Source organism: Gorilla gorilla, chromosome 14 (genome assembly GCF_029281585.2).
Source record: "Gorilla gorilla gorilla isolate KB3781 chromosome 14, NHGRI_mGorGor1-v2.1_pri, whole genome shotgun sequence".
Lineage (NCBI taxonomy): Eukaryota > Metazoa > Chordata > Mammalia > Primates > Hominidae > Gorilla > Gorilla gorilla.
The window spans coordinates 65,297,489-65,583,944 of NC_073238.2; the positions used below are offsets into that span (position 1 = coordinate 65,297,489).

Sequence of the window (286,456 nt, forward strand, 5' to 3'; positions counted from 1 at the left end):
TTTAGAGGTTGAGGTCTTACGTTTAAGTTTTTAATCCATCTTGAGTTAATTTTTGTATATGGTGGTAGGTAGGTGTGCAGTCTTATTCTTCTGCATATGGATAGACATGGTTTAGTTTTTAAACAACTTGTAAGTATTTGAAATCATCTAGTTGATTTATTTACTTGCTTATTGTTTACACTTTGACTTTCCCTTTGTATTCACCACTGTATCCTAGCTCAACGATGCCCAGCCAAGCACAGGTCAATAGATATTTGTTGAGTGAATGTGTTACACACCCCAGGCCCTTGTCGTAAGAGTTCACATTTTTTAAAAAGTTGAGTAAAAAGACTCTTTTTTTTTTAAACATGGAGCGTTTGGTCACAATAATGATGGCATTACAATCACTGTGACATTCAAGTCCAGGCCGTCAGAGCAGGATTATGTCCTCCCATTTTACAAAAGGGGAAGCTGAAAAATTAACTTGCCCAAAGCCACACAGTTGAATTGGAGCCAAATTGGACATAGAATTCAGGGCTTCTGACTCCTATTCCTGTGTTCCACTTACTACTTCAGGTTGCCAGGCTGCCAATAGCATCTGGTGAAAATGTTTAAGTTTTTTAATATGAGAATCATGGCTGACTTGCTACTTGTACTTGTGCTGTGAGTTGGAAGACATTGGTAGTTGTAGTAGATTTGTTCTCAAAAGAGAAGAGCAGGTGTTCTTTACATGTTCTCATCCAACTTCACAATAACCCTTGATGTAGGCATTATTGAGCAGTTCCTTTTAACTGAGGCTCAAATGATTAATTTGCTGAAGTTCACAATCAATGTTAAATACAGGATTTATACCCAGATTTACTTCAAATGACTCTTATACATGAGATTAAAGGTCCACATTTGGAAGCTGGCTGGCTAGGTTGGAAATTAAGTGTGTAGTTATCATACATGATAAAATAATAAAATTATGTGATTATATATTATGTATTATATAAATACATATAATTATATATTATTACAACAAAATTACTTGGTGACAACTAGGCTGACATGTGATCTCCATCTAATTAAGAATTAAATATTCTATTACTGATGGGGTTGGCTTCAAAAAACACACAAAATGGCCCCAAGGTGTGAAATCCTTGGCTTGTTTTGGGAATTATCATGATTAACAAAAAGCTAGAGGTATACTAGCTCATATTATCTATAGGAGATCTATAAGTGCTTTCATAGAGAAGGGGCCAACCCTGGAAAAGTAGCCTCTGGTCAGGGGTCATATATTTTTTTGAGCCAAACAGATCCTCTTGGGCTCCAGTGGCCTCCTCCCCAACTTTACCTGTGAGATCAGGGATTATAGCAAAAGGACAGAAGCAGATTCACCTTGAACTCATGTCCATGCACGTCTCCAGAGTGGTCCAGTATCTCACCTACTCTCTCAGGCAACAAATCTCAGGCAGTTGATGATAAAGGGGAAGACAGTAGAAATGTAGCCCCTGACCTTGGTTCTCTTCATTCCAGCAAGTTCTATTCCCTGAGAGAGCAGTGGAGATGATGTGAAAAAGGTAGGCTGAGGTTAGATTGGGAAGGACATTGTATGCCACAATATGGAGTATGACATTTATCCTGTTTTTCTTCAATATTTCTACATTTAAACTGTACTTCAGATTGTTAAAATATTAAAATTCTCTACCTTGAACCATTCAATAATATATGTATGTTACACATATTTGTGTTTCTATTAAATTTATCAATTAACAGTAAATGTTACTTAATATTATTTTTATCAGCAAGCTAAAATGTTAACTCACACTGCGATTATTTTTATAGCAAACTGCAGAATTGAGATTAGGCACATAAACTGGAAATTAAAGATAATTAGTATGATTAATATTAATGATCTCTACCCACTCATTTTTCTATCCTTGTGGTTTAAAAAATGGGACTGCAAATATGTTAGGCAATTGAGTCAGAGTATGATTTTTCTTATGCATCAGTAGACACTTTTGGCCTAAAAGTTTTAGGAACTACATACTTTTCATAGCAAAAGTTATACAATTGTGACTCAGTTTACCATTGCTCGCCAGTACCTGTTTTCCCTTTTTTCTCAGCATACCACCAGGATATATATAATATTCCCGCCTTATCTGAGGGAGCTATGTTCCAAGACCACTAGTGGATGCCTGAAACCCTTAGACTACTGAACTCTCTATATTTTATATTTTTTCCTATACTTACATACCTATGACAAAGTTTAACTTATAAATCAGGCACAGTAACAGATTAATAATAACTGATAATAAAATGGAACTATTATAACAATATGCCAGCATCACTAGTCTTATGCTTTGGGGCCATTATTAAGTAAAATAAGGGTTATTTGAACACAAGCACTGTGATCCCACAACAGTCAATCTGATAACCAAGAAGGCCTCCAAGTGACTCACAGGTGAGGAGCATCTATAGTGCAAATCTGCTAGGCCAAGGGAGGATGAACGTCTTGGGGTGGACCTGGGCAGGATGGTGTTAGATTTCATCATGCTACTCAGAATGGCATGCAATTTAAAATTTATGAATTGTTCATTTCTGCAATTTTCCATTTAATCTTTTTGAATTGCAGTTGGCCACAGTTAACAAAAAACTCAGAAACTGAAACCAGGTATAAGTGGGAACTACTATATTCCAATTAGAAGTGGTCATGTGACTCCACTCCCACTCAGTCATGTGACTGAGCTCTGGCCAATGGAATGTGAAAGGAAGTGAGGTGTGCTACTTCCAGGCCTGCTTATGAAAACCTCTTATGTCCAGTCCTTGCTCTTCCCCCACCCTCTGACTGAACGGTGAGGTTTATGAAGACCCTAATAAGAGCAGAGGCATCAGACAGAAGGAAAATGCATCCCTGAGAGAGACCACATGGAATGGATCCCAACACCCCATCTGACCTGCATTGAACTGTGTTGTGAGCAAGAAGTAGAATGTTTTGTGTTAAGCCACTACAAATGTGGGGTTGTTTGTTAATGCAGTTAACACACTCTAATACATTGAATAAAATGTGCTATAGACAAGCAGAAGGAAAATTCTGCAATTGAAAATGAAGATGTATCACAGGTTTTGAAACAGACTTGATGCATGATCAGATTTGAGAGGATGTAAGATCCGAATGTGGAGTACATTGGATGGAGTTGGTTGTTCTGGGACAAATAGGGTAGGAACGTGAGTGCAGAGAGTAGGTCTAGAACCTGGATTCAACCCAAGGGAAGTAGTTGGCATGAAAAAGCGTGCTGGGATTCATCCTCCAGGAAACTGGGGCCCAGTGGTAAGAATCACAGCCTGGAGTCCAAGGCAGGAAGCTCAGACACTGAGGGAGTACGACATAAGGGAGGAAACTTAGCCAAAGTCAATCTTGAGAGAAATCTAATCTTTTTCTGGGACGTGCTAATATAATAAGGGTTCCAGACATGAGAGCCTTCTATTGCACTTTAAAGCTTCAATCACCAAGCAGCACGTACAAGAAGTGTTTTTTCTTTACAAGCCCTTACATTTTAAAGAAGAATCAAAAACATTTTTTAAGTAGGACTAGGAAATGGAAAAAGAGTAGATGTTAGTTTCTTCATTGTAATGTTTAAAAGCATTCTTGTGTTTTGGTAGGTCTTGAACTCAATGGCAATTGTTTATTCTCATGGCAGGAAAGTATATGAAAAGATTAAGGGTGTTTTCCTGCTTAGATCTTTAGGCATATAACTAAGGAAAATGGACAGAGATGCAGATTCACTTATGTTTGCAAAATGCGGAGTACACTGAATATCCCTTTGGTGTCACATATTTTATCTTGCCTAAAAATTATTATTTGTTCATTCACTTAACAAGTATAGAGCTCAGATTCTGTGCTCCCAAATCTGCCAGAATTTAATGGGGGCCACAGAGGAATTGTAAGAACGTATTATTATCCCCTACTGTTAGGAACATTCTTCATTTAGCAAAAGTTGATTTAGCCCCTCTTCTGGGTCACACTGTTTTGGCTTAGGGAAACATATTAACTAAGAAGTTCACAGTCTAACAGATGGGTAGATGAAGAATTAAGCAATTGTACAGAAGAGCAGATTTCAGAATGCCATTGTAATAGGTGGCACAACCAAATAGGCCTGGTTCACATGTCATTCTGCAGGTGGTATGTCATTTTGGACACCTTGATGGCAGTTGTCTATTCAGTCTACCTGGTTCTGCAACCACTCATTAATATTCATAATATGATAAGTAAGGAAGTCATTGAAAGTGACCTAACCCACATGAAATGAAATGTATATTTACAACTCATTCAAACTGAATAGCACATATATGTGTACAACACAATATGGGTGGCGCAGTCACAAACCTGACTGCAAGCTCAGTTGTGCAAAAAATTAAACTTTTAATATTTTTGGTTATTTAATTTTTACGTTAAGTTCCCTTTGTCCAGTGGGACATACACTGACACCTAGGCAATTTGTGATGCCATAGACGTTCAAGGTGGCATGGGGACAGGGCTAGGAGTCCAATGCCTTTAGTCCTTTCTCACCTGATGATGCCAGCTCCCATTGTTCCATCTCTCTGGGTCTCCACCCACAATCCTTAAACCATGTGTGCAGAGCCTTGTCCAGCCTGGGGACTCTTTTTGTACTATATTTGGGCTGTTCTTGAGCTCATGCAAGCTATTTGGCTGCTCCCAACATGCAGTGAGGCAAGAGAAACTCTCTGAGGCTGTCCGGGTCTCATGTCAACCTCCAGGCCACTCTAGAAATGATAAGCAGGACAATTCTGCTGGTCACTCCCTGTATCAGAGTGCAGGAACCTCGAGGAGACTGTCAAAGCACTAGTGCACACAGCCATTGCTCCTGGAGCCTTCTGTATTCTGGAACCCTGGTTCCCCCTAGCTCTTGGGACCCACTCACCTGTGTGGGCCTCCTTCCCTCCTCACTCCACCTGCAGAAAAGGCATGCCACTGTCCAGGGCTTCTTGCTTCTCCTCCAACTCTCCTCTTTCACCCAAGCTGGAGAAGCTTTATCTTTCTCCTGGAAGTGAGGATCTTTGCTCTGAATTTTCCCTGCCTTTCCCTGGGTTATGTTTTTGAAACCTCAAAAGCCAGAACAGGGTCCCTATTCTCTGCTTTTGATTAATACATCCTCTCCCTGAGTCAGCTAACCACAAACAATGAGCTTTGCCTTGGTTGGGGTAGGGCAGTGGACTGGTGAAGAAGTAACAGTTTTATCCTCCTACACACATGCACACATATATGCATATTACAACCTTCAAATAACACAGAGATCATCACAATCTGGACTCACTGCAAGCCCTTCTTCATTAACGCATTGATACAATCCTCAGCAGAAATGGCCGTGTAAAACACCCTTGCCTTGTTCCTGTGTGGATTCTTGTATTCTATTGCATTTCACGGGTTTGTGCTATTTGCTGATCCTGTTCTCTATTCCACTTTGGTCCATGTCTCGCCTTCACTCCAGCAGGTTGGTCAGATTAGTAACTAACTGCCTTGTAGCAAAGTGATTTTTATACAGACAATTGTGTGTCTCTGCAATTGTAAAAAGCTTTGACATTGTAGTTCAGATTCTAAACTCTAGATCCTTTAATAACAGCATTTCTGTGGCACCAGCAGTTTCCATTCCTGGTTGCTACTGTAGTAGCAGGTCTCGGGCAAATGCAGAAACTTAGTGGGTCTGCCTTAAAATGGACTCTACAAGATGACTGCTACAAAATATCCTTTCCTCTCTTCACTATTATGGAAGGGAGTTGTATTATATTAGGACCCTCTTGTTTGTGGGCAGCAATTACAACTTTCTATTTAGATACTTCTCTTTCCTCTGCTTATGTTGGAGTCTTATTCTGTGATTGCTAACTGTATTGCATTATCTTCATTCTCTCAATAGCAACAGTAGAAGTTTTAGATTATCTGTCCTGCGTTGCTGAAGATTTGCTGTGTAACTACTGGATGTCCACATATATGTGTGTAGACACTATCAAACTGTACACAGAACTCTGGGGGTATGGAGAAGGGAATGATTAATTTGCCTGTGAAAAAAGATTGGCAAGGGGCATTGAAGGCTTCATGCAGGAGATGACATTTGAACTAAGTTTGCAGAATAAATAGAATTTCAGCATTTGGGTACGATGCCTCTGCTGAGGGTGGCAGATTAAGAAAGCACAAAGGAGTGTGACAAATAGAAAGTTGTGTAAGAAAGGGCACAAGAGAATAAAAGCTCATGGTATGAAAAGGACAGAGGTGGCATCTGGAAGTTAAAGCACATAGTACTTGTATCAGAAGAGTCCTATCTATGGCTAATGCTCAGCCCGGTTGACTGAGTGTAAAAAATAGATTTAAAGTATTCAAAAGTACCGACAAAATGTAAAACAGAATACCAAATTCAGAAAGTGGGAAAGCACCCCTTCCCCTTCAGTTTCAAAAAATACACTTTGTATATCTGAGCTTTGAACAGGAACCACACCCTGAGGAATGAAGAGGCCTCCTCATTGAGGATAATTTTAAGTTACTAATTGCTACCTATACCCCCTGGCATTAAACAAACGGAGCTGCCTTCACTCCTCCTAGGCTGCCCTTTGAGGAAGAACATAAGCATCTAAAAATAGAACCTCAGGGGTTTTCCCGCACATTAAAACTTCTGCCCATCCTCCCCTCCAGCCAAATCACGTTAATCATGATGAAGACCAAAATAATCGTGCTGAATGAATGTCCAGGAGCTTAAATATTTGCTTTGGACAAATACTCTGCTTAGTGCTTTATACCCTAAATCCTCGAATTATGGAGAGGAAGCTTGCAGCCCTTAGGGAGAAGAGAGAGGCGAGGTGAAGAAAGTACAGAGATTTCAATGGCCTCTTGGACTTTTCTGTCTCCTTATGTTTTCCTGGTGTTTTAGTGGTTAGTTTTGCAGCATACAGTGCTAGGCTCTTCCCTCACACTTTATGTTTCCCCATGTGTACAGTATGTAGAGATTAATAAGGAAGGCCCACTCTGAGAGTGACCACTAGCAAGCCAGCAGTGGGGTTGACTCTCAATTTGGAATGAATGTTTGAAGAGGCTTTTCAAATTTCATAGAAATGAGGACTGTGACTCTACAAAAAAAGTTGTTGTCTACAAGAAGGTCCCTTTACTCTTGGGAAGCAACTTTAGCTGTCCTCTCCTTGCTTTTTAAAAACTCACTTAGCTAATAAAGAGACCAACATGTTCATCTTGGATCCCAGTACCTCTCAGCGGAGAGGAATTTGGGAGGGGAGTCGGTTTGAAAGGCAAAGTGAGCTCTCAGTAGCTGAAGCTGCATAACTACACCGTCACCCCTCCATCCACCTGCTCCCAGTGCAGCAACCCTTCCTGAGGTCGCTTCAGATGTTTTCATCTATTCCAGGTGACCATTCTTTAGCAGCACGGAGCTGTTGTTCATACTTCGAAGTGTCATCAGCCCCACATTTTCATTTTTGAGTATCCCTTTTCTGAGCAGAGACCGGTCTACTGTGGCAACATAATGCATCCAGTTAAGGCAAGAGATTGACGACTCAACACTGACCTCCACTGGTTGGCATGGAAATACCTAATCCCTTTCGTTCAATGCCTTGGCCATTTTCACGGGGTGCACAGGGAGCCCTCAGCACCTTGCACTGCACTGTTGGTTGAGATTTTACATGATTTTAAATTACCTTCCAAGGAGCATATATGTAGATTCTGGAAAACTCTGATCCAACATTGAGACCTCAGCGCGCCCTTGTACCACCACAAACCACAACATCATTTTGTTTACACCAAGTTAGGGAGTTGAAAGTTGAATTCATGAGAATCTGAGAAATCTATGTCAATCTGTTTCCATGGTAGTGTTATTAATGACTATTCAATTGCCAGTAGATTTATTATTATCTTTTAAATGCCTCAAACTCCAATTGGCCATTGTAACCCCATTTTCAATTGGTATAATAATCTTGCCTGCAGAGAATTCTGTGCCAGATGCTGTGTTGCCAATGCCTTAGTTGTCTGGAGGTGGGCAAGGAAGGCCCGCTTGGATCAGTGCCACTAAAGGTGGGCTGTGATTCTCCTCATGGGGGTAGTCAGGACTTGGAACCAGCCAGGATTTCAGGAGAGATACAAGGCAAAATGAACAAGGGAGCCTCTATACACTAAAAAAAAAAAAAAAAAAGCACAAGCCCATTAGTTTAGTTTTCTGGGAACAGGCCTGATGCAGTTTAATCCAGAGTGGCTGGCCTCTGATGCTTCTCCACCCAGGAAGGTACAATCAAGTTAAGAGAGCAATTGGTGAAAGAGATTATGATTTGGAAATACCTCCCATTTGGTTCCACTAAACAGAGTAGGTCAGAAAGAAAGAACTAAGCAAAACCATTTAATTAGTGCTCCTGACTCTCAAGAAAGCTGGAGCCAAAAATGAAATTCTCAGATAGCAAGCCCATGTTCTTCATATTGGTGTCTTCATTTAGAAAGCGACAGTGCCTATGTCAACAGCTATGTTGAGAAATATTAAGCAGAAATGAAGAAAATGCAATATATATCAAAAATTGAATAAAATTTTCTCCATGGTTGTTCTTGTTTCAATGCCCTCAAAAACTAATTTAAATAGTTTATTTAATTTTGAATAGGTCATACATATTTGGGGTACTAAACTTGGACAGCGCAAAAGGATATACACTAAAGAGTAACTCTCCCTCTTATCTCTGTCACTGAGACAGCCAGTTCTCCTCACAGGAGGCGACCTGAATTACTAATTATATATGGATATTTCCAGACATGTTTTATATGTCTGTACATGTGTATATCATACATGTACATGTACTTTTTTACACAGTTGGGACCACGCTATTTATACTTATCTGTGCCTTGTCTTTTTATCCACATAACAATAGAGCTTAAATAGGCTTCTACATTATTACATAATATATTTTCTTATTAGTTTTTATCACACAGCACTTCATTGTGTAATGTTTCATAATTTATTTAACCTGTTCCCTATTGATAACGTTTAGGCAGTTTCAGATTTTTACATGTATAACCAATAGCTTAACAGGTCATTGGTACATAAATCATTTCACACATTTGCAAATACATCTGTAGGAAACATTCCTCAAATTGGAATTGCTAGGTCAAAGGTATGTGCATTTGTCATTTTGATAGATATTGACAAATTTCCCTCAACTAAGATTGTACGAATTTATACTTTAACCATCAGTGTGTGAAACGACTCACTCTCCCCTCCCTCATGGACTCAGCATGTTATAGAATGTGTTGATCATTGTCAATCTGATGTGAAGTAATATTTTCTGATAATTTAACTTGAAATTCTCTCAACTTTAGTGAATTAATAATGCTTTGCCCTTTTTTATTAGGTTGTTAGACATTTCCTTATTGATATAATTCTCTCTATATTAGAATATTCTACATTAATAAAATTAACCCATTAAAGTGTGTCAAATATGGTAGCCACCAGCCCCATGTGGCTCTTGAACACTTGAAATGTGGCTAGTTCCAATTGTGATGCACAGTACTTATAAAATACACACCAGATTTCTTGGAACAAAAAGGAATAGAAATATCTTATTTATAATATATTGATTACTTATTGAAATAAAATTATTTTGGATATGACAAATTAAATAAAACATATTACTAAAATTAATTCCTTTAAAGAAAAAAGGTGATGCATTTCTTTAAAAACAGACTTCTTTTTACTTTTTACACTAACTACTAGAAAATTTAGAATTACACGTGTAGCTTACATTGTATTTCCATTAACAGTGCTAGTCTACTATGTGAGCTGCAAATTTTTTGCCCAGTTTATTTTTATATTGTCAGATTCATCAGTTTTTTGTTATGACTTCTGAGATTTGTAATGGACTTAAAGAGGTCTTCCTTACTACAAGACTTTTAAAACTTTTCCATGGTGGGTCCTAGTATTTTTATATTTTTATTAACATAGAAATCTTTGATTCATCAGGAAATCATTTTGATGTAAGGTCTGAGGTTAGAATCCAATATTAATTTTTTAGAGGGCTAGAATAAACAACATTTATTAATTTCACCCTTTTCCCACTAATTGAAATGTCATCACATCCTAAATATTTTAATGTCAGGTAGGGCTAGTACCATGTATTTTCTATTTTTTCCCCTGAATTTTCCTGGTTATTCCTGCTTGTTTTTTTCCTTTATATGAACTTTAGAATCATATATAGACTCCCAAATTTTACTGATATTCTTATAGGAGCTGTATTAAATGTTTATATTTTTTTAGAGAGAATTGAAAACTGTCTGATACTGAGTTTCCCTCACCAAGAATATAATATACTTTTATATCTGTTCAAGTGTTCTTTTGTGTCCACAAGAGACAGTGTAATGTTGTTCGCTTTATGGGGTTTTTTTTTCTGTTGTTGTTGTTGTTTTTGTTTTTGAGACAGAGTCTCACTCTGTCACCCAGGCTGGAGTGTGGAGTGCAGTGGCATGATCTCAGCTCACTGCAGTCTCTGCCTCCTGGGTTCAAGTGATTCTCCTGCCTCAGCCTCCTGAGTAGCTGCAACCACAGGCATGCACCAACACACCCAGCTATTTTTTAAAAATTTTTATTAGAGATGGGATTTCACCATGTTGGTCAGGCTGGTCTCGAACTCCTGACCTCAGGTGATCCGCCAGCCTAGGCCTCTCAAAGTGCTGGGATTGCAGGTAGGAGCCACCACGTCCAGCCAGTTAAAGATTTCTTTACATAGGTTTTCACATCTGACAAATTTATTCTAAATATTTTCTAGTGATATTGCTATCAAAAATGAAGTATTTTCTTCTATTATGCCTTTTTTATTTTAATATAGGAAAGATGATGATTGTATATATTTACTTTATAACCAAAGACCTAACTGAATTCCACTATTGTTCTAATATTTTTTTCAGTTGGCTCACTTTTTATATAATAAAATTTTTACTTTTATAATCTACAAGCAATTATTATTTGTCTTTTTCTTTTCTAATTTGTATACATTTTATTTCTCTCTTGTAAAACTGCATTGCTTAGGATGTCTAGATCAACGTCTATGAATAGTTGTGGTAGTAGACATTCTTGTCTTGTTCCTGACATTAATATAAATATTTCTGAGTTTCCTTATAGATTATAGCACTAGCTTTTAGATTGAGATTAGTATATTGCACTAGGTTAAGGAAGTATCTATTGCCATCTATGGACAGTTTTGTTTTGTTGTTTATTTGCTTGTTTAGTAAGAATGGATGTTGGAGTTTATCAAATGTCTCTCAGCATCTAGAAACATGATTTTTAATCTATTAGTGTGGTAGAAATATATTAATAGATTTCCTAATATTGAACCATCCTTGCATTCTAGAATAAATATAATTACTCATGGTGTGTTAGTTTTTTAATGTGTAACTGGATTTTGTTTAATAATGCTTTATATTCATAATTTTTGTGTAATAATCCTAACAGTTATTGTTTTAGTATTTTGATTTTCTTCTTCAAGAACATCAATTATGCATATGTTTGATTTTTTTATATATTTTGCATCTATCATATAACCCTTTTAAATATCTTTTTTATTTATTCTTTTTACTCATTTTTTTCTAATTCTGTCTTCCACATGTCTAGCTATGCTTTCAGCAATGCCCTGTCTTCTTTGTGCAGTTTCCTACCACTTCTCATTCAGCTTTATCGCCTTTCCTTTTTCTAGAAACCTCACCACTTTGAGGCCCAGGGAAGCACTCAGTCAAGCTGACACACCCTTATTGCTAGAGAACAAATATCAGCAAACTATAGCCCATTGGCTAGCTTTCTTTTTTTATAAGTAAAGTTTTATTGGAATATAGATATGCCCATTTGTTTATTGTACATGGTTGCTTCAGCACTACAATGGCAGAATTTGATAGTTATGGCAGAGACCATATGGCCCAGAAATTCTAAAATATTTACTATTTGGTTGTATAAGAAGCAGTTTGCTGCCCTCTATTGTAAAACCTCCATTTACATTTCAGTATGTATCACTTAGAATTGTGCTTTTATGACTTTCTTGAAGCTCAGAATCCACAGGCATCTTCACTCTGGTACTTCCTATGTCCTATGCCACTAAGTCTTCTCTCTCTCTCATTTAAAAATCTCTGTTGTTTCCTGGTTTTACAAAGGATAAGCTTTGCATTACTGTTTTTCTTGATTCCCTTGATGTTTTGATTGGTTTTTCTGAGATATGAATAAGAAAATACTCACTTAGCTCTGCATGTTAAAATTGGAAGTCCTCAGATAATATTCCAAGAAATTATTTTTTATTTTCATCTTTGGTTGGTTGTTTTTTGACCATTGGATAGAGATCTTAGCATACTAAATATCTTTATCCTGAATATATAGAGATTTTCTCTCCTTAATTTAATGATTTTATGACTTCTGCAATTCTTTTAGTGATTATTTAGTTCTCAATGAAGAACATAAACACAACTTTTTAAAAAACATGTATTAGTAAGGAAAAATTTGTTTTATATTTTCTATTGCCCTAAATTCTGACTTATATTAGACAGTTCGGAGTAACATTTAGTACTTGAAACTTCACAAGTAATTACAAATAAATAAATGCTATAAATATTAAAAAATAGGAGCAATCTCAACTTTATCCTCACATTTTTCTGCTAAGACTTATTTAGTTACATATTGGGCTTATTTTAAAATTTAACCAAAATTATTTGATCTTTAATTATGTTTTTACCTAGAAATGTATATTTAAAAAAAAAGTGTAATTCCAGTTGTATTTATACTATTCAGAATTTCAGAAGTCTGTAATCCCAGCTACTCGGGAGGCTGAGGCAGGAGAATTGCTTGAGCCTGGGAAGTGGAGGTTGCAATGAGCAGAGATTGCACCATTGCACGTCAGCCTGGGTGACAGAGCTAGACTCACTGCACTCTAGCCTGGGTGACAGAGCTAGACTCCCTCTCAAAAAAAAAAAAAAAAAAAATAAGTCTGTCTGCTCCTCTGCCTTTTGTTTTCCTACTTTTAAGAGTAGTCTGCCTCTGCAAACTTTAGTAAAGTACTAAAATTAAGTGTGTTAAATGGTGTTAAGATATATATAAAAATTAATTTTTAAAGAGAGTTTAGATTGTTATCTTTAAATTTTTTCATAAATTTCATAAAACAGAAGTATTTCCTAATCATTAATAGGTTTTAATGAGCTTTAGTAGATGAGCAGAAATATCAGAGATATAAAATGATACTACACCAGCTTCCTTAAGAAGCTTTCTATTATTTCATAGAATCCTGCTTTATTCTCTTTCTTGAATTCATGCATGGCATTTAAAAATCTCTTAAAGATGGTCATCAAAAACAAACAAATTTTTTAAAAGATGGTATTTGACATCTCCCCTCCCTCCTCCTGCTTCTCTCAAGCACCAGTTTCCAGGTACCACTGCCTATAAAGCCTTTTCCAAACACAAATTTAATTTTTGAGTGTTGAGATTTTTTTGTGGTTTTTTTTAAGGTAATGTATTATCCTATGCAATGATACTGAGCTTTTGACTGAGAAATTGTGAAATCAAAAGTAAAGTATAGGAATTCCTTAATGGACATTTCAAGAACTTTGAAAGGCTATTGTAAGGGGAAGAAAGAGGGAAAATCTGTTTCAGTAGGAGACCTTCTCACCTCTTTACTCATAAGCCAGCCCGGGCATCATATGACTTCATCAGACTGCAACTTACTGTTCTCCCCTTTGCGGGGAGTGTCAAATGCTATAATAGAGTTCTCCAGTCTGAAGTCAGCGAAAGCTTCTCAAAGGAGATGATACCTGGCTAAAGGGACTTTCTTTCTGAGAAAGGGATCAGCATGTGCAAAGATGAAGGGGCATAAGGACTGACCAGTGGGTCACGGCAATGAGACATTTACTGCTGACCTCCAAGAGAAGACTTCCATTGAATGAGAGGAAGATCTACACTACTAATGATCAAACTGTGAGTGTTTTAGCTTTGTAGACTTATCAGGAACTTGGGAGATCAAGAAGACAGGATCAACAGGAGCTTTATCAGAAATGAAGAAAAGCATTTCTCCACAGTCCTAAGCTAAACCCTTTCTGCTAGTCCCAGTTCTTATATGTGCATCAAGGCAAAAAAACATTAATCAGACCAGGAATGTTTGACTGCTCATTCAAATTTGAAATAAGCAGCTTCCATTCTTCTAACCTTCCCTGGTGGGGCCATAACATTATCAATCAATATCAAGTCTGGCATATCATTGGCTATCACTATCCAGTGAGTATCTGAGGCAGCTGAAAGAAATTGGGGCATCCATTTAAGAATATTCATTTTCTATCATTATTTACTTAAATATGTAATATATCAAGATCTGTTAGACATATTTAAGTATATATACTTATATGAGGTTGGGGGTCCCTGCAAGAAGTACCAAGTGTTTCTAGAAGAAATGTACTTGAGTATAATCGCTGTGTAATCACTGTGAGAACAGAGTTCCATATCTGTCCTGTACATGCTTGTCTCTAGTACCTGGAGCAGTATCTGACACAGATATGTGTTGAGTGAATGGATGAATAAATAGATAGAAGGAAGATCCTCCAACTATGAAGTTTCTTCTTTTCTTCTGCTGCTGTTGAGTAGATGAGAGTGCCAAGAAATAAGACAGCAACACCAGGAAGAAGAACAAATTTGGGGTTTGAGTAGGGGTTGAAAGGATGACTGATTTATAAATTGGGTTTAGGAGCCAAGAGTTATGCTCTAGCAATTGGGTATAGTAGAAGATATTTAAATAAGAAATTGCTGATATTCTTGCAAACTGAGCTTTTCTATAAAATCATGAGTTTAGAATTCTTTATTTCAGAAGGAAAAAAAAAAACTTAGAAAGGTCAGTTGGAACCAAAAGGGAAATTAAAAAGCCACAGAGAGAAACAACTATGGTGTCCCAGGGTACATTTAAAATAAGAAGGTACTTAAGCAAAATCATTGCGTTGAGGACATTTTCTTAAATTGGATCAATTACCAGTGTCCCAGTCGATTCCACATGTCAAGAAGCTTGTCTACCTACCTGACTGACCCAGGCCTAAAAATGATAATAGCAACTTGGTGGAGTTATCTAAAGCTTGACAACCTTTCCTCACCAACCGGCAGCCCCACAGGACATATTAATCACTGCAGTTTTTACCTTGTACCAGATATTTAGAAAGTAAAACCGAAGAAATTTATTTCCATGTGTTTTGGTTGAAAAAAAGAGACGTTTCACTCAATCTATTCCAGAAAATATAGCCACTTTGGGACTGAACATTTCTTTCCATCTTAGCCCAAAGGCAAACACATTAGGGACGTTGTATGCAATTGGGGTGATAAAAATTGAGCTGTGGTCTAACCTATTGCATAATTTTCATTCTAAAATTACTTGACGCCGGACATAATGGCCCCATCAGTCAACCTATCATCTGGCTAGTTAAATGAAGTAAAATAACCTCAGCTGGTCTCAGAGGAGTGAGAATTCAACTGCCTGAGGGGTTGAGATTTCCTGAGAGTTTGTTCTGGATCTCTGTTGGGTCAGCCAGCATGCAATCTTACCTTCTGTCTCCACGGAAAAGCCCATTCAGGCCAAGGGAGAAGCTGCTTTAGATGAAGGCTGTAACCCAAGATGGAAACACTTAACCAGGCCAAAAACACTTTTTTCTTTTTGGTGGATCCAGTGCACAATGATTGTTCCTAATTAGGAGGTCTGACTTGAAAAGTTCTCCCCAAATGCCAGGAGAAAGTTCTCCTTAAGTGTCTTTGCAAAAAGGATACAGTGGGACAGAAAGTCAGTATTGATTTAAGGAACACAGCTGCATAAACAATGTTCATTCACTACAAGAAGAAAATTTATAGTATTTGTCAGGGAAAAGTAAACACGTTAGGGACTCTGTTTGTGACACAGTGTCACACATGATCCTTTGAGCCAGCAGGGACAAGAACAGATCAACAACAGAAGCAGCTTTCTCATGATGCTTGGGGTAGCACTTTTTTTTTTTAACCTAACCCATTTTCTGCTTCATATTTTAAGAGGCCATTACATTCAGACCATTGATACGTCTGTGGATGTTGGGGAAAGAGAGGAAACTATAGTGATGAGTCCTCTACCATCCTCATTCTCTTTACTTTCTGGAAAAGAAATTCTGAAAAAAAAAAAAAAGCTAAAAAGCTAAATTCTCTTAAGAATTTCAGTGGTTGTAGGCATTCACTCCTGAAGCTATTTTTCCCCCAGGTTTGGGATTTGGCCCAGCCTTACGGAAATGTTTTCCAGACTTTAAATTTCATGGAGAGTTAAAATTGGTTTTAAACCCAATACAGAGTTTCCATCTTTTAATTTTACAAAGAAAGGTCATCTAAACAAAACAATATGTTTCTACCATCTATTATTACCTTTGCTTTCTATAAGAAATGAATGTTTTAATACCAAAAGGGAAAGGCAAGAAAAGCAAGGATAAAAGCCTCAAAATAAAGGATAAAGCCCAATCCTTCTCATTTAGCTATTGAAAGTTGAAGACTATATCAGTAAGTGGCCCTGGTCCACAGACGGGCATTTGGAAATCACTGCATTAGGGGAAAGGCTACCGGGAATGTCTTGTGCCAAGGGCTGTAGAACACAGAGGTGTTTTGTTGTGTGTGGTTCATGCAGAGCTGTCATACCCGTAGCTGTTCATCATACCCTTATCTCAGCAATCTGTAAGTGTTGTAAAGGGGCCTTGGGAGGAATTCAACTGTTGTGAATTTTTTAGTTTATTTTAAAGTTTGGCAAAATTTATATTATACATCCCTGGATTCTTAAATCTTTAAAGCCCCGTGGAATTTCAAAGAGCTTAATGATGTTTTCCTTTTAATGACCTTGACCCCAGAAATTCATTTTTAAAAGTAGTGTTACAGAGATAGAAAGTGTTCTGAACATTTTCAGGATAACTTGTGGTACCAGTGAACATACACAGACTTCCTAGGGGTTCCATGCAGGAAAGTGTGTATGTGTGTGCTTGTATGGGTATGCATGTGTGTGCCTGCATCTGTTTGCATGTGTGTGCATGTGTGGCAGCTGGAAGCACCTACCAGGGAGAGCCCTACTTATGCTTGTCAGGGCCCCAGAAAACTGCAACTTACTGCTCTGACTTAAATTGGCAAACTATAAAGGTCACTTTTGGTCCTTTTTAGAAAACATCTAACCAGAAAAGGGAAGTGCAAATTAGAACAGTTTAGGCAGAAACTGAAAGTTAAGAACCGAGGGAAAGCCTTTAGAAAGAGAAGTAACCAGAGAGGTGAGAGGAAGAACACCAAGAAGAAGGAGTGCTCATATATGCCAGACTTCTTACAAGGAGTCCTCAGGCCTCCAGCAATCCATGGCTTTACTGAGAGCTTTCTCCTCTATATAGCACTCCTATCTATTAAATAGACATGCGTAAAATTGGCTAAAACCTCCTGTCCCAGAAAGGATTGTGATGATGGGCATTTCTGAGAGGGAAATCTGCTCACCTGTGAAACGTTCCTGGCAGAATCTCTGTGGCTCAGTCCAGGAAGAAAATGGACCCATCAAATGGGTTTAGCATTGAGGCTCCCTTCCTAGCCATTGCCAGCCTTCCAGCACTAGCCACATGGCCTGCGGATGCTAAGTAGGAAAGCCTAGCTGCCCCAACAACCTGATGTGTTTTAGCTTTAGGGCCTTACAGAGGGAAGCCTGGATCAGGAGTTAGAAGAACTGGACTTGTCTTCATATTTAAATATCTGTAAGATGTCTGGGCATGGTGGCTCATGCCTGTAATCACATCACTTCGGGAGGCCAAGGCAGGCGGATCACTTGAGGTCAGGAGTTGGAGACCAGCCTGACCAACATAGCGAAACCCCATCTCTACTAAAAATACAAAAAATCAGCTGGGCATGGTGGCAGACTCCTATAATCTCAGCTACTCCAGAGGCTGAGGTAGGAGAATCACTTGAACCCAGGAGGCAGCAGCTGCAGTGAGCCAAGATCATACCATCGCACTCCAGCCTGGGTGACAGAGCGAGATTCCATCTCAAAAAAAAAAAAAAAAATCTGTAAGATGAAGAAAGTTGGTGAATATCAGTGGGGTGTTTTGTTTTATTTTATTCACTGATTTACGGCATTTTTTTCAGTAGCAGAACCTATTTTCAATAGAAATGCGATTTGAAAATCAATATAAATGCATAAATATAGAAGCAGCTTGATGGTGTGTAGAAGGGGCTGCGGGAGTGGACACTGGATCTCAGACCTGAGGGGCCCCCGTGGACACTGCTGATCCCAACTGCTCTGAGAAACTCCTCTTGAGACCTCAGGCGAAGATGCGTTTCGGGTTTGACTGACATTCTTCCAGCCCTCACATCTGCTGACTCAGGGCTAGTGCTACAGAAATCCCACTTGGGTGTGCACATGTGGTTAACATTTTCAAAGGGGAGTTTTAGTCTGTATGTAGGGTAAAGGCAAGAAAGGCCATGACAAGATCAACAGTTTACTCAAAACTAAGCCCAAGAAAAGCAGTTATAAAGGTCCTGTCTCCATGCATCTGAGATGTAGCACAGCCCCTACCACAGTTATGTCTGCAGAGGGGCATAAACTTCAGTCTATAAAAACAAACAGCTTTACATCAATCACAATTAGGATTCAGGGTGTTACTTGTTGATATATGTGAATAGTTACATATAGCTATATATGTATAAATAGTTACATATAGCTATATATGTATAAATCCAGTTATACATATGTATGTATATGTATAAGTCTTCTCAGTAAAGCCATAGGTAAATAAATATTTAAAGTAATGGAGGAAATTCTTAACATGAAAGTAGCAAAGACTGTAGAATGACAGAAAAAAAAAAACTCTTAAAATTAAAACTTCTGCTTAAGGTTTGATTTGAGCTGTTGCCTTTGAAAACCCAAATGGTCCGAAAAGATAAAACACCAAATAAATTTCTTTTAAGCCCACAGCACCCGTTATTCCCACGTGATCCCTTATTCAAATACTAACCAGGCCCGCCCCAGCTTAGCTTTCAAGATCAGATGGAACCAGACACGTTCAAGGTGGTATGGCGGTAGACTAAGATTTTTCTGACTAATGCATGGATACCAGAACTCTTTGGTGTCTAGTTTGAGAGCTGTGTCATATGAAATATATGCTTACATTGATCTATGTGAGTTTCACTAAAATGCTGTAAGCTTCAGGAAGGATGACTGAGAGTTTAAATTTCCTTCCTTACATCACTAAAAAACTCTGTAATTTGTTTGAGACTTTTTATATCCAATATATATACACTTAGATAACTGATAGAGGTCTTTGCTTTAAACATCGAAGTGATAACCCTGGAATTATATGGTAAAATAAACAAGTGCTATGTTTTATGGCTCAGCTTAGGAAATACCATGCATTATTTTTCAATAGTTCGGTTTTCCACAGTGTATTTATTTCCTATAAATTATACAAATTTCCCTCTGATTAGATTGAAATAGAGATTCTAGGAGATTTTTTCCATAAAAGCATTATTATCTACTTTAAAAATAAAGAGCAAATGTCATTTTTTGATCTTTGAAATAATTAACTCATTTATATTAAGGAGACTGAGCTTCCGTATTTCATGGCTAGAATAACAAAAAAGAAATCACAAAAATGGCATTTTAAGCAATATATATTTTTAAAATTGGATCAAATTCAACATGGTAATTTTTAAATTAGTGAGGGATTACCAGTCTCACCTGATAGATCAAATAAGCGGTATATTTTAGTCTGAACTCCAGAAAAATGGATTAGAAATGTGAAAGGCTGGTTCTGTGTCTATTTGAGTGAAGTCATTGTCACCACTACAATATTTTAAGGGATCTCTTGTGAAGTGAAAATGTGGGAAATCACTTAAAAGTCAGACCCACACTTGGAAATATTCAGCTCATGCCATTTGTGATATGGGTTTGGGAAAGAGAAGTCCACATATAGACGTTCATTCTGTCAGACCAAGGTGAGAGAATGCTTGCTTTCACTTCAACCACTTAGATGAAGATTTTGATAATAGTCATTTTTTAATATAGAGCTTACCAACTTCATGGCATTATTCAGGTATGAACATTGCCAACAGATTTTACAAAAACAGTTTTATTTAGGAAATGAACTTTGGAAAGAAGAAAGTGAAAAAAATAGAAGTTGACTCCATGATTCCTTAGCTCTCCTCTACAAGGTAATCCAGTCTCAGTCCAGAAGCCAGAATCAATGCTGATAAAATGCTGAGCAACCCAGATGAATCATCTATCCACCCATCCATCCATCCATCCATCTGTCCATTCACCCAGGCAGCCAGCCAGCCAGCCATCCACTCACTCACTCATATTTTTAGAGGAACTAAAGAGTCTAGTTCCTGTGACTAAGTTGAGTTTTAGTTTATTTATATAAATTATGTTGTTTCAACAACAAACTAATAATAATGAACAATAATACCTAGCATATTGATAGTTTGGATAGTTGCAATCCAATTGTAAGTAATGATTACATGTCTAACATTAGACAAAGAAACAAAAAGAACATAAAGAACCCAACTGGGCCAACCAACATGGCTGTGGGGAATCAAGGTTCTGTATCTTGATTGTGGTGGTAGTTATACAAATCTATACACTACACAGAACTACACACACACACACACACTCGCATGAAAACTGATGAAAACAGTTTTCATCAGTTTTTACATGTATTCATGTGTGTGTGTGTGTGTGTGTAGTTCTATGCAATTTAATCCTGTGTATGTACTGTACCAATCCAGTTAACAGTACTGTACCAATGTAAGTTTCCTGGTTTTGCTATTGTACTACAGTCATACAAGTTATCATCATTTGGGTTGGGTGAAGAATTCATCAGACTCCGTGTACTAGATTTTGCCAGTATGAATCTATAATCTGTGAATAATTTATGAACAGAATCTATAAATCTATAATTCTATTTAAATAAAAGGTAAAAAATGGAGATATAGTTATCCAGACAAATATTAAAGTGTCTGAGTTATTTATTTGGCAAACTATTTTTCACTTGTGACACAGGTTTGCTAAGTCTCCCTCTTTTTCCCCCGCTAAGAACTCATTTTATTTGTTATCAACAGTGTTTAAAACCTGTAGCTAAAAGACATCTTGGAAATTGTAATGTAATGATAATTAATGCATAGAAGTCCATTTGGGAGCATGTTAGATACGTAATGATTACTTACAATTGCACGTCATTCTGAAATTTCTCATTTCTTTGAGTACCCATTGTTGACAGAAAAATCTCTACACTCAAAGATCTTTTAAACCTATGTATCAGTCTACTGAAATGAGGGGAAGAAAATGAGAGGGAACACCTGTAAATCATGTGTTTATTGATACAAAAAATTACACACACATATACGCACACATACAGAGCCTTACTGAGTTTATTGGATTTCTTATCAATTCTTTTTCAATTGTTTCTATACTGACTAGATCAACTATTGAGCAGGTTCATTCATTAAAACACCTGGAAACAATGGACTAGCTGTATTCTGCAAGCAGACTAGAGGGTGGCTTGCATTTGAGCTAGGCCCAAGAAATGTAGGAATGTTTGCTTCTAAATGCTCTAGATGAACTTGAAGTAGACTGTCCCACAGGCCCACTTATGGTGCATGTGAATTTGTGAATGTTTTGTGATTTAATGGTACAACATTTTCCCTAAAGAAGCAAGTCCCAGAAAACAGGAGCAAAACAACTTTTAGTGCAACCTCATGACTATGCAGTAATTCCAGCCCCATTAACTTTAGAGCTTCTGATACTACTAAACAACAAAACTACCCCACTTTTTTATGAAAAATTCAAAAATTTGCTTCAAGAACAGGAAATATTCTTGAGGGGGGCTGCAGAAAAGTAGAATTTTATAATATAAAGTGGGTATCATAGTAAACATTTAAATTTAATTAAGCAAAAGTGTGAGGTCAATTACATCAAATGTGTTCTGAGTTTGTCTTCAATACCCTCTTGTCTCTCATTCATTAATCTTATCTCAGCCCCTCTCTGTCTTGGGCCACAATCCACATAATTGTGGCAAAGGCAGTTAGAAGGCTATTAATTCCATTATGGTTTATATGACTGTTCTTTTATACATAAATAAAGTTAACAGAATGAGATAACTTTTATGTCATTCTCTCCCTTTCATCCTTCAATTAAACTTGCTGCAAGGCAAGAAAATGGATAGAATAGCTTATTTCTATTCCCTCTGAGTATGCCAGTTAATGCAATGTGAGTGTAAACAGTAATCCTGCTATACACTCATATACACTTCCATTCTGAGTTACACAGGAAATAGGTGTCTAACAAGTATCATGTAAACTGAGACTGGAAGAGAGGCAAGGGAATATATAAAAAATGGAAGGAAAAGAAAGACCAACATCTGTTAACTTTATTTATGTATAAAAGAATAGTTAGCCATAAAAACATAATGCCATTAATAGCCTTCTAAATGCCTTTGCCACAATTCTGTGGAATGTGGCCCAAGACAGAGAGGGGCTGAGATAAGATTAAAGAATGAGAGACAAGAGGGTATCAAAGACAAACTCAGAGGACTGAATGAGGCTGTGTATAAAAGAGCATCAGCACTTCCCAGACATTATGAAAAGTGTCGTTTGTGAGGAGCACTATATTTTTTCATTTGGGCAAATCAACAAACCAAGTGCATTTGAGGAATTCTTTAAGGTGGGTCTGTGGATATCCCAAGGACATTAATTTTCCAGATTATCCCACTGCTTTCTTCATGTTTGGGATTACAGCATCAGGCTTAGTGTACCTCTTTCCCTCTCCTCCCTCCATCTGCACTACCCCCGCCACACACACACACACACACACACACACACACACACACGGAGCCAGGCTTTGCTGTTCTCCTGTACTCTCAAGCTCCATTCAGAGCTGGAATACAGGTGCGGGGAGGCAGGGGTCTTTGCAGAACCTCCTCTCTCCCTTTTGTACCAATCTAAGCCAACATTGTCTTCTCCAACTTGTTTCTAGGATCCCTGTGAATTGGTTTTTCTGCCAGATACCCTTATGCTCCATAGGCATTTTGTAATGGTTTTTTTAAGGAAAAAGAAAATAAAGCCGTGATTATTATCAAAGTCTCCACCAAGTCAAGGGGAACAAATTATTGGTACTTCTGTGCCAGGAAAGATTTCTGCCAACCTTGGAAGTGTCTCCTGAATTATGACTGTATGCATGGAGCAGATATGAACTTGTCTGCAAAAAGAGAAATTTATAAACTATGGTTCAGCTTCAAATACCATTTCTATTGAGCAAAGCAGTAAACATGTCACATCCAACAAAGGTAAAGCTCTCTGGTAACACATTACTAGGGCTGTGACAGCCTAGACCTTTGGTTCTGGTATGTAGCTAAGTGAAACCAGGACTGTGGTAATTTCTTGGCTGTAGAATGGAACACTGGGATCCCTGATGAGGACACCCAGATGATATGGAACACTGCTAGTTGAAGTTCTGCTGAATTAAATGTGTCTTGAAACTCACGGATCTACAAGATTTGTACTCCTCTCAGATAGATTTACTGCATGAGGATCTGGCACCAGAGCATGAAGGAAAAATGGAAAATGGAGCCAACTGTTGGAGGGAATTTTAAGATGTGGAAGATTTGGTTCTTGCAGTCCTATGTTCTGTCAGAAGCAAGTGTCCAGATGGCTTCCTACCCTCCAAAGGCCTTCATTTAAATCAAGAAATGGAAAACAGCCAAAGGAACCTGAAGATAGTTCCTCAATCAGTGTAAGGCAGGCAGTCAAAAGGATGTAAGATAAGCTGATCTGGGAGCTCTTGGAGCTCCCAGGAAATGACAGAATACAGTGAGGAGAGCATCTCAAGACAAGAGCAGGGGACAAGTACCATCTTGTCACTCCTGTATCCAGCTCTAATTAAAAGATCACCAGTATGTCCCCAACTTTTATTCTATAAGAAAATGTGTTTCCACCATCCAGAAATTCATTACTATAGATCATCTAAAAATAAGAATTAAAGGAAATAGGAGGGTGAAACAGTTAAGGAAATTCAATGGAGAAAACATCAGATGATGTGACTTTTTTCAGAGTTATAAAAGGACATCCACAACCTGTCTTTATGCACGTGTCACACATTACCCAAGGTACTACATGGTCTTAAATTTAAAAAACACAGTCTGACTTTGAAGTGAGAGAGAAAAGGAAAAGCACTACATGGGAAAATTGAGGAGAAAAGGCCACTCAGAATGGCCCAGGCTGGCCCAGTCATTGTTAGGATGACTATCACAATGATTAATCATTTATTGAGTGATTGCTACATGATTGTTTTTAACTCAACATCTGCCTAAAATGCACTGATCAATTTAATCCTTAAAATGATTCTTTTCACTTTTTTTGGGTTTAGATATTTACCAAAAAACGTAAGTGACTAACCACATGACTTAATTCATCAAATATTTATTGAGCTGTTAACCTGTTCTAGGCACTGCTGCTGCTGAGAATACAGCTGTGAACAACATCCCTGGCGCTTTCGTTCTAGAGAGGAAAAACAGGTGTGTTCATTTCTTATGGCTGCTGCAACCGATTACGGCAAACTGGGTGGCTTCTAACAATGGAAATGTATTCTCTTATGGTTCCGAAGACCAGAAGCCCCAAATCAAGATGGACCCAGTGCAGCACTCCCTCTGAAGGCGCTAGAGAATTTGCTCCTGGCCTCTTTCAGCTTCTGGTAGCTGTCAGCATTCCCTGACTGTCGGCCCGTCACTGTACTCTGTTCCCATGGGCACATTGCTTCCTCCTCTTCTGCCTGTGTTCTCTCCCTTTGCCTTTTTCTTATAAGCACATTTGTGATGGCATTTGGGGTCCACCCAGATAATCCCAAACAATTTCACCACAATATCCCTAATGTAATCACATCTGTTACCATCTAAGGTAATATTCACTTCATTGCAATATATGATAATATTCACAGGTCCCTTTGATTAAGATAAACATAACTTTGGAGGCCACCATTTAGCCACTACACAAGGCAATAAAAACATAAACAAATTCAGGCCATCATGAGAGCAACAAAGAAAACAAAGCAGGGAATAGGGATAAGAGAGTAAAAGGGGATGCTATTTTTGCTGAGGGAGCTAGAGAGGGCCTCCCTAATGTGGAGGCTTTGGAGCAGAGACCTCCTTGAAATAGATGAGAAACGTTGTTCTGGCAGAGGGAAGAGCAAGTGCAAAGGCCATAGGATTAATCGTTGTCGTATTTGAAGAGGTGAGTGGTAAAGAGACTCGTGTCTTAGGTGTGTAGTAGGAGATGGTTCCAAAAGGCAGAATTTGGATTTTATTCTGAGTAAAAAGGGAAGCTATTGGTAGAGCAGAGACATAATTGATCTAACGTTTTTTACTGTGGCTGATGTGTGGAGAATAGACTATAGAGAGCAGAGAAGTACTATGACCCCTCAGAGAGGTACTGCAATATTCCAGACAGGAGACAATAGTGCCTAGGACCAGAATAGTGGCTATGGAAGTAGTGAGAAGTGATCTGATTTGAGACATGTTTTGAAGGTTGACCCAACAGGATTTGCTGATTGAGTGAATTTAGGTGACACTAATAGGGAAGTCAAGGATGTCGCTAATGTTTTTTGCCTGTGTGACTGGAAGGATAAGAGCCATAGCCAACTGAAATTTGAAAGATGGCAGAGAAGCAGTCTTGGGAATCCATAATTCCATTTTGGAATTTGAAGTGACTTTCGGCATCCAAGTAGAGATATTCTGTAGTCAGTTGAACACAGAAGTCTGGAGCTCAGGGTGAAAGACATACATTGGGCATCATTAGTGAATAGCCGGTATTGTAAATCACCAACTAGTAGGTGTAGTTAGAGAAAAGGACCAAAACTAAGCCCCAAAGCACTACATAATTAAGAAATCAAGAGATGTGGAAGAACCAGGACAAAGGTCTGGAAAGTAAGCCAGTGAAGAAGTAAAACCATGAAAGTCTGTTGACCTGGAAAACAAATAAGAAAGTGACTCAAGGAGGGAATAGTCAACCGCATCAAAAGCTGATGATAGATCAAGTAATATGAGGATTATGAATCTACCATGGAATTTATCAGTGAGACAGTCATCAGGAGTCTTGACAAGAGAAGTTTTGATGGCGTTGTGGGCACAAATCCATTTGGAGTGGATTCAAAAGGGAATCGGACAAAAAGAATTGTAAGTAACTAATTTGGACAATTATTCCAATGAGTTTTGCTGTTAAGAGGAGCAAAAAAAAAAAAAAAACAGTAGCCAGAGGAATTTTTTTTTGAATTGGAGATACTATAACATAATATCATGCTGACTCAATGATATTATGAGAGGCAAAAATTGATAATGCAAGCAAGAGAATGAATGTGAGTGAGAAGGGACAGAGTCCAGAGCCTTAGTGGCCAACCAGCCTTGCACAGGAGCAGGGCAGCCCTCCTTATAACAGAAGCAAACTCAGAGTACCTGTGTACAGATTCAGGGTAGGTAGATCTGCTAGTGAGACGAGGAACATGCTCTTCTGATGGCTTCCATTGTCCCTGTGCAATCAGAAGCAAGCTCATCGGCTGAGAATGAGAAGAGTAAACAAGGGTAAAGTTTGAAATGGTGTGGAAGAGGCTTCAGAGAGTGAATTGTTAAGGCCAGCAGTGAATTATCTAGTGGATTTTCCAGAACAGCGCTATCTCATAGAAATATAATGCAAACCATCCATGGAATATTAACTTTTCTAGTACCCATATTGAAAACATGAAAAGAAATAGGCACAATTAATTTTAGTGGTATATTTTACTTAACCCAACATATTCAAAATATTATCATTTCAACACGTAATCAGTATAAACAGTATCAAGATATTTTAGATTCTTCTTTTTTAGTAATAAGTTTTCAAAAGCCAGTGTGCATTTTACATTTTCAGCACATCTCAATTCAGATGAGCCACATTTTAAGTGCTCAGTAGCCACGTGCGGCCAGTGCTACCATACTGAACATTGCAGGTCTAGGAAATGAAGTAGGGCTAATGGAGAATGCCAAGGGTCCCTGGAGACTGGGAGCCACGAGCTGAAGTGAGATTGGTATGGCTGGGTGTTTTTCTCCAGCCATATTCAGAGCTCCTCTACAGACGTGGAGTAGGCAGAGAGTTGGACTTGACCAGGGATTGAGTTTTGCAAGCAGCATTCAACCAAAGGGAAAAAAGGGAAGGGAACTGGTGGCATGTGGCACCAATTGATTATGCAGACTGACCGTAGAACATAAGACACCAAAGTTAGCATGGGGTGGGGGAGGGGTGTAAAAAGGTGGTAGGGGCAACCAAAGTTCTGGTAGCATCATAGAACTTTAAGAACTGTAGATGCTATGCAATATACAAAGATGTCTAGATAATCCCTGTCTTCAGCAAGCTAATCTTGACAGCAGATTTACCAACAGCTATGCTATTAAGATGTCATGTGATAAACACCAGAAAAGTAGCACAAAATGTGTTCTATGGGAGTTTAGAAGAGGAAGAGTTCACCTCTGGCTAGGATGGCCCATGAGGGTTCATGGAGGGGGTGGTGGGTAAGTCAGATCTTGAAGGATGAATAGGATTTTTGTTAGCATATAGGAAACATGGTACAAAGTGAGGAAAAAGCACAAGCACAGACAGAAAATAAAAAATGTTCACTATTTCGTTGGGTAAGGTAAAAAAAAAAAAACCTTAATATTCATTGAGGGAATCATTAATTACAATAGGGTAGCCAGCATATAAATAATGATGGGTCTTGAAAGAAAAGTACAGAGCTAATTTCCCTGGGGGAAGAAAGACCTCGTCATAAAAGAAAGGCATCCCCCCAGAATACAATGTTTCTTAGGTGTGGGAAAACTGAGTGGCAAAGATTATTCTCAAGAAATAAATGCCCACCGCTTCTCAGCCTTTTGGCTAAGATCAAGTGAAGAAATAAATGCCCTTTATTTCTGGCCCACCTCACCCCTACACACACTCATGCACATGTACACACATGAGCACACACACACACACACACATGCACACAGACACACAGAGCATCTGCCTTTCCTTTAGAATTCAGTATCATATACTTAGTTCCCTTCTCTGGAAATGGTCAGTTACGTCCAAAGAGAAGCAATATGTTTACCTTTCATTCTCAGATTCTGGAAGAAAACATTTAGAACCAACTAGGATTAGAGTGGGTGAGATTAAAAAGGCTTTGATTACTATTAACACCTTAGAAATAGCACTGTACTCCCACCACGCAGACCCAGTTGATGATTCTTTTAGAAAACAAGATGCACATAATCACTATAATCTTTTTTTTCTAAATCTGTTGCTGTTTCTATTAAAATTTTAAGGAAAAAATAGCATTTTACTTTGGCTCTCAACACAGTCATCATTGAACAACAAGAAATTTAGTTTTTCCTAAGTATGTGTGGACTGTTGTTGAAAGAAAAAAAAAATCACCTTCTCTCTTCCCGGCTCTAAACGGTTGGGGAAAACTGCCAGTAGATCCACTCCTTTCCTTTTTTTAAAGAATTTCCTACTTCAATCAGAATATTTAGAAACAGTAAAAGCTAGACTTTTCCACATGAGACTTTAATAATACTGTGCTTTGTATTTACATATCATACATGATTGGTACTTCATAGCTCACTATCACTTTAAGTTTTTAAATTAGTATATAAAAGCACAAGGTTTAGAAGCAACTCTTCTCTGCTCAACAGTAAGTTATTAATGTCAGGATTGAAACTCATAATTACTGACACATATAGTCCTACAAAGATCGTTCTTATAAAAGGAAGTGTCCAGTAAGTATTAATAGAACAAAGCAATTATCAAATATCTCATTTATTCAAGGTAATTTTAAGAACCATGGAACTTTAATTATATAAATAACCACATTAAACCCTTTAGACCTACATTAATATGAATACAAATTAAGATATCATTCAATAAAAACTAATAATATGAATAAATATATACATACATAATCAAATTAGCTTCACAAAGTAGAATGTATTTCAATCAGAGTCAGCGAATAGGTCAATATACTTAAAAATATGAACTACTGCTTTAAAAAAATTTCATTAACATGCTATAATCCTGAAGGCTACAGATGCCACTGGTCAGACTGCTCCATGTACCATCAAGTCTTTCCCCTTTGGATATAAAAATATCCATTGTCTGCTGACTCAATTAGGAAGGTAAGGTATCTGGTTCTCTTAACAGTGCTGGCTGTGGTTTTACTCCCGATGCCTTTAACACTCATATGTCTGGGAGATTCTGTAAGATCTGTCTCAAGGAAGCACAGGCTACCATGTGGGCATCTGAAGGAAAATTAGCAAGTGACTGAATCAGCTTCTTGACTATTGTCTTCAAACACTGGTGGGCAGCATTCAAGTCTCTGTCAAACTGCTGTCCTTCAATCTGTAGAGCCAAATGACTGCAGATGTTTCTAAACTCAACACTATCCTGAAATGAACAACAAACACAAACAAGAAATTAGATAGGTTATGGGGGACATTTGTTGTACTTTGCTTACCCAGCTTCCATTCTTTTCTCTTCTGGTGACAGCACTCTGGTTTTTTTTTTTTCTTGGAAAACTACACCCCATTCTTAGCCTATGCAGTTGGACCAAAGCTGATCACAACTCCAGGGACCAGGCCAATCACAGCGTGGACTGATCAGAATGGACAGATGATCTAAGCCAAGGCCAATAGGCCACAGGCCCAGAATATCTGCTAGACAAGACCTAAAGAGGATCTGCTATCCTCTTTAACTGAGGCTATTGGAAAATATCTTGCCACCATAAGGATAGCATCCAAATGAGAATGCAGCCAACACAGAAGAAAGGAGAACCAAGAGATTAAAAGAGCCAGATTCTAATCTAATACTTTCTGAGTATGTGGCTCTAGCTATACTTGAACAATAAACCCCAAGATTTTTTGGCCATCTGGGTCAATAAATATCACTTTTTTACTTAACCCAGTTGGATTTGAGTTTCTGTTACTTGTTCCTAAAAGAACTGTGACAAATACACAAATAGCCTGTGTTTCTATTATCCCATACTCACTGTGTTCAGTAGTTCAGTATTCCAATACAGAATTTGTTATTTAATGGACATGGTCTCAAGAAATCCCCAAATGCCAATTTAGAAAGAACAGTTCCCAGGTAGTTTAAAAGAAGGAGGTAACTCTATATTTTTAATCCCTAAATGGTTTATTTTCTAAAATCCATTGCAAATAAATGGTACATTTGGATGATTCCACATCAAAGATAATGTTGAATATAAGATCTCTTTTCAGTATAGGGAAATGACATCCCCTGGACTTCTGGGTCTGGCAACAAAACTATAACTTAGTTTTCCTAAGGAATTCTCTTTGCTACTGAATTCCTAAAATTCTAAATAAAAATAGGGCAAACATCCTTTCTGAGCTTGCAAGAAAATAAGATAAATCTCTCAGAAGCCAAAAATTTTTAAAAGATTATTTTAGCTGCCTACCAATACTATGAAGAAATGAAAGTTAGTCTCTCTTGGGCTGGGTTTGGGATGGAGAGTAAAGTTGTCCCTGAGAATGTGTAATAGAGGACCTGCATCACACAGTCATTTGACTTTGGAATTGCCCTCTGTACTAGATGAACATCCTGGGAACACTCATGCTAAGAAATTAACTTAAAATTTTGAACTGGGCTGAAATAGCCATGAACACATAGCAAAAACAAACAAAAACCTATTCCAGGGAAACGTGTCTGCAACCATTGCCCTACAATAGTATTTGCATAATGCCTATGTTGAAGATGGAGTCAAAATATGAAATTTAAAATACAATCTACCATGATATAGCAGATGCAATATGGGACAAGATTAAACTCTAAGAATTTAAAATAGAGACTATAAAATATGTTTTAAATCAGCAGTCTCCAACATTTTGGCATCAGGGACCGGTTTTGCGGAAGACAATTTTTTTCCATGGCTGGTGGTGGCAAATGGTGTCGAGATGAAACTGTGAAACTGTTCACCTCTGATCATCAGGCATTAGATTCTCTCTTTTTCTTTAAGAGATGAGATGATAATTTATTTATTTTAGTCAAATAATTAGTCATCCTTAAGTATTTCTGCATGCTTTATCAAATAAAAATTATTTTATGATTGGCAAAATTTTCTTGTTACCAATTATAAAATAAACCCAGTATGCACCTTAAAAAATCACAATCTTTTTCCTGAAAGGCAGATCACAACATGCTGACTATTTCATAATAAATTGAAGGTGAACAAAGGAGAAAATGCAGTACATTTGTACTTTGAAAAGAAACTAATTTCTAATACTTATGTGTCACCTTAATACTCATGTGTCACCTTATTCTGGCTGGCATATAGTAGATGGCCCACAAGTGTTCAGTGATTGAATGAATGATTGGATGAATAAATATTATTCTTGAAAAAAATCATCTCAATAATTACTTCCTGATCATACTGGATACTGTCAGGTATAGTTTCAGAAAATATTCTGTAATTTAATTAATAAAACCGAGAATTAGAAGAAAGAAAATTTGCTGCTAAAGTACTGCCAAATATCCAGTTGTGTGGTGTGAATTTGGTAGCTTCGATAAGGCCTTCTTATTTACTCTAAAAATTTCTAATATTTTACTTGTCGTATTAGCCACCTATTATCTGATGATGAGTGGCTGGAATTTCTCTGTTAAATCTTCATTCTCTTAGCCCTAGTTTTACAATGATATTTAAGTGCAATCATTCTTGCAGATATTAACAGGAACACCTAGTGCTTTTCTTAACAACAAATTGAACTAAGATTATTGTTTTTTATTATACTTTAAGTTCTAGGGTACATGTGCACAATGTGCAGGTTTGTTACATACGTATACATGTGCCATGTTGGTGTGCTGCACCCATTAACTCGTCATTTACATTAGGTATATCTCCTAATGCTATCCCCCCTCCCCCGACCCCACAACAGGCCCCGATGTGTGATGTGCCCCACCCGGTGTCCAGGTGTTCTCATTGTTCAATTCCCACCTGTGAGAAGGAGCACACAACCTAGATCCTTCTCATGCTCAATTCACAATAGGGTTTGTGCTCCTATGAGAATCTAATGCTGCTGCTGATACAACAGGAGGAGGAGCTCAGGTGATAATGCTTGCTAACCTACTGCTTATCTCCTACTGTGTGTGTGGTTCCTAACAGGCCACAGACCAGTTCCTGTTCATGGCCCAGGGGTTAGGGACCTGTGCCTTAAGTGATTAAAGATATAGAAGAAGAAATCAGAAAAGTGTTTTAAGAAAAAACAGCCTTGCAAAAGAAGCCAATCCACTTCTAAAAAATGATAATTATAGTAGAAATTTAAAACTTAATTGACAGCTTAAACACCTGATTAAATATATATAAAGTGAGGATAAGAAAACTAGATAATAAATATGAAAAAAATACCTTAGAATGCAAGATTACAAGTTGAAGATGTGGGAAATATGAATGAGAAGTTGAACAACATGGATGACAGAATGAGAAAGTCCAACAAACACTTCTAGGAAAACAACAGAGAGAATGAGAAAGAGGCAATATTCAAAGAGAACAATGGATTAGAATTATACAGAGTAGATCCAAAACAGAAATCTTTATATTAAGGAAGTAAAATATGTCATAGGGAGAACAAGTTAAGTGAAATCCAAATCTAAACTCATCGAGGCAAAATTACTCTTAAAGGCAATCAGAAAGAAAAATACAGATGGACTCCAACGAATGACAAGACAGCAGCTGATTTCTCACAACAACAATAGAGAAGACAATGGAATAATAGCTTCAAATAACTGTCAACCTAGAATTTTTTTTTTATTCCTACCAAACTATCATTTAAAACTCAGGGAAAAATAAATATGCTCTCATTTAAAAGGGCAGAATTACCACTAATAGACTCTCACAGTTAGATATTTCTGAAGACATAATTCTGAGAGGAAATTCAACTGAAAATGGTTGAGATTCAGGATGCAACAGTGAACAAAGAAACTCAAACACATGCTATAAATCTAAAGAATTCATTGTTCAAAACAAAAATTATAAAAACTAACGTGGAGTTTAGGACATCTAAATGTGGTAAATGAATGACGGTTCATTTTAGAACCATCTGAGCAAGATGTTTCTCAAATGCTGAACAGCAGTGACATGTCGAATGGAGTGGCACTCTAAGCACTGTATTATTCAAGAGAAAGGTGGCAAGCTCATAAATTTCAGACTTGTTAGGTACATGTGTGAAAAATGTAAGAGTTATTATTAAAAGTAGAGAAATAATACATAAAACTTCAAAATCAGCAGAGGGAAAAGATGAATTAAAATTTTATTGTCTGGGCACAGTGGCTCATGCCTGTAATCCCAACACTTTGGGAGGCTAAGGCAAGCAGATTGCTTGACTCCAGGAGTTCGAGACCAGCCTGGGCTACATGGCAAAACCCTGTCTCTAAAAAAAAAAAAAAATGCAAAAATTATCTGGGCAAGAGGGCATGCACCTGTGGTCCCAGCTACTCAGGAGGCTGAGGTGGGAGGATCACATTGAGCCCAGGAGGTCAAGGCTGCAGTGAGCAATGATCATGCCATTGCTCTCCAGCCTGGGCAACAGAGCGAGACCCTGTCTCAAAGAAAAAGAAAAAAACAGATTATTGACCTTATGTATATAGAAAGTAAACTTGAGAAATAAAGATACAAACATAAGGCAAGGTAAACAGAAAGCACTAAAAAAGATAGTAGTAAGCCTACACATATCAGAAAGCACAACAAGTGCAAAGCAATAAACTCACCTTTTGGAAGATAGTGATTACTATATTGGTTTTTTATGCTGTTTACAAGAAACACATTTAAATCTAAAACCACATAAAGATTGAAAGTGAATGGATATTTAAATATATGCCAAGCAAAGAGAAGCCAAAATAAAACCAAAAAAAATCATTATTTGGGATGAAATAAACTATGACTAATAAAATGAATGATTCCCCAAGCAGACGTCACAATTTTGTACCTGTATGTCCCTAATATGATAATCATAACATACATTCAGTCTACACACATACAAGCTGATTTTAACCTAGCTTCCTCTGAAACTAGATAGATCAAACAACAAAACAGAGAAAGACTGAAAAACACTAATCACAAGCTTGAGCCAATGGAAATAAGAAAATATACATTATTGTCAAAAATATGTGGACTATTTATAAAGCTGACTATATTATAATGTCACAAAGCAAATCTCAACAAATATCAGAAAGACTCTATCATGCAAATCACAATGCAAATAAATGAGAAATCAATAACATAGATACCCTTCCCAAAACATGTGTGACTTAGAAAACCCACTTCTAAATAATTCATGGATCAGTGAAAAAATAATTGAAAATTTCAAATACTTTATACTGAACTATATCACAAATTTGTGGGATGTAGCCACAGTGAGAAACACTTTGACTTAAATGATTATGTAAATAAAGAATAATCCCTGAAAATCCATGAGCTAAAAATTCAACTCAATAATGTAGGAAAAGAGAAACAGATACTGTCACTCAAAAAAAATGGAAGGAAGAACTAAAAGTTGAACCAAAGTTTGATGAGGGACCAGAATTTCCTTCCTAATTCTGTCTATAAGGGGAAACTATTCTTCTCCCTATGAAAACCCCTGTTTTTTTGACCAAGAAGGACCTTGGTTTCTGACAAAGTGCTTATTAGAAAACATCCCCCAGAAGCAAAACCAATGTTCATTTCAACTTAGCAAACAGTGGCAGCAGGACCACCTGCGAGCTAGGCGCCAGGACAGAACCATACCATGCTCAAGGATTCGCAAGCTACCATACTTTTTGTTCTTGTCTCTTTAAAGCATTCTTGCTTCCCTACCTTTGTGTGTTGCTCATTTCTGCCCAGAAGGTGTGAAAGAGCTGTTTAGATCAAGCCTGTCCAACCTGTGGCTCAAGATGGCATTGAATGCAGCCCAACACAAATTTGTAAATTTTCTTAAAACACTGCAAGATTTTTTTTTGTGATTTTTAAAAAAAATTTAGCTCATCAGCTATCAGTAGTGTTAGTGTATTTTATGTGTGGCCCAAGACAATTCTTCTAATGTGGCCCAGGGAAGCCAAAAAATTGGACATCCCTGCTGTAGATGACCTGTCCCATAGCTTATGGGGTGGCCTGTGTGCTGAAGCATACTGCTAGGGAATGGGAAAGTAGGAGAGAAAAATCACTCTGGACTATTTCCTCAAGATCCACATCAAGGAAAATTGTCCGATTGCTTTATAGAAGTAATCCAACACTAAGTACAAAGTATAAGGATCAAAGAAAACATGCAAGGGGAAATTCAAAATAGAAGGAACCACTAAAACATGTGCTGACATGTGCCTATTAGCCAGTGTGCAAAGGAATTCATCACCCAAAGAAGACTAAAATGCCTTTAAAAATATAGTTGTGGGCCGAAAACCTGAAGTCAATTTCACGTTTTACTGTAAAGAATCAAAGAAGGTGTTGCTTGAGGAAATTACATGTACAATAAAATCCAACTGCTGGGCTGTACTGGTCCCTGAGGCCCTGGGCAAACTTCAGATCTCTGGCAAGCTTTGCAAACTCACTTTATTTTACTATTCTAGTACAGTATTTCCTTTTTATCTTTTCTCAAATATATTAGCAAAGAAAACAAATTAATAGGAATAGGCTTTCCATGGGACTCTTAAGCCAGGGTAGGGAAAAATAAAACAGGTGTGTGCTTCTCTACCATTCCAGAAGGTCTGAAGGCCAACTCTGGATCCAATAATCATTGCCTTCGACCAAACTTCTGCTGAGTCTGCAATGGAAGGTAGGGGTCACAAGTCACAGCATTAAGGCAATAGTATATTAAATGGCTCATGGGCTTTCAGTAGAAACTCACATGATCAATATTGGTGATGATTTCACTTAGGATGCTTTCCATTCAACAACAAAGCCTATCCTCCCAGCCGCTTTTATTTAGCAAATCCCAGATGCTCCCAGAAATGATGTAATATCCTACACGATGCTTTGAGTACTTTGCCAGAATTAGAACTACATGGTTGAGCAATCTAAAAGCAGGTTTTGAAACTTCTAAAGCCTTGTGTAATTTCAGACTCTGGATATGAAATGTATTGATTACTACAGCAGTCCAAATTGATGGCCAGCATTTACATTTTTAAGCCAGTTGAGATACTCTCATGTGACTCAACTGATCTATTGGGGTAATGGCCTTGGCCTGTTTAACTCAGCTAAATGAATTAGTTAAATTTATTTCAAATGTGTATCAAGCCTCCACCACATGACTGGATAAAAGGCAATAAGATATGGTACTTGATCTATAAAGAGCTTATAACCTACTAGAGGGAAATGAGACACATAGATCATATAGCAAATGTCCATTGCAGTATGATGAGGGCTATGGTAAAAACACAAAACCCCAATTCTATGGAAGAATAGACATGTATACACTCATAATTTAAGCACAGCACAGGGTTCACGCAAAGCTCGTTCTGTCATGTGATTCCTTCCTATAGAGTGCTGGGTTTTTATTGTTCAAAATTCATTTGGACACACTAGAGAAATTCATGTGCTTAGGAGGCAATCCAATCAAAGAAATAGCTCTAGTTTTTACAATATGGCTTATTAATTTTTAGCACATATCTGCCCTGAGGTAGGCAGAATAATAGCCTTTCAGTACCTGTATGTTACCCCACATGGCACAGGGACTTTGCAGATGTTACTTAGAATGGGAAGCTCTCCAAGTCATTACAAAGACCCAGGGGATGGAGACACAGTTCATTCCTTCAAGAGCACTGGACTTGCCATCTGAATGCTGGTTCTACCCCTTTGGCCAAGCTATTATGGCTATTATGCCTATGGAACACTCAGTTTTCTCATCTGTAAAATGGAAACAATAATAGCTACCACAATGAGGGGTTTCAAAAGTCAAATTAGCTCATGGATATGGAAGCTCTTTGTATTTTTTAAGTGGTCCTTTACATTAATAACTAAACTTATAGTGGACTCTGTTAGATGTTGGGAGATCAGTAAGGAGGAGGAGAGGGGAGGGGAGGGGAGGGGAGAGGGAAAAAGAAAGGGGAAGGGAAAAGAAAAGAAAAGAGAAAGAAAAGAAAAAAATCTGCCTTGTAGAAACTTAGAATCTAATTGATGAGATGAAATCTATTTGCAATTTTTCAGTAGGAATGTCACAAAAATAAGATTAAGGTTCAACAACAAAAGTGGAGGCCATCAGTAAGCTTTTTGCAGAAGAGGGGAATGGAGGCTTGCATGAAGTATCAGAGAAGTGGTAGGTGGGAAGGACTACATTAGATACTACAAGATAGATAGGTGGTATGGAGGAAAGCATTATTTGGCTTATAGGCCCCTGTAACCAAAATAAATAACAGAAGCCAAAGTGTGGAGTCAAGAAGGGGCTGGGTCAGGGAGAAGGAGAACATTAGTCTGAAAAGAATAGAATTTTGTGTTGAATATGAGGACATGATTGTGTGGAAGGCCTTGAATGTCAGAGTAAAGTCCCTGAACATTTCCAATCATTGGATAACATGCAAACCAGCTTTTGAAGAACACTGGTCTGGCCCACACGCCTAAGCACCTACTCAGCACCAGACTGCAAGCTTGACTCATTCTATACTTTGTCTCACTCAGTGCTCACCACAATCCATGATAGATGAAAAGAAATGTGGCTTGGGGAGAGTACGTGCTGTAGCTAAGTAACACAGCAAGTTAGTGACAGAGTTAAAATTAACTTCTGCCAGGGTTGAAGCAGAATTGATCATGGTGGGTAAACTTTTTGATGTGCTACTGGATTCAGTTTGCCAGTATTTTACTGAGGATTTTCACATTGATATTCATCAGGGATATTGGCCTGAAATTTTCTTTTTTTCTTGTGTCTCTGCCAGGTTTTGGTATCAGGATGATGCTGGCCTCATAAAATGAGTTAGGAGGAGTCTCTCTTTTTCTACGATTTGGAATAGTTACAGAAGGAATGGTACCAGCTCCTCTTTGTACCTCTGGTGGAATTCAACTGTGAATCCGTCTGGTCCTGGGGTTTTTTTAGTTGGTAGGCTATTAATTACTGCCTCAATTTCAGAACTTAATATTGATCTATTCAAGGATTCGACTTCTTCATGGTTTGGTCTTGGGAGGGTATATGTGTCTAGGAATTTATCAATTTTCTTCTAGAATTTCTAGCTTATTTGCACAGAGGTGTTTATAGTATTCTCTGATGGTAGTTTGTATTTCTTTGGGATCAGTGGTGATATCCCCTTTATCATTTTTATTGTGTCTATTTGATTCTTCTCTCTTTTCTCCTTTATTAATCTGGCTAGCAGTCTATTTTGTTAATCTTTTCAAAAAACCAGCTCCTGGATTCATTGATTTTTTGAAAGGTTTTTCATGTCTCTATCTCCTTCAGTTCTGCTCTAATTGTAGTTATTTACTGTCTTCTGCTAGCTTTTGAAGTTGTTTGCTCTTGCTTCTCTAGTTCTTTTAATTGTGATATTAGGGTGTTGATATTAGATCTTTCCCACTTTCTCCTGTGGGCATTTAGTGCTATAAATTTCCCTCTAAACACTACTTTAGCTGTGTCCCAGAGATTCTGGTACATTGTATCTTTGTTCTCATTGGTTTCAAAGAACTTATTTATTTCTGCCTTAATTTCGTTATTTACCCAGCAGTCATTCAGGAGCTGGTTGTTCAGTTTCCATGTAGTTGTGCGGTTCTGAGTGAGTTTCTTAATCCTGAGTTCTAATTTGATTGCACTGTGGTCTGACAGACTGTTTGTATGATTTCCGTTCTTTTGCATTTGCTAAGGAATGTTCAACATATGCAAATCAATAAATGTAATGCATACACAAACAGAACCAATGGCAAAAACCACGTGATTATCTCAATAGATGCACAAAAGTCCTTCGATAAAATTCAACAGCCCTTCATGCTAAAAACTCTTAAGAAACTAGGTATTGATAAAACATATCTCAAAATTATAAGAGCTATTTATGACAAACCCACAGCCAATATCATACTGAATGGGCAAAAGCTGGAAGCATTCCCTTTGAAAACCAGCACAAGACAAGGACACCCTCTCTCGCCACTCCTATTCAACATAGTATTGGAAGTTCTGGCCAGGGCAATCACGCAAGAGAAAGAAATAAAGCGTATTCAAACAGGAAGAGAGGAAGTCAAATTGCCTCTGTTTGCAGATGACATGATTGTATATTTAGAAAACCCCATCATCTCAGCCCAAAATCTCCTTAAGCTGATAAGCAACTTCAGCAAAGTCTCAGGATACAAAATCAATGTGCAAAAATCACAAGCATTCTTGTACACCAATAACAGACAGAGAGCCAAATCATGAGTGAACTCCCATTCACAATTGCAACAAAGAGAATAAAATACCAAGGAATACAAATTACAAGGGATGTGAAGGACCTCTTCAATGAGAACTACAAACCACTGCTCAAGGAAACAAGAGAGGACATAAAGAAATGGAAAAACATTCCATGCTCATGGATAGGAAGAATGAATATTGTGAAAATGGTCATACTGCCCAAGGTAATTTATAGATTCAATGCTATTCCCATCAAGCTACCATTGACTTTCTTCACAGAATTAGAAAAATCTACTTTAAATTTCATATGGAACCAAAAAAGAGCCTGCATAGCCAAGACAATCCTAAGCAAAAAGAACAAAGCTGGAGGCATCACGCTACCTGACTTCAAACTATACTACAAGGCTACAGTAATCAAAACAGCATGGTACTGGTACCAAAACAGATATATAGACAAATGGAACAGAACAGAGGCCTCAGAAATAATGCCACACATCTACAACCATCTGATCTTTGACAAACCTGACAAAAACAAACAATGGGGAAAGGATTCCCTATTTAAAAAATAGTGTTGGGAAAACTGACTAGCCATATGCCAAAAACTGAAACTGGACCCCTTCCTTACAGCTTATACAAAAATTACCTCAAGATGGATTAAAGACTTAAATGTAAGACCTAAAACCATAAAAACCCTAGAAGAAAACCTAGACAATACCATTCAGGACATAGGCATGGGCAAAGACTTCATGACTAAAACACCAAAAACAATGGCAACAAAAGCCAAAATTGATAAATAGGATCTAATTAAACTAAAGAGCTTCTGCACAGCAAAAGAAACTATCATCAGAGTGAACAGGTAACCTACAAATGGGAGAAAATTTTTGCAATCTATCCATCCAACAAAGGGCTAATATCCAGAATCTACAAGGAACTTAAACAAATTTACAAGAAAAAAACAACCCCATCAAAAAGTGGGAAAAGGATATGAACAGACACTTCTCAAAAGAAGACATTTGTGTGGCCAACAAACATATGCAAAAAAAAACTCATCATCACTGGTCATTAGAGAAATGCAAATCAAAACCATAATGAAATACCATCTCATGCCAGTTAGAACGGAGATCATTAAAAAGTCAGGAAACAACATATGCGGGAGAGTATGTGGAGAAATAGGAATGCTTTTACACTGTTGGTGGGAGTGTAAATTAGTTCAACCATTGTTGAAGACAGTGTGGTGATTCCTCAAGGATCTAGAACCAGAAATACCATTAGACCCAGCAATCCCATTACTGGGTATACACCCAAAGGATTATAGGTCATTCTACTATAAACACACATGCACACGTATGTTTATTGCAGCACTATTCACAATAGCAAAGACTTGGAACCAACCCAAATGCCCATCAATGATAGACTGGATAAAGAAAATGTGGCACATATACACCATGGAATACTATGCAGCCATAAAAAAGGATGAGTTCATGTCCTTTGCAGGGACATGGATGAAGCCATGAAGCCATCATTGTTAGCAAACTAACACAGGAACAGAAAACCAAACACTGCATGTTCTCACTCATAAGTGGGAGTTGAACAATGAGACCACATGTACACAGGGAGGGGAATATCACATACCGGGGCCTGTAGGGGGGTGGGGGGCTAGGGGAGGGATAGCATTAGGAGAAATACCTAATGTAGATGATGGGTTGATGGATGCAGCAAACCACCATGGCACGTGTATACCTATGTAACAAACCTGCATGTTCTGCACAGAACTTAAAGTATAATAAAAAAATTAACTCCTCTTTTCAGAACTCACTCATCAGACTCGCCCCAGATCCCAAATGATGCCAGGTGCAGTAATGGCTCACAGAGCCAAGCTCAGCCATGTAGTGTGGGAGACAAGACTGGCAGGAATTATAGAGCTGTAGCTGCTCCGGTGGGGTGACAGGGGCTTCTTGGAAGCAAGTGGGAGAAGCACTAAACCAGTTTTGGGGATGGAACAAAATGCCTACAAGTGAATCGTTTCATATTTCTTTTTTGGCCATCTTCACACTATTTTTCTTAAGGTTGACTGAGTGTTATGAGTGGTACGAAGCTCAAAAATTGGCAAGGATCACATCCAAATGGAAGACTGGCCTGTTGGCCCATCCCTCCTCCCTGCAGCGTAATTGAAAGGGCTTGGCTATTTGAAAGATATTCAAGGCATCGAACCTTCTACACCCCATGTAAAACCAACCCTGAGCTAATCAGAGACCGCCCAGCTGGAGGTTTCCTTTCCTCAGCTCTGTTCTCTCCTACCCACTGTGAGGGATGTCTCTCGGAAAAACCGCCACACTGTGTACTTTTCTGCATTCTGCATTGTGCATTTATTAGGAATGCACACATCTGGAATTCTTGAACAACTGAAAATGCACCTGCAAAATCTTAAAACAGAAGACAAGTTAAGCCTGTTTTTAAAGCTTGGTACTGAAAATAAACACTCTCATCATAACTGGAGTCTTGAAGACAAGAAGAATCTAGCAGTGTGAGTCCATATGAAAGCCTGTTTTCTGAAGCCAACACCAGTGGATAATAAAGTCAAAAACCCAATATGACTTAATAGACTCTAAAATGCAGATAACATTTAAACAATCCACAAGGATTGTGCTTTTTTCTCCTACCATGTCACCTTCAAAATCACTCCTAAATCTACGTAAATTGTAAATCAGCTCATACTCACTTAACCACCGGCTCTACAACAAGTTGGCTCTTTTCAAAACAGTCACATCTTGAGATACCTTGAGCTTTATTCTCTTACACTGGCCTCCACAAGCTTGTTTCTTCTCACATTTCCCCCTCTAGCTCTCCCTGAAGCCTTCATGTCCTCTACAGAGAGCACGAAGGAAAGAGATGGAGAGATGGGGGTGGGAGGGCAGTGAGAAAGAGAACAGAAGAGAAGAAAGAGAAGGAAAGAGAGAGGAGGAGAAGAAGAAAGAGAGAGAGAAAGAAAGAAAGAAAGAGGCCGGGCACGATGGCTCATCCCTGTAATCCCAGCACTTTGGGAGGCTGAGGCAGGCGGATCACGAGGTCAGGAGACCGAGACCATCCTGGCTAATATGGTGAAACCCTGTCTCTACTAAAAATACAAAAAGTTAGCCGGGCGTGGTGGCGGGCGCCTGTAGTCCCAACTACTCGGGAGGCTGAGGCAGGAGAATGGTGTGAACCCGGGAGGCAGAGCTTGCAGTGAGCCGAGATCGTGCCACTGCACTCCAGCCTGGGCGACAGAGCAAGACTCCATTTCAAAAGAAAAAAAAAAAGGAAAGAAAAAAAGAAAGAGAGAAAGGAAGGAGGCAAGGAAGGAAGAAGTCTGTGTTGAGGCCTGTCCTTAATAAACTTCTGCCTGGCCAGCAAGTTGCTCTCCATTAAAGCAGTCCAGTGCTGGGCCCAACAAAAGAACACAAATCCCTTCTCCAGACCCATTAGCACCCTCTACACTGGATGTCTACATAAAAGGGGAGTGATGTTTTCTGTTTTAATGGGATGTTGTGGAAAACATACTATCATGAATTACGATTTGCCCCAACTTCATTTGGTTCATCAACATCTGGCTTTGAACTACAAATCACAGGGCCCAGAGCAGTCATCCATCACCTGAACCCAAGGTCAGTCTCAATAGATGTGTAACTGTGTATTAATAAAACACCCAATGAAGAACCAAAGTATTAGCCAGTCACCATTAAAAAGTCTATCATCCACAGGAAATTAAACATTTTTACTTGTGGTGTACCTACTGGAAATGCGCACAAATAACTAAGGCTCCTGATGCATTTGCTTTGGGTACCACACCATTTCCAGCTGAAAATCTAGTGAAAAGCACTTTTGTGATGGGTATAAGCACTTGATTCAGGGATGCTCACCAGGCAAACCCAAAAATTGTAAAATAAAACACTGTAACATTTTCACCAAGATGTCAAACATAAGTAGTTTTGTTTTAGGCCTTTCCTGAAGTATCTTTCCCTAAATGTTCATTTCAGAAAGCTTTTATGTCCTGATTTTCATATCATTCATATTATAAGAAATTGCAAAGCTATACATAAGCTACTTCTAGAGCAGTCACCGTATCTGTGGCTTAGGGGGAGAGAATAACAGAAATTCTGTGACTCATCAATGCACCTTTTTTCTAATATAAAAGCATGATTTTGTCACAGATAATGAGCACCACCTTGGCTATGGCTACTGATTATATAACCGTGAGCATTTATGTCTTCAATAGTATGTTAGTAATCTTTGAAGACACAAATCTCAAATTTGCAGAAGCTGGCTTCACTTGTTCAGAGGAAGACATTGATGATGAATGCTTTTTTCGCCAATAGGAAAAAGATTTGATTATTATTATTACAGTTAAAAGGCTGATGCCTCATGAATTCGTACTGACTGTTATTTTTGTGAATTCTGTTCTTGATGTTAACAAATATAGATACTTCTGGAAAGTGGCAGCGACACATTCAAATGTTTTCAGTTTGCTAATGACAAGGAAGGGAAGGATGCGAACTCATGGGGCTGGGTACTGAGAGAAAGCTTTGAGCATGTTTATGGACCAAAAGGGTCAGCAGAAAGGGGGCAGTAGAAAATATAAGGAGAGAGAAAATTGATAGAAACAGGTCCAGGGGCAAGTGAAAGATTTGCTTATTATTTTTTTTTACCGATGGGAAAAAAAGCACTCATCATCAATGTCTTCCTCTGAACAAGTCAATATTCATACTTGCAGTTTGCAATGACTGCGAAGCCAAAGCCAGCAGTTTTATGACTGCTGCTCTTGCACCACAGAATGAGAAAACCAGCAAGGACTATCAAACATGAGGGAATAATTGGTACCAGAATGCGCTCATTGAAACAGGTGAGCTCACAGGCAGGTTTCATCTGCAAGGGCAAAAACGTTCTTCTGCCTCTGAAAGTTAGCTTCCACCACAATTTCCATGAAACTTGCTTTAGAACAGAACTCTTGGAAACTATAAATGTTTTTAATTCTCAAATGAAGATAGACAAAACTCAATCAGAGTAACTTTGTAATTGGCTTGGCTAACGGTCCCTATGTGAATTAGTCATTTTCAGCAGTTTAAAAAATCCTAGACTAGCTTCCTCCTGGTGTCCTGCACACTTCTATGCTCCCTTTGGGTGGCAAATGTTGAATGCATTCCTGCTGGTATTACTAGTTTGATAGTGATGTCCTGAGTTTACCTAGTGCTTTCTGTCACTATATCAGGTGGCCATGATGGAAGGAGGTACAGAGATCATCCAGTGTTATGGACTAAATTGTGTGGTCCCCTCATTCATATGTTCAACCCCCAATGTGACTGTATTTGGAGATACGGTCTTAGTGAGGTAATTAAGATAAATTGAAGTTACAAGGTGGCTTGAATCTGATAGGACTGGTGTTCTTATAAGAAGAGACACCAAAGACATGCAAAGCTTTCTCTCTCTGCTTGCATGCACTGCGGACGGGCCATGTGAGGACACAGCGAGAAGGCAGCTGTCTGCAAGCCAGGAAGGAAGCTCTTACTAGAAATGGAATTTGTTGGCACCATGATTTTGGATTTCCAACCTCCAGAACAGGGAGAATATAAATGTCTGTTATTTAAGTCACCCCGTCTTTGGTATTTTGCTATGGCAAGCAGAGCTGCCAGGCTACGATGTGACTGTTGTAGTCCAAGCAGTGTACACAGTGCACAACATGTACAACTACGGCCCCTAAGATCTCTCACATACACAATTTCAGCATGATGTTCATAACGCCCCTAAGGGCAAGCACTGTAATGTAGGAGAATAAGTTAGATAAAACCCATCACTTCTTAGCTGCAGGGTCTTGAGCAAAGTCCTCAATTCCTCCAAGCCTCAGTTTCCCCCTGTTATAAATGTTTGTTAAGCTGGTTAAATCTAGTCTCTGCAGCAAATTTAATAAGATTTGGTACTGTTAAGCATTTTTCATCCACCATGAAGAAACTCACTGCATAGGTGTTTGCATGTGTATGATCATTTCTAAGTGTTCAAAAGGAGTATTGTGTTGGTTTCTTTAATTAAAGAGTAAAATCCTATTTTTAAATGTCTGTTATCATTGTGGTGAGAATTTTTCTGCCTCCATGCCTGCAGATTTCACTGCCTTAACCTTCTGGTGGATTGATCAGTGAGTCACTCACTGGTGACACCTCTAAGCCTGTCACTAGGCATGAGGCTAAAGCTGACCTCTAGATAGTGTAGACTTCCTGGAAATCTCTTTGGGTCATCCTAAGTCTGTTTTTGTCAATAGTTCCAGAAAAGTAGACACAGAGTTCATGGATCATATTCATTAATGTCAAGAATAGAATTCACAAAAATAACAGTCAATAAGAATTCATGAGGCATCAACCTGTTAACAGTAATAATAATGATAATCATAATAGCCCAAATAGATGGAGATTAACTTTGAGAAGCTACTGACTAAATGCATTATCTCAGTAACCCTTTAGGTTAGATACCATTGTCCTCACTATACAGGGAGGAAACTGAGGGACAGAAAGGCTAAATAACTTGCCCAAGGGCCAATGACAGGAAGTGGAAGAGTAGGTTTGAAATGCTCCATGGGACTTGACTGCTGTGCTATGCTCTCTCCACTGCAGGATCTCTAATGCCTGTCATCTGCGCCATGGGCGCAGTGAGTCTTCCTCCTACCTTCTGTGGTAAGTAACACCACCAAAGAGATCTGATGTTGGGGAGGTTCCCACGTACTTGTAGGTGATACAAAATACTTATTTCCATTCCCGGAAATCCTCCTGCAAGGATTTCTGAAATCATTCTATTGTATAAAATCTGTATGTTCCTAATTTAAAAATATACAAAACACCCTTCCAAGTCATTTGAATTAACACTAGTATTAAGGAAGCTAAGTCTGCATAACCAGCCCCCTGGAAAGACAGAATGCCATCTCCTCAAGTCTAAGTGCTGTGTAATCATTACTCTACAAACCAAGTGGAGATATTACCTATTCTGCAAACAGCAAACCAAGCAAAATTCCTAGGTGCTCCCAAGGGAACAAGTCATGCAGAGAAACTGCTCTCTGCTTCTCTCAAAAGCCCTGGCTGTTCCCAGGGGCCCTAAAACTCATTATCCCCCTGCGGGTGAACAGCAGACTCCAGTAGTTGTATACTTCTAGAAAGTGGAAGCAATACATCTAAATGTTTTCAAAGTTTGCTCATGACAAGGAAGGGAAGGATGGGGACTCAAGGGGTGGGTAAGTAAAGAGTGTTATGGACCAAGAGGGTCAGCAAAGAGGGGGCAGTAGAAAATGTAAGGAGAGAGAAAATTGATAGAAACAGGTCCAGGAGCAAGTGAAAGATTTGCTCCAGTGGAATTAACATGAATATACATGGGGATGGGGGGCAGCACATGAATTTTAGAGACAAAAATGAAGATGAGTAGAAATGCAATTTTTTAGGTAGAAAGATATTTCTGTCCACTGGCCTCTATTTTCTCAGAAAAGGTGTGAGAGGGTTGAGGTTTGGATGAAGAAGGCTTGAGGAGGATGGAAAATGTTTAGAATCAAAAGTCAATTAGAAAGGGCTAAAAGGATTTCCAAGTAGAAGTGACTGTGGCATTAAGCTAAAATGGCATAGTTTATAGTGGACTGCTTCCAGAGCAGAGGACACGGGGTTTAGTCCATTGCCACTGAGTTGGGTCAAGCCCTTAGACAGCTGTCTTCTGACCTGACTTTCAAACTGAAACCTACCCTTCTGTGATTTATCCAGGCTTCTGTGATTTACCTACCCTCTGCTTGCAAGACAATCCAAGGTCCTCAGCATGACACACAGGCCTTTCCCTAACTGGCCCCCATTTGTGTCTCCAGCATCAGTTTTTGCCTTCTGCCATATTGAACTTAACTGTAGTTCCTCCAGAGCCTCAGGCCCTTTCAGTGCTGCTGGGCCTTAACCAAAGGATTCTTCTGAAATATTTTTCCCTTTAATGTCTGGGAAATAACATGTATTTTTTTTAAAGGCTGCCTCCTCTGAGAAGCCTTCCAGGGTTACCTTAGGTAAAACTGATTGTCAGTCTCTCTTTTTGCCAGCCTTACCTATGCCCTGTATGTGCTACTGACATCACAAGTCACTTCATATTTCATCTATTTTAAAATGCACTTTTATTCACATTTTTTAAAAATCCCTGAAATCAGCCAGATGTGGTAGTACATGTTTGTAGTTGCAGCTACTCAGGAGGCTGAGGCAGGAGGATCACTTGAGCCCAGGGCTCAAGGCTGTAGTGTTATGATCGCACCTGTGAATGGCTACCACACTGCAGCCTTGGCAACACAGGCAGACTTTGTCTCAAAAAAAAAAAAAAAAAATCCCTTAAATTAGCATGTAATTTATAATCAATGGTGTATCATAGTTTAATGACAGGATTAAAAAAAATTTTGGTGATACCAAAAAAAAGTACATCTTACATTGGAGAGCATTTGGTGAAATGCAGCTTCATTTTCTAACTTTCTAAAGTGAGTGTAGGAGTGCCTCTCATCTTGCCTCCCACCCCACCGCCCCCGCCACCTTTGGCAGTGTCTGGAGACATTTTTGGCTGTATCAACTTGCGGCGAGGAATATGCTGCTGGCATCTAACAGGAGAGGAGAGAGATGCTGCTAAACATCCTGTAATACACAGGACAACCCCCGACAACAAAGAATTAGCCAGGTCAAAATGTGAATAGTACAGAGATTGAGAAACCCCTACATAGAGAAACAATACCTATTTGGGTATATAATAGGCTTTATTATGTTTGATTTTAAATAAATCTTTTACAGTGTATAGTGCAACTTAATGTATAGCAACTTTTTCCAAACCTTGGCTTGTACAGAATAGCAACTCTTGAGACATATTCTAAGCTCTCCTCATCACCCCTCCCCAACTCCTTCTGCTAGATGCCCCAGGGAAATAAAATACAGCAATGCTCCTGGTCAAAATCTGAAAGCCAGAATGTCTCAGAGAGATTTCGTGACCTTAAACCAAGTAGGTTAGTTAATTTGGCAAGTCCAGGACTGAAACCCAGACCCCCAGATTTCTGCAGTCTCACTCAGCCTGGGAGACAGCTGCTCCCTTCCCGGGCTAAATTGGCTAACACAGTTTGGTACCTTAAGAGGAAATGTGCCCTACCTATATGAGCTGGGTGACTTAGCAAGAGTTTAGCATTTAGTATTCACGCTTTAACACCCGGGACCCACCCGGCTCTCACCCCACTTTATGAGAATGTAGGTTGACTCTGTAAGACCCCTTAGCTCTGTGGGGAATTGGATTTATGCAAAAAATAATAGTGATTCATGAATGTGAAGGAACTTTAAATAAATGTAGATGATTTCATCATACAAAAGGCAGAAGGGACTTAGTAAGTGTATTTAAGGCTCTGGAGGAAGCGTTATTAATTTGGAAAGTGGGTGGGGGGAGCTGTCCTCTATTCCTACAAGCTGCACGTGTGGAAAGGGCCTTTCTAGCGCAGGAAGCTGATTTATGTGAGAGAGGAAGGAGTTCCAGGGGGAGGTTTTGGCAAGGCAGTCCCCACATCTCGGTTGTGCCAGCCAGGCGGGCCTCAGGTGGGTCTGGGGCTCCCTGCCCCTCCTGCTGAATCCCCAGAGTGTCCCCCGCCCCCTTCCTTCTCCCACCGGGGCTGAATCACAGTGGGCTGCAGTGTTTGGGATCCTGCGATCCACCCATCGCCATCCCAGCAGCCCCACCCTTGGAGGATGGGAGGTTACCCTGCACGCCAGAGGGGATGGCGGAGGCCAGACTCACCTTCAGGTGAATGGGAAAGGACCGCTCCTGCTGGAGGGGCCCCAGCAGCGTCTGCTCCACGCTGACCAGCTCCGAAGTCGAGTCCACCACGCGGGCCAGCGCGCTGCGCATCGCCATCTGGGCCAGGGTGCAGGGCCCGCGGTCCCGGGGGAAGGGCAGCAACTCGGCGCCCCCCTCAGCGCCTCGCACTACCTCCTCCTCTGGGGAGTTCGCCCGCGCCGCGGTTCGCCGACTCCTGGTCCCCACGCCCCCGCCCCGCTCCTCGGGCCCGGGGCCCGGCCGGGCCCGCGGCGGGCCTGAGCGACCGGCTGGAGCGGTGGACACGTGGTCTGGGTCCCGCGGGTTCCCGGGGGCGACTGGACCGTCCCCCCAGCCCCACTCCTGCTGCAGCAGCTGCAAGGTCTGCAGAGCCACCATTTGGTGGCTGATGGAGGCCACTAAGGGCGCAGGGCTGGCCATCGCCTCCGCTGGCGGCTCGGCGCGTTCCGCGTGCAGGTGAAGCAGCAGCGAGGGAGGCGGGGGCGTTGGGGTCGCCAGGGTCACATTTTCTAACCCGCGGCTCTTCGGCCTCTGGGTCTCACAGCGTGTGTGGTCGGCCCCGCCCCCGGCTCTGAATCGGTGACCCGTGCTGGCTTCTGCCTTCGCCTGAAGTCCGAATCAGGCGTGTTCTGACCCAAAGCTGCCTGAAGCGCTGCTCGGTGTGCACTTGAAAATCAGCGAAATGCTGAGCGTTGCTTCTTCCCTCTCTCCAGGGCTTTGATGAGAAAACGTGCTGCTTTGTGCGGGCGCATCCATCGGCGGGGATACCCCGCCCCCACCTCCTTCGAAGGATGCCTGCCAATGACCACTGAGGTCTGGGAGGTGGGGGTGCAAAAGACCCACTCTAGGGCAAAAGTACGAAGGGCTCTAGAAAAACTTGCAAAAGGAAGACTGTGCCTTTCCCAACCCAAGGGGAATTTTCAGAAACTTGTTGAAGCAGCCTTCAAGGCCTTGCATCCCCCAAACAAAAGAAGGAGGAGTTGTGTATCTGGAAGTTCTGCTCTTCTCTGCTTTGCTGGGTGCCACTTGAGCACCGAGAGCCTGGTGGCTGAACTAGCATCAGCAAGCCTCAAGGCCCAGGCCTGGCACTGCCCAGAAAAGCCTAAATGTTTTTTTGTGACACTCCCAAAAGACTTAGGCAGCAAGGTTGAAGTTAATCCTTTTATGAGCCATGAACTTAGGGACAGCTGTACAAATAGTTGCTGTTTTTTAATTAAACCCAACATGGCTACTTCCTTAACTTAGAAAAAAGCGACTAGCAATGTTATGCTTTGATAGATTGGAAACCATGGGTGTGTGATCACACTTAAGAAAATAGAAGATATTTGAGAGGAGTGGTATGGAAAACCAGTCCGGAGCAGCATTGTTCCTGCTTGCTTTCTGCAAGGAAAACCACTAGACAACCCAACAGCCCAGTAAAGCCAGGGCAATGGTGCATGCCCACGACAGACAGGTGGGCCCTGGCAGACCTGAGGATGGAATTGCATTACTCCTTTAGGAGCCAGACTGCACCCTTGGTGCTGTGCAGATCTGGAGAGGCCTTTGAGTGAAAAGGCCACACTGGTTAGTCTGTGAGCACAAAAGGATCATCAGAAGAGATGTGGAGAGGGATGTTGGGTCCTTTAAGGTTTCCTTAACTCTGGGATAGTATGACCCCATATAATCCTCCCAACTTGCCAGCAAAGGTTCCTTCTCCTTCCCAGTGCTTTCTTCGCCTATGAAAACGAATCTGAATGCCAAGGTAAAGAAAACCTTTCTTAAACAAAAACGAGTATGTTCACACTAATTATAACTAAGTAAAAATGCACGTCTGTGCATTGACAGAGAGGAAATTACTTTGGAGGGAAGTAAATAGTTTAATGTTGATTAGATTTTCTTGCCATGAAGTTACTTAAGTTCATAATAAAAAATAGAAAAATTTTTCTTTTTTAAAAAAATCTTCAAATGTTGAAATATATTAGGTTCAGCAGAGACTAACCAGCAATAGCAAAAATGAACCCCTAATTTTCACAGAGCATGTCAGATCTCTAGGGCTGCCTCTCTTTCCAGATACACAGGAAATTCAGTTTCATGGGCTAACCCTTCCACTATCAAATGGCTGACTGCAAAACTTTCTTGACAGTTGGAATTGCAGCCAAGAGCAGAATTGAAATCACTAGACACAGGCTGACCTGAGGCCCCACTCTTCTACATACCACACTGAGTCAGAGCCATGAGACCAACTGAACCTCAGGGGGCATGACAGAAGGGTGCCAGAAAACCTTGGGGCCTGAGGGATGGCACATGCTGCTTAAATTGCTGCCTGCTTTTTCTAGTATTCTTAGGAAGCCCTGGATCATCTGGCAACTGAGTGTTTTGTCTGTTTTGGCTATGGGTCACACTGTGTTTTGCTATGATCTCAAAATGGCTTGTGTTCCAAAGCTAGAGATATGAGAGCCTAACTCAGGAAAAATTTTCATAGTCTATTTAGATGAGTCAATAGCATAGCAGATCTACCTTTGGTCTAAAACACCTCCGTAGTTACGTTTGCTGGGCTACCAGACGAAGTAACAGATAGCCTACTTCTTACCCACTGTACTCACAATTTGAGGCCATTCTGTAATAAAAGGCACATTCAAAAGGACTAAGTATTAGATATCTGATATGTTTGTTTCACAACATATATTTCACTATTTTATAGAAATCATGCCCTCATTTCTCAGTAGATATGCCTTTTCCTCCACACTCTGCCCGTGAAGTCAGATGGGATGAGCCCATCTCACTGCAGAAGGGTACTGGATCATCTAGCCTAAGTCCCATCACACATCACATCCCCACAGTGCATGGTCAGGAATGGGCACATGACCCAGCTAGAGCCAATGAGACAGTATCTTTTAGGATGCTTTCAGCTGAATGCACTGTAAAAGAGAAAACAACAGATGCAAAGAGTACAGGCCAAAAAAAAAAGTGTAGGCCAAGAGATGAAACAGCAAAAGATCAAATTCCCTTTAAACCAGAAAACTCAACATAACATAGTTTAATCAATAAGAATAATTTATTTTCTCACATCACAAGAAGTCCAAAGGCAGAGTGGCTCCAGAGTTGGTTAATATAGCAGCTTCTCAGTGTCATCAAAGCCCTTTGTTCCTTCCTTCTTTCTGCCATGCCATTCCCAGCACATCAGCTTTGTCCTTAATTTTTGGGCTAGTTCTCCTATGGCTACTAGCAGCTGCTGGCATCATGTCTAGACAACAATAACTAGAAGAAAAGGCCATCTTTTCCTGTGTATTCCTTCTCAAGAGCAAGGAAACACTTCTCAAAAGCCTTCAGCTGGCTTCCTCTCACATCTCCTTGACCAGAATTGTGTCACATGTTCTTGCCTAATTAATCACAGTCAAGAGGAAAGAGGCTACCATGAGAGTCTAAGGTGAACTAGAATTCAGTGTAGGAGTTGGGGCTGAGCCTAGCCTCTCTTGAAGCAATTGGTGGAGGGAGGATGAAAACTACTTGATATGAAGCAAGGTTTTGTTACCAAGCATCAGCAATGGCAACAGAGAACAATGAGGATTTTGCAGGGGTTTCCAGGTAAAGAATATATCAGATTTCCAGGGCTGCTTCTCTTTATCAATACACAGCAAGTCCAGTTTCATGAGGCTGATCTTTCTACTGTCAAATATCTGACTTCAGTGACCCCTGTGCAAGTAAAGCTGAGAAGATACAAGTTCTGGAGCCTGTGCAGCCATCTTGTGAGTTTGATGGGGACAGCCCGCCTATGAATGAGCCAGCACTCATGGAGAGAAGACATTCATGCAACAAAAGCCAACAGATGTATAGAGAGAAACCGTGGCTGTATAGCAGCATTTGAGGTCCACATTTAGCAGCACAGGAAGTCAGCCCCACCTCTGAGCTTTTCAGTTATACGAGCGGATGAAGTCTCTTTTTGCTTAAGCCTCTTTGGATTGAATTTACTGCCTACTGCAACAGAAGGAGTCACAACTGAAGCAAATAGCCTGACATATGTTATAGGAAAGATGGCATGTTCATGGAGTGACCCTGTGACCCAGTGCCCCTCAGGCAAGGCACTGCCAGAAGGTCCCTCCAACCAACTACTTCTAGCAGTGCTTATGCCATTCACCTAACCTTTCTACGGTTTCAACAATTGTGGGAAAAGCTCTTTGGGTAACTCTGATGGGAGCATTTTTAAATGAGCACTGGAAACATTCAGCACCCTGTGGGATGGAAAAGAGAAGAGGGTAGAAAGCTCAGTGAAGTGAGAAGCAATTTTCTACCTGTTAATGGGCAAGGTAGAGTGTTGTTAGATAAATGAATATTCTGGCACTTCTATTAATCCAAAGTTTCCTTTCCTGCATGAGCAAAAGATGCAAGTTCCTATGTGGAATCGTGGAGAAGCCGGGCACAATGAGAACTGAAGGGAGCTGGCAGAAGGTACAGTTCTGTGGAGCTGTCCTCAAAGGACTTGGCAGAGCCCAGATACATTTGAGCCCTGCTTATATTCTTTGGCATTTTTCCTCAAAAAGGATCCAAGAGAATTCCAGAAATAGAGCTGTTAACCTTCAGCGCACCCTGGTGAAGTTCATAGGTGAGGTCAGAACAAAACATGTCCAAAGAGACCAAAGAGTTATTATTCTTGAATGAAAATTATGATTGAGGAGAAACAGATGCTGAAGAGATACACCAAGATATGAAAATGTACTGTGAAAGAGAAAACAATGGAACTAGGACAAGGTGTAGGCCCAAGAAAGAAAGAAAGAGCAAAAAAGACCAAATTCTTTTTTTTAAACGTACCATTGTAATGTTTGAATATGCCAAGTTGTAAAAGTAAATGCACGCGCCCTTCTAACTTTGGCCTAAACATTTGATTTTGGGGATAAAACAAAGATGCAATACCGCCCTGAAGTCTCTGAATTGCCAAAAACAATTGTTTACATAGGATGGTGTGCTTTCAGAACATCATATGCACTACCTTCCCAGACCTTGTGAAGCTGGTGAAGTTTAATGAAGCTAGAGAAGAAAAATAGACAAGAGTGGGTAAAGGGAAAGAAAATAAGTTAAAAATGTTAACTCTCACCTGCCAGTCCAGATGTCATCTGATGTTCATTTGCGCCTTTGCAATTTGTCAACACAAAATGCATTTCTTTCTGGACATATAAATCATTGTGCTTGGTTCTGTCTTAATAATCAGTTATTTGGTTTCGGCTTAGTAATCAGTTAGTTTATTTCCAAGGAGAATTATTGATATTGGCAGAAAAAAATCAAAAGTGGATTTTTTAAAAGTCAATATAATTTTTTCTAATTATTGTAGCTTTGGTGGATGATTTGAAGTTTAAGAGTGACGGAATGCCATGAATTTTCATGCTGCCTACATTTCAGTAAGACAACCTTGCTGGATCTCCCCCTCCATTTTGGATTATAAAATCTAACCCCTGCGGAACATCCTTTCACTTGGAGAGAAAAATTTACTTGGAAAAATTTCACTTGGAGAGAAAACCAAGAAAGATTCTTGGTTTCCTGAACTATTTTGATTATCTGTGTAGATATGGCTTATAGTATTGAAATGAGGTGGCAGAAAGAGTAGTAGTGATAAAAATGGAGAAGAGAAAGTTCAGGTGAGTTTCAGTGATTTTGCCAACTAAATTCCAGGTTCCTTAATGAAAAAAATGTGACCACCTTTATCACTTTCCAGGATCATCCTGTATTTTCAAGTTTCAGTAGGTACCCTTTTACTGTGATGGAAAGAAATGCTTGACTTGGGTCTATATATTTAAATTTATTTTTATTTTTTATTTTATTTATTTATTTATTTTTGAGACAGAGTCTTGCTCTGTTGGGCAGGCTGGAGTGCAGTGGCACAATCTCAGCTCACCGCAACCTCTGCCTCCCAGGTTCAAGCAATTCTCCTGCCTCAGCCTCCTGGATAGCTGGGATTATGGATGTGCACCACCACACCCGGCTAATTTTTGTATTTTTAATAGAGGTGGGTTTTCATCATGTTGGCCAGGCTCGTCTCAGACTCCTGACCTCAAGTGACCTGCCCATGCCCACCTTAGCCTCCCAAAGTGTTGAGATTACAGGTGTGAGCCACCACGCCCGGTGTTATATTTAAATTTTTTAAAAAAATCTTCTCTGTACCTTTCCTTACATTCATCCTCATTCCCTTACACACTTCTTTTCCTCTAAGGAATTTTCTACTCTTGTTCTCCAAGTTCTTTTCTGGCAGGCTTTATGGCCGAGCAGACATTGGAGTTTTATCTACTCTTTCATCTGCTCCTCTCTTCCGTCTGTTTTTCCAAAGCTTCCTTTCCTATGGTAATTACCATGAAAAAAAGGGGCAAGGAGAGGGGGTTGAGGGGCCACATGGTTCTTTTGCTTGGCTTTTGTTACAAGATCACTATGGGTATATTCATAAAGTCAAAACTTCATCTTGGGAGGTTCAATGTAATCTCCAACTCTTAAACCCTGAGTGCAGCAAGGGAGAACTAAACTAGTTTTGAAAACTGGACTAGAGCCTTCCCACATTGTCTGTCTGTGCTAGGAAAACAAGAGAAGCCAACAGATGTGTTTATTTTATTTGTTTGGTCATTTTGATCACTTTTGTTTCAAAATATTGTTAAGAATGGTCAGAAGAGTTGAAATAAGGTAAAATATGTTTTTAGAATAAATACTTGAACATGATTGAATTGACTCTTTTTCTTGGAGGAAAAAATATAAAATATTTTAAAATATGTTTACATAAAAATATGATATATATTTTAGCATAAAGTATATCTCTTTTTAAATTATCATCATCTGTTTCTCTAATATTCACTCTTAATTAGCAAGTGGATCTTAGAGATGCTGATTTGACCGTAAAATGCAAATGGTCCACAGAAATAATCAAATTTCAAGCTTTTGTTCAAAAAATCATATGTACATTTTATTTTATCTGTACTTTCCATTTGAAAATTGAAACCACATTCATAAGGATCTTAAATGCCTCTGTTCAAAAATCTAAACTTTCTCAAAAGTTTAAATCATAGACTTGATGGATCATTTCTAGTTAATGATAGGTAATTTGTTAAAGAAGCATTGAAGTGATTCTTAATGTCCTACTCACTTTTGTTAAGAACAAAAATCGAATACTTTCTCTATGTTCATTTTAATGTACAATCTATTTAACAGTGGCTTATTTTTAAAGAATTTTGAGTAATTATTATTCCACGACAGGGTAAAATATATAATACATATGATGAATCCATCATGTGTATTATAGTCTACCTTGATCATGAGAGACTTCAAGCAGGAGCAAAAACAAACAGACAAACAAACAAACAAAAAAAACAGAACAAAAAGACTAATAATAATGGATGCTAGTGAGGATATGAAGAAAGAGGAACCCTCATACACTGTTGGTGGGAGTGTAAATTAGTACAGCCACTAGGAATAACAGTATGGAAGTTCCTCAAAACAACTAAAAATAGAACTACCATAAGATCCAGCAATCTCGCACCTGGGTATATATCCAAAAGAAAGAAAATCAGTATATCATAGAGATGTCTGCACTCCTATGTTTATTGCAGCACTATTCACAATAGCCAAGATACAGATTCAACCTAAGTGTCCGTTAGTGGATGAATGGATAAAGAAAATGTGGTGGGAGGCTGAGGCAGGAGAATCGCTTGAACCTGGGAGGTGGAGGTTGCGGTGAGCTGAGATCATATCACTGCACTCCAACCTGGGACACAGAGTGAGACTCAGTCTCAAAAAGAAAAAAAAAAAGTGGTACATATACACAACAGGATATTATTCAGCCATAAAAAAGAATAAAATCCTGTTATTTGTAACAACATAGGTGGAGCTGGAGGACATTTCTTAAGCGAAATAAGCTAGAAAGACAAATAAGAATTAAGGCAAGAAAGACAATTATTCTGTGTTCTCACTCACGTGGAAGCTAAAAATGTTGCTCTCATGTAGGTGCAGAGTAGAATGATAGAGACCAGAGACTGGGAAGAGTGTGTTGGGGGAAGGGGATAAAAACAGGTTGGTTAATGGGTACAAAACTACAGTTATTACAGAAGGGATAAGATCTAGTAGTTAGTAGCACAATAGAGCAAGTATAGTTAACAATAATGTACTGTGTACTAGAGAAGTAGATTTGGTATGTTTCCAGTACAAAGAAATGTTAAATATTTGAGGTGATGAATATCCCAGCTATCCTGATTTGATCATTATACATTGCATGCTTGTATCAAAATGTCACGTATACCCCATTAATGTGTACAATTATTGTGTATTCATAAAAGTTAAAAATAAACTTTTTTTCAAAGAATATACTATTAGATATATTGACAAGCATTAAATGGGGAAGACATTTTGAAATAAGACACAATAGCCAGATGTCAAGGTGTCATAAAGAAAAAACTGGGTAAATTTTATTACATAAAATATTAAAACCTTAATTTGATAAAAGACACTATAAATAACATTTTAAAACCAGTGGAAGGCTGAGAAAACATATTTGCAATGTAAAAAACAAAGAATTAATAAATTAATATACAAAGAGCAACCACAAATTTTTTAATGGCATAGACTTTGATTGAATATAGGTGAAGGGTAATAGAGAAAATTCAAGGTCTGACAAACATATGAAAAGATCATCAACCTCATAAGTAATCAGGAAAATGCAAATGAGATCACCATTGTTGATATGATCCCCCCACCCCCAACCCCTCATTGGCAGAAATAAAAGTTTGTTAATACACAGTTCACCAACAATGCAGGGTAATGGCTAGCGTCATATGCTAGCCATGTGGGGGACAATACAGATGTAGCCTCTTTGAAGGGTGTTTGTCCTACAGAAATATTCACATGTGTACACAGTTGTATGTACAGTATGTGTAATTTAAGAAAAGGGAAAATGTAAATAACTGAAATCTCTGACCATAAGGGATGGAACAGAGTGCATGCTGGGGACTTGATGGAATAGAAGAGCACTGGGACCTCAGAGGGCCTTCTATAAGGACATAGATTTTTTTCTTAACTCTTTATTTTGAGAAAACATTGTAAGAATACAACAAAGGACTCCCATATACTCTTTAGAAGCTGATCAGTTGTTAGCATTTTGCCACGTTTGCTTCATTTCTCCATCAATCTCTTTCAGCAAACATTTTTTAAAACATATTTGAGAGTTAGTTGCATACATCATGACCCTTAATCCCCAAATACTTTTTATCAATCTCCTAAATACAAGGGTATACTCTTATATAATAATGGTATGATTATCAAACTCAGGAAATTGAACGTTGACAAGCTACTACCATCTAATACATTCAAATTTCACTAAATGCCCCAACAATGCCCTTCATAGGACCCCTCTCTCCTTTTCGTTCTGATCCAGGATTGCATTTAATTGTCATGTGTCTTTTGTTTCCTTGTTTCCTTTAAGCTAGAACCATTCCTCAGCCTTTCTTTGTCTTTCATAACATTAATATTTTTTAATAGTACAGATAAGTTTTTTTGTAGGCTTTCCCTCAATTCCTGCTTGTATAAAAATTCCCTCACAATTAAATTCATTTGCATTTTTGGCAATAATGTTACATAAATACTGTGACTTCAGTGCATACTTTAGGAGACCCCAGATGTCATTCTATTAATATCTCGTTGGTGGTGGTATAAACTTTTGATCACCCATTTAAAATGGTTTCCCCGGCATAGGTACATTTGCTGCTTTGCAACTAATAAATCATTTATGAGGGATATTTTGAGACTGTGTGAATATTCAGTTTCCCCAGTAAACTTTGATTCTGTGGTCCCAAGGACTTTGGATTTTAAATGACTGGAAGCCACTGGAGGGTAATAGTGTGATTCCGATGTTTTAAAGAAATTACACATGAGTCTGGCAGGATCTAAACCAAATGACTAACAGTGGATTTCTACATTGTTTAGATATTTTATCAAAAAAAAGTATGTCCTTGAATTGTCTGTATAATTTTTAAAAGGCATTTTAAACACACACACACACACACACACACACACACACACACACACACAAACAAGATCTGGAATCAGATAGACACAGATGCAGCCCCACAACCCTTATTACTATGTAAATGGAGTGATTTTCTTAAACTCTCTGAAATTCAAGTTCCTTATCTGTAAACTGGGGATAATATTAATATTTATGAATTAAATAAGAAAATATTTTTTAATGTAGCCCATAAAGCATCACTAAATCCTTTTTTATTTTAAGTTTATTCATCTCATAAGTTTCCAAATGCACTCTTTACACTGGCTTCTTTTCATCAAATACGCTGGTTATTTTTTGCTGCTTAAAAATCCCATCTTCTGTCAATCCAGCTTACTTCCATCCTCCATTCAGAAGCAAACTCCTTGGAAGTCCTCCCTGTTTGCCCTGTATTTACTTCCTCACTTCTAATTCCATTCCAGCCCTCCTCCACTCCCAGAGCAGAGCCCTTCCTAAGAGCCAGTCAACATTTTTATAACTTCAGTGACCCTTTGTCAGTCTCTTAACCATTTCTTGAAAAAGCATTTCTTTTCTCGTGGCTTCTGCTATCTTTGTCTATTTTTTTTTCTCCCAGTTCTCTGGCTGGTCCTTCCTTGTCAGATCCTTTTTCTCTTTGGCCCTTAAATGTCAGTTTTCCTCTGCCTTTGAGTGTGGGGTTAAGCAAAGATTGTATCTAGAACATTTCCATGGTGTTTCGGAAAGACTGCCTGATATGGTTTGGATCTGTGTCCCCACCCAAATCTCATGTTCAATTGTAAACCCCAATGTTAGAGGCGGGGCCTGGTGGGAGGTGATTGGAACATGGGGATGGTTTCTCATACTTTAACACCATCCCCCTTGGTGCTGTCATTGTGATAGTGAGTTCTCATGAGATCTGGTTGTTTGAAAGTGTATGGCACCTCCCCTGTCTCTTCCTCCTGCTCTGGCCTTGTGAAGTGCTGTCTACCCCTTTGCTTTCTACCATGAGTAAAAGCTCCTTGAGGCTCCCAAGAAGCAGACGCTGATGCTGTGCTTCCTGTACAGCCTGCAGAACTGTGAGCCAATTAAACCTCTTTTCTTTATAGATTACCCAGTCTCAGGTATTTCTGTATAGGGGTGCAAGAACAGACTAATACACTGCTATTAACATTATCCATGTTGTACCTCAACATTCATTATACAGAGGTTCATCCACACTGCAAATTTCTGATGGAGCTTAGAGCTTTAAAACTTTGCCTCTCCTGACCAACTACTATGAAGTCATGTTGTCCATCACTTTCCCTCTCTGCTTTTGCTGTCAAATATTCAAAATAATGTTTTCTGCTAAAATCAGAGGGCTTTCTCACGCTAGGATTTCTAGGATAGTCATCTTCTCAATCTCTCCAACCACTTTACATTCTTACATGTTTTATATATTTTCTCTTTGTTTTCAATCTTGTTGAAATGTCTTTCTTAGTAAAAGTTCCACTTATTCTATTATTAACATCTATGGAAAGGTTTTGAAAGTAGAGGGAGTAGTTGTATACCATGTTTAGACTTGAGAGGTGTTTTTTCCCCTTATAATAAATAAATTTCCATATAGGTTTTGATAAATATGCAAAATTTTATTGAAAGAGATGTAACAGATATAATATCCAAATACTGTATATAGCATTTCTTCAGTTCCTTTTTCTAATAATCTGACTACAAAAGAATAAATTTTTCAGATAACTTGGGAAAACTAAGTATGGACTGGATATTAGATGATAACAAGGACACATGGATATTTTGTTAGGTGCAGTAATATTGTTGTGGTTATATTTTTAAATATCCTCATAGTAGAGGGGCATGCTGAATTCTGTATAAGGAAACTGACTTACTATCTGTCATTTGATTTTAAAATCTTTAGTAGCGAGAGAGAGAGAGACAGACAGAAGGGCAGAAGAGGAAGGAAAGGAAGAAGAAAGAGGAGGGTAATGAGGAGGAAGAGAGGAAAAGAAAAGAATCGATAAAGCAAGAGTGACAAAGTTGTAAAAATTTCAGAATCTGGGAAATGGAATATTTAGGGATTCCTTATACTATTCTCCCTTATTTTGTATACATTTTAAAATAGACAAAAAATTAAAAGTTAAGAATAAAATGTTAAACTTTAAAAACATCTGGCATTTCTAGGGAAAAATATGAAGTATTATCTCTAGACTCAAAGCTTAAAGTATATGCTCGTTTGGTTCAATCAAATTTGATTATGAGTAGCTTCTGATATGTGTGCCTTAGTTGGGTCCTGCTCTCATAAAATGGCCAAGTGAAAAATGGACTATTGGAAATTTACAAGAATCAGAAACTAGCTCACTCACAGCATTATTGTAAGAATTGAATTAGTTAAGATAGTTAGGAGTCTGAGAACAGTGCTTGCTATGTAGCAATTCTCCATAAGCATTGGTTATTATTATATCTTTTAAAATATCACCGGATCCACCAGTTCAATTTTTAGCCTCTCATGTTTACCTTAAATCCAAGATCTGTTTCTCTAGCCCCAACATCTGTGTATCTGGCTTCTACAGCTCCTCACATATTTTCTGTATGAATTCCCATAAGCATTACACAAGATAGGTTAGAAAGGCAAGGTACTTGGTTGATAAGACTGCTATGGCTTTGCCTGATTTCTTTTAAACCTATGCTGGGGAGGGGGCCAAGATGGCTGATTAGAAGCAGCTGCGGTCTGCAGCACTCTCAGAGAGGAATGAAAGGGGTGAGTGAATTTGGCACCTTCAACTGAAATATCCAGATTCTTGCATTGGGACAGACTAGGCAAATAGCCCAACACACAGAGAACAAAGAAAAGCAGGGTGGGGCTATGGCCCACCCAGGAGTAGCACAGAGCCAAAGGAACTCCTACCCCCAGCCAAGGGAAGCAGGTAGTGATTATGTGATCCCCCCTGGGAAACCATGCTTCTCCCATGGGTCTTTGCAATCAGCATATCCAGAGATCCCCTCATAAGCTGTGTGGAGTCCCAGCAGAGCAGCCAGTCGGCCACACACAGAGACCCAGGAGTTTTGCATACTCCAGCCCCAGGATTCCTTGCAAGGTGGGAGATCCATCCCTAGGTACACCTAAAGGGGGCTGAATCCAGGGAGCCAAGCAGTCTTGTTCTGTGGGCCCCACTTCCACAGCACCTCACAAGTTAAGACTCACTGGCTTGGAATTCCAGCCAGCCAGTGGTGACAGGTTGAGGTCTGCCTAAGATGGATTGAGTTCCCAGGTGGAGTGGTGGCCACTATCTTTGCAGTTTGATCAACTCAGCTATTCTGGTCCACTTGCTTTGGAGAGTCCAGACTGGACGAGGAAGGGTCCTCCACCATGCAGCATAGCTGTGCTACCAAAAAGCAGCCAGACTACTTCTTTAAGTGGGCCCCTGATCTCATTCCTCCTGACTGGGTGAGACTTCCCAACAGGGGTCTCCAGCCACCTCCTACAGGTACAGCTCAGGCTGACAACAGGTCAGTACCACCCTGGGACAGAACTTCCAGAGGAAGGAGCAGGCTGCCATCTTTGCCATTTTGCAGGCTTCACTAGTGATACCAAGGCAACTAGGGCCTGGAGCAGACTCCCAGCAAACCACAGCAGCCCTACAGAAGAGTGGCCTGACTGCTTAAAGAAGAACAAACAGAAAACAACAAAAACATCAACAAAAAAGACCTCACAAAAACTCCATTCAAAGGCCAACAACCTCAAAGATCAAAGGTAGATGAGCCCACAGAGATGAGAAAGAATCAACACAAAAATGCTGAAAACTCAAAAAGCCAGAGTGCCCTATCTCCTCCAAATGACCACAACACCTCTCCAGCAGGGCACAGAACTGGGCTGAGGCTGAGATACCTGAATTGACAGAAGTAGGCTTCAGAAGATGGATAATAAAGAACTTCGCTGAGCTAAAGGAACATGTTGTAACCCAATGCAAAGAAGCTAAGCATCATGATAAGACAATACAGGAGCTGACAGCTAGAATAGCCAGTTTAGAGAGGAACATGATTGACCTGATGGAGCAGAAAAACACAACATGAGAACTTCACAATGCAATCACAAGTATCAATAGCAGAATAGACCAAACAGAGGAAAGAATCTCAGAGCTTAAGACTATCTTTCTGAAACAAGACAGGCAAATGAGAATAAATAAAAAAAGAACAAAAAGAAAAAGAAATGAACAAAACCTCCAAGAAATATGGGATTGTGTAAAGACACTGAACCTACAACTGATTAGGGTACCTGAAAGAGACAGGGAAAATGGAATGAAGTTAGAAAACATACTTCAGGTTATCATCTAGGAGAACTTCCCCAACCCAGCAAGACAGGCCAACATTCAAATTCAGGAACTGCAGAGAACCCTAGTAAGATACTCCACAAGAAGATCAATTCCAAAACACATAATCATTGGATTCTCCAAGGTTGAAATGAAAGAAAAAATGTTAAGAGCAGCCAGAGAGAAAGGCGAGGTCCTCTTCAAAGGGAAGCCAATCAGACTAACGGCGAACCTCTCAGCAGAAACCCTACAAGCCAGAAAAGACTGGGGGCCAATATTCAACATTCTTAAAGAATTTCCAACCCAGAATTTCATATCCAGCCAAACTAAGCTTCATAAGCAAAGAAGAAATAATATCCTTTTCAGACAAACAAATTCTAAGGGAATTTGTAACCACCAGGCCTTCCTTGGAAGAGCTCATGAAGTAAGCACTAAACATGGGAAGGAAAAACCATTACCAGTCATGACAAGAACAAACTGATGTACACAGACCAGTGACACTATCAAGCAACCACATAAACAAGTCTGCAAAATAACCAGCTAGCATCATGATGACAGGATCAAATTCACTCATAACAATAGTAACCTTAAATGTAAATGGGCTAAATGCCCCAATTAAAGGGCACAGAATGGCAAGCTGGATAATGAGCCAAGACCCATCAGTATGCTGTCTTCAAGAGACTCATCTCACATGCAAAGACACATATAGGCTCAAAATAAAGGGATGGAGGAAAATTTACCATGCAAATGGAAAACAGAAAAAAGCAGGGGTTACAATCCTAGTTTCTAACAAAATGGACTTTAAACAAACAAAGGTTAAAAAAAAAAAGACAAAGGAGGGCATTACATAATGGTAAATGGTTAAATTCAACAGGGAGAGCTAACTATCCTAAATATATTTCCACCCAGATTCATACAGCAAGTTCTTAGAGACCTACAAAGAGACTTAGACTCCCACATAACAATAGTGGGAGACTTTAACACCCCACTGACAATATTGGATCATCAAAACAGAAAATTTGCAAAGATATTCAGGACCTGAACTCAATTGTGGATCAAGAGAACCTGACAGATGTCTACAGAACTCTCCACCAAAAAACAACAGAATATACATTCTTATCATTGCCACACAGTACTTACTCTAAAATTGTTCACATTAGCAAAAGTAAAACACTTCTCCACAAATACAAAAGAACTGAAATCATAGCAGTCTCTCAGGCCACAGTGCAATCAAATTAGAACTCAAGATTAAGAAATTCACTCAAAACCACACAACTACATGGAAATTGAACAACCTGCTCCTGAATGACTCTTGAGTAAATAAGGCAGAAACTAATGCCTTAAAACTCATAAGTTTTTTGAAACTAATGAGAACAAAGAGACGACATACCAGAGTTTCTGGGATGCAGGTAAAGCAGTGTTAAGAGGGAAATTTATATCACTTAATGCCTACATCAAAAAGCTATAAAGATCTCAAGTTAACAACCTAAATCACAGCTAAAAGAACTACAGAACCAAGAGCAAACAAACACCAAAGTTAGCAGAAGACAAGAAATAACCAAGATCAGAGTGGAACTGAAGAAAATAGAGACACAAAAAACCCTTCAAAAAATCAATGAATTCAGGAACTGGTTTTTTGAAAAAATTAATAAAATAGATAAACCACTAGCTAGACTAATAAAGAAAAAAAGAGAAAAGAATCAAATAAACACAATCAGAAATGATAAGAGGGATATCAGCACTGACTCCACAGAAATACAAACAGCCATCAAAGAATACTATAAACACCTCTATGCACATAATCTAGAAAATCTAGAAGAAATGGATAAATTCCTGGACACACACACCCTTCCAAGACTGAACCAGGAAGAAATTGAATCCCTGAACAGACCAATAATGAGTTCTGAAATTGAGGCAGTAATAAATAGCCTACCAACCAAAAAAAAGCCCAGGACCAGATGGATTCAAAGCTGAATTCTACCAGAGGTACAAAGAAGAGCTACCCCCATTTCTACTGAAACTATTCCAAAAATTTGAAAAGGAGGGACTCCTCCCTAACTTTTTCTATGAGGCTAGCATCATCCTGATACCAAAACCTGACAGAAATACAACAAAAAAAGAAAACTTCAGGCCAGTATCCTTGATGGACATTGATGCAAAAATTTTCAACAAAATACTGGCAAACCAAATGCAGCAGCACATCAAAAAGCTTATCCATCACAATCAAGTTAGCTTCATCCCTAGGATGCAAGGTTGAATATACACAAATCAATAAATGTGATTTGTCACAGAAACAGAACTAAAGACAAAAACCACAGGATTATCTCAATAAATGCAGAAAAGGCCTTGATAAAATTCAACATCCCTTCATGTTAAAAACTCTCAATAAACCAAGTATTGAAGGGACATACCTCAAAATAATAAGCCATATATGACAAACCTACACCAGTATCATACTGAATGGGCCAAAGCCGAAAGCATTCCCCTTGAAAATAGTCACAAGACAGGATGCCCTCTCTGGCCACTCCTATTCAACATAGTATTGGAAATTCTGGCCAGGGCAATCAGACAAGAGAAAGAAATAAAGCATATTCAAATATGCAGAAAGGAAGTCAAATTGTCTTTGTTCTTATATCTAGAAAATCCTATCGTCTCAGCCCAAAAGTTTCTTAAGCTGATAAGCATCTTCAGCAAAGTCTCAGGATACAAACTAAATGTGCAAAAATTGGTAGCATTCCTATACACCAACAACAGGCAAGCAGACAGCCAAATCATGAAAGAATTCTCATTCACAATTACTACAAAGAGAATAAAATACCTAGGAATACAGCTAACATGGGATGTGAAGGACCTCTTCAAGGAGAACTACAAACTACTGCTCAAGAAAAGAAGAGATGACACAAACAAATGAAAAAACATTCCATGCTCATAAATAGGAAGAATCAATATCATGAAAATGGCCATACTGCCCAAAGTAATTTATAGATTCAATGCTATTCCTATTAAACTACCATTGACTTCTTCACAGAATTAGAAAAAAAACTATTTTAAAATTCATATGAAATCAAAAAATAGCCTGAATAGCCAAGACAATCCTAAGCAAAAAGAACAAAGCTAGAGGCACCATGCTACCCGACCTCAAACTATACTACAAGGTCACAGTAACCAAAACAACATGGTACTGGTACAAGAACAGACACATAGACCAATGGAACAGAATAGAAAACTTAGAAACAAGACCACACACCTACAACCATCTGATCTTCAACAACCTGACAAAAACAAGCAATGAGGAAATGATTCCCTATTTAATAAATGGTGCTGGGAGAACTGGCTAACTATATGCAGAAATTGACACTGGACCCCTTCCTTACACCATACATGAAAATTAACTCAAGATGGATTAAAGACTTAAATGTAAAACCCAAAACTGTAAAAACTCTAGAAGAAAATCCAGGGAATACCATTCAGGACATAGGCACAGGCAAAGATTTCATGACAAAAATGCCAAAAGCAATTGCAACAAAAGCAAAATTGACAAATGGGATCATTTAAATGGGATCTAATTAAACTAAAGAGCTTCTGCACAGCAAAGAAAACTATCATCAGAGTGAACAGACAACCTACAGAATGGAAGAAAATTTTTCCAATCTATCTATCTAACAAAGGTCTAATATCCAGAGTCTACCAGGAACTTAGGCAAATTTACAAGAAGAAAACAACCCCATTAAAAAGTGGGCAAAGGACATGAACAGACACTTCTCAAAAGAAGACATACATGCAGCCATCAAACATAAAAAAAGCTCAACATCACTGATTATTAGAGAAATGCAAATCAAAACCACAGTGAGATCCCATCTCACACCTGTTTAGAATGGCAATTACTAAAAAGTCAAAAAACAACAAATGCTGGTGAGGTTGCAGAGAAAAAGGAATCCTTTTACACTGTTGGTGGGAATGTAAATTAGTTCAACCATTGTGGAAGACAGTATGGTGATTCCTCAAAGACCTAGAGGCAGAAATACCATTTGACCCAGCAATCCCATTACTGGGTATATACCCAAAGGAATATAAATCATCCTATTATAAAGATACATGCATGTGCATGTTCACTGCAGCTCTATACACAATAGCAAAGACATGGAATCAACATAAATGCCCATCAATGATAGACTGGATAAAGAAAATGTGGTACATATATACCATGGAATACTATGCAGCCATAAAAAGGAATGAGATCATGTCCTTTGGGACACAGATGGAGTTGGAAGCCATTATCCTCAGCAAACTAATGCAGGAACAGAAAGCTAAACACCACATGTTCTCATTTATAAGTGGGAGCTGAATGATGAGAACCCATGGACACATGGCAGGGAACAACACACATTAGGGCCTGTCAGCGGGTAAGGGGTGGGAGAGCATCAGGAAGAACAGCTAACACATGCTGGGCTTAATACCTAGGTGATGGGATGATCCAGCAAACCACCATGGCACACATTTACCTGTGTAACTAACCTGCACATCCTGCACATGTACCCCTGAACTTAAAATAAAAGTTGAAAAAAAAGATTTAATTTGAACTCAGGTGATCTGTTTACATATAATTATACAATGTAAAAAGATGGAGGGAAGTTTGTCATTAAAAAATGATGGCATTTGACAATAACATAATTGAACACTTTAAATTTTAATGTTTTACATTGCAACATTATCTTATAAAATAAAAACTACAATAATCTACAAAAAACCTTGAGCTGATGGTTTTGTGTTTATGTGACACATATGTCTTTAATACTGTGAAGAAACAGTGGTTTCTGTATATTAACAATGAATAATCTGAAAAGAAAATTAAGGAAACAATTTTGCTTATACTAGCATCAAAATAAATAACACATTTAGGAATAAACCTAAACAAAAATGTGAAAGACGCATACACTAAAAATTATAAAACATTGCTGAAAGAAATTAAGAATATGTGAATAAATTGAAAAATACCTCATGTTCATGGACTGGAAGACTTAATATTGTTAATATGTCCATACCACCCAAAGTGATTACAGATTTAATGCAATTTCTATCAAAATTCCAATGGCATTTTTTTTAGAAACAGAAAAATTTATCCTAAAATCCATATGGAATGTCAAGTTACCCTGAATAGCCAAAACGATTTGGAAAAAGAACAAAGTTGGAGGATACATACTTTCTGATTTCAAAATATATTACAAAACTACAGTAATCAAAACAGTGTCATACTGGGATAAAGAAAGATATACAGACCAATGGAACAGAGGTGAGAACTCAGAAATAAACCCTCACATATATGGTCAAGTGATCTTCAACAAGGATACCAACACCACTTAATGAGAGAAGAGCAGCCTCTTCAACAAATAGTGTTGGGAAAATTGAATAGCCACATGCAAAAGAATAAAGTTGGACTCTTCTCTTATACCACACACAAAAGCTAGCTCAAAATGGATTAAAGACCAAATGAAAAACCCAAAACTATAAAACCCCTAGAAGAAAACCTAGGGGAAAAGCTCCATGACATTGGACTTGGCAATGATTTCTTGAATACAACACCAATAGCACAGGCAAAAAAAGATAAAATAGATGAATGGGATTATATCAAATTTAAACAATTCTTGTTCATCAAAGGAAGCAATCAACAAAGTGACAAGGCAACCTACAGAATGGAAGAAAATATTTGCAAATCATATATGTGATAAGGGGTTAATATCCAGAATACATAAAAACTTCTACAACTCAACCACAAAAAATCAAATGAACCAATTAAAAAATAGGCAAATGAATTAAATAAGCCTTTCTCCAAAGAGATACAAATGGTCAACAAGCATATGAAAAGCTGCTCAATGTTACTATTTATCAGAGAAATGCAAATCAAAACTACAATGAGATATTACCTCACACTCTTAGGATGGTTACTCTAAAAAAAAAACAATAAACATAAAATATCGAGTGTTGATGATGAGGTGGAGAAATTGGAACCTTTATGCACAATTGGTGGGCCTGTAAAATTGTGCAGCTGCTATGGAAAACAGTATAGAGGTTCCTCAAAATATTAAAAATAGAACTACCATATGATCCAGCAATTCCACTTCTGGATATATATCCAAATAATTTGAAGTCAGTATATTGAAGAGATATTTGTACATTCACGTTCAGAGCAGCATGATTCTCTATAGTCAAGAGCTACAAGCAACACAAATGTCCATTGACATGAATGGATAAACAAAATGTAGTAAATTCATAAAATGGGATATTATTCAGCCTTAAAAAGTAAGAAAGTTCTGTCACATGCTGCAACATAGATGAACCATGAGGACATTATGCTAAGTAAAATAAGCCAGTTAACAAAAAGACAAATACTGTGATTCTGCTTACATGAGGTATCTAAAGTAGTCAAATTCATAGAGACAGAAAGCAGAATGGTGGTTACCAGGGGCTGGAAGCAAAAGAAAATGAGGATTTTTTTAATGGGCATAGAGTTTCAGTTTTGCGAGATAAAAAAGTTCTGGAGATCTGTTTCACGACAATGTGAATGTACTTAATGCCACTTAAAAATGGTTAAGATGGGCTGGGCGTGGTGGCTTATGCCTTTAATCCCAGCACTTTGGGAGGCTGAGGCGGGCAGATCATTTGAGATCAGGAGTTCAAGACCAGCCTGGCCAACATGGCAAAACTCCATCTCTACTAAAAATACAAAAATTAGTTGGGCGGGGTGGCGCACGCCTGTAATCCCAGCTACTTGGGAGGCTGAGGCAGGAGAATCACTTGAACCCAGGAGTCGGAGGTTGCAGTGAGCAGAGATGGCGCCACTGCACTCCAGCCTAGGCAACACAGTAAGACTCCGTCTCAAAAAAACCAAAAAAAAGGTTAAGATGTTAAATTTTATGTTTTGTGTTTTTTCACAATAATAATAATAATAATAAAACCTCCCCTCAAAAAAACAAAAAGAAAAAGTAGAATGGGGAGAAGCAATTTTTTTATCAAATTATATATCACTCATGACATTCAAAAGAAGATAAGCCGAATACAAGTCAATTTTCTTTGGTGCATTAAGAGCTACTGTTGAAGAATTAACTTTGACACAATTTCCTTTGTGGGAAAGTTTGTGTTTGGCATCATTTTGAGGCAGTAGATGATGATTGACAAATACTGTCAGAGCACCTCCTATGCACTTCAGGTGCTAATGAAAACAACAGCTGCAGGGCCTTTTAACAGCCCCAGGAACTTTGAAAGCACCATGGGAGTATGGCACAAATTTCAGCTTCAGGGATGTTGATATTATGGCATGTTGGATCTGTAGGGATATGAGGTGCATTTAGTTACAAAATTTTAGTTACAGCTTAAAACTTTAGTAGGTCTTTGCGGTTTTAAAGATGTGTGGCTAAGTATTTTGCTTAAGATAGAATGTTGGGCATTATATAGCTTAAAGAGGTATCACAGAAAAGTAATAGTCATTGCTAAAAGAAGAAAAAGACATAGGTGTATGTGGCAAACAAATGATGTAGAATAGAGAAACTTACTGTACTCTAAGCTGCCCTATCTGTGAGTGTAATAAGGCAAATAGCTAACATGTGTAGAGACCAGCTGTGAGCCATCTCCCTTACTCCTCATGGCACAGGAGCAGCCCTAGGAAACAGAAAGACAAGAGGATCCGTTGAGAAGCAATTGATTTGGGTACAAAAAGCCCATCCTTTTGACAACGAGGCTATATTTCATATACAAACACAGGCATGGGTATATCTAGGCATGCTGTGTGTATTTGTTGTCAGTACAGTTGTCCCTCTGTATCAGTAGGGGATTGGTTCCAGAACGTCCGCGTATGCCAAAATCCAAGCATACTCAAGTCCTGCAGGGGCCCTGCAGAATCCAAGTATAGGAAAAGCCGGCCCTCTTTATATACTTGGGAATACTGTATTTTTGATCCAGGTTTGGTTGAAAAATCCACACATGGCCGGGTGCAGTGGCTCACGCTTGTAATCCCAACACTTTGGGAGACTGAGGCGGGCCGATCATTTGAGGTCAGGAGTTCGAGACCAGCCTGGCCAACATGGTGAAACCCCGTTTCTACTAAAAATACAAAAATTAGCTGGACGTGGTGGCAGGCATCTATAATCCCAGCTACTCAGGAGGCTGAGGCAGGAGAATCGCTTGAATATGGGAGGCGGAGGTTGATGTGAGCCAAGATCACACCACTGCACTCCAGCCTGAGCGACAGAGCGAGACTTCAAAAAAAAATAAATAAATAAATAAGAAAAAGAAAAAGAAAAGAAAGAAAATTCGGCACATAAGTGAACCCATGTAGTTCAAACTCATGTTGCTCAAGAGTCAGCTTTATATTATGTAAATGCCAAACTATTAATTGGTTTAAGCCTTGGTCATTTGATAATTTATTTTGTTAAGCTCATTTCTTTAGCCTCATCTACATAATTAGAGGGATGAATAAATAATTTAGAGTATATCATACTAAGAAATACACTGAAACCATTAAAAAGAACAATGTAAGTACAGCAGGTCCTCAAATAACGCCATTTTGTTCAACATTGTTTTGTTATCATGTTGATGAGAAAAAAAGAAATCACTTCCTGGCTGGCACCACTGACCATGTGGAGTTTGCACATTCTGCCCATGTCTGCATGGGTTTCCCCTGGGTACTCCAGTTTCCTCTCACCTCCCAGAGAGCCGCGCATTAGGTGAGTTGGCGTGTCTGAAGTGTCCCGGTCTGGGGGAGTATGGGTGTATGAGAGTGCATACTGCAATGGGATGGTGTCCTGTCCAGGGCTGGTTCCTGCCTTGACTCTGCGCTGCCTGGAGAGGCTCCAGCCAGTCTGGACTGTAAAATGGAATAAGCAGGTAAATAATATAATTAGCTTGCTTTTATTAATCTTTCTTAAATGTGTATATCGTTTACGTGTATTTCAAATTTTAATATGGAAAGTGTTTTGGTCTTTATTTAGAAGTTTATTGGTTTTTCTGACCAGAAATATGCCATAGAAACTTAACTCTTATTTATATCAATCAGCCCCTGGTAAAATTAGTTTCATTACACATTGGTTTCCTTAAAGTCACAGGCAGTTTCTAAGACTCTATCCACGATGTTAAGTGAGTACTTACCATACTGACATGGAAAAATCGTCTAGGTATAATGTATTTTTTAAAAGTCACAGAACTTGTATACAATGATTCCAATTATATTTTTTAAATGGTACAAGAAGATAGTTACCAACTGGTAATAGCAGAGGAGTAAACAGGGTGGGTCACATGAACCCACCCTTCAAATAACATTTATAAAAACTGGGTAAAATAAAATAAAAACATTTTAAGACAGTGAGTCTGTCTTAAAACTGGATCTGACTGAAGCTGCAGGAGAGTTTAAGTACAAAAACCTGCAATTAGAAGGGGTAAAATGAGTTTGTGGCTTTCTGGCCCAAGGGCATGGCCCAATCCCTGTGTCTACGGCTACAGAAAATTGTGGAAGAAAACCACATCTTTATTAGTTAAAGGTGCCAGAGATAAGAGTTGAGGGGTGGAAAAGCAGCTGGAAATTTAAAGGGACAATCCTGGTAGGGAAAGAGTAAGGGAAAAAGTGAAACACAAGTTCTGAACATAAACTCTGCCCAAATCCCTGACTAACAGCCAAACTCCAAAGGCATGGAGGAGACCCTAGTGGTCCACCAAATAAGCATGCAGAAAAAAGTCTAGTCCTGAAAGACAAAATTACATGAGGCCAGATCTATGGCTTCGCTGTCTCTTCTTTTCTTTTTTCTTTTCTTGTCTTTTCCTTTTCCTTTCTTTTCTTTTCCTTTCCTTTCCTTTTTCTTTTCTTCTCTTCTCTTTTCTTTTCCTTTCTTCCTTCCTGCTTCTTTCTTTCTTTCTTCCTTTCTTTCTTTCCTTTCTCCCTCCTTCCTTTCTTCCTTCCTTCCTTCCCTCCATCCCTTCTCCCTTCCCTTTCCTTTTCTTTTCTTTCTCTGAGCACATTCCCAACCATGCAACAACTTGGGCTGCAGGAAGGTGAATCATTATGGCCCTGAAAAATAGAGAACAGAATAAAGAATAGAGAACAGCAGAGCAGCTGGAAACGAGGGGGATACCTAGAAAGAAAGAAACCAATGAGAGGGTGAGCCCCATCTATGCCCAAAGACATGACTGACTGACAAATAATGCAGTGGCAAGTCCAGAGAGCAGCAAAGGAGCACCCTGAGAACTGAGCACAATCTCAGCAGCGCATGTGAAAGAGGAAAGTTAGCAGCTGGAATTCACACACATCAACTGTCTCATAGAATAAAAACCTGTCATCCTCAGAAGAACATCCCAAAATCCAGTTACCACAATGTATTAAATACAATGTCCAGTCTCTAAACAAAAAATACTGAACATGCATAGAAACAGAAAAGTGTGACCATACTAAGAAAATAAAGGCAATCTATATAGAATTTGACTCCAAGCTGGTTCAGATGTTGGAATTTGCAAACAAAGGCTACAAACAGCAATTATAAAGAGATTTAAAGTTCTAAAGGAAAATATGGTATCAGTGAATAATAGAATAGGGTATATCTACATAGAAATGAACACTCTAAAAAATAGAATTTCTAGAAGTAAAAACTACAAAAACTGAAACTTAAATTTAACCGATGGGCTTAACAACAGATTGGAAATTGTAAGGGGGAAGTAGATAAATAGAACCTACCCAAGACAAAACAAGCAGAAAAAATGCTGAAGAAAAATGAACAGTATTTCAACGAAATACACTATATTAGTGGTCTAAAACAAACTATCATCATATCACTAAATACAGAAAAGGTATTTGACAAAATTTTACATATATTTCTGATAAAAACAAAAACAAAAAAACTTGCTGGAAATTAGGAATAGAAAGAAACTTTCTCAGGTGGACAAAGTGCCTTTATGAAAAACTTATAGCTACACCATGCTAATGGTAAATATTTTTTTTCCCCAAGGTTGGAAACAAGGCAAGGATGTCCACTATCATCCTTCTATTAAACTTCTATTTGCGTTATTCTAGGAGATTCTAATCAGTGTAATAAGTCAAGAAAAATAAATAAAAGGTATACGTATCGGAAAGGAAGATGTGAAACTATCTTTATTTGCATACAACATGACCATCTATGTAGAAAATCGAATGAGAATCTACAAAAAAAAAATCACTAGGACTAATAAATAAGTACAGCATATTCACAGGATAGAAGTCAATACCCAAAATCAATTTTTTTTTTACTATATTGGCAACAAACAATTAGAAATTGAAATTGTAAAAGAAGTGCCATTTACAATACATCAAAAAGCAAGAAATAATTAGGGATAAATTTGACAAAAGAAGTGCAAGACCTGTACACTGAAAATGACAAAACATTGCTGAAAGAAATTAAAGAAGTCCCAAATCAATGGAGAGATATGCTGTGTTCATTGATCAAAGGCATCAAATATTGTCAAGATGTCAATTTTTTCCTAAATGAATAAATTGATTCGACACAACCTTATTCAAAATGTCAGCAGGCTTTTCTTGCATAATTGACAAGCTGGCAATAAAACTCATATGGAAATGCACAGGACCTATAACTTCCAAAACAGCTTTGAAGAAGGGCGAAGTTGATATCGAGACTTTTTATGTGCCGTAATCAGGCAGCTTCAACCTCTATGTCATTCTGTAGCAAAAAAAATTAATATGAGATGTATCATAGCCTTAAAAGTAAATAATCTATAACCTATATACAGCTTCTAGGAAGATAGGTAAGTATTCTTAGAACTACAAAAACACTAATCATACTAACAAAAATATTGATAAATTGGACTTTATGAAAATTATAATTATTATTATTTTGTTATTCAAGAGCCATCGTGGAGAAAATGAATAGGCAAGTCACAAACTGGAGAACATATCCACAGTACATATCTGATGAAGTACTTATGATATATACAAATAATAATTTTAAAATTTCATTTTTTAAATGGGCAAAAAACTTGACGAAAGAAGACATATGAATGGCCAACAAGCACAAGAATGGTAGGTGAATTTCATTTGTCATCTGGAAAATGCAAATTAAAACCACAATGTGATATAATTTTACAGCCACTAGAATGATTTTAAAAAATGAAAAAACTGACAACAACAAATGTAGAGAGAATATGAGCAGTTGAAAGTCTTATACATTGCTGGTGGGTGTGTAAAAAAATGGTGAAAGCAATTTGGAGAAACGTTTGGGAGTTTCTTATAAAATTCAACATATATATCCCTTATGACTCAACAGTTACATTTCTAGGTACTCCCCAAGAGAAATGCAAACATATGTTAACAAAGAACTTGCAAAAGAATATTCCTAGCATTCTTATTTACAAAAGCCAAAAATTGGAAAAACACCTATCAATCCACGAAGAGAATGATTAAACAAACTATCATATATTCACATAATAGAATACTTCTCAAAACTTTTTTTAACTACTGATAACTGCAAAAATATGCTTGAATCTTGCAATCAGATATTAATCTGATTGCAGCAAATGAACAACAAAAAAAGAGTATTTACTGTAGGTTTCAAAATTTGGGCTCCTATGACCTTCATGATGCTGTTATATTCATGAATATGTTACATTATGTGGCAAAAGGGACTTTGTGGATGTAATTATGGTTACTCATCAGTTGACCTTAAGATAGGGAGATTATTCAGGATTTTCCTAGTAGAACCAATTAATCACAGGAAATCTTAAAAGCAGAGACCGAAGGGGAAGGCAGAGGAATTCAGAGCTTGAAAAGAACTCAGACTAGCTTGAGGAAAGAGGGGTCCGAGTGGAAAGGATGAGAAGAAAAGGAATTCTGTTGACAATCGGTGCTTGAAAGAAAACAGATGAGATTCTTAGCTCAGCCAGCACCTTCGTTTTGGCCTCGTGAAACCCTGAACAGAGAATTCAGCCATGCTCTGCTGGATTTCTGACCTATGGAAATGTAAGATAATAAATGGCTGTTGTTGGCCGGGCACGGAGGCTCACGCCTGTAATCCCAGCACTTTGGGAGGCCAAGGCGGGTGGATCATGAGGTCAGGAGATCGAGACTATCCTGGCTACGACGGTGAAACCCCGTCTCTACTAAAAATACAAAAAATTAGCCGTGCGTGGCGGCGGGTGCCTGTATTCTCAGCTACTCAGGAGGCTGAGGCAAGAGAATGGCGTGAACCCAGGAGGCGGAGCTTGCAGTGAGCCGAGATCGTGCCACTGCACTCCAGCCTGGGTGACAGAGCGAGACTCTGTCTCAAAAATAAATAAATAAATAAATAAATAAATAAATAAATAAATAAATAAATAAGAAAATAAAATACATGGCTGTTGTTTTAAGCCTAAGTTTGTGGCAATTGGTTATGCAGAAATAGGTAACTAACACACTGTATTTTTCCATTTACTTAAATTACTAGAAGAGATAAAACTCTATGATGATAGAAGTTAGAAAGTAGTTGCCTCCCAAAGAAGAAAACCAAGTAAAAGAAGGAAATTTCTGAGATAATCGAAATGCTCTGTATATTGTTTTACACGGTGATTACCTGGTTTTATACAATTGTCAAAAACTCATTAAACTTTATATCTTCATTAAAACACACACACATATGATGAGACACCACTATACACCCACAAGAATGGATAAAATAAAAAAGACTGACAATAAATGTTGACATGGATGAAGAGAAACTCAAACTTTCATGCAGTGCTAGTGAGAGTTTAGAATGATAAAACCAGTGTGGAGAAGTGCTTGGCAATTTTTTATAAAGGTAAATATACATTCCCGCCATAACTCAGCAATTCCACTCATAGGAATTTATCTAAGAAAAGCAAAAACTTATGTCCATAAAAAAGCATGCAGCAATGTTCATGGCAGCCTTGTCCATAATGGCCTCAAAAGGAAAATAACCTGATATCCATCATTAGGAGACTGGATAAGCAAATTGTAGGATATCCATACAGTTAAATACAACTCAGTGGTAAAAAGGAATGATACCCAGAGCAACAGAGATGAAACTTTAAAATATCATATTCAGCAAAATAATCCCCCCCACACACAAAAATACATACTGCTGATTCAGTTTATTTAAGTCAATAAACAATAAAACCTAACTACATGGTGACAGAAATCAGAAACCCAGTTGCCTCTGGGTTTAGGAGGTAGGTAATTAATTGAAAAGGGACACAAAGGAACTTTCTGAGATGATGAAAGCATATTTTGGTTTTGGTGGTAAAAAGTGTTCAATGATATCTGGGAAAGCATGGTGAGGAAGATTTTATTCAGAGCCACAGAGATAATATCAGTATTTATAGCAGTAAATAATTGTCGAAACTTATTAGACTGAATACGTAACTCCTGTGAATTATGTAGTCTGTAAATCACCTCATTAAAAAATGAAAACAAAAATCCTAAGAATGTAGGAATAGTATATACTTAGACATCCTTTACTCTAGTTGATGCACTTAATTGTTGAGTGCCTACTATGCCCCTGGCCCTTGCTGAGCCCTGAAACTGAAAGACCATTTGGGTTTGACATTCTCTGTCCTATCTTAACAGATGTGCTTCAGACCAGACATAGTCCTTTTAATGATAAACTTCATCATTTCAAACACATCTTCTCGCCAGGCGCGGTGGCTCACGCCTGTAATCCCAGCAGTTTGGGAGGCCAAGGCGGGCAGATCACCTGAGGTCAGGAGTTCGAGACCATCCTGGCCAGCATGGTGAAACCCCATCTCCACTAAAAATACAAAAATTAGCTGGGTGTGGCAGTGTGTGCCTGTAATCCCAGCTACTCGGGGAGGCTGAGACAGGAGAATCGCTTGAACCTGGGAGGCAAGGTCACCATGAGCCAAGATCGTGCCTCTGCACTCCAGCCTGGGCAACAGAGCTAGACTCCATCTCAAAAAAAAAAAAAAAAAAGTAAAAATAAATAAATATAAATAAACAGGTCTTTATGACATTGATTGTAGAAAGTTACATATTATAAATATACATTGAACCTGAAACATTTGTATTCCCAACAACTACAGTTTGAAACAAACTATAGCTTCTTTTTACAGGAAATGGAAAATTGTGTATCTAAGGTATGGTTTTATTGAGAATACCGAGCCCACTCAAACTTTATGGGGTTGAAAACTTTTAATTAAGCTAAGGGAAGATAGGTTTAGATTTCTGTTTCACTTTTTCTCTTCCAGCAGCATTTGTCTACTATGGATCATTTATTCACTGCTTCTATACTTCCTGATATTATCCTAGATAAGTTTTAAATATTTTATGTTAGTGATTCTAAAGATTTAAAAGTTTTACAGAAAGAGTAGAGGAATTGTTATAGAAATAGAAAGCTTGGAAATTCCATTTTGCCTTTGCAGAGCATTTTGCTTCAAGATTTAAAGCAGGGTACAGTTCACAAAGGGAGAAATACAAATGATCAATAAATATGACAAAAGTTAAAGCATTCTAATAATAAAGAAAAATAAACTAAGAATTAAATGCCATGTTTTTTACCTCTCAAATTATCAAAGACTTTTAAAAGTGACATTATCCAGATTTGGCTGGGGTATAGTGTAGATTGCCGGTGGAAATGTAAACTGGCACTATTTTTGGAAGAGCAATATGGTCATAGGCATCAATAGCCTTTACATGCAGGCAGCTCTTTCTTTGCACGATGCCATGTTTTTCAGAAACTCAATGATATCAGAACTGTGCAAAATGAGGAGTGTCTGTATTGCTTTAGATCCAAAAATTCTACCTCTAGAAATCTATTTTGAGAAAACAAATAGGGATGCATAAAAAGATTACCATATATATATATTTATTGGGGCATTGTTTATAATTTTCAAAATAATCTACATATCCAACCATAAGGAATAAGTTAAGTAAATTATGGTGTTTTCATATAGTGGAAACTATATTCCATATGCTCCCATAAAAATCATGTTTTCAAACAATAAATAAAGACATTTGGAAATGCTCATTCTATAATCTTCAATAAAAAATCATGATACAAAAATTACATACAGAATGATCTCAATTTTATGTGCATCTATAGTCATGTTCCCAAGCACATACACACATGTAACTAATTTAAGTTAAGTAAACATGTTAAGAAGGCTCTTCCTGAGTGATGAGATTATGAGTAATCTGTAATTTTTCTTAAAGGTACTTTGTTAAGGAAAAAATTATCTGATGATACTTGTTAAAGCACAGTAAGGCAGACTTTATTCAGGAGCATTGTGAAGGTATAGGAACCATGGCAACAGAGTCTTGCAGTGAGACAGAGAGATGTGTGCTCAATTCCAAATATGGCATGGGCAAGTGGGAATTTATAGCCAAGCAGCAGGGTGGGGGTCAGTGGATGGAAAATTACCAGGAGGAATTATCAGGGGTAAGGGGAATTCTGGCTAACCCAATGTAATGTGATTTTTGCTGAAGACAGGCCAGGGTGATCAGGCATCACCCAGGGTGGTTAGGGGAATGGTATAGGTTAAGGAACCCGATCAGATATCAAGGGTGATCAGATATTGAGGATGGGACCACTTGCTAAACCAACTGAGCAGGGCTGTTTTCTAAAACTGGATTTTACAAGGAAGTGCCCAGATGGGGCTAGGGGAAGTTTCAGGAGACTGACTAAAGTTTGGCCAATCAGAGAATCTTTGTCAACTTCCCCAGTCTTTGTCATAAAACTGGATTTTTTTAATATTTAAGTTCTTTCAAGAAATACATTGATATACTTCATAGCACATTTTTAAAATCTGGAACTATATAAAGGAAAATGTAAAGTTCTTGTACAGAAGTGATCGTCCAAACCATTTGTTCCATATTTGCATATGTATAACAGTATATTTCCATTTTGTTAAAATGACTTCATTGAAATATAACCTACAATACAGTACAATAATCTACATCAATTTTAAGTGTATAATTTCATGAGTTTGGCAGATGTACAGTCCAGTAAACCTCATCATAATCCAAGCAGAACCCTCCCATTACCCCCAAAAGTGTGTTCATGTCCCTTTGCAGTCCAATGCTCCCTCCTCTAATCAATTTTTTGTTACTATAGATTAATTTTTTTCTAGAAATTTATATAAATGGAATCATACAGTATATACATATATATAGTCTTTTCTATCTAGCTTATTTTACCCATCATTATAGTTTTGAGATTCATCCATGTGGTTTTATATATATATATACGTAAATTGTTCCCTTCTTTTTATTGCTGAATTGTATTTAATTGTATGGCTGCACTGGATAACCCACATTCTGTTTATCCATTTACCTGCTGAAACATTTGGGTTATTTCTAGTTCTTTACTATTATCAATAAATCTGCTATGATCATTTGTCTATAAGTATTTGTGTAGACAGATGTTTTCATTTTGGGGGACATAAACACCTAGGAGTGTGTAATAGTCTAGGCTTTCCAGAGGAACAGAAGCAATAGGAGATGCAGATTGAGTATATCTAATCTGAAAATCCAAAATCTGAAATGCTCCAAAATCCAAAACTTTATGAGCCCTAATGTAATGCTCAAAGGTCATGCTCAAAGGAAATGCTTATTGGACCTCGTGGGGGGGGGGGGGGGGGGTGTGTGCATGCGCGCATGCATGAGCGCATGTTCAGGATAATTTCTTATAGTAAACATATATGTACATAAATATAAAACATATAGATATGTGTGTATGTACATATATATTAATATTTACTATAAGGAATTGGCTCATGTGATTACTGGGGCTGAGAAGTTCAGGATCTGCAGTTGCCAAGCTGGAAACTCAGGAGAGCCAAGGGTGTAAGTTCTAATCTGAGAAGACCCATGTCCACGTCTGAAGATAGGCAGAGAAAGAATTCTTTATTACTCAGCTTTTAATTCTATTCAGACCTCAAACAAATTGAATGGGGCTCACCCACACTGGGGACAGCAATCTGCTTTACTCGGTCTACAGATTCAAATATTATTCTCATCCAGAAACACCCTCACAGACACACTCAAAATAATACCTTGCCAAATACCTGGGCAACCCAAGATCTGGTCAGCTTAACACATAAAATTAACCATCACAGAGTGGAATGGATGGGTCAGGTGGTAGGTGTATGTTTGCCTTTTTAAGAAACTATAAAAATGTTTCCAAAGCACATGGACAATTTTACATTCCCACCAGTAGCATATGAGAGGTGTATTTCCTACACATTTTACCAACACCTTAGGCTATAGTCAGTCTTTTTAATTTTAGTCATTCTAATAAGTGTGGAGTGTTATCTCATTGTGGTTTTAATTTGCATTTTCCTGATGAATAATGATGTTGAGCACATCTTCCTGTATTTGTTTGCTATCTGTGTATGTCCTTTGGTAAAGCGTCTGTTCAGATTTTTTGCCTGATTTTTAATTGTGTTGTTTCTTTTCTTATTATTGAGTTTTAAAAGTTCTTTACATATTTTGGCTATAAATCCTTTATCATATATAGGCTTTAGAAATATTTTCTGCCAGTTTGCAGCTTCTCGTTTCATTCTCTTAATTGTGTCTCTCCAAGAATAGAAGTTTTAGCTTTTGATGTAGTTCAATTTGTCTTTTTTTTTTTTATGGACTATGCTTTTGTTGTTGCATCTCAGAAATTTTTGCCTAACCCAATGTAACAAAAATGTTCTCCTATGTTTTGTCTAGAAGTTTTATAGATTTACTTTTTTTTTTTTTTTTTTTTTTTTGAGACGGAGTCTTGCTGTGTTGCCCAGGCTGGAGTGCAGTGGCGCGATCTCAGCTCACTGCAAGCTCCGCCTCCCAGGTTCACGCCATTCTCCCGCCTCAGCCTCCCGAGTAGCTGGCCTCCCGAGTAACAGGCGCCCGCCACCACGCCCGGCTAATTTTTTTTTTTGTATTTTTAGTAGAGATGGGGTTTCACCGTCTTAGCCAGGATGGTCTTGATCTCCTGACCTCATGATCCACCCACCTCGGCCTCCCAAAGTGCTGCGATTACAGGCGTGAGCCACCGCGCCCGGCCTAGATTTACATTTTACATTTATATATGAGATTCATTTTTAGTTAATTGTTGCATATGAAGGAAGGTATAGATCAAAGTTGGGGGGTTTTGTATACAGATATGTAAATGTTCCAGCACCATTGTTGCAAAACTATCCTTTCTCTACTGAATTGCCTTGGCACTGTCAAAAATTTGTTGTCCATATATGTGAAAGTCTATTACTGGACTGTCTTCTGGACCTAATGTCTGTGTCATTATCTCTTTGCGTATCTTTGTGCCAATATCAAACTGTCTTGATTATTGAAGCCTTGCACTTTGAAATCAGGTCGTCTTAGCCCTCCAACTTTGTTCTTCTTTTTCAAAATGAATTTGCCTATTTTAGATGCTTTTCATTCCTATGAACTTTAGAGTTAGCTTGTCATTTCCTACAAAAACAAACAAACAAAAAAAGCCTGTTGGGATTTTGATTTGGACTGCGATGAATCTATCAATTTGGAGACAACCGATGTCTTAATAATATTAAATCTTTCACCCATGAACATGGTATTAGTAACTATTTATCTATCATCTATCTATAAACATTGTTAAAACAATCAAACACTGCTGATACATATACACGTTTTGTTGTATGCTGACCATTTCATGTAGAAACAACGATAGTGACTGAAGCAAATAATACTGATGCCTGTAAAATGGCAAAGCCCTGGTTCTGTCAGTCCCCTGTGATTGGAGACAGAGCCCATCTGATCTCTGTGTAGTTGGGCTGGGTCTGAGCTTTGTCACAGCTTATTGGAATTCAGCTCATGGCTGGTTTTAATATCTGAAAAGTAGGATCAGTACTTTTCTCTCAGTGTATCTTGGAATCCTAGAGACAGTAAGACTCTGGAAAGTTCTCCAAGCTTCACACAGCCCAGCCCCCAACTTTCCAAACTGTGGGAGTTCTCTTTATGCCTTACAGCCCAGCCACCAATTTCTTGGGTTGCTGGGGCCTTTTCTTTGCCTAAACTCTGCCTCCACATCTCAGAGCCTTAAGATAGCTCTTCCTCCAGCATTCAATAGGTGGCTACAATGTACTCAGTAGAGACCTTGTGTAGGGAGGGTGGAGGTAGGGGTGAGGTGGGTGGGTAGGGTTGAGGGGATTGGAGAGTTGAAAGGGTTTGGGGGAGCATCTATTTCTCTCAGTTCTCCTGCTTTGCCCCTGGCTACTGCAGGCTGCTGACTTGCATTTGGCGAAAGCCTCGTGCTTTCTAGGAGGGGATTTCTTTCAGCTTTCCTGCCTTACCCCCAGTGTGTAATGGGGACTGCCTTGCAATGGATGAACCTCACATGCCTTGGAGAATCCCTCTCGCTTCTCCTGCCTTGCTTCCTGTGCTCAGTGGGCTACTTTCTTGTACTTTGGGAAGACCTGGTGTACCTGGGGAGGGTATTTCTCAGTTCTCCTACCCTGGCACCAGCTTTCAGTGTACGACTCCCATCCACTCAGTGGAGGCTGGGTGGGTACAGACTAGTTCTATTCCTGGGGTACCTTGTGATTCTACTCTGTTATGCCAACCCATATACAATCATCCAAAATTTGTTTAAAGATAGGCTGGTTTCTCCCTTCCTCTTCTGTGCTCCTTCCAACATGTCCCTAGGAACAAAAGCAGCTGTGGGACTCTTCTCTCTAGGAAGAGCTTGATCCTTTTGGAAATGTAGTTAATTTGAGGGATTTTTTTTCTTTTTTTTTTTGGCTCCTGGGTTCTCTGATGAGTGTGAAACATGCAAATGAAAGCAACAACAAATAAAACTGTCATTTGTAGTGCTTCTGGCCTGTTCTCATGGTTAGAGTAAGAGTGATAGACTCCTGCAAATTTCTGCATCTTATAAAAGAGTGGAGGCTTGTCCCCTCATTGGGTTTTGTACATTGTCCTTGGGCTGTAGGTTGTACCTGTCACTAAGGTACCTTAAATAAACATACACACACATTTCGTTTTTTAAAAATGGCTAAGTCAAGCCTCTAAGTTCAACACCCAAACTCCATGTGAAGGAGTTTCAACTTTCTTTGGTTTTCAAAAATCCCCCCTAAGATCCTCCATATTTGTGATGGAATTTACATAAAACATTTATTCAAAAAAAAGTTATTGAATACCTAGTATGCACTAAGGGCTGTTTCAGGACCTGGAGATGCAAGATAACAGTGCCATGGAGCTAACGTTCTAGTGGACTTCTGGAAAAACTAAGGGATCGTGACTTAGCTGTGAGTGCAAGTCACATATGCAAGTTCACCACAGTTGACCTTTTGAAACAGTCATTTCAGGAGTTAAATTATAAGGAAAATTCATTCCAGACCTCTGCTGAAATAAACAATGCTTCTAAATTCTATAGAGATGTGTAGCCAGTAGGGAGCTGTCTGACTACATCAGTTTATAGACTTCTTTCAGCAAAATCAGAGATCCACATGGAAAACCAAGTATTCAGGAGCCTCTGTGTATATTACAGCATGCCCTGGGGCCTCAAGCAGTCTTCTTTATGTGTAATTTTTTCATCTGTGACAGTTTTAATGTGGATAATAATGCTTACTTAATAAGCAATCCAGTATAATTTAACAGAAGTTACTAATGTAAGTTCAAATGAGTTTTCATTTATAATTTTAAGAACACCATGTGTATGACAGGAAAACAGTGGTTGAAGAGCTGATCTAAAAAGCAAAAATGATAACATCCTGAATTATGCCATAGAATCCATTTATTTTGATTAACCAGCTGAGACTATGAAAGGTGGAAAATGCATTTCATGGTAGATATACTTTAGGTATAATACTAAGAACTTAAACCAAAGGATTGTACCATTCACCTGACATATCATAAGACATGAAATCATGTTTACTTACATACTTTTAGTTTATCCATTAAAAAAAGAGTCAGCAAACTTTCTCTAAAGGTCCAGGTTGTAAATAGTTTAGGCTTTGCAGACTATAGTTTCTGTTGCAACTACTCTATTGTAGCATGAAAGCAGTCAGAGACAATAAGTAAATAAATGGGCAAGGCTGTGTTCCAATAAAACTTTATTTACAAAATCAGGCAGTAAACCAGATTTGGCCTGTGCACTGTAGTTTATCAACCCCTAGACCATCCTGACTAACATGATGAAACCCCGTCTCTACTAAAAATACAAAAATTAGCCAGGTGTGGTGGTGGGCACCCATAGTCCCAGCTACTCGGGAGGCTGAGGCAGAAGAATCACTTGAACCCAGGAGGCAGAGGTTGCAGTGAGCTGAGATCGCACCACTGCACTCCAGCCTGGCAACAGAGTGAGACTCTGTCTCAAAAAATAACTAACTAACTAACTAAATAATAATAATAAAAATAAAATGTCATATTGGCATTGTAATTACACTCTCCAGAAGAAATTACAGGTTATGTACAAAATGTATTGCTCCATGACTGGCTACAGGCAGAATGGGTGGCTGTCTGTGTACTATGACTCTATTAAAATATTACTGTATTATGGAAGTATTTCTAGACCTGTATGATGGAATTTTTTAGTGTGTATGATATCAATACATAATAACCCTGTGCCTGAGGGTGATTAGGGAGATAGATTCTCAATAGACTCTGATGTAGTAGGTTTCTTCTGAATGGGGAAGAATTGATTAGATTAAGATCACTTTAAAGCTATAGTCAAGCTTGTCCAACCCATGGCCTGCAGGCTGCATGCAGCCCAGGATGGCTTTGGATGTGGCCCAACACAAATTCATAAACTTTCTTAAAACATGAGATTTTTTTGCGATTTTTTTTTTTTTAGCTCATCAGCTATCATTAGTGTTAGTGTATTTTATATGTGGTGCAAGAAAATTATTCTTCTTCCAGTGTAGCCCAGGGAAGCTGAAAGATTGGACACCCCTGATGTAGATGCTTTCAACACCATTCATTCATTCAACCAGCACAGATGTTGTTCACATCATGTTGGGAACTGGGGGTACAAAGAGAAATAGAAAATAATGTATTTCCCCAGTGGCTCACAGTCTAGTGACAGAAAATGATGAAAACAAATAATTAGAGAAATGTAATAAATTCCGTAGTAAAAGCATGAACAAGGCACGCTGGTGTATTGCAAGGGAAGCTCTTAACTTTGCCTGCAGATATTAAGGAAGACTCTGTGGAGAAGATGACATTGGATTGGATTTTAAAGACTAAATGTTTGCCAGGCAAACAAATGGGGGAGATAATGCCAGGAAAACAGGTAATTTTATATTAGTTTATTCACTTTCTTCTCACTCCTTGTTATCTGGCTTCTCCGTCTCCACAACTTTACTAACTCTTTTCTCCTGAAAGACGCCAATCCATAAGTGTTTCTAGGCTACGTTTTCTCCTTGACTATTCTGCTTCATTTCACGTCACTAACCACTATCTCTTCCTCTTTCCTTCTTTTGATTTCTTTTTAACAGATTCATGCTTTTGAATGATCATTCAGCTTGCAGAGTGGAGGATAGATGGTAAAAGGGAGACTGGCCAGGATTTTAATGTGTTGATCAAAGTAAGAAATGATGAGGGCCTGACCCAAAACTCGGAGTGCTAATTGAGAGGGAGCACAGATTCTGGAGTTATTAGACAAACTGGCTCCAGTGAATAGGGCCCGTGAAATGAGAAGCTGGGGACAGGGGTGTGGGAGGGAAGGGTAAGGGTCATGTCTGACCCCACCAGATGTGCTGTGGGCTTGGTGTCTTGGAGCAGGGGTCCGCAACTCTTAGGCTATTGACTAGTACCGCTGGTTCACAGCCTGTTAGGAACCAGACTGCACAGCAGGAGGTGAGTGGCAGGTGAGTGAACATTACCACCTGAGTTCTGCCTCCTGTCAGATCAAGGGCAGCATTAAATTCTCAGAGGAGCATGAACCCTATTGTGAACTGCTCATGTGAGGGGTCTAGGTTGTGCTCTCATCTAATGCCTGATGATCTAATCTGACATGGAACAGTTTCATCCCAAAACCGCCACCCCCCACCCAATCCATGAAAAAATTGTCTTCCACGAAACAGGTCCCTGGTGCCAAAAAGGCTGGGGACTGCCTTGACAAAGTAATTGACTCTCTTCTTAGAGATGCTTTCATTCACTAACATAAAACAGAGTCAAGGATAATTTTTCTCACATTTTAAAAGTATTATTTTTAAAGTTAAAATACATATAACAAAAAAAAGAACCACCTTAACCATTTTTAAGTGTACAGTTCAGTGACATTAAGTACATTTACATTGTTGTGCACCAATCACAACCATCCATTTCCAGAACTTTTTCATCTTGCAAAACTGTAACTCTGTACCTACTAAACAATAACTCTCATTTTCCCCTACCCCTGCTCTTGGCAACCACCATTCTACTTTCTGTCTCGATGATTTCATTACTGTAGTTACCTCATATAAGTGGATCCTATAGTATTTGCCCTTTTGTGACTGGTCTAGTTCACTTAGCATAATGTCCTTAAGGCTCACCCATGTTGTAGCATGTGTCATAATTTCCTTTTTAAGGCTGAATAATATTCCATTGTATAAACATACTACCTTTCATTTATTCATTCATCTATTGATGGATACTTGGGTTGCTTCCACCATTTGGTTATTAATTTTACTCACTTTTTAAAGCTTAAAATAACATTTGTAAAATGCTTATACTATTTCAAATGAAAATATGTGCAACTTCTTAAATTTTTTGAAGTATGAATTATTATTTTTTCATTAATTATGTTAACAGTATAGAAAAAGAGAAAAGTGCCAAAAGTTGATATCAACCAGCACAAATTTTTCAAAATCTTGTTACTCTTCTTATTAACATTCTAATTATTCTTTTTGTCATTTTTTCTGCCTTTCACTTTCTTGACTATTATGACCCAGTTAAGAGATTGGCTGTTACATATAATAGTCAAAATTTGTTATGATTATGATTTTATATACTCAGTCCTTGCTTTGTTTTACTTGAATCTTTGCCAAATTCCGTGCTCACCATTACTTCTTGCATCCCAGTTCTTTCATTTCGTAATTTTCTTCTTCCATAAGTACATCCTTTAGTAGTTCTTTCAGTGAGGATCTAGTCAATTTCCCAGACTTTATTTCTCTGAAGGTCTATTTTGCCTTTACTCTTGAACAAAAAAAAAAAAAGATCATAGCTAGACATATAGTGAAACTTCAGAACACCAAAGACAAGTCTAGAAACTTAACAACTTTAATACATACACATGTGGTATACGACAGAAGCAGCATTAGAAATTACTAGTCTTAGCCAAGTGTGGTGGCTCACACCTGTAATTTCGGCACTTTGGGAGGCCAAGGCAGGCAGATTACTTGAGGCCAGGAGTTCAAGACCAGCCTGGCCAATATAGGGAAATCCTGTCTCTACTAAAAATTACAAAAATTAGTTGAGTGTGCTGGTGCATGCCTAGAATCCCAGCTACTTGAAAGGCTGAAGCAGGAGAATTGCTAGAACCCAGGAGGCGGAGTTTGCAGTGAGCCCAGATTGCGCCACTGAACACCAGCCTGGGTGACAAAGCGAGACTCTGTCTCAAAAAAAAAAAGAAAAGAAATTAGTAGTCTTGGATAAATGGGCTATTCAGATAGATAAAAGACCTAAATGTAAAAAAAAAGGAGAAAAAAACAATATTGTAAAAGTTCGGAAGAAAGAAAATAATATCTTTATGACATTGGAGTGGGGAAGTACTTATTACATAAGATTTTAAAACATAAACCACAAAAAGAAAATGAACTTGAGTATCTTAAAATTTAAAGCATACCTCTGCACAATAAATGAAATCATATAGTAAAAAAGCAATATACAAACTAGTATATTTGCATATTACATAGCACATACAATTATTAGTATATAAACAATTCCAACAAATTAATGAGAAAATGTAATAACCTAATTTTTTAAATGAGCAAATAATATGAGTAGGCAATTTATGGGAGAAACTTGAATAACCAATAAATGTGAAAAATTGGCTAATCTCATTAGCTGTCAGATAACTTAAAACTAAAACAACATTAAGTTGACACTTTACACTCATTGGCTTGGCAAAGAAAACATTTCAATCTGACAACACAGAATATTGGTGAGAATGTGGGAGAAGAAGAGCTCTTAAAAATCATTAGTAAAGAGTAAATTTCTATAATCACTTTGGCAAACAATTTAGCATCACTTAATAAAGATGATAACACACATAACATACAATCTAGGTTGTTCCACTTCTAGTTACAGATCCTGGAGAATGTCTCCAGTATGTGTAAAATGGAAATAGACACAGGCATTCATTGTACCACTTTTGTAAGTATATAAAAGGACTAACAACCTAACTTGATGAGTGACTAGATAAATAAAGTGTGGCTTACCATAGAATAGAATACCATGTAGGAGTTAGAATAAGGGTACTGGATACGAGTCAACATGGAAAAATCTTTAGAAAATGATCTGTGTTAAAAGCAAGTTGCAGAATGCCACTGCTCAGATTCCCTAGGAAACAGACCCTGTGACCATGAGAAGCATACAGAAAGTTTATTAGGGAGTGTCTTCAGGATTAACACCTGCAAGGAGCTGGGCACAGTGGCTCATGACTGTAATCCCAGCACCTTAGGAGGCTGAGGTGGGTGAACAGCTTGAGCCCAGGAGTTTGAAACAAGCCTGGCAATACTGTGCAACTACATCTCTACAAAAAATTTAAAACTAGCCATTGCATGATGCCAAACGCTTGTGTTCCCAGCTACTTGGGAAGTTGAGGTGGGAGGATTGCTTGAGCCTGAGAGGTGGAGGTTGCAGTAAGTTGAGATTGCACCAGTACACTCCAGCCTAGGTGACAGAGAACTTGTCTCAACAACAACAAAACAAAACAACAAGAACAATGACAAAACAAAACCCTGCAAGGAGTGAGGAAGGCGAGACTGGCAGAGGGAGAAGTTAAACCACAGTCCAGTTGCAGCAGAGGCTTCAGTCAAGCCTGTGGGGAGCTCTGGAGCTGGGATCTCCCTTTAGAGTAGCTCTGAGTTGAGGCAAGAGGGCCAGATCTTCCTATTGAAGAAGGAATAGGAATTGTTTATTTACTAATAACTGTATGTGCTATGCAAATATACTAGTTTGTATCTTGCTTTTTCACTATATAATTTCATTTACTGTGCAGAGGTATTTTTTAAATTTTAAGATATTCAAGTTCATTTTTGTTTTGTGATTTATATTTTAAAATCTTATTTAATAAATACTTCCCTACTCCAATGTCATAAATGCCCTATCCCCTCTCCCAGTCAATGATCAGTGGATGCTTGTAGGGAGGGTGTGTGACTTTGGGCAAGGCTTATGGCCAAAGGGAATTCTTGGTGAGAGATTCAACTGGAAGCTATTCTAAGCTTACATCTCCAAATAAGGGAGCAAGTGCCTTGTCCTGAAGATCTGGTGGGCCACGCCACAATGTCTACCACCCAGAATGATCTGATTAGTATTAATATAATATTTGTGTCATTTTATAAACACACAAAAAGCAATATGCTAGTTATGTATATATAAATACATTAAAAATTGCAAACACTTGTATGGGAATTATACATCAGTTTCACCATCATGGGTACTAATGAGGGAAAATGGAGGTAGAGACGGAGGTAGGGATGAGGTATTTGAGGCTTCAGCCATTCCTTTAATATTTATTCCAAGAAAGATGGGAGGAGGAGAGAGAGTTAAAACAAACATGACAAAATGTAAAAATCAGTTCAATATTACGATACGGTGAAGACAGGAATATGTGATTATTTTTGTACTTTTCTATATCTGAATACTTCATTATTTAACCCTAAAAGAAAATATTAGAGAATATGTCTCAGAGAAATAAGAACTTGAGAGTCATTCTGTTAGGCCTTAAGTGGTCATTGGGAGAGCAGAGATTGACATTCTGTGAATAGGGCTCAGGGTCTTAACTGTAAAATAAATTAGATTATTTTAAGACTACCTCCAATTTGAAAGAAAGACTTTCAATTTTATGAATGTTTTGATAAAATCACAGCTGTTGTTCAATGAAAGCTTTAATTCTGTGAAGAGTGAAATAGTCCTCCAATTGGATCAGCTCTTTAGTTTTTACAATCAAGTGTCAACTTTGTTCTTAGCTGTACCTAAGGCATAGAGACCCTTTCAGCAAGCATTCACCAGATTGACCAGCTATTATAAACTAGGCACTGTTCTAGGCACTCGAGATAAGACAGAAAACAAAACAGATTTTTAAAAAGTTCTACTTTCCCTGTTAAAAGCATGAAAAGACAAGTCACAGAGTGGAAGACAATATTTACAAAACACATCTGATAAAGGACTTATATCAAAAATATGAAGAGAACTCTTAAAACAGCATTAAGAAAGCAAACGATGCAACTTAAAAATGGGCAAAAGATCAAAACAGAAACTTCACTAAAGGTGGTGAGGATGTGGAGCAGCAGGAACTCTTATTCATTGCTGGTAGAAGTGCAAAATGGTACAGCCACTTTGGAAAACAGTCTAGCAGTTTCTTACAAGCTAAGCGTAGTCTCACCATACAATCCAGCAATTACACTCTTTGGTGTCTATCCAAATGAGTTGAAAATGTGTGTCCACAAAAACCCTGCACACAAATGTTTATAGCAGCTTTATTCATCATTACCAAAACTTAGAGGCAACCAAGATGGCTTCAGTAGGTGAATGAATAACTAAATTGTGATATATCCAGACAATACAATATTATGTGGTAATGAAAAGAAATTAGCTGTCAAGCCACAAAAAGATGTGGAGGAAATTTAAAGGCATATTGCTAAGTGAAAGAAGCCTGTCTGAAAAGACAACATGCTGTATGATTCCAACTGTAAGACATTCTAGAAAAGGCAAAACTATAGAGACAGTGAAAAGATCAGAAGTTGCCAGTGGTTCAGGGATGGAGGGAAGAGGGATGAATAGGTGGAGCACAGGGGATTTTTTAGGATCAGCTATGTGATCTTGTAATATGGATACATGACATTATATATTTGCCAAAACCCATAAGACTGTACGAAACAAAGAGTAAACTTACGTTAATAATAATGCATAAAGATTAGTTCATCAGTTGTAGCAAATGTACCACACTAATGCAAGATATTAATAACAAGGGAAATTTAGGGGGGTTAGGGTGAGATGGGAAAGGGCATTAAGGAAACTCTATGTACTTTCTACTCAATTTTTCTCTAAAATTAAAACTGATCTAAAAAATAAAGTCTACTAATTAAAAAAAAGAATCCTTGTCTTTGTGGAGCATACACAATGGTTGGGGGAAATAAGTAATGTGTTTATAGAAGATGGAAATACTAATACATTCCATGGAGGAAGGAAAAAAGCAGAAAAAGCCAATAGAGAGTGAGGAGTTGCCATTTTAATTGGATGACATGGAAGGCTTCCATGAGAAAGGACATTTAAGAATCAATAAAAAACTCAAAATGCTTCCACTGGATGGGCACGCCAGACCTCATTTTCAATGAAGCATCTGTCAGAGGCTCAGGAAAACACTAGTGAAAGGGTAGATTAGATGACAACACTTAACCCTTGATCAGTGTTAACAGTACTAAAAATGGGACCACGAGACCTCATGTGCCGCCTGATGGAATGCAATCGGAAACACACGATAGTACCTATGGAGTATTTGCCAAAATAAATGCATCTGAATGTAAGCAAGCTTCACACTCAGGCAGCAAGCTCATGAAAAATACAAAGGAACAAGTTATTAGATTAATGGGTTGAATGAGAATGCGATCAGCAAAATCTGGCATGCCGGAAGTTCTACAGGACAAATGAACCAATGTCTTCAACAAACAAAAAAATGGCTAAAAATGGTGAAGTGGGAACTTTCATAGATTAGAAAATACCTAAGAGACATTTCAACCAAATGCAATTTGTGGACTTTACTCTGTGATTTCAACAGGACTGTAAAATATATTTGAGAAAATTGGGGACATTTGAACACGGACTGCATAATAGGTGAAATAATAGAATTAATGTTAATTTTGTCAGGTATGATAATGGAATGGTGGGTTTGTGGTTTTTAAAAATGCTCGTCTGTTAGATTTATATACTACTGACTTAATTATGGATAAAACAATATGACATCAAAAAAGGTGAATAATAGATAAAGCAAGATGGACAACTGGGGCTGGACCTGTGCTTGGTGGGTCCTTGGTGTACCTGGTGGGTCCCGAGCACCACCCTGGTGGTTCTAGGTGTGCCCTGTCAAATTCCTGAAAACTCCTCTTATAAATGTGCAAATATTTATAATCAGTTTCTTTTTTAATAAAAAGAGTCTAACATCCTATGGCGACATTATGTGTAAAAAAATTCCTTTGGATCAGTTATGTGAAATATTTTTTAAAAACCAAGAAAAATGTTAAAAATTGTTGAATTTGAGTATTGTGTCAATGGGGTTCATTATACTGTCTTTCTACTTTTGGATGTTTGAGAATTTCCTTAATAGAACAATTTTGAAAGTCTGGGAATACTAAGAGATATTAGAAAATTAAAAGCAACAGTCTAAGACTGATTTTCAAGGTGTTTTGTTTTGGGTTAAAGACAATTTCTTTTAAAGGCAATTATGGGCAAGTCAAATATGCACAACAGATACATTTGGAACTACCTGACTGTGATGGAGTCACTCTTCTCCCCTCTGCCCCCAGAGATACAGCACATACAGTTTGAAGTTAGTTCAATTAAGGTAACAATTTTCATTGTCTACTAAGTCAACGACTCTCGGTCTTTTGGAATATGCTGGATGCTTTCTAGTGTTTACTAGAATACTTCAGTAGTAAATACTTTCTAGTATTTACTAGAACTTGGAGTAGCACAATTCAAAGGATTCAGTGAATTAAGAATACACCAATCAACAATAATTGCACTACAGCTGACTAACAATGTCTCCTGCTATCCATAAAAGACATTGCCAATGAATACACTATTTGGTTTCCCTATCACAGTGTCACAGTGTCACAGTTTGTACTCAAACAACTTGAGTACAATTCTTTACTGTTCTGACTGCCTGTCTTTTATGTTTATGGCAAAGTCCCAGTGTGTTCCAGTCATTTCTTACTTTCCCTGTTACTTGACATTACCTCTTTCTCAGTCACTCTCTTCAACACAGTGTCACATAATATGATCATTCCAGTCATCTACACTGAACAAAAAGTTCAAAATGGGAGCAAACATAACCTTTACACATTGATAAAAATGTGGTATCATTAATAGTCCATTAATTGGATGTTATGCTAATAGGTTTGATCATCTGAAAGCTATATACCTGGATTTATCTCCCCAGATGATACACCTTATTTGTCTTCCTAAATACACCATGAAGACCTAAAAGAAATATGAGGTAATATGCTCTAAATATAATTTTTGATATAAGATATGACAGAATAAAAATTGTTTGCATCTTTTTTGAAAATCACTATGGAAGATGTTGTCCACTGAATGACATAGTATCATAGTAGAGTTTACACATAGGAAAATGATTGCTTCCTTTTGTTTATAAATGATATGTTTCTCTATGTTACCTTGACTTTCACATATGTGAGAGCTAAACTGAAGCTACCGTAATTAATTTAGGTTTTCTTACACAACGAACCCTGCTCATTTCCATCCCATCCAGCTTTATTTAATGATTCTATTGATGTATCTGTTATGGACATCTTTTATTTTGTCCCCCCAGCCCAAACACTCCCTCTTCTGATAGCAGCAGCACCTTCTTTTAGATAAACCCTTCTCCCCACCTGTCCCAACTCCAACCTTGTCATTTTAGTAATGCAGTCAACCTCTGCCTTCTGCCACTCTCAGACCATTGCCATGGTCTTTGCTGAAGGCCAGAGTCTTTGACCAGCATTATTTCAAATTGAAATCAAGGAACTAATGAAGGAGGCATCTTCTTGACCAGTGATAAGCCAGATGGCCACAACCTCCAAGGTGTGAAAGAATGTGACACAGAAAGACAGACAGACCAGAGTCTGAGACAGCTACTTTCAGCACCTGGTACTATTTCCTCCCAAACCAGATACATCCCTGCCCATTCAAGGGTTAGGTTACCTAAGCCAATAAGTGTTCCTCATGACTCCAATGAGTTTCTGATTGGGTTTCTGTCACTTGCAATCAATATTACCCTGCCTAATACAGAGTACTTCATTGTGAGCTGTCTCAAGTCTTTTGCAGAAGCCTGCAGAGGAGACAGAATAAAGTAAGGCCATTTATTTAATAATTTATTTACTTCTTTATTTCATATAACTGGTTTATTTCCAAAGTTTATTTGCAATATGTTGAATGAATAGATAGATATTGGCTCCATTAGAGGCCATCTTGAGCCTGGGCAACATAGGGAGACCCTCTCTCTACAAAAAAATTTAAAGAAAAAATTAGCTGGGTGTGGTGGCACATGCCTATAGTCCTAGCTACTCAGGAGGGTGAGGTGGAAAGATTGCTTGAGCCTGGGAGGTTGAGGCTGCAGTGAGCCGTGTTCATGTCACTGCATTCTAGCCCAGGCAAAAAAAAAAAAAAAAAAAAAAAAAAAAAGCCATCTTGGCCATCTGCAGGAAGTAATATCTAAGAACTTCAATTACATTATTTTTTAAGGTAATTGTGCTTCAACCTTCAACACACTCAACTCCTCTAGGCTCCCCGGATTCTCTGGAGGCCCATGTAATGATATAGTTCTAGACTGGCAATTTAGTATATCTAGAAGTGCTGCCTTTCATAGATAAAAGGAACATTTGAGGCCATGCAAGTAAACTCATCAGTTCCTGTATGACATACGGAAACCCAGAAGTGTTAAGCCATCTGCCTAATATCACACAGCTCTCCATCACATCCCAAACTTGAATCAGATCCCAAACCTGAATCTAGCTCTTCTGATACCCAGCTCAGTGACTTTTCCACTGCACCATGCCCCCAAAGCCCTTTTCAGGACAGACATTAAAAGAGAAATAGACTTTGCTTTTCTTTGTAAAGCCATTGAGGCAGTTCTTCAGTTTCGTTGCAAGGAAAAATGGATCTTGCTCATGCAATGAAAAGTCTTGCAGTTTGAGAGGCTACTGTATGGGAGGACTGCCTAATGAGGGTCCTCAGAGCAGACTGCGGTGCAATAACACTGGGGTACGATAAGCTGGGGAGAGAGCATTCTGGGTCTGGCTTAAAGGGGTCCACAAGGGCCCTTAACTTCCCTTAGTTTTCTGACTTTTCTAAGTATACTTTTTTGCTAAGTGAATATAATAATAGTAATAATAACACCTATTGTATTTTACCAATCTCCTACAGTTATAGGAAGGATCAAAAGAAACGTGTGTAAAAGTACCTGGTAAAGAGGGAAGTGAATATTCTGTCATAGTACCAAAAATTTCCCGTTTGGGTCATTAGACAGTCTGAGATTCTGTTTTGTCTTTTCTAAGAACACTCCATGCCTATTCCAACCTTCCAGCCTTCCCTTGCCTGGAATGCGTTTTCCCTTTTCCTCCATGTCATGAAACCCTCTGCATCCTTTAAACACACTTTCTTTGCTAAAGTGCCTTTCTTGAGGGCTTTGCTCTGAATCCCTTCAGTGGAGTTTGTGGATCACTGTTGCACTCTGCTTTCTCTGGTCATTGCTTTGGGCTCTTTCTCCCTGGCTAGACTGTAAACCCCTTAAGCCAAGAACACTATTTTATATGCCCTCTCCTCCCAGAGTACATTAAAAAAGCAGTGGGTGCCAGTAGGCAGATGCTTCTTGAGTAGCTTAATAATCCCCAAGACAGCTCTTACTTGCTTGCAAAAGGCAATTGTGCACATCCCTTGCCAACTTTGGGTTCAGCAATGTCAGATGGATGGCTCGAAATTGGCAGAGCTCAGAGTATTTACACCACAGAAATTGGCAGATGCCACAGATGGTTTTTCTTTTTTCCCTGAGAGCCAGCTATTAGCATTGACCAGCAGCCCATGCACTAAGGCAGATATAACATAGGTCTGCAACAGAGAAGAGAACATAGTTCTTAAAACAGGAGTCACAGCTGGTATAGCTCCACAGGAGAAGGTGGAACAAGCCTTATAAAGGATGCCCACAATCAAATTAGAGCTCCACAAATCTAAGTAACTAGAAAAAAAGCTGCAAGACCTTTCTACTTTAATACCAGTGATCTCATGTTTTTCTCAAGAGTATTATTAAAAAGGTGATAGACACGTGGAAATGGGAGAGATAAGGGTGTTTTATCATTATTGTCAGGGGTGTAGAAACAAAAGCTTTAAAATTCTTTAAAATATATTTGAGGGGGAATACAATGGCTTGACAAAGCTTTATAATTACATAATTAATTATGGGGTGAAATGTGATTGCAGGGCCTTTGTATTTAAGTCTCATTCAGCATTCATGGCATCGAGAATTTTCTCCACTGCTATAAAAAGGATTTTGTTCTGAACAAAGAGAAAGAGAGAGCTGATATAATGTCATGCATGGTGCAAATGGCAGCATAAGAAAGCAGAAGGTTGAGGTGACCAGCCAGGGGTGACCAGAAAAAAAGTGGGGTGGGGTGGGATGATCCACAAGCTTTCCTATTAGTTTTTTTTTTAATCCTTTTTCTTAATGTAAATTACCCACTGCATAAAACAGTATAACATTAGACATTTCTGATTTAAGGAATAGGATTAACATAAATCTTATATTCCACTTATATGAATCAATAACTTTAGAAGAGATTATTTGCAAAATATCTGCCTGTAATCTCCTAGCATCTTCACTGCTGTGCACAGCCCCCACCCCTCCAGCCACATAGGAAGCAGGTGGTGTTTCCTGGGCAGGGGAACATAGCGCTGGGGGAGGTAGAGCTCATTTGTCTCTTGATCTTGCCTTTGGTGGTTGCATCCTTAGCCGGACCCCATGAGACACTTACCTTGCTTTCACAGAAATCACTCACTCTGTGAAAGAAATGAGAGTAAAGGAAGGGAAAGAAAATTAAGGAAGGCAGAAGTGAACATGGAAGAGAAAAACAATAAGAAAGAGGAAATAGAAGGGCCATGGTTTTGAAATACAACGCCTGGAAAACAGAAAATGAAAACAGAATAAAGGAATGAAATTGTAAAAGCTATGAAACAAAGTAATGAGAGAAATAAAATCTTAACTCTGAAAAAAATAGATGTGATTTATGACAAATATCAGGAGAGTGACTCAAGAGCATCCTGAAATCTCCTTGATAGTACCGAAGGAAGACCTGGGCTTCTTATGATCACTGACATCTGTAAAATAAGAATGGTAGCTGTAAATTTTGAAACGATGAAAAATAACCTTGTAGCAGGAATCAAAGGGAGAGTTTGATCTAATGTTGGCCAGAATGAGTCAAATACATTCACTTCGCTAAAGTGCTCTGCGTTGGTCAGCCGATTTTTCTTTTTTTTTTTCTAAGTAAAATCTTTTATTATTATTATTATACTTTAAGTTTTAGGGTACATGCGCACAATGTGCAGGTGAGTTACATATGTATACATGTGCCATGCTGGTGTGCTGCACCCATTAACTCGTCATTTAGCATTTTTCAGATTCTACGAGACCATTCAAATTCCAGCTCTGCTTGGTATTCTCTCTCTTTGTAGTGTTGAGACAAAAGCCTTACAAATGTTTGTGTAGAGAAATCAGTGATGTTAAAAAAGCAATCACTTGTATGAAAAATTCCAAAGACAGCACTAACATGAAATGATGAAAATGCCAAAGATATGAAAAATAAAGACAACTGTTACAAGACGTAACGGCTCTGAGTGTTTGCTTTTATGTGACAGATGTTTTTAACCAAAGCTCAACACTGGCAGTTTGAGTACACTTCTGATTTTAATTTGTGTTCTATCCCCTTTCGTATTGATGTCTACTCACATCTGTGAAGGCTCTGTAACCTGAATTTGACAGGGGAAAGTGAACAGACTGCTTTTGGAGTGCTTCCATTAAGTCCACATAACAGACTGTTAACAAAAATCTTAAATAGCTATTCTAATCATCAACAGCAATCTTACACAAATTAAATTAGGCCCAAAGGGCCCGATTAACTTTAAAATGCCTTACAGGCATGAAACATAAATTTAACTTATTTTCCCCCTTTGGAGTAGAAAGAGAGTTGTTCAGTGTGACTCAGATGCACAGTTTAAAAAAAAAAAAAAAGCATGCATGCTGTAAAGACATGGAGACAGGGTTTCATTTTCTTTTTCAGGAAACCACACTTACAGGCATTGAAATTCAGTTAGGCCACAGCCATGCTCCCTGTTTACATGCAAAGTAGATGCATTAAGGTTTTTAAGGTTTTAAAGTAGATGCATTAAGGTAGAGTTTTTGCAGATGGCACAGCTACTCTAATCAGCTCAAGGAAGTCCTATTGCTAAAGAAAGGAGACATATATCAACATGCATTAACATTAAAATGATGCCTTCAGAAGAGGTAAAAGTTGAACTAGAATTTCTGCAGTTCAAACCCACCTATCAAGAAATGGGTTAGATTCATGATTTAAAATTATACCACGAATCAAAGAAAAAATACTTTTTTAAGTGTCTGCTCTTCTTTATTTTAGCCAAATCTCTAGAGGTCTGTCCAAATATATTTCTTGAATTTTCTTGAACTAGCCAGCAGGTTCATCACTTGTGCATTTGCTGTAGTCTCCAATCCTCACAAGTGTTTGATAGCTTTTCTTAGGCAACTTCCTTCCAGCTGCATGGAACATGTAATTTCAGCCCAAGTCAATAGCAGTGAATGAGAAACCCAGATGCCAGGGAAAGGCAGCCTCCCAATAGATAGAAAACACCTAAAACTGGTGATCAGCAGCTTCCGGATAAGATCTCAGCAGTTGGGCCAGTGGGTTCAAGCATGCACACTAAGAGGCAAAATGGCAGAGTTTGACTGGTATATGACCTTCTAGGAGCAATCAACTGGTAAGAGAAGAGCGCTTCAAGTAAGCATGTGTACAACTCCAGTAAACACACTGCGCATGCGGCCCCTCCCAAGCACTAGCACACAAGTGGTCAGCCCACCCCAAGGGAAGAATCAGGGGAGAGGGGACCCAAGATCCTGTAAGTATGTCAGCATATAAAACTCAAAGTCAAAAGGTCAAACTGTGTACTTGATCTCCCAAGTTGCTTGCTTGGCCCTCTTCCAAGTGTACTTTACTCCCTTTCATTCCTGCTCTAAAGCTTTTTAATAAACTTTCACCACGGCTCTAAAACTTGCCTCGGTATCTCACTCTGCCTTATGCCCCTGAGCCAAATTCTTTCTTCTGAGAAGGTAAGAATTGTGGTTGCTGCAGACCTATACAGATTCACCGCCAGTAACACTTTCAGCTCTTACAAGACCATTATAGACACCCGTGCTTGTCAACAACCTCCTGCTCTGATGACCTCAACATAAATTTATTTCATCAAACAGCAGATGCTCTCTTGTCCCACCAGCCCAGACACCAGTGGGTCAGAGTCATGGAAGGTGTTCATTTTCTGCAAAATATTCATTAGTACTTTAGAGAACCAAAGTAATTTTCAGAAAACTACCTATTTTCCAAATACCTCAGAGGAAACTGACCATATCTGGATCACTGGTGATAGAACCTAATTAGGTGAAGCCAATGGCAGTCTTCCATCCCCTGAGATTAGTACAGGGATGGGCACCATAATCCGAGATGAAATAAGCAGAATAAAAACAAGGACTCATATTTCATGTTACATTGTATACCAGGAAGTATATATCCCCCATGGCCACTGGCAGCCATATTGCAAGCACAAGGAGAACCAGTCTTAGGATGAAACTAATGCTGCCCTACCTTTGAAATCCAGTTATGTAGATAAATGTTCTTATTGCATACACAAGCTTGAGTCAGGTATTTTGATTCCTCGTAGGTGAAACTACTTAATTAATTTAAGTGGTCTTATGAGTAATTTGTACTCCAATGTCTCTGAAATTTTCCTAGAATTTAACTACTAATCCCAGGGACCGGGCCAGAAGAAGCTCTAAGTAGTAAACAATATAACTCAATGTTGTCCTCTTTTTCCAGTGCTAGAGCACTGTGGTTGACCCAAGGGTGTGAGCCCAACTCTTTTAGTGGGTTATTCTTCCAAGATAATTCTATCATTATGCAACTAGACTTTTCCTACCCACCTGAAAAATAGGCCCTGTTATACCCTACGATGTCAAGCTAGGCTCATGCTGGAACTCCCAAAACATGAACAAACGTAGTTTTATAAAGTTTGAGCTGAAAAAATGTTGTGGTTTTTTTTTTCTTTTAGTTTATTCAGCTTAATCCCCTCTTTTTAGGTAAACCTACAATGGGGAAATGACTTGACTAAGAAAGCAATAGACTAGACCTAGAGATAGGACAGAGCCCAAGGCTTCAGTTCTGTGCTCGACCTGCTGTCCTGGTACACTGAGGCTGAAAACTCATTTCCAGCACCCCTTCTCAATGGCACATGAACATTATATAAACACTGTATTGGGAATCTGAAATAAAACTGTTAAGAGTCTATAGTTAAGTCGTCTGAATTTTTCATTTTTGCCATATTAGCTGTTATTACTGTTATTGGTGTTTTCTGAGAAATAACTAGCTCACAGTGCTTAGATGCAGTGAAAATCTAAAGGACAAACCATTTGGAAAAGAGTTTAAAGCTCCAAGTTAAGGTTCAGCATCAGTTGTCCTACTGATGTTGAGGTTATCTGATTATACTTAGGCTTCTTAAGCATGTTCCAAAATAATCAAGTAATCAGTTAACAAAACACCCTATATTTTAATATAACAAAGCATAAATAGCAAGATGAATTTTTATTTTATAAAGAATCCATATTAAATACTTAATTATGAACGTTGCTGCTAAAGAAGTCTTTGAAATGTCATTTTCAATATATCCTTGACCTACTTAAGAACAGACACTTGTTTCTTTTCTCCATCCTCAAATTTAGAAATCTCTGGCTGATTTTTAAAGCATTTTGTAGGTCACATCAAGTTAAAAAGCTTCTGCACAGCAAAGAAAACAATCAACAGAATGAAGAGAAAACCCACAGAAATATTTGCAAACTACCCAACTGACAAGGAATTCATAACCAGGAAATGTAAGGCGCTCAAACAACTTTACAGGAAAAAAATCTAATAACCCAATTTAAAAATAGACAAAAGATCTGAATAGACATTTCTCCAAAGAAGACATGCAAATGGCAAACAGGTGTATGAAAAGGTGCTCAACATCATGATCATTAGAGACATGCAAATCAAAACTACAATGAGATATCATTTCACCCCAGTTAAAGTGGCTTTTATCCAAAACACAGGCAATAACAAATGCTGGCGAGGATGTGCAGAAAAGAGAACACTTACACACTGTTGGTGGGAATGTAAATTAGTACAACCACTGTGGAGAACAGCTTGGAGGTTCCTTGAAAAAGCTATAAATAAAGCTGCCATATGATCCAGCAATCTCACTGCTGAGTATAGACCCAAAAGAAAGGAAATCAGTATATCAAAGAGATATCTGCACTCCCATATTTATTGCAACACAATTCACAATAGCCAGGATTTGGAAGCAACCTAAGTGTCCACAGACAGATGAATAGATAAAGAAAATGTGGTACATGCACACAATGGAGCATTATTCAACCATAAAAAAGAATGAGATCCTGTCATTTGCAACAACATGGATGGAACCAGAGGTCATTATGTTAAGTGAAATAAGCCAGACACAAAAAGACCAACTTTGCATGTTCTCACTTATTTGTGGGAGCTAAAAATAAAAATCATTGAACTCATGGAGATAGAGAGTAGAAGGATGGCTACTAGAGGCTGTGAAGAGTAGTGGTGGAGGTGGCAGGGAGTGGTGATGGTTAATGGGTACAAAAAAAATGGTTGGAAAGAATGAATAAAACCTAGTATTTGACAGCACAACAGCATGACTATAGTCAATAATGATTTTATTGTACATTTAAAAACAACTGAAAGAGGATGATTGGATTGTTTGTAGCACAAAGGATAAATGCTTGAGGTGATAGATACTCCATTTACCTTGATGTGATTATTACACATTGCATGCCTGTATCAAAATACCCCATAAATATATACACTTATGTACCCACGAAAATTAAAAATTTAAAAATAAATAAATAAAAAGCAATCCGTGACCACCAATTATTCAGCTATTTCACTTCATCACCTCCTGTATTCTCTGAAACATCTGCACTATAGCCAGAAACTTCCATTTAACAACATGCTATGGTATTCGGGAGTATTCCTCCCTCAGGTTTCAGCCTATGTTTACCCTATACCTGAAATGCCCTCTCAACCAACTCTTCCATGACAGTTCAAGTTCCATTCATCCTATGGGGCTCTTTATAAATGCCTTCTCATTCATGATGAGTCCAGCCCATACTGATTGTCCTTACCTTTTCTTGCTTTCACAACTGTGCTACCGATTGTTGTGTTATGGTTTTTTTTTTAATATTTCATGTGTGGATCTTTTCAAATTTGATTGTAAGCTGTTAAAGAATAAGCAATGATGTTTTTCTTTCTTACATGCATTCTACAGAGCATCTTGCACATATGGAAGTTGAAAGCTCCTCTACAAGCTTACTGATTGATGGATAGAAATAACTAGAGTACAAGTGAAGTGGTGCCCTCTTTGCCTTCCTCCCCTCTCCAGGGCCTTCACTGCCACTGTCCTGTTAGAGTACCATTAACTTCCAATGTTAGAACAGGCTCTTGATGGCTGAGGACCAAGTTTTGTTTGTTTGTTTGTTTTTGTTCTCTTCCACTGCATTCTTTCCGCCTTGCTGTAGATTCTGAGTAGATCAGTGAAGATCTTCATGCCTATAGAAATGGCAGACAGAATCTCAAATTTTAAAGGACAACTAGGATGTTGATAATCTCTTCTGGTTCCACGTAGGGTAGAGCCTAAGCTGTTTCAGCAAAGTTCTTGTTCTCAAAATCCCCAGGCAATCTTAGGTGTCTTGCAGAGATATGAAGTTATTTCTAATATCTAATCTAAATCTCTGTCTGCCACTCAAGTCTCTTCCCTTTATCACAACCCTAAGTGAAAACAGGAACTAGGGCTTTCTTTGCTGAAAACCGTGTCCACACCATATAGCTATTTTTAAAAAGATGTATTCCCAGCTTATCTTCTTTACAAGTTAAGGACATGGTGTTGTGTTTTATATCTGGTCTCTGTTTGAAAATAAATGGCCATCTACAGTACAGGCTATAAGGAAGTAAGCTCTTCTTCAAACATACAGAAAGTAGAGACAAATTTTGTCACATTTGCTTTAAATATTTTATTTTAAAATTTGAACTATTATAGATATAGGTGAATGATGCCTTTGTACCACTGCCTGTTTTCCCTTCCAAAGAGTGATGACTATTCAGGGACATTTTTTTTCCTGGCAAGTTTAAAAATAATATATATGTATATTCACAGAAATATATATAATGAACATATCTCATATACACATATATATCGTATACATGTTTATGTCATGGGATATCTACATAAATTCCATATACAATATGCACCATTTTTAAGTGTTCATATTCTTTATGTAAATCATACCACAGTATATGTATCACTCTGGAACTTTCTTATACTTAAGACTTAGTATGTTCTTAAGATTTCACTTATGCATCTACAGTAATGTGTTACTTAACAACAGGGACACATTCTGAGAAATGCATCATTAGGAGATTTTACCATTGTGTGATTACCACAGAGTGTACTTACACAAACCCAAATAGTGTAGCCTACTACATACCTAGGCTGTATGGTGTAGCCTATTGCATCTAGGCTACAAACCTGTATAGCATGTTACTATACTGAATACTGTAGGCAACTGAAACACAATGGTCTTTGTGTATCTAAACATATCAAACATAGAAAAGGTACAGTAAAAATACAATATTATATTCTTCAGGACTGCTGTCGTATATGAAGTTTGTTGTTGATGAAATGTCATTACGCAGTACATGACTGTATTATAAAACTTGAACCCATCCTATGGTAAATCTAAGAACTTTCCGCAGCAGAAAAAAATATCTAAAACCAGAATCCAGTTAAAAATGAATTTTGAGTTTTGAAAGGGCAATTTAACAGTTTGGAAAAGTACCAATGCTTATACACTCATAAAATCATGCTGCTTTCAAACATTTTAAGAAACTCTCAAAATATTTTGAGACACAGTTGTAAAGTTTTCACTGTTTTCTAAAAATAAATATATCTAAAGATTGGTCTGGAGATAATGAACAAAAATCTATTAGTAAATTTACTAATTAGGGTCATGTCTATGTGTTTATGAAAACATTAAACATTTGTTTATTTGAAGTAAAATCTCTTTAGCCAACTACCATAAATATTGGCTGCCTGTCAGAAATGATGTACCCGAATTTCACGTTTTACATTTCCTCATGGTAACCCAGCCCACACAATATTTTTATATAATGACAGCTGTCAGGAAAGCAGAATATCTTATATATACATTGTATTTTGATTAATGAGCTAATGATGGTTCTCTGTTTAAAGTAATTAGCCCCCAATGTGGTTTTTAGCCAAAGTGTGCTCAGAGTTGACAATGATGTGATTATGTTATCCAGTTAGGGTATAGCCAAAATGATCACATTGCCTATAGCAATGCTTTTTGAAGTGCCATTACTAGGTTATAAAATCAACTTAATATATTTTATTAGGGTTGAATAAAGAAAAGAAACCTAATAGATTAGAATATACCAAAGATATTAGCATACCTTGAGTACAACGTGTGTAGGTTTATGAAACCTTTGTTTTAATAATGTGTGTATCTTCTGTGTGACTGCAAAGTCATCCTATAAAATGTATTTCTGACTGTGGATTACAGTAAAAATATTTTGAGAAACCCTAGGCTTCTTTCAGGTTTTTATTGCAACTGAAGTTGTTCTAGCTTTGGCCCTTGGCTGTGTAATGATTGAAGTCATTCCCTTATACACACTTATGCTTTCTTACCACCCCTTGGCCAGCCCTTTGGTGGAGCCCATTTCATCCCTGCCAATGGCATGTGAGGTCCTCACTTCTCCAGCTTTACCTCTTACTGCCCTTTCCTTCTTGTTCAGTCCATAGCCTCCTTTGCTGTCCTTGAACGTGCCATGCAGGCTGCAGCTGCAGTACCTTTCCACTGGCTGTTCCCTCTGCCTGGAACACTCTTCACTCTGGTATTCACACGCCTACCCCCTTTTCTTCCTTCAAGTCTTTGCTCAAATGTTAGCTCCTTTATGAAGCCCACTGTGACCACGTTATTTAAAATAGCAACCCTCCTCTTTTTTCTCACAGTCCTCCTTTTTCTGCTATATTTCTTTCCTCCACAGCACCAGCCACCTTCTATCACATTGTAGAATGTATTTATTATGTGTGTTGTTTGTCTGTCTCCCTCTACTAGACATAAACTCCAGGAGGGTAGGTATTTTAGTTTTATTTATGGATTTAATTCAAGCAACTAGAACAGTGTCTGGCACAAAGTAGGTATCAATAAATATTGATGAGCTAATTCAGATTGGTCCAGATCATGAGAGAGAGAGAAAAAGAGAGTGGCCACGCATCAGATACAAATTTACAGGAGATTCTAGTGCATTCTTAAGTTATGTCCTGTCTTTTATGAGAAACTTCTAACTCTCCTTTGAAGTAGCTATTCTTTTTACATTTTCTCCTTATAGGGCCCATTCCCATCTGGCTCTACAAGATATTAGAGCAACAGCTTCTACTAACTTCTAGGAATTCATCCAGAAGAGTGTATTGAAAGTCAAAAAAAAAAGGAGTCTCTGTTTACAATTTATAGTCTTAATATAACTAATCTAGGCAAAATCATCAAAACATGTGCTTCTGCTGAACTTATTTATCCAACATGGAAAATAAAATAGTAAAAAAAGGTCAGAAAATAAATCTTGGGGATAGTTGGTTTACAACATAAAACTAAGGAAGAAAAGTAACAGGATCAGTGCAATGGGCCCAGTTTCCCCCGCCCCTGCTGGAGTTACCACATTTAGTGAATAAACTAAACTGTGGAGTTGGCTCTGCTGCTGAGGCAGGAGTGTTATGTACTTGGGCCATCTCATTCATTTCCCGCCTGAAAATTTCCAACATAGCCAGAAAGACAGGCTGCTACTTGCACCTAATGAAGTCAACAATGCCTTTGTGTACTGACTCCAAAAATGATAGCTTGATCTGGACATTGTTATATGAAGCATATGTAAAGTAGCTTCTGTTTTTCAAGAGTTAGATTATTATTAAATAAATCATTTCTGGAAAAAATGGTAGAAAGTCACTTCTGAGTTGTACATGGTTACCACAGGAATGTCATTTGGATGTTTGCTCACTGAAGACACACCTGATGTTAGAAATAAGAAACGGAGGCAACTTCAAATACATTGACATCATAAAATAGCAAGCAAGCAAACAAAAAATGCACAAAAGCTCAGCAAGGGGTGTCTAAAGATTTGGCCACTCCTTTTAATCATTGTCCTAACCTCTGTTATTTATTTAAAATACTGTTCAGATTATGTAAAAAGAAAAAAAAGTATTTTTTTTCTTCTATCCCCAAATTTTTACCTTCTTTGTCCCAATCTATACTTATGGTCTGAGCAATGTGAACATCAATTCAGCTATAAAGCTCCTTTTAACTCAGTGTTTAACTCTGAAACCAGAAATGTTGCACCATAGCTTGTTCATACTTCTTAATCTTTTAAATCTTAATCCACATTTTAAGTAGATAGCAATATGTCTGGAGAGTGCCCATCCACAAGAAGGTGACACAGTCTATTTCGTTATAGGCGTGCCACTTTTTTGTCAATTTAGTCACAATTTAATCAATTACTGCCATTACTATGGAAATTACTACAGAATGAATATTGTAGTCTTTAAGTACAGAGCAATCCTTTTACATTTTAACTCAATATTAAATCCTTTTTAAATCTCTGGTTTCTTCCCAAATCCAGAACAAAGGATGCTTGCTTTGTTACAATCTTCACCTCTAGTATAATCTTAATAAGAAATACAAAAGACTCATTTACTCTGCCTAAAAGTTTTGATAAAGGTATTTTTTAGAATGTGCTGCATGTTTATGCTAAAAATAGAGAAATTATAAGCACTTTTAAAGGATAATCTGTTTATTAATTGAATTATATTATCAAAGAGTTATTTAGTGAACAAATGAAGAAGACAAAGTTTTCAGAAATGTTGCTTTTGCATGATCAATATAATTGCAAAAGTCAACATGAAATTGACATTATTCTGTGGAAGTTACAACACTTTCTCTTTAAATACTCAGTCAATATTACCTATTTTTGCTCTTAAGCAAAACATTGGGTGAAATGCTCACATTACCAGAAAAATTTGTTAATCTTTGGCAAGCAACAAACCATATTTAGTACTTGCATTTCCTGTTTTACAGATGTTTTGTTAGACTGAATTAATAAAATATCTTATTACTATTTGAAGAGTATTTTACTTATAGTGAGAAAGCAGCAGATATGAACAGCTTTGATTTTAGTAATGTGTCTCCTTAAGCCTCTTAATTGCAGAGACTGTTGGTAAAAGTAATTAAGATTTACCAAAAGAGAATCAGGATATCATTGTTTAGGCACCTAAGAGGAAGAACAGGGTAAAATGAAACCAGAAATTAATAGTATTTCCACCATCAAATTAAAAATACTAAAAATTTTAGAAAATATATCACAGTTGAAGTGATTCAAGTGCAACTATGGTTAGACTTTAGTAACCACCCTTTTATTCTTATTATTCTTTTTAACTGTGATCATATTTTCTATAAAAGTTTATATCCTGCTTCAAAAAAACAATTTTTTAAAATTTTGGTTTCCCCACTTATTATCATGTTAAAAAAATGCATAGCTTGAAAAAAATCTCAAACACACTGCATTGTAGAAAATATTAATAGCATATGTAAAAGCAAATTAGGTGATGATAACTAGGACATCAAGTTATTAAAATTATATGAATTGTGTGATGGTTGCTAGGGTGCCAGGCAGCAAAATGTGTAATTATCTGATTATCTGATTTATTTAATTCTGGTAGTCTATCTCTATAGATACTTCAGCCAGAAAAGTATACTTTGGAGCTTGAATTACCTGAATTTCTAGCTACCTTGATTTTATATAAATATATGTAACACTTATAACTATATACACACACATACACATATGGAAATGTGTAAACATAGCATCAATACTCTTCAGCCAAGGAAGCCAGGAAGTCACCTGTAGTTGAACAAGTTTGGTTCATTACTTGTTGCAGCAAGGAAGAACACACATCACGGAAATCATGGGTGTTTCAGTAAGAGGGTGTTAGAAAGGACCTTATAGGATTTGGGCTTTGATTGAGTGATTTGAGGTAGAGTCTAAGGCAGCAGGGATTCCCTCTAGATTGGATGCTGTTAGAAAGTGGAGCAATTCTGTAATGGGAGGTCTCACTTACTCTTATAGGAAGGGGAAACTATAGTGAGAATAAAGTTGTCATTGGTAAAGAAGGAGCACTCATTTTGGCCAAGAGATAGGATGTTTGGTACTTCGTGGGTGGCAAAGTGACTTGCTTTTGTCTGTGCTCAGACAAAATTATGAATGGTCTTATTTAATCATGGTCTCAAAGTAGCCCGGTCAGAGGCTGGTTTTCTGTGAGATGGTTCATGTCTAATGGGAGAATCACAGGGTCTGCCTGTGAGAGCCAGGCCAGCTTCTGGGTGTCAGGTGCTGCCCTTTTCCCTTCCTCAATAGCTTCAGTCATTCTTATGCTACGATGGGCAGATCTCACAAGTTTATGTGTGCCTTTTTTTCACACTGCCAAGTACAGTTCAATTTTAGGTCGGGTTGGTTACGAGAGAACAGAAAGGGAATATTCTTCCCAGAAAGAATGATTCAGTGCTACTCATACTCACTGGTCCCCTTTCTACATAGTTGATGCTCTCGAGAGCGGACTTTTCTCCCAATCTGATGCTTGAGGATGATGGTGCTTTCTCTATTGTCACTCAATGAGCATTTGATGGCAGGAAAATTTGGTAGAAGAGAACAACTTTTTCTCCTGAGAAAAATGATGATAAACATGGATTTTAATTTTAATTTTGTTTTGAAAGAAGCAATCTTATAGATTTTTAATAATGTAGAGGAGAAAATATTCTTCCACTACTTTTAATACAATGTCTCTCTGCTCTAATTACCACTAAGCATTGCTAAAGGTTATTTGGCACTGAATTCTTCTCCCGTGCCCCACCCAGTTTTTTTTTCTTTTTTCTCTTTTTACTAAAAACCAAACATCTATTGTTTCCAGCATTTAGAAGAGTCTCAAATTTTCTACTCAAGAGGTGTTAAAGTTGCTGCTCCCTTCTTATTCTTTGTACAGAACTAGTACAGACTAGTACTGCAAGTAATTCACAGACTGTTTTATGATATACTGGATGTAATCAATTTGTTTTGATCTATAAAATTGGGAATACCACAAGCCACGACAGCTTAGCTATCTACATAAATATTTACTCAAAAAATATTTGCTGAGCACATGCTATGTTTCCATATTATTTTGTCCCAGGCTTGGGGACACCAGGGAGGGAAGGAAGGTGAAGAGCCCAATCTCTGGAGTCCTAAGGCCTGGGTTGGAATTCCTGCTCAGCCCCTTGCTAGTCATGTCATCATAGGCAGGTACTTGATCTCTCTCGACTCTACATTCTTCCTAAAATGTGGGTGACTAAATAATACTTACCCTTAATGCTGTGGGAGGACTGAAAGAGGTCATTCGAGTTAACTGCTTAGTGCAGTGCTCAGCATAGTTAATACTCAGTGAAGCCACTGTTATTTTTTGACAAGATAGTGGTGAATTACTAGATGCTATTCTTCCCTCAAGGAACTGACTGGTTCCTCTCACTAGTGAAATTGGAGGCATCTCACTTATTCTTGGGAAGAGTATTAGGAGGCAGGAAGAGAAGGCACTTAGTAAGACCTGATGGATGAGTGAGAGTTGTCCTGGCAGTGGTAAAGGGTAAGGGAGAAGGGAAGGAATGATGCTTGTGGAGAACAGGATGGTCTCAGCATTGGGGACACAATACCAAGTGCTAGATGTGACAGAGAAGAGAACCACAGCCAGTTCCTTGTGGCCACACTGTGGACTGGGTGGAGAGCGACATAGGTGGTGGGAACTGTAGCTGGGGAGTCCAGCCAGGACCGGATCTCAAGGGCCATGTGTTCAAAGCTTAGCACCTTAGACTACCTTGAAGACAACAGGGATCTGGAGTCAGCCTATCAGTAATGGTACCCTTTTCAAAAAGGTACTTACATAATTTTTTTTAATGATAAAGGAAATTATTTACAGAAAGGGCAGAGTTCATTGTTTTCTCATTCACAGAGTATAGCAACCGTTACCCATATGAGCCTGGGCCTCTCATTTAATTTCTCCTTCCCCTCATTCCTTACCCATGCTTTCTCCCATTCCTCTCCATATTAAAGACACCTATATTTTATTTAAGTCCCAGGGTATATGTGCAGGATGGGCAGGTTTGTTCCATAGGTAAACGTGTGCCATGGCAGTTTGCTTCACCTATCACCCCATCACCTAAGCATTAAACTCAGTATGCATTAGCTCTTTTCTGTAATGATCTCCTCCCCGACCACCCTCCGCTTACAGGCCCCAGTGTGTGTTGTTCCCCTCCCTGTGTCCATGTGTTCTCATTGTTCAGCTCCCACTTATAAGTTAGAACATGCGGTGTTTGGTTTTCTGCGTCTGCATTCGTTTGCTGAGGATAATGACCTCCAGCTTCATCCATGTCTCTGCAAAGGACATGATCTCATTCCTTTTTATGGCTGCATGGTATTCTGTGGTGTATATGTACATTTTCTTTATCCAGTCTATCATCGATGGGCATTTGGGTTGATTCCATGTCTTTGCTATTGTGAATAGTGCTGCAATGAACATACACATGCATGTATCTTTATATTAAAATGATTTATATTCCTTTAGGTATATACCCAGTAATGGGATCGCTGGGTCAAATGGTATTTCCAGCTCTAAATCTTTGAGGAATCACCACACTGTCTTCCACAATGGTTGAACTAATTTACATTCCCACCAACAGTGTAAAAGAGTTCCTATTTCTCCCCAGTCTTGCCAGTATCTGTTGTTTCTTTTTTTTTTTTTTTGAGACGGAGTTTTGCTCTCGTTGCCCAGGCTGGAGTGCAATAGCGCGATCTCGGCTCACTGCAACCTCTGCCTCCCAGGTTCAAGCAATTCTCCTGCCTCAGCCTCCCGAGTAGCTGGGATTACAGACACGTGCCACCACACCTGGCTAATATTTTTTGTATTTTTAGTAGAGATGGGGTTTCTCCATGTTGGTCAGGCTGGTCTTGAACTCCTGACCTCAGGTGATCCGCCCACCTCGGCCTCCCAAAGTGCTGGGATTACAGGCGTGATCCACCGCGCCCGGCCTCATCTGTTGTTTCTTGACTTTTTAATAGCCACCATTTTGACTGCCATGAGATGGTATATCGTTGTGGTTTTGATTTCCATTTCTCTAATGATCGGTGATGTGGAACTTTTTTCATATGTTTGTTGGCCACATGTATGTAAAGACACCCATTTCTTTATGTGCTTGACATGGCCTTAAATATGCATGTATCCTTGTAAAATACATCGTGTTGTTCTTTGTGCCTTTTAAATTTACCTACATGGTATTCTGCTAAAAATAATTTCCTGCATCTAAATTTTTTTCTTTAGATACAAAGCATCTGTTTGTATATGTACACCAATCACTGTGTCAAACTGCTGTATACATAGCCCATATACAATACACATTGTAGCATTATTTATAATAACAGTTTGAAATAACCTAAATACTGCACACTAGGGAATGGATAACTAACCCTAGTACACCAGCTGTGTTAAATATCATGCCTTCATTAACAATGATACTTCTCGATATGAAGGGGCACATGCTTATGACAATGTTAAGTGAGAAAAGCGGACAAAACAGTCTAAATTGTGACAACAACCACAAAAATATACATTAATACAGCCAAGGGCTAGAAAGGATCAGAGAAAAATGAAACAGGTATGTATGTCTGAGCAAGGGAATCATGGGTAACATTTCTCATGTACAGTAGCTCCCCCTATTCGAAGTTTCGCTTTCCAAGGTGTCAGTTACCCCCAGTCGAACTTGGTCCAAAAATATTACACGAAAAATTCCAGAAACAATTCATAAGTTTTAAATTGTGCAGTGTTCTGAGTGGTGTGAAGAAATCTTGCACCATCCAGCTTCGTCCTGCAAAGGACCTGAATTCTACCTTTGTCCAGCGGATCCACACTGCAGAAGGTCCCCTCCTTATGAGTCACTTAGTAGCTGCAAGAGTAGTGATGCTGGCATACTGTGAGAATTGTTCTATTTTATTATTATTGTTGTTCATCTCTTACTGGGCCTAATTTTCAAATTAAACTTTATCACAGATATACATGCAAAGGAAAAAACAGTATATTAGGGTTTGGTACTATTTGCGGTTTTAGGCCTTCACTGGGGGTTTTGGATCCCATCCTACAGGAATAATGGGGTGCTCCTGTAGCTGTTAGTAAGACGATGGTGTGCCTGGGGATTTGTACTATACACCACAGCATCTTCTACAGTCGTTTTGGGGGAGAGGGAGGATCAGAGCAGTATCAATCTGCTGCTCCTTGCCCCAAAACTGGCAAGAGGCGCCTTTCCTCAGCCAGAAAGGCCTCTTCTCCACCAGCTGTGTCCTGCAATCAACTGCAGCTGTATTGGTCTCACCCCATGGGAAACAGGTTTGAAGTTAAAAACCTTTTCAGAGGGCCGAGATAAATTTAGTGCTGCTAAATTTAACTATCTTCAAGATTAAACATGAAAAGCAAAGTGCATGAGTTATGTATATTATTCTTTCAATTGTGCAAAAATAAGACATTAACTTGTTTTTGCATGGAAAAATTCTGCAAGAATAGAGAAGAAATGTTTACAGTTACCCCTGGGATCTGGGATAAAAGAGAGACATCATGCTTTTCTTTAAAAAAAAAAAATAGGTTTTTGTGGATTTTTTTGTTTTTGTTTTTTTGACAGAGTCCAGCTCTGTAGCCCAGGCCAGAGTGCAGTGGTGGGATCTCGGTTCATTGCAACCTCCATCTCCTGGGTTCAAGTGATTCTTGTGCCTCAGCCTCCGTAGTAGCTGGGATTACAGATGTGCACCACCACAGCCAGCTAATTTTTGTATTTTCAGTAGAGACGGAGTTTCACCTTGTTGGTCAGGCTGGTCTCCAGCTCCTGACCTCAGGCTATCCGCCCGCCTCGGCCTCCCAAAGTGCTGGGATTACAGGCCTGAGCCACTGCGCCTGGCCCATGCTTTTCTCTACAGTATGAAAGGAATATGTACTTTCTTCTTTAAAACCATGTACCAAACAGCACTTTTCAATTAAAATGTTATTTTTAAAAGTTTAAATCCCCAAATTTCATGGCTCTAACTTTTTAAACATCACTTTTTAAATAAATGTCTAAGTTTTTAACTTATTATACAGCGTTCTCCAAAACAACAAATTCATATTCTGAGCCCAAAACTGTGCACCTCTTTTAGTGATGAGGACGGAGTCCAAATTGAGGACATCCCTTATAGCTCACAATGCACACATATTCTCACATCAATAGCAACATAGAATGCAACTGATGACCAATATATATTCACAAATAATTGAGGACCATGGCTAAGAGTTGCATTCGGATTCCGATGTGACTGCTATTGTCCTTAACACGGACTAGCTCCAGGTGAGTCCCCCGGCCCCGGGGGTGTGGCGGGCGTCACCCGTTGTCCGGGCACACACCCCGCAGACCCAATCCTAGCCCGCTGGCTAGACCATGGAGGGCCGCTGGGTGCAGCCACAGAGCGCGGGGCCCCGGCGACCCCGCCCCGCTCCGCGTCACTCGGCGCCCTGCGGCGCGCGATGAGCACCTACCACTAGCGGAGCCGCGAGGGAGAGGCCGCGGCCCCTTCCCGTTGCCTGCGGCCACGGGCCGGCATTCAGAGCCCCTCGCCTGGCGCTAAATTTAAAAACGTAACACGAGCAGCAGGCTGGTCTCGGAAACGAAACGAAACTCGGTCCCTGGGCCTCCTCCCGGGCGCTGCCGGTCCCTCAGCGCGCCGCGCCACCCGGAACAGACCGTTCTCCCGCCATTTTCGGCGGGGCTGGGAGACTGAGGCCCGCGGCGCTGAGCCTGCGGCGCCCCGGAAGAGGCGGGCGGCATGGCCGCCGGCGTGGACTGCGGGGACGGGGTTGGCGCCCGGCAGCACGTGTTCCTGGTTCCAGGTAAACACGCGCGCCCGGGCGGCGGGGGCGGCCCAAGAACTAGCGGAGCGGCCCGCGACCCCGGGTGCGCCGCCCCCCACCCCGGTGGCTCCCACTACCCGGCCCGGCGCGGGATGGGATTCTCTGTGGGACAGCTGGCCCCGCATCTTGGTCACACGTCATAGCAAGCCGCGGTTTTCAAACCCGGAAGCGCCGAAAAGGACCGAGCGTGTTTCCCGGGCCCTGATCCCCGGTGGCTCGGGTGGGTGGGTGGAAGCCGACTCAGCCTGAGGGGAGCCACGCGGGTTCGCGGTCACCGGTGCGCTGCGGGCCCCGGAGGTTTCTGCCCTTGGTGTCCCCTACCTGGCAGCTGGCCCTGCTTCTGTGATCCTACTGGGTTGGAACCAGGGATCCAGTAGGCTCGAAGTGGCCTCAGACGGTGCGCAGTTTTAAGAAAGCAAAGGCACAGGCCTGCAGTGGCGAGGCAGGAGGGAAGCGGGATGGGAGTCGTGGTTAGGCCAAGGGTAGTTCAAAGCGATTCAGCAGGATGATGACCACAGGAGTGCTGGAGCCGGGCCTTTCAGCCCCCGTGTGGATGATGACCGGCCATCCAGGACATGCGAGGGCTTGGGACAGTGGACAGCCAGTGCCACACAAGGAAGGACCGATTAAATGACACAGTTAAAGGAATTTGGCCTAGGGAGTGCAAGCCAGAAAGGTTTGGTCTTTTTATATATGTAACATTGGAAAAAAGGAACATCTCCTGTTCCCTGTATTAAGTTTTGAGTTTAGCTCAGCAAATGCAGTGTTTGTTGCAGTAAATATACTCTGATAACAATATTCTTTCCCAGGAGTTTAGAGTTTTATGATGGTTATTGAAAATGTTTACATGACAGGCTGTCAATAATATTTTTTTGCCTCTAAAAATAAAACATACATAAAGTGTACGGATTTTAAGTATGCAACTCACTGAACTTTTCATACGTATACACCACCCTAGTAGCCATCCCCCAATTCAAGATGTAGACTGTTTCCAATAACACCTCATGCCTGTTCCTAGATAGCCCCAGGAACCTCTATGCTGACCTCTGTCACCAGAGGTGCCTGTTTGAATAAGAGTGTACCCCTTTGTGTCTGGCTTCTTTCACTCTGAAAGATTCATCCTTGTGAAATTCATTCATGTTGTAGCAGTTGTTTGGTTGGTTGGTTAGTTTTTTCATTGCTGCTTCTGTTTAATTGTATGAGTATCCATACTATGTATCTCTACTGTGGATGGACATTTGGGTTGTTTCCAGTTTGCAACTATTACAAGTTACACTTCTCAGAGCATTCCTTTAGGCGGCTTTTGGTAGACATGGGCACTCATATCTCTGGGGTGTATACCCTGGAGTGGAATGGCTGGTTCTAGTACTTGTGTGTAGAGCTGTAGTTGACAATGTTAAATGGTTTTCCAAAGTGGTTATACTGATTTATATTCCCACAAGCAGTGTATGAGAGTTCCCATTGCTGCACATCCTCAGTAAAAACGTTTGGGTGGTAAAACAGCTAACGCAAAATTCAGGGTTTTGACAGAATCTCGCAAAGGGCTACCCGTATACATGCTTTTCATTAGAAAAATCATCCTTTCTTCTCACTTCGTCACATCAAGACAATTAGATTTGCAGGGTAGGAACTCTAATCATTCTTTCAGAATCGAGTGCATTATTGTTATTTCAGATATACACAATAGCTGATGATAATTTGAGCTTCTTATTTTGTTGTTCTGTTTAATCAGTATTGACATCGTCATTTTATACGTGTTTGTGTCTTTGTATTAAACACAAAACCCTCAAAAGAATTAAATATTGATTGTATCCCTGAAAATTGTAGGTTTTAATGTATCCACTGCTGGGTTGTGGGAAGAGTTTCAGTTGAGTTTCTGTTCAGAGCTGAGATCTACTGTGACCTTTTAAGGCATTGGGGGAGACTGAGCAGCTGTTGGAACTGCTAGAAAGAGCTGTGTGGTCAGGGGGGCAGGAACTCTTAACAGTTAAAAACTTGAGCTACCAGCTCCTGCAATTCTTCCTTCTGGCCTTTAGTGCCACCTGCAGGCTCTGAGGGTACAACAAGGTTTGACAGCGACTGCAGTGCAACACTAGTTCTCAAACTTGAGGGCATCATTTACCTGGGGAGCTGCGCCTCAGCTCCCAGAGGTGCTGGTTCAGTAGGTCCTGGGCTGGGGCCAGAGAATGTGCATTGGTAACAAGTTCCCAAGAGATACTGATGCTGCTGGTCCGGAAACCACTGCCCCCACCCCAGGAACCACTGCAGTAAAGACTTTGGGAACTAGATTGGGATATAAGAATGACAAGCCTCATGTTTGGCCCTCTTTGTGGTGGGCCAGAATTTATATGGTCAAGGAAGTGCATGTAAGTGCAGAGTGTGAGGCTCGTCTTCCCAGATGTAGTTGTCGTCTTTTCCAGAAGATGAGAAATCAGCCTGCTTAGTTACCCATTCGGGAGTTGGAAACGATATGCCCTTGGCTGAGGGAGCACCATACTCCAGTAAAGCTGGGCCCTTAATAAAGAAAAAAAGATTATTAAACATTTTTCAAAAGTATTTGGCGGAGGCGGCTTGTATTCGGTTTTAGAAAACTTGGGATCTGAAGAACTTACTCTGTGTACTGAAAAGTGAGCACATGAACCCACAGGCCAACAGAACTTTAAAGGGATTTATCCGTGAGACAAGGGTAAAGATGCCTAACCTTGCAATGATACTTTTTTCCAACATTTAATTCATGCTGTTCATCGAGTTGCCTGCCACAGCACTGTGTTATATCTTGAAGAATATATTTAAATGTTTGATTTAGGTATCTTTGCCTCTAGTTTTCAATTTGTTTGGAGAAGCTGGCTATCTCAGATAAACAAATCTGAAACTTGGAAGAGATACTTGTGAGATATGCAGACTTGGGACGTTGGTTTTCATAGGCTGGTGAAGACAGAACCATTTCCCATTTCAGCAAGGCAAGCATTTCTTTTAGTTTGGGATGGTCTTAAATGTTTCTGTAAAATGGCCTGGGAATACTAGCCTGTTTGCAGTTTTAATTTCTATAAGAGGCCATTAACATCTTTACTTTTTGGAAAGTAATATAAGTTTCCATCCCTCTTTTTCTGCCCTAAAAGTAAATGTTTGAGTCATATTTTTAATGTTTTTCTTAAGTCCATTTTTCTTGTTAATGCTACTAAGTTGGGATGTACCCAGGTGTGAGAGGTTACCTGATTCATTGCGTTTAGAAGACTGCATTTATTGCTGTTGGGGGCTGAACAATTAATTGGGTTCATCTCCAAGGAAATGTTAATTGGGAAACCCTAACATTGTGTATCGAAAAAAAAAAAAGAAGAAAAATCATTTCAGGCCTATTAAAACAAAATTCATTTGGGTTCACTTAGGCTGATTAAAATATTCCTCAATCAGCCCCCTGATTAAACAGTCCTGAGGTGAAACTGCACCTCAACTCGAATTTTCAGTTAGAGACAAGTTTTGCAATAAAGTTATCCCCCTTTATTTCATGAATATACATGTTAAAAAGTATTTTAGGAAAGATTGCACTTATTATTTATTTCTCCACAGAAAGCAGTTTCATGGAGGTAGAGGATGGGTTGCTTTTTGGGAGATAAGAATCCCTGTCTACCTTAGACATTTCAAATACAATAACAGCTTTTTATGTGAGGCATCATGATAATCACAAATGATTATACCAGAGCTATCTTTCCAATTGGAATGCAAAAATAGATGTGGAAGGATTGTATAAATTCATGCATTAGAACTATGTTCTAATTAAAGGATTTAAAAAATAAACTAAATTTAAAAGGAAAAACTAATTTTCTTATTTAATGATGGAGAAAATTTATATTATATTAATGTTATTTCTGATTACAGTCTTGAAGCTTTTTTTTTTTTTTTTTTTTTTTTGGTCCACCAACTGGCATAATTGTAGCTTTTTATAAGTCCAAAGAAATGCCTCTTGTTTTGGGGGAGGAAAAAAAGTAAAGGTTTAAAGTGTATGGCAAAGGAAGAACTACTATAGATTTAATTGACTTTTCAGTGACACTAAAAAACACTCTTTTCCCTTCTTTACCTAATGGCTCATGGTTCATCTCAGAAGAAAAAGTTAAGCAGGATTTTTGTTCTTTGTCAAAACGGTATGTATGTATATGTTTGTGTTTAGAAATATACATGAGGGCTGAAAGCTTCCTTATTTTCAGAAGAGATGAACTTCACTTGGCACATGATAGAGAACCTGGCCAATTCAAGTGCTGATTTTAGACAACCTCGGAATAATTAAGCTCAGCATTTTGGAAGATGTGTCATTTACCGAATAGTCTACTGCAGGCAGTCAGCAATGTAGGAGTCTCAGAGTTTTCCAGCATAGAGCGTGTTTAACATTTTCCACACGAATCTCAGTCTGGCTTTGTTTTTGCAAAATGTTTTTCGGTGGGACCCGACTGACCTTTCTCAGGTGGCCACTGGATCCGCTCCCCTTGCTATCTGAGCACGTTCTGAAGTGGATGGACTTCAGTTGCCAGTTGGTGTAATCAGGCTGTTTCCAGAGTCTGATCTTGTCCCTTTAGTAACTGTTCCAAAATACTTGGGACATTTATAAGTAAGAACTCATGACTCCCACATATTTATCCTCCAGGTCAGAAAAAAATTCATAAAAGGAAAGCAAGCAGTGTTCATGATTTTTTATTTGAATAACAGAATAGGGACTGCATGGATTCTCCCACATCCTCTGAGCTTTAACTGTGATTTTAAAAAACAAACAACTCAGTCAGTGTGCTCCAAAGCCTGGCTATAATAACACAGACTTAAAAGCTAGATTTATGCTATTTATTAGCTCTGTGTCATTGGGTGGTTTACCTCCTCACTATAAAGCCTCGCTTTTGTCATCTTCACAGTGGGGAGAACAGTACCAGTCTCATGGGGTTGTTATCTGTGGTTTGAGTTACTCATAAGCTTTCTTACACCTCAAGCTTTTAGCCCTGGGCCTGGGACAGAGTAGATATTTCAATAAATATTTACTGAACGAATAAAAGTCTCACATTCCATTTCTTCCTGCAATGTCTTTGCTTATTCTGCTTTTTCCTCCCCTTCTACTTCTATCCAAATTCTGCCCTTTCCTCAAGGTTCCATTCAACTTTATTTTCCACAAAGCTAAGCCATTTGCTCCAGCTCAGCTTCTCCGTCTTGACTTTGTGTCTGCCTGGAATCCTGCTTGCTCTTCACTTTATCTACCTGGCAAATTCCTACTTATCCTTTAAACCCAGCTCAAGTATCACCTCTACCAGGAAGCCTTCCCATGGGTCTCTCCTCTTGTTACTGCCCAGGTTCGTGGTACCTCTTTGACCACCTACACATTTCATCATGATTATTCATTTAAGTGCCATTTTTATATAAATATGTATTGAACACCTAATACATGCCAGGAGCTAGAGAGAGTCCAAGTGTGTTTTCCCTGAGTGGCCATTTCGCTTCTCAGTGTGGGCACCTCAGCCTTCAGCTTCAGAGCACAACCTCCAAACAGTAGAGCATGTCACGTAGGATTTCCAGGCCTTTGTTCAGAGCTACCTTTGTGACTTCCTTGTCTAAGGATGACTGTTTGCTAAAGCAGAATGGGCCACCCCGTGGCAAGGGGATGTAAGGGATTTGGGGCTGCATGTTCTAGTCCCTGTTTCATTATCTGTCCCCGAAACAACTAAGCTGGAGGCTGGCTTACTCCTCCGAGGGCCTAGGTCTCAACATTTGGTAAGGCTCTCCTGCATGATTGGCTACCTTTGCCTGATTGTTTTTAAAGATTTTTTGTTATTGTTGTTGCCTTTTAACCTTCTTTTGACCAGTTAACTCTACATTTACACGTTTTTCTCACAGTGGTTTTTTTTTTTTTTTGATAACTTTAAATGATTAGAATAATAATACTTACCCAGTATAGAAATTCTAGTAATATGGGGAAAAAAATAAAGAATAAAATAATTTGTCCATCATCCTCACCCAAAATAAAAATTTTGGAAATATTTCTTTCCAGTTTTTTCATGCTGTTTACATTACAAAATGAATTCCAATCTTCTTAAATTTTTTTTTCTTATTTTTCTATTTTTGCCTTTATTTCATTGTTTACCCTTACTACTTATTTAATGTAACACTAAAACACTCAGGGAGATTGGGGTTACATAAAAGTTTATATGGTGCTGTTCTACATAAAATTGGAGAAAGACAGTTCAGTTGATTTAATAGAGGTAGGGGCTGTTTTTTTCCTCTTAATTTTGATAAGGACAGAAACTTACACAGTGATATGAAACAAGTTGACAAAGAGAATTTGTATTTTAGGCTTTGAACATTGAAGAGGTGTAATACTTATTGCTTCAGACAGTAGACAGTACATATTTGGAATGGGTTATCTTTGAAAATGGATAAAGATTGAAAATACAAATAGGTGCAAAAGAGGTAAAGATACATTTACAGAGCTGTATTGGACCCAATGGCAAACTAGGATGTTTCAAAAGTCATTCAAAGCAGGTTACATTTTTGAGGACAACCATAGCCTCCTGCAAACATCCCTTGGTGTGCTTTCCTGAAACCGGATACTGGTTTGAATAGCCTGTGAGTCTGCCTTAGTATGGAAATTGCCATTTTTTAATGTGGGGTCAGTGCACCTGGGTTGTGTGTTACAAAATCAGACATGAACTTCTTTGGGAGTTCCTTAGCAGGTTCACATCTTCCCAGGAAGGAGCAGGGGTGGTGGCGTGGTGGAGAGCATAGGACATCTGGCCCTAGGGTGTTGCAGCAGCAGGAGTCCAGGGTTTCTGCCTCTCTGAGTGTTAACTTCCTCTTCTCAAACTGACTTCCTCCATTTAGTGGAAAACTGGTTTCACGTGATTCCCAAGCTGCAGATCCCCCAGTGTCTGCTGGGAGGGGTCTCTCCTCTTAGTTCCAGTTTGAAACCTTTCAAAACAGCCTTCTGACTGGTCCTGCTGTGGTCACATGCAGTCCCACCCTCCACCACCTATTGTAGCCAGGGAGGGGCAGGCTGTAAGCACAAGGTGGGAGAGGAGGAGGACAAAGTGGGCACTTGAGGCTAAAGAGTGCTTTTCTGGAAGAAGGAAAGGGTACAGGATAGACAGCAGAGGAACTAGCTACCACGTCGTTTCACCAGTGGGACTCTGAGGTCTGGCCAGAAACCTCAGCCACTCATGAGCTGTCTTGCCTATGGCCAACATTAGGGGTTTCTCAGTTGCTGGTAGTCTGTTTGACTGGCTTGTATATAGATATAGCAGAGGTTTATTTGTATGGAGAATTGGGTTCTAGTTGTAACTTGTACTTGCCTTCATTTAGTCAAAGTTTGTGTAATTTTTAGAAAGCCCAGCTTCTAGGCCTGCAACTTCTAGCTGTTATAACTTTGCAAAACACTTTCATATAATTGTATTTGACCCTCTTGATGACCTTGGGAAGCAGTTAAGGCAAGCTTTATTATCACCATTTTGCATATCAGGAAACCAAGACTCAGAGAAGTCAAATAATCTGTCAACATACAATAGAAATCCAGTGGCAGAGACTGTCAGCTCTCTCAAGTCCTTTTCCAGGACTCCTGCATGTGCCAGAGGCCACTCTGCTGACTGAATAATGATACCTCACCACTGTGGGAGAGGCCAGAGGACCAGGAAAGGCTGGTCTCAAACTGCTCTCAGTTTGATGACTGGGGACCAGACATACCTCCTTCCCTGGAACCAAACCTGGTTGCTCTCAGTCACCCCAATCAGGTCTGTCTTTTCTAGCACTCCACAATTTTTCCTGCTTCCCACATAGTTCATGCTCCATCCATGCTCCATCTCAGTATGTTTGCTGGTCTTTGTGGCTCTGAGTTGGCTGTGAACCTGAATTTTTTTACTAGCTTCTTCTCCAGTGCACAGGCTGTTCCTAGAAACATGGTTGTTGATAGGGACAGCCCTGAAAGAATGGAGATTTTGTCTTCTACGGTCCTGCTGAAGGCTAGTTTCTAATTTTTATATTTATTTATTTATTTATTTAGAGACGGAGTCTCGCTCTGTCGCCCAGGCTGGAGTGCAGTGGCACGATCTCGGCTCACTGCAAGCTCCACCTCCCAGGTTCACGCCATTCTCCTGCCTCAGCCTCCCGAGTAGCTGGGACTACAGGCACCCGCCACCATGCCCAGCTAATTTTTTGTATTTTTAGTAGAGACGGGGTTTCACTGTGTTAACCAGGATGGTCTCAATCTCCTGACGTCGTGATCCGCCCGCCTCGGCCTCCCAAAGTGCTGGGATTACAGGCATGAGCCACCGCGCCCGGCCTCTAATTTTTATTTTTTTCTCCAAAGCTTCAAAAGAAAGTTACACTTAGAGGAACCTATTACTTCAGTAATCACATAATTTTCCTGGTGCATGTCTCTCTTGCTTTCTTGGTTTGCCTCTTGTAGTCTTTGAAGAAACAAAGAGCTTCAAAGCCAGGAAAATGACCCAGATCTCTTTGACAGCAGTGCTAATGTTTTGGGAAGTGAAGGCATATAGTTATTTCTGAAATTAGTGTTCCTGGAAGCTGCAAGTTACTTGAAAATTATGCTGATTTGTCTTGCATGCATTGTATTTGTGTCCTACCAAAGTGTTTCCAAGGAAGTATCTGGCAAACAGGCAGGAGGGTGCCGGGGCAGGGGGAGGGGGAGGGTCTGAATATATTCTGATGGCTGAAGTCTAAAGAAAATGAACTGGAACCTATTTAGGACATCGTATTGCATAAGCATGAGAGTGATAATCTCATCTCTCTTTTTCTTTTTTCTATTGGATCTTCTTAAGAAACCTGAATAGCCTTGATATGATATCTAAAAATAAAGTAAATGGTGCTTTGATGTCTGTACTTTCTCCTCCATGTAACAGTGGGTGTATGTTTCTCAGAGTTTATCTCCTGTGTGCCAAAAATCAGAGAGGCTCAGGAACAAGTGTCCATTGCTTCCAAGTCATAAGAACAATTGGCAAAAATCACTTGTCTTGTGTCTTTGAACTTTAAATGCAGTGAAAAAACTTGTCTTAACCAAGAGAGGGATAAGAAAGAACTGCCAAGTTTGAAAAACCTGCTGATAAATAACTTCATACCAATTGTACAACAACCTGTACTATATAGTCTGTAGATGAAAAGTCATGTACCATTTTGGCTTATACAATACTTTGTGGCTAACTTTAAAAAATATGGAATGGTTAAGTCTGTGCATTAATACATGCTGTGTAACCTAATTTTTCAGCATTATAATGTCACAGATATCTGGGGGTGGTGGGGAGAAGTATATGCAGCTATGTATAGAATATACACAGCTCTCCCTCCTTTCTCTTCCTTCTGCCCCCTGGCTGTGTGGTCTACTGGCTGGATTGCAGTAGCTGGACTGCAGCTGGTTAGATGACTCTGCTGGTTTTTGAGGATGAGGAGGACAGGACAAGAGAGGGAAAATTTTAAATGTTTATATCATAGGAGAATAGTCATGTCAGAATCATTGTGTTTCCAAGCTGCAGTTTGTGCTTTTTAAGTTAAGAGGTATGGGACTTCAGATTAAGAGTTTCTTTACAGTATTATAGTTTAAAACGTTGGCTCTGGATAATAGTTGACTGAGTTTAAATCCTGGCTCTATAGTTGACTTGCACTCTGACCTTCAGGCAGGTTTTTCATCCAAAAAAGTGGAAATTAACATAGCACTTATTATGTGACCAATATAGAGGACTTAAACAATGCCTTGTAGACCGTAAATGGCCAATACATATTAGCTGTTATTTTTGATTTTACATTCATTAGACACAATTGTCTCTTTGTCACTGGTATGTTTTCTTTAAAGTACAGATGTCAGGAAAGTAGCAATCAGAGATTCCTTGTTTGTTGAGGGTGTTTTGTTTTGTTTTGTTTTGTTTTGACAGAGTCTTGCTCTGTCGCCCAGGCTGGAGTGCAGTGGCGTGATCTCGGCTCACTCTAACTGCCTCCTGGGTTCAAGTGATTCTTATCAAGCGATTCTCATGCCTCAGCCTCCCAAGTAGCTGGGATTACAGGCATGTGCCACCACACCCGGCTAATTTTTGTATTTTTAGTAGAGACAGGGTTTCACCATGTTGGCCAGGCTGGTCTCTAACTCCTGGCCTCAAGTGATCTGCCCGCCTCAGCCTGATTTCACAATACTGGGATTACAAGTGTGAGCCACCATGCCTAGCCTGTGGAAGCCCAGCAGATGGAAGATTTGCTACCAGAGTTAATGGTGACCGGTGGGACATACAATTGAATCTTTACAGAGAATATAGAGACCATGAGATAACTACTCTGGAATCAGTTAGTTTTAAGGAACCACAGGGGCAGAGCTTGAGATAATTGGGAAGTTTGACATATTATTAAACCTAAAATGGCCAGCAAGACTGATAGCTGCTTCTCAGTTGTCTGAGTTTTTTCTTTTTTTGTGAAAATACTTTTTTAGCCAGCATGACTTATGTCATCTCTTAGATGAGAGAAAAGAGTAAAAAAGACAAAGTGTATAGCTACTCTTTTAAAAATAGAGTTGGAAGCATAGTTTTGGAAGAAGGTGTCTCACATGAGTCAATTTTCTAGACAAGTGAAATTTGGCTCTTTTAGTATCAAAACTTGCTTTTATAATTTTTTATTGAGTTTTTTCTAAACTTGAACAATTCATTTATGTTATGTTTATTGAATATATCTCATGTGCCAGAAACACTACTGGGTACTTTACATTGCCTTGATTTTTACATATAAAATGCATTGTGTTCTGGCTTTTAAACAAGATACACTGGTTTTAATTTAATGTTTTCTTGGAAGACTAATTGTTAAGCCATTATGTAACTCTGTGCTTAGATTTCGTGACTTTTATATTTTGATCTTATTATTCCCTACGTGTTCTCGACTTTTTCCACGTAGTTGAGGGAAGGGTTACTGATTGTTAATTGATTATTTATTATGTGTTCTAGGCACTTTCACATACATTTCATTTCAATCTAACAGAAACATGTAAAATTATTATTATACCCATTTTATAGATGACACAACGAACCACAGAGAGGTTGAGTATCTTGCACAGAGTCACACTGCTGAGTGAGGAGAGGAGCTGAGATTGGAGTATGGACCCTTCTGATTCTAGGTCCAATGTTCTTTCTATGCTGACATCATTGAAGAAATAGACATAAGTTAAAAGTAGGTTTATAGATCATGACCCTTCCTCACACTCCCTCTCTCTTTTCTAATTCTTTCCCGTTGCTGTAAAAGCAGGGTTTTCTTCTCTAATTAATTTAGCTATTCTTCACCTGTGCTAGATGCAAGTAAAAGACAGCAGAAGTTAGAAAAAGGGTGGAGCCTCCAAACCTGTTGGGTGAGAGGCTGGTCCATGAAATGACCCAGGATTTTCTGAGTAAATGGAAACTCTTTAACTTTGATAGAGTTAATTTATAGTTACAAGTAATTTTGTGTGCCTAATACCAGGTATAGACTAAGGAATTTATCAGAAATATTATAGTAAATGAGCCCTTCTTCTCATACTAAGTCTTCAAAGTTCAGTGAGGGTAAATCCACCCTCCCATAAAAGCAATGAAAACACTAGCAAAGATAGCAAAAAGCAACTTTTTCAGAACCCCTGAGATTAGCCAAAGGCTTCCAATAGTTTGAGAAGTGTTTATTCAAGAAAATCTTCTGAATCTTATTAGGAACAGCAGGGTTTGTGGGATTGTAACTTGAACTACTCCCATTTCCTCTCCTTAGCTCTGCAATAGCCTTGAAAACCAGCAGTCTTGCAAACACGGTACTTGTAAAAACCAACAGCCTTCAACCATTGGCTAAGATAGGCCTGGATGGAAGATCCTCAAGAAGTCCCATTCCCAGAGCATTGTCCCTATTTGACTTTTCTCACAGCTCCTTGGAAAAGTCTCATTTGCAGGGCATAGTTGTTATCTGACCTACCTTGGAGCTCAGAGCTTGCTCTGTTCCCACAGAGCCCTATCTTCAGGGTATTTGTCAAAAACAATCAGTGACAATCGTTTAACATCGTAGCTTCTGAGGGGTCAATACCAGTTGCGCAGATAAAAACCTGGCCAAAATCTTACGGGTAAGATATGAGGAACAAGATGTCCATAAGAGGCTTTTAAAAAACTCTTGACATATTCCTAGAGGATTAGAAGGCTACACACATATGCAGGGCTATGGGCATGCTCAGAAGGACCTGAGAGGGCCTCAGTGTCTCACCTCTGACTGAGTATGAGGTCCAGAGAAGGCAATAAATACAAGCTAAGGCAGAAGATTAAAGTGCCCAACTGTTGAAGGTATGCCTCGACACACACACACAGGACCCTTCAGCAAAGATTAGATCACTTATTGGTTCACAGCATCAGCTAACCACTAAGCTAACTAAACAGAGACATCAGTGGCTGCACACCACAAGAAATACAGACTTTACAGAATTAGTCCAGAAAAGTCACTAAACAAACAAACAGCAACAACTGCAATAACTACAAAAAACAGCAACAACAAATCCTGGGGAGTTGGGAGAGGAGAGTCTGATTTCCAGAATTGCCACATTTATTATCTGAAGTGCTCAGTTTTGTTTTGTTTTTTTTAACAAAAAGCATGAGACATACATACACAAACAAGACAGTATGACCCATACACAATAGGGAAAGTAGTCAATAGAAACTGTCTCTGAAGGGGCTGAGATGTTGGATTTATTCTACAAAGATTTTATTCAGCTACTATCAACATAGTCAAAGAACTAAAGAACACCATATCTAAAGAATGAAAGGAAAGTATGACAATGAAGTTTCACCAGGTAGAGAATATCAATAGAGAAATTGTAAAAGGATCTAAAGTCTGGATTTGAAAAGTATAATAACAAATGAAAAATTCACTCGTGAGCTCAGCAGCAGATTTGAGCTGGCAGAGGAAAGAATTAGAAAACTCAAAGACAGGCCAATTGAGATTATCCGGGGTGAGGAACATAAATAAAAAGAATAAAGAAAACTGAACCTGAACCTAGTCCCAGAGACCTGTAGGACACCATCAAGCCTACTATTATATGCATTATGGGAATCCCAGATGAGAAGAGAGGGGTGGAAGAGGAATATTTGAAGAAATAATAGCCAAATACTTCCCAAATTTGATTTAAAAAATACTTGTCTGCACAACTAGTGAGTGCAGGAAACTCTAAATAGGATAAACTCAAGGAGATCCATACCTGTGTGTGTCATAGTCAAACTGTGAAAAGACAATCTTGAAAGCAGTAAAAGAAAAATGACTCATCAAATAAAAGGGATCCTCAATAAAATTAACAGCTGACTTCTCATTAGAAGCCATGGTGGCTGGAAGTGAGTGGGATGACATATTTAAGGTGCTGAAATAAAGAGAGTCTCAACAAAGAATTCTATATCTGTCAAAATTACCTTTCAAAAATTAGGAAGGAACCAAGACATTCTCAGATAAAGGAAAAAAGAATGTGTCACTAGCAGACCTGTCCCACAAAAATTATGAAGGGAGTCCTTCAGATTGAAAGGATAAGGCGCTAGATGATAACTTGAATCCACAAGAAGAATAAAGAGCACTAGTAAAGATAAACAGAAATAAACATAAAAGCACAAATATATTTTTGTAACTCTTTTGGGTGATAGATAACTACATAAAGCAATAATTATGAACTGTGTTAACAGGCTTATAATATGTAAAGATGTAATTTGTATGACAGTAGCACAAAGGAGAGGAGAGGAAAAGGAATATGTGCAGAAAACTTACTACTCTTGAAACTCAGTTAATATTAATCTGAACTACATTGTGAGTTAAGATACTAATTGTAATTCCCAGGATAACCACTAAGAAAATAACTCCTTTAAATAAAAGAAACAACAAGGTATCAAAAATGGTACCCTAGAAAACATCTATTTAACTCAAAATAAGACAGTAATAGGGGAATCCAGAGGAATATGACATACAGAAAACAGAGCTAAATGGCAGATGTAAATCCTACCTTATCCTACCTTATCCATAATTATATTAAATATAAATGCACTAAGCACTTCTGTTAAAAGGCAGAGATTCTCAGAATGGAGGGAGGAAAACTCCTGACCCAATTATATCCTATCTACTAGACACACTTACACACACTTTAAATTTAACAACAAAAATAGTTTGAAAATAAGTGAATGGGAAAAGATATACAATACAAACAGTAACTGAAGGAGAGCTGGAGTGGCAATACTAATATCACATGAAATCAACTTTATGATAAAAATTATTACTAGACACATAACAGTCTATTGGGAAGATATCATAATTATAACATACATGCACCCAATGACAGAGCCCCAAATTACATGAACCAAAAACTGACAGAACTGAAGGGAGATATAGACAATTGAACAATAACAGTGTTTTTTTTAGAGAAAGAGTCTCAGTCTGTCACCCAGGCTGGAGTACAGTGGTGCAGTCACAGCTCACTGCAGCTTTAACCTCCTGGGCTCAAGTGATCCTCCCACCTTAGCCTCCCGAGTAGCTGGGACTACGGGCACGTGCCACCACACGTGTATTTTTTGTAGAGACAGGGTTTCACCCCATTGCCCAGGCTTGTCTTGAACTCCTGGGCTCAAGCAATCTGTCCACCTTGGTCTCCCAAAGTGCTGGAGTGCAGGCATGCACCACCATGCCCAGCCAAGATTTTCTTTTTATTACTGATTTCAAAGTATTATTGTGATGTATAGTTTTATTCCTGTTTCTTATGCTTTGAGTTCATTGAGCTTCTTGGATTTGTAGTTTTCATCAAATTTGGAACGTTTCAGACTTACTTTCTTCAAGTTTTTTTTGTTCCCTCTTCTCCTTTTGGAAACTCCAGTTATACATATATTAAAATGCATAAAGTTGTCCCTTAGTTTACTAATACTCTTTTTTCTTCAATTTTTTTCTCTGTGTTCCCATTTTAGATAGTTTCTATTACTGTGTCTTCAAGTTCATTAATCTTTTCTTCAGCATTAATTTTATCCAGTGTATTTTTCATCTTTAGAAATTCAATTTAGGTATTTTTTTTTGCAATCTTCTATGTCTCTAATTAACTTGTCCATGAGGAATGTTGTTTTTAAAGCCTTTGTCTATCAATTCTATTATCTTGTATATTAATACCCCTCTTTCAGTAATTGATTTTGTTTACTCATTATGGGCCATATTTTTCTGTTTCTTTGAATGCCTGATAGTATTTGATTAGATGGCAGACATTGCGAATTTTGTCCTTTTGGGTGATGAGTATTTTGTATTTCTGTAAATATCCTTGAACTTCATTCTTGGACACAGTTACTTTGAAAGAATTGGATACTTTTAGGTCTTGCTTTTATAATTAGTTTGGTAGGACCAGTCCAGCAAATAGTTAGGGCTGACTCTTCCCTACTACTGAGGACCCTTTTGAGTACTATGCCTAGAGCTCCATGAATTGTGAGGTTTTACAGTCTGTCTGGGAGTAGGCACAATTCAAGACCCTGAGGACGTATGAGGTACTGCTCCCTCGAATCTGTTTAGATGGGTTTTCTCCTGGCTTTTGGGTAGTTTCATCACATGCATGCACTGATCCTACTTAAGTAGGACCCTCTGCAGATCTCTGGGGTCTTGTTTCTTTTTAGCCCTCTCCTTTCCTGTGTGCTGACCTGTGAACCCTAACCACCTTGGTGTCTCTGGAATTCTTAGCATCATCTCTTCAATTCAGCGAGTCAGCTAGGCTTTACTGGGTTCTCCCTTTCTGCACTGTGGCCTGGAAACTCTTTTAAAGCAGTAAGCTGGGCAATCATAGGGCTCATCTCATTTGTTTACCATCTGTCGGGGACTACGGTCCTGCATGGCTTGTGTGCAGTGCCTTGAGAATAGTTGTTTCATATGTTTTGTCTGGTGTTTTGTGGGTTTTTGTTGTTGTTGTTGTTTCAGAGGGTTAACTGAATTCCTGTTATTCCATCTTGGTGGAAAGTAGAAATCTCAATTTTTTTTTTCTGTAGATACTTAATGTCACTATTAGTTTAAGAAAAAATGGTCGTATTTTAACCATTCATGGGTAAGCCAACTTCTAAAATATGTCTGCTCTATTTAAGCTTATGAAGATCTGAAGTAGAGTAAAGGGAGTGGGGGCCATAGAAAAATAAAAGAGAGTAAAATCTCCCTTCTTTCATTCTTTCTCTTTTGCTCTTTTGGTAAATTGTTGCTATGCCCCCTTACTAATCAGAGCCCCATTGTTCTTTTTGGTAATAGGAACATTTTAAGAGTTCTATGAATATGCCACTCAAAATATATGAAGAGTGTTACCAATAAAATTGTCATGGTCTTTATGTTTTAATCTATGTGATAAAAACTTGATGGTTTTGGTACAACTGGTTAACTTCTCGAAAAAAATATTTAAATTGGATTTCCTCTTAATATCTTATACCCAGATATAGTCCAGATAGGTTAAAAATATAATTTCTAAATATTAAATGAAAATATAGGCAATTCACATAATCTTAAGAAAAGGTCTAAGTGTGATACAAAGGATACAACCATAATGAAAAAGATCAATATGATTACATGAAGATTTTATATCTTTTATATGGCAAAAATCATTATGAGCAGGATTAAAAACATAGTCGATATCCTTAGTATATAAAGATACCTCACAAAGTAGTAAAAAAAAAAAAGCCAAATATCCCACTGGGAAATTAGGCAAAGGATAGTTGTGTAAAAAATATAGGTTTCAGGTAAATATGTTTACAATGCTGTACTTCATAATAGTAACAATTACAAATGATAATACTCATAATAATAGCTATCATTTATTTCATGTTTCTATTTGCCTGATTACATTAATGTTTTCAGTAGATTGGCTAATTTGATACTTTGAAAAACAAGTATACTATTATTGTCAGTTTATAAATGGCATTTGAGACAGGAGATTAAGACCCTTGCCCAAGGTGACAAAGCTGTCCAAGTGGCTAAGCCAAGATTATCACCCAGGCCTTCTGATTCTAGACCCCTGCTTCTCATCATTCCTCATAGAAATACATTTAAACTACCTGAAATTCAACTGCAACTTGCAGAGAAATTGGTAATTTGCTCAAGATCACAACATTTGTAAGTAATAAATTGAGTTAAAAATCTTACAAAAGTCATATAAGTAGAAGAAAGGAAAACAGGGTAAAGTAAGGTGAGCAACAAAGCAGCTGTGTGTTTTAATTTTAGATATTCACGGTTTATTTTCAGAATATTTAAAAGATGCTTCAAAGAAGATGAAAAATGGGCTAATGTTTGTAAAACTGGTTAACCCCTGTTCAGGTAAGTTCTCGTCTCATAATTTGAATGTTCTTAAATGTTGTGGCTAATGAGTATATACACTTTTATGTCTTTGTGTCCTTGCTCTTTCTGAATAGCTTTTAAAGTTAAGATGGCACCGTGAGGAGAAGAAAACAAGGTGATGACATTACTAGTCTTCCCAGATAATTCATTTGACTTAAACGTTTTAAAAATTTCTTCTCATAATTTTAATTCACAGAACTGTTCAGCCATCAGAAATACGGGCAAAACAAAAAAGTAGCATGTTTGAATTCTCTTTAAAAACAGATTAATTTTCTTTGGCTTCCTTAAGCCAACTTTTCTTAGAGTAGTTATTCAACATTAGCCTCCATTTATATTCATTTTATCTTATAAAGTAAAATAAACAACCAGAATTTAAAAAAACAAAAACAAAAACAGAAGGCTTTTACTTGACATGCCAAGATTTTGATTAGTTTCAGTTTTAGCTATACTTCCCTATTTTCTTCTGACCAAAAAGTAGTAATTTTTTTTTTCTGTCAGGGGACTTTTTTTTTTTTAAATGATAAGCATTGTATATTGAAGGGATTCATATTTTATTGAAAAAATTTTAACTTTATATTCAGTGCATTTTCAGTTTTGTCTTCACATTTTTTAGGCAAAAATATTAAAATGTATTCTAAATATTGAGTAATATGGGTGATAGTGTTTATCTCTGTGTGTAATTGTTTTTCCATTAATTTATAAGGTTTTGTGTAGACACCTGATACTTGCCATATTAGAGGTTTCTCCTGGTGACAGTAATACTGAATAGTAAAAGTATGGGAGGGCCAATGAGTAGTGCCTTGTTGTTATAGAGACATGTAAATAGAAGCAACAAGAGAAGAAACACATTCCTGACTTTCTCCAGTGTTCTTTTCTTCAAAATGAAATTGACTGTAATTGGTCAGCTATATTTAGAAATCTTAGTTATATATCAGACTAAGTTGACGTGAGAAATATTTCTTCAAGAGAAGTTTTAGGTAGCAATAAAGGTTCTAAAGCATTTAAGAAAAGTACAGGTACAGAAGAAAGCCAGCCCTCTTTTAAAATTTCTGTTTTATCTAAATGCTGATAGACAACAGAGGAACAAATGTTTTTATTTGCTACACTGGCAGTGGGAAGGTAAAGGCTAACATTTGCTGAGTTCTTACTATGTGCCAAGTATTGGTTTAGGAAATTTACATGTGTTCTTTTTTTTAATTCTTATAAAAACCCTATGAGGAGGTTCAGTATTGTCCCCATTTTACAGATGTGGAAACAGCCACAGGAAGGTTTATGTAACTTCTCCAAGGGCACATGCCCAGCATATGGTGGAGATAGAGTTAAAGTCAGCATCCTTGTCTCCAGAGATTGTGCTATGGTTAAAAAAAAAAATTTTTTTTCATTAGTTGAAGTGATAAAACATGCAGATGTGCACAGTCTTCACCCTCTTGTGCCTCCTCCCTTTTTTTTTCTTTTTTTTTTTTTTTTTTGGTTAAGAAAGGAAAGGAAAAAAAATTCATTCGGTTGAATAAAGCTTTACTCACTCCCTATGGCTTCAAGCATGTCTGTCTTTCTCACTTAGGGTTGGCCTGTGGCTTGGTCCCTGTCAGACCCTGTGTGGGGAGAGCCACACACTGCCCAGAGGCAGGGACCCATGTGCCAGCTCATGTCATATGGCTGAACTGTTGTGTTTTGATAGTTTAGGAATGGATATTCCCTCTTGATCTGATGGAGGATTTAAGGACAGACTTTGTATTAGTTAAGATAAATGACTTGCACTTTCTAATTTTTTGGTTTAAGTCCAGTGAGGATTATGGAGCTGGAAAACTACCATCTATGTATAATAGCTGTAAGCTTTCCTTGGAATCAGTTTTTTAGAATAGACCTGTGTATGTTTATGTTCATATTAGGAACATTCGTCAGAGATACTGGATAGTCTTTTGGGGTGTGTGTGTGTTTGTGTGTGTGTGTGAAAACTTACAAATAAAAGACAGATTTGTCTTAACAGGAGAAGGAGCCATTTACTTGTTCAATATGTGTCTACAGCAGCTGTTTGAAGTAAAAGTTTTCAAGGAAAAACACCATTCTTGGTTTATAAATCAATCAGTTCAATCAGGTAGGTGACTAGTGTAAGCATTTCCAATAACTAAACACATACTCCAGCTTTTCCATTCTTCACACGTGGGGTTGTGGGTCTGTCACCGGGTTTGGAGTCTGGTCACTGGTTTAGCCTTCCTTGGCATGAGAGCAGGTTTAATCAAGGAGAAAGGAAAGATCATTTGAGCACTAAGGTTAAGTCATCTCCTGTGTGTCTTAGACGGTAGGAAGTTTTAAACTAGCAACTCTGATTTGTCTCCTAAAACAGTGAGACATCCTGAGTTAGAAGTTAGATTTGTACATGGGGCACATATTGTGTTGATTAGAAACTCTTTTGAGGATCTTGTGTTTTTAACATGTTATTTCCTTGAAACTGGATACTGATATGGCTTCTAACATAGGCTAGAGCATAACAAAGTTTCTTTAAAATGCTTTGTCATATACCTGCCTGCCCACCTGCTCCCCCACCCCCATACACACATACACCCCCCAGCACCAAAGTTCTGTTTCTTGTGGTGTTCCCTTAATTTGGGGGCAGTGCTGACTAAAGGAAGAGTAGGCCAGCGGAACTGTTCTGCCTCATGTTCTGGGGTGGGGACAGTCAGTGGCTATTCAAAGAATCCTACATCCCCCTGCCCACAGACCACAGAAGGGACTGTGTATAGAGAGAATGGCACTGCTTTCCCATGGCTTTGTCCTCAAAAGCACAGGAAATTACATTTTACTGCAGCTTTATAGATAGACTGATGATACAGGTTCCCTAACATTGCTGTCTTCTCATTCTGTCTGTGCTTCCTCCTAACCCCTCGTTTTTCAGGGGGTTGGGAGGCTGTGTTAAAAATGATTTCTAAAGAAGAAATGGAAAGTTAAAGATCAGTTTCAGGGTCTTGGTTCTCCTCTCCACACAGGGATTTGAAGCTCTTTGGAGTAAAATCTCATAGAGCACATTCTGCCTTTTGAGAGAATCACATAGACTCTGAGGCCTGTATAAGAAGAGATTTGAATTTGGAATTTCACATATATTTTTCAACACTGTTTTTCACTTTGAGATTAAGGTGAAACAGCCACATTGTCTTTCCAAGACGTTTAATTCCCTTCATCCTTTTTGTAATCTGCAGGAGGTCTTCTCCATTTTGCCACACCTGTGGATCCTCTATTTCTGCTTCTCCACTACCTCATAAAGGCTGATAAGGAGGTGAGTTTCCAGCTCAGGGCATCCACAGTGAGGAAACAGAATCAACTATTTTTGTTTGATCTCCTCTCTCTCCTTTTAATGATCCAAAGGTGGATTCTACCTTCAGATCTATTATAGTGACTGGAGAAAACATGAATCATATGGGCCAGTGCAGGACAGAGCACTACTGCACAGGCCAGAGAAGCAGCACCTTACTCTTGATCCAGTCTGACCCTGGCTTGCTTGTGACCTCTGACTTGCCTGACTCACTGTGCTATGCACCTTACTGCTTGACAAAGCCTGACAGCTAACACTCCTTTATCATTAAGTATTCCTTACACTTGAAATACAAAACAGGTATTTAAAAATTGACCACATGTCTTAAAGAGTCTCTTCTTTAGTGAGAGACTGTGGAATAGGTAAACTGGAGCGGGTCCAATAGAAGCTCATTAATGGTGATGTGCTAGTTGAGACTTAAGGAATCCCAGATGGATAAAATTTACCTTTGGAATAGAAATAAAGACACAGCTTACTAATAGTAATAATTTTAGCCAGAAGTTCTGTAATATTTTGGTCTCAGGATACATTTACAATTAAAATTATTAAGGGTTCCAAAGAGCTTATGTTTCTGTGGGTTCTAGCAATACTCACTCTTAGAAATTAAAACTGAGAGATTTAAAAATTATTTATTTAAAAGTTAAAAATAATAAGGCCATTACATGTTAACATAAATAACACATTTTTATTGAAACAAACAACCAAATTTAATGAGGCGTGTGGCATTGTTTTACATTTTTGCAAATCTCTTTAGTGTTTGGCTTAACTAGAAGACAACTGGATTCTTATATCTGATTCTGCATTCAGTCTGTTTCCGTATGTTATTTTGGTAGGATTATATGAAAAATATGCGGCCCCATACATCTTTGTAGTTAGAAAAGGAAGAAATAATGTTACAGCCTTTTTAGATTATTGTGGATATTCTTCTTTAATACTGCCTAAAAAATCAACAAGTAGTTTTTTAAAGTTTAGTTGCAATGTGAAATGTGAAACTTTGTCAGTTAACTTTCTATGCTCTGTTACATTAAAATGCATTGGTCTATCTTGCACTTAAAATGGATCTTTTTACCAGTGTATGATTTTGTATCATCATGCTTTGGTCATTTGGAAAATATTGATTTGCTGAGTTATGCATATCTTCCAAATGTTGACACATCTCATTTTACACACACACACACACACACACACACACACTCCCTTTTGTTAATATTACCACTGATCTCATCAGAAAGCTCTTTAGGTATTGAGAAGCTGTCATAGTGGCAGATAGAAATTTTCTACAATTCTAATTTTTGCTTGAAAGCTCAAATTTTATTATTGGCCGCAAATATTGTCAATCTTTCCCATGAAATGACAGGCTCACTTCGTTCATATTCTGCCTAATACCGGGGTCTGAATCACCGTAATTCATAGTGGGTTTTTCAAATAAAAATGGTATCCATGAAAAAGCAGCTGGTTCTGCTTGCAACTCAGCCAGCCCCAGGAGAACATGCTCTTCCTGGTAATCAGCTTATCTTCGATTAAGCAGCCAAAGGCCTTTAGCCATACTTCACTTTCATCACAGATAATTTACAAGACTTGTGTTCAAGGGCCAAGATTTAAGTAAAATTAATTGCTTTTACTACTTGCTCAAGGATATTCTTAAGTGAAACTGGCATTTTTTAAACTGCACATAAATGGCGGTGAGGATCCAAATGATGACTAGGACAGTCTGGTGCCACCACCAGACTCGTGCTAAAGAGCCAGCAGTTTTACCCACCATTGCATTTGGATCATCAGTGCAGACGTCCACACAGTGAAAATGCAGATAGCGTCTTAGCAGTATTAGGAAAATAGCTTTGAGCTTAGGTACTTCATGACCCAGGGATCCATCAACCATAGTTGGAAAATCTTTTAATTAATAACTTTAGGTGATAAGTGTTACTCAAACTGCTTAGAAGAATCTGGTTTTTTTGGACTCTCATGTTTGCATAAAGTTTGAACACTTATAAATTTCTTACTTAATCCTTAGATCAAATTCCTGAAACCCCCATTTGGTAGGTAAATTAATTTAAGTTGCTGTAAATACTGAAAGTCATAAAGTATCAATGCATGTTTTCTCTTGATGCAGCTTAGCCTCTTTTAGCCTCCTCCTTCCCTGCCCTCCGCCCTTCACTGTGGATTAGTGAAGTTTTATCCCTTCGTTTAATCATGTGTCCCTTTATCTGGAAGCTACTGTGATGGCCAGTATAACGAGGGCGCACAAGCTGTGAGGCTGGTAAGCCTCGTGTCTTTAAGGAACAGAAATGGTCCTAATCACCACCAGGAAGGCCCTGGGGAATATTCAGGGAGGAATTTGGAAACCTCAGTGGCTCACCTATATGGTGTTTTCTAGGATAAATTAATGAGCAGAAAGACACCAACCAGCCTCAGCAAATGTGTTGATCTGCACTTAAGGCTCCCCCTCCCCTTTTTGATAGCATTTCTCCATCTCCCATTAGGACCATGACTCTGGGGGATTAACCCTGTCTTGGCACTCTGGGCACCTCCAGGGTGCTATGGCGAGCTCACGTTGACAAGTGCAGAATGAAGCAGAAATGCTGTTCAGGGTGGCCTTTGGCTTTCATTTTAAACCGTTGTACTTCCCAAACACGTCTTCCCAAGTGCCAAAAATGCCCTTTAAAGTAACATTTGAGATATTTAGGTATTTCCTTCTCTACATTTTAGACATGATCATTTCCTATTTAGTTAAAAATTATTGATACACACTTTTGAAATGTGACCTGTTCTTTTAAACTTTATTTTAACATCAGTAAAAATAACTTTTTTTCTAGGTATCCCACTGCTGCTAGCTTTATAGTCAAGGCAGGTTGCTTTTTGCATTTCCTTCAATGTATATATGGTAAATAAAAATAAGAATGAAACACTAGTTAATTACAAAATTATTTTATATCATGATTGTATGGTAGTCCATTACATATAAATATTGTTTTAGAGTAGTCAAATATTTAACATATTGAGTGATCATGGAAGACTATAGATTTAAGGTAGAAATCTAAAGACAGTAAGACTTGGGAAAAATCTGTGCATTATTCTTACTATTTGAAGGAAAAAGAACATTTAAATTGAGATAGTTCATGGCACTAGTTAACCTAAGAGAAAGTATGGCAAGCTATCACGTGTTCTTAAATGATTGAGAAGATTTTACCCTTAAAACCCAAGAAAGCTGCATTTGCAGAAATTGATCAGATGCAGTTTTTGTGTCTTCAGGAGGAGTTGTCAGTACACGAGAGGTAGAGCGAGCTAGAAGTGGGGCATGGGCAAGGCCATACATCTGGTACAGTCTGGTGTCCCCAAATCAGGGGACTAATACCTTAATTTAGACAAACTTCGCCTCTACTTGCTACTAGTACAGTTATGAAAAACTAGACCTAATTCCAAAGAATGATGTTGTGAATCCATATGGTCTGCACTTCTGGCCCACTGGCAACCAGGCCATATAAACTTCTCTGGCTGAGCCTGATTTAGCCTGTCTGCAGCTTCCCATGACTTCTCCCTCTGGCTGTCTTTTCTTTTATTCTGGTCTAAATTTGGAAGCATTGTGAGGCAGCTTTGACAGGGGTAGATTCACTTTTGTATTTTCTTTTTGTGGCGGGTGCTTCTTTCATCATCCCTAGAGTGATGATGGGGAGGCAGATGTATGTCTGGGCCTGGTCTGGGCTTGTTCCAATGTGACAGTCAGGACTCTTGCTCTGTGACCACAGCTGGTTCTTCAAATTAAATGGGTTGGACCATCCCCAGGCAGTCTCCACCATCTTTGCAAGCTTCTGTGGCTTCCAGTGCTTTTGTAGATTGATTTTGTTCCCCATTTCATTTGGGGACTGTACACCTAAGGTAGACGATGTGCTGTGTGGGACTCCAGTGCTCACAGGAGCTTCCTGAAGGGAGCTGGGGTCCGTCCTAGAGCCTGTCCCATTGTAGGGATTCCTTAGATAGAATAGGTGGCTCCTGCACTAAGTTTAAAGGCCCAGCCATGAGTTAATGTGTCTTTTTCTCTTTTTTTCTGAATGTCTTTGTTGAATGAGATGCTTGCTTTCCAACTAACTGTTTTTTCAGGGGAAGTTTCAGCCCCTTGATCAAGTTGTGGTGGATAACGTGTTTCCAAATTGCATCTTGTTGCTGAAACTTCCTGGACTTGAGAAGTTACTTCATCATGTGACAGAGGAAAAAGGTATGGTATAACTTAAAGGCTTACGGCTGGTAGAAAGGATGGACCTTGCCTAAGAACGTGGCTGCTTACAGACCCACTGAATGTAAGGCTTATTCTGTGTCCACCATAGGGAAAACTATCATTCAGATTTGCTAACACTGCCAGCACTGTTCCTCTATTGCTTTGGAGTGTTTAGTCTTTGGAACTACAACCATGGCAGTCTAGGGCCTACGTCCACAGGGCAGGAATCACAAGGTGTGGCTTCAGTCTCGCTTCTTCTTTGAACTAGTTCTGTGACATCAGGCAAGTCACTCAGCTGCCTTCTGCCTCAGATGTCTCATTGTAAAATTACGTAAAACCTGTACCTTAATAGATGGAAGCATTTATCGAGCACCTTCCAAAAAGCATATGTTGCACATTAGTGCTAAGCTCTAGATACTTATGAATAAGACATTGTCCTTTTCTTCACTTTGCGCCCAGTCTGATGGGGGTCAATGACAAGCTGAGCAGTGACCGCACAGTGTAACGGAAGTGAACTCTGAATTTACTGGGGATGCACAGGACAGGTTTCTAATCTGGCGGGGTTGGGTGGGGAATGTAGGTGGGTAGATGTTGTGTTGCTTTCCTGGGGGAAATGACCTCTTTATGGAGTCCTGAAGGATAGTCAGAGAAGCAGTGTAACAGAGGCTCAGATGTATGGAAAAGTTTGTTAGGTTCAGGAAGTTCCAAGGAGTTCAAAGTATAGGATTCTGGGGAAGGATGTAGATTGGTAAGGAATGAGGTGGGAATGCTGGGCATGGGTCCAGATGGTAAAGGGCCCTGTGTGTGTTTGGACTTTGCTTAATGGTAGTGGAGTGTCTGTGAAGTTTTAAGCATGGCAGTCTGCAGTGTGGAGAGTATATTGGAGAAGCCAGGTCCACCAAGGCTGTTGCAGTGACCCAGACAGGAGATAATGGTGGCCTTGATCTTAGGAGATAGAACAAGAAGAAAGTAGCCATTTAGAGATGGACCCAACTGCATCTGGTGGTTGGATGGTGGTCAAGGAGAAGGAGGAGTCAAGAGTGACTTCTGGGTTTGTGCCTGACCCAAAGGATGTGTAGTGATGGGATCCTGGACACAGGGAACATGGGCTGGAGGAGCAGGATAGGGTAATGAAGAGATGCGTTTTCACTATCATTCATTTAATTTTTCAGAGGGAAAAGTAAGGCAGTGTGTGTGAATGTGTTTTGACAGGTTAGAAATAGTATGAAAACTTGGCTTTGGTGTCTCAAAAAATCATCGAAGTAGTTTCAGGGTTAATATGGAAACAAAGTGTGGGAACCAGAGCATCAGGCTGATAAGTTGTGGCTGTTTGGGTCATAGATGGTTTGGCCAACTATGACAGTTCTTCTGGGACCAAGAAAGTGGTGATTCCAAGAAGTGTAAGCTTATAGTGGGAAAGAGAAGAACCTTATTGATTGCATTTTATGTTTAAGGGGTCCAGTAAATTCATACTTGGCCACACTTGGAACTGAGGGGTATATGGTGGCAGGGTTTTATCAAAGCAGTTCCATTAAAGACATTCCCTGATGCTGAGTTTGGCAGAAGACAGCAGTCTTTTTGTGGGTGACCTGAATTAGCCCATAACCACTTTTAAAAGATAAAGTAATGAAGAATAATTTAATTAAGCCATGTTAATTTTTGTCAACTTAATGCAAGCTGAAAATGCAGTTAACTCATTGTCCAGAATTCTGCTATTAGCTGTATAAGAACAATCATCTTAAAACCCAGAAATCCGGATTTAGAAACAATGTTAGTGCCTCAGCATTTGTTTCCTTACAGTCTGCAGCCGAGAGCAAGAGGCTCTCTCTGTCTCATCCCTTCCCTCTTGTACACCGAACTCCTGACCATTTATTGCATCATTATCTGAACTTCTGTCTTAGTCTCCTTTGCTTCTCAATATTGCCTAACTTTTGGAAGTTCCGCACTTCCATTTTCCAAGTAGCTATATTATTAGCCTTTATATTTGCCAGATTTCAAAAACCCTAGGCCTCAATTTTTTTCTTTATTTTTAAGTGATGGACAAAACATAAAATACTTTAGAATAAATTTCACACAGTAAAAGATGTATTCAATCTCTAGAGGTTTGGCAGTTTCTTTTTATCAAATTCTTCCCTTAATAAGCTGCAGCCTGTGAATCTCAAAATAATGGAAGTTTTAAAAACAGAACGAAAAAGATTTTTATTTTTATTTTTTTATTTTTATTTTTTTAAGACAAGGTCTTGCTCTGTTGCCCAGGATGGAATGCAGTGGCACAATCACGGCTCACTGCAGCCTCAATCTCTGGGGCTCAAGCAATCCTCCTATCTCAGCCTCCTGAGTAGCTAAGACCACAGGTACAAGCCACCACACCTGGCTAATTTTTTCATTTTTTTTGGAGAGATAAGGGGGTCTCTCTATGTTACCCAAGCTGGTCTTGAACTCCTGGGCTCAAGGGAACCTCCCGCCTCAGCCTCCTAAAGTGCCGAGATTATAGGTGTGAGTCACCATGCCCATTCTCAAAAAGATTTTTAAATGGGGGGAAAAATACGTAAGATTCTCAAATGCCTCATTCTCAAAAAGACCTTTTCATCAAAATACATACAAGCATTTTCTCATTACTTGCTTTAGCCCTTGACCCAAAACATAAATATGTGAAATATGTTTCTTTATGGAAGATCTGTGTACAGGGATGGTATACTGAGATAGAAATCTTTTTCCATGAAGATCTACAGGGATCAGCATTCGGAAGTTTACCACTGCCATAGAGTCCAACGAGACAAGTGCAGTACATGCACTTCTATGATGGCAAAACTTCTGTGGTTATTGGTTTACATATATTCTGTAGTCATTGCAGTAATTTTCTTTCGTTATATATTATAACCTGCGTTCTCACAAATGAGGAAACCAAGGCTTAAAGAGTTTAAGTAACTTCACTGACACTATAGAACTTGAAGTGGTAGAACCAGGCTTTGAACCTGTGTCTGTCTGACAGCAACTCTTTCGCCTTCCTTCTTATAGCTGTGTATGTAACACTTCCAAAATACTCTATAAGCATTTGTGTGTGTGTGTGTGTGTGTGTGTGGTGTTTCATGTAAAAATAAAAACTTGACCCTTTTTTTTTTTTTTTTGAGACAGGGTCTCACTCTGTTGCCCAGGCTGGAGTGCAGTGGCGCAATCTTGGCTTACTACAACCTCTGCCTCCTGGGCTCAAGTGATCCTCCCACCTCAGCATCCCAAGTAGCTGGGACTACAGGCGGGCGCCACCACGCCCGGCTAATTTTTGTGTTTTTAGTAGAGACAGGTTTTCACTGTGTTGGCCAGGCTAGTCTCGAACTCCTGACCTCAAGTGATCCACCCACCTCGGCCTCCCAAAGTGCTGGGATTACAGGTGTGAGCCACTGCACCCAGCCAAAACTTTGACTCTTTTAAAATTTATTTTTCTTTTAATTTTTTTTTAGAGACAGAGTCTCACTCTGTCACCCAGGCTGGAATGCAGTGGCACCATCATGGCTCACTGCATCTTTGAACTCCTGGGCTCAAGTGATCCTCTCACCTCAGCCTCCAGAGTAACTGGGACTATAGGTGTGCACCACCATGCCCAACTAAGTTTTTTTATCTTTAGCAGAGACAAGGTCTTACTATGTTGCCCAGCTCGGTCTCCAACTTCTGGGCTCAAGCAATCCTCACACCTCAGCCTCCCAAAGTGCTGGAATTACAGGCGTGAGCCACCACGCCTCACTTTGATTTTTCTTTTTTAATCTCATATATTTCCTCTTAATAATTTCCCTTTGTGTGGCAAAAAGAGAGAGAGACAGGGAAGGAGACAGAAAAAACTTCCATAGCTTAAGGAAATGTCCATTCTTATCCCTCCAGGGAGCTTCTTAGAGCTTCTAGGCACTGTATGACCCCGCAGGCGTTATTCTAGTGATTGTGTTGGGTACTGGCTACTTATTTGAATGTGGATTATTGTCCATTTATAAATCGGGTTTGCTTCCATTCTCTGTAATTTATTTCTAGATTTCTAAATAAGAAAGACGACTACTAAAGAGTGGTCAGTTACTATACATGATGGGGAGTAAAGGTAAAGAAGAAAGCGATGTTTTTTAACTTCCATTCTCTCCATAGGCACTTGTGCAGATAGAGTAAAGCCTGAAATACTCAAATTCCCCAGCTAGCTGTTTTGATATTAAACTCCAGATGCTGTCTTAAACATCTATGGCATTAAAGACCTGGTAAAGGCTGCTAGGCCTGTGAGAATCTTCCCCTTTTGCCTTCTCCCTGATGAATGAACCTAGCCATGGTTGTTTGTACCTTGAATGATGATGGCAGTGACCTTAGCCCTGCATACTTTATTAGTGAAGGAAATGATGTGTCTCTGTTTGCTAGTTGTGGGGCTCAGAGCAGGTTTCTTGCCAAAGAAGTACACATTCAGTGGAGAGATGGCATGGGAAAGGCCTAATGAAGGGTCACAAACCTTATCTTGAATGTAACCCTTTGTTTCATATTGCCAGCCCAAGCTGCAGTGCAGTGTCTGAGGTGATTAACAGGAAGAGCCAGGAAAACTTACCTGATTAAAATATCCCAAGTACAATTGCCAAGTTTCTTTCCCTAGGAGGCAGGGGAAGAAAGCGATCATATATGAGATTCTCAGTTATGGAAAACATTGAGAAAGTAGAAGTGAAAATGGGCCCGAGGCAGTTCAAAATACGTCAGGGAAATTCAAGTTTGTGAGCCGATTACCCAATTGCTGAACATGTTACTTAACTGTGGACTCTCTTCTATTCCATCTTTATTTTGTAAACCCAGTCTTTCCAGATGTTTGAAATCAGTTTTATAGGCACCAGGCACATAAGGGAAAAAAGCCTTTCCAGGATATACATGTATTGTCAAACTTACTGACTCTCACAAATATTAAATTTAGGACACAAATGAATATGCTATGGTATTTTTCATAATTATGGATAGTCTGTGGCCTTCATGAATGTTTTAAACCTCCTTGTTTTTCAAAATTTGTAAATTTCAAAAATAAGCAGTAATTTATACACTGGGTCCATGTGTAGCCTTTGGGATATAGTAATCATTTTGCCATCTAAGTGTTAACTTAGAAATAAATTTATAATTTAAAAACTTCATAGAAAAAAACCTCCAGACCAAGCTATCTTCACTAATAAATTTTACTATACTTTACGGAACAAATGATAGTCAAAGAAATAACACTTGCTCAAACTCTTTCAGAAAATAGATGAGGAAGGAATGTTTCCCAACTATTTTTATGCAACTGAAATTGCCCCAGTACCAAATCAAAATTATTACCAAAAAAATAGACCATTATCCCTTATGATTATAGACTGAAAAATCCTTAAGAAAATATTGGAAAATCAAATATATAAAACCTAAGCGGGCTTTATTGCAAGAATTCACAATTGGTTGAGCATTAGAAAATCAATTAGTATAATTTACCATATTTATGCATTACAAAATTGTATGATTATCTCAAAAGACACAGAAAAGGTATTTGATAAAATTCAGTCATGATATATATTATCAGCAAATGAAGAATAAAAGGGAACTTCCAAGGGCATCTATGGCAAACTTACACAGCTAACATCATCTTCATTGTAAAAGACTGAACACAATCTTCCCCCAAGACTGGATACAGGAGAAGGATGCCTGCTCTTACCACTTCTATTCACCATGTGGTGGATGTCCTAGCATGTGCAATAAGACAAGAAAAAGGCATACAGATTGGAAAGTCAGTAGTACAACTGTCTTTATTCATAGACAATATTGTCATGTATGAAAAAATCCAAAAGAATCTACAAAAGAAGTTACTAGAATTGATAAGCAAAGTTTCAGGATACAAGTTCAATATACAAATATTAGTTGTGTTTTTATATACTGTCATTGAACAATTGGATAATGGAATAAAAACATACCATTTATACTACCATTAAAAATAACATTCTAGTGCTAAATGTAACACAATATGTGCAAGACCAATATGCTGAACATTACAAAATATTGCTGAGAGAAATTAAAGAAAAATTAAATAAATGGAGAAATAGGCCATGTTTGTGGATTGGAAGACTCAATATTTTTAAGGTATCTATTTTCCCCAAATTACACTATAATTACACTATATAATTACACTATAGATTCAGTATAATACTTAGCCAGCTCCATTTTTTTTTCTTTTTTTTTGGTAGGTATTGATAAACTGATTCTAGAATTTATATGACTATGTAAAGCAGCAGAAGCAGCAGTCTCCAACCTAATTTTGGCAGCAGGAACTGGTTTTGAGGAAGCCAATTTTTCCATGGATGGGGCAGGGAGGGGGATGGCTTTGGGGTGAAACTGTTCCACCTCAGATCATCAGGCATTCGATTCTCATAAGGAGCACACAACCTAGATCCCTCGCATGTGCAGTTGACAATAGGGTTCGCACTCCTATGAGAATCTAATGCCATCACTGATCTGACAGGAGGCAGAGCTCAGCCGGTAATGCTCACTTGCCTGACACTCATTCCTGCTGTGTGGCCCAGTTCCTCACAGGCCATGGATTGGTACCAGTCCATGGCTTGGGGACTGGGGAGCCCTGATGTAAAGGACCTATAATAGTCAAAACAATTTTGAAAAAGAAGAATTTGGAGAACTTACACAAACTGAATTAAAGACTTACTATAATCAAGAAAATGTGGGGGTCAGGCACAATGACTCATGCCTGTAATCCTAGCGGTTTGGGAGGCCGAAGCAGGAGGATTGCTTGAGGCTGAGAGTTCGAGAACAGCCTGAGCAAAGTAGCAAAACCCCATTTCTACAGAAAGTTTAAAAATTAGGCAGCTGTGGGCCAGGCACGGTGGCTCACGCCTGTAATCCCAGCACTTTGGGAGGCCAGCGCAGGTGGATCATGACGTCAGGAGATCGAAACCATCCTGGCTAACACGGTGAAACCCTGTCTCTACTAAAAAATACAAAGAAAATTAGCCAGGTGTGGGGGTGGGCACCTGTAGTCCCAGCTACTCGGGAGGCTGAAGCAGGAGAATGGCATGAACCCAGAAGGCAGAGCTTGCAGTGAGCCAAGATTGCACCACTGCCCTCCAGCCTGGGTGACAGAGCGAGACTCTGTCTCAAAAAAAAAAAAAAGAAAAAAAAATTAGCCAGCTGTGGTGGTATGCACCTGTAGTTCCAACTATCTGGGAGGCTGAGGAGGGAAGATCACTTGAGCCCAGGAGGTCGGGGTTACAGTGAACTGTGATCACACAATTGCACTCCAACTTGGGTAACAGAGTGAGACCCTGTCCCTAAATTTAAAAAATAAATAAAAATAAAATAAATTTGGTGTTGGTATAAGGATAAATGTATAGATAAATGGAATAGAATAGAGAATCTAGAAATAAACCCACACTTACATGGTCAATTGATTTTTTTTTCCAAAAGTGTGAAGATAATTCAGTGGGAAAAAGGATAGTCTTTACAACAAATGTTGATGGAAGAATTTGGTATACATATGAAAAATAACGTTGATTCTTACCTCATACAGAAAAATTAATTCAAAATGGATCACTATGATAAATTCAAAAATGAAAATTATTGAGCTTCTAGAAGAAAGCATAGGATAAAATCCTTGTTGTCTTGGGAGGCAAAGATTTCTTAGGACACAAAACCCACTAACTGTAAAAAAAATTATAAATTGTATTTTATCAAAAGTATTATCTTTTGTTTTTGAAAAATGCCATTAAGAAAAAAGGAGATTGTGAGTTGTGGGACAGTTGGAACTTACCTACCTGGCTGTCCAAGGCTTAAAATGATATAGCCACTTGACAATTTCTTACAACTCAGGAGTTCTACTACTCCCTGGTACAAAGTAAGGAACTACTGCTAGCTGCAACAAAATGGATAAATCTCACAGAAATAATGTTGAGCAAAAGAAATTGGACACAAAAAGTATATACTGTATCATTTCATTTCTATGGTGTTCCAGAATAAAGCAAGAATTGCCCTATAATGATGGATGAGTGGTGACCTGTGATCTGGGTAGCCATGGGACAATTGACTACATAAGGGTTCCAGGGAACTTTGGGGGATGATGCTTACATGACTGCATACATTTTTCCAAACTCCTCGAATTGTACATTTAAAATGGGTGTGTCCATTGTGTGAACATGAACATTGCGTGAACACCTAAATAAATTTTTAAAACAATATTTACTGATCCAGCACTAGAAGCTAAGCCTCCTGATTTCTAACACAGTATTTATTTTTACTTCCCCCTTTCCCCCAAAATAATATTGGCTCCTTTTCTCTCCATACTTCATACCTCCCATGGGATGGAGAGATGGAATGTGGGAGGCAAGGCCAGTGTGAGCACTGGCTCTGAGGTTTAGGCCTCGATATTCAGGAGAGTGGTGTAGGAGGAAGATGAACCACTGGGTTTTAGACACATGGAGACTTAGTTCAGGGCTTTGGGCTTCCTGGTTAGTTTGTTTAGTCTTGTTGATCTAGGAGGAGATCACACCAGATGAAAGGGTACAGTTGACTTTGGAGGAGGGTGAAGCAGAGCTGGGAAAAGAATCAGATAAGTCATTAGAGACTTAAAAAAATAGAAAGCAATTTTATATATATGCCATGGAGGAGAGGTTGTTAGGAGGTACTGAGGAAAGTGTAGACCTAGTGATCTTGGTAAAGTGAACATCAGACCCACAGCTTTGATGTCAGCATGGTTGGGAGTTGGGTGCTCTTGCCTACTTCCTCAGTGACTTAGGAGAGTTTACTTCATGTCACTCACAGCCAGTCTTCGAAGATGGGGACAAATCATGGTTTATTAATTGATTCTGAGATTCATTCTGATCATTCAATAAGAAAATGTATAAAATGTGCCTAGCACAGACCTGAATAAACATTAGTTTCTTATGTTTTATTAACAAATCATCTTTTTCATCACGATATCTTAGCTAATATTATGTATTTGCTAAGTGGCAGGTGTTGTGCTCTAGGATTTGTATGGATTATCACATTTCATGCTCAGAATAGCCCAGTGAGAAAAAAACCTCTCTTTACACATGGGGGAACAGGCTTTGAGCACGAGGCGGCTTCCCAAGGAGACAGCATGTGCTGGGGTATGCATGAGCCCTGGTAGCATGGCTCAGTCTGTGCTCTCTGCCCCTTCTTAGAGAATAATTCCCAGAGGTAGAGGAGAAGCCTCCTAGTGGGGCTCAGGGAGTGGGAGACAGGAAGGAAAACAGCAGCAGATGGTAGACATTCTTTGAGAAAATTTGGAGGTAGAGGCAAGAAAGAAGTGAGATGCCAGATCAGGGTAGGATTTTCAGGAGAACCTTGAGCAGTGAGCTTCTTTTGGAGTTTTTTTTTTTTTCCTCAGGCAATGAACATAACTTCTAAAAGCCATTCAATGTCATATATTTATTTAGTGATTGCTGTATGCTCTTAAAATTCCCCTGGTTTGTACATCGGTTGGGACATGGTCTCCAGGGAAATTGAGTCCAGTCTCATTGGCTTTGGCTTGCAGTAGGCTGTTTGCCCAGGTAGTCCTGGCTCCAAAACAGCAGACATTGCACCTTGGAATTCTGACACTCCTGACAATGCTTTTGCACCTGTCCCTCTTTTTTGTTACTGTAGTGACATGTCCTGAGAAGATGGCTGCAGATGTCCAGCCCCCAATCCATCCTGCCTCATCTTGCCTGCAGCATTGACAACCATAGGCTGAAACAGAGAGGAAATTCACAGGAACTAAGGCCAGGGACCTCCCAACCTCTCTCCCATACAGTTTAACAGACTGCAGAAAATGAACCCTGAATGGGCAGTTTTCATTTCCCATCACAAGGTGGGAGGGAGAAAGAACCTCATTCTATATAACTCAGAGGTGGTAAATTCACATCAGGCCCAAGGGTTACTAGTGGTCATAAAGATAAATCCTGCATGGACAGAGGAGGCTGGAGTAGAAGTGCTGCCCTTGCTAATTGCACAGACAGAAGAAATCCCATGAATGAAAAGGGTTGCAGAGGAGATCATGGTTTAATGGCATGGTATATAAGGCTGGGTGGATTGTGGGGAAGTTAAGTGTAATTTATAAGAGGTGAAACTTTTATCTCCATAAAGGGCCAGATTGAGCCTACCATAAATCTAAATCTTCTGAAACAGCTATGATTATGTTGGTAATATGTTAAAACATAGATAGATCTTTTTTTAATGCTCCCCCAATCCCCAATACCAGGCCACTACTAAGTAGTTAACAAGATTTTTTTCCTGAATGTATGTAGTGAACTTCATAGATACCTGCATTTAGTTTCAATTTTCTTTATTGGGATTTTCATTTTTATTTTGAGAAAAAAAGTGTTTCATTGAAAACATTGAGGTGAGCTTAAAATTATTCAGAACAGTTAAGACTGCTTAGTATGCTAATGTGAACACAAAATATCTGAGACAGGTCTCAGTCAATTTAGAAAGTTTATTTTACCAAGGTTAAAGATGCACCCATGACACAGCCTCAGGAAGTCCTGAGACATGTGCCCCATGGTGGTTGGGGGTACAGTTTGCTTTTATGTATTTCAGGGAGACATGAGACATCAATCAATATGTGTAAGATGTACATTGGTTTAGTCCAGTAAGGCAGCAACAACTCAAAGTGGGGGTTTCCACGTTAGACATAGATAGGAGACAAAAGGTTGCATTCTTTTGATCAGCCTTCCACTGAATACACAATTTAGTCTGGCTTGAGGGTGGGGCCATTGCTAGGGACCGGCCCTCTTCTGCCCAGAATTTCCCTGCCTCCTGTCCCTATCAACAAGATTATTTTCCTTTCACATTAGTTTGCTGAGGTTTTAAAATTACCTTTTCTACAGAGTTGTTTGTATAATTTGAAGGTTTTCTTAAATTCTTACTCATTTAGTGGTTGATGACTCCTGAGGTAGCCAAATTACTACTAACATTTAAAAAAACATTTCAGGTATGTTCTCAGGTTTGTAAATTAAGCTTTTCAAGAATTTAAACTTACAAAATATTCTTTAAATGGTTAACTTGTATATGATACAACCTTAGGAGTTTATTTTTTTTTAATTCATTGTGCTGAGTCTTTTTTTTCTTTTAAGGTAATCCAGAAATAGACAACAAGAAATATTACAAGTACAGCAAAGAGAAGACATTAAAGTGGCTGGAAAAAAAGGTATAGTTCCTCTCTAGTGCCTTGTGGTAAAAGTAAAAATTCAGTTCTCTAAGAAATTTTCAGAGAAGGCAGTAAGTCTGAATCCAGAGACCATCTTGTATATTCAGTGAAAAGAGGAAAATTGTGTAGAGATACCAAGTATGAGAAGAAGGCTTTGACTTTTTAATCCTCCCTAACTTCTGTATCTCTGAAGTTAGCTTTATGTTTTCTTGTGACCTGCATTCTCGTTTCTCCCTGATCCTACTACGGAATGAAATAATTTGTTGGTGTAGATTTGAGTCTTCCAAGTAAGAGGATACCAGGCTTGGCACTTGTTGGCCGCTGTCAGTCCTGCAGGTGTCTCCAAGGGTGATGCTAACACACAGCCAGGCAAAGGGACCCAGGGACACAGCCAGGCAAAGGTGTTCAGGTTTAGAGGAAGTATGTCCTGCTCTCAGGGTCTGGACACTGATGAGGGGTCATCTTACAGGCAAACCCTGTATCTTAGTGATTCTAAGAATCTTGACCTAATGGATGGACTGGGGCAGTGAATTTCAAATCAATTTAGTAGGTAACAACCAGTATTTCTCTTGGAATGAAACAGATTGTGATGGGATGGGACGGGACAGGACGGGACGGGATGGGACAGGACAGGACGGGACGTGACGGGACGGGACGGGACGGGATGGGATGGGATGGGTTAAAATATAGCAGAGGAAGGGCAGGTATTAAGTATGGCTCTGTGAAATATATTTATATGTGTTTAAGTATTGGGTTGCTGTATATTCTTACTATGGGTTGTGATTTAAAAAAAAAAACTTTGAAAGCCACTGGTCTAAGGATAATATGTACTTTCACATTGATTAAGAATCTCGCTAAACCAGATAGAATAATGATAAAGTTTTTGCAAGATCAGTGGATACCAGTAGTTGTAGTACTGTTTCCTAAGATTCTCTTCCATCTTTTGTGTGAAAAATCGTGTTTGTCTGCATGTTCTCTCTCATAAGTGGGAGTTGAACAGTAAGAACACATGAACACGGGAGGGGAACATCACACACCGGGGCTGTTTCGGGGGTTAGGGGCAAGGGGAGGGAGAGCATTAGGACAAATATCTAATACATGTGGGGCTTAAAACCTAGATGATGGGTTGATGGGTGCAGCAAACCACCGTGGTACATGTATACCTGTATGACAAACCTGCGTGTTCTGCACATGTATCCCAGAACTTAAAGTATAATAAATAAAAATAAATAATAATAAATAATAAATAAATTGTGTTTATTTGTCATACCATGTTACCAGGCTCATTGAAGGCCTGGGAAGCTGGAAATGAGTCCAGTAGAATAATCAGGCTCCTAATGTGCAAAGTAGTGGAAAGATTTAGAGTGCCATATTTCACTTTTCATTTGTGATATAGTAGTAGTAGTATTCCATGTAGGCGAATAATGAGAATAAATGTGGAGCAGAATCCTTGATGTTTACTTTTGCTCTTAGCCAAGGAAAATGACATGAATAGCGAAGAGGAGTTTATACTTACTGATTATATTTCCTAGGAAGCGGGAAATTTATATTATTCTATTTAGGAAGTTATTACATATAAATTTTGTGCCAGGTTCTATTCTAAGGGCTTTATTTACGTATATTACCTCATTTAATTTTCACAGTAGTCTTATGAGGTGAATGCTATTTTTTCCCCCATTTCACAGATAGAGCCACAGAAATGTTAAGTAACTAGCCGTGGTTACAGAGCCAAGCCCAGCAGCCTGACTCCAGAGTCAGCTCTCAGTTATCACAATATGTTGCCTTCTCATATTGTGTAGGCCGTGGAAGTCCATGTATTGAGATCATCCAGGTATTGCTGCCACTCAGCCTTTCTTCAAATGGGCAACCATTTCTCATCTTCTGGTGTCTGGTGAAGATACTTCTAGGTTCTTAAATACTTCTTTGCAGATCTCTTAAATGGTCTGAAGGCCACCTATGAATTCATAGATTTCTAAAGTTAAGTTGAAAATACCCTGCCTTTCCCCTCTTGGTTGCTTCATAGGTTAATCAAACTGTGGCAGCATTAAAAACCAATAATGTGAATGTCAGTTCCCGGGTACAGTCAACTGCATTTTTCTCTGGTGACCAAGTTTCCACTGACAAGGAAGGTAAGTAAAGCATTTTATCAGAAAAGATTTTTGTCTGGAGTAAGTTGCTTATGTGTAAATGCCTATCTTAGGATTTAAAAATCTTAATATCACAGAAGCCTCATATTCCTACCAATGCCTCATACACATTGTGGCAGGAGTGCATCTTATTTCAGAAGCAAAGAATATTTCTACCATAGGTTACTTCTGTCATTCATTGATACTTAAGTTATTTATTCAGCAAATATTTCTTTTACACTGATAGTAGTAACAACCCTGGCTATCATTTATTGAGGGTGTATTGTGTGCCAGGCCCTTTGCTAAGTTGCCACTATACAAACATGATCTCATCCAACCCTCCCAGTAAATTTCATAATGAGCATCTTGAGGCCCTGTGCAAAGTCTCACAACTAGTAAATGCCAAAGCTGAGCTACTTATGGAGCTTGTCTCTGAAGCCCACACTCGTAATCTTTTTGTGATACTGTTCCTGTGGCTGCATCTGTTTGCATTTTCTTCTCAAGATGCATGTTTCCTGATACAGGGATCAATATATTTTGATTTTAGATGAAAATTGATTTACTTGGCAATTTTTCTTTTAGGTTATTCTTTTATAATCTAAAAAATGTATATTATTTTCTTTTCCAAGTAGAGTCCTCTTATTTTTATATGTATAGTTGAATAAGAACAGCTATATAATGCAGTTAACAATCTCAAATGGTGAGACAGAAATTATTCTGACGTTAAACTCCAATTCATTGTTCCCTTGTTCAGGGTATACATATGGCTTTAGTCATTACATAAATAAAAACTAGGAATAGTGGCCTGTTTGTGATTGATAGTAATTCAGGCAGTCTGATTTGCAGGAATCTACCTTGCATGTATAGGTAGTTGGCTACTGCCATTCTGGGAGTGGTGGACAGCACCTTTGCCATACTGAGTTACCAGCTGTCAGTGTCTTTAATTGGCTTTAACAATAGAAGATGAGGGATTGAGATAGATGATTAATGGATAGATAGGTGGGTGGATAGATGCATCCATGGATGGATGGATGGAACCATAGATTTTGTTTTAAAAGTAGGAGAAGGGATGTTAGAGGTTATTTAGACAGATCATCTCATTTTTTAAATGGAGAGGTAGGTAACTTATCCTCAAGATCTTCTGTTCTAAGTCTAGTGCTTTTACCAGTACTCTACATATTAAGGTTCTGGGCTTGGCTATATTGCCATTTAGTGTCCTGACCATAAAGTAAGCTTTACATATTTTACATTATTTCATTGTTTAGATATTTAGGTTGGTTTGGTACCAGAAGCAGCAAATGAACTGTATGTTGACTTTCTTAAAATAGTTTTCTTTGTCTAGTCATGACTCATTGGATAATGACTATCCCAGATCCATGAGCAATTTTAAGAAGGGTCAAATGATAACTTTCAGTTCTCCATTGACAATGAAAATCTCTTACTGAAGACTTTTTGACATCAGGTGGTCCCCAGACGGCAGTCATTTTCTATGTAATACTGAGGCAAATTGTTACTTTGACTTGACAGCAGAGGAGAATGGAAAAAAGGAAGTGAATGAATATCCCAGCAGCAAACCTGGGGTCTGCTTTTGGTGCTTTATATCCCCACGTGGTTATCCCATCTTATGATTAAGTTTGATTATCTGCTTGTATTCTACATAAAATACTGAATTCGGGAACAGAGTTTTGTAACATTTTATTGTCTTCTTATGTAACTGTATTTCTAATTGCTGCCAGAGCTGCATTTTAGTACTGAGAATCCAAATGCTTTAGAATTAATGATGATAAATTCTGCTGAGTTAGTTGTTTAAGTTTAAGTGTTTTATTAGTTTGGGAGTGTGTGTGTGTGTGTGTGTGTGTGTGTGTGTGTATGTAGAACTATATATATAGAACAATATGTATGTATAGAACTACACATATATATTTCGGGGTTCTTATAAAGCAAATACCTAGTAGAGACATGGTATTTTATTTCTCTTAAATGAGTACACTCATTACTGTTGAATAATTAGATTTATTCTTTATTGAAGCAGGCTTAGAAAAGATTACCCTTTTAAAAAAGACATGACTATTTCATATTGTTGTAGCTGATTTTTAAACTTTATTTGTATTCAGTGGTTTCAACTAAGAAAGCAACCCTGAGTTTTTGTTTTTAGTGTCATTTAGGGAGCATCTACTGTATTATACTTGTTTTATCTTATATCTTTGGTATCATCACATGTCATATCTCATGCATCATATCTTCCCACTAGTCTGACAGATAGATATTACTATCCCCATTTTACAAATGAGAAAACTGAGGCTAGAGCTTAAGTGAGTTCCCTTTATCTAGATAGGGTCAGAATTTGAATTCAGGTCAATTTGACTATAAAACCACCATAATTACTATTTTTTTTTTTTTTTGCTTTCACTCCTCCTTCTGTTTCTTTCAGAGGATTATGTTCGTTATGCCCATGGTCTGATATCTGACTACATCCCTAAAGAATTAAGTGATGACTTATCTAAATACTTAAAGTGAGTATTGATTATCTTCAGTCATAATGAAGTACCATTTGCTTCTTGGTTTCCCCAGCAGTGGGGTTTCCTTATGGCTTATCATATCACTGTTTATGATACAAGATTATTCTTCAGCTATGTCATATACTTTGTGCTTTGGGGGTGATTTTTAATGGATGATTGGAATGAACTGATTTGATGGATACGGATTGCAGGAACTAGTGAATGTCAAGATTGGAATTATGGCTTGGTCTGATTTTAGAGGATTAACTACGTTAAAATTTTATCCTCAATTATACTTAACTAATTTAGTTCTTTGTGATCGTTTTAAGAGGAAGAAAGGAGGGATGGAAAGAGTAGATGGAATATAGACTTTTTTTTAATTTACAAAATATTTATATCATTTTCACTATTATCACTAGATGTTCACTAAAGGGACTTTATGCCCAAGACTTGGAAGTCAAAGTAATATGAAACACAATCTGTGTCTTTGAGGGGCAGAAGAAGGGTTTTAAGAATGGTTTAATGTATGTTCCTTTCTTTATAAAGAGCTTATACATTTAGACTTTAAGTTGAAAAAGAAGTGTTAGAAGTGTTTATTTTCTAGATTTTTGCAAAATCGTTACTTAATTTTGTTGTTAAGATTTTATGTGTGTGATGATTTAATAGCTTTTCCTGATCCTTATAAATCTTTTTATCCTCTGAGTCATGAAGATAAAATGACTTTTTAATAGATATAGTTGTTGGTTTTAGCAAATTCCAGAGGTCCTACTTTAAAAAACAATGATTGGAAACTGGTTTCTATAATAGTTAAGGTGTGCTTGAAAGCCTGCTTCAAATTGATAATCATATCCTTCTGCTTAATATATCCCCAGATTTCTATGCTGCTTGTCTTGTTAGAGACCTCATGTCTTTGTACTCCATTGTTTGTATAGATTCCTTTCTTTCCACTAACATTTTTAAGTTTTGGTTGAAGAGTTCAGAAGAAAGGTATGCCAATTAAACTGCTTTCTAACGGAAGAAAAGTTGAAATTTATGTGGCTTTTTGTGAACAGTTAAAATGATTTTCACCTTTAAATATATGTTAGCATCTTCACTATGAAGAAAAAATACTCCAACACCGAAACACAAATTTATAGAGGCTAAAGAAAAGGAACTCTGTTCCAACAGATGGGTTCTAATTTTATTTTTTAGTTCAGACAACACCAAAACAAGGACTTACATATCAAAATAAAGACTCATTTATTCAGAAAACTTTCATTCTTTACACTGAGTTGATTGAACAGGAAGATATATGGAGGTAGAGCTGTAAGTTGAAAAGTAGGACTAACTAAGTCTTAAGTTGGCCCTGTCTTTCTGTTTGTTTGTCTATGAAAAACCATGACTTTGATTGTTATTTTTAACTTTCTTAGGCTTCCAGAACCTTCAGCCTCATTGCCAAATCCTCCATCAAAGGTAAGAAGCTGTGACTAAGATATCTTTGGGGGACTTAGAAAAATATTACACTCTTACCACATGAGTTTAGTTGGTTCTAATATATTTTAAGGTGTACTAAATCCATTTTGCATGGAGTGATGCCGTGTGGAATAAAGATTGTACTGGGCTCTCCATCACTATTTTTTATTTTTGTGGATTCCACCTGAATGGTAAATAAAGTGCCATGAAAACCCAAGAAGAGTTGGTTTTAGCAAGGTACCCCTGTGAAAATATTAAAGACATATAATTAAAATTAAATCTTCCTGCATTAGTTAGATCACTTAATTAAATTTAGTAATCACTAAGCATACTCTATATATAACTAAAACTCATTTTGCCAAATCTAATTGTCACTGGCACAAAGGTGAATAGAAAACGATTTCCATAATACAAAGAATCCTTTGAGCAAAGATGATCACTTTTTTTCTGAATTTGAAATGATTGATGAATTTATGTGTAATCTTTGTTAGTGGAAAATCTTTTCCTCATTCATTCTCAGGCTGCTACCCACAGCTCCTCTGCAGCTGGTATGTTTATCTCCTAGATCCAGAGAATGGAGAAGCCAATCATAAACCACACCTGACTGCAAATTGCAGCGTTCCTTCAGCCCAGGCCAGATCTCAGATGAGTTAAACTCTGCTCCAAGACAGGGAAATAAACATGTGCACCAGCTTGTCAGTGAGGTCATTTCTTCAGCCAGCAAAGTAACGGATGCCTTGAGAATGTAAAATGGACATATTGTGGATGTTACAAACTTTCCTTCTCCCTTGCATTCGTTTCTTGGCCTTCAAGGTAGCTAAAATGCTCATAATTTTTTATGTCATTCCCTGTATAAAGGTGGTGGTGGCTCCAAAGACATTGTCCTTAGAAAAGGACAGAAAATTGAAAGTACAGCAGTGTTTGTTTGGGCCTATGTTCAGCATGTTGTCAAAACAAAATGCATGTTTTACTCTCTTGGAGAATAGCACTGGGCAGAAGTCTGTTGCTGTAAGATCTAAGGACTGCTCTAGGCCAGACCCATGCTTCTTTCATTCCGGTAGTTAATCTCTGACAGTAGCTCTAGAGGACCTAGAGAGACACAGTTGTCTTGCTGAAACTAAGAGGGTAGGTTCTCAGAGTGCTTCTTATTTTTCTTCATCCAAAAATGAAGCAGATTTTTTTCTCCCAAATATCTATCTTCCTTAGTAACTTAGAGATCATTCATGAATTGATCTAAACCTATTCTTGAAAGCTTTAACCTTGGATACCTTTTGGAGTAATATGTTTCATAACTTTATTCTTCTCTGCTCCTGATTTCTGTTTTCTTATTTTAATTTTCAGAATTTAAGTTGTTTGTGACTTCATCATTTATGATTCAGATCAGGGATCAGCAAACCTTTTCTTCCAAAGCCAGATAGTAAATATTTTAGGCTCCATGAAGCAGATGGACTCTATTGCAGCTACTGAACTCTGCTGTTGTATTGTGAAAACAGCCACAGATAATACATAAACGAATGAGCATGGCTGTGTTCCAGTAAAACTTCATTTATAAAAGCAGGCAGCCAGCTGGATTTGGCCCCTGGGCCATCATTTGCCAAGCCCTGATTTTGATTTTGGCATCTTGCTCTTCCTAAACCCCAGCCTTGTCTTCTATATTATTTGAGTTGCTTTTCGAGGTCTTCTACTATGTGTCTTTCTGGGGTTCCAGTGTACACATGACAAACTATACTAGATGATGTACCATCGTTTAAACAAGCGTAGAACATATCTTCTGCTAGCTTTCCTGTCTGTATCCAGGATTTGATTGATTTTTACAGTAATATAGTTGACTGTTTCCAGGAAATATATTCCAGTAGCCATTAGGTATCTTTGTATCTATGTTGTAATCGACAGCGTGGAGCCTGTCATCTTTAATATGTTTTATATTATTTTCCTTTACTATCATATGTCTGCCTTTGTTGAAACTCAGCTTCCAACCCTCACTTGCTCCAGTCTTTTCAATTTGTCACTGTCAGCAAGCAGAGTTGAATGCAACCAGTGGGTTTGGAGATGTTCCCGAGTTCCTTCTTGCAAATCATTTGTAAGAAGGCCTAACATTATCCCTGTGGTACTCTGCAGTTTGTTCTCTTTCCAGAACTGTATCCATTTAGTCATAGCCTTTGTTACTGTCTTTCTGAGCCACTTCTCTGCTGAAACAACCTCCCAAATCCATAGGGATTTGGTCTTTTAAATAACAAAAATTTTAGTAAATGCTTCAATCATCTTTTTTTCCAATATATTCAACAGTGCACTGGGAATAACATAAAAACTAGTTATATGTAGAGGCTACCACAGTCATTTTCTTTTTTTAAACACTTGTAACTGGTATCTTGTTTTGTTGTGAGCTATTAAAACACCTGAACAAGTCATTTCTCCAATTAAACATTGTATGTCCATACAAAAGTACCTTTCATCTTAAGTTCTTGTAATGAACACTTTTTATTTGAATTATCAATGAAAAGTGAACCTCATCAGTGCAGTGGCACACACTTGTAGTCTTAGCTACTCAGGAGGCTGAGGCAGAAGGTTGCTTGAGCCCAGGAGTTCAAGGCTGTAGTATATGATGATCGCAACTATGAATAGCCACCGCACTCCAGCCTGGGCAACACAGTGAAACCCTCTCTCTAAAGAAAAAAAGGGAATAATGTCTAAGTGTTTATAATGACATCTGTGTTAGGAACATTTTGCCATAGAGAAGGAACACAAGCATCCTCATAACTTCAAGCTTTTTGTGTTTTGAAAATATTTTGGCCTTCAGCATTATTAGCTGTGAGTTCCACCCTCCTAGCTGAAGATACCTTTCTAGTAAAAAATGTGCATCACCTAAACACCCTTTGCTGTCTTAATTTAAATAGAAACATGTATTCTTTTTTTTTTTTTTTGAGACAGAGTCTTGCCGTGTCATCTAGGCTGGAGTGCAGTGGCACAATCTCAGCTTACTGCAGTCTCTGCTTCTCAGGTTCAAGCAATTCTCGTGCCTCAGTCTCCCGAGTAGCTGGGACTACAGGCACATGCCACCATGCACAGCTAATTTTTATATTTTTATTAGAGATGGGGTTTTGCCATGTTGGCCAGGCTGATCTCGAACTCCTGGCCTCAAGTGACCGCCCACCTCGGCCTCCCAAAGTGCTGGGATTACAGGCATGAGTCACTGCACCAAGCTGAAACATATATTCTTAACAAAGTTGCAAATATACATTCACTTGGTGCTGATAGGTGGTTCATTTGTGATGGATTAGTCTTTTTCTTTTAATGATTCATTTGCTAGAGGTTGCTGTGTGGCCAAGAGGTTTTCCTATAGTGTGTGGTATATTCCCAGGATGAGCCTCTGTTTTTTTACAGCAAACAATTTTAAGACATGGTGTTTTATCCTCTTGGGTTATGGGATAAAACACCATGGGCTGTGGAATCTTTTAGCACCAACTCTACCCGTTCTTTGTTTAGCAAAGCAGGGGCATGAAGAATGAAGCTGGGAAGAAGTCTGTTTCCTAGGTTAGATCCATGTTGGGTGTGGTCAACCTGGTGTCTCCATGAACAGCCTGAAAATTATAAAAATCTGGGTTGTGATCACCATGCAGTCAATTCTCCATGTTCAACAGCAAGACTTGTCTTCCCTGCTGTTGTACCTTTTACATAATAAGTGTGGCATGATTTCTTCTATATTGTGATCATTAAGGCCTTGACAAGATTCTCACAGTCACTGGTGTAAAATGTTCATGTGAAAGGAGAAAATAATTAAGTAAAGGTCTGACTTAGTTGCATTGGGCCTAATGGAAAGAACACTGTATCAGAATTGAAATCTTGGCCAAAGTCCTCTACTTGGTGACCTTAAGCTATTCATTTAGCCTCGCTGTGCTTCCCTCTCTTGCTGGCTGCTTGCTTGTGCAAGGTTGTTCTTGCATGGATAAAGTAAGACAAATATTGTCCCTTCATTCATAAGTGGACATTAAACTGGCCCAGGAGGTAAATGAAATAGGGATTCTGGCTGGACACCTGGCCCCCTTCAAGAGACTATTCTCATTTTGACTTCTGTGCCTTGCATTCATCTGGTAATTAGCAGTCCCCTCATGCCCACCATACCTGGCACCTACAAAGCCTGTGTTTGCTGGACCAGCTAAGGGGCTCAGCCATGTACTTACCCAATCATATCCACCATCACCAAGGCTGCTTCTTAGAAGTGATGTGTGGCTCAATTCCCTAGATGATTGGCAAAATGTAAAGGAGCCTGTAAAAAGTAAGCCCTTTGCTGGGTCTGCTGTTCCATTCGCCTCTGTAGAGATCTAAATTATACATGTTGGGTTTTTTTTTAATGGATTGATGTTGTGTCAAGGTGACATTTGACACCACTTCACTGCTCTAATGTTGCAGAAAATAAAGTTATCAGATGAGCCTGTAGAAGCAAAAGAAGATTACACTAAGTTTAATACTAAAGATTTGAAGACTGAAAAGGTATGTGGGTTCAGGTGTAGTGGTGTATCGTTCATACTCAGTGCGTGATGTGCATGAATACATGCGGAACAGTTGCACACTTGATTGTGATTACAGTTTTGACCAGGAAGAATTATTAACTTGCATTTCTGTGACTTAATAATTAAGAATTGCGTATGACAATGAAAATGTTAAGCAACTAAGACTTATTATTAGTCAGAGAAAAACCATATACTACTTATCAAGAGTGTGCCTAAATTTTGCTATGTATTCATAGAGTGATAGGGTGGGAAAGGAGGGAGGAAGCTCTACAGGTAATTTTTTGTCAACCCTGCTGCCCAGAAGCAGAAATTATGATGATGATAAAAATTAATAATTTCACCATTCAGCATTCACCCTGGCAAATGGCATTTTGGTAACATTCCTTACTGAGTTTTATACATGCATTATAAATACATATGTGGCCTTTAACACTGGCATTATAATACTCAGTTCTGGGCTTTTTATTTAGCATTAAATTGTGAAAATGTTCACGTATCATTAAACATTCTTTGAAAAAATATTCATTTTTTATGATATTCAGTCATGGGTGTTTGTTTCACCATATGGATGGAATGTAATTTAATAATTTCCCTATATTTGGACATATAGGTTACTTCTGATTTTTTATTTTTTGTTTTTATTGAAGTGATAAACATTCTTATTTACAGTCTGTATCTCCAATCATTTCATTAGACACAATTTTGAACTAAGACTAAGAGCTTGGAGAACATGAATTCTTTCATAATTGAAATATATATAGCTAAAGTGCTTTTCAAAAATGGAGAAAGTTGTGCTTCCAAACATTATTGCCAATGAGTATTTATCTTGCATTTTTGACGACATTGAGTATTGCTTTTATTCTTGAGCATTGTTGCCTGTCAAATTAGGCTACATTTCTTTAACTAGAAAGGTTGTTTTTCCACATGCTTATGGCCCATTTGCATTTTTGCAAATTGTTGTTTACTGTCGCTTGCCTGTTTTTATGTTGAGATAGTAATGTTTCTCTGTTGCTTTGTATGAGCTCATTCTAAATTAAGGCTATTAACACTTTTCATGAAATATAGGATACAAACTTGTTTTAACTTTTTCATTTGATTTTTTAACAGTGTTAAATTTTTCTGAGGATTAAGTACAGAAATTGTTTCCCTTTATGATTTTTCCATTGTTTTTATGCTTAGAAAGGCCTTGCCCATCTCAAGATAAGTTAACTTTCACTTAGATTTTAAAAATACTAACTGCCCTTTGAGTTTAATGTTTTTTAGAACTGTTATTCTTGAATCAATATGTAATTTATCTGGGCATATGATACTGGGGATAGTTCGATTTAAGATCTGCCCAAATAGCTAGTTATCTCGATGCTGTGTCAACAGCGACATTGTCAGTTTCTCTGAGAGAAATCTTTGTGCCCCACCCTTCTGTGGGAGTGCCACTTATTGTATCCACTTGGGCACAGCATGGAGAATGTCTTAAATGCACGAGATAAGTCTGAAACAGACTGTTGCTTTGCACCATTGAGTCAAAAATAAGCCTACTAAATTATAAGTGACAGAATGTGAAAAGCAGAATTGTGGGAATCATATACTGTGCCTCTAAAAAATACTTTGTCAATGACTTTGTCTTACAGTTCCCAGGGAGACAGGTGATTTTTTGTTTTTTGATTCCCATCATTTATGCTTCTTCTGAACAATTTGTGGTGCATCTGCATCAAAGTTAAATCAGCTGCTATTTACCTTCTGCAAGTGCTTTATATAAGACATGGAAGAAAAAAATTCAGTGACCAGAGAGAGATAGAAATGTACAGGGCAGAATTATTTGGAGTCAGCTTTTTGGAAAGTATTGCTTTGTTGGAGGAAAAATAAGGCAGCTATCTTGCTGCTCTGGGATGCTTTGCAACACAAGTCATCTTTTGAATATCATAGGGTTTTCCTTGGTTTCCCATGGAGCAAATGAATAAAATCAGATGGTAAATTGGTGTGAATTATTCATCATGTGGTAATACAAGGCTGTAATTCCTACCTCTGACAATTGCGGCCTGTGTCAGTTCCATTGTTTGTGTTATTGTACTTTATGCACCCTCCAGAATTATCTACCCCCTCCCCAGTGTAAACCATTGGTTGGAACATTCTGCTTCTTAGAAGGCAGCAGTTTTGTCTTCCGCCTCTTTTAACATATTCTGTCTCTTAGGTCTGAATTCTGAATAGAAATCAGAACTTTTTCACTCCCTTATGAAGCATGTTAGTGGGGGATGCTTACCTTCCTTAATGAAACTTGAAACATGCAGTCTTCTTTGATTTCCATATATGATTAATAAATGTTACATTCATAACAATTTTTCTCTCTTATTTTCATTAACAGAAAAATAGCAAAATGACTGCAGCTCAGAAGGCTTTGGCTAAAGTTGACAAGAGTGGAATGAAAAGTATTGATACCTTTTTTGGTGTAAAAAATAAAAAAAAAATTGGAAAGGTTTGAAACTTTGAAAATAAAATCTAGCAAAAATATTTGCTTTTTACATGTTTCAGTTTGTCCTTCCTGACTGTTAATGACTACCTTTGGTGGGGGGAAGGAAGAGGCCAATTTCATGTTCTCTTAAACATTTCTTTGCATTTGGTTTTTGTGTTCCTGAACAAAATATGGGAAAGTGTCTAACTTCATGGCTATGGCCTTTTGGAGTCTCATCTGACATAATGAAAAGTAATCACTTGAAGAGAATTAACATATAGCATCATGATTTTCTCAATAAACTGATGTGTGACAATGTTAGAGTGTATGACTGCTTTTTAATGCAACTTTGCATTCAGTAGGTTTAGTAATAATATTTTCAGTATACTGAGAGAAACTGGATTACAAAACTGTGAGGTAAATTGTTACTTTTAAAAAGGCTTTAGTTTTTGGTAAAATTTTTTTTTTTTTTTTTGACACGGAGTCTCGCTGTCACCCAGGCTGGAGTGCAGTGGTGCGATCTCGGCTCACTTTTTAGAAAATAGAGAAAATAATAAGAATTTCAATCTCCCATTTCTTCGTTACCCAGAGATAATGTATTTTCTTATAATAATTTTTAGAAAGGAATTACATTTACTTTGTAACCTTTTTTTTTTTTTCAACTTTTATTTTAGACTCAGGGGGTACATATGCAGGTTTGTTACAGAGGGATACTGTGTGATGCTGAGGTTTGGGATGTAATTGAACCTGTCACCCAGGTAGTGAGCATAGTACCCAATGGGTAATTTTTCAAGCCTTGCTCTCCCACTCTCCCTCCCCTTGAAGTCCCCAGTGTCTATTTTTGCCATCTTTAAGTCCATTTCTACCCAATGTTTAGCTCTTACTTATAAGTGAGAACATGTGGTATTTGGTTTTCTGGGTTTTTTGCATTAATTCACTCAGGATAATGGCCTCCAGCTGCATCCATTTTGCTGCAAAGGACATGATTTCATTCTCTTTTATGGCTGTGTAGTATTCCATGGTGTATATATGCCATGTTTTCTTTATCCATTCCACTGTTGATGGGCTCCTGGGTTGATCCCATATCTTTGCTATTGTAAGGAGTGCTGTGATGAACATACAGGTGCATGTATCTTTTTGGTAGAATAATTTATTTTCCTTTGAGTACATAGCCAATAGTGGCCAATAGTGGGATTTCTGGATCGAATGGTAGTTCTGTTTTTAGTTCTTTGAGAACTCTCCAAACTGCTTTCCATAGTGGCTGAACTAGCTTACATTCTCACCAAAAGTGTTCCCTTTTCTCTGCAGCCCTGCCAACATCATCTGTTATTTTTTTACTTTTAAATAATACCTGCTCTGACTGGTAGGAGATGGTATCTCATTGTGGTTTTCATTTGCTTTGCTCTGATGATTAGTGATGATGGGCGTTTTTTAATATGTTTGTGATCACTTGTATGTCTTCTTTTGAGAAGTGTCTGTTTATGTCTTTTGCCTACTATTTAATGGGGTTATTTGTATCTTATTGATTTGTGTAAGTTCCTTATAGATTCTGGATGTTAGTCTTTTGTCAGTTGCATAGTTTCTCTCACTCTAGGTTGTCTGTTTACTCTGTTGATACTTTATTTTGCTCTGCAGAAGCTCTTTAGTTTAATAAGGCCCCCACTTGTCAATTTTTATTTTTGTTGCAATTGCTTTTGAGCACTTAGTCATAAATTGTTTGCCAAGGCTGATGTTGAGAAGGGTATTTCCTAGGTTTTCTTCTAGGATTTTTATAGCTTGAGGTCTTACAGTTAATTCTTTAATCCATCTTTAGTTAATTTTTGTATATGGTGATAGGTAGGAGTCCAGTTTTATTCCTCTGCATATGGCTGGTCAGTTATCCCAGCATCATTTATTGAACAGGGAGTCCTTTCCCCATTGCTTATTTTTGTTGACTTTGTTGAAGATCAGATAGCTATAGGTGTGTGGCTTTATTTCTGGGTTCTCTATTCTCTTTCTTTGGCCTGTGTGTCTGTTTTTGTATCAGTACTATATTGTCTTGATTACTGTAGCCTTGTAGTATAGTTTGCAGTTGGGTAATGTGATACCTCTGGCTTTGTTCTTTTTGCTTAGGATTGCTTTGGCTATCCAAGCTTTTTTTGGTTCCATATGAATTTTAGAATAGTTATTTTCTAATTCTGTGAAAAATCACATTAGTTACCTTTTTATAAACATTATTTTGTTACTATTTTCCCAGACTACTAACTGTTCTTCATAAATATGTTTTTTAATGACAGTATAATTTTTGATTATTTGGATATTTGATTATTTAATAACCATGATCCTGTTTGGACATTTGGATTATTCACAAATGTTCACTATTTGAAGAATCAGATTATAAGTAAATATTTGTCCACATATTTTATTGTTTCCTTATAATGGATTTTTGGATGTGGGCTTATTGGATTTTCAAATATATATTTATGGGAATATATTTCATGGAAAGTTTATAAGCTTTTGCACTCTAGGCTTATTTTAATGGTCTTGCACTCTAACAAACAGTGGGTGTGAAAGCTTAATGCCACCTTGTTAGCATTGGTTGTTACCTTTGGAAATAAGTGTAAAAACATTTTATTATGGTTTTAATTCATATTTCCCTGATTAGTAGTGATTTTGAACATTTTTTCATACTTACTAATCAATTGTCATCTTATAGAGAATTGTCTTTTATATTCTTTGCTAAATTATTAGAGTATCAATATTTTTCTTATTGACTAAAAGTATTCTATAACTTAAGGACATTAATTATGTCTACTGTGTTTGTTGTAAATTTCCTTTCTTGGTTTATACTTTGCCTTTAATTTTGCTTATGATTTTTGACATGCAGGTGTTTTTAGTTTTTATGTAGACGTATATACATAAACTTTTCCTTTACACAGATATTGTACTTAGAAAGATATTTCATTTTACAGGAAATTTAACCAGACACTTTTATTTTCTTCTGATTTTTTAATAGTTATGTTTTTGGTTCTTTTTTGTTTTTTTTTTTAGATGGAGTTTCGCTCTTGTTGCCCAGGCTGGAGTACAATGGCGCGATCTCAGCTCACCACAACCTCCGCCTTCAGGGTTCAAGTGATTCTCCGCCTCAGCCTCCCGAGTAGCTGAGATTACAGGCATGTGCCACCACGCCCAGCTAATTTTGTTTTTTTTAGTAGAGGCGGGGTTTCTCCATGTTGGTCAGGCTAGTCTTGAACTCCCAACCTCAGGTGATCCATCCGCCTTGGCCTCCCAAAGTGCTGGGATTACAGGCGTGAGCCACCACGCCTGGCCTATTTTTGTTTTATATTTAATTACTTAAATCATCTAGAGAATGTGTAATTATGTTTAAATATGCTGTGAGGTAAAGCTGTAATTTAATTATTTTCTCACCAGTTTAGTTTTTCATTTAATCTGTAGGATTATTTTGTCAAGTTCTAAGAGTAAGTTCCAATGGGATTTTTACTGAGATTTTGTTAGATGCATAACTTACTTTGGGAAAACAAACATCTTTACAAACTTAAATATTCTTATTTGGGAATATAGTATTTCTTTTTAGTTACTCAAGTCTTAAGAATACCTTTCACTAGCGTTCGGTTTTCATCTTCAATAGGTTCTAGACATATCTTTGTACGAGTATGTGTAGATATTTTCATTGCTATTAATGAAATCTGTTTTTTTCCAGCTAGGTCTACCAACTGGTCATTTTGTGGTAAAGTTTTATATTTTTATATATTTATCTTTTAAATAACCAGTTTACTAAACTATTAATGGAAAAATTTTCCATTTTATTTATTTTGGGTTTTAGTACATAATATAGTATGTAATTTAGTTTTTAAAAATTGCATGCAATTCTTTCTAATAGTTACACCTCTTTTATTATATATTTTACATTATATTACATGGGCTAGAATATCCAGAACAGTATTAAAGAGTAATAATAGCCATCTATGTCTAATTGGTGATTTCATTGATGTGCTTTACCATTAATTCTGACACTAGCTATTGCTAATATGATAAAGACTATCCACCCTTTTATACTTAGTTTCCTTAAGGTTTAAATTAATAATTGGTGTTGGTTGTTATCAGAAAGCTTTTTGGCATCTATTGAGGTATCTATAAAGTTTTTACTACTTACTATCAAACTGTACCCAAATGTCTAATAAACTCACCCTGGCAGTAGATAAAGGATCAATAGCATAATGGATACATCCTATCTTTCTTAACCTTTGTCAAATATAGTTTTCAATTAGACTTTCTACACTTCTATTAAGGAATTTTGCAGACATATTCATAAGCAATGCTGCTGTTAGGCTTTAGCGTTAGAATTAGGCTAGCTTTCCATTTTTTCCAGTGTTCTGGGAGGATTCATTTTGCATTATTATATTCTATTGCTGGAAAATGTTTAAGAATCTTAGAGGTAAAACTATCTAGCACTGGAGCCTTTTTGTTATTGTTATAGTTTTCTTTAATCTGCAAGAGTTTCTCATCTGTTCTTTGTCTTACTTGACATTTTTGAGTACAGGGTAAATATTTGCTGGAATATTTCTCATTCTAATATTTCTTTTTGATTAAATTCAAGTCATACTCTTAGGGCACCTCCAGGAGTAATATGTCTTTCTCAGTACACCATGGCAGGAATCACAGTCTATCCCAATATCAGTGTTGTTGACTTTGATCACTTGATTAAGGTGCTGCCTACAATTTTCATTGTGAATTATTGTTGATTATTTTTGTAATTAATAATTTGTGGGTAAGTATTCTGGGACTTTGTAAGTATCCTATTTCTTATCAGATGTTTGCCCACTACTTTTAGGATCTGATGATTTTCTAACTTTCATTTCTTCTATATTTATCAGTTGGCATTCTTCTGTAAGGAAGAACTTTCCCTTTTCCTTGCTTCTTCCCTCATTTATGAATTCTTAACAGTATGGATTTATAGATTTTTATTTTATCCAGTGGGCTATATTGCATTATTATTATTAATTTTAATGCTCATGTTGTTTCAGAAGAGCTAGTGGGAGACTCTTCAAGCTGACTTGTGTATCTTTTGGGTATGTTTCTATCATTCTTTAATACATTCCTGCTTCTGCGACTGGAGTTTCAGCCTCTTGTCCTGTGCAAGCCCTGAATCCACCTTCTTTTCAAAGAACCCTGGTTCCTTTCAGTGAAGAATGGTATTTAGAAACCAAGATCTAGGCAGTAGGTATGCTCATTGCTATTGGTATGTCATTGCTTAGGAGCCAAAGCTAGGAAAAGTGTGTGTGTGTACAACATGTACACACACATATATACACTATATACTCGTATCAACATTTCTAAATCTATCCATGTATCTATCAGTATTTATCTATGTGTGTGGTTTTTTGTAGATTCCCTTTATCAGGCTGAGAAAGTTTCCTTCTGTTCCTAGTTCACTGAGAGTTTTTATCATATATAGATATTGAATATATAGGTATTTGTCATATGTGGATATTGTCAAATAATTTGTATCTACTGAGATGATCAAGTAGTTTTCTTTTTAATAAAGGAATGTCTTTTAATATATGAATTATGATTATTGATTTTTGAATGTTAAACTAATTTTGCATTCTTGAGATAATCCCTACTTGGTCACAGTATGTTATTCTTCTTATATGTAGTATGGGTTTTTTTTTCCTAATATTTTGTTAAGTACTTTTTTGTATCTCTGTTCATGAGGGATATTGGTCTGTGGTTTTCTTTACTTGTAATGATTTTGTCTGATTTTGATGTCAGAGTAAAACTGGGCTTATAAAATGAGTTGGGAAGTATTCTTTCATCACTTATTTTCTCAAAGAGTTTGTGTGAGGTTGGTGTTGTTGCTTCCTTATATGTTGGACACAATTCACCAGTGAAGCCATTTGGACCTGGAATTTTCTTTGGGGGAAACTTTTAAATTACTAATTCAATTTCTATAATAGATGAAGAGCTATTCTAATTTTCTTTTTTTTTATTGTGCCAGTTTTGGTAATTTATGTCTTTCAAGAAATGTATCCATTTGATCTAGGTTGTCAAATTTATTGGCATAGTTGTTCATCACATTTTTATTATCATTTTAATGTCTGTGGATCTGTAGTGATATTCCTTTTTTCATACCTGATGTTGGTCATCTGTGTCTTCTTTTTCTTTCTCTGTTAGTATAGCTAAAGGTTTGTCAATTTCATTGATCCTTTCAAAGAATCATTGTCTTCTGGCTTGCATAATCTCTGATGAGACATCTATGATATTTCTTATATTTCTTCTCCTTTACATAATGTATCTCCTCCTCATGGGTTCTTTTAAGATTTTCTTCTTTATTACTAGTTTTCAGCAAGTTGACTATGATGTGTTGATGTGGTTTTCTTTTTGTTTATCTCATTTGGGAGTTTATTAAGCTCCTTGAACTTTTGAGTTTTTAATTTTCATCAAATATGGAAAATTTCTGGCCAATATTTCTTTAAATACTTTTTTCCATTCTTTCCTCTCTTTTCTCCCTATCCCCTCAGCTTCTGGGCCTCCAATTTCATGTATGCTTGGAACACTTGGTATTGTCCTCCAGGTCCTATCACTGAGTTTCTGTTTTGTTGTTTGTTTTTTTTATGTTCCATTTTTAGACAGTTTCTAGGTGTATCTTCAAGTTTACTTTGATTTATAGCATTTCATCCTCTGTTAACCTTAGTTATTTAATTTTTACTTTAAATATTGTAATTTTATTTATTTATTTATTTTTTTTTGAGGTGGAGTTTCGCTCTTGTTGCCCAGGCTGGAGTGCAGTGGCACAATCTCAGCTCGCTGCAACTTCCGCCTCCCGGGTTCAAGTGATTTGCCTGCCTCAGCCTCCCGAGTAGCTGGGATTACAGTCATGCGTCACCAAACCTGGCTAATTTTGTATTTTTAGTAGAGATGGGGTTTCTCCATGTTGGTCAGGCTGGTCTTGAACTCCCGACCTCAGGTGATCCGCCCACCTCAGCCTCCCAAAGTGCTGGGATTACAGGCCTGAGCCACCACGCCCAGCCTTAAATATTGTAATTTTTAGTTCTAGACATTCCATTTGGTTCTTCTTTATGTCTTCCCGTATCTCTTCTTACTATGCTTGCAGTTTTCTTTAAATACTTCAATATAGTTAAAATAGCTACTTAAATGTCCTCATTTGCTAGTTCTATTATCTTTGTTATTTTCTATCTTCTAGGTCTATTTTTCTCCTCTCTCTTTTACTTTATTTTGAAATAATTTTATACTTTTCTAGAAAAGTCACAAAAATAGTAGAGTTTAGATATGACGTTCACCCAGCTTCCCTCAGTGTTAGCATACATAACCATACTACAAAGATCAAAACCAGAAAATGTACCTTATTGTACTTTCACCTATCTTTCCACTAATACTTTTTTAATTTCAGAATTCAGTCTGTGATGCTACATTGCATTTAGCTGCCACATCTCTTCAGTGTTTTCTAATTTGTAAGAGTCCCGGCCGGGTGCGTTGGCTCACGCCTGTAATCCCAGCACTTTGGGAGGCCAGGGTGGGCAGATCACCTGAGGTCAGGAGTTTGAGATCAGCCTGACCAACATGGAGAAACCCCATCTCTACTAAAAATACAAAACATTAGCCAGGCATGGTGGCACATGCCTGTAATCCCAGCTACTCGGGAGGCTGAGGCAGGAGAATCACTTGAACCCGGGAGGTGGAGGTTGCAGTGAGCTGAGATCACACCACTGCACTCCAGCCTGGGCAGTAAGAGGGAACTCCATCTCAAAATAAAAAAAGAGTCCCTCAATATTCCTTTGTCTTTCAATGACCTTGACACTTTTGAGAGTAGTAGCCAGTTTTTTTATAAATGCCCCTTAATTTTTGAGATACTTTGAAACTATGTTAATATCCTATTTCTTTTACGATCATTTCACTATACTACTAACTAATAATACTGACAAACACTGTATAACATTTATGTGCTTGGCATTGATCTAAGCACTTTACATATAATAACTCATTTAATCCCTACAAAAATTATAATCATACAGTGCCATACGAGCCAGAATAGTGACACCCACCCAAAGGGCAAAAGATGAGAGGAGGAGCTGCTTAAACACTTGCATTATTATCCCTGTTGAAAGTTAGCTTCTTAACAACAGGAACTCTGTACCATTCAAGCTTGTATCTTGCACGGTGCCGAGCACACAGTATGCGATTGGTAAAGGATGAGTACGTGATAGTCAGACAGGTTGAATAATCTCAGCAATATTCTCACTAATTGAGACTTGATTGTTTTTTCCAGCAAAGTCGAGATCTTTATCTACCTTTAAAGTGCCTAAGCTGTTTTCTGGGTTTCTTTTGGGTCCTTGAATATGCCAAGCTGTTTCCACACTGGTGCCTTTGTATGACTGGTTTGTCTCTATGTGCCTTTTTCTGAATCTTCACAGGACTGGCTCCATCTTGTTATTATCACTTATCTTAATCACTTTTCCAGAGACCCAATCCTTGACCTTCCTCCCCTACCCCGACCCAGCTCCTACTCAGTACTCTCCATACCATTTTCCTGCCTTACTCTCTGCATAGGACCTTGCCTGACTGCTTCACATATAGTCATGCCCGGCACAGCAATGGTTTGATTGATGGCAGACTGCATATGCGATGGTGGTCCCATGAGACTATAACACAGAGCTGAAAAATTCCTATCACCTAGTGAGTTGTAGCCATCATAACGTAAGGTTGTAGCACATTGCATTACCTTTTATATGTTTAAATAAGTTTAGATATACAAGTACTTACTATTGTTTTACAGTTGCCTACAGTATTCAGTACACTAACATGCTATACAGGTTTGTAGCCCAGGAGCAATAGTCTGTACCATATAGCCAAGGTGTGTAGCAGACTACACCATAGGTCTGTATAAGTTGTATAAGTACACTCTGTGATGTTCACACAACAACGAAATTGCTTAGCAACACTTTTCCCATAATGTATCCCATCATTAAGCAACACATGACTGTACATACACAGCACCTAACTTGGGGTTGCATACAGTAGACCTTCAACAGATGTTTGTTGCATAAGAGAATTAACCAACCAACCAATCCATCAATCCATCCTGGACACCCCAGACAGGTGTTCAGCAGTACGGTGTTGGAGTCCTTGATAGCCTTGTGGCTAAACCTTGAACTTCAAGAGTCATTCTGAGAATTTTTCTGTGATGCATTAGTATTTGAAGTCCAAGGACTTATTCATAAACTCACTCATAAACTTGTATGGGCCTTAAATTTGTGTGTTAATGTTGCTGGTAATAAATGAAATAGATACAGTCTTTAATCTCTCTGGATAAAGGGCTGTGAATTTTCTTCTGTCAGTTGATTGAACTGCACTTACTGGAGTCATTTTACGTAGCATTTAGAGATTATTTGTATTAAGCCCACAACCTAAATTATTGCAGTTTGAGAATATATGTGGTTTTTATAAACTCTTTGTATTCACAGAGGCTTGAATAGGAGCTCATGTTATGATTTAGCTACAAATTATTTGGGAATTTGGTAAACTGGCAATTTTGTTTTCTTGCCTGTTTCACTTTACCTTTGATGCCAAGTTGAAGATCTCACTGGCAATGTACAACATAACTGAGCTGAATAATAATTGAAAAGTGAAAAACAAAAGGTATTACACATACCAGGTGCCATTTTGGGGAATAATATTAGGAATAAATCCATGTGGGTTTATAGTTATACATAAAATGTTCATATACACACAAAACACACATAAACACACATATATACACATAAGTACACACAAACATAAATGCATACCCACATATGGCACAGATACAGACTTAAATCTACATAGCCTGTCCTTTAGAATTCTTTAAGGAATTTCAGACTAGAGCCTTTTTAGACTCTTGTACTAAACATTAGGATACGCTAGGCTACTTGAATCCTTTGGCCCTTTGCTTCTCTTACTTACATCATTTTTCTCTTTGATTAATGTGCCAAGTTTGGGAAAGCTTCACAACATTTCCACAAACTGCAAAACCACTTGGGTACATAGACAAAAGCCTCCATCTTTTTCATCAAGCCATCTTTTTTTTTTCTGAAACTGATCACAGGTTACCAACATGCTTTTTTATTTCTAGTTTATCTTCAATTTAAATTTACCTTGTACTCTCAGACCCTGTCATCTTTCAAGGTTTGTGCTTCTTGGTTCTGCACTGCCAAAGAGACTCTCCTCTGTAAGGCTTAACTTGGATATCAAGTGGAATTGTCTTTTGTTTGTTCGAATCTGTTTCATATTGTGCTGCTGTCCATTCCCAAAATCATATTTCTCTTATTTGGGGCCCTAGCAAGACACAAAGGCAAGCTCTAAGTGAGAACCTAAAGTGTACCTGTTTTCTTACTAAATGTACAGTGTTGTTTATATTGTATGCAAACTTCTGACAACAGTGAACAGATATCTTAATCTTTAAAAATATAAATAAAGTGAAAAAAGGACTTCACATCAACCATGTTTCAGTACTAAACAGACTAATTAATACAACATGGCAGGATTGTTCCTGGTTGTAGTCTTAGTTCCGCCTTAATTCTGTGAGTCATGGAGGAAGTCATTGGCATCGCTGGCCCCCAGTCACTTCTCAGCATGAAATGGGACTACATCATCAAGATTTTTTATGTCTTTCCCTCCAGCTGCTGGTGCTTGGGGAGCCGTGTCTCCTTTACACCTGGGAGGAAAGTGCTTTTCGAGTTATCTTTCATGCAGTGCTTACCATGCACTAGGCACTCCCCTAAACTCTTTAGATGAACTAGCTCATGTGTTTTGCTGGAAGAAAGTCTGGAAGAAAATACAACAAAATGCTCATACTGGGTTTTGGGGTGCCCATGATATGTGTATATGTATATTACTTTTCTTCATTTTTCAAAGATTATTTCACTTTGCCATAGAAAGAAATACAAAGAACACAATTGTTGGAAAGTAATAACAAAGACTGGCAAAGTGCATTGTGATTTTTAAAGCAACTTTGACATGAATTTATGTGTTTAATCTTTCCAGGAGCCATATGGCACAAAGGGTATTATTTCTCTTGTTTTGCAGTTGAACAAGGGAAGGTCAGCTCATTTTCCCAACATCACACAGCTAATGAATAACTGAGCCAGAACTTGAATTCAGGACCTCTCACATCCAGACTCCACCACATCAAATTCCCTTTCCCCAGTGGCTCTAACTTTGACTCTGTTACATCCTAGAACATCACCTCTTTACCAGATATGAAAGACAACCTTTTCACATAGTTTAGGAGTTGACTTTCTCTGTTCTTAAAGCTGATCTAACTTGACTAGCTGCCTCGTATTACATATTTTCTCCCAAACGCCCCTTTCTCTAGGACTAATCCAAAATTTGGCAATCTTGGGAATTAGCTATGTCATAGTCAGATCTCTTGGAAGACAAAGAGCTCCAGGTCTAGAGAAGCAAGTGGGAGGGTGTTTTCCAAGTGTACTTAGAAAATGTTTATGAGCTTTGTCCTCATCTGAATAATCAGAAGATATGATTTGATTTTTACACCTTGGTATACACTTGGAGATTACACAGTCCTGAGGTTTATATATTCCTCAGAGCCATTAGACTGACCAAAAGGGTTCATCCCTATGTTTCATAGTATTTTTACAGTTCTCACAGCAATCACTTATCAGTATTTAAATTGACCTTAGCTGGGCACAGTCACTCACTTCTGTAATCCCAGTACTTTGGGAAGCTGAGGCCAGAAGTTTAAGTCCAGCCTGGACAACATAGCAAGACTGTTTCTACAAAAAAATAAAATAAAAAATTAGCCAGGTGTGGTGGCACACACCCGTAATTCTAGCTACTTGGGAGGCTGAGGGGGGAGAATTGTTTGAGGCTAGGAATTCAAGGTTACAGTGGACTATGATTATAACACTCCACTTCAGCTTGGGTGACAGAGCAAGACCCTGTCTCTTAAAAAAGTAAAATAAAATAAATTAATCTTTACAACAACCCTCCACGGTAGACCAGAAAGAGGTGGTATCCTTATTTTATTGATGGTCTGTGTGAGGTCATACAGACAGTAAGTGGCCAAGGCCAGATGCCAAGCCAAGGCCTCGTTCCTTTTGTTTACCCAAGGTTCCTATTCATACCATTGTGTGACCATTTAGCCTTAAATAATCTGTTTTAATTGCAAATTTTATTTTAAGAAAGGAAAAAAATCACATTTATTCTGCTGCATCTTCTTGCTTTATTCATAATGAATTCTGCAGGTCAATTTATCCTCAACGATGGCAAGCCAGAATTTAAGTAAAGCTTCTACTTAGCTGGTACATTTGCATGTCAAATCTTTAATTCAGCTGTCAGTGTTTTAGCATTTACTGTGCTTTCATTAATAAATGTTACTTTGATGGTCTCAGGCTAATCAAGACTATTTGAAATGGGGGACGGCACCAAATGAAATTTACAGAGAAATCAGAGCTTCTTCATGGACTTTAAAATAATTGTTACTTTACACGTGTTTGAATCAGAATACTTGTAAAATTAAAGTTAGACATGTTGTTAGTTCTTGCATAAACAAGCAAAAGAAGCTAAGGAATCAACTTAGATTTATTTGTTCCTTTAAGAGCATGTACTGAGCACCTGCTGTGTGCTAGACATGTTGTAGATAGAGGAAATGCGGATATCAACATGGCAGGCAAAAATAACCTGCCCTCAAGAATTTCCATTCTAGAGCGAGTAGACAGATGATATCTCAGATAGTGCCAGGGCCTATGGAAAAAGCTGACCAGGCAGGGCACTGAGTTCCGGGGAGTGGGTGGTCAGGGAAGGCTTTGCTTCCTTCTCATCCACATTCTGGCATAGAAATTTGATTTCCATGTACATGTTTTTTTTTTTTTGTAACATATAGCTCCAGAATAAGTTATTTTTAACTTTGCAGTCAATAAAAAATCAACTTGTAGTAATTAAACTTGTTCAGTACATTCTTCACAGGGACATTAGGTGCTACTACTTCTATCAGCAACAAGTATATGCTTATCTATTTTTTATACATTGGAGTCTACACAAGTCTTCCTGCTTTTTATAAAAGGAACTGCCTCTTTACAAAAAAAAGAAAAATGGTTTAAGAATTACTCATCTCAGAACGTTATTTTCATGTATTTCTTGTATTTTATTTTTTTTCCTATAAGATGGTGCCCATCCTGTAAGTTTGGGCCACCGCAACATTATATTTCACTCCCTTTGAACATTCAAAGAAAAACATACTTCTTGGTGTGCTCTCGAGGAGCCTGCTATGAACCCTAGAATGAGATCTCGGAGGCTGGCCACGATGGGAACCCCTTCCTGTGTCTGAGGTCATCTCTTAGAAGCGAAAATGCTCGGCTGCCCTCAGGACTAAACCCGCCAGCCCTGCGTTCTGTTCTAGGAGCTGCAGATGGTGCTTGGGATTTCAGGTGACTGTTTCTCCTCACCAGGACACACCACATGTTTTCCTTTCCTCTCTAGATGGCAGCACAAAGACAGAAAAGGGGCAAGTGATGGTGGTGGCTCCACGCAAGGCTTGGCGGTTTTCCCTGCAACTTCAGACACTCCCAGAGGACTCGGACTTTTTCTTCTGCACTTTTTTGGAAAATCGCCAGATGCCAAAAGGTGTATTTTAAAGCGCTGACTGTAAATGCTTTATTTCTTTGATTAGTACCACTAGTCTATGTGGGCAGCGGCATTCCTCCCTGGAGCACTCAGCTAGGCGGTTCCGTCCAGGAGCTTGAAAGCATCCCAGTGGTGCACCTGTTCAGTCTGAGGACCTCAAGCTTGGGTCAGGCCAGCATGTTTTAGGTATGGATGTGGTGACTTAAAGTACTTGATTGTCTTGATTTCACCCTGAAAGCTTTGGCAAACCAAGTTTCAACCCTTACTTTAAAAATCTGACACTGCTTTACTCCATATCAATTTGGAAGCTTCTAATTCATAAATATACCTAAATGTTGGCATTTTATCTCTCCAGGAGTTATTAAACATTTCTTCCTTTTTAGAAGATTTGTCCAGTATGTGTATTATTTTATTTTTCAGAGTAAGGACATAGGAGATGAGGGAAGGTTGGAAGTAGATGCCAAAAAGTGATTTGGTGGGGAATCTGGTGCGTAGTGAATATGTTTTAGCAGGCAGTGGGAGGTTTTGTGCAAAAATGTCTGTGGATTTGAGCTGGCTTGTCCACTTGACATGCAAGAGGAATGTGTGGGTGCTGCTCAGCTGATCTTCCCGCATTCACACAGGACCCCAATCTGCTTCTTCAGGAAATAATTTTGTTTCCGAATCTCTACAAGGAGTATTAATAATTAGATCCTAGTTCTGGGAAGTAGTCTACCACTTTTCCACACCTCCCTTCACATGTAGAAATTTTTGTTAACCTCAAAGGACTTTAAAAATTCCTGCCCTTCTGTAGTGGAAAAGTGAATCTTCCCTCTGCAAAAACCAAAGCCACTAGATACTGATAATGTCCAAGTTTGTTACTAGAAACCCTGCTGTCTTACCTGTGCCCCAAGTTTCTGTTCCAACACTTTAAATTCAAACACCTAACATTACAAGATTTCATTGGGTTGTTTTTTTTTTCTTTTCACAAGTAATTCATGATACATTCTCACAAAAAGAGAAGGCAGAAGTGATCCCCACCTCCCACTGCCAGCACTACTCAGGCTCCCCTGGGTGACTGCATCCTTGACCCTGAATCAAGCATGTTTCTTAGTTATCCAGTTTCCCATTTCCAGTTTCTATCTTTTTCCTTGCAGCCCGAGCAGCCCTACAGTCACTGTTCATGCAATCCATTTCATCGTTTCATCTAAGAATCCAATCCTATTGAGCTCTCCTTCAGAAATACCTCATGGGAAAATTAAAATTAAGACAAATCAAGAAATAGAAAACTCCAGCACTTGAATAAGCCCTTTTCTCTTTTTTTATTTTTTAATTATTTTTTTAAATGAAATTTATTTATTTATTTATTTATTATTATACTTTAAGTTTTAGGGTACATGTGCACATTGTGCAGGTTAGTTACATACGTATACATGTGCCATGCTGGTGTGCTGCACCCACTAACTCGTCATCTAGCATTAGGTATATCTCCCAGTGCTATCCCTCCCCCCTCCCCCCACCCCACCACAGTCCCCAGAGTGTGATATTCCCCTTCCTGTGTCCATGTGATCTCATTGTTCAATTCCCACTTATGAGTGAGAATATGCAGTGTTTGGTTTTTTGTTCTTGCGATAGTTTACTGAGAATGATGATTTCCAGTTTCATCCGTGTCCCTACAAAGGCCATGAACTCATCATTTTTTATGGCTGCATAGTATTCCATGGTGTATATGTGCCACATTTTCTTAATCCAGTCTATCATTGTTGGACATTTGGGTTGGTTCCAAGTCTTTGCTATTGTGAATAATGCCGCAATAAACATACGTGTGCATGTGTCTTTATAGCAGCATGATTTATAGTCCTTTGGGTATATACCCAGTAATGGGATGGCTGGGTCAAATGGTATTTCTAGTTCTAGATCCCTGAGGAATCGCCACACTGACTTCCACAATGGTTGAACTAGTTTACAGTCCCACCAACAGTGTAAAAGTGTTCCTATTTCTCCACATCCTCTCCAGCACCTGTTGTTTCCTGACTTTTTAATGATTGCCATTCTAACTGGTGTGAGATGATATCTCACTGTGGTTTTGATTTGCATTTCTCTGATGGCCAGTGATGGTGAACATTTTTTCATGTGTTTTTTGGCTGCATAAATGTCTTCTTTTGAGAAGTGTCTGTTCATGTCCTTCGCCCACTTTTTGATGGGGTTGTTTGCTTTTTTTTGTAAATTTGTTTGAGTTCATTGTAGATTCTGGATATTAGCCCTTTGTCAGATGAGTAGGTTGCGAAAATTTTCTCCCATTCTGTAGGTTGCCTGTTCACTCAGATGGTAGTTTCTTTTGCTGTGCAGAAGCTCTTTTTAGTTTAATTAGATCCCATTTGTCAATTTTGTCTTTTGTTGCCATTGCTTTTGGTGTTTTAGACATGAAGTCCTTGCCCATGCCTATGTCCTGAATGGTAATGTCTAGGTTTTCTTCTAGGGTTTTTATGGTTTTAGGTCTAACGTTTAAGTCTTTAATCCATCTTGAATTGATTTTTGTATAAGGTGTAAGGAAGGGATCCAGTTTCAGCTTTCTACATATGGCTAGCCAGTTTTCCCAGCACCATTTATTAAATAGGGAATCCTTTCCCCATTGCTTGTTTTTCTCAGCTTTGTCAAAGATCAGATAGTTGTAGATATGCGGCGTTATTTCTGAGGACTCTGTTCTGTTCCATTGATCTATATCTCTGTTTTGGTACCAGTACCATGCTGTTTTGGTTACTGTACCCTTGTAGTATAGTTTGAAGTCAGGTAGTGTGATGCCTTCAGCTTTGTTCTTTTGGCTTAGGATTGACTTGGCGATGCGGGCTCTTTTTTGGTTCCATATGAACTTCAAAGTAGTTTTTTCCAATTCTGTGAAGAAAGGCATTAGTAGCTTGATGGGAATGGCATTGAATCTGTAAATTACCTTGGGCAGTATGGCCATTATCACAATATTGATTCTTCCTACCCATGAGCATGGAATGTTCTTCCATTTGTTTGTATCCTCTTTTATTTCCTTGAGCAGTGGTTTGTAGTTCTCCTTGAAGAGGTCCTTCACATCCCTTGTAAGTTGGATTCCTAGGTATTTTATTCCCTTTGAAGCAATTGTGAATGGGAGTTCACTCATGATTTGTCTCTCTGTTTGTCTGTTGTTGGTGTATAGGAATGCTTGTGATTTTTGTACATTGATTTTGTATCCTGAGACTTTGCTGAAGTTGCTTATCAGCTTAAGGAGATTTTGGGCTGAGACAATGGGGTTTTCTAGATATACAATCATGTCATCTGCAAACAGGGACAATTTGACTTCCTCTTTTCCTAATTGAATACCCTTTATTTCCTTCTCCTGCCTAATTGCCCTGGCCAGAACTTCCAACACTATGTTGAATAGGAGTAGTGAGAGAGGACATCCCTGTCTTGTGCCAGTTTTCAAAGGGAATGCTTCCAGTTTTTGCCCATTCAGTATGATATTGGCTGTGGGTTTGTCATAGATAGCTCTTATTATTATTATTATTATTTTTTTTTTGAGACAGAGTCTTGCTCTGTTGCCCAGATTGGAGTACGGTGGTGCAGTCTTGGCTCACTGCAGCCTCTGCCTCCAGGTTCAAGCGATTCTTCTGCCTCAGCCTCCCAAGTAGCTGGGATTACAGGCACACACCACCAAGCCTGGCTAATTTTTTTAGAAATTATTTTTAGTAGAGATGCAGTTTCACCATGTTAGCCAGGCTGGTCTCGAACTCCTGACTGCAAGTGATCTACCCACTTCAGTCTCCCAAAGTGCTGGGATTACAGGCATGAGCCACCGTGCCCAGCAAGCCCTTTCCTCTTCATGCCCACTGCCACCAAGCATAAGGCTGTTCTCTTGAGGGCAGAGACCATATGGGCCATGTCTCAAATAGAGACACACCCGCGGTGCTAAGAACACCAAGATAGCACTGAGCATGCCGCATGTATCCCCCACTCAGCGCGTGAGTCACTGACACACAAGGTGACATACTCCTTCCCTATCAAGTTGTCAAGGACTTTTAGAAAACAGCCATGCTCAGAGCTAGAGAGGAGGTGGGAAGTGGGCCTTGTTGGTAAGAATAGAAAATGGTACAACTTTTGGAGGCTAACTTGGAAATAAATATGAAAAGCCTGAATTTGTTGCATTTTCTTTGTTTCAGCAATATCCATTGTTAGAAATACAGCCTTAGGAAATAATCATGAATATGTGCAAAGATTTAGCTACAAGAATATTCACTGTGGTTCTGTTTAAATAGTAAGTAATTGGAAAAAAACTAAATTAGAAGGCTGAAATTATTTTTTAAACTTTTTTACTGGGCTGTGTGTGGTGGCTCTTGCCTGTAATCCCAGCATTTTGGGAGGCCAAGGTGAGAGGATCACATGTGCCTAGGAGTTTGAGACCAGCCTGGGCAACATAATGAGACTCCCATCTCTAGAAAAAATAAAAATTAAAAGAAAAATTAGCTGGTCATGGTGGCATGTGCTTATAGTCTCAGGTACTTGGGAGGTTGAGGTGGAAGAATGGTTTGAGTCTGGGAGGTCGAGGCTGCGATGAGCTATTGATCACACTACTGCACTCCAGCCTGGGTAACAGAGAAAGACTCTGCCTCCAAAAAAACAAAAAACAAAAAACAACAACAATAACAACAAACAAATTTGTACTGCAAGTATAAGTAATATCTCTTTTTCTCTCTCTTTCCCCTCTTCCTTCTTTCCTTCTTTTCTCTCCTTCTTTTTTTCCTTTCTCCTTGTCTCCCTTTTTTAGAAATTTTTCTAGATAAACATGTTACTATTATGCTAATACAAAAATAAAACTACTCAGTTGGTTATTTTATACCATTAGTCCCTCATAATTTTTCTCTCCAGATTATAATCTCTTTTAAAATTTTTGTGTCTCATTTAGTAAGTTTCTTGGAGGAAGAACCATACTATATATGTTTCACCGTTTTTTGCTTAGCATTCCAGTAGATCTTAGCAAATCCTACCAGTAATCAAATAATTGCCCTTCTTCTATCCCCACACCTTTAGAGTTTCAGGTCTCTACTATCCGATTCCTTGACTTCCCAACCCAGTCAAAGATACATGATTTGCTTGGAATTGTGTGTTTGGGGCATGTACACACATGCTGAAATTAATTAATTTTGCTTTGAAGATTTCCTAAGAGCCCTAGAAATAATTGCAAATGCTCTGGAGTATATCACAACCAGGACTGATAATTACTGTTTCTGTCTACAAAACTAACGGGAGAGAGAAAAACATACTACTGAATGAGCAGAACACAGAAGCCAGTGAATGTTTCACACTTGGTGACATGCAGTTTTTGCTGTTTTTTTGCCCTAGCAGATTGTAACCAAATTGCTCAACTTCACAGAAATAACTTTAGAGACTCAATTTCTGAATGCTCGTAATTGGCTTTTCAAAAGAACTTTATAGGGATAAATTAATTGCTACTATACTTTTAATGGTTTTAAAGTTACTTAGGCCACTTCTAGAAATATGTAAAATTGTATGATCCTTACTTAATGTTTCATTTCTCCCTCAGTTTTTATGTGATTTGACAATATAATAAAGGGAACTATAAAAATTTGATATTGCTGAGGCCTTTTTAGAAAATTGAGATACATTTTTCTTTGTATCATTGTTGCTAAAAGAGGTTAGATATTGCTACTTATTACCTAGGAGAAAGAACAGCATTTTGTGGCAAAATAAGTAGGTTATACCGAATTTGACAGACTTCTCTCCTGACCGATTTTGGAGCACATATCTTCATGTGCCTTGTAAAACTAGAGATGCATTCAGTTTTCAATATTCCCAGATATATTCTACCACTCTATTTTTCCCATATAGCATCTCAATAAACTGCTGTTTCATAAAACTCCTTTGGTACTTTTCCTTGCACCTTCTTTAGTCACTTTATAGCAAGAATGTTATCCACAATATTTAACATAAAATAGCACAGCACAGACCGTAGAACAGTCTAGCCAGATTGCCAGTCTAGTGGTACTGATGCCTTCCCCTGCATATCAGCTGAGCTTTAACCTAAAAATTAAGGCAGGAAAGCCTTCCAGATGAATCCTGTTCTGGAATCCTATCCATCTAGGAACCCTTGGGTGTGTGTTTATTGTTTGGGTTTTGTGTTGTTTTACATTTGTTTGTTCACTTGTTCATGCTTACATCATTTCGATCCATCATGATACAGCTGTTAAGAACTTAATATCACCAGCCTTTGGAAAACCCAGTTCTATTTGATTAAATGTTATCTATGAAGGTATTGAATATTTTTTCTAGAAGGTTATCCAGGCTGAATACCACCTTTTCATTACTATTTCAAAGTCTCAAGGCTCAACTACTCCACAAATGTAGACCTCCATCCAGATTTCCCATCTGAGCTCCGTGTTTGAATGTCTAGTGGTCCTTTGACATCACAATCACACTTGAGTATCTTAAGGACTATCTCAACTCATGATCTTCTCCTTGATTGAAAAAGAAAAAGGAGGGAGGGACATAGGGAGGAAGGAAGGGAGGGAAGGAGGGAGGGAAGGAAGGAAAGGAAAGGGAGGGAAGGAAGGAAGGAAAGAAGGAAGGAAGAAAGGAAGGAAGGAATTAAGGAAGGAAAGAAGGGGAAGAAAGGAAAAGAGGAAAGGAAGGAAGGAGATAAGAAAGAAAATAGAAAAGGAAATAAGAGAAGGAAAGTGTTTAAAACCAAACATGGCGGACAGAGTTTTTCCTAGCTTTACCTGTTGATATAAGCTGCAAATCTTAGAGTCACCCTTGACCCCGCATCACTATTGTAACCTTGACACCCCATGCATGGTCTTTCAGTTTATCCTGTAAAAATCTCACCAAGCCAGATGCTTTGCTCTATTCCTATCACCTTCCTGCTGGTTCAAACCACTGTCATCTCCCAGAGCACAACTGTGTCCTCCCTACCTGGAGGACCAGCATCCAACTCTAGAACCCTTCTGTGCATTCTCCATGCCTTTCAAACACAAAGTTCACTATCATCCCTGCCTCTCACAAAGTTCACTGTCATCCCTGCCTCTCCCATGACCTTGCACGTACCCAGCTCCACTCTAAAGTTTTCATTGCTCTTTGGATGAAGCCCCACATCATGACCTGCAAGGCCTTGCATGCCACAGCTGAAGCCCTTCCCTCTGCAGCCACACTTCCTCTGCAGACCCTCAGTCGTGCCATGCTTACTCTGGCTATGTGGCCTTTAGCTGTGCTGTCTCCTCACCTGAAATGATCTGCCAGCTTCCTCTGGTTACCTAAGTCCTGATCTTCCCTCAGATCTGATCTACCATGGTCAGCCACAAGGAAGCCTTAGGAAGGCTCCCCTGACCCCTGGAGCAGGTCAGATCTTCCCATCACAGCTGTCACGGTGCCCTTGACCTCCCCTTCATGGAACTATCACAGAGACAATTTTATATTTGTAGGCCTAATAATCACGTTAATGTTTATCTCTTGGATTACACAGAGCTTTGTGAAGGCAGAGACCATTTAACTAACGACTAACCACTCATGCAAAGAGTTAACACGGCAAGCCTGAGACTGCTATGCTTAGAACGGCCTGCTTACAAGGTTGGCCTTTGGCTGGCATCTGGGAGCTTGAGTGGTAAATGGTTCCTTACACTGGTATGAGACGCTGATAGGATCAGAGGGGCTGGCCGTTCCTAAACTGTGGGTAGAAGCATGTGCTTTATGTTGAACATGCAACTTTCTTTCCGGGGGTCGGGAGTTTGGTACACGCCAAGCAGAGGAAGCCACGTGACCAGCCCCAACATTAGTCATGGAATCGGTAATGGACTTCCCTAGGCAGAATTGCTGCAAGTGTGGAGCTGCATTTCCATTGCTGAGGTGCACCCCATGTGACCCCACATGGGAGGGAGAGAGCATAAGGAATCCTGTACGTGGATTTCTGCAGACTCTGCCCGTCTTTTTTCCTGGCTTGGCTGTGTATCCTCACCACACCACTGTCATAAGTCCTAGCTGTGAGCATGGCTATATGCCAACTCCTGTGAGTCTTCATTGCAGATACTCAAACATGGGGGTGTCTTGGGGACTCTCAACTCACCATGGTATCCCCAGAATCTTGCTCAGTATTTGACATTTAATGAATTGCTTAATACATAATTTTTTTAATGAAAATGAAAATGACCTCAGAGGACTAGGACTAAGTCTATCCTGTGGAAATTCTCAAAAGAACTAAGGAATTTTATGATTTATCAACTATATCCTAATGACCCAAATAGAGAAGGCACATCTTTCCTAAAAAGGCAGAATAAAAAATGATTCCGGAAATTTTGCCCGGTCAAAGCCCGTTTGAATTGTTTTCTCATGAAGATGAATTTTCTGTATCTGAAGTGGCAGCAGGGCAGAGATGAGCCAGCAGCTCCTCTCAGGCCCTGATATTGTTCTGCTGGCTTCACCATCTCTGCCCTCTTTACTGTGTGTTTAGATTGTTGGCCAGCCTGTCACGGAGAGTGACGCCTCAGCATCAGGGGAGCAAGAGCTTCTCAACGTTGGCTGCACATTGGAATCACCTGGGAAGCTTTAAGAAATACTGATGCTGGGCCCCACTCCTACAGATGCTGCAAATAATCAGTCTGAGGTATGGTCCAGGCACTGGGATTTTAATGTGCAGCCTCTTCTGACACCACACTCTCCTTTCCTTCCTCCCCCACACATCCCCTTTGACAATCAGATTTCACAAGGTCCATCCTTCCACCAAAGTGAATTCTTATTTTGTAAATGCTTCTTAAAATTTCTGGTTTCTGGTTTTCGAACTCACAGCCAATTAGCAGGCACACTGATAAGAGGAAGAAATAAGACCTTTTGCCTCAACCACAGGAGAAGACTGGAGCAACTAAGACAAGCAAGTGGAACTCGAAACTATACAAATCAGGACTATGGCGGATTGGGTCACTCCTAAGGACGTGGCTGGGGTGCAGAACAGAGTTCAGGAGATGGTTTTTAATAATGACCAGTAGTCTACACCACCAGTTGCCCACTAAGAAATACATGTGTCACTTTACATATAAGATGATGTGAATTAACTTTATTTTGATTATTTGTTAAGAGTTCATCATCAGTGATGAGGAGGTGTATGTTATTTCCTATATTGGGAAGTTCCTTCCTCCACTAAATGTAAATCTATCCATTTGCCATTTTTTAACCCTTCTGTAGACAAGATAGCAGACCATGAGATGCAAGAGCTGTTAATTGGCAGAGCTGTGATTTATCTTTCCTTTGTAACACCCAGGGAGATTGCTCAGGGAATGGAATGTGTGTCTAGAAGCAGTGTGAGGTAAGGCTATTCATGTCTTGAAGTCAGACAGAGGAGTTTGGCTTTGAAGGGATGGAAATGTAGGTTCTCAAACAGAATAAAGAGCCATAAAAAGGGAGCTACAGGGTTGCCAGGTGTAGATGGGAGGCTCTTATGGAGAAGGTGGAACTGTGCTGGAATGAATGGGATTCAGGCAGGTGCAGCCCAAGGCAAGGCCCAAGGGAAAGAAAGGAATTGACAACACCTCATAGTCCCACCTTCCCTGTCTTCAGAATCAGAAGCAGTGAGAATTCAGCAAGGAAGTAGTCTTAGCTCTTTGGGTTTGAGGAATCTCTTTGAGATATAATTTCACTTTTTCTCTGCCTGGTGCTAGAGTCTAAAGCTGGCAGTGGAAATTCCAAGATAAGTTGTTCTTAGAACCATAAGGGCTGGCTAACAGGCCAGTGGGGACACAGCCTAGAGGGCCAGCAGCTATCTGGGGGCCCTAGGGTTGGACAGGCCCAGGCAAGGTGAGGGCAAAGTCAGGTGACTTCATTTACCCAGGTGCAAAGAAAGGCGTCAGCCTTCAAAGGCTTTCCATTGTTAACAAGCAGACCAGAGGCAACTAATCACTGAATGGAAACTGATAATTTTGCTGCTCATTTATTTTCCCAGTTAATGCTTTTCAACACAACCCTTTATATTTCCGAAGAATAAAGACTTGTAAAAGAGAGGGGGGAGTTATGGCTGCAGAAAACTGGCCCTTACTTTGCTCTGCTGACAGTTTTATAAGGCCAAGGAAGTTCAAAAAGTAAAAAGAATTTCTAAGCAATTCCACAGAAATTCTAAGCATTTTCAGGAAACTCACTTTTAACTTTAAAAAAAATAATAATACAAGATTAGTTGCAGTGATTTAATTAGTAAACCATGACAGATGGTTAACATGCAGCATTTTTTTTTTAATGTGAACAAAATCACCAATTTTTTTTTTCGGTTTGTTTTTTCTTATTAATCTTGGGTAAAGATTCCTTGGGTCTTCAAAGATACCTACTCAGTCTACTTTTTAAATGGAATAGTTTGTCTGAATAATTTTGTTAAAGCTTTAGTAAATGAATGTTTGGAGTGTAATTTCCAGAGTACAGGCTGAATGCAATGACCCCTAACACAGCCCAGATCTGGTCACCATGGACTGATGGCAGAGAGGATCCAGATATTTTGGTTGGATTCATGATTAGAGACTAAATCAGTATGATGCATATGAAAAGGTCTGGTTTTTAAATATTTGCCATGGAGCTAGAGTAGAAGGCAGGGTGACAGAGGCAGCGGTGGCTGGAGTGTAACCAGCCCATGAATCTCAGGCAGGACAGGCTTGCATGCCTCTGTATATTTCTCTAGGAGAGAACACTGGGCTTCAAGGCTAGTCTGCTCTGTCTTCAGGCTCTAGGAATCTTCTTGTCAAACCCCTTCATTGGAAAAATGGGGCCTAGAAAGATTAGATGACTTTCCCAAGTGATAAGCTAAGAAAATACCCCGAATGCTTTAAATCCACCTTGAGGCTTCAATGTCTATGTGCTCTATAAAGTGAATCCCATATTGTTTTTCTTTAAAAGATTTTCAGAAATAGCTGCCTTTTACCCTTTAGGTTACTCACACTAAAGTTTTGAAATACTAATGTTTCTGATTTGAAGATGGAGGTGGGAAGTTCATCCTCTGTCCCCACCTCCCACCCCCAATCTCTTCTTTGAAATCATCCAAAGCAAAAGGAAAATAAGAAATGGAAACCAAAAAATCAATTTTCAGCAAAACTAGGAGGTATTTTAAACTATGAACAACAAATAGATGGAAGGACTGCAAAAAGCAGGGGAGCTTCCAGGAGAAAGAGGAAGGAAGAGTTCATGGCTGTGGAAATGAGACTGAGTCAGCAAAAATACATTTGTAAACAGAGAGGGCAGAGGTGAGGAATAAAGTCTAAGTCACATGTTTATGACAGAAGGAACCAGTATACACACCAGAACAGCAAGAACTCTCCAAGACCCAATTTAGTTGTGAAATGAAGAGGTGATGGAGTTAAAAAAAAAAAAAAATCACACATCCACATCACATTTGCAGGAACTATCTATCTCGGTGGCAGAGGGAATGAAGAGAGACGTTGCTTTTTAAAATCCCCATAGCTACCTGTCTTTATTGATCAGGGAGAAATAGAACTAAAACTTGCATGCAAAACCCTGGTTTATAAAGAAAATTCCTACTAGGCTGGGATGAGGCCCTGTAAATATTTGGCCCAAGGAAAACTCTTGTGCCTCAAAGATGAGAAACCAAAAAGAACAAACCCAAGTTATTTCAAAGATATGAAACATAAAACAAGAAGAAAAAACACCAGAAAAAGTAAATGGCAGATAAAGTGTTGCCAAAGAGCAGATAAAAATAGTAAAAAGTATTTTACTACAAACATAAAATACTTAAACAATTACCTCTATGAAGTTTGGGCACAAAGTAGACAGGGAAGAATCATGGAAGTGACAGAAAGACAAGTGATGTTGTTTGAGCTGGCGCACTACAGGGTAGGCATGGGGGAAAAAGTAAACCATCAAAGAAACAAAGATGGGTTTGAAGGAAGATAGACAATAATAATAGCACAAGAGCTTAGAGGTTAAAACTAAGAAAACCAAGCAAAATGAAATTGATTTGGGTACAGGAAAGATTTGTTAAACAGGACAAAAAGGTGAGCAAAATACTGATTTTTTAAAACCTGGTGATTGTAGAGTTCAAAAAAACAAGCTTACTTGTAAATATTAATGCAAAAATATTAAATAAAATATTACCAAATAGACTCAAACAATTCATTAAAAGAATAATACAATGTGACAAATTGGGGTTTATTCATAATATAAAGATGGTTCAATATTAAGAAGTCTTACCATATTAGTTATCTAAGAAAGAAAGAAGGTATTATTAATCTCCTTAGATACTTAAAAGATACTTGGTAGCACTTCTTCTTGTCACCATGTGAAGAAGGATGTGTTTGCTTCCCCTTCCATCATGATTGTAAGTTTCCTGAGGCCTCCCTAGCCCTGTGGAACTGTGAGTCAATTAAACCCCTCCCTATATTAAAAAAAAAAAGATACCTGGTAAAATTCAACTTCCATTATTGATCTCAAAATAATTCAGTGAAATAGGAATAGATGTGTACTTCCCTAATATATACAAAATAAAAGTCAACATTATGTTTAGTGGAGAAATATCAGTACCGTTACCATTAAAGTCAGGAGTATGATAAGAATGTTCTAAACAGATAAGAGACAGAAAATAGACATATACAAATTGAAAAGAAGTAAAATTATCATTACTTGCAGATTTTATATTTGAATAACCCAAGAGAATCATCTGAAAAAGATTATAAAAATTATAATTCAGTAAGGTAGTTTAATGTAAAATCAATATATAAATATCAAAAGCTTTTATACATTTAAGCAACTGCTGGATAGATGTCATGGAAGAAAAGACCCTTTTACACTTTCAAGAACAACAGAAAAGCTAAAATAACCAGAAATAAATCTAAGAAATATTCCATACATGTATCAGGAAACTTTAATCCTGAAAGACAACAAAGCACAGAGAAGGAATTAGAGGGGCTTCTCGCTTAGACCAGGTGACCAGGCAATGTGGCATTAGGAAGGCATATTGACTTCATCAATAAGATTTAGGACTTCTACTTATTCTGTAAGAACCCTTACAGACTTCATCTGTAGAGGGAATTTTTCTCTTAGTTAACATTTATTGCAGAGTTACATGTGCAAAGCACTATATGCTTTGCCAGTGCCATGTCACTCATCATTGTAACAACTTTTTGAAGTAGGCACTCTGATAGTTTCCCTCCCACAGAAAGGACTTCCAGGGTCCAAAGGCAAGAAATGGTTTGCACGAGCCAAGGAGCTGCAGAATCAGGCTGAAAAGCCATCACACTATTCTTTGGAAAACTCAGAAAAGAATGAAGAAGAAAAATAAAGTCACCCATAATTCTTGTTCCTAAATATGACCACTCTTAATATTTTAATCTAGATCAGCAGCTTTCTACCATTTCTCCAACCCGGTCCATCTGAGTTCTGTGACTCTTTTTTCCTTAGGAACTGGGGCTCACTCTGAAATGATTTTTCTTAGGGGTATGAAGGTGTCATCTGAAAAGTTCCACCTGTTTTTCATGTGGTCTGTCCATTGTGCTGTTTTAGTGTCCTTCTAATAAATAACATGGTTTTTCAAAGTTCACGTTGTCCATGATCAGGTGTGAAGAAGTTTGATTTGTATTTATTATTAATGGAAATCCTTCCCATACTGTTGCAACCCTACTGATTTACCTGTACCCTCTCTGGCCAGCCACATGCTTTACTTTTCTTAAGATGCTGAGGTATTATGGTGATAGGCATACAGTCACCTGTATTGTCACAGTGCATATGTCACCTGAGAAGTGAGCTAATATTAAAATACACACACACATAAACACACATACATGCACATACATATACATTTTTTTCTTTTTTGAAGAGCTGGGTCAAAATCAATTTTGATTTTGCCAATCACAAACATTTTTTAAAAAGTCATAATCACGGGGGAGGAGCCAAGATGGCCGAATAGGAACAGCTCCGGTCTACAGCTCCCAGCGTGAGCAACGCGGAAGACGGTGATTTCTGCATTTCCATCTGAGGTACCGGGTTCATCTCACTAGGGAGTGCCAGACAGTGGGCGCAGGTCAGTGGGTGCGCGCACCGTGCGCGAGCCGAAGCAGGGCGAGGCATTGCCTCACTCGGGAAGTGCAAGGGGTCAGGGAGTTCCCTTTCCGAGTCAAAGAAAGGGGTGACAGACGGCACCTGGAAAATCGGGTCACTCACACCCAAATACTGCGCTTTTCCGACGGGCTTAAAAAACGGCACACCACGAGATTATATCCCGCACCTGGCTCTGAGGGTCCTACACCCACAGAGTCTCGCTGATTGCTAGCACAGCAGTCTGAGATCAAACTACAAGGCGGCAGCGAGGCTGGGGGAGGGGTGCCCGCCATTGCCCAGGCTTGCTTAGGTAAACAAAGCAGCCTGGAAGCTCGAACTGGGTGGAGCCCACCACAGCTCAAGGAGGCCTGCCTGCCTCTGTAGGCTCCACCTCTGGGGGCAGGGCACAGACAAACAAAAAGACAGCAGTAACCTCTGCAGACTTAAATGTCCCTGTCTGACAGCTTTGAAGAGAGCAGTGGTTCTCCCAGCATGCAGCTGGAGATCTGAGAACGGGCAGACTGCCTCCTCAAGTGGGTCCCTGACCCCTGACCCCCGAGCAGCCTAACTGGGAGGCACCCCCCAGCAGGGGCACACTGACACCTCACACGGCAGGGTATTCCAACAGACCTGAAGCTGAGGGTCCTGTCTGTTAGAAGGAAAACTAACAAACAGAAAGGACATCCACACCAAAAACCCATCTGTACATCACCATCATCAAAGACCAAAAGTAGATAAAACCACAAAGATGGGGAAAAAACAGAACAGAAAAACTGGAAACTCTAAAAAGCAGAGCGCCTCTCCTCCTCCAAAGGAACGCAGTTCCTCACCAGCAACGGAACAAAGCTGGATGGAGAATGATTTTGACGAGCTGAGAGAAGAAGGCTTCAGACGATCAAAGTACTCTGAGCTACGGGAGGACATTCAAGCCAAAGGCAAAGAAGTTGAAAACTTTGAAAAAAATTTAGAAGAATGTATAACTAGAATAACCAATACAGAGAAGTGCTTAAAGGAGCTGATGGAGCTGAAAACCAAGGCTCGAGAACTACGTGAAGAGTGCAGAAGCCTCAGGAGCCGACGCGATCAACTTGAAGAAAGGGTATCAGCGATGGAAGATGAAATGAATGAAATGAAGCGAGAAGGGAAGTTTAGAGAAAAAAGAATAAAAAGAAATGAGCAAAGCCTCCAAGAAATATGGGACTATGTGAAAAGACCAAATCTACGTCTGATTGGTGTACCTGAAAGTGATGGGGAGAATGGAACCAAGTTGGAAAACACTCTGCAGGATATTATCCAGGAGAACTTCCCCAATCTAGCAAGGCAGGCCAACATTCAGATTCAGGAAATACAGAGAACGCCACAAAGATACTCCTCGAGAAGAACAAGTCCAAGACACATAATTGTCAGATTCACCAAAGTTGAAATGAAGGAAAAAATGTTAAGGGCAGCCAGAGAGAAAGGTCGGGTTACCCACAAAGGGAAGCCCATCAGACTAACAGCAGATCTCTCGGCAGAAACCCTACAAGCCAGAAGAGAGTGGGGGCCAATATTCAACATTCTTAAAGAAAAGAATTTTCAACCCAGAATTTCATATCCAGCCAAACTAAGCTTCATAAGCGAAGGAGAAATAAAATACTTTACAGACAAGCAAATGCTGAGAGATTTTGTCACCACCAGGCCTGCCCTAAAAGAGCTCCTGAAGGAAGTGCTAAACATGGAAAGGAACAACTGGTACCAGCCGCTGCAAAATCATGCCAAAATGTAAAGACCGTCAAGACTAGGAAGAAACTACATCAACTAATGAGCAAAATAACCAGCTAACATCATAATGACAGGATCAAATTCACACATAACAATATTAAATTTAAATGTAAATGGACTAAATGCTCCAATTGAAAGACACAGACTGGCAAATTGGATAAAGAGTCAAGACCCATCAGTGTGCTGTATTCAGGAAACCCATCTCACATGCAGAGACACACATAGGCTCAAAATAAAAGGATGCAGGAAGATCTACCAAGCAAATGGAAAACAAAGAAAGGCAGGGATTGCAATCCTAGTCTCTGATAAAACAGACTTTAAAACAACAAAGATAAAAAGAGACAAAAAAGGCCATTACATAATGGTAAAGGGATCAATTCAACAAGAAGAGCTAACTATCCTAAATATATATGCACCCAATACAGGAGCACCCAGATTCATAAAGCAAGTCCTGAGTGACCTACAAAGAGACTTAGACTCCCACACATTAATAATGGGAGACTTTAACACCCCACTGTCAACATTAGACAGATCAACGAGACAGAAAGTCAACAAGGATACCCAGGAATTGAACTCAGCTCTGCACCAAGCGGACCTAATAGACATCTACAGAACTCTCCACCCCAAATCAACAGAATATACATTTTTTTCAGCACCACACCACACCTATTCCAAAATTGACCACATACTTGGAAGTAAAGCTCTCCTCAGCAAATGTAAAAGAACAGAAATTATAACAAACTATCTCTCAGACCACAGTGCAATCAAACTAGAACTCAGGATTAAGAATCTCACTCAAAACTGCTCAACTACATGGAAACTGAACAACCTGCTCCTGAATGACTACTGGGTACATAACGAAATGAAGGCAGAAATAAAGATGTTCTTTGAAACCAACTAGAACAAAGACACAACATACCAGAATCTCTGGGACGCATTCAAAGCAGTGTGTAGAGGGAAATTTATAGCACTAAATGCCCACAAGAGAAAGCAGGAAAGATCCAAAATTGACACCCTAACATCACAATTAAAAGAACTAGAAAAGCAAGAGCAAACACATTCAAAAGCTAGCAGAAGGCAAGAAATAACTAAAATCAGAGCAGAACTGAAGGAAATAGGGACACAAAAAACCCTTCAAAAAATTAATGAATCCAGGAGCTGGTTTTTTGAAAGGATCAACAAAATAGATAGACCACTAGCAAGACTAATAAAGAAAAAAAGAGAGAAGAATCAAATAGACACAATAAAAAATGATAAAGGGGCTATCACCACCGATCCCACAGAAATACAAACTACCATCAGAGAATACTACAAACACCTCTACGCAAATAAACTAGAAAATCTAGAAGAAATGGATAAATGCCTCGACACTTACACTCTCCCAAGACTAAACCAGGAAGAAGTTGAATCTCTGAATACACCAATAACAGGATCTGAAATTGAGGCAATAATCAATAGCTTACCAACTAAAAAGAGTCCAGAACCAGATGGATTCACAGCCGAATTCTACCAGAGGTACAAGGAGGAACAGGTTCCATTCCTTCTGAAACTATTCCAATCAATAGAAAAAGAGGGAATCCTCCCTAACTCTTTTTATGAGGCCAGCATCATTCTGATACCAAAGCCAGGCAGAGACACAACAAAAAAAAGAGAATTTTAGACCAATATCCTTGATGAACATTGATGCAAAAATCCTCAATAAAATACTGGCAAACCGAATCCAGCAGCACATCAAAAAGCTTATTCACCATGATCACGTGGGCTTCATCCCTGGGATGCAAGGCTGGTTCAATATATGCAAATCAATACATGTAATCCAGCATATAAACAGAGCCAAAGACAAAAACCACATGATTATCTCAATAGATGCAGAAAAAGCCTTTGACAAAATTCAACAACCATTCATGCTAAAAACTCTCAATAAATTAGGTATTGATGGGACATTTCTCAAAATAATAAGAGCTATCTATGACAAACCCACAGCCAATATCATACTGAATGGGCAAAAACTGGAAGCATTCGCTTTGAAAACTGGCACAAGACAGGGATGCCCTCTCTCACCACTCCTATTCAACATAGTGTTGGAAGTTCTGGCCAGGGCAATTAGGCAGGAGAAGGAAATAAAGGGTATTCAATTAGGAAAAGAGGAAGTCAAATTGTCCCTGTTTGCAGATGACATGATTGTATATCTAGAAAACCCCATTGTCTCAGCCCAAAATCTCCTTAAGCTGATAAGCAACTTCAGCAAAGTCTCAGGATACAAAATCAATGTACAAAAATCAAAAGCATTCTTATACACCAACAACAGACAAACAGAGAGCCAAATCATGAGTGAACTCCCATTCACAGTTGCTTCAAAGGGAATAAAATACCTAGGAATCCAACTTACAAGGGATGTGAAGGACCTCTTCAAGGAGAACTACAAACCACTGCTCAAGGAAATAAAAGAGGATACAAACAAATGGAAGAACATTCCATGCTCATGGGTAGGAAGAATCAATATTGTGATAATGGCCATACTGCCCAAGGTAATTTACAGATTCAATGCCATCCCCATCAAGCTACTAATGCCTTTCTTCACAGAATTGGAAAAAACTACTTTAAAGTTCATATGGAACCAAAAAAGAGCCCGCATCGCCAAGTCAATCCTAAGCCAAAAGAACAAAGCTGGAGGCATCACACTACGTGACTTCAAACTATACTACAAGGCTACAGTAACCAAAACAGCATGGTACTGGTACCAAAACAGAGATGTAGATCAATGGAACAGAACAGAGCCCTCAGAAATAACGCCGCATATCTACAACTATCTGATCTTTGACAAAGCTGAGAAAAACAAGCAATGGGGAAAGGATTCCCTATTTAATAAATGGTGCTGGGAAAACTGGCTAGCCATATGTAGAAAGCTGAAACTGGATCCCTTCCTTACACCTTATACAAAAATCAATTCAAGATGGATTAAAGACTTAAACGTTAGACCTAAAACCATAAAAACCCTAGAAGAAAACCTAGGCATTACCATTCAGGACATAGGCATGGGCAAGGACTTCATGTCTAAAACACCAAAAGCAATGGCAACAAAAGACAAAATTGACAAATGGGATCTAATTAAACTAAAGAGCTTCTGCACAGCAAGAGAAACTACCATCAGAGTGAACAGGCAACCTACAGAATGGGAGAAAATTTTCGCAACCTACTCATCTGACAAAGGGCTAATATCCAGAATCTACAATGAACTCAAACAAATTTACAAGAAAAAAACAAACAACCCCATCAAAAAGTGGGCAAAGGACATGAACAGACACTTCTCAAAAGAAGACATTTATGCAGCCAAAAAACACATGAAAAAATGCTCATCATCACTGGCCATCAGAGAAATGCAAATCAAAACCACAATGAGATACCATCTCACACCAGTTAGAATGGCGATCATTAAAAAGTCAGGAAACAACAGGTGCTGGAGAGGATGTGGAGAAATAGGAACACTTTTACACTGTTGGTGGGACTGTAAACTAGTTCAACCATTGTGGAAGTCAGTGTGGCGATTCCTCAGGGATCTAGAACTAGAAATACCATTTGACCCAGCCATCCCATTACTGGGTATATACCCAAAGGACTATAAATCATGCTGCTATAAAGACACATGCACACGTATGTTTATTGCGGCATTATTCACAATAGCAAAGACTTGGAACCAACCCAAATGTCCAACAATGATAGACTGGATTAAGAAAATGTGGCACATATACACCATGGAATACTATGCAGCCATAAAAAATGATGAGTTCATGTCCTTTGTAGGGACATGGATGAAACTGGAAATCATCATTCTCAGTAAACTATCGCAAGAACAAAAAACCAAACACCGCATATTCTCACTCATAGGTGGGAATTGAACAATGAGATCACGTGGACACAGGAAGGGGAATATCACACTCTGGGGACTGTGGTGGGGTGGGGGGAGGGGGGAGGGATAGCACTGGGAGATATACCTAATGCTAGATGACGAGTTAGTGGGTGCAGTGCACCAGCATGGCACATGTATACATATGTAACCTGCACAATGTGCACATGTACCCTAGAACTTAAAGTATAATAAAAAAGTCATAATCACAAGATTATTTTAATCAGAGAAAATTATTAAAATTTTATTTCCTAAAATAAGTTGATGGCCAAAAGCTTTTGAATGGCTTTCTAAATGATTTTCTCTACTTGGGAAGTTAAACTGACTAGTGATTGTGTGTCTGTTTCTGATGTTCATTAATCACAGGTAAATTAGTAGACACCTCAGGTTCTGTTTAATTAATAAATCATCTCTGCAGTTGTGCATCTTGAACTTCAAAATAGCACTTGTTGAATCTGGGGAAACATTCAAGATTCCTCTGTAAATGAATCTTACTTTTTGTTTAATGCTTAATTTAAAATACTTTTTGATATGTAAAAACCTTGTCATGAAGATGTTAACCAAATTTATTTGTGGAAAGCTATTATGTGAAAATAACTGATTATGGACATTAACCAATTGAATGACATCAGCTATGACATGTATTTTGAGGACCGTTGACCTCGATTTTTGTTCTTGAGATTTTTTTTTTTTTTTTTTTTTTTGTGACGGAGTTTTGCTCTTGTCACCCAGGCTGGAGTGCAATGATGCGATCTCGGCTCATCGCAACCTCCACCTCCGGGGTTCAAGCGATTCTCCTGCCTCAGACTCCCGGGTAGCTGGGATTACAGGCATGTGCCACCACGCCCGGCTAATTTTTTGTATTTTTAGTAGAGACGGGGTTTCTCCATGTTGGTCAGGCTGGTCTCAAACTCCCAACTTCAGGTGATCTGCCCGCCTCGGCCTCCCAAAGTGCTGGGATTACAGGCATGAGCCACCGCGCCCATCCTCTTCAGGTTTTTTAATGCTGGCCTTGAATTGGTTTTCCCATTTTCTTCTCTCTGTTTTGATTCCCTTCATTCTTTAGTGTTTGGTCTCTGTGGAACAAGAGTTGTTCATTCTGACTATCCCAGACCTTGCATCAGCCCTCCCATGGCATGATGTTCCTGTTGTTTTCTTGAGCTCTCAAATGATCCGTTCTTGAGTGAGCTATGACTTTGTCTCTTTCGTGCTTTTCCCTAGTATTTGAATCCTTTTAATTAAGGTGTTTATTGGAAAGGATACTTTAATAGTACTTTTTGTTTTTGTAATGCAAGTTTATTATACTAATGCTTTCAAACCAATGTGTTCAATAGAGATGAAAAAAGAAAACTAATTCCTCCATAAGCATGTTTATTTTTTTTTCCTCACCTGAGACAAAGCTAATGCTCTAAGAGGTTGTGAGTCTCCTTACTTATGTCTTTACCCTTGGACAAGGTAAAACAAATTATAATGGAGGGTGTTGTGGGTGTGACTGATGTTTATTAGTCCCTAGCAAATTAGTAGATGTTTTGTCTCCTGATACCTCTGGCTTTGATTCATGTTTGCTCGCTACAGAGGGGCCTCATGGACTTTCAGGATGGCACTCATTCATCGGAGAAAGCGTTGGAGATTCGTACATAAATCTGTTGTATTTATTTTATCATTTGTTTGGTTTAAAACATACTTTTCCTGAGGGATAAAACGTCCTCCCTTTTTTCTGTGTTTTAATTGGCATCAGCTTCCGTGTATTTCAAGGCAGCTGCTTAGTGAGGAAGTGCAGGGGGCGCTGAAGTCCAAACACACCCTCGCCTGCTCCCTGACTCCTCCACAATAGAAGAGACCAATGACCAGTAGTTGGAGGCACTTTACTTTTTTATAAAATAAACTAATGTAAACCCAGCTTTGGACACATTGAATAATGACCCTTTTTCAGGCTCCAAATGAACTGTCTGTTTAAACAGCTGGATATGTCAGGGAAAAAAATCAAGTTTTAACTTTTATTAGATCTCTCCTGTTTAGTTCACTCCAACTATATGTGTCTGACATGATGAGAGTGCTTTATACAGGGTGTGAGTGAGTAGTTACCTTTCTTCCTGCTGGAACATTGGAGAGGACTGGGGCCCAGTGGCTGAGAGCTAAGGTCAGAGTTAGGCAGAGCTAGGTCTGAAGGCCACTTCTTCCACTTAGCCCCATGCCTCACTTTCCCCTCTGTGAAACAAGGATAATAATACTATATACGTCACACTCACGGGACTATAAGAGGCCACCTATGGAGAATAATTAGCTGGGTGCTTGGTGCAAAACAAGCATCAACCAACAATAGCCACAATGATATTGTCACCATGTTTTTCAGCTTGAGTTCCCAGGTGGATACTACTGATGTTAGATAACACTGATATTACACACCATTGGTATCTGTGGATACCACTGTGGTTAGCTAACAGTGAATGTAGACATGACAGTGCTTCATCAGGTAGACATCAGACTTCGAACATGCCTCCATCTTTCTCCAACCAGAACCCCTGCGAGGGGGAAACAGAGCAAGTTAAAATACTGCAAAGCTGTGCATTTAGAAACCGGAAAACAGATGCACAGAGCAGTCTGCCTCTGTGTAAATGCACATTGTAATCAGTTTTCTAACGCTGCCTTTACAAGGATGAGTTAAGTGGTTCGTTGACATATCATTATCACATTCTGAAGATAAACAGCCACAGGATCTATGAACTCTCATCAGGCAGTTAATTATTCTTGAATTTTTCTGCACTCTTGAAACATATTCTATTTATTTAACCGTCCCCTGGGAGCCCTGGTCGCCTTTGTCCCTGCCACACGGCCAGTGGTGTAAAACCTCTGCATCTGTCAGATTTCTCCATGTGGAGCATAATTGCCTGATTTCCATTTGAAAGTACAGCCCTGACATTAAAATGACATAGACCCACCAATGATAACAATGGCTTCCTGACACCTACCAGAGGAGAGGGGGCGAGGGGGCATAATGCAGGAATAAATAAGTGCACGAATGAACGCTCGCCTTCACGGGGCCAGGTCTGAATTTACAGCTGCAGATGAAGTGTTCCTTGGGAGCAAACAAAAAGAATGAAAGAATAAAAGAAAAAGAAACCAATAGATTAGCATCCGCGTGAGTCTGTTGGAGCCAGATGGCTCTCTGTGGAGAGCGAGCTGTCCTGCTTTCTCCCAGTAACCCTGACCAGCAGACAGCAAGCCCGCTACACGGGGAGAGAAATGATCTCATTCCTCAGCCGGGCACGTGAGCCGCCTTCTTTCTCTCACACACAACTCGAGCTGAAGGGAAGTTGGAAAAGAGAGAAAGGGTGAAAAAGAGAGAAAGGGTGAAAAAGAAAGGGCGGGGGAGAACGGGTGATTGTAAGGAACAAGCAGGTCCTCGTAGCCCAGAGGAAGAGTGAGACTCCAGGCCTTGGCCAGCCCTGAGCGTTCAAGAACTGTCTCCAGATGTCCACGAAGGAGAAGACAGGGAGACAGAGGGGACACCCGACACATTGTTATCTCCTCCACACACATCCATGAACTTCACCTCCACGATCCAATGTTGCCTGGAAGGCTTGGTGTGTAGAGGCTGAGAGGAAGGGCGCAGGCTGCTGTAGAGGCCATGGGATTAAGTTCTGTGCCCCACTGGAAAGGGGCAGTGAACAATGTTTTCAATTCTTCCTAATGACTATGTCTGCCTGTCTCTGTGGGCCACAGGCGAATGAGTCTGTCAGTCCTCAGCCTGCAGGACCAGCCATCTGCTGGGATCCTGGTCGGCCATGCTCCTGAACAGGTGCCTGAGATGGAGGCAGCTGGAGTAAGGGGGCAGTCAAATGAAACTGACAGGTTGTAGGTGTGGGAGGGCTCCTATCCTTGAAGATTCTGAGGCTGAGAGCGGCTTGCTCTGGGGTCATTCTGCCTGCTCTGCTGAGCAAAGCATTCACTGCTCGTAAACAAGTCTGTTGTCTGGAGTGACAGCCACACGTGGGGGTTGGTGGACATCAGACAGACCACCAGATGCTGGTGTTAGAGCCTAGCACTTGCAGATGTGTGCAGAGGTGCAGGCCTCCTTCAAGTGAATCTGCCCTCTTAGTGAGTGTTCACATACCCAGCTTGGTACCAGGGCTCCTGAGGCCTCCAACCCAGAGAAGCAGACCAAGAGAGAATGAAGGTGCCCGTGGGAGTGAGTGCTGGGGGCTCACAGAGCACTTCGTCAGCCTGGCTAGGTTGCTTGGGCACCTGAAGCTTGTCTCCAGCAGTGTTTACTCAAAAGAATAAATAGTTTCCAGGGTGACACCAAATGCGGGGAGATGTAGTCATTCCTTTAAAGCTGGAAACTATTATTTTACTCCTAATAAATATTGAGCAAAATTCTCTTCATTTTCAGCCCAGGATGAGGGCACCTGCTTCACAATTCCTGGCAGTTGTCGGTACAAATGAACATTAAGCTGGCATATTCTATCAGGGCCAAGGAAGCAAAGCAAGCTGCCAGCTGGGGGCTAAAACCACAGGCTCTGGCTTTTCTTCTTTCTAAAAATGAAACAGAAAGCCACCACCCCACCAACTGTTTTGCTCTTTATCTCCCAGGCAATGCTACCACATAACGGGGTTCCTCGTTCTGTATGGGATTCTCACTCACAGCAGAGCTAAGGATTTCAAAGGAAACCGTATCACTAAAGTAACAAAAGTGTGAGCTCCAACATCGTTCCTTGCCTCCACTTAAGCAGGGAGATCAGTCACTCAATAGGAGCATTTAAGAAAATTTTAAAATGCTAGCATTTAAGGAGCACTTACCAAAGTGTCGGCCCTGCCTCTAAGCGTTTTGTGGACATTTCATGTAATCTTCATGACAACCCTATGCAGCAGGTTCTCCGATTACCCTTATTTTACAAATAGGATGCCAAGTCCCAGAGATGTTAAGCAACTTTGCCAAAGTTGCACAGCTAGTCCTGGGTCCATACCACCAGGCTTTCCCACCTCTTTTGATGGTGTAATAACTGAGCTTTAGGCTCCCTATTTTGGCTGCTCACCAGTGGTGCCATCTTGGGCTACTAAGTCTCCCTGAGTTCCCATTTCCTTGTCTGTCAAGTAAGGACTGGAATAGTGGTCTTATAGGGTTGCTGTCAGGAGCAAAAGTAATGTGTAACATACATGCATGCAGGGCCAGTGCCCGGCACATGTTTGAGGCTCCATAAATGTTAGTACAGATGGTCCCCTGATGGTTTGATTTAACAGTTTTTCAACTCTACAGTGGGTTTGTTGGGAAGTAATCCTGTCGTGTGTCAAGGAGCAGCTGAGTTAAACTAGTTTGATTTACAGTTTCAACTTTACCATGGGTTTATCAGGATATAAACATTTTATCAGGATATAAACCTGATGCATTTTTGTATTTTCAGCTTACAATGGGTTTATCTGGACAGAACCCTCATCCTAAGTGGAGGAGCATCTGTGGTTATTACTACTGTGAGCATTGTCATTATCTTTGTGCCCTTATATTTCACTGAATTCTCACACACACACATGCACACATAAAACTATGAGGTAGGTGGGGCAGCTGTCACTAACCCCATTTTATAGCTGGTGTATCAGGTGGTAAAGCTTGGGCAAGAACCCCCATCTCTTGACTCTGCACTTTGTCTAATCTGAGCTTGCTGTTTCCTGCTGGACTGCAGGTCACACCTGTCCATTTCTAGACACCAAACACAGTTGCTGTCTAGAAAGATTGGAGCAAGGAATTCAACTCTTGTCACTTTCCCTTTGTCTCCAGGCCCTGGGATTGGCTGAAGACAGAGCCAGGTCCTGCCTGTGCCCTCCTGGGAATTGCTGAGACAGTTAATGCCTCTTGGGACAAGTAAGGTACTAGCTTAAAGGGATCACAAGCTCCTGTGTGCCCTTAAGATTTTCATTAATGTCTAAGTCAAAAAAAAAATACTTATTTTCTTATCATCACGAAATGCAGATGCATAGCCCCATCTCATGCCTCACTTCTCCTAGTTGGGATGGCCTCTGAGAACATTTCCAACACTCTTCTTTGCAGAAGGTATTCTGCACCTACAGCTGGAAGCAGGAGAGGAACCGGCCAAAGGTGTCTTGGCTGTGCTCTGCCTTCTTTCCTTAGCTTTCCTAACTCTGCCTTTCCGGTGATTTTCATGTTTTCCCTTTCATTTTACTTTCAGAAAATCTCTGGGGAATGCAGCTTTTGTTCTGTTGCTTCACGTAATTCCCAGGGCAGGGAATGAAAATTATTTGCTTTCACAACTTCTGGCTGAGTGCCTTTCGTAGCCCGGCTGTGTTCTGGGGTGATTTATAAACTGCAGAGCCTGGGTCTCTTTCCTCCTCCTCCTCCACCTCCTCCACCTCCTCCTCCTCCTCCTCCCCCTCCCCCTCCGCCTTCCCCTCCTCCTCCCTTTCTCCTTCCCACCACCCTTTAAAACAAGGTGAGCCTCCAGAGTCAGGGTGTCAGCCACTGGGGCTCTTGTTCAGGCAAAGGTTCAGTGGAACCATAGTGATGAGAGCTTGAAGCCATTCATTCCTGTTAGAAGAAGACAGAAATAGGCCTCAAGGCCGAACTTACATCTCTGAGAGCAAATTTGACCCAAAATCTCAAAGTTTAGGGTTGGCTTTGAACTAAGAATATAAAAGCACATTTTCCAAACTTGTCAGGATTGTGTTTCATTTCTAGACTTTTATTCTCAAAGGGATGATGAGGAAGAGACACGGCTTAAGAAGTTTTGAGCTGAGAAATGAAAAGAAGTCACTTTTCTTTGCTGCCACAGAACTAAGTAGGGGGAAAATTAAGCCCAGGGGTTCATTTAACCTGTTACAACAAAACACAGAAACCAGACGGCAAAGTGTCATTTGCAAGGTGATGTGTCTTTGTCGGAGCTGAAGGCTGTCGCGGGTCGGCTGTCTCCATGGAGTCCCCATCTGGCCCTGCACTCCCCACAGGGATGATTTCATCAGGAGCTGAAAGAACACAGAGGGGTGAGCAAGTGATCGAGCCTCAGACTGTCTGTCTGGGCCAGACCCTGGGGAACACGTGTGGACACTATGGGCCTCCTTTTCTACTCAGTGTGATCCTGGACAGGAAGAATTCTTCACAGCCAAGGCCAAACAGCCCGGACAGACCACTGCGTTGTGGCTATATGATTTCTTTGAACTGCCCTGTGCCATCTTTTTGGTCACACCCACATCTTTGCTTCTGCATAACTCACACAATAGCACCAAGTCTCCTTGTCTTCTGGCCTGTGGCTGTCTGTGACTTCTGAGCAGCAGACACGGAGGCTGAAGGTCAGAGCCAGCATTGCCACTACTTGACCTGTAACCCTGGATGAGTTACTGAAGCTCTCTGGGCCTCAGTTTTCCTCCTATGAAAAATGGAGAAATAATACCTACCTTCCAGGGTTGTTATGATCATCAAACTAGATGATTTATACCAAGTGAGTCACACAACGCCCCACAGAGCACACACTCAAAGATGCCAATTAGTATTTCTAAGCATGGGAGGGAGCCCTGGCAGAAGGCCCTGGAGAAAAACTGCCTCCGGGACTGTGAGCCAAGGCAAGAGAGAGAGTGGGATCAGAGAAGGAATGGGATAGAGGCCGGGTGGAGGACACTGAATCTATCTCCTCCCGCGTTACCTGCAGTTTCATTTGGAAGGGCAGCGTCTGAGATTTTAAAGTCATATATCATTGCCATTTCCTTTTTTAAAAATATAAATCATTGTCCCAGAGACATTCAAGTTCAGAAAGGCGCATGTATTAGGTCTGAGGCTCACGTACATCTAGTGTTATAGAAAGCGGGAAATCAAGAGGGGCTCCTGTCTTCAGCCTTCTCTTCCCAAAATAATGGATGACTTTTTTTCACTGTTAGAGGCTGTTAGCACCTCAGACTTCATCCTGAACCTGGATTAGTGATCGGTTTTGTTTTAAGATCCTAAGAGCACAAACAATGAGACTGAAACAGGCTCCATTCGCTAATGCACTGCTCATTGAGGAACGTCAGTGATGACATACATGTGGAAAATTTGGGGCTACCAGACCTCTCCCCAGTCTCATCTCAGTTTCAGGCCCAGAATGAGGTGAAAATTGGAGAGAGGGCCCTGGAGCAGAGAAAGGGGGGTTCCTGGGACATGTAAGGCCATGTCACTGAGGCAACTTCCAGCAATGATTTACAGGAAGCGTTTAGCTCATGCATATATTGGGGCCAATCTGAAAAGGAATCAAGGTTCATGAAACTCTCAACTGTGACATTTTATAGGGTATGGCGCAACCAGAGTTAGCTAAGTACAGATATCATTAGCTATATGTTCATTTGATTGCTATTACATATTCTCTCTCTCTGACACACACATACACACACACACACACACACACACACACGACTGAATTATATTCAGCAGTATTTTATGCTCTTTGGAAACTGTTACTTATTCAGATACAGGGTGTTTTGTTTTTGCTTTTTTGCTGATTCTCTACTAATTTTATTATTCCCAATACCCTCATCTCTTTCATTTTGAATTATGGAGTTTATTGCAGTATTGTATTTTTTGAGATGTAAAAACTATTATAATTAGAACTAAATTTTTCAAAAATGGAAACATGCAGGTTAAATGATAAAAATAGTGTATTTGTGAAATTTGGGTTCCGTTTTGTTTTGTCATCATAGCAAATAGAGAAAAAATGAGTTGATTACCGATGGAAGTGTAATTTTTTTCTGTTCAGAAGACTTGGTCATCTGCTTCCACATCCATCACCACCCAACAGCACTACAAAGAGCAGCTGAACTCTCCCCCAATACTCCTCTGTGACCCAGTTTCTCCAGATGTAAAACAACACCACACAACACATCTGTCTCCCCCTCAACTCAAAGAAATGTTATAAGAATCTTTGAGAGAAAAAAATATCCACAAAAGTGTTGTGATCCCAGAACTTATTTGTTTTGTATGTTTGTAATTGTATGAAAAGTGGAGGTCACTCTAGTGAAAATGAAAACTGAGCTGGAAAGGGCTGGAATTGCTAAAATGAGCGGAAATACGGTAAAGGAAACCGTTCCCTGTACCCAGCAGCTGTCAGGCTGCGTTCATGATCTGCTCTTGCTTCCTGAGAGGACCATGATTTCTTTGTAACCAAGAGGAATAATCTATTTTCTGGCCTAACCTCTCATAAGGTATTTTGGAAGTAAGCTCAACACTAGGAAACAATATTTTACAGATCTCTTCGTCTCCTTTTTATTCAACACTCTAATTTTTTCCCCTTGCAATTTCTGTTCTCAGAAATGTAGCTTTTCAGCGTTGATTCATCTCTCCTGCCTCATAGCACATTTTTCTCTCTTCTAGCCTGACCATTTTTCATTTTTCTCACTTGTATCTTAACTGGATCTTCCATTTCCTCCATTTCTACTCCTATTTCCTTTAAATTCATTTTCTTCTTTCCCTTTTCTCTCCCTAAAGAGTGAACAGACAACAGACAGAAAGGACAATCAGCTAGGACTGTGCTGAGAAAATGAACTGAAACAGCACAGTGAAAGTTGGACAAGCCAAACCTGACTCCATCAATTTGGGTTGATGCCTCTGACAATTCAAACAAGACTTGGTCAGCGCAGAACTGCAAGGCTGTCTTGGAATTTTCACACATATATGTTTGACATTCTACTCCAATTCAGTTCCACAATCCAGATGCTGGAAGAATTTTGTTTACTTGAGATGGATTCTCGTCCATCATCTTTCGCTCTCACAAAACCATTGCTCACAACCCCCAAGGACTGCCTATGAGTACCATCATTTTGTTACAGTTAATGCTCATTGTTGTGCACAGTTGGGAAATGTAGCCTTCTGGTGAATTACATTTTCCAATTAATAGAAATTACAAGGTACATCTTCCATGTGTTGCTGACATCTAGACGCCTGGGATACTCTAAGCACCAAAGCTAACTTGAACAAGTTTAGTCTTTCTTGGAAAATTTAGAGGAAACTTCAGGACTCGTGGAACATCAAGGGTACCAAAGTGTGTTGTAGATGTGGGTAGTATAAGATAATTGGGATTTTCATTTGGTACAATGTAAAAGTGGTTTGGGGGTATGTAATAGCACAAGTCACATGGGAAATAAGGGTACCATGTGAAGCACATTATATCTTTTTAAAGTTTCCCTCCTCAGTATTATTAAGTGTTTAAATGTTCAAAGGAAAGAAATTCATGCCCTGCCAGATTACAAAACAGTATATACATGACCATTCCATTTTTGTAAGAAAAAGCATCTCTGTATACACATACACACAGCCTCCCATATAAAAGTCAGGGAAGATATGACCCATATTTTAATAGTAGTCTCTCTGAATGATGTAATTATAGGTGCTTTGGTTTTCTTCTTTTGGTTTATCCATACTTATTAAAAATTAAATATTTCTTCTATAATACAAATAAACAAATAGTCTTTAATTGGAAAAATCACATAGCTCAGTATTAAAATCAGCACAGAAATCTATCTCAATGTAGATCAAGAACAGATTAAATGAAAAGAATGGTTGCAGAAGAAATCTTCCCATTTGGAAAACACCTATCACGTGAGATTGTCAAACACAAACTTGGAGGCTGGGGAGTTGGGGGTGGTAGTGGCTGCAGCGATAGCAGCATGGAATTTGAGGAAATGCTGTTGCCTTGGGGAATAGAGGTGGGATGTGGATCATCACCTGTTATCACAGGCAGGCTCTATGAGTCATACATGATATGATATGGGGTTACAAGAAGGATTCTTACATTTGCCATTAAGATAATCACTTCATAGCATTTCTGCATCTGTTTCTAACCTTCTAAACAGAATAAGATATGGAAGACCACATCTTGGTTTCAACACTGATTCTCCACGACTGGGGTGGAGGGTTTGGCCTGAGCCTGAAATCAGGCACTCAGTCGTCTCCAGGGCCCTGCACCACCACATCTTCACCCCATTCACCACTTCACCCCATCCTGGTCCTTGACAGCACAGGGCCTGTGCCACCGTCCCACCTCCTCCCCACCCTGGACTGGCCTTTGCTCTGTGTGGTCTCCACTTGTGCAGAGCCCTGTACCGCTCCCACTTGCTTCCATCTCAGTTTTCCCAGCATTCACCCTCATCCTAGAGGAAGAGCAGGGGATGTGTGAACAGACAAAAGAGACACAAATTCCAAAAATGAAATTTTAGGGGAAATTCTACCAATGAGTGTAGACTTCTACCCTAGCGATACAAAGAGTGCAGTGGCATTTCCAGGATGAGGGAAGAGGTGGCTGTTCTAGGATCACGCTGCCTGGTTGCCTCTTTCCATCCATAAGCAAAAGAGGCCATGCCGTGCAGGAAATAAATTCCCAGCTTCCAGAAGTCCCCACATTTTCCAGAGACCAGAGCAGATCCTTGCCTATTCTTGTTTCTGCTGTTGCATGCACCTTGTCTAAGAGGTTTTCCAAATCCCAGTGTGTGTTTCAGCATCACTTGTGCACACTGTCATGCTGGAGCACCCTGCACAAGGCTGGGATCCTGACTTCCCGTGTGGATTCCTCTGTCCCATTTGTCTGAAGCTCTTCGCACACAACAGATCGTACTTAAAAAAAAAAAAAAAAAAAAAAAAAAAAAAAAAAAAACCTCTGCAGTACCTCTTACAGTTTTGTGTTAAGACCCATATATTTGTTAAGCGAATGAATGTCCGCACACCTGACACTCTGCTGTTTTCAGGTGCTACATACTATCTCATCTATTTCTCAAAGCAACCCTGTGAAGAAGGCCCTCCATTACCCCTGCCTTCAGGATGAGAAAAATGGCTTGAAGAGGACTTGCCCGAAGTAACACACAGGTGGCTGACTGCCAGGACCTGGAATTCTGATTTCAGTCTATTGCCCTTTCCATCACGATGGTGATCCCCAAGCCGGTTGGCTCATCAGAATCCCCTATAAAGTAGGTTAACGAACCAGTCACAGCCCTACTGCAGACTTGCCAAATCCCTCTCAGGTGAGGCTCAGCCGTCTATACTATCAACAGGTTGTTCCACAGATGGTCTGGCTGCCCTCCCACCCATGCCGCCTGTGCTGACGAGCTCTGATTTGACATCTGGTCGATGCTATCAAGGGTGTCAACACAAAACTTCAAGGCTAGCCCTGACACTGAAAATCCTATGTTCCTCCATTAGTCACCTCCTTGTGTGCGAAGAGTTCATTTATACCTCCCAGGATCCTCCTTCTGTAGGAGCTAGGTTAACGGCTCAACTTCTAGAAAACCCAAGGTTAAAAATAGCTGTGACACTCATTAGCCCCAAGGGGGAAAGGTCAGCAAAGTTTGACAGCCACACTTAGGAAGGACTGAGAGAGGCTGCAGAAAGGCCTCGGAGCGGAGAACAGGGACCCAGCCTTCCTTAGAAGCCTGGCTCCAAACCAGCTGGGCCCCCCCTAATTGGCCACATCTGGGAAAGGTGCTCGTATAGTCACGACTCTGTAAAGCAAGGGGCAAGGGCCCTGGCAATTAAGTGACCACAAACCCATCCAATAATTACTCATCAGGGGGACTGCAAATGGTGGAAAAGTTCTTCCTGTTTGGAAGAGTGAGTGAAATTTGGAGGGAATCAGCAACCCACCCCCTCCAGCAGCAGACCGCTAAAGTCTAACCCCATCAGGAGAGAGCCCCTCACCACTCAAGTTCTCCAGAGGAACAATTAGGAGTTGCTTGAGAAGTCCCCCAAGCTGACTTAACCTGCCATGAACCCAGCAAGCAGACGCCCTCTGACTGTGATTTATAAGGAAGGGGTCGCCTCCAGAGAGGGGCCTGGGCTACTTGCCTAAGTGCTGTGTGCAGGTCAGCCTGGAAACCATTATTGTCATCAACAGGAGGATCAGTTGGGAGACAAGTTGAAGCAAGTTGAAATTTGAAAAACACATTAACAGGGGCCTGACGAGATGCCAGAAGAGTCTGCCAGCAGGGACAGCTGGAAGGCCAATTTCTGAGTCAATACTGAAAGGTGGTTGCTTAAATATCTGAGTCAACACACACTGATTTCTCTCCGGCTCAATACTCCCGTTTAATTGCACTGGGGAGTCTCTCCACTGACAAATCTAACACCAAGATACATAGTTAAGTGAAAGAAAAGCATGTTATTGAAGTGCAAATGAGGTCCTCCATGCAGCCTGCAGGCCTGGGTCCCGCTGAGCACTCCCTACTGCCCTGGCAGAAGGTGGTTGGGCCTTGCAGGGACTCCCTGTGGCCCCCTTTTTAAAGAGGGTCGAGATACGCATGAGCCCCAGGCCTCAGCTGGCCAGCAGAGAGAAGTCTAGGTGCGCTGCAGCTGCACAGGCTACCAAGACTCTGAGATACTTTGTCAGGATCCATGGTCCTCTCTGGGGAGAGGGGGCCAGGAGTGCCTGTTTCCCACCCAAGAGGGCCAAGTCAGATGGAATGGTGTGCCACTGAAGAGCCATCATGTTTGGCAGCCAGGTGACCACCTGGTGAGATTGGTGGCAGAGACGATGAATGAAGCAAGTCTTGAACGTCCGCCCAGCTGCCTGGAGCCTGGGAAGCAGGTTGGTCTCTGAGGAGTCCTGACAGGTCATGGCTACTGATGCAGACACTTCCCCATCGCGATGCCCACATAGGGACCGGGCAGTATGGCCCAGGGGTAGTGACGAGGGTGGGGGCTCCCACAGTGACTCTCTGGCAGCCTTCACTGACTTCAGAGCTAAGCATGATATAGGAGACCTAGCTGGACCTGAAAACCCATGAGAACCGGAACCCGAACCACAGTGAAGAGGCAGCTCCCATGAGCAGGTGGCATGAGTCCTCCACTGCTAAATTCTATGTCTGCTGCCAACTGTCAAAGATGAGGAAGAAGCCCATGTCAGTGGTAAACCCAAACTCAAATTACTGGGGCACATTGTGAAAGGGCAGTTTCTGGTTCAGTACGTCTCGGTGTGGGTAGCTTTGGGTCCAGTGGCACTCCTGGTGCACACCAGTCTGTCATGAGCCCACAGCGTGGGAGTGCTTCCTCATTAATACACCTACTAATCACACCTAACAATCAGAGATCTGTTCAGATGGGGCCCAGAGGATCTGAGAGACAAATGGCTGGGCCATTGTCAACCCAAGCAGTTCAAGTGCAGTGGCCACCACTTAGGGAAACTATGGAATTGTCTTGGTCTGATGCTCAAAACGAACTCCCAGGGACGTGATCTGCCCTAGACAAACAAGTCTGAAATGAAGATCAAATGCTATTTCTTCCACTTACTAGTTGTGGGACCTTATATAACTGTTGTGTAAATAAGATAATGTGGGTAAAATGCCTGGCACAAAGTAGTTGCCAAAAAAATGCCAGTTCACCCCTCGAGTTTCCCCCCAAAACTGAGGTGGCCTCAATTTTTCCTTCTCTAGTTCAGTGTTGCTTTTTGTCCAGGAAAGCCACAGTTAGAAGAGGTGCTGTGAAATTTCTGTCTCTCACCTCTAAGCAAGACATCCAGCCCTGCTGGTCCCTGTGGCAGGACCTCCCCATCTCCCACGCAGCAGAAGTTTGAAAAATTAATTTACTCATCTTCCTGGAGCATAAAGAGTTTTTTAGACCTTCCCTTCTGAACTGTTTATGGAACCGCCATTTAGGAATTCAAATGGCAGAGCCATTCTCCCTCTGAAGGTCTCCGGGAGCCCCAGCACCTCCTCACCTACCCCTTATTTCATGCTCATGCTTTTTTGCACGTTGATAAGCAGTCTCAAGGCCAAGACTGTCCCAGGCCCCGACACACCTGTCTGATTTCATCCCTATGTCTCCCTTCCTCTTGCAGCCCTTTCCAGGCACACTGGTCTTCTTGTCTCCTGTGAACTTGCCAAGGCTGTTTCTGCCTTGGGCACAGCGCTGCCTGGAAGACCCTACCCAGGTAGCCACATGGGGGTTCTTCCTTCATCCAAGTCTCAGCTGAAATGCTGCTCCCTCTCAGAAGACTTCACTGGCCCTCTACTCAGTTTTATTTTTTTCTTAACATTCATCACTACCCGAATGATCTTATTTGTTTAGTTACATGTTAATTGTCTGTTTCCCTCTACTAAACCACAAGCTGCCCAAAGGCAGGAATCTCACGTGTTTAGTTCAGTGAGCATTGCAGATCCCAGGACAGTGACTAGACGCTTTGTCCATTCCTGCAGCAGCAACAGTTTTCCAAGGAACACTATCAAATGGATCTATGAGTGTTATAATTCTATCCTGTAATAAGTTGGACAACTATTCAGGGTTTTGGGCACTGCCAGAAACATGCAACTCCAGGAAGGAGAGGAGTGGGGACGGGAGGGAAATGCCTCCAGGCAATGGCAAAAACTTTGCTTTGAGCTTCTCATGTCCCAGAATTCAAATGTCCATCTGACCCCAGGATCAGAGTGAGAGAAGTTTTGCTCTGTCTCCTCTCACCTGAAATGAACAGGAGGCTGCTATTCACTCCCTCAACCTCAGGTTCTAGGATCAAGCTAGAGGGAAGCCTTCGGGCATCAGGGCAGTGCCAATGCCAAGGGCTCAAGCAACACTCAACTTTAGAGATATTGTCTAATAAAGATAACGAGAGCTAGACTTTTTATATGGATTATTAAGCTGTTCTAAGTCATCACATGGATCATTTCATTTGTCTTAAGAAATTGTCTCAGTGACCAGAGATGGTTTTTAGAAAATGCATGAGATGTGATCCCCTCTAACAAACATATACTGTGGCCGTGCCGTATTTAACTCCACACGGATCACCTAGCATGGGGGTTCTAGAAATGATGGGGGAGCTGCTGCTACAGGGGTTCACGTTGTCCACCCATCCCTGGTTCTTCATTATTCCTTTGTGACTCCATACTCAAAAACCAAGCCTTGTCAGTCCTGAGAATGGCTCTGGCTCTGAGGGAGCTGAATGACTGCCAAGGCCGTCCAGAATAAGCATGAATTAAGCAAACCCTCCTGTCCCTACGACCCTCAGGACAAAGTGGAGAAGAGAGTAACTGGGCTACTCTGCGGAAGTGTCAATGCCCTGAGGTCTCTGTAAAGCACCAGATAGTGCGGGAAGAGGAATCTCAGCTCTCCTTAGCAAGACAAGGCAAGCTACTGAGGGCCACGCTGTCCAGAGAAACTTTGTTTTGTGGATGCACAGAAAGTAATACGTTTTTCTGGTATTAGAGATTCTTTTGGAAGGGAGTATAGATGGCCCTGCCAGAATGAGAGCCCTTGGGACACCTGGGATAGGGGTGCTCAAAACAACAGTTTATTCAAAATACAGCAAGCAAGTCAGTAGCGTCCTGCCCCGGGACACCAAACTCCACCTGTGCTATCCCTTCCCGGCTCTTTCTCACTGCCTATGAAGTGACCTCTGAAGTGTCTGATTGTCTTTATGAGCAATGCAAGGCTGGAAGTATTTTAGACCAGGCCTGCTGCACTCACCGTCTGCATCTGCTGCGTCTCTGTCGGGGATCAGCTGCTGACTGTCGGCATAGCTCATGACGGCAGCAGTTCTCCTGTCTTGATTTCCCTGAGCACTTGCTTCTGCAAAAAACCATGAGAGGAAGGAAAAGTGAGGACGGTTGCATGAGTGGGCTTCATGGCGGCCGAAGTGGGAGACTTTTTTTGGATGCCTCTGAACATCGGCTGCCCCTGGCAGGTTTCCCACAGGTGCCCATCAAATGAAGGACTGGATAGAAATTCCAGCTGTCGGATGTCGTGGTAGGGAGGCTGAAGGACATTTAACGTGTTTCATGTACTCATTACCTAGAACGAGGAAATGCACTGTCTTGAGAACAAAGTGGAGGAGAGGAGGCTCATTTGAGGAAGAGCTCTCCTGGACACTGTCCTTTCTTGTTCCTGTCACCTTCTGGGTGTTTTCGTGCTAGGGTGGAGTGGGGCACAAGAGAGACCCTGCAGGGCCCTTTCTTCTGCATTGCTTTGGTCTTAGACATAGTTCTTAATGCTGACTGCACACTAGAATCACTGACGTGCCCTCGCTGCTGCTCCTCCCTAAGTAACCCCCCCAAAAATAGTGTGTGTGCCATGGGAGATAATCTGAGGGAACAGACCCATGTGAAAAGAGCATCAGTGAACATAACAGTGTTTCCATGCCCCTCCCCCATCACTGTCTTTGAGAGGCTCTATCTTGCCTCATGGAGATGTCAGTGGTCACTAGGGAGAAAACACCCTGGACCCCGGAAGTTAATGGGGTTCCTTAGGAAGCAGTATCTGCATGAGGTCTCCCCTGAGAGTTCCTGGCCTTCCTGCTGGAGCCCCCATGCTGCACTCAGGGCAGATGAAGGCAGGCAGGGAGAGACAGACTCACCCTCCCCCAGAGTCTGGTGGCTGAGGCTCACAGCAGGAAATCCAAGGCTGCTGGGGAAAGGGAGAGGGGACTGGGAAATGCACAGAAGCATGAAAAGGGTTGGGATCCTTCCTTCCTGGGACCACATATATGTTTGTGCAGTTTTCTCTACATGGAGGCACTTGGCCAAGGGGTTCAGGGTGAGGACTGACCTCAGCCCACACAGAGGTTGCCATTTTCCTCTATGATAAGCCATGTCTGGGGGCTGTCGACCCCATAGCCCACAAAGGGGTCCTTGTTCTTAATTTGCACAGAGACACTGATTGGGGCCTCGGGGGATGGGAGCTGCTATCCCCTGCCCTCCTTTCACACCTACCCTCCCTCCTCTTTCTCAGGCTCCATTCTGAGGGCTCCCGGTTGAGGCACTCTTCCTCACTTTCTACTCAGGGTTGCTTTTCCCTAGCTCAGAACTGAAAGTGGGTTTGATTCTACTGACTCAGACCTTGCTCCGGAATACTGTTTCTCTAAGAAGTGTGGGAACCCTCAGCGAACAAGTGGGAGAGAGCAGTGTGGGGTTAGAGCCAGGCACAGCTGAGACCCATCTGCCCTGTCTTGTGCCAAAGCCTCCAGCCCTGCCTTCCCGTCTCCAATGATCACGTGATATGATGCCCCCTCCCCACTTTACTTTGTCCATTTCTTGACAACGAAGAAGAGAAAAGGGGGGGAAGTTTGTTTGCCTTCTCTCTAGAAACCCTCTGTACTGTGGGGCTGGCATGATGGTGGGTGGGAGGGAGTGGGAGATAGCAGTGGATGAGGTGCCCAGAGCCTGGAAATTCTGGGGCTAAAACCTCTAATGAGGACTGCTCCTGGTCCTTATTACCAAAGTTGTTTCTTGTTTTTTATTTAGATATTTGTATCTCAGTGTCTACAACAGTAAAATGTGGCCTAAACCAACTATAGCTCACAGGGATACTACAGTGAGCTGATATTAGAATGAAAGCATTATGACAACAATTTTAAAAATTCTTCAAATAATCCATCTTTTCTTTGGGATAGCCCCACTTTTAAAAATAGTCATCATAATCCACATGTCCCAAAGAGACATACTGCGTGTAATAGCTGTGTAAATAAGGAATCTCTGGACTTTGAGATTCCCCTTGTGGGCCTCTGGAGTGGCTAAAGATTAGCTCCTGTCAGAAGGAATTCATTCCCTTCTTGGAGGTTCAGAAAGGCTTGCCTCCTGCTACCAGGTTTCCCCTTCAGGTCAGCACTTCCGTCTTAGCCAGGCTGTAGCTACGGGACCCTGAGTGTGTGGGATTGATCAGCCTTGCAGCTGATGGAGAGCTCGCCATTGGATTCCAGCTTCTTTTTAGGGGCACCATAAGCCAAACAGTAATCCCTGGTCCAACTTAGTACTGGGTTTTTTTACCCTAAACTCCCACCCTCTTGTCATTCCTGGAGCTGGGTGAGTCACAAATTTTGTCCCTCATCCCAGTTTTGGAAGCTAGAACAAAACGTGGAAGGCAAAAGGTTCCAGCACGCGAGGGAAGCCTGTGCTGGAGCCTCTGAGGCTGTGGAGCAGAGGAAGCACTCACAAATCATTCCCCAGCTACCAGAGAGCTGCATGGGAAACGCCCAGAGAAGAACCTTGAAGACTAATGTATGTAGAACTCTTCAGCTGGATCTATCGGCCCAGCTCAAAGAACATCATAATAACCAGGATGCAAGAGAAGAGTGTTCAGGGCAAGATGGTTGAACTGAGCCCTGGAGCTTGGTGGTGGGCAAGGACGCTATCTGTGTTGACCCTGCAGATACTAAACATATCTGAAGTGGTTAGTGGAAAAACTACTCAACACTAATGACAAAGCTTCTCTTTTTTGCTTACCCTTGTGATCAACTGGGGTTTTAGATCTCCCCATGATCTCATCCTCTGTGGCATTCAAGTTCTGGATCAAAAAGTATGTGGTCATTCTCCCTTTACCTTTCACTTCAATTTCACCCTTCTCAATGATTTCAAACCCTTGATTTTTCAAGGCTCTGCACAGAGAAAAAAAGTGCATCAGATATCAAAGATTATGGGTCTGTAACTCAAGAGTTGGCTACAATGCAAAGGGCTACTCAAGAGGAAAAGTCCGGGACACAGGACACACAACAGCAGGGGAGGGAAGATCCCAGACATCTGCCTGCTGAAGCAGGACAGAGGCTGTGGGGAAAGTGAGGATGAGATATTCTGAACAGGATGCCAAAGGCCAAAAGAGAACACAGGGACCCATCAAAACCCTCCCAACCCTGACACCAATTTTCCTCCCTCCAGCTCAACCCTCATATGGGCATCTCTCACGTTTCTACACACCATGCTGTCAGTGCCCATGTGGACACCACCTTTCATGTTTCTGCCACGTAAGACTCTTGGGTATCAACACTCTTCTTTCCATCTTCCCCAAGTGCACCATATACCCCATGCTTGCTACTATGCTCATCCTAACTACCCAAGCTTTCTCCACCATAATTTCTGTCTGCCAAGGAACTGAAGAGGAGGACTATACGGAAGGGACCATGAAAAGAGACAGAGCTATGGGGTAATTACAAAACTTTTCCCTGTTTATTTATTTACTAGCCACCAAGTGATGTTGGAGAAAAGCCAAAGAACCACTCAGACCAATGAGGATTCAAATTCATGACCACCTGCCTCGGCACTCCATCGAGCCTTCCCTTGCCCTTGGCCAGGTTGGTAGAGAGTTCAGACCTTCACCACACTCCTCATGGGCCTCCATTTGGCATCTGCTCCCCTCACTCATACGCTGGTGGCTGTGCCTCCTGCTTTATGCCCTCATTCATCTACAAAATTACATTGATTACAGGTGAGAGCCTGTGACTTCTCACCCCATGACCACACCATCCTGTCCCCCAATCTCCGAAGATGAGGTATATTTCTTATCCAGGGTCTCCTCACCCTCACCCCCTTCCCACCACCTCTGGGCCTTGCTCCATTGGCCACCCCACGCTTATCTTCATCTCCCATTCCATTTGCCTTTCTCCTTCTGCTTTTCAGTGTGCTTATGTCTCTTCCATCCTAAACAGAAGCAAACAAAACAGCCTCTCACCTGCTTTAATCTCATACAAATTTTCTCCTCTTTTTATTCTTCAGCCCAATGTCTATCCCACCATTCTACTACAACCACTTTTGAGAATGTCCCCAAAACCTCTAGTGAGTATTTTTCAGTCCTTATTACTACATTTGACATTTTTGTTCAATTCCTCCTTCCTAAAGTCATCCACAAGAGTGCTTCTCACCCTCAACTCTCCTGGTCCTTTCTGAGTATTTCTTCTCCTGTCTCTTCCCTGGGCTCCTCTTCCTTCTGTGCCACTTAAATATTGGTTCTGCACAGGATTCCATTCTTTTCTCACTGTTCTTTGCACACTGCATCCTTCCCTAGGTTGATCTCATCAACTCTCATGACTGTAATTACCACCTATATGTTGCTTACTCCAAGTCTGGATCTTCAATAACTCAACTCCATCCATTTTATGGCACCTCTAGCTGAATGTTCCACAGTTCCTTTGAACCCAGTGTGTCCAACCTAAACTCATTGTCTGCCCCTATGATCTGGAATACTTCTCATTTGTCCCATTGCAGATGGCGAGGCCACCATTCAAGCCCTAGTCACCCAGAATGGAGACCCGGGCTCCTCCCTTCTTCTCATCCCCCATTTCTAACTACTTTAGCTGGTTTTATTTTCCCCCATATTCCCACCACTAATGTTCTGATTCAGACCAAACTCCTAACAGGTCTCATCTGTCTCATTTTCTGGTTCTCAAATATGTCCTTTCAGGGTCTCTAGAGTGGTCAGTGTCAAATAGGACCCTGACCCTGTCACTGTCTTCAACCTCACATTCGTTGGGGGCTTTTCCTCACCTACGGCATAGGGCTCTTGCCCTTCAGTAAGGCATGTGCAGCTCTCACTGCTCCTGCCTCATATTTTCCAATACAGAAAACCTCGGGTGTTTATAGTTCTCTGCACCTATTCTACATGTGAGCCTCTACCCACTTTTTACTCCCAATACCCCAATTTTGGCTAAATTTTACTCTGGAACTCCTTGCTCAAGATTCAGCTCAGGAATCTCCTCCATGAAGCCCTTTTTTACTGGGTCAAGCACCCTTGCCCTGGGCTCTCATGACACCCCCGGTGACTACCTTGAGGATAAGAGTGCAGCAGTTGAAGGTGGGGACGCTGAACTCTGACTCCGTGGGCTGCATCTGGGCTATTCTCCTTCCTAGCCTACCTGGTCCTGAGGCAAATGATTAACCTTTTTGTGCCTTTTCTTTCATGTAAATAATAATAATAATAATGTATCTTCACAGAGCTGTTGCAACTGTAAATGAATTAACATATAAAAGAATTTAGAATAGAATGTGGCCTATTTTAAGTGCTCAAGAACTGTAAGTATTGTTTTATGCACATATTTATCATTGTACTTATCTCACTTTAAAAATAATCAACTACAACTTTTCTTTTTTCTTCTACTAGACCAAAGGTCAGCACGCTTTTTATATAAATAAAGACCAGATAGTAAATATTTTAGACTTTGTGTATCATATGGTCTTTGTTGCAGTGATTCAACTCTGCCTTTGTAGCATGACGTCAGCCATAGACTATACGTAAATGAAAGTGCATGGCTGTGTTCCAATAAAACTTTATTTACAAAAATGAGCAGCAGACTAGATTTGGTCTGTGAGGTTACACTTTGCTGTTCCCTGAACTAAACTATATGCTCCTTGACAGTAAAAACCATGCTACAGTTAGAAGCTCAACTAAATTTATTATCTGCCACAGTATCTTCTGTAAGCCATTGAGACATGGAAGAAAAAACATGAGTTTCCTGCACTACCCCAACCCATGGCTGCTAGGCACTCTGTAAGTTCTAGAAAGAGGGAGGGACAAAGGAAGGCATGAATAAATGGAAGGCTACCTGTAGGCTGTGGGACTGAGGTGCACTTTGTTGGGAAGCCCATGACTTTCCATCCTAGAAGCTGTGTTCACAGTGTCACCAAACAAGCAGTACCGTGGCATCTTGTCTCCTACAACATCTGCTAAGACTGGTCCAGTATGGATCCCCACTCTGAGCTGTACAGAGACAGCATCACTGAAAAGAGACCATCTAATACTCTTGATTTTATTTGTAAGTTGAGATATAATTTACATAAAATAAAAAAACAGATATTAAAGTGTTTAGCTCCATGAGTTTTGACAAGTGCTTATATCCCTGTAACCACCACCCAAAATAAAATGTAAACTAGTTCCATTACCTTGAAAAATTATCTTGTGCCCCTTCTAGTTAAGCTCTCTCCCCATCTTCTTCAGCAGAGATAACTACATTCTCATTTCTTCTTCTTTTTTTTTTTTTTTTGAGATGGAGTTTCACTCTTGTTGCCCAGGCTGGAGTGCAGTGTGATCTCAGCTCACTGCAACCTCCGCCTCCTGGGTTCAAGAGATTCTCCTGCCTCAGCCTCCAGAGTAGCTGAGATTACAGGCACCTCCCCCCCCCCCACACACCACGCCCGACTAATTTTTGTATTTTTATTAGAGACAGGGTTTCACCATGTTGGCCAGCTGGCCAAGCTGGTCTCGAACTCCGGAACTCAGGCGATCCACCTGCCTCAGCCTCCCAAAGTGCTGGGATAACAGGAATGAGCCACTGCGCCTGGCCTTTTTTATTTCTTTTACCAAAGAATGATTTGCCTGTTCTAGAACATCACATATGTACAATCTTATAGTATATACTGTTTTATATCTGGTTTCATTTACTCAACATAATGTTTTTGAGATTCATCTATATTGTCTTACATATCAGTAGTTCATCATTTTTATCACTGAATAGCATTCTATTGTAAGAATACACCACATTCATTATCCAGTCTCCTTTTCATAAACATTTAGATTATTTTTCAGTTTGAATCTATTAAAATTAAGGCTGCTATAAACATTTCTGTACAGATATTTTTGTAGACATGTTTTCCTTTCTTTTAAGTAAATACCTAGAAGTGGAATTTCTGAGTCCCAAGGTAGATACATATTTAATTTTATTTTTTAACAAAACAAGCAAAAAAACTACCCAGCAATTCTCCAAAGTTGTTTTACTGTTTTACATTTCTATCAGCAACGTGACACTTTCAGTTGCTCCCATTTTCACCATCATTTGGTCTTCTCGTGGGTGTGAAATGATATCTCACTGTGGTTTTAATTTGCGTTAAATTGGTGACTAATGACGTTAAGCACACTGTCACACACACATGGGCCATTCATATATTTTCTTTTGTAAAAAGTCTGTTCAATTTTTTGCCTGTTTTAAAAATTGAGCTGTTTGTCTTTTATTGTTAATGTGTATGAGTTGTACACATATTTGGATATGTAATATGTATGTATTACAAATATTTTTATCAGTCTGTGGGTTTGTGTATTTATTTTCTTTAATAAGCAGAATGTTTTTTTAATTTTGATGAATGTATTCATCTGTTTAGGCTGCCATAGCAAAATACCACAGGCTGTGTAGCTTAAACAATGGAAATTATTTCTCACAATTCTGGAGCCTGGAAGGCCAAGATCAAGCTGTGGGCAGGGTTGGTTTCTCCTGAGGCCTCTCTGCTTGGCTTGTAGATGTCCACCCTTTTGCTGTGTCCTCACGTGGTCCTTCCTCTGTGCACATGCATTCTTAGTGTCTCTTTATGTCCAAATTTCATATTTTTATAAGGACATCAGGCACGTTGGATGAGGGCTTACTCTTAAGGTTTCATTTTACTCAGTAAAGCCTCTAGCTCCAAAGACAGTCATGTTCTGAGGCAGTGAGTACTAGAGTTTCAAAATAAGAATTTTGGGCAAGACACAATTCAGCCCGTAACAATGAAGTTTATCATTTTTTTCCCTTCATGGTCAGTGCTTTTTGTGTCCTATCTAAAAAAAAAAAAAAAAAAATCATTGTTTGCCCCAAAGTCATGATGCTATTCTTTATTTCCATCAAGAAGCTTTATGATTCTAGATTTTATGTTTCGATTTGTGATATATATCAAATGATTTTTTTTGTATATGGGGTAAGGTAGAACTGAGGTACATTTTTTCTTTCCACATGATATTCAATGGTAATAGAATCATTTTTTAAAAAGAGGTTGCCTTCCCCACTCAATTATTTGGTGCCTTGGTCAAAAATCAATGGACTAAACATGGAGTCTATGTCTGGACACTCTATGCTGCTCCAGTGGTCTCTTTGTCTATTCTTCTCCCAATCTCACTCTGTATTTTTTTTATTGTTGCTTTAGAATAAGTCTTAAAATTAGTTGTGTACATCCTCCAATTTTGTTATTTTCTAAGAGTGTTCGGGTTAGTCTAGATTCTTTACATTTCCATATAAATTTTAAAATCAGCTTGTGAATATTTTCTAAGAAGCCTGCAGGGATTTTGATTGGTATTCTACTGAACCTGTACATCAATTTGGGGAAAATGGACAGCTTAAATATATTGAGTTTTCCGATGAATATGGTATATCTCTCTATTTAATTAGGTCCTCTTTAATTTCCCTAAGCAATACCTTATAGTTTTAAGCATAGAGGTCATGTGTATCTTTTGTTAGATTTACTCCTAGAAATTTAATTAAGTTTATTTTCTTTTTATTTCATTTTCAATTTTTTGTCCTTAATATATAAAAATTTAATTAATTTTCCTGTATTTATGCTATGACTTTGCTAAACTCATTTATTAGATCTTGTAGTTTCCTGTAGTTTGTATAAGAGTTTCTAGGTGCACCATTATTTGTTCTGTGAATAATGATAATTTTATTTCTTCATTCATTTCCAAACTTAATGTCTTATATTTCTTCTTCTTGCCTTAGTTCACTGGGTAGGGGTTTTGGTATGCTTTAACTAGAAGTGGTTGTCTTTGTATTTATTCTGCTTGGGTTTGCTGAGCTCTGGATGTGTGCATTGATATCCTTCATGTTGAAAAATTCTCAACTATCATCTCTTCAAATATTTCTTCTTACCCATTCTCACTCTGTTCTCATTCTAGCATTTCAGTTACATATATGGGAGTCCATCTGATATTGTCCTACAGATATAGAGTGTCTTGTTCCCCTTTTTAACCCTGTTTTCTTCTTTGCATTTCAGTTTGGGTGATTTCTATTTCTCTGTCTTCAAATTCCCTGATTTTTTTCTCTATTGTGTCTAGTCTTTGTTAAGCCCATAAAATTAATTCTTTATTTCTGATTTCTGATATCATAGTTTTCTGTTAGATATAGATATAGATGTAAATATAGATAGTATGTACGTATTTCCCATATCTTCACACTTGTTTTGCCCCTTTTCTTATAGACCCTTTAAAATATTTATCAGACTAATTTTAAAGATCCTATCTGCTAATTCCAACATCTAGGCTATTTCTGGACCTGCTTCTATTGACTATTTTCTCTATTGGCTATCCACTATATTACTATTTTCTTGTTTCTTCTTGCATCTCATATTTTTCATTATCTAATTGAATGACCCATATTGTGTGTGAAAATACAGTAGAGACTGAAGTAGATAATATTTATCCACCAGAAAATGTTACATCCCTATAGAATTAGGCTGCTGGAATGGGCAGTAAGTAAATCTAATCCATATTTGAGTTGGGTCAGAGCTTTTCCAGAAATATTGGTAGATTCCATGCACCACTGGTTTCAAATATTATGAAGGCTGAATCAGAACTTTCAGTACAGCAGAGCTTAGAATCTGAGCACCAGCAAGGCTCTGAGGACCTTGAATGCTGTACAGCCAATCCACAGCTTTTGGAGTTGTAGGAGATCTCCTCCTGCATTACAGCCCAACAGTGAGATTTTCAGAAGTCTCTTTGCTCTTCAGTCCCACCCTGGCTCTCGGCACCTTGGGAAAATTTTCTCTGCCATTCCTCCTTGCCCTCATACTTCAAAAGGTCATCGTAGTGTACTTGGTGAAGATGAAGAGTACTTCAGTTGGATTTCTCTCAGTTCTCTTACTCTAACATTAGCCTTTAATGGGCCACTGCTTTGCATTTGGGAGAGGCCCCAAACACCTCAGGGACTCGGGAGTTCTCTCAGCTCTCCTCTCCTGTCCTAGTTTTTGGCTGACTAATCCCCTGCACTTGGCCTATGAGGAAGAGTTGGTAGGTGGGTACAGACTCTGTGGCTGGGACTCTTTGGCATTCTAACCTGTTGTTTCAGCCCTGTGACCATTAAAAGTCCACTAAAATTTAGATGGGATTATCCCTACCCTCACCTCTGGTGGATTACTTCTTCTGCTGCCCTGCCAGGATTGAATGCAATTATGGGTGTCTTCTCTTTGAAAGGTTTGTCACTTCCTGGAATTTAGTTTATTTTGATTCCTTTGCTTTCTGGTGGGGGAAAAAAAAACTGCTAGCATGGGAACAACAGTCTCTTATAGCTTTCTACATCCTAATCAGATTGCTTGTTGTTTTTACTTGCTAGATTTTCTTCTCCTTGAAATAAAATTATAATTTCTCTAGGAAAACAGGATTCTCTGAACCCTTCAAAGCACCTAGTAATACTGTCTCATACATGGATGGATCTCAGTAAATGTATATTAAAGCTATATGAATAAAATAATAGAATATCTCAGTGCAAAATAATTGCACAATTCTGTTAAGAGAGAAAGTGTTTCCAGTTCTCTCCCCTACATCCTTGAATAAGCCCATATGATATGCTGTTTCTGGTGGATATTTAATGATGCTCCTAATTATGTCCATAGTCTTACCTTGGAATTGCTAACATCCTTTCCTATTTTTTTCTTGGTAAATCCACCTTGAGAGTTTCCCACAATTCATTGTCTAATTTCATTCTTATTGGTGTAGCATTATTTTCATCTCTGGCGCTATGCCCCTTTCATATACACATGCACACACACACACGCGCGCGCACACACACACACACACACATGCACACTATGCTTTCCATTTTTATTTTTATTTTTTCACCAGTGACTTACACCAAGTATCCTTTAACTGAAACATTTATCTCTTATCTAACCTTCTTATATCTCTTCCCTCATTACCTCTCATCCTGATTTTTTATTTATTACATTGGATTTTTATTCCACTGATGCACACTGTGTTTACAATGAGTCATTATGGCAGCTATCTTGTTCTTATGACTATCTAAGGCCAGCTTTTACTTAGAAGACTACAGTGGATGCTGTAGCCATGATCTGCACTGTTTCTCAGCTTCTAACTCACCATGGTCAGAGTGAGTGCAGCACATTTTCAGAATCTCCTGTAAAAAGGTTATAATGTGGAAAAATCATGTTCCATCTTATAATTGGCTTTGTTTATTTTGAATTGACTATTTAGTTTATTTTGAATTTCTGACTGATATTAGCAGAGGAAGGATCTAGAAATCAAAGGCAGAGAGACGCCACTCTCAGCCATCCCAGGAGCATTAGGATCTGCTGAGCCAGCGGACGAGGACATTCATTTTTCATCTCCAAAACTGTTCAACTTTTAGAGTGTGAACAAACTTCCAGACTTGGAAGCGTACTTTTCTGTGAGAAAGGCGAGCAGATGTCTCGCTAGTGGCCGCTTGGTGGAAGGAAAGCCATTCTGAATATCTTACGGCATCACGGTGCCTGGCCTGCTGACTGCAGGCAGCTTCACACCTCAGCCTGAGTTCTGAACCTGTCAGATGGCAGGTTGGAGACACAATTTCCTAAGCAGGAAAAGTTGGCTGCTCATTAAACCTGAACCACTTGTTGAAATGCTTGAACAAAAAAGCAGGAATTATAAATGAGCTGGTTTTTAAGATGGATTGAGCCCTGCTAGGTAAATAGGAAGAACTGCTCAGCACTGTCCTGAATTATCAACAAAGGAAGCTTGCAGTCAATCGTAGGAAAACCTTGAGCACCGCAGCCTCCTCTGAAATTTGAGAAAAGTTGAGACTATAGGAGCCTTAGGAATATCTCTATTAGGGACATATGCAAGAGAAGAAAAGGGCTAGGATACATTACCCATTTTAATGACAGCAACTTACCCAGTAATCACCTAAGCACATAAGCAGAATTCTACTTTTGTGTGTGAGATGTTTGGCACTAAGCCAAGTAAGTACTCAGTTGCTCTCTACCTGGATGGGTTCTCCAGTAACAGGATTCATCACTTCCTTTGCAGAAATTCTCATCCCCAAGGCAAAATTAGCCACTCTTTGAGCATGGCTTCCAATAGGCACCGGTACACCTCCTACCACCATATAAGCATCTCCTATTGTTTCTACCTGTCAGGGAAAAAAAATAGGTATTCAGAGGGATTCCTTCATGCACTAAACATGTCACTACACTTTTTTTCATTTTCCATATATAGACAAAGGGACTATACTAAAGCTGGTAATTGATTCTTTGCTAAGGGTATGAGGAGCATGAGGGAGGAGGTGAGAAGGAAAAGGACTCAGGAAACAACCATGAGAGAGACAAAAGGCCTTTCTGCTTTCGGTGGAAACAAATCCCAGAAAAGAGGAAGCTCCTGGGGTAGTCATGTGATGCTATATATGAGATAACACATTGTTTAGATTCGATTTTCTGCTGAATTTAGGAGTAGGAGAACTACACTCTATGAAAATATCTGACATCTAGGTGCCCCTCAAGGGCACCAGAGTGCCATCTTAGCACTGAGCATTGTAAAAAGAATTCCTAAAAACTAGAATTCCTAAAATACTTCCAATTCCCTTTCAGCTTTTATTCTGACCCCACACGTATCCACACCAAACCCCAGACCAGTGCAGACAGAGGCAAAGGGAGACTTAGAATCAAGCACTCGCCCTGCGTGAGCACACCGGGAAACACCCCACACTGCACAGACACTTACTTTATAGACTGCATGCACACTGGTTAATCTGTCAAACTTGGAGTACATGGAATTCAGCATGTTCACTATTTGTATAGGTTCACAGGCAGTACAGATGTTAGTAAATGTCACTACATCGCTGAAAAGAATCGTGCAGCTTTTAAATTCTCCTACAACAGAAACCAGGTATCAGTGAGAAACAAGGAGATCGACTAATAAGTCCATGAATTCTGGATTAAGAGGCCCTGTGAGAATCAAACCTGCCCTGTGCCTTGTGGGAAAAGGAGCTGGATGCCATTCCCCATTCAGCATCACCCAGCACACGTTTACTGAGTGCCCGCTGCAAGCTAGTCGTACTAGGAGAATCATATCACAGGGAGCAAGCAGACCAGGCCCTCGCCCCCAAGGAGCCCCCAGTCTAATGAAGGAGACATAAAAGTGAACAAATCCTTCTAGTAAGATGCGACCAGTGCTATGGGAGGACAGAAAGGGCCCCTAGCAAGTGGGCCAAGCAGAGCCTGAGCTACAGGAGACCTGGGGACAGGGCTGACAGAGACTGGTCACTGTGAAGTGATAGGTCCCTGTCTTTGCCTAGATGTCAGGAAACCTACCTTGTCCTGAACACTTGCTCCTAAATCATGCCCCTGATTCCACCTTGGACCCCATTCATGCTAACTTCCACATAGCAGCCAGATGCCCTGTTTAAGTCAGATCTCCCATTCTTCAATCTCAAATCTTTCATGACTTCCATCACACTTAGAATGCAACCCAAAGTCCTGACCATGGCCTACAGAGGGGACCCCCCACCTCTGTCCCTGCCACCTCTCTGACCCCATGTCCCTCCGGCTCCCTCCACTCTGGCCACACTGGCCTCATGGGGTTTCTCCAGCATGCCAAGTGCCTCCTGCCTTCAGGCTTCTACACTTCAAAAAAGAGGTGTTTCCTCTGCCTGACACTTTTCTCAAATATCTACAGGGCCTGTTACTCACATTTCAAATGTAACCAACTCAGTGAGAACTCTCCTGACCACCCTGTATAAAATAGCCCCTAGACTGGCTATCCTTTTAGCTTGATTGCCTTCCACCCACTCCATACACATGTGACATTATATGTATATACATATATATATATTTTTTTTTTTTTTTTTGAGATAGAGTCTCACTCTGTCACCCAGGCTAGAGTGCAGTGGCATGATCTCGGCTCACTGCAACCTCCACCTCTTGGGTTCAAGCATTTCTCCTGCCTCAGCCTCCCGAGTAGCTGGGACTACAGGCACACGCCGCCATGCCCGGCTAATTTTTTGTAGTTTTAGTAGAGACAGGGTTTCACCGTGTTGTCCAGGCTGGTCTCAAACTCCTGAGCAGAGGCAATCTGCCCACCCAGCCTCCCAAAGTGCTGGGATTACAGGCGTGAGCCACCATGCCCAGCCTGATATTTTGTATGGAATGGTTTATTTGGTTATTGTCTACCTCCCCATGGGAATACAAAGCTCCATGAGATGGCAGACTGTCAGTTTAGATCTCCGCCATATCCCAAGCACCTAAAGCAGGGCCTGGCACATAGTAAATCTCAATAAATATTGAGTGAGTGAATCAATGACTCCTTGAATGCAGCCGGGTGCCTTCTTTGTTAGTTAAGCCTCTGATGGTAATTTCCCCTTTGTGGAACTTTCCCTTCTCCTTGGCTTCTGGCCTATCATCCTCTCTTCATATTCCTCCTACCTTTCTGATCTCTTTGTTTTATATCTTTCCTTGGCTTCTCAACCTTCTTCAGCACTAGATGTTCCCTAAAGAGTAATACTCCACTCTCTTCTCACTTCCTGTCCTCTAGGTGATCTTATCCACCATTCAGAGTCTATGATTAACCCCGCCCACATTGCAATAACTCCCAGATGTATAGCTCCGTGCCACAATGTTCCTACGAGCTCTCACTAAGATTCCTACCACTGATCATGCTATGTGGAGTATCCCACAGACATCTCCAGCTCAGTGGTTCTAAAATGGACCTTATCATTCTCCCCCAACCCTGCTCTTCTTTCTGGCCCTGTCTTAGGACAAAGCATCCCATTTTTCCATGCGAGAAGCCTCAGACCCATGCCTGCCTCCGCTGTTTTACCTTCCCCATCTGGTCAGTGAGGAAATCCTGCTGATTCTTCCTCAGGCTGCCCTAGTTCAGGCCTCTACCATCAATCAGCTGCGCCCTTATGGTCTTTCAGCCCCCCCTCATGCATTCATTACACTGCAGCCAAAATCGGATTTATAAAACTCATCCTGTCACTTCCATAATAAGAGAAGAAACTTCAATGAATTCTCACTGCCTACAAAATAAAAGACAATTTCCTTTTCCTTAATAGTCCAAATTCATCACTGCATCACCTGAACCCCACCCTACCCACTCAGCGTCACCAGACCCCACTTTTCCACATACCCCATGCTCTGGGAACATGCCCCATGGTATTTATTTGCACATTGCCTTAACTTTGCTCTTACTAGCCCATTCTCCAAAAATGCCTTTTTCCTCTTTGCTTGCTGAAATTCAGCCTCAAGGCCCAACCCAAGTGTCACACACTTTTGAGAGGTGCCTCCACAACTCCAACCCACCCCCCTATCTCTTATCTCCTGACATCTATTTATTATTAATTTCCCTGTCCCCATGTTGCCATAGCACCTTGTGTGATGGAAAGAGTACGGATTTTGGAGTTAGATGGCCTTAACGCAGTTAGTTTCCACCTCTTTCATTTATCAGCTGCGCTGAATGTCAATTTGCTCAGCAATATGGTATGGACAACACCTCCTTCATAGAAATGTTGAGAAAATTTAATGAAACTGCACATGTAAAATGTCTAACACGGATCCTGGCACAATAATTGCTCCTTAATGCAAATTAGTTTCTTTTCCTTTGGTCATTTCCACCCCCATTAATTTATTCTGCATATATCTATCAAACTCATGAGGCTGTAAACTCCTCTGTGTCCCCAGATCTGGAACAGCACCCTGGCAAAGAGTAAGTTCACCAGGCATGTCTGGTGAATGAACACAATCCCATGACAAACGGAAAGTGAGTTCAGGGTAAACACAGCATCCCTGCCTCCATAAATAGTATACTGTCCCAGAATGGTCCTCAGAGGAACCCTATGATTTAACTAGTGTGCGAGTGTATTATTTCTAGTTATAGTTAAGAACCGTACTCATTGTCACTGAGTAATGAGGCCAGTCTCAGGACACATCCTTAAATTCTTAGAGAATTTAATGTGTGTGTAGTTGACAACCATTTTTATATAATTCATGTTTCACTCCTGTATTATTTTTATTATTATTATTATCAATGTAGAGAGAACAAAGCTGAGAATATGCAGGTGGAGTAATTACCCCAAGATCATGTCACTTACAAGTGACAGAGCCAGAATTCAAAACCACTTCTGTCTGGCTTCAAAGCCTGTGGCCCTGACCACTAAGACATACCACGCTCTGCTCAGAGGACCCTGTGGAGGAGAGGGTGCCTTACCTGCAGCCACCTTTTTGCCCTCCCTCAGCTGGTTGGCCACGTGTTTGGGCAGCATGGCATAAAGTAAGGTCTCTGTTTTCTTCTTTTCAATGGCCAAGTGCTTGGAGAGGACCCGTAGCTCCTCCTTCTTCCTTTCCAGCTGGTTGGACAGCTCTATCTCAGCCAGCCGCTGCTGGTTCAGGAGGATGAGATCCCTGGTGGTGTCGTGGGGGGCGATGTCAGAAAGATGCATGTTGAGTTCTTCCAGCTCTTGCAGGTTGCGGAGCTTCGGAGAGCACAGGTACACCATGCACCACATGGACTCCATCCAGATCATCTGGGCTTGCCATCATGGAGAGAAATGCAACAGTAGAGTATGTCACCAGTAGGAACTGAGACGAGTTCGCTGGACAACCAATCATCTCCCACACTGTGTGCTTCTAGTCACTGCACAGTCACGCTCTTTCTCTTTTACCCAAGGTCTGTGAGACCTTACTCATCTCCCCTCTGTCCCTAGCAGCTGTGTCCATTGCCTACATTGAAGTGGCTCCCATCTATCAATGGCCTCCATGCTACCGATGCCAACACAAGTTCCTTGGCCTTTTCTTTACTCAGCCTTTCTGCTGTTTGATGATGTTAACCAGACCCTTCTTCCTGAAATCTCACTTCCTAGGACTTCTCTGACACTGCTTTCTCTCTGAGATGTCCCCTAATTCTTTGAATTTTTATTTACATTATTTTAATCTCATTCCTTAAATGTTAGTGTTCCTGAGGGTTCTGTCTTGGTATTCTCTAGCATCACACAACTGCATCCTACACCATGCTGACTGAATCTGAATTTCCAGAGAAACCTTGCTTCCTGAACTCAATGTGTGTATTTCTTTAAAAACAGATATGTTTGTTATGTTATTGTAAAAGCAGTACACATTCATTGCAGAAAACAAAAAAAGTGAAAGAAAATAGTAGAAATCACCCATAATCATACCACATGGATAATTACTGTTAATATTTTGTAGTATATCTTTGTTTTACAAAAAAACAGGGATTACATGGCATCTTCTTTTCATAATCTGAATTTTTCACTTAAAATATATAACATATTCTTTCATAGTATTAAATATAGATATTCATCTTAATTTTTGCTGGTTACCTTGCTCATACTGTCTTTTATTAAATAATAAGCTAGTATTGATTATATTTTATCTAGCTTATCATTGTATAAACAACATTGTGATGAATAAGCTCGAGGCAGTCTTTGTGTATAATCATGGCTAGTTAGTTTGTTAAAAAGATATATTCTTAGACACGGGTTACTTAGACAAAGAATATACTCATTTTTAAGGCTTTTGATACGTATTGCCAAAATACACTCTAGGATGATTGTGACAATTAATACCTCCAGGAACAGTGTTTTTTTTTTCTTCTGTTCTCCCTGTTAGGTATCTGTTCATGGATATCTGCACTGAACTCATCTTCGATCCCCTCCACAAATCTTCTCTTTCTATTAGTTCTTTCATTACATATGTAGTCCCTACGATGAGCTAGGCACACTGTTGTAAGCATTGAGGATACAGCAGTGACTCAAACTGACAAAAATCCCTGCCTCAAGGACATTACATTATGTCTTTTTTTCAGTTAATTGCACCTTCATCACCCAGTTACCCAATCAAGGAAGCTAATAATTATCCTAACGATTCTCTTCCACCCCCCACATCCAGTCACCAAGTCCTGCCTTAATTATCTTGTGAGTCTATCCTCCAATTGCCACCCCAGTGCCACTGCCGGAGTTTAGCACCTTAGAGTTTCTTTCCTGGACTCCAGAAGCAGCCTCTGTCTGGCCTCCCAGGATCCATTTTCTCTACACTCTGACCCATCCTTCACACACCTCCAGAGTGATCATTCTAAACATCAAATCTGATCATGGCAGACACTTCAACATGTTTCCAGCTGCATGATAGAGTTCAAGTCCTCATCTTGCCAACCTCCTCTCCCATCACTCCACTCTACACCTCACTCGGGTTCCCAGAACATGTCATTCTCCCCTCGGACATCCCCCGAGTTCTGCCTGTGCTTATCCCTGGAATAACCAAACATCCCTCTAATAGAAAGATAGCTCAGAATGTGTGCCCTTTCAAGGCATATGCAAAAATTTGCTCAAAATGAATCAAAGACCTAAATGTAAGAGCTAAAACATAAACTCTTAAAAGAAAACACAGAAGAAAAGTTTCACAACGTCAGATTTGGCAACAATTTCTTGGATATGGCACCAAAATCACTGGCAACAAAAAAGAAAATAGATAAATTGGATTTCATCAAAATTAAAATCTTTTGTGCATCAAATGACACAACCAACAGTGAAAAGGTAACATACAGAATATATTTGCAGATTATATATCTGATAAGAGGTTAATATTCAGAAGGTACAAGAAATTCCTACAACTCAACTGCAAAAGCAAACAACTCAATTAAAAATGGACAGAAGACTTGAATAGACATTTTTCTGAAGAATAAGTAGAAATGGCCATTAAGCACATTAAAAGATGCTCAGTATCACTAATCATTAGAGAAATACAAATCAAAACCACAATGAGATACCACTTCACACCCATTAAGATGGCTACTATTTTTTAAAAAGCAGATAATAAGTGTTCATGAGGATGGTGGAGAAATTGGAACACTTGTCCATTGATGTCCATGATGGGAATGTAACATAGAGCAGCCACTATGAAAATCAGTATGGAAGTTCCTAATTTTAATAAATTAAAAATAGAATTACCATATAATCCGGCAATGCCACTTCTGGATATATATTCCAAATAAATGATGGCAAGGACTCAAAGAGATTTGTACACCCACATTTGTAGCAGTATTATTCGCAATAGCAAAGTGGTGGAAGAAATCCAACTGTCCATTGATGGGTGAATGGGTACAGAAAATGTTGTATATTCATACAGTGGAATATTATTCAGCCTTAAAAAGGCAGGAAATTCTGACACATGCTACAATATGGATGAACTTTAAAGACATTATGCTAATCGAAATAGGCCAGTCACAAAAGGACAGGTACTGTATTATTCCACTTATATGAGGTATCTAGACTTGTCAAATTCATAGGAACAGAAGGTAGAATGCTGGTTACTGGGGAATTGAGGAAGGACAAATTAATTATTGTTTAATAGGCAGAGTTTCAGTTTTGCACAATATAAAAAAGTTCTGGAAATGGATGGTAGTGAAGGTACAACATACAACGTGTGAATGTGCTTAATACCAATGAACTGTACATTTAAAAATTATTAAAATGGTAAATTTTGTTATGTAAATTTTACTACAATTAAAAACAAAATGTGGGCCCTACTAATAGTGAGTTAGATGATCATGTTGCTATATAAAATACAGACATTAATTTAATACCAATAGCACCTCATGCATTCTGAAAATTTTGGTAACATATCAGAATTTTATAATTACATAATGTATATACTTGTATAATTATGTATGTAACTATATTACATACATAGTTTATGTCTAAACCAGAGATGGTTGAGGAAATAAAATATATTCTTTACAGATCAAGTCAAGTGGAAACGTCAGAAAAAAGAAAACGTGTTCTCAACGTAGCCCCTACCCCACTTTTTAGGAAATTGGAAAACTTTGCCTCTTCCCTTTCTGATCAATCTCTCAAACAGGCGGGGAGCAACAGGAAAGGAGTGAGTGATTACCTCGAAGTTTGAGTGTAATCTGACTTTGCCATGCTACAGGCATCATTTCTCTTCGTGTCTTCAGGACAAATTGACTGTTGATAAATCTGCAGATGCTGAAAATGTTGAAGGTAACTTGAGGATGAATGATGGAGAAATACTCATCCAGTTGAATCTTCTGGGTTTGGAGTCCTGGTACGTACTTCTGAATGTTCACTCCGGCTTGCTTCACCCATAGCTATCCACAGAGGACAGATATAAGCTGAGGAATAGAAAGCAACCCTCCTCCCCATAAACTTCCCCTTGGTAATAACATTCTAGCCATGTTCTGTGGCTCACTATCAGGAAAGGGAGTCAGTAATGGAATCAACATCATGGAAGTAATAAATTTTTTTGAAACAATCAAATCTGTGCTAATGTCTGAAATAGAAAAGAATAGTACGAGAGTGCTCAGAGGCTTATTTCTGACTAAAGAGAAATGAGGTTACAGCTCTCTGTTGGGCTAATAGTTCCTCCCTTGCTCTCTGAGACAACTCTCTCTCTCACTCTCTCTATCATTTACTAATGAAGAAACTAGCAAATTCTATAGCATTGGATCTATCACCCAGGCCTGGGTGAAGAAATCCATCAAGGGGGTGGGGGGATACCTTTCACTGCTATCTCCAGTGAACACACAGAAGGAGGAAGTAAAATAGGTGTCCTTTAAATGAGTTCCTAATCAATTCAGTTGACATGTATTTTATCCATGGAAATGGATTAACAATCAAACTTAAATAGTTATGCTCACAACTCTTACAGAGCAGTGGCTTGAGCTGGCATGACCCCTTCCGCATGTTCAAGATGCAGAATGTGAAGCTGGGTGGGATGGAGACATACATGGTGGTCACAAGGATGGGAAGAGTTCATGGATAGAATTCCACCCTATTGTTGCTACTGACTGTGTTCTGCTGTCTCTTTACGTAGTGAATTTTAGTGTCACTTCCTTTTCCCCTTTTTTCTAATGGTAAACTTTCCCATGCATTCACTAGTTCAAACCTCCCTTTCTACCCTATCAAGAAGATCCTGCATTCTGGATTCTGGAGGATACCACAATATGAAAAGGAAATCAATGGTCCTGCCAGGGTAAAGCCTAGTCTCCCAAGCCCTGGGAATTTCTCAGGGACTTGAAAATCTCCACTGTTCATGAAGGACTGTAAATCATGCTCACTTCCCTGGCTTAGCCCCAATTCTAAGCTACAGAGGGAAGAGTCTCTTACTGATTCATCGAATACAATGTGGAAAGGAAAAAGTGTTGCAGAATGTCTTCTCTTCAATCCAGAGTCTCTCAGGATAAATTGGCTCAAAGGTGTTCATGAGATGCCCTGGACATAGAAAAAGAAAGTGCTGATGAGAAGCAGCTCCCGCCTCCACCCTTGTACAGAGCAGAGCTCAGGATAGGGATAGTATCTTAAGTGTTTCACAAGCAAAGTGCAATCTCACTTCTTTTGCATGGACTCCCTCAGCATCTCCAGATGGCCACAGCAATTCTTCTTCCAAATTAAAACAAACAGAAAACTTGCTACCAGGTTGAGAAGCCCTCCTGCCCCCTGCCAAGTTTCTGCCTGCCGCTGAAGAGTTTCTGGGCCAATTGAGTATGTCTCGCCATGAACACAGAGTCGGCATTGAAATGGTGACAGCCAGACAATGAGCTAGCAGAGCAGAGCGTGTGCTCCGGGCCCAGCATCAGGGACATTTGCCATGGAGCTTTTTAGACTGACAGTTTTGGGTGGCACGTGAAAATTTAACCAACAGTCCTCTTTGGCAGGGGGTAGAGATTCGAAATGGAGCCTTTTTGATATGAAAATCTCCTAGACAAAGGATGTCAATTGCGTGTTTGACTCACTTGCCATGGCTTGAAGGACGCAAAATGCAGCCCTTTGAGCCCTGCAGACCTTCTCCCAGATGCGTGTCACCTGGCCCATTGAGCTGTGACGCAGAGCACCCTAACTCCCTTCTCCCAATGGATCAGAGCCCTTATTCAGACTCAGGCGTTAGGTGCTAATCGTTAGACGGGCTCAGTGCCCACAGGGGTACCTTAGCAAGCCTAATGCCTGCATTTTGCAAATGAGAAGATGGAGACTCTTGTCCAGGGTCACACAGCTCCTTAGGCACAGAGCCAGAAACTTGCTTTCTTGGCTCTTGATCTAGTGTCCTTTGCTTGGGCGACTAGGGTTGTTATCCACAGATCTCCAGTCCAGAAATGTGTCCAAATGGAGAAGGCCTGACTGCAGAAGACGAGCTGTGGAAAATTCATTGTTCCTGATGGTACATCAGTGCTCATCTTCCTTCTCTCCACCCATCACCTGTTGGGAGTGATTCCAATTGTGTCTCCAAAAACTTTTTCTTAGGACGGGGAGACGATGTCTCCATGTCACCCGGCACAAATAATGAAAGGCAGTGGAAGGACAATTAGAGCCTGACATTTTAAAGTTAAAAACCATGGTCACCAAATCCAAGCTTTGCAGAAACTAGTGCCAACATAATCACAGAGGGCTTGGCCCTGTCAGTGTACACTGGCCACTACTCCTGAGAATCAAGCAATCTTTCTGATCTCAGAGCTGAGCTTGGGAGAATCACTCACTTACCTTTTCCAAACATGACTATGCTTCTCACAACATCCCAGTGGGATTTTTTCACAGGACAAGCAGAGACATTCAAATATTTCTCCTTCATCTTGAGGAAAGCTGCCTGGAGGGCCTGCAGATGGCAGGGAGACAAGTACCTGGTCACATGACTGGAGAAGCACAAACCCCATTTGCTGTGATGGGGTCCACCTTTAAATAAGGAACTGTATCCATGGCCAGAGGAACAGCATGAGGGCTTACAAGATCACTTCTACCAAGACTTTAGCGTTCCTGGTATTTTTTAATCAAATTAGTCCTCATGCTGTTTCTCTATCAAAGAAAGCAATAACTTTTTAGAAAATCTCAAGAGGGAACTAGGATGATATCTGGCAAGAAAATCATGCACGAACATTTCTTCCTGTGGTTGAAGATTCTGCAGTGAACAGACTCTGAGATGGACTTTGAAAATACTCTAAGGAATCAGAGACTAATCCTAATCTGGGTATTTTCAAAAGCTATGTGCATGGAGAGCTGTTCAGCTAACATACATGGTAACCTAAGCAGGTAATGATCACCCTATCAGTTGCAACTGAGGTGGCCAAGTACAGAGTCTTGAGTTGACTCAGGACCTATGACTGGTTCCAGCTGCAGAAGTGGGCACTGAAGACTGGAAAGATCAATTGATTTGAGGAGGATTGAAAAAAAAAAGCCATCAAGTTCAAATTTCAAACCCTTCATATGGTTATTGTTATAGGTGAAAAATTGTCCAGGCTCAGGTACATCCCAGAATGCTTCCCAGTATATATCCACTTAACCTTAACCCAGCAATTCTCAACTGGGAATGATTTTATCCATTACCCCCACTATGCAGACACTTGGCAACGCCAGGAGACATTTCTTTTTCTTTCTTTCTTTTTTGTTTTGCCACAAATGAGGGGATGAGGTTCTACTAGTAGGAAAAGACCAGGGATGCTGCTAAGCACACTATGACGTGAAAGATACCCCATCAACACCAAAGAATTATCTGGTTCAAAATGTCAGTAGTGCCAAAATTGAGAAACTCTGCCTTAATTCCACTATTAGAAGGTCCAGTTGGTCTCCCATCCAAGCACTAACCAGGACCAACCCTGCTTAACTTCCGAGATCAGTCACGTTCAGGGTGGTATAGCCGTAGACACTCATAAGTGGGAGTTGAACAGTGAGAACACATGGACACAGGGAGAGGAGAATCACACGCCGGGGCCTGTCAGGGGGCAGGGTGCAAGGAGAGGGAGAGCACTAGGACAAATACCTAATGCATGTGGGGCTTAAAACCTAGTTGATAGGTGCAGCAAACCACCATGACACATGCATACCTATGCAACACATTTGCACGTTCAAAACATGTAACCCAGAACTTAAAGGAAAATGTAAAAAACAAAAACAAACAAAAAAAAGGTCCAGTTGATTCTGTTGTTTGCATAGATTTTTCCAAGACTCATAGCTCTACTTAAGTGCAACTGTTCTTTCTAAAGGCACAGCAAACCCAGTACCTCTTGGTCTCTCTCCATGCTCTGACTGTCTTGTAACCTTTTTGGCTTTGTCTTTCTCATCTTCCTGTGAGCCTTCTGTACAATCAGAAACACAACATGCTCCTTCTTCCCTGTCCTCTCCACTTCTTCATTCATGTCAAGAATGTCCATGGTTACATCAATGTCAAAAAAGTCTTTGGCCACAGCCTCAATGATACCTGCAGCAGAAGGACACCTATTGTCAAGGGATGGCTGAAGGCAACTTTATCAGCAAAAATCATAAAATAATCAAATTGCAAAACTTCTGATGAATATTCTGAAGTTCACCAAGCCCAGGCCCTGCTTCAAATCAGACATCAGTGACAGCCAATTAAATAAAAATATGCAGAGACTGAAGTTATACATGTTTGGATACCAAATATATCCATGCCACTTTAATTTCTAGTTTGGCATCTATTCATTTGTTTGTTATTTCAGGTAGGCATTTAACTCATTAAACAAACAAATAAACCTAGAGATAATGTAAGCAAAATTCAGTTGTAAAAGCATTAAGGATCAAGTTCAAAAAAGTGTTCCCCTGGAAATCTATCCCAGGGTTATATACAAAATATAGGGAAAGAGCCGGGCGCGGTGGCTCATGCCTGTAATCCCAGCACTTTGGGAGGCTGAGGCAGGCAGATCACAAGGTCAGGAGATCGAGACAATCCTGGCTAACACAGTGAAACCCTGTCTCTACTAAAAATACAAAAAATTAGTAAGGTGTGGTTGTGGGCACCTGTAGTCCCAGCTACTTGGGAGGCTGAGGCAGGAGAATGGCATGAACCCGGGAGGCAGAGCTTGCAGTGAGCCAAGATCGCGCCACTGTACTGCAGCCTGGGCAATAGAGCGAGACTCCATCTCAAAAAAAAAAGAAAAAAATATATATATATGGAAAGCATGTATGAAGATGTTCATGGTAGCATTGTTTACAAAAGCAAAAGATTAGTATCAATGGAAAATTTAATAATAGGAGATTAGTTAAGATAATTACAATATGGAATATCATTCGGCCATTTAATATGTGGTTTTAAAGATTATGTGGAAACATGCTTTTTCTACAATGCTAAATGCAAATAAAAAGCTGATACAAAATAATATACGCAGAATTATCACAATTATGTAAAAGCCTGTATGATTTAAAATGTTGAAAGTACAAATTACTCATTTTTGTGGAATTTTGGAAACATTTTAAAAGCTCAAGGACATTGGGAGCAGTGGTCAAGATGATATGAAGTCACACATTCTAAGAGTTTTAACTTCTTACCCATAGCCAGTTATTAGCCATCCTGGAGAATCTATGGGGAAACCTTCCTCACTTCAGAAGCCCCATAGCTCTGCGGCCAGCTAAGCCATTTCCATACCTGGTACAATGTGGCACAGACCACTTCTATCCGAGTAGTAATGGAGAAACATTTTCCCATCTGCTCCTCTCTCCACACGAAACGATGGTGCATTCATCTCCTAATTAAAAAACACACATTTTTCCCAGTGGACACAAATTGTGTAAATTATGCTTTTGAGGCTTTGTGAAACAATAGTATTTATCCATTACATCACACAGAACTATATGCCAACCCTCTCTCCAATCACATAGAAACTCCCACTGTTTCTGCTCCTGTATGTCAGGAATTTTATACTATACCTACTGTACTTTAAACAACTCTATATGGCAAGTACTAGTTCCATTTTAACAGGAAGAAACTGAGGCTCAGGGAAGGTAAACCTAGGTTAACGGTATAACAACATTTGATTCCCAAATGAGCCTTTGCACCGTGCCATGCTGTTTCTACCCATATTCCAAAAGCAGCTGTCTGCTGGTAACAGGAAGCCTTAGTGAGTTTCCGCCGCGCTTGGCCTGTGACCAAGTGACCATGGGCATCTTCACTTTCCAACACATCAGGGAATCAGAGAATTTGCAAGTAGAATTAATCAATGTCTTGTTCTGAAAGGATAATGTCTTCTGTGATATCAATTTGAACATTTAGAAAGTAGAACCTTCCACCGGGCGCGGTGGCTCGTGCCTGTAATCCCAGCACTCTGGGAGGCGAGGCGGGCGGATCACGAGGTCAGAAGATAGAGACCATCCTGGCTAACACGGTGAAACCCCGTCTCTACTAAAAATACGAAAAAATTAGCCGGGCATAGTGGCACATGCCTGTAGTCCCAGCTACTCGGGAGGCTGAGGCAGGAGAATCACTTGAACCCAGGAGGCCGATGTTGCCATAAGCCGAGATGGCGCCACTGCACTCCAGACTGGGCGACAGAGCGATCTCAAAAAAAAAAAAAAAAAAAAAAAAGTAGAACCTTCAAGGATACATCAGAAGAGATCCTCCCCTTTCTCCAGAAATGTTGACATTCAAGTACCTATCATTTCACAGTAAATGAGATGTATACTAGGAAAGAAGGATAGAGACTTTGCCTAGGGGAGTCTCTAGCTAGTTAGAGGGCAACTCAGCACCCTGGACACACAGCTTTTGGTCCAAGTGAGGGAATAGGTAAAGAAGATGGCTTCCTTCCACGATCTTTGTCGTCTTCCATGGTGAAATGTTGTTAGTTAAAATGGGTTTCTTTTTTTTCCCCAAATACTTTTTATCTTTTTTTTTTTTTTTGAGATAGGGTCATGCTCTGTTGCCCAGGCTGGAATGCAGTGGCACGGTCACGGCTCACTGCAGCCTCTGCCTCCTAGGCTCAAATGATCTTCCCACCTCAGGCTTCTGAGTAGCTGGGATTACAGTCACGCCACCTCCATGCCCAGCTACTTTTCTTTTGTTTGTATTGTTTGTGGAAATGTGGCTTTGCTGTGTTGCCCAGGCTGGTCTCAAACTCCCGGGCATAAATGATCTTGTCCACCTCGGCCTCCAAAAGTGCTAAGATTACAGGCATGAGCCACCACACCCAGCCCTCAAATACTATTTTTTTCTAATTCCAAAAGTATGTACCTAGAGAAAGTACATATATTTATTTGTATGTATGTGTGTTTACATCTTGACAAAATGTAAAGAGTAGTTGAGGCAGCACATATAAAAAGCATAAATAAAATAGGAAATTAACAGTTAATTTAAAAATTATATCCAAGTCCTACATAGTGAAAATAAAGTAACAGAATACAGAGGCCTGAAAGAAAGTCCACGTGATCCTGCTTCATGCCCCTCACTCCTTACCCCCTGCCCAGAGACACTTCCAAAGTTCGTGCTTTTAGTTCTTCTGGTCAATGTCACTAAGTCTGTAAATAATATAATTACACTTTTATTTCTTGCTTCAAAAAGGGCTTTTTAAAAGTGGAGAATTAGGGCAAAGAATAACAGAATAAAAAAAATGCTTTTGCCTAAAGAGACAATCTATAATACTTTGCCCAGAATAAAGCACTATATAGCCGTTAGGTATCATTACAGAACAGAATAGAAAGCCCAGAAATAAGGCTGTACACCTAAAGCCACATGATCTTTGACAAAGTTCTCATTATTCCAAAGAATAATGAGAACAGCACAGGGCAGGATCTTTGGAGACAGGTGTGGGTTTGGGTCCAGCTCAGCCACCATGCCTTGGTGATTTGGGGACAGTTACTTGAACTTTCTGGGCCTCAGTTTTCTCATCTGTATAACAGGAAAAATAAGACTGCCTACTCTTATGGCATCAAGAAGGTAAGTCAATGTTGACACATTACCTAGCCCAACACCTGCCTCATAATTAGCACTCAATGAAGTTTGGCTAAAGCATAACAAGATTAAAGGCTCAGTTATAACCAGAAATGTATACCTTAAAGGCACTGCCAAATTACTAGATAGACACAAAAAAAGTGAACATTATCTTACTTTGTTATTTTTGCCTAAAGAGACAATCTATAATACTTTGCCCAGAATAAAGCACTATATAGCTGTTAGGTATCATTGCATGTATTTTCTTCCAACTTGTATATTATAATATTTAAATATTTTATTTATCTCATTATGTGCAAAATGTCCTCAAATACCACCAGATGATAAGTTCTATTCCATTGCTTCTCTAGCATCAGTTATAAGTGAGAGCTAAATATTGAATACACATAGACATAAAGATGGCAACAACAGACACCAGGGACTACTAGAAGAGGGAGGAAGGGATGGGGGTCGAGGGTTGAAAAACTACTGGGTACTATGCTCACTACCTGGGTGTTAGCGTCAATCATACCCCAAACCTCAGCATCATGCAATAGACCCATGTAAAAAACCTGCATATGTACCCTCTGAATCTTTTTTAAAATATTGAAATTATAAAAAAGCAAAGGAAAAAGATCATAGGATAAAAAATATATGTCTTATAAAAAAAATTAAAAGGGCCTAACTCTATTTCTTTATATCCTAATTGTTGTGCTTTAGCTAAGAAATTGAAAGGAAGTTGTCATGCAAATTATCATTAATTCTTAAACTGGCCGTATTGAACAGAGAGAAAAGAAAGGGGAAGGAATAGAGTTATTTATTTATGGAAAGCTGATTTTTCTGGGCTGATTACAATGCTAGACTTTTACATCTTATCTCTTGTAATCCCCATATTGCTATGAGGTAAGTTATTTTTTCCCTATTTATTCCTTTTTGTCTCTGTTTGTGTCCAATACCTTAAAAAGTACTTGATACATAGTATCACTCAATAAATATTAGTTACCCAAGAAATATTATTAAATAAAATAAATTGAGATTCAGAGACAGCAACTAACTTGTCCAGGATCGCACAGCTGTTAAGTGGTAGAGCCAGTGGGACAGTCTCATGGGCCCATCTGACCCCATAAGCAGGGCTGTTTCCACTCCCTCTACCCTTCAGTAGTTCACATGATAACAATAGGACAGGTCCAGCTATTCATGCCCAACTATTCATGACTCATAATTGAAGTCAGTTAAGGCTTCCAAGCCTCTGATTCCTTATATGAAAAATGGAGAAAATAATACTTTTCCCATTTATTGTCTATGGGGGGGTGTAAGGGTTGCTGAGGCTTTTTAACATCCACAATCCCATTTTGTCCCCATGACAACCCTGAAAGGGTGGATATGAACACCAATACAGAAATGGTGAAGGAAGATCTCGGTGAAATATAAAAGGCCCTAAAATTAAACTATGTTCTATAAAGTAATAAACTATTATTATGATATGTATAAATGCTCTTTCACCTTTTCTTGTCTACAAAATAGAAGAGAATCTAGGCATTTGAATTTCCAGTGATCTCTACAAACAAGAAACCCAAGGAAAGAACTCCAGAAGGATATATCCCAGTAGGGAAATTAGTTTCCTAACACCTCAGTCAGTCACCCATGGGTTAATCAGAGTTGGATGGTTTCCGATTCTGGCTCTTAGCCCTGTCAAGTCTTCCCTTCTGATACATGAATAACATGAATCTGGCTGCATATGCAATTTATCAGCTCCATCCTGGCCAGGAAACCTTAGGAGAGCCTTTGTTCCAATTGTAATGAGTCTCCAGGATTTAATTCCAAATCAACACCACACCCTATCTGAAAAGACCATCCCTTCAGTTTTTGTGAGCCAGTTTATAAAAGTGGCCAGCAGGTGTTTCTTTTTCATTCTCTTCCAAAAAGAACTCCTGAGCCCACCAACACCAGGTACCAAGGATTCTGCAGATGGGAGGGTTCTCCTGCAGCCGCGCCTCTGTTGGGAGAGGCGGGGAGCTGGCCCAGGACTGCCACAGCATTTGCTTCCTCTTGGGCAGCCAAGACCAGATTCAAGTGGCCTTACCTGATAAGAGAGTGCCAGGTAACTGTGGAGGGCATCCAGGTTTTCAATAAACTCCATGAGATTTCCTCCCAGTGTCCGTAGCATCCTGTCATAGCCAGACATCTTACAGAATTGAAAGAAGTATTCTCCAAAGAGTTTCAGGATGCTTCCATGGAGACACCTGTAGAAACCAAAGCATACCCCCTAAATAAAATCTCCTGGAGGTGTGTGTTATCCTTTGTGTGGTCTTCATTTATTTCCAAAGGGTTCACATCCTGGCTGTGTGACACTATCGAGCTACTCTCTAAGCCGTCACTTGCCTCCTCGGTAAAATGCCAATAACCACATTGATGTCATGGGGCCTTTGTGAGGAGCCCCGTGCAGCCTGGCACTGGGTAGGTGCTTGTGAAACATAAGTCTCCTTGACAAATACTTCCTCAAAGTCGAGAAGGGGATGCAGAGATGCTGTACCCGCTTAGCTGCTGAAGCCAGTGCCCAGAACAAGCTTCACTCTGGGTGGGGAGGGCGCGACCCTCCACGAACACTGCCAACACCTCCCATATCTTTAAATGTAACAGTCAGTCTCTAACAAGAATACAACGATGCCTCTGAGAAATAACTAATACACAATGAAAAAACTATGCCTTCAAGGCTACAGGATCCTGATTTACCAAAAAGATGATACCAAATACTTGCAGTGTCTTTCCCTTTCTCTCCTGACCTCCCTGTGAGGTCAGGATCATCAGATCCTGGCCTCCCTGTGAGGCCCAGTGTTCCTGTTCCATTCTCCATAAAGATTTCTCTGAATTCTCTCTTCCTAAGTGTTGCATTTTTTTTTCTTCCTAATTCATGGTAATTCTGGAGAGAAGCAACCCGATCCTACATGTTTTCTGTGCTAAACACAGCGTAGGTGCCTGATGAACACCTGGAGGTAGATTTGCAGCATTAGTTGGAGCTGCTGCCCACCTCCCCGTTCCCCAGTCTGCACTGTTGGAATAGACAGTGAGCAAGTGTCCACTTTATGGGAAAGACAGCAAACATTTTAAAAGAATATTTTATAGTTCTGACAACACACATTAATTACTGTTCTGTTACTCAATGTTTGCCCAGCTCTTGTAAGGTAGCTAACCTTATTATCATGTCCTTTTTACAGCTGAGCCTGTTGGGTCTGAGTCATCTTTGTGAATTGACTCCAGTCACATAGAGTTGCAGAGGCCAGATTTGTTGAAGAGGCTCCAACTCTTAAGTTTAGCACTTTTTGTACCACATCCCCCAGCCTCTGAAGCAGCAATGAGAGAAGCAAGGAGTCTCCCCAAGGGAAGTGCTGCTTATGCGTTGGCATCATTGACACAAAAGACAGGGCATCCATCCATGCTGCTGGTCTGGAGATCCTGTGAGAAATGCCCTCTTATTTACAATGGGGCTGTGACACATGTAAGTCCTGGGGGCTGGGGCAAATGTCTGTAATGCCCAGGTTTATGGAAGGCCTGAAGAGCTCACCATCACCAGTATCTGTGGTTGCATCCTTGAAAAACTCTGTGATGCTCTGGCTAGATTTGGAATTCACAGCAAGGGACATTCCAGGTCTCGTGAGCTATCCAGGGCTAAATCCTACAGAGGACAGACGAAGGAGGTCTGGGCACTCTCCAGCCCCTGCTTGCTTGCTTCCTAGGATGGTCTGAAGAGCAGTTTCCCTACAGCTCATAGTCCACAGCCAGACCATGGGGCAGATAATAGTTCTGTAATCTGAGCAGGATAGAGTCCCCACTGAATTGGTCTAGTTTTGTCAGAGATGAGTTGTACATATTTTCCAAGATGAGTTATACGTATTTTCCAAAAATTGATTAGTCAGATCTCAATCTAGACGAAGCTTGGGATGGTAGAGAAGCCAGTGGTAATGGCCTGTGTTAATTGCCTCCGTTGGATTCTTTGCTTGTGGGTGCAGCCTGGCTGGCTGCAGGCAGGCTTGTCTATACACTGGTATAAATTCAAGGGCCACCTGCTAACCCCTAGGGGATCTGAGACAAATTCTACCAAATTCCTTTCCAGTGCTTGAGTCTCTGGGAGGGGGACTGCTAAAAGGTAAACAGACAGATGGGGAATTGTCCTTCTGCTCTCCTGCTTCCAACCCTCTGTTACCTCTAAATCTAGCTTATTCAGACTAAGAAAAAACAGCTGTGCTGTGCATCCTGGAGGCTGGAGCTCTGAGCAGGTGCATCCTGTTACCTGCCAGGAAAAGCAGGGGTCCCAGTGGCCCCCTTTCTCCCAAGAACCTCTGCCAGGAGGACTGGGCTGCGTGTAAGCCAAGCAAAGTTATATTCAAGTAAGAGTGGCAGCTTTGGGTAAAAGACTGCCTGTTTGACTTTCAAATCTTTAAACTTACAAAAATCCATGAAGCTGTTTGTTCCAGGCTCTGGTTATTTTGTTTGTGGATGCCCAGCTCTGTTAAAAGGAAAGGACATCTGGCTGAGAGATGAACTGTTTCCCAAACAAGGATCTTGGGTTTGAGTGTGGTGTTTTCCACCTGTAATGGGTTTGGAGCTTCTTCTAGAATGCTTAGTTGAGAATGCTTGTCCAGCAGGGAATAAAGGCCGCTTTTTAAAAAAAATCAACACCTGTTTTAGTCTTTTATACAGTTTCACATCAGTGTATTTAAGATTCCAAGAACCCGTTAAGTCATAGGGGATCCAAGATATACAGGAAATGGTTAGAAACTGCAAGAAAGAACTAAACTAACTTAGGTGCCTTAAAATGTTTTTTTGATAGTGCAGGGGAGACTTTATACTATGCTTAGTATTCTTTAATGTAAGAAAGAAGGGAAAACACGGAAATAATCATCTATCTGCCTACTTGTGCAAAATTAAACACCAGAAGGATAAACCTGGATCTATTGAGATTGGTTACCTACAGGACATTGGTAGGGAATGGGGTGGAAAGATTAGAAAAATTGTGGAGTTGGGGAAAATGACATTTTTCTGAGCATAACTTTTTGAACAGTTCTGGTTTGGGGAGTCATGTTAATGTTTCATATGCTTAAAATAAATAAAATATAAGATCAACAAGGATAGAGAAAACCCCTAAGATGGAGTACAAACAGAAACAAATTCACAGAACAGCATTTCAACAGAACAGTTTCGAATAACATAATTACCCAGGAAAAAAATTAACCCAGTAATATTTGAACATAGTATTTACACTACTGTGTCTTCAGGCCAAAAACAAAAAGAACTTTAAACAAATATTTTACTGTAGTTAGTAGGCTTCCTTTTCACAGCAGTGTGGGTTAGCAATTCTGAAACTATGTTCTGAACAAGCAAATATATTGTGGATAGTGGGAGCCAGGTTTTTCACTATCTGAGAATGAAGTTACAATTATGGAAAGGGGAGGAATAGAATGAACCCTGTGCCTCTGGATTAGAAAATCTAACATAATAAGACAATGAAATCTATCATGGTTTTAGATATATATATATATATTTTATATATCTATATCTATATATGTATTTTATATATCTATATCTATATATATTTTTTATATATCTATATCTATAGATAGATAGATATAGATTATATCTATATATTATATTATATCTATAGATTATATCTATATATTATATATAGATATATATTATATATAGATATATATATAGAGAGAGAGAAAGATGGACGTGTGTATGTGTGTGTATATGTGTGTGTGTGTGTGGGTGTGTGTATATGACATGTATTTTCCAGCACTGTCCACTAAGAGGGCCTAAAAGCAGTGATATCCCAGTAGCAGTGGGGTTGCCTAATGTCTAGATCTTAGTTTTTAAATGCTCTTCTCCTGTAAAAGGAATCAGGGCCTTGGAGAAATGGCAGATTCCAGGGCTGGGGCAGGGAAAGGATGAGATCAGCCTATAACATCTTGTTATGCAAGAAGGTAAAGAAGTGATCAAAGAATGATGGGGACATGTCAAAAGGACACAGGGGCCAGTTTAGGGTGGCTCTCACTGGCTAACTCTTGCACAATTTGAGCATCAAAATAAATAATAAAAGGAAAGGATTACAGCCTGTTTTTAAAAAATAAGAATCACAAATCTACATTGATATAAGTAAATAAATACATGGGGGAGAGGGGGAAATTCTTCCTTACAGAAACTCAGTGAATAAATACAAAAGGAATAATATTCTTAGAAAATCACCATTTGACTTCCATCATAAATCAATTCAGACAAGAATCACAAATAAATACTAAAACTATGAAAGAGGGAGTTTGAGAAACGACAAGATATTTGCATAATCTGAAAGTATCTCCTCACAAGATACTAATTACAAAGGGAAAAGGTAACTTTACAGTGGAGAAAGCTGGCAAATTCTACGTAAATCATGTGATCAAAGTTAGCCTCACTAATAATAGGACAGATCAATGAATGGAATATGCCTCCAGATATGATAAACTGGGAAGGAAAAAGATCACGTCTGTGATCTTCCTGCCAAGAAAGCATACCCTGAATTATATCATGAGGAATATCAGATAATCCTCAATTGAGGGACATTTTGCAAAATGTCTGACCACAACTTTCCAAAAATACCAATTTTATAAAACATAAAGAGACTCAGAAACTGTTCCAAGCCAAAGAATACTGAAGAGACACGATAAGTGACATGATCCAGGATTTTCTTTTGTTCTAAAGGACATCATTGGGTCAACTGGAAAACTCTCAATAAGGTCTATAGATTAGATAATAGCACTATATCTATGTTCATTTCCTGAGTTTGATTGTTGTACTGTAGTTATTTAAGAGAATTTTTAAGGACAAAAGGGCATCACATTTGCAATATACTAACAATTTCAAGAAAAAAAGTATAAATCTAGATATAAAGAGAAGGATAGACACTATATGGTAAAATGTCGACATTTGGGGAATATGGATAAATACTACCTGGGAATTCTTTGTACTATTCTTGTAAGCCTTTTGCAAGTTTGAAATTATGTCAAAATAAAAAAGATTCTGTTGATTGCTCTGAAAAGCCCATAGGGAATCTTACATAATAAGACCGTAAAGACCATGTTTATCCATGGCCAGCTGAAATACAGCTGCAGCCCAGGCCTCTGTAATGTTATGAATTTTGTTAGTTATAATCAGGGCATTATCAGTATATTTTTAATGTCTTTATCTTGTTAGAGACTAATACTGAAATATTTATGGATGAAATTGTGAGAAACCTGGTAATTGCTTTAAAACACTCCAGAAAAAATAAAACTAGAAAAAGAGTGGAGGAATCAGATAGACGAAATAAGACTGGCAAAATATTGTTAATTAGTGAAGCTGGGTGGGGGGTATGTGGGCTTCTGTACACAATTCTCTCTACTTTTGCATATGTATTAAAACATTTTTTTAAAATAAATAAAGGAGTTGAGTTTTTTTTGGTTGGTTTTTTTTTTGTTTGGTTGGTTTTTTTGTTTGTTTGTTTGTTTGTTTGTTTGTTCATTTTTTTGAGACAGGGTCTCACTCTGTTGCCCAGGCTGGAGTGCAGTGGTGCTATCACGGCTCATGCAGCTTCAACCTCCCCAGGCTCAGGTGATCCTCCTGCCTCAGCCTTCTAAGTAGCTGGGACTACAGGTGTGTGCCATCACGCCTGGTTAATTTTTGTATTTTTTGTAGAGATGGGGGTTTCGCCATGTTGTCCAGGCTGGTCTTAAACTCCTGGGCTCAAGTGATCTACCCACCTTGACCTCCCAAAGTGCTGGGATTACAACACCCACCCAAGACTTTTTTTCCAGGAGGAAAATGATGGTCACAACGCTTCTATGCTTGGTTCCCCAGGTGTGGAGACCTCTAACAAGCTTTTACATTGGAGCGTTGCATGAACTCAAACTTTCTGACTTAACAAGCATGGGTCTTCTTTGTCACTGGGAAACATTTGCTTCTTGCTGGGTTTCAGCTCAAGGTACTGGAAAGAGTAGAGTTGGGCTGTCCAGGGCTGGGGGACAGAGAGCACCTGTTGAAGCCCCAGTGAGGCTGGCAGGGACACCATAGCCACCAAAGCAGAGCCTCCTGGACAAACAGCCCACTCAGGGCCAGACTTGCAAGACCCCTGCCCACCTCCCGTCACCCAAGTCACAGGCAACAAGAGCTATTCCTCATGGCACTCTTCCTGAGTCACCCAGCAAAACATGTGCTCTTCAACAGGAAAGAGAAGTACATGCTCTACATTTGACAAAGTTTTCCATTGAAAATGGATAATTTTTCCCCCAAAGCATTGGTATCCAAAGGATTACTCTTCAGATACCTGAAAAGAGCCATAATCTCACATACTCTTTTTCTCCAATGATATCACTAATGTCAGGCATGAGTTAGTTTATGGGGAAATATTTTGGAGTAGGAGAAAGAGTAGTTTAAGAAAAGGAAAGAAACATCTGCCCGTGTCCATGCTGTAGTTTGCAAGGAGGAAGAAGACTCTAAATTGGGAGGGTTGGGTTTCAGAAGTAGTCGTAAGTTTATACAGGCATAGAGAAAAAATAAACTGGAAGTCGATTAAGGCAGCTCAGGAAGGTGGTGCTCTGCAGGGATGAAGCAATTCCGCTGAAGCCTGGTAGAGAAGAAGCCTCCTGGTTCCTGTCAAACCTTGGAACAGAGTAGTCAGCCCTACCAGGGCCACAGCAGAGAGCCAGGGGTCTATCTGGTGGCAAGCAGGGGTGAGGGACAGGGCGAGGTACCTTGTTGTGTACCCACTCGGTGTCAGGCATTTTGCTCACCTTATTTGATTTGTTCTGTAGGACAGATGAAACCCCCTGGGTTGTTGTCCTATAGAAGAAATCAAATAAGGTAAGCAAAACGTCACAGGTATCATTGCTGCATTACCAGGGGAACACTTACCCTAGGTTACATTATCAGGAGCCGGTGTAGCCAGGGGGCTCACCCAGGTCAGTCTGATTCCAAAGCCCTTGCTCTAGACATTGTCGACTTCCCCTCCAGTCTGTGGGATTAAGCATCAGCCTTGGAATCAGCAGACCTGAATTCAAGTCTCCATTTGTGGCTGGTTGCACAGCCTGGGTTACTTGTCCCATCCTCAGAGGAGAATAGTGAAGAGCAAATGTTATAATGCCTGATTTCAAGATGTTGTCAATTTTGTGTTGTTCTTATTTTTAAAGATGTGAGTGCAGAGAGGCTTGCTGGCATTTGCTGATAGCTAACTGTTGAAACACATTTTACTATGGGTGTCTTCGCAAGCAAAGTCTAGACGGACACAGCTGTGCCAAATGGCTGTTGTGTGTTGTTTTGAATTTTGTCACTTCAGATCACTAATAACCCACTTACACACTAAGTAGGCACTTATTCATATACAGAACAATTCCTTATGCAATGCTCAACCTGCCATCTGGTCCCCTCCTGAATTATGCTAATTGGAAAGCACAGAGCTATGCAGTGGCAGAGCGGTCTGGAAAAGTCCCAGCAATTGCTTCAAGGTAGGGAAATTGCATTCTGAAGCCCACATGGAAAGCAAAGCCCTCGCTAGTGGTGACTAAGCACACTTTTTCCTTTGTCAAAGGGAGGATTTTCAACTGACCAGTATATTTTGTTAGAGAGTAAAATGTCCTTCCTGTAGCCTTTCCTTTGGATGGGTCTTGCTCTCTCAGACTCATGGGAGTTGTAGACATACAGAATCACGACGGGCTTCCTGGGGCTGTCCTGATTCCACATCTCATACATGTGTTCACTCGATTTTGCATCCCAACTTCTTGTTTGAAAAATGCATTCACCATACTCATTTACTCTTTCAGATAGACATAGGCCAATAGATGTTATGGAAATAAACGACAAGAAGAAAAGATTTCTGACATTCAAAGCTAGGCAGAGAGAAACCACAGTGATGTACGTTGGCTTTCGGTGGAAAGGTGATGTGGGCCAGCCCACACATTGGTCTATAGACTGGTTGCTGCCTCTACACATGTTGGTTGGGTTGGGAATGTGACGGCAGTGGCGCAGGTATGTGATGGCATCTCACTGCTGGAGGTACTGCCACACCGTTTGATGTACATGAGCACAGACAGCCACAAAAATGGACTGGGGTGATATGATATATACAGAGTATTTCTTTCTGGAGATATACAAGCTGATTCAAGTTCTTATATTAGTCCACTAGGGCCACCATGACAAAATGCCATAGATGGGGTGGCTTAAACAACAGATATTTATTTTCTCAGAGTTCTGGAGGTCAGAAGTCTGAGATCAAGGTGATAACATGATTACTTGACTTGTAGAGGGTCACCCTCTCACCATGTTCCCATGTGACAGGGAGTGAGAGAGCCAGTGCTCTGGTATCTCTCCTATAAGAGCTCCAATCCTATCAAGAGGGCCCCACCCTCATGAGTTCATCTCAACCTAATTATTTCCCAGAGGCCCCATTTCCAAATATGAATTTGGGGCATGGGGGCACAATTCAGTCCAGAGCAGTTTTTAGGTTAAAAGATATTTTTAGAATCTTGAAAAAGATCTGCATCCACCCTTGAGAGCATGAAATGACCAACTTTTCCTGTAAAGGGCAGATAGTAAATAATAAATGTTTTTGGCTTTGCAGGTCATATGGTCTCTGCGCAGCTACTCAGCCCTGCCACTGTAACACAAAAGCAGCCATGGACGATGTATAAACAAAGGGGCACGGCTGTGTTCCAATAAAACGTGATTTACACAAACAGGCAAGGGCCCAGATCTGGCCCATAAGCTGTATGTAGTTTGCTGACCACTAATCAGAGAGCTCAGAACATAATTTTTTTTTTTTTTTTTGAGACAGAGCCTTGCTCTGTTGCCCAGGCTGGAGTGCAGTGGCATGATCTTGGCTCACTGCAGCCTCCACCTCCCGGGTTCAAGTGATTCTCCTGCCTAAGCCTCCTAAATAGCTGGGATTACAGGGGCACGCCACCACGCCTGGCTAATTTTTTTTTTTTTCATTTTTAGTAGAGATGGGGTTTTACCGTGTTGCCCAGGCTGGTTTTGAACTCCTGACCTCAAGTGATCCACCCACCTCAGTCTCCCAAAGTGCTGGGATTACAGGCATGAGCCACCGCACCTGGCCCATAATTTATTTTATTTTATTTTATTATTTTTAAGTTCCAAGGTACATGTGCAGGATGTGCAGGTTTGTTACACACATGAATGTGTGTCATGGTGCTTTGCTGCACGGATCAACCCATCACCTAGGTATTAAGCCCAGCATGTGTTAGCTAATTTTCCTAATGCTCTCCTTCCCCCCGATCCCCACAACAGGCCCCAGTGTGTGATGTTCCCCTCCCTGTGTACATGTAGAACATAATTTTTTACCACAGCCATTTGAAGTGAACAGCAAAGCCTGTCTTCTTATAAGGGACAGTATCTAGAGGTACAAAACATAGAAATAGCCCCGTCCTTCCTTCAGATTCAACGTTTGGCTGACATTTACCAAACACCCAGTATGTGCCATGCATGTTGCTAAGTGCCTTACATTTGTTATTTGATTTAATTCATTCCTTCCCACAACCCTGTAAGATATTATTCCTTTTGCAGGAGATCAACTCTCAGTGAAATTCTAGCCCAAGGTCACACAGCTGGTGTGACGGAAAAGAATCCACCCTCCATTCTCATTCTGGAATAACAACGAGATGTTCTTTCGCAGAGGGCTCAGACCAAATCAAGACTACACAATACAGCCACTACGTCCTTCTGCTGCTGGGATCCCTTGGAATAAAATCAAGAAAAGACTAAAGGTGGGCTTAATTTCACTACCCATTCTAAGTTTTTTTTGCCATTTTATTTCCTAAGCTCTGTCAAAACTCCAGATTTTCAGCTCAAAAGTAGTCACCTCTCATTACAGAATTTCCTCCTAATGATTTGTATTCTTCCTGTGGAAGGAAGGTTACTAGATGCTCCTCTTACTTAGCTAGAAGAAAGGAGGTAATTGCAAACCACTGGACTTGCTTGTGGACCTCCTGCTCTACTAGGATCACAGATGTGCGGAATTGTCAGCCACAAGGGCAGCACCTAGGCTTTGCCTATGTGGGGTGGACATATTAGGATCAAGAGGGGATCTGTCTGTCTGGTTTGCAAAAGCATATTTAACATCGTAATCGCATACTTTTAAAAAAAATTAAAGTGATGCTTAAGAAAACAAAACAGGTAATCTCTTTGGCAGGTGTGTCAAGCATGAAGGCTGACAGGTGACCCTCTGGGGTGGCTGTGCTGCTGCCACCTGTTGAACAAAAAGGCCATAGCTGGGGAGCAGAGCTGAGTCGAGAACCTAGGTCTCCAGGCCTGCAGCCCCTGGGAGCAGCACAGTGCTGTAAAGAGGACACATCCCGCTCTTAGACTCGAGCACAGAAAGCTCGATGCTCTGTGCTTTTTGATAACCCAGCCCCACATAAACCTCCCCTGGGGTTAGCTGCTGGAGAGACAAAAGGGCCTGGGAGTCCCCGCAAGACAGGCTGGACAGGATAGGGGTAGGGGTTTGCAGGTATCACTGACACTTCCCAGTTCCTGGGCCAGCTTTGGCCTAGAATCTCTCTCTGTAAGCTTCTTTGGAGAGTGGAGCTGGTTGGTGGATTCGGGGAGAGGCCCAGCCATGATTCTTGGGAAGCCACGTGAGCCCTGTCTGCCAGCTGCCTGCGTCCTCCCTCTAAGTGCTGCCATGGTGGCAGGCTGGGAACTGGCTTTAGGAAGCATCCGGGAGGTGTTGTTGCTCTTGGCGCCTGAATTCCAGGAGCTGAAGGAGCAAATGACTGTTTCACTCCTTGTGCCTTATTTCCAGCCTCAGACATAACCTTGGTTCTATCAAAAGATGCAGGTGGGAAGTGACCAGGGGCTAACATACATCTGGTTGGAAGTTGTTTTAACAACCAGTTGGGACACCAGATTCCTCCTAGCTATGATCACCATCACCTGCCAGGCCTCGTTGGCAACTCTGGCCCCTGCTTGGCTCTGTGGCTCCAAGAGAGCAACATGATGAGATGAGACAGCAGGTGGCCCAGAGTGGGCAGGGGAAGCAGGTGACCACCTGTTACCAGAGAGGACTCTGAGCACCACACACATCCAGCTTCCTCAGCCTCAATGACTTCCCCCTCCCAGCTTGGCAGAGACTTTGGGCCTCTCCTGGATACGGATCCCTGAAAGGTCTTCTGCATCCAGGAGATGACCGGGAACATGAGAAGAGATGTAGATATCAGTCACAGCACCATGTGAAAGCCATAGGAAAAGCCCTCTCATCTGTCAGATCCAGTTGCCTGCAAGTAAAGCTGGCACTATCTTTTTAATCATCAGATAATTTTTCTGAAATCCAAAGGAAAGGGAAATAAGCTCAATACCTCACACGACACGGGCACTTTACACATCACTGCTGCGCTCTGGAGAAGCTGCCTGTCCCTGCGGGCTTAGCATTAGCTAGCTGCCCTGGTGTGTTCTCAGGCACGCCTGCTGGGCTGATGACTGTGATACCTGCTGCTGGCTTAAACCTATATCATTTCACAAATTGTTCCTGAGAATGGCAAGCCAATTTGCTAGGCCCTCAGAGGCACCATGAAACCAACTCAAAACCATGGCCCCTGCTGCCAGACCCTCTGCAGGCTGCATAAGAGCCAGCTTGCACACTCCCAGGGACTGGGCCTAGCCTGACACTTCCAACAGGGCTATACCCGGTGCCAGGTGACAAGCATGAGGCCTGATGCAGCGTCTGAGTGAGATCATCCTTAAATGCCATCTCAGACTCTCACAGTGACCCAAGGCAGCACCGCCTATGAGGAATGGGTGAAGGAAGTTCAACGGGAAGGGAAAGAGGAACCTCATCAAATATCCTGGAAGTACAGAGGGGGGCTTCTATGCTTCCTGCATAGATCCCTGGAGCCTGGGACGGTGGAGGCTGCCTGCCCCTCCCTCCCCTCAGGCCTGCCCTGGCTCATTGTGTACTCAGTGCTGGTGAGAAGGAAGGATAAAGAAAGGGAGGGTGTATTGGGTTGAATAGTGTGCCCCCAAATTCATGTCCACCCAGAACCTCAGACTGTGACCTTATTTGAAAAGAGAGCAGATGTAGCTAGTTAAAATAAGGTGAGGACATAAGGGATTAGGGTGGGCCCTAAATCCAATGGCTGCTGTCAATATGAGAAGGCCACGTGAACACACAGGGAAGAAGGCCTGTGGAGATGGGGACAGAGATTGGGGAGATGTGTCTACAGGCTAAGCGGTGCCAGCAACTGCCAGAAGCGGGAGAGAAGCAAGAGACAAGTTATCCCTAGAGCTTCCAGGGGAATGAACCCAGCCAACACCTTGGCTTTACACTTCTGGCCTCCAGAACTGGGAGAGAATTGATGCTTGTTGTTTGAAGCCACCTGGTTGTTGGTACTTTGTTACAGCAGCCCAGGAAACACAAAGGGGAGGGAAGGAAGAAAGAAGAAAGGAAGGGAAGGAGGGAGGGAGGGAGGGAGTGAGGGAAGGAGGGAGTGAGGGAAGAAGGGAGAGAGGGAATGTTTTTTGAAAGCCTATTATATGCCAGATACCACATATGATATTTTCACATATATTTTCTCATTTAATCCTCCAAATAACTCTGAAGATTAGATCTTGTTCAACCAATGAGAAAACTATGACTATTTAGGTCATTTGTCCTCGGTCATTAAACTAGAAAGAGGCAGAGCTAATTTCTTTTTTTTTTCTTGTTTTTTTTTTTTTTTTTTTTTTTTTTTGTCCTGTACCTTGTCCCCTCTGGGCCTGGGGAGTGAGCAGATTAACAAGATTAAAAAAATCCAGTGCTAATACATCCACAGGAAAAACCATCCTGGGAGAACAAGTACATTGTCAGTGGGACCATCCACACATGGTCCCCCTCCGATGACCCTGTCAATGGCATTTTCATGTCCAGGCAGATGGGAAAATATGCGATGGAGAGCAGATGGCGGAAGGGCCCTCAGCACGCTGCAGAGCACCCCACGTCCATTTCCAGGTAAGCACGAGTGTAGGTGGCATAGGCGGATTCTCAATGTTGTTCCTCCTGACACCCAGAGATAATCATAGCAGACCATTCTAAAGGTATTGCAACACCTGTAAAGCCAACATCGAAGCCAAACATGATGGCAGTGGTGCAGACGGTGCTGCTCATCATTTTTGTCTGTAAGAAGCCTAAGGCCACTCAAATGGAAAGGGTCATACCTGAGCCCTGTACTGGGTTAGAGTGCCCCCCAAAATTCATGTCTACCAGGAACTTGTGAATGTGACATTGTTTGGAAATTGGGTAATCAAGTTAAAATGATGTCATTTAGGATGGACCCTAAATCCAATATGCTTGATGTCCTAATGAGAAGATGGAAATTTAGACACAGAGACACAAATACAGGGAGAAGACAGCCACGTGAAGACAGAAGCAGAGGCTGGAGTTATGCCGCCACTAGCCAAGGAAAGCCTGGGGGCACCCGAAGTTGGAAGAGGGAAAGAATTTTTCCTGAGAGCCTTCAGAGAGAGCACGGCCCTGCCAGCAACCTGATTTTGGACTTCTGGTCCCCTGAACCACAGAGAACGAATTTCTGTAGTTTTAAGCCACCCAGGTTGTGATACAGTCGGTCCTCATTATTTGAGGATTTCATATTCACAAATTTGGCTACTTATTTATCTGCAGCCCCGAAATCAATACTCACAGAGCTGTCAAGGTCATTCACAGACATAGAATTTCCACCGGCCAACATGAATGCTTCTAGCCAAGGTAGAACAAGGCTGTGCTCTGTGTTCTTATTTTAGTTTGAACTATAACCAAGTGTCCTTCTTGCAGTCTATTTAGTGTCATCTTTTTCACATTTTTCTGCTTTTCTGTTGGTGATTTTGCTGTTTAGAATGACCCCCAAATGTAGGCTGAAGTGCCATCTAGTGTCCCTAAGCACAAGAAGACTGTCACATCCTTCCAGAGAACAGGCAGTGTTAGATTAGCCTCCTTCAGGCATGAGTTACAGTACGGTTGGCCGGCAGTTCAATGTGAATGAATCAACTATGTATATTAAATATGTATTTTTTTCACAGAAGCACACATGAAACAAAGTTATGCATTGATTGGTTGGCAAAAATCTTGTGACCAGAGACTTTCAGGAAACTAACCCTGTATTTCCGCTAGGAACAATGGTGCAGTATTCACTAACTCAGTATTGCAGCAGCTTTATAGACTATAACCACTGCAAATAATGAGAATCAACTGGGTTTTGTTACAGCAGCTCTAAGAAAGCAGAACAAGTTCTTTCATACTTACCCAGAATGTTGCAGGCCTCTTGGATGAGCTTAATGGTGATGACGTCATCATACATTGTGTAGGTCATCAAGGCATCTTGTACTTCTGCAGAAGTTCTGGAGGATAAATCAAGGTGCAGTGAATGCTCATCAGCTGGAGCTTTGCCCCAGGAATATATCCACTGACCCAGCAAGATATAATATAACAATAATCTTCTTGATCATAAGGAATGTGAGACACTGGAGTGTTTGGGTGTCAACTCCTCCAAGAAGCCTTCCCTGGACCTCAGTTTGAGCCCGGAGATCCCTTCTCAAGTACCCAGGATAGGCTATGCATTTCCTCAACTTATATAAAGATTGTTGGTCTTACCCACTAGCTGGGCTCCTTGAGGATGAGCATTGTGACCTATTTTTATCTTTGAACCCCAGCAAGTGGCACTGTACTGAGCACATGTTTAGAACTTAATATATGGTAGTAAACTGGAACTCATTGATCATAGAGTCTTGTTCTCTGAATGGTAGAGCAGCTGCTTGAGTTTCTCACTGTTTTGCAGTGTAGTTGGCTATGTTGCAGGAGTTATGGATGGACTTTAGTCTTCAACACCTAGCCAAGCCTGCTGAAAAGAGGCTTAGCCTGGGAGTCTGAGACTTGCACTCTTGGCTTGGCCCTTATGTGAGCCATCAAACTGTAGTTGGCAACTGAGTTAACAAATGGGGGAAGGAGGTTGGTCAGGGAATGCTTCTCTAAGAAAGGGAGATTTTTCTGAGACTGAAGGATGGAAAGGCAAAGAAGAGCCTTCTGGACAGAGAGAACAGGCTCCTAGGCAGCAGAGAGCATGTTTGAAGAACAGAGAGGGGTCAGAGCATTCAAGCTTATCCAGAGCACACCATGGAATCTTGACACTGCGAGAAGTATGGAATTTTCTACATGTCCAATTTTCTAAATGTCCAATTTCTTACTGCACGCTATTTCTGACTGCTGGTTTTCCAATTTCTTCTTGAATGCTTCCAGTGACAACAAGCTCATTCCTTTGCAAGGCAGCACATTCCACTTACCAACTGTTCTCTTTGATGGAAACGTCTTTCTTATGTTCAAATGAAACCCCCTTCTGGGCCCTCATAATACCTCCTATTTATTAAGCATGTGCTTTTGGCCCAAGAGATGACCAATTTATTACTCATCATTCCTCGTACTGTTGAGAAGGCTGATGCTCAGAGGGATTAAATGTCTTGCTATGGTCACCGGTTGACAAGAAAAGGATCTGGGCTCTGAACTTCAAAGCCCACACCACTCCTGTACTGTGCTGCTGGGAATTGACTCACTTTCCTTAGTTCTACCCTTTAGGAAAATGCGGACTGGGCTGGTCCCTCCTCTGGATACCTAACCTTCTAATGTTTGAGGATCCTTATTCATCACTAAATTTAACTATCTCTTTATCATCTTTCTGGACTTCATCTTCCTCTCTGTAAAATGTGGCAATTATTATTACCTGCCCTTCCTATCTGCCAGGAGTGTTGGTAAGGATAAAACAGGATAACAAATCTGAAAGAGCTTGGGGAAAATGAGAACCACCATGCAGATCCTAGGAGAGCTGTGATGACAATGAGAACAAAGGGGTGGCGTAGTGAGTAGGAGGTGACCAGGGCTGGGGTTTAGGAGACTTTGGTTCCAAGCTTATACCTTATACAAATAAGCTCTGAGGGAAAATCACTTTCCCCCTCTGGGCCTTGATTTCTTTATCTGTAAAATAGAGGAGGTACTGGGCAAGATTCGTGTTTCTCCATCTTTTTTAACCTCTCTGCTACACACACATCCACTGGGGATTCTCAGACAGCCCCAGAAACGCTTGTGCACGCAGTTGAGGATCTAGGACTCTAGCTTCTAGGACTAGAAGCTGCTTGAATTCTCCTTCGCCTGTAAGAGTTCCTGTTTTGGCCCATGCCTATACAGTGCTTTCTAAGCATCTTCGGAGGCAGCTGTTCAGAGACACCGGCTGTAGGCCTGCTCGGGCGAGGAGTGCTGTACACCACCACTGCTGCCTAAGTGGGGCACTCTCCACCATGTTGGAGTTGCCTCTTACTAGCCCCCAGGGGCCCATAAGTCTCTGTGAAAACATGTGCCCTCCTTCTGCACCTACAAGCAAAACAGAAACACGTGGACATGACCCCAGTTTAAACTTGACACATTGTCATAATGTGTTCTGAAGACCTTAGAAAGGGTTAAGTGACCTCCAGGACCGTCAGAAATGTAACAAACTCTGTGGCGCTCCCCGGCCCTCTGATGGGACCACCCATTCAACAATCTCTGGATCTGGCAGCCTGTTCTTTCCTGTAGGCTGAACTGATCATATTTTAGTGTCAAATATTTATTTGGGTTTGTATATATGTTGCACGTTGCTGGGATGCCAGACGTGCCCAGACTGTTATGATTATACAGGGATTTTCAGCCTTGTTTATTGATCTCCACAATCCTGCATATAACATTTCCCACAGAGCCAGTGCACACTTGCATATGTAGTCATTCAAGCTGCTTTAGTAAAACAGTATGTTCACCAAGAATTTTTTTAAAATAAATAAACCAATTGATATCTTCCAATGAGATGACAGAGCCTCTCATATGCAGAGGAGAAAGAGAGAAAAATGACTATTGGAAAGCATTTTGAAGAGATCGAGAGTTGGAGATGCAAGAAATGTGGGAAATGAAGTAAGAGTTAGATGTTTCCAGCTCACACAAAGAGGAGTACCTGTCATGGAACATGAAAAATGTCAGCCACATAGGTGCTTGTATGCATCCATGTGCAGGAGACTGAGGAATCAGTGTTTAATTGGCACCAGCAAGCATTCAATATATGTTCCTCTTTAGTTAGTTCCAACTAGCGATACCCAAAATATCTGAGCAGAAAATCAGGGCCAGGCTGCCTAAAGCAGAGCAACTCACAGGGCAAAATAAATACACAGATTCCTGAGCCCCAGGAGGTAGTGTCTGAAAATCCATATATTTTTAACCACTCGCCTCAGACGACTGTCCAGGTTTGAAAACCACTGCACAGAAACACTTTCTAGGATTCAGTCTGGCAAGGCAACAGGTTACAAATGATACATTTTACGTGGTTCAACCTTACTAAACTGATGTAATGGTTATTCAGAGTCCAGGGTGAGCCATAAAGTCCATAGGAAAAATGAACAGCACTTTGTAGCAAGATTCAGGCCAAGAGAATGGGATCAATTTAAGCCATAGGAACTCATTTTTTCAACAGCTCTCTTAATGGTAGGTGGGGAATTCATATAACAAAACTTGCCTGTCACTGTGTGACTCAAGGTGTACTTGGGGAAAGAGAGGCCCAGAGAGGCAAAAGATTTGTCCTGGTGTCACAACCATCTGGAATTTAGAAAAAGCACCAGACTGTCTTTCTAGCCTGTCCTCCAGATAGCCTGTCTGGCTTCCCACAGCTTTCCTAATAAAATCTAGACTTCTTAGGTGGACATACCCAGCCTCCACGACCCAGCCTCTGCACCCACTCCTCACCTCCAGCCATTTATCCCATACATCCATTCCTCCAGCTACTCAAACTCCTCTCTTCCCTGCCTTCCCACAGGCTCTGCTCCACTAGAAAAGCTCTCACTTTCCCTGATCTGGCTAACTTGATTCTTCCTTCCCAACTCAGTGTCAGAATCCCGATTCTGGACATTCTCAGCCACTTGCAGATCCGGGCGTCCCTGCTCTGAGCCCCCCGTGCTCTCTGTATCACCTGTCTTCATGCTAACTGCGAGTGGAATTGATTTGCCCATCTGCATGCTTCCTAGACTACCAAGTTGAAGGATCATGACAATGTCATTTGATTTAATATCTTCAATACCTAGCCCTGTACCTGGCACACAACAAGTACTCAATAAATAATTGTAAGATAATTTTGGTGAGAGACCTAACTTGACAGAGGCTCACAGACTCTGTGTGTCAGGAGGAGACCAAGGAGTTAACCCTGGCTCTACCACCATCTAGCTGGATGACTTGGAGCAAATCTCACTGTGCCTCCATTTCTTCATTTTTACAATGATAGTATTCAACTAGGTCATTGTCATGAAGACTGTCATGTCTGGTCCTCCCCATCTCTCCCTCAGCCACCAATGATGTCTCCTTCCTTGACCCCTGATTCACTTAGAAGGATGCTTAAGGCATTTAAGCCAGCAGTTCTCAAAGTATGACCCATGGAACCCCTGCGAATACCTAAGGTGTTTTTAGGAGTCCATGAGGCCAAACTATTTTCAAAACCAAATTAAGACATTATTTGCCTTTTGTACTGATTGGTATTTGCACTAATGGCACATAAGCATTGGTGAGTAAAATTTGGTGCCTTATAGCATGAATCAAGACAGTGGCACAAAACTATTATATTCTTTTTTTTAAATCTTCAGTATATTATTTATAGTCATCATATTCCTCATTGTCACATATGTGCAGTAAAAAAATGCCAGTTTTACTTTAGGTTGTTCATTTTGAGGTAGTAAAAATTACTAATGTTATGAAATCTTGACCCTGAGTATACATCTTCTGAATATTTTGTGTAACAGAATGGGAAGTACGCACTCAAATAAAGTACTTCTCCTATATGCAGGAGTGTGAATGGTCACTTCCAGGAAAAGTACTTACACGATTGAGTTATGAGATGAATTAGCCACTTTTTTTAATGGAACATCATTTCCACTTAAAAAACCACTGACAGACGAACTATGGTTACTCAGACTTGGATATTTGGCACACATTCTCTTAAGAAAATAACAAAGTTAGCCTGTCACTTCAAGGAAAATAACTGGCAGAATGTGTTGCCAATGACAAAACTCAAGTTTGGGGAAAAAAGTTGCATCTTATACTGTAAGCTTATTAGCATCCCAATCCTTAGAGGCTAAGATGATGATGATATTGACAAATGCAATTTTGATATTGTATAGTGAAACATGTCAACATTTGTAAGATTAGCACAAGTCAGTGAGCTAATAGTTTCCAAATAACTCATGCAAGCTAGTACAAAATGATGCGAAAAAATTTATATCCAAGTGTAACACAGATCAAGAGATTTTAATATAACAGAGTACGAAGAAGGTCATCAGTACAGTTACAGATTCAACATTATAACTGACCTTTGAGAAAATACCATTTGTCAAGCTTTTGTGAGGTTTAAAAGAATAGCCACAATTATCTGAGAAGAGTATTAAATTCTTCTTCCTTCCATATTTTCTTCACAAGTTTCAACCAAAATCATATCACAGAATACATACATTGCAGAAGATGGAATCCCACTTCCATTACTTCCATTAAGTCAGATATTAAAAGAGATTTCCAGAACTGTAAAGTAATGCCATCTTGTCATTAATGTATTTGAATAACATAGTTATCAAAAAAATGTTACACTAACATGTAATATTATGTATTATAGCATAATTATATATTATAACATATAATTATTTTAGATAAATTTAAAAATGTTTTTTAAATTTGTTTTAATTTCTAATACCATAAATACCCATAGATTAAACAAAAGCTCTGTGGGGTCTTCAATAATTTATGAGATATAAAGGCTTCTGAATACCAAAGTGTTTAAGAACTTCTGATTTAAATCAAGAGTGATTCAGGTTTGCTTTGGAAGCTAATGAAGCTGAGGCTTCCAGGACAGGGAGGAAGCAGCCTCACCTGGCCCCCTCTAGCTTGGAGCCATCCCCAGCCTGAGGGGTAACCTTATATGCCCTGGTAGTGGTCCTGGATGCCTGTGCATGGGGCTGCAGACCACCCAGTCCTCAGGACCACTTGCTTCTGGTAGACTCAACACACATCCAGACTCTACTCTAACCCCCAAAAAGGCATCTGAAAGAGAGGCTGCGCATTCTCAGTGGGGACCGCCTGGTCCAAGAGGACTTGCGTAAAAGTAGGGGAGATGGCTGGAACAGGTCGAGGGAGATCAAAGGCTGGAGTTTTCCCAGGACTTGCCACCAGGAAAGAAGCACACTTCAGCAAGAAATTGCTGAGAAAGTTATGGATGTGCGTAAAGAAATTTGTCTAAGCTAACAATGAAAACAAAATACAATAAATACAATTTTCAGCCAGCCATGCTAGAATATTCATTCTATCCTCTTTATAGAAAATGACATTATAAAATCATTGTCCAATGAACAGAAAAAGCAAAATACAGCCAAAGATGCAGGAAAGTATTATAAAAGAGGGTTAGTTAATTTATGATACTAACAATAAAAACATGTTTCCAGCTTTTGATGTTTATGTTATCTGTCAGCTTTAAAGTTTTCTTCCTTAATTCTAAGAAAAGTACTTATTTTTGTAGCTAAATTTTTATTGGTAATTATATTCTTTTTAAAGGAGGCTTCCCAAATTATATAAGCTTCAGGCCTCATGATATCTGTTTCTACTCCTACTAAGTTTATCTTCCAGGCCCTGCGCAGTGGCTCACACCAATAATCCCAGCATTTTGGGAGGCCAAGGTGGGCAGATCACTTGAGGTCAGGGGTTCGAGACCAGCCTGGCCAATATGGTGAAAACTTGTCTCCACTAAAAGTAAGAAAATTAGCCAGGTGTGGTGGCATATGCCTGTAATCCCAGCTACTCAGGAGGCTGAGGCAAGAGAATAGCTTGAACCCTGGGAGGCAGAGGTTGCAGTGAGCCAAGATCACGTCACTTCATTTCAGCCTGGGCAACAGAACGAGACTCCATCTCAAAAAAAAAAAAAAAGGAAGAAGAAAATTTATCTTCCATATAGTCCTACTAAACAAAAGTATTTCTCAAGCTTTACCTTTGACAGCTTTTGTTAGAAAAAAATACTTCTGCTTTGTATATTTAATATTATAATATTCACTATATTTTTAGAATTTCCCACAGATATTCTCACATGATCTTTTGGAGGCTGAGTCCTCCAGGTGAAATGCTCTGACCAGATTGATTTCTAAGGGCCCTTCTGGCTCTGAGGGGCTGTGGTTTCAGGCAGCTAGATGAATCAGCAAAAACGTCTGTGGCCAGGAAAGGGACAGAAGTGGGGAGACAAGCAACATTTTTGGATCAAAGGTAAAAATAAAAACTCTCTGCTTTCAGCTACTTTTTAACTAGACTTTATTTATGGGAAAAGTAGATAACATGGAGGGCCAGGGGCTTTCAGTCTTGAAGAGAGGGTAAGAAACTTGGTGAGTCAATTGGATGGACGAGGGATAGCAGAAAAGGGAATGAATGAATTCTGACTTTTTCTGGCTCAATTAGTTTTGCAATATACTGGGCTCGAAGGAATGCTTCTCAGGATGTCACAATGTTAACAGCTTTTTTTTTTTTTTTTTTTTTTGAGATGGAGTCTCACACTGTCGCCCAGGCTGGAGTGCAATGGAGCGATCTCGGCTCACTGCAACCTCCGCCTCCCAGGTTCAAGCGATTCTCCGGCCTCAGCCACCCAAGTAGCTGGCATTACAGGCGCCGGACCACACCCGGCTAATTTTTTTATATTTTTAGTAGAGACGGGGGTTTCACTATGTTGGCCTGGCCAGTCTCGAACTCCTGTCCTCATGATCCGCCCGCCTCGACCTCCCAAAGTGCTGGGATTACAGGCGCGAGCCACTGTGCCCGGCCAGCATTTCCTATTTAGCAAGAACAAAAATCCCAAGGATTCATAATCAGGGTTCCTTGATTTTTTTTAGATTGTAGAGTTCTTAGAGATTCTGATGAAAACTATGAACCCTCTCCCTAGAAAATACATATAGTCACATGTACACGACATTTTAACAGATGACTTCGGAGGGTTCTCAGACCTTCTCAAGCCTATCCATGAACCTTTGGTTAAGAACCCATGACATAGAGAGAAGCCATGTAATCCCATCCACCTCTCTCCTAAATGGGTTGGTTGGGCTTGGTAGTCATCCATCCACCTCTCATTCATTTATTCATCTTCCATTCATACACACATGAATCATCCAATCATTCATTCCGTTTTCATGTATTTATTTATACAATGGAGAATATACGTCAGTCCTGATGGCTCTACCCATTACCTCTTCTTAGAGACCCCACCCTCCAAAGTCCATCTGAGTGGGATACATATGGACTCCAGACCAAAGACCATCAAACCCTCTTTCTCAGGCATCTGCAATTGAGGCACTGAGAAACTGAGCCAGTCTGATGATGGTGATCTCTTGAATCCAAAGGGCATATAGAAAAGCTTGGAAGAAACAGAAATTAAGTCCAATCATGGTGGCATATACCTGTAATCCCAGCACTTTGAGAGGCTGAGGCAAGAGGATCACTTAAAGTCAGGAGTTTGAGACCAGCCTGGGCAATAAAGCAAAAGCCTGTCTCACCAAAAAATAAAATAAGATAACCAGGCACAGTGCCATGTGCCTCTTATCCTAGCTACTCAGGAGGCTGAGGCAGGAGGATCACTTGAGCCCAGGATTTGAGGCTGCATTGACCTATGAACATGCCACTGCACTCCAGCCTGGGTGACAGAAAAAAAAAAAAGGAACAGAAATTAAAAGACTTGCAGAGAGAAGAGATAACCAGGAAAATAGAGTAAACGTGAAGGGAGATGCAGAGTTGGAAACAGACCTGCTGACTTTCTGTTTCCTCTGAGATTTATCTGTACTTCCTGCAACTGAGCTCTGTTAGAGTCTTCTGAATCTTTATAGTAACTCCTTTAAACATTAGCTTACATAGTGGATTGCTGATCCTTGGAAGCAAAATCCTGGACTAAGTTCTGCAAACAAAGTGCCAAGGGGATGTTAGCCACCTCACCTATGCTCACAAGTGGACGAGGTGAGCACCATGATTATCTCCATTCACAAGTGAGCACACCAAAGCTCAGAAACTTCAGTAACCCATTGTCATTAGAAGAAAAGTTCAACTCCTTCTCATCTTCTACACATTTATATGTCCTGATCCCTAAAACCCTCTCCACCTTCATCTCCTATCAGACTCCTCACATATGATATTCCAAGCATGTTAGATTTTTTTCTTCACTGAGCTCAGTCTGACCTCAGGACCTTTGCACTTGCCATTTTCTCTGGAACACATATAACTTCTCTGTCTTGAGGCTGACTCCTTCCTTCCTTTCAGTTCAAACATTACCTTTGCCAAGAGGTTTTCTCTAACCGACTCAGGGCAACTGGCATCTTCTCTGCCCAGTCACCACTAAATACTCTAAATTTAGCTCTTTGCACAACCTGAGATTTATTTGTTTATTTGCCTGTTTACTGTCCTCCCCATTGGAATACATTCCCAGGGAACACAGCACTTGCCTATTCCCTTTGCCTCTATTCCCAGTGCCTGAAACTTTGTTCAGCACATTCTAGAAGCTAAATACTTGTTGAATAAATACATTTGCCCAAGTCAAACAGCAAGTAAGTGATCCAGGCAAAATGTAAAGTTTTATCTGATTCCAAAGGCCTTACTCTTCCTAATCCATTAGTTCCTTCTCATTGTTAAATTTCAATAAAGGTTTTAACCAAAAGATTATAAACAAGCAATTTAGGCCAGGCACGGTGGTTCACACCTGTAATCCCAGCACTTTGGGAGGCTGAGGCAGGAGGATCTCTTGAGGCCAGGAGTTCACAAACAGACTGGGCAACATAGAGAGATTTTGTCTCCAAAAAAAAAAAATTTTTTTTTAAATTAGCTGGACATGGTGGTGCATTCCTGTAGTCCCAGCTACTCTGGTGGCTGAGGTGGAAGGATCACTTAAGCTCAAGGGTTTCAGACTGCAGTGAGCTATGATCGTACCACTGTACTCCAGCCTGAGTGACAGAGTGAGACCCTGTCTCTAAAAAAAAAAAAAAAAAGAGTGATTTATAATTAGAAATCTACAAATCTAGACTATAAGAGAGGAAAATACTGCAAGCAAAGGAGGAGAAACATCTGTTTCCTATTTCATATTAAGATAAAATTTATGTCATAAGGTCTGGAAACATGCTTCATTTTACCTAATCATTTCTTCTTAAAATTTCTGTAGGAATTGATGGGTTTTTTCTTTCTCAGCTGAAATTCTACTCTAAAAGCATTAGGGAATTTGTTATTTAAATGTGGCCTAAAGCAAATCCTTTTGCACAGCCAATAATCTCGCCTTAATTTCTCCTTTAAAAGCTGAGTTTTCTGCACTAGTTTTTTTTTCTTTTTTTTTTTTTTAGTACATTCTAATATGATGCAATTTTCATAGCTGGTGGATTTCTTAGATTGGCTTTATTTTTGGCTTAAAGATGCATTTCCAATGCAATCGTATAGATGTCTAGTGCTCTGTATACAAACATCCTGAGACCCAATTAAGCAGATAATTGAAACTTCAAGATGAAAGAGATAAAACCTAATGACACAAGCGCAGGATGTACCATGCTGGGTTCTCTATTCCCAGACATATTTCTCTGGTTCCCTTGCATTCTTGTACCCTCATTCAAATGTCCTTTATCCCCCTGGAAGTCATGTGGATTCCTGTTTGCTTGGGAATGCTATGAGAACTGCTCTTCTAAAGGAAGAAAGAGATGACATTCCAGCCTTTCAGAGAGGTCGCACCAAGGATCCAAAAAGGAAAAAGTCTCTTCCATCCACTTACACACGGAAAGCTGGAGATTTTTTCCCCCTTGATTTGGAAAGATATGCTGAATATCTCAACCAATGAAGGTTCCAGCAGCTAGCCATGCTATCTGTGTTCAGTCACACCCGGAGGGTGACAGTCCCTCCTTAAACAACACATCTCAACTGCCTGTCGTAGGCAGAGCTGAACATGTCATTTTACCTCTGCTCATGTCTAAGTGCTCTGGCTATTTCTGGCTATTTTCAATGATTTCCAGAGCCCTGGCCTTTCTCCTAGGCAGGACAGGTTCTTCTAAGCAGCAGCTGAGCTGAGGCTAAAGGTCCTAACCAGGAAATCACATGGTAGAAAATTCATAAGTCAAAAATCAATCAACAAAAATCCATCTCTCCCCTTCACGGCCTGGTCCCTAGCATTTATGAGGGTTCCTCAAGGCAGTGCTAGACAGTGGCCCACACTAGGCGTCAGGGAGATCAGACTGAAATGAGGAGTGGAGATAAAGCCATTCAGCAAATCACACTAACTTTAGGAGGCAAGGTCTCCTCTGGGTAAAGAGAAAGCCTTTGAGGAACATCTGCTTCTTCAAGATGGAAAGCATCACTATCTGACCAGCAGCAAAGTGGTTCTAATAATGTCAAGTATAATGTAATCTTAATGTAGCACCTATATCTCAGAGAGGAGGAAGGATGCTTACTGAGTTTCTACTAGGTACTTCTGTGTAGATTGCACCACTCAATTCTCTCCTTAACCCTAGAAGATAGGTACATTATTCCCCCTTTATCAATGAGGAAACAGAGCTTCAGAGAGGTGAAGCAACCCGCTCAAGATCACACAGCTCTGAGCAGCAGAGCCCAGATGCAAACCCAGTCCAGTGGGATGCACGCCACTGCCCCCCACCTCTCCCCCAACCCACGTGAGGACGAGCATCTTGAAAATAAGCCAATACCAAGCACTGAAGCAGCCATTATGCAACAGCAGCTTGCATTTGTTGAGTGCTCATCCTGGGCCACTCATTTTTTGTAAGTGCCTGGTTTGTATCATCTATCTCATTTAACACTTGCAATAACCCCATGAGGTTAGCTACTTTTATTATTTTTCTTTTCAGATGAAATACCTGAGTCGCAGAGTGGTTAAGTGCCATGCCAGGGTCATACAGACTGTAGGCCTTGCTTCTGGGCTTTGAGTTCAGCATTGTAGCCCCAGAGCCCCCGCTGAATCCAACGACTGCTTCCTAAGGACTTGCAACAATGCCGTGTTTCTGAGAATATGAGTATCCTATTTCCCAAGTTGGTTCCCCACCCCACCCTGCAGTGTCCACCCAACAGCTTGGCTGAGCCTGCCATCTCTCCTTCCTCCTCCTAAGACTGCTTGCCTTCTGCATAGGAGCAGCTGATCCTCTGGAAGGCCCAGGTGTGCATGGCTGGAGCTGACCTGCCCCTGTCAAGTTTGTAGCAGAGGAAACGATCCCAGTTTCCCATCTGACACGGTCCTTCAGCACCCTAGTTCCTGTGTTCCAGGCATACCTGTAATGTTTCCACAGATTCTAAAGCCATCCAGGCCAAACGGCTTGTTTGCTTCTTCAATCCTCCAGTGTTTTTCGCAGTACCAGGCCTACTATGGGAGCTCAGTAAACACATGTTTAAAGACACACCTCTCTTATTTCACCCAGAGCCCCTGAAAATGAATTCCCGCGTGGTGGTGGGTGCCTATAGTCCCAGCTGCTCGGGAGGCTGAGGCAGAACAATCATTTGAACCCGGGAGGCGGAGGTTGCAGTGAGCCGAGATCACGCCACTGCACTCCAGCCTGGGTGACAGAGTGAGACTCCGTCTCACCAAAAACGAAAAAAAAAAAAGAAAAAAGAAAATGAATTCCCGTTGCCAGTTGCTCTTCCTTTCCCCAGGTAGAATGGCCTAATAGAAAGAGGAGTCTTTGCAGTTACCGACCTGGATTTGTGTCCCCACCCCAGCCCCCTTATGCACTGTGCAGTCTTCAGCATCATCCTCTCCGGGACTGTTTCCTCTTTGGTGAAGCAGGGCAATACCTTGCCTTGCAGTGTTCTTGTTGGGCTTTCATAAGACCATTATATAAGAGGCGTGGCCCAAAGTAAGTGCTTAAAATAAGAAGACTGCTCTTTCCTGTCCTCTATTCTTACTGAGTTTAGCCTTTACAACGCAATGGCTGTTACAAAAAAATAAAAAATAAAAAAGTCTTCAGATGCTTCTCTTCCCACGGCCGCATAGGGGGCTGAAAAGGAGCACTTTAAGGTTCTGACAGCGCATCCTGGCCCTGTTGCTCTCTTGCTGTGCAGTCTTGGCCAAGTCACTTAACCTTTCTGGGCCTCAGTTTCCTCACCTGTCAACTGTGAAGATCTGGGCTAAATAATCTCTCAAGGGTCCACGAGTCCAAGGTTTCTCTGATCATAGTTACTCAGTGCTCCTACTTAAAATATTTGGAAATGAATATTCTTCGCCTCTGTGAGGCCAGAGCTCCTTTTTCCCATCTAAACTTGTGGAGCTGTAAGCAATTTACCCCAGAGATGCTGATTTACCCCTGGGCTGCCTTTCCTAGAATAAGATGGTTGATGGTGCCCTGTGTGTGAGCAGTGGGCTGCAGTGACCAGGCCTGTGCAGGGCCATGGGTCTGGGCAGGACCTACCTGTGGCAAGTCACTGTGCTCTCAGCTCGATTTATTTTATTTTTAAAATGGGGGTAGGAGGAAGAGGAGGGAAAGTTTGCATTAAGCATTTTAAGTTGTTTTTACATTACAAAAGCAATAAAAACATAGCAAATTTGGGAAATAGAAAAAGAAAATTTGGGAACTAGATGTTAGGAAAAAAAATCATCCAGCATTTTATCTAATTCAGTCACTATTAGTTATTATTTTGGTCTTTCTCTTAACCCTTTTTCATTTGTGTAATTTACCTAGTAGATATGTAACTTGTGTCTTTTTTGTTTTTTTCTTTTTTTTAACAGTATTGTTATAAAAATTCGCAAGTTGCTTCATGATCTTTGCAATCACTATATCATAATGCATATTTCTTTTGTCATTCTATTTGTTGGTTTGTTTTTAACTACTAAAGACAATTTTTATTTTATTATTTATCAATATAAAGCTACATTATATCTTTTTGCATATATATGCATATATGTGTGCACAAAGGTGTGCATTTCTAAGAGAATAGATTCTCGGGAATGGACTTACTGCTTCAAAGGATTTGATCATTTGCACAGCTTTTGGTACATGTTGTCAGATTGCTTTCCAAAGGGGCTGCACTGATTTACTATGCCACCAGCAATTACCCATTTTGCTGCATCTTAACCAGAACTGGTTATTATCATTTAAATTTTTTGGAGATTTAATAGGCAAAGCAGTGCCTAATTGTTTTAATTTGCATGGCATTGATGAACTGAGGAAGCCAATCATTTTTCCATATTTTTGTTTTCCTCTCCCTTCCTAGGATCAAGTGATTTCTGAGGCACTTTCATCCCCAACCTCTAACACTTTAGGTCTGGGAGCCTCTAGGGAAGCAGACAGATAGCACAAGATTGCAAGAGTCAGACAGGAGACTATATGGAGACATAAATGATGACATTAAGGGGTTACTGGACAAAGGCAGAGGAGAAAAACCAAAGAACACCTAAGAAGTGATTCTGGTCAAACTTAAAAGGTATCTCCCCTCTTCTGTTTGGCAGCTCCCTTGATGTGCAACGGAAATAATGCAGTTGCTCTCTCTTCTGTGATTAGAAAGAGAAAATGAGAATTCATTCATGAGATAAAAGTTAAAATAATGATGGTATTATTTACAGTGAGATCCCATTTAAGGCTGATTTTGGTAATCAAGACTGATACCTTCATCGAAGACAGAGAAGGTGTACCAGGTGTTTCCTGTATCTAATTCATATGTTTACGGTACGGGAATTGGTCTCCCTAGTAACTGAATCTCTTTGAGAACCAGCTGTATCTTTTATGATGGGTTCATTCAACTAACTGGCTTAATCAAAAGGTCAGTAAAAAGCTGTAACCTTTAAAACACTGGAGGCTTACCAGTTGCTCCAGAGATACTTCATCTTCCCTTTCATATACTTCCTTCAATTTTTCCCATGTTTCTTCACCAAATTTCTCTATCACAAGAGATTGCAGACAGGTGTTGATAAATCCATACTGGAATACAAAACCAGAAGAAAAATATATATTATGAGGCATGAAATCCCCAGTCATATACATCTTCATGTCTTTTAGGAAATGTGCAATGGCATCCTCTTGGAGAAACTAATTATACCTTTTCCTTGTTTCTCGTGATTTAATTTAATAGCTCTGCTCATTCCCAACTTAGGAAAAACCTGGCACCCCACCGCTTAGGTTATTTCTATATAGAAAACATATGAACTACATTTGAAATCAAATTGTAATTAGAGAAAGTTAAAGAAAGTATTTACTGTCAATTATAATCCTCTCCGAAATAAGGAACTGGTTTGTTAGAACAAAGAATTCAAAAACACACCAGTGGCATGGGGGTGTTTAGACCTGGCGGAAAGGAAGGGCACACACTTCATGTCGATTCCAAAAAGGCAGTGACAGGATGATATTTTTTTCTTTATAAAAATGAATCTATACCTGGGTGTGTGTGTGGAGAATATAACGAGTGCAGGAAAACAGAGGAGGAAACTCCAATAAGAAAGACAGCACCAGGTTAACAGAAAGAACTGTCTTCTGGGTTTGCTCATTAATCTGTGCTCTTTCTTCTTCCTCCATCAGACAAAAAAAAAGGAGGACCCATGAACACTTCTGCTTAGTGAGGGATAGTGTGCCCCAGGCAGGCCACCTGCCTTCCGCAACTCGGGGCTCCTAACACAAGCAGGGTTTGAAAGCACTGTGTGAGCTCAGCTTTCAAAATATTTCTTCCTGAAGGGAAGAATTCTTTTGTCACACAAATATCAGGCTCCAGATTTATTTTATAAGTTTGGATTTTCATGTATATAGGAATTTCTTAAAGTGAAAGAGCCCAGTGCCAACAGGAAGGAGAGTGTCTAAACTCTGGTAGTTATTTTCCAGAAATGGAAATATTTGTCCTACTGGGCTATATTTCCAGTTCCCCACCACCAATGTCATCCTTACTCCTTACTCCATCTTGTCCCGCCTCTACGCTCCCCAATATGTGCCCGCACCCTAGCCTGGCATTCAGAGCACTCTCTAGAACTGTCTTAATTTGTTTCATTTTATCACCTACTCCTGCTGCCTTAGGCTCATCCAAAATGCCTACCACCCTTCCCCAAACAGAGATGTCACTTCTTCAATGGATAGAGTTTCCTCCTTTCTCACCCAGTCAGCCCAGGGCAAGGCCAGGCTCTGATGCTACTGGGATACTGCCTGGTCTGCAGAACCATTTCCTCTCCCTCTGCCAGACCCAGCCATCATTCCCTGTCAGGCTCACTGCTGGATGCCTCTGTGTCCTCAACACCACAGAGATGGTGTGTTAAACTATCACATGCACACGCTCGGGTTTTGTATCTGTCAACACACACATATATATACACACACAGGCATGTATGTATGGGTGTGCATGTATTTGCATATACTTATATATATTATGTATGTTTATATGTGGCCATGTACACATATAAATGCATATGTGTGTATGTATATATATATATATTTTTTTTCCTGTCCTTTGTTAAATTGCAAGCTCCTCAGGGTCAGGAAGTAAGTGTCATTTATCTATATCTTGACTAAAGTGCCAAGACAGTGTCTGCTACATAGGAGGTATTTAACAAACACTTATAGAGTAAGGAAGTACTGAAATGAAGCCTCAAGTCTCATGAAAATCTTTAAATAACCCGGTATTCAACATCAATCCAATGTAAACAAAGATAGCAATTGTTCAACTTAGCAATCTTTGCAAAAGTATGCCCAATCAAATAAAACATCATGCCCACTGTCCGAGCACTAGAGACAAACTTCTAGTGTGTAACAAGGGAAACTGAAGCATTGGGGGATTTGAAGTCCGCTGCTGGTTGATAACCACATCGCCTACTTCTAGGTCATGACCACCCCGATAGCGTGCCTCTGTTTGATGAATTTAGGGCCATTGAGTCATGTGGTCCAGCATTTGTCTTTGGTGTTCAGCAGTTCCCCAAGCTGGTACCAGAGTTAATCATTTAGAGACCTTGAGCTTATAGATCAGAGAGTGGCCCCCTCACCCTCTACTGATTATAAACATGTCCCTTTCCTGTCCACTGAAATCAGGTGACTTTCTCTGCCCCTGGAGAGAGCAAAAGAGGCAATGTATCCCAAACGATGTGTCCAGCATATGCGGGGACCTTGGTGTTTGCTGCCCACACCCAGGTGGAGGGGGATACTTGGTAGGACACACTCCCTACACATTTGAGGGCCTCATTGAAATAAGTAAGAATAGCAAGCCAGCACCAAAGTTCTCTAACCATCTGGAACTAGTGCTGCTCAACCAGTGAGATCAGCAAGCAGGCAGGGACTCTCATTTGCTGGTGACACCCAAATCTTTCAGAGGCTACTTGGGCCATGGCTGCAGCACCCCAAAAAACATCTGTGTTCCAAAGAAGCAATTAAAATGTCTGAAAATGTTAAGGTTTAGCCAAATCTTTCTCCTGTAAAGATGTTTTCACATTCCATATCCAATCCTACTCACTGTGCCTGCCAGGCATTGGCTGGGGAATGTGGCTTCAAAATAAAATGCAGTCTCAGTAAGCCCAGAGAGGGAGTACAGCTTAGGAGAAAGGGTTTGGGCTCTGGAGCCAGAAGGGTTTCTGTTTCTGTGACTTGTAGCTGTGCAGCTTTGGGTAAATTGCCTAACCTCTCTGAGCCCAGTCTGCTCATGAGCTAAAGTGGACATAATACCGTTTGCTCTGTTGGAGGATGGTTGTTGGGGTTATAGAGTAACGGTTCTGAAGTTAGACCATGAGGGCTCATTGCTGACCCCAAGTCTTATTTGCTGTTTGACTCAGGCCAGATCTTACTCGCCCTCAGTTGTCTCATCTGGAAAATGGGGATGAGAATGGTCCCTTCCTCATAGGGTTTTAGTAAGCATTAAATGAGGTAATACGTGTGAGGTACTTGGCACATAGTAAGCGCTCAGGAAACTGTAGCCTCTTAGATAACAGGCATTTTGAACAATAGGTGCTCAACAAACAGAAGCGGAAGGAAAGTCAGGGCCAAGTGTGCTGAGAGCTGCTCACCATGTTCCTGCCGCAGCTGCTCCTGGGGCCACAGGGATTGAGATGCAGCACCAAACGCCCGCCCTTCCTGCCAGCCCCTAGTCACTCAGGAGAGAATCCACAGCGTCTCCAGAAGCCTGTCTTGTAGAAGTCTGGGCAGTCCACAGTGAAATTAGGAGCTCATCACTAGCCTCCAAGCAAGGAGCACACTGCTGGGTCCTCAGTCACCTGCGGGGTAAAGCATAAGGCCACCCCCTCCGGTGAGCAAGTGGGACCTGCTGCCTGGCACCCCAAGTCGTGCACACCCCGGATGCTAAGCTCTCAGGAGTTCAGCCTGAAACCTGCAGCTTCTCCCCGAGGTGCCAACGGCACACAACGCCTTTCTGCCAGCACAGAAAAGCATACACCCATAAGCTCCTGCAGGAAGACTGCCTTGTAGATGAGGCTGTCTATTGAGTGATCTTTTTAGTGTATCTTTAATTAAACCACGTTGGATGCCATCCAAGAATGGCCTGCCTCGACCAACACTTGGCCCTACAGTGTCATAATGGGAAGTCCCCTGGTGCCTTGAGCCTTATCCTCCATCCCCATCACTGTTCCGTTTCAGGCTCTGGTGGGCTGTTTGCCAGAGGTCTATTTCCTGAGTATTACTTGTGGTCAGAGGTGAGAAATCCAGCCACTAACCAGGTCCAACAAATGTTGCCTGTAGCTGTTCCAACACACATGCTAGCTTTGGTGTAAAAACAGAGAACAAATAAATACATTTAGTAAAATCAAAGGCTGGGGTAAGCCCTCCAGGCAGTGTGGAGGTGTGGGGCACTAGATGGATGTGACTCATGGTTAAGACAGTCTGTCGGGGACCACAACGCCACAGACTGGGGCCGTCCACTGAAACAAACGTCCAGGCATCGCACACCCTCCTGGAAGACTTCAGCATCTTTCCCTTGGCATGCGAACTTTGCTGAAAGATTCTTCCCTTCTCAGTAGGCACTCCTTCACTCTCCCCTGTTGGCATCCCTCTCCTATCCTGCCTGCCCTTCTTTCTGTCACTCTCCTTAGAAAGACTTCCTGGTCCTCCTTCCACTCAGCCTTTCTGGCTCCCTTGCCTTTACTCTCCCTGCTTAACTCACGCCAGCTCCTCCATAGAAGGACTTGACACCTGGAGAGACTGGTTTCAGCCCCCTCTTCTTTCTGAAATGGGGACTTTACTTATTCTCAAAAGCTGGACTCTATGTGCTGCTCCTCTGTGGAAGGAACATGTGGTCAGGAGGAGAAAAAAAAGGCTCAGGAATAGATGATTTCCATAATTACGCTTCGCAAGCCCTTGCCTCCATTCAGCTGACACTCTTTCTTTCTGCCCTGCCAAGTGGGCTTGCTCTGGCGCTCTCTCACAAACCCCCTCCCCGCCCCCAACCCGCTTTTTCAAACACATACACCAGCACCCTCACATTTCACAATAAGTAAATGGTTTAAAAAAAAAATCTCCATTTTCTTTTTCATGCGGCAGATGGCAGTTCTCAGGAACTTGGTGGAAATTAGGCTTTCTGATTTTCTAATAAATTTCAACATCTCACACAAAAAGCACAAGCTCATTTTGATTCTGATGTTAAGTACCATATGGCATATCACCCGTGGAACGTGGCAGCTTCATAACCAGGGTAACAAGGAAGGGAGGGTCTTTCCTGTAACAACGAGGCTGAGTGGGAATGAACCAATTGGATTCCTGGGTGAATACCATTTGATAATAATATTGTATATGACAGTGGAGTAATTATCCCTCTTTTATGGTATGTGTTAATTTTCACTGCCAGTTTCCCTAATTACAACTGCCACCCAACGGACTACTTTTTGTAAATACTCTGTAAACATTTGAAAAGACATAGACAGTGCTTGTACCAAAAAAAAAAAAAAGTCCCTAGATTTTGAAACTGTCTGGAAAATTGGCTGACGTTTTATATGTTTTTCAATTGCATAGACAGCCAGGGAGGAAATTTCACTATATGGAAATTCCCCTTCTCTCCTCCATGACATAATGGACCTCCCTGCCGATACTGTGACTGTTGTTTTGAAGGATATTTTTCGCTGTTACCTTTTTCTATATTAAGTGAGCAGTTTCATGACCTTTGACAGATGTATACTATTGTGTAGCTCACACCCTAATAAAGATATAGAATATCTCTGTGGTCATGGAAAGTTCCCCCGTACCCCTTCTCAATCAGTCCTACCACCCCCAGCTGCCCCATTCCGATTACTATCGTATTATCGCCACAGACTAGTTTTGCTTGCTCTTGAACTTCACGTGAATACAGTCTGTTCTCTGTTGTGCCTGGCTTAACTTGTTAACTCACTTTTGGTGCATTGAAGGGTTCAAACACCATTCCTCAAATTAGTAACATGTATGTAAACACAGTCTCGCTTGATGCGTGTCCCGTGATAAGTGATGAGATCCAATAAGCCACATCTCATCTCCCGTAGTCTATGTATGATGTGCGATGAGAAACACAAATCTTTTATTTTTCATGGACTTGCAGGGAGGGCGGGATACCATTGGGAGGTCGCTGGAGTAAACTTCTATCATTTAAGGAAAGAAACTAGAGGGAGAATGCAAGGTAAGAGTGTCTGAGAAGAAGACAGAACCCTGATCTGGGTTTTGGTGGTTTGTTTGTGCATTTCTGGGAACGCAGCTGCCTCATTCCTGGTAGGAAGCCTTTCCTGTGGTTGATTTGTTGCCCCCAGTCTACCTCAGACTGCCTGGCTTCTGAGCCGCTGCTGGCTTTCTTTCCAGGGCCTACGTCAGCAGAGGAAGGTGTCCCCGGACACAAGACAGGGTGTGGCTGAAGCTGGGCTCCCAGAGGCCTGTCTGTTAAAAAATACGCCCCCACCCCCCACCCCCCAGGCCTGCCAGGTCTCTGAAATTCTCATTCCTTTTAGCTACAACTTGGGAAACTTCTGACAGAATAAAAATATATTCCTTTGGCTAAACAGATTAGCTAGTATTCACCTAAGAAGGAAAAGGACATAGAACAGGTCAACTTTGATGTGTGTGCTTCAGAGGGACTGAGAGGATCAATTTCCACATCAGTCCAAGGCATAGAGTGCTCTCTGAGAGGCAGGCTCTGCAGAGGGAGGTCTCCATCACCTAGGGACCGCAGAGGCACAGAATGAAAGAGTTCAGCTTTACTCGTGTGGCAGGTGGTACTGGGATGGCCTTGAGTTTTCTCCCTTGGTAGGATTAATATCTCATTGAAAGATGTCTTGAGGCTGGGATAACCTGGCTAAAGGTGGAGCTATGATAAAGAGCCAGATTTCTTTCGGCATATTTGCGTATTAGAAACTTTAGTATGCAGCAACGGCTGAGTCAGCTATCAGTAAGAATCTTCAGGAAAAAAATATCCAGAAGACAGGGCGGTTTGTTTTCCTAAATGTTCATAGTAAGTGCTTGTACTCTTTTCATGCCAGCTGTGATAATAATCACTCACTTTTACCAAGCCTCACAATATGCCTGGCACAAAGCACTTTCCATGTTTTAGAATGAGCCACATGAAATTGCCATTTTTTACAGGTCAAAGACTTTAGAATTGAACGAATTGAACCACTTGCATTTGGTTCTACTTTATATTAATTCAGCCTTACCACAATCCGATAGTGTAGGTCCTGTTATCATGAACACCCTTGACTGATGGCAGCATTGAGGTGAAGAGACATGAAGTAGCTTCCTTGAGGCTCCAAAACTAGTTAGTGTCAGAGCTGGTATTCACAACCAGGCCTATGTCCTATATCACCTTCAAGAGAAGAATAAAACTAGCTGCTGTTAACCTCTCTCTTTTTTCTGGAAGAGGTTTAGGCCTGTCTTGGAGTCAGACAATATCTTCAGGAAAAAAAATCTCTTTTTCCAGGAATGTCAAAACTCTGGCTTATGTGGGCCCATTTTATTTCATCTGCCACACTGGAAAGTGAGGTTTGATTCACACATGTAGTTGAGTACAATGTTGTGAAAAATACCTGAAAATGGGCTCTGAATGTGGAATTCCGAATCCTTTGATTTCAAACAAGAGGTCCTTTGATTTCCCCTTAGGATGGATGAAACCAGCAAGAACTGAGGCATTTCCTACAGGGTGGTAACCAGCTAGTGAACCCAGTTCACCTCCTCAATTGCTAACAGCCCCATATTCGTTGACAATGATATCTGTGTATTCTAAGAACTAGAGGGCAGGGCTCTTTCCTTTTCAGTTTGATTTTCAAATCTTCAGTGATGCGCTAAGAGGACCAGCGGGATTGCTGAGCATAAAGCGCCACCGTGTGGCCAAAGCCCCACATGCCAACAGGACGCTGTGTAAGTCATTCCCGCAGGAAGGGAGGCAGGAGGTGTGTGGCTCTGAAGATCCACAAATCCTGACCAGGTGGAGGATCATGGCTCAGAGGACTGGGATCAAGTCTGAGTCTTCACCCTGCAACTGGTACTTGAGGTCTGGAGTAATCATGAAAAATTCATCTGTCTTTCCCAAGTGATAGTGCCCCTCAGTGTAAAATGAGGCTACAACCTTCTCCAGGTGCAGTGGTCCCAGAACTGCAAAGTGAATACACATCTGACTTTGTACATTATGTACAGAACCCAGGCAAGAATGGAGGTGAGGTCTCGCAACACTGGCACTCGAGGTAAGGGCTCCTCAAGACCAAAGTCAACAATCTTCAAATCTAACCTAATCTATACTTCCATTTGATAAAGGAAAAGCTGCAAATAAACCAGGTGATCTGGGGACTATATATAAGGAGGCATGACAAAAAAGGATTGTTACATTGTAACCAACTGAATGTAACTTGCAGATTTATGTATTTTGAGAGCCCTAATAATAATAATAATATGAACTGAATATTTATTGTGCTTACTCTGCCAGACACCAGGCCAAGGGCTTTGCGTGCATTATGCTATCAGGTGCTCATGAGGGTCCCATGAAGTAGGCACTTGAGCTTTGTTCATTTTACAGTTAGGAAGCTGGGGCTGGGAGCAGGCGAGTAGCACATTCAAGGCCATCCAGCCCGTGGGTGGAGGAACCAAGATTGAAGCCAGACCTCCTGCCTAAAGAGCCCAATCTTAATCACAAGTCGGTGCAGTGCTGTCTTCTTCAAAACAGCTTTCTCAGGAGACTGTACTTCCTCCAACTGAAACATTTTGAGAATTTCTCTTTTACAGCTACTTTCAGAGTGTGTGGCACAATTTTTGAATATCCTAAGTGATAGCAAATCAACATTCTTTCATTATGACAATAGTTAACAGTTACTATCTACCAGGCACTTTAACAGGTGTAAATTCATTTAACCTTCACCATGACACTATATGTTAAGAAATGTTATTATCATGCCCAATTCCCATTTGAGAAAAATAAGGCATAGAGGGCCTAAATCATCTGCCCACTTTTACACAGCCAGGGCCTCAGGCCTGCAGCTTGGATGAGACCGTGTGAGACAGGGTGAGGCTGGGTAGTTTTTTCTTTGCACGAGGGGGTACTCGGGATCCAGAGTCCATCCGCACTCCCACCCAGTGCAGGCCAGAGACCACTCAGTGAAAGGAGCACCTAAGTCATGAATGACACTTCAGCTGCCCGTGGGCTTCTGCTACAGGCAACTGTCTCTCAGCAGGGCTTGAGTTTTAGAAACAGTCAGAAGGAGTGCAGAGCTGGGTCTCGTGAGACGGGTTAGTGAGCTCTCTGGGCTGTGGACAGTCTGATTTTGAATCAAAATTGAGACTGTTTTTCTCACCTGGCTGTGAAGCCTGCTCCACCAATCCTGCCGGTCTCCCATGCCGCTTCCCCTCTCGCCCTCTGGGCTCAGTCCGCACCCTTGGAGCACTTCCTCCTCATTGGCCCACTCTTTCTCGAACCTTGCTTGCTCCTCCTCTGCTTAGCTTCTGCATGCTGGGGTACTCCAGGCCTCAGGTGTCAGCTTCCTCCCTCTTACATCTCCACTCAGCACCTAGGTGACCTCACCTCCCTGTGGCTTCAAATTCCACCTCTGCGAGGATGGCCCCGGGATTACACCCTGGACCAAGCCATTCCCCTGAGCTCTACACAAAGATATCTAATTTCCCATTTGACATCTCTACTTGGAGGTCTACAGAAAGCTCTAAGTAAACATACCTAAAATAGATCTCTTGATTTCCCTCGCCACCAAATACCCCTGCCCATCAGCCCATCCCTCATTCAACTCAATAAAGGGAACCTCTATCACGATCCCATGTCTCCATATCGAATTCACAGCAAACCTAAATACTGGAAGGTTCTCCTTCAGAGTTGATCCTAAATCCAATCGTCTTTGGTTACTTCCCTATCCCCACCCTGATCAAGCTACTCCCTCAGGACCCTACAGAGCTGCTCAACAGCTGTCCCCACCCCACCCCCCATCCCCAGTCAAAACCTCATCCAACAGCCAGAATCATCTTTTAAAAACGTGATCAGATTGTGTTATTCCCTTGCTCAGAACCCTCGAGCACTCCTGGGCACCTTCCTTCCTTCTCCTCAAGATCCCTTGATGCCGTTTCACATGGAGCCTTCCTTTGCCTGGGCAGTTCTCCTCCTGGTCTCCTCCTGGTCCTTTGCCTGGGCAGTTCTCCTCCTGGTCTCCTCCTGGTCCTTTGCCTGGGCAGTTCTCCTTCTCGTCTCCATTAATCCCCCATTTCATTCCATTAAAGTGTCACCACCTCTGAGAGGCCTCCACTGACTGAACTCCCCACCTTCTGCCTCTCTACGCTCTGTGCCTTTCTCCACCAGACTTCACAGCATTTCACCTCCGGCCCTTTATTCTGCGTAAATATATATGCATGTCATAGATGACTACTTATTGCCTATACACCTCTGCCCCCAAATTTAAAATCTCTGAAGGAAGGGATCTGGTCCTATTCTGCCTTCAGGGCCTAGAAGAGTGCTTGGCAAATACGGGTGCTCAGTAATGCACTACAGATCAGTCAGGGCCATCTTGAAGCTGCCTCGCATGAGCCATACTCCCTCTAGCACAGATGCCTTGCCATGGTATTCCCTCGGCCTGAGTCTCTCTCCATGGCCCATGGCTCTTGACTTTTTTTTTTTTTTTTATTGTACTTTAAGTTCTAGGGTACATGTGCACAATGTGTAGGTTTGTTACATAGGTATACATGTGTCATGGTGGTTTGCCGCACCCATCAGCTCGTCATTTACGTTAGGAATTTCTCATAACGCTATCCCTCCCCAAGCTTCCCACCCCCCAACGGGCCCTGGTGTGTGATGTTCCCCTCCCTGTGTCCATGTGTGCTCATTGTTCAACTCCCACTTATGAGTGAGAACATGCAGTGTTTGGTTTTCTGTCCTTGTGATATTTTGCTAAGAATGATGGTTTCCAGCTTCATCCATGTCCCTGCAAAGGACAGGAACTCATCATTTTTTATGACTGCATGGTATTCCATGGTGTATATGTGCCGCATTTTCTTTATCCAGTCTATTATTGATGGACATTTGGGTTGGCTACAAGTCTTTGCTGTTGTGAATAGTGCCACAACAAACATATGTGTGCATGTGTCTCTATAGTAGCATGATTTAAAATCCTTTGGGTATATACCCAGTAATGGGATTGCTGGATCTAATGGTATTTCTAGTTCTAGATCCTTGAGGAATCGCCACACTGTCTTCCACAATGGGTGAACTAATTTACACTCCCACCAACAGTGTAAGAGCATTCCTATTTCTCCACATCCTCTCCAGCATCTGTTGTTTGTGACTTTTTAATGATCACCATTCTAACTGGCATGAGATGGTATCTCATTATGGTTTTGATTTGCATTTCTCTAATGACGAGTGATGATAAGCATTTTTTCATATGTCTGTTGGCTCCATAAATGTCTTCTTTTGAGAAGCATCTGTTAATATCCTTTGCCCGCTTTTTAATGGGGTTGTTTTTTTCTTGTAAATTTAAGTTCTTTGTAGATTCTGGATATTAGCCAGTTGTCAGACGGATAGATTGCAAAAATTTTCTCCCAATCTGTAGGTTGCCTGTTCACTCTGATGATAGTTTCTTTTGCTGTGCAGAAGCTCTTTAGTTTAATTAGATCCCATTTGTCAATTTTGGCTTTCATTGCCATTGCTTTTGGTGTTTTAGTCATGAAGTCCTTGCCCATGCCTATGTCCTGAATGGTATTGCCTAAGTTTTCTTCTAGGGTTTTTATGGTTTTAGGTCTTACATTTAAGTCTTTAATCCATCTTGAGTTAATTTTGTATTATGTGTAAGGAAGGGATCCAGTTTCAGCTTTCTACATATGGCTAGCCAGTTTTCCCAGCACCATTTATTAAATAGGGAATCCTTTCCCCATCGCTTGTTTTTGTCAGGCTTGTCAAAGATCAGGTGGCTGTAGATGTGTGGTGTTATTTCTGAGGCCTCTGTTCTATTCCATTTGTCTATATCTCTGTTTTGTACCAGTACCATGCTGTTTTGGTTACTGTGGCCTTGTAGTATAGTTTGAAGTCAGGTAGCATGATGCCTCCAGCTTTGTTCTTTTTGCTTAGGATTGTCTTGGCTATCTGGGCTCTTTTTTGGTTCCATATGAAATTTAATGTAGTTTCTTCCAATTATGTGAAGAAAGTCAGTGGTAGCTTGATGGGGATAGCATTGAATCTATAAATTACCTTGGGCAGTATGGCCATTTTCACGATATTGATTCTTCCTATCCATGAGCATAGAATTTTCTTCCATTTGTTTGTGTCCTCTTTTATTTCGTTGAGCAGTGGTTTGTAGTTCTCCTTGAAGAGGTCCTTCACATCCCTTGTAAGTTGGATTCCTAGGTATTTCATTCTCTTTGTAGTAACTGTGAATGGGAGTTCACTCATGATTTGGCTCTCTGTCTGTTGTTGTATAGGAATGCTTGTGATTTTTGCACACTGATTTTGTATCCGGAGACTTTGCTGAAGTTGCTTATCCACTTAAGGAGACTTTGGGCTGAGACAATGGGGTTTTCTAAATATACAGTAATGTCATCTGCAAACAGAGACAATTTGACTGAATGTAGACAGTCAGAGACAATTTAACTGAATACCCTTTATTTCTTTCCTTGCCTGATTGCCCTGGCCAGAACTTCCAATACTATGTTGAATAGGAGTGGTGAGAGAGGGCATCCTTGTCTTGTGCCGGTTTTCAAAGGGAATGCTTCCAGTTTTTGCCCATTCAGTATATTATTGGCTGTGGGTTTGCCATAAATAGCTCTTATTATTTTGAAATACGTTCCATCAATACCCAGTTCATTGAGAGTTTTCAGCATGAAAGGCTGTTGACTTTTGTTCAAGGCCTTTTCTGCATCTATTGAGATAATTATGTGGTTTTTGTCATTGGTTCTGTTTATATGCTGGATTACATTTATTGTTTTGCGTATGTTGAACCAGCCTTGTGTCCCAGGGATGAAGCCAACTTGATCGTGGTGGATAAGCTTTTTGATGTGCTGCTGGATTCAGTTTGCCAGTATTTTATTGAGGATTTTCACATCGATGTTCATCAGGGTTATTGACCTAAAATTCTCTTTTTTGTTGCTGTGTCTTTGCCAGGCTTTGGTATCAGGATGATGCTGGCCTCATAAAATGAGTTAGGGAGGATTTCCTCTTTTTCTATTGATTGGAATAGTTTCAGAGGGAATGACACCAGCTCCTCTTTGTACCTCTGGTAGAATTCGGCTGTGAATCCGTCTGGTCCTGGACTTTTTTTGGTTGGTAGGCTATTAATTATTGTCTCAATTTCAGAACCCGTTATTGGTCTACTCAGAGATTTAACTTCTTCCTGGTTTATTCTTGGGAGAGTGTTGTGTGTCTAGGAATTTATCCATTTCTTCTAAATTTTCTAGTTTATTTGCATAGAGGTGTTTATAGTATTCTCTGACAGTAGTTCGTATTTCTGTGGGATCTGTGGTGATATCCCCTTTATCATTTTTTATGCCATTTATTTGATTCTTCTCTCTTTTCTTCTTTATTAGTCTTGCTAGCAGTCTATCTATTTTGTTGATCGTTTCAAAAAACCAGCTCCTGGATTCATTGATTTTTTGAAGGGCTTTTTGTGTCTCTATCTCCTTCAGTTCTGCTCTGATCTTAGTTATTTCTTTTCTTCTGCTAGCTTTTGAATTTATTTGCTTTGCTTCTCTAGTTCTTTTAATTGTGATGTTAGGGTGTCAATTTTAGATCTTTCCTGCTTTCTCTTGTGGGCATCTAGTGCTATAAATTCCTCTCTACAAACTGCTTTAAATGTGTCC

General features: G+C 40.0%; 3 protein-coding genes and 2 long non-coding RNA genes across 6 annotated transcripts; 2 read left to right on the plus strand and 3 right to left on the minus strand.

Annotated features, from left to right (window-relative positions):
• Positions 1-13,792: 13,792 nt before the first annotated feature.
• On the plus strand, positions 13,793-55,849 carry LOC134757006 (uncharacterized). Its single transcript, XR_010130582.1, has 5 exons — positions 13,793-13,949; positions 14,496-14,662; positions 24,472-24,541; positions 45,988-46,047; positions 54,480-55,849. It is a non-coding gene; the product is annotated as an uncharacterized lncRNA (long non-coding RNA).
• On the minus strand, positions 26,769-49,929 carry DLEU7 (deleted in lymphocytic leukemia 7). The gene is made up of 2 exons (XM_004054527.5): positions 49,139-49,929; positions 26,769-29,465 (listed from the first exon to the last, which is right to left on the minus strand). The coding sequence occupies exons 1-2, from the start codon at positions 49,595-49,597 to the stop codon at positions 29,259-29,261; spliced, it is 666 nt and encodes a 221-aa protein (XP_004054575.4). The 5' UTR covers positions 49,598-49,929; the 3' UTR covers positions 26,769-29,258.
• A 12,253-nt stretch (positions 55,850-68,102) lies between the features above and the next one.
• LOC109029478 (uncharacterized) lies at positions 68,103-119,057 on the minus strand. Its single transcript, XR_010130583.1, has 5 exons — positions 116,064-119,057; positions 110,317-110,459; positions 88,407-88,541; positions 72,129-72,290; positions 68,103-71,086 (listed from the first exon to the last, which is right to left on the minus strand). It is a non-coding gene; the product is annotated as an uncharacterized lncRNA (long non-coding RNA).
• On the plus strand, positions 112,571-178,798 carry RNASEH2B (ribonuclease H2 subunit B). 2 transcript variants are annotated; one of them, XM_004054528.3, is made up of 11 exons: positions 112,571-115,721; positions 132,963-133,034; positions 135,043-135,150; positions 136,250-136,326; positions 140,458-140,572; positions 151,675-151,748; positions 153,772-153,877; positions 156,306-156,387; positions 157,782-157,824; positions 162,232-162,312; positions 164,689-164,834. In XM_004054528.3, the coding sequence occupies exons 1-11, from the start codon at positions 115,658-115,660 to the stop codon at positions 164,803-164,805; spliced, it is 939 nt and encodes a 312-aa protein (XP_004054576.1). In that variant the 5' UTR covers positions 112,571-115,657; the 3' UTR covers positions 164,806-164,834. The 2 variants fall into 2 exon arrangements, with proteins under 2 accessions (XP_004054576.1, XP_004054577.1); XM_004054529.4 differs by lacking the exons at positions 162,232-162,312; positions 164,689-164,834 and adding an exon at positions 178,270-178,798.
• Positions 178,799-217,086: 38,288 nt separating this feature from the next.
• Positions 217,087-244,379, minus strand: LOC101128425 (guanylate cyclase soluble subunit beta-2-like). Its single transcript, XM_031001427.3, is given in 13 exon segments — positions 217,087-217,184; positions 217,265-217,416; positions 220,351-220,505; positions 226,513-226,659; positions 227,247-227,395; positions 230,730-231,050; positions 234,428-234,644; positions 235,663-235,692; positions 235,694-235,767; positions 237,031-237,142; positions 238,542-238,738; positions 239,921-240,020; positions 244,278-244,379. Coding segments are annotated over 13 exon segments (1,854 nt in total).
• Between the last annotated feature and the right edge of the window lie 42,077 nt (positions 244,380-286,456).

Bases quoted from the DNA above. Each gene is read 5' to 3' on its own strand.
- RNASEH2B (XM_004054528.3), top strand. From the start codon at position 115,658: ATGGCCGCCGGCGTGGACTGCGGGGACGGGGTTGGCGCCCGGCAGCAC. The intron at 140,573-151,674 runs GTATGGTATAAC...TTTTCTTTTAAG, and splicing joins TCATGTGACAGAGGAAAAAG to GTAATCCAGAAATAGACAAC. The intron at 153,878-156,305 runs GTAAGTAAAGCA...TGTTTCTTTCAG, and splicing joins AGTTTCCACTGACAAGGAAG to AGGATTATGTTCGTTATGCC.
- DLEU7 (XM_004054527.5), bottom strand. From the start codon at position 49,597: ATGGCCAGCCCTGCGCCCTTAGTGGCCTCCATCAGCCACCAAATGGTG. The intron at 29,466-49,138 runs GTGAGTCTGGCC...TGTTCATTTCAG, and splicing joins CCTTTCCCATTCACCTGAAG to GATAGTGTTGAGTTTAGAAA.